The 288,358-nt window shown below is 38.9% G+C and overlaps 2 protein-coding genes across 10 annotated transcripts; both read left to right on the top strand.

Annotated features, from left to right (window-relative positions):
* Nucleotides 1–51,673: 51,673 nt before the first annotated feature.
* Nucleotides 51,674–226,506, top strand: ANKRD31 (ankyrin repeat domain 31). 3 transcript variants are annotated; one of them, XM_054488523.1, is made up of 26 exons: nt 51,674–52,087; nt 58,045–58,118; nt 66,341–66,450; nt 77,764–77,804; nt 82,535–82,611; nt 89,254–89,297; nt 92,714–93,283; nt 95,433–95,710; nt 96,245–96,354; nt 100,374–100,529; nt 120,195–120,337; nt 134,971–135,115; nt 140,690–140,742; nt 141,814–143,332; nt 145,143–145,313; nt 150,487–150,624; nt 151,456–151,598; nt 177,925–178,087; nt 179,650–179,765; nt 181,762–181,849; nt 186,758–186,854; nt 189,157–190,144; nt 202,990–203,130; nt 209,987–210,089; nt 213,711–213,782; nt 226,131–226,499. In XM_054488523.1, exons 1-26 carry the CDS (start codon nt 51,984–51,986, stop codon nt 226,274–226,276), a joined length of 5,790 nt encoding a protein of 1,929 aa, XP_054344498.1. In that variant the 5' UTR covers nt 51,674–51,983; the 3' UTR covers nt 226,277–226,499. The 3 variants fall into 3 exon arrangements, with proteins under 3 accessions (XP_054344498.1, XP_054344499.1, XP_054344500.1); XM_054488524.1 differs by having other exon boundaries at nt 51,693–52,087; nt 77,767–77,804; XM_054488525.2 differs by lacking the exon at nt 145,143–145,313 and having other exon boundaries at nt 51,703–52,087; nt 77,767–77,804; nt 226,131–226,506.
* A 14,134-nt stretch (nt 226,507–240,640) lies between these two features.
* On the top strand, nt 240,641–266,961 carry GCNT4 (glucosaminyl (N-acetyl) transferase 4). 7 transcript variants are annotated; one of them, XM_054488516.2, is made up of 4 exons: nt 240,641–240,814; nt 246,695–246,835; nt 257,318–257,569; nt 264,407–266,961. In XM_054488516.2, exon 4 carries the CDS (start codon nt 264,408–264,410, stop codon nt 265,767–265,769), a length of 1,362 nt encoding a protein of 453 aa, XP_054344491.1. In that variant the 5' UTR covers nt 240,641–240,814; nt 246,695–246,835; nt 257,318–257,569; nt 264,407; the 3' UTR covers nt 265,770–266,961. The 7 variants fall into 7 exon arrangements, with proteins under 7 accessions (XP_054344491.1, XP_054344497.1, XP_054344492.1 ...); XM_054488517.2 differs by lacking the exon at nt 240,641–240,814 and adding an exon at nt 240,857–241,049; XM_054488514.2 differs by lacking the exon at nt 240,641–240,814 and adding an exon at nt 240,857–241,245.
* The last annotated feature ends 21,397 nt before the right edge of the window (nt 266,962–288,358 follow it).

Genomic DNA, 288,358 nt, shown 5'->3' with positions numbered 1-288,358 from the left:
ACCATTCTTGCCTGCCAGCTCTGAAGAGAGCAACGGATCTCCCAGCACAGAGCTCAAGCTCTGCTAAGGGACAGACTGCCACCTCAAGTGGGCCCCTGATGCCCCTGCCTCCTGACTGGGAGACACCTTCTAGCAGGGGTCAACAGACACCTCATACAGGAGAGTTCCAGCTGGCATTGGGCAGGTGCCCTTCTGGGATGAAGCTTCCAGAGGAAGGAATAGGCAGCAATCATTGCTGTTCTGCAGCCTCTGCTGGTGATACCCAAGCAAACAGGGTCTGGAGTGGACCTCCAGCAAGTGTCAGCAGACCTACAGCAGAGGGGCATGACTGTTAGAAGGAAAACTAACAAACAGAAAGGAATAGCATCAACATCAACAAAAAGGGACATCCACTCAGAAACTGCATCTGAAGGTCACCAACATCAAAGACCAAAGGTAGATAAATCCACGAAGATGAGGAAAAACCAGCACAAAAATGGTGAAAGTTCCAAAAACCAGAATCCAGAATGCTTCTTCTCCTCCAAAGGATCACAACTCCTTACCAGCAAGGCAACAAAACTGGACAGAGAATGAGTTTGATGAATTGACAGAAGTAGGCTTCAGAAGATGGGTAATAACAGACTCCTCCAAGCTAAAGGAGCATGTTCTAACCCAATGCAAGGAAGCTAAGAACCTTAAAAAAGGTTAGAGGAATTGCTAACTGTTGGTAGAAGAGCTGATGCAAGACTGGCTTGTCTGTCATGATGTAAAAGAGTCTTGGAACATGTCCTGGGTCCAGGGTCTAAACCCTCTTGTGGCCTTTGGAACACCAAGCTCTGTGCCAAAGGGTGGAAGGCTGCCCTGCTGCACCACAATCTAAGCACAGGGAATAAAATTCCTCGTGGCTTGGTGGAATCCAAGGCTTAGGGCATAAAACCCCTCATGGCCTCTGGAATGTGCAAAGACTTGTTGGTTCCTTGCTTCTTGCTCTCCCAGGCTTGTAAACTTGTTCTCCATTATCTCAGGTAGCAGAGCATATTACAAATTCATCAACGAAAATGCTAAACCATAACAGCTACACTTGATGTGCTGCTACCTTTCTACCCCTACGTCCTCACATTCTCACCTGTTTACCCCCACATCTGCACATACTTACCACCTGCTTCTTTGTTTGGTCACCAGTAAATAGTGTGGGCTTCCAGAGCTCAGGGCCTTCGCAGCCTCCATACAAGCATTGGCCCCCTGGACCCACTTTATGTACTCTTAACTTGTCTTGTCTCGTTCCTTTGACTCTGCTGGACTTTGTAGCCCCCACGGCCTGGTATTGGGTCTGATCACCCCAACACTAATGATAATAACCAGTTTAGAGAAAAACAAATGACCTAATAGAGCTGAAAAACACAGCATGAGAACTTTGTGAAGCATACACAAGTATCAGTAGCCACATTGATCAAGTGGTGGAAAAGATATCAGAGATTGAAAATCAACTTAATGAAATACAGCATGAAGACAAGATTAGAGAAAAAAGAATGAAAAGGAATGAACAAAGCCTCCAAGAAATATGGGACTATGTGAAAAAAACCAAACCTACATTTGATTGGTGTACGTGAAAGTGACAGGGAGAATGGAACCCAGTTGGAAAACAATCTTCAGGATTGAAAGACAGGCCAACATTCAAATTCAGGAAATACAGAGAACACCACAAAAATAATTCTCAAGAAGAGCAACCCAAAGACACATAATCATCAAATTCACAAAGGTTGAAATGATAGAAAAAATGTTAAGGGCAGCCAGAGAGAAAGGTCAGGTTACCCATAAAGAGAAGCCCATCAGACTACTAGCAAATTTCTTTGCAGAAACCCTACTAGCCAGAAGAAAGTGGGGACCAATATTCAACATTCTTAAAGAAAATAATTTTAAACCCAGAATTTCATATCCAGCCAAACTAAGCTTCATAAGCGAAGGAGAAATGAAATCCTTTATAGACAAGCAAATGCTGAGGGATTTTGTTACCACCAGGCCTGCCTTAAAAGAGCTCCTGAAGGAAGCACTAAATATGGAAAGGAAAAACCAGTACCAGCCACTGCAAAAATACAGCAAAATGTAAAGACCATCAAAACTATGAAGAAACTGCATCAACTAATGGGCAAAATAACCAGCTAGCATCATAATGACAGAATCAAATTCACACGTAACAATATTAACCTTAAATGTGAAAGGGATATATGCCCCAATTAAAAGACACAGACTGGCAAATTGGAAAAAGAGTCAAGACCCATTGGTATGCTGCATTCAGGAGATGCATCTCACGTGCAAAGACACACATAGGCTCAAAATAAAGGGATGGAACAATATTTACCAAGCAAATGGAAAGGGAAAAAAAGAGCAGGGGTTACGATACTAGTCATTGATAAAACAGAATTTAAACCAACAAAGATCAAAAAAGACAAAAAAGACAAAGAATTAATCCCTTTACATAATGGTAAAGGGATCAATTCAACAAGAAGAGCTAACCGCTCTAAATATATATGCCCCCAATACAGGAGCACCCAGATTCATAAAGCAAGTTCTTAGAGACCTACAAAGAGACTTAGACTCTCACGCAATAATAATGGGAGACTTTAACACCCCACTATCAATATTAGACAGATCAATGAGACAGAAACTTAATAAGGATATTCAGGACTTGAACTCAGCTCTGGACCAAGCAGACCTAATAGACTTCTACAGAACTCTCCACCCCAAATCAACAGAATATACATTCTTCTCAGCACCACATGGCACTTATTCTAAGATTGACCACATAATTGGAAGTAAAACATTCCTCAGCAAATGCAAAAGAATGGAAATTATAACAAACAGCCTCTCAGACCACAGTGCAATCAAATTAGAACTCAGGATTAAGAAACTCACTCAAAACTGAACAATTACATGGAAACTGAACAACCTGCTGCTGAATGACTACTGGGTAAATAACAAAATTAAGGCAGAAAAAATTAATTCTTTGAAACCAATGAGAACAAAGACACAACATACAGAATCTCTGGGACACAGCTAAAGCAGTGTTTAGAGGGGAATTTATACGACTAAATGCCCACATCAGAAAGCAGGAAAGATCTAAAATTGACACCCTAACATCACAATTAAAAGAACTAGAGAAGCAAGAGCAAACAAATTCAAAAGCTAGCAGAAGCCAAGAAATAACTAAGAGCAGAGCAGAACTGAAGAAGATAGAGACACAAAAAACCCTTCAAAAAGTCAATGAATCCAGGAGCTGGTTTTTGAAAAGATCAACAAAATTGATAGACCACTAGCCAGACTAATAAAGAAGGAAAGAGAGAAGAATCAAATAGACACAATAAAATATGTTAAAGGGGATATCACCACTGATCCCACAGAAATACAAACTACTATTAAAGAATAACATAAACACTTCTATGCAAATAAACTAGAAAATCTAGAAGAAATGGATAAATTCCTGGACACATACACCCTCCCAAGACTAAACCAGGAATAAGTTGAATCCCTGAATGGACCAATAACAAGTTCTGAAATTGAGGAAGTAATTAATATCCTAACAACCAAAAAAGCCCAGGGCCAAGTGGAATCACAGCCGAATTCTACCAGAGGTACATAGAGGAGCTGGTACCATTCCTTCTGAAACTATTCCAAACAATGGAAAAAGAGTGATTCCTCATAACTCATTTTATGAGGCCAGCATCATCCTGATACAAAAACCTGGCAGAGACACAACAAAAAGAGAAAATTTCAGGCCAATATTCCTGATGAACATCGATGCAAAAATCCTCAATAAAATACTGGCAAACTGATTCCAGCAGCACTTGAAAAAGCTTATCTACCATGACCAAATCAGCTTCATCCCTGGGATGCAAGGCTGGTTCAACATATGCAAATCAATAAACATAATGCGTCACATAAACAGAACCAATGACAAAAACCACATGATTATCTCAATAGATGCAGAAAAGGCCTTCGATAAAATTCAACTCCCCTTTATGATAAAAACTCTCAATAAACTAGGTATTGATGGAACGTATCTCAAAATAATAACTATTTATGACAAACCCACTGCCAATATCATACTGAATGGGCAAAAGCTGGAAGCATTCCCTTTGAAAACCAGCACAAGACAAAGATGCCCTCTCTTGCCACTCATATTCAACATAATATTGGAAGTTCTGGCCAGGGCAATCAGGCAAGAGAAAGAATAAATGTTTTCAAATAGGAAGAGAGGAAGTCAAATTATCTCTGTTTGCAGCTGACATAATTGTATATTTAGAAAACCCCATCATCTCAGCCCAAAAACTTCTTAAGCTGTAAGCAAGTTTGGCAAAGTCTCAGGATACAAAATCCATGTGCAAAAATTACAAGCATTCCTATAATAGAGAGCCAAATCATGAGTGAATTTCCATTCACAATTGCTACAAACAGAATAAAATACCTAGGAATACAACTTACAATGGATATAAAGGACCTCTTAAAGGAGAACTACAAATCACTGCTCAAGGAAATAAGACAGGATATAAACAAATGGAAAAACATTCCATGCTCATGGATAGGAAGAATCAATATCATGAAAGTGGCCATACTGCCCAAAGTAATTTATAGATTCAGTGCTATTCCCATCAAGCTACCATTGACTTTCTTCACAGAATTACGAAAAAAGGCTGGGTGTGGTGGCTCACACCTGTAATCCCAGCACTTTGGGAGGCCAAGGTGGGCAGATCATGAGGTCAGGAGTTCAAGATCAGTCTGGCCAACACAGTGAAACTGAGTCTCTACTAAAAATACAAAAAAATTAGCCAGATATGGTGGTGTGCACTTGTAATCCCAGCTACTTGGGAGGCTGAGGCAAGAGAATCTCATGAACCCAGGAGGTGGAGGTTGCAGTGAGCTGAGATTGTGCCATTGCACTCCAGCCCAGGTGACAGTGTGAGACTCTGTCTCAAAAAAAAAAAAAAGAATTAGAAAAAACTACTTTAAATTTCACATGGAACCAAAAAAGATCACGCATAGCCAAGACAATCCTAAGCCGAAAGAACAAAGCTGGAGGCATCACACTGCCTGACTTCAAACTATACTACAAGGCTACAGTAACCAAAACAGCATGGTACTGGTACCAAAACAGATATATAGACAAATGAAACAGAACAGAGGCCTCAGAAATAATGCCACACATCTACAACCATCTGATCTTTGACAAGCCTGGGAAAAACAAGCAATGGGGAAAGGATTCCCTATTTAATAAATGGTGTTGGGAAAACTGGCTGGCCATATGCAGAAAACTGAAACTGACCCCCTTCCTTACACCTTATACAAAAATTAACTCAAGATGGATTAAAGACTTAAATGTAAGACCTAAAAACCATAAAAACCCTAGAAGAAAACCTAGGCAATACCATTCAGGACACAGGCATGGGCAAAGACTTCATGACTACAACACCAAAAGCAATTGCAACAAAAGCCAAAATTGACAAATGGAATCTGATTAAACTAAAGAGCTTCTGCACAACAAAAGTGGATCACAAGGTCAGGAGCTCCAGGTCAGGCAGGCAGATCACCAGGTCAGGGTGGATCTCCAGGTCAGGACGGCAGATCACCAAGTCAGGAGCTCAAGACCATCCTAGCTAACAAGATGAAACCCCGTCTCTACTAAAAATGCCAAAAATTAGCTGGGTGTGGCGGCATGCTCCTGTAGTCCTAGCCACTTGGGAGGCTGAGGCAGGAGAATCACTTGAACCCGGGAGACAGAGATTGCAGTAAGCTGAGATTGCGCCATTGCACTACAACCTAGGCAACAAGAGAGAGACTCTGTCTCAACAACAACAACAAAAAAAAGAATCCAGTCAACTGAGATAGAAAAACTTTTGCTAAAAAAAAAAAAAAAAAAGATGATGTCCTAGGAGAAAAACAAAAACAAAAACCTGAAGGCCTTTTAAATACAAACACACACATATGCATGCACACACACACACCTTGGATGTTCGCTTTTAATTAACCTGACTTTTAACCATTGAGCTCATTTGAAAAGATGTTTTTTAATCTCATTACCATATTTCAGCTAGAACAAATTGCTGCTATTTCAGATGTACAGCCATTGCTCTTCAGTTTGGCCTGGCTAGCAAAAAGGTGGCCTTGTTATGTAAATAAACCCCTTAGCAGTCAAAATAAAATTTTTTTTTCCTCTCTTTTTATCCTTTTGCTGGCCATTTTTCTACTCCCACCACACTATCGTTTTTTGTGTGTGTTTGGGAATTTAGCCACCTCAGAGGCCTCTTTCCTCATAATTTGGAACTTCCTTTGGATTTGATCTGGTTGGATAGAGTTGATCAAACCCAATGGGAAAAAGACGGAAACAACAACAGAAACAGAAACAAACAACAATAAGAAAAAATGTTAAGCAAAACAAATGATTGCACAACTTATATGATTACTGAGTGTTCTAATGGTAAGGAGAAATTAAGACCAGCTGGTTGTTAATCTTAGCTTTATCAAAGACAAACCTCAATTTGGTTACTTACCTAGGGATGGATTTCAGGCTGAAAACTCTCTCTACCATCCTAGAAATCGGAAAAACAAACAAACAAACAAACAAACAAAAACCAAAAGAAAACCTCATCTCCCCTTTGGAAGTGAGCTCAAACTTCATAAAGGAGTTACCTGCCTTCCATGACCATGGAAGAGAAAAAAAAAAAAAAAAGAGTTGTACAGCAAAATAAACTTTAGATTTCAACCAAATTTCGGGAGATCAGGAATTCTCTGGAGCAGGTGCTCTCAGACCTCAGCAAATTATCCTATTGGTTTGAGCCATAAAGTTAGCTCATGTTGGTACCAAGCACCAGTAGGGGATTTGTCAATAGTCAGGGGAACCTCCACTCAGAATCCCTTTGTGGTTACCAAAATGCAAACTCCAAAAAGCCAAGACAAGTCTCAGTTAATTTAGAAAGTTAATTTTGTCAAGGTTGATGACGTGCCCATGACACAGCCTCAGGAGGTCCTGACAACATGCGCCCAAGTTGGTCAGAGCATAGTTTGGTTTTATACATTTTAGGGACACATGAGACATCAATCAACATATATAAGATGAACATTGGTTCAGTCTGGAAAGGCAGGACAACTCAAAGCTGGAAGGGGGCTATCAGATCATAGGTAGATAAGAGACAAATGTTTGCATTCTTTTGAGTTTCTAATTAGCCTCTCCAAAGGAGGCAATCAGATATGCTTTTTTTTTTTTTTTTTGAGACGGAGTCTCACTCTGTCACCCAGGCTGGGTGCAGTGGCGTGATCTCAGCTCACTGCAAGCTCCACCTCCTGGGTTCATGCCATTCTCCTCCCTCAGCCTCCCGAGTCGCTGGGATTACAGGCGCCCACCACTACACCTGGCTAATTTTTTGTATTTTTAGTAGAGACGGGGTTTCACCATGTTAGCCAGGATAGTCTCGATCTCCTGACCTCATGATCTGCCTGCCTCGGCCTCCCAAAGTGCTGGGATTGCAGGCATGAGCCACCACCCCCAGCCCAGACATGCATTTAGCTCAGTAAGCAGAGCTTACTGACATTGAATAGAATGGGAGGCAGGTTTGCCCTAAGCGGTTCCCAGCTTGACTTTTCACTTTAGCTTAGTGATTGTAGGGGCACAAGATATTTTTCTTTCACATTTCCTTCATGTTTGAAGGATATTTTCACCAGACATACTATTCTAGGGTAAAAGTTTTTTTCCTTCAGCACTTTAAGTATGTCATGCCACTCTCTCCTGGCCTGTAAGGTTTCAACTAAGAAGTTTGCAGCCACACGTATTGGAACTCCTTTGCATGATGTTTCTTTTGTCTTCCTGCTTTTGGGATCCTTTCTTTACCCTTGGACTTTGAGAATTTGATTATTATGTGTCTTGAGTTAGTCTTATTTGGTTTGAATCTGCTTTGTGTTCTATAACCTTCTTATACTTGAATATTGATATATTTTTGTAGGTTTGTAGGTAATTAAGCTCTCTGTTATTAACCGTTTGAATAAACTTTTACCCTGATCCATCTCCTCTTTAAGGCCAGTGACTCGTAGATTTGCCCTTCAGAGGCTGTTTTCTAGATCTTGTAGGTGTGCTTCAATTTTTTATAATTCTTTTTTTTTTCCCCTCTGACTGTGTATTTTCAAATAGTCTGTCTCTAAGCTTGCTAATTCTTTCTTCTGCTTGATCAGTTCTGCTGTTGAGAGACTGATGCATTCTTCAGCATTACAACTGACCTTTTCAGCTCCAGAATTTCTGCTTGAATTTTTAAATTATTTCAATCTCTTTGTTAAATTTATATAATACGATTCTGAATTCCTTGTCTATATTATCTTGAATTTCACTGAGCTTTCTCAAAACAGCTATATTAAATTCGGCCTGAAAGGTCACATGTCTCTGTCTCTCCAGGATTGGTCATTGGTGCCTAATTTAGTTGGTTTGGTGAGACCATGTTTTCCTGGATGGTCTTGATTCTGTGGATGTTTTTCAATATCTGGGCATTGAAGACTTTGGTATTTATTGTAGTCTTTGCAGTCTGGGTTTGTTTGTACCTGTCTTTCTTGGGAAGGCTTTCCAAGTATTCAAAGGAAATTAAGTATTGTGATCTAATTGGTCACTGCAGCAATATCTGCATTAGGGGGCACCCCAAACCTAGTAACACTGTGGTTCTTGCAGACTCATAGAAGTACCACCTTGCTGGTCTTAGGTAAGATTCAAGAGAATTCCTTGGATTAGTAGTCAGAGATGCTTACTCTTATCCTTTACTTTCCCCCAAACAAATGGAGTCCCTCGCTCCATGCTGAGTTGCCCGTAGCTGGGGGAGGGGTGACACAAGCACTCCTGTGGCCACCACCACTGGGACTGTGCTTGGTCAGACCCAGTGTCAGCACAGCACTGTGTCTTGCCCAAGGTCCACGATAAACACTGCCTGGCTACTGCCAATGTTCACTCAAAGTTCAGTCATCAGGCGGCAAATCCAGCCAGGCTTATGTCCTTCCCTTCACGGTGGTGAGCACTCCCTTGGCCCAGGGTGGGTCCAGAAATGCTGTCCAGGGGCCAGGGCCTGGAGTCTGGATCCTTAGGAATCTACTTGGTGCTCTATCTATTCTCCTGCAGCTGAGCTGGCACCGAAGCCACAGGAGAAAGTCCTTCCCACTCTTCCCTCTCCTTTCTTCAAGCAGAGGAGTCTCTCTCCATGGCCACCACCATGCCAAGCTGTGGTAAGCACTGCCTGGCTGCACAAAAGGCTCAAGGGCTCTTCAGTCAGCTTGTGGTAAATGCTACCAAGCCTGGGTCTCTCCCTTCAGGGCTGTGGACTCCCCTCTGGCATAGGATGGGTCTGGAAATGCCATCCAGAAATCGAGAACCTCAGGAACCTGCTTGGTTCTCCACCTCACTGTGACCAAGCTGGTACCCAAGCAGCAAAACAAAGCCCCTTTTACTCTTCCCTCCCCTTTCCTCAAGCAGAAGGAGTTTCTTCCGGTGGCCACCACAGCTGGGAAGGAGATGGGTCACACCTGAAGTCGGCATGGCACAGTCTTACCCAAGGCCGGAGGCAGGTACTGCCTGGTTACCGCTGATGTTTATTCAAGGCCCACTTTAATCAGCAGGTGATGAATCCTGCAGAACTGGGTCCTCCCCTTCAAGGCAGAGGGTTCCCTTCTGGCCCAGGGTATGAACAAATTTTGATGACATTTTGCCTTGTGCCTTGCATGTGAAGACGTGAGCACTTACACATTGCTAATTGAAGTGAAAATTGGTATAGCCTGTGTGCAAAGTAATCTGGGGAGTACTTATTAAAATAAAAAAAAAATGCACATGTAGAGGCTTCTACTTCAGGTCAAGAAGGAATATCTGGTACTCTATTTACCTTCACATCTTAGCTGTAAATCTGGATCAAATACATAAAACAATAATTTTCAAGGCACTGACCATCAGGCAGCAAAGAACAGTGATCTGGAAGACACAGGAAACAAGAAAGGTAAATCCTTTGAGTGTCCCAGCTCACTGCATGGAAACAGAGTACGTGCTTGACACAGGAAGGAGAAACCCAGACAGAACCCAGTGGTCTCCTTGAGTTGAGGAATGTTGGAATTTGGGGAGGCAAAAGTAGATAGAATTTGCAGGCTGAGTACCAGAGAGAAGGAAGTAGAGAGAGAGAGAGCCTAGAGATCTGCAGCGGAGTCCCAAGTTTAATTGAGTCCTGATCAGTGCAAACATGTGAGGAAGTCCTGAGTAGAGGAAAGAATCATGTTCATACCTGTGACACATTTTAGAAATGTGTCCTCTGATGCATGTGCACCCAGGGGCACACAGTATGGTTGTGCTCATTGCTTGAGTTCCTTTGGCCAAGGAGCTGAAATCCAGTCTGGGCTCTCTTTTCTAGCTGCATATCCTGTCCCTGAGGCAGGGATGTAAAGAGCTTAGAGAGAGTAACCTTTCTAAAATTCACACAGAGATGCTATCTACCCACAAAACTGTGAGAATGCAAGATTACTTCTGCTCAGATTGGACACCTTTCTCCAATTTTCACAAAGACTGGTCACCCTATCACATATTTCAGCCCACCTTGGATCTCAGCCACATTGCAGTGGACAGTTTCACAGTTGCTCAGGATCACATCAGCTGACAGTAGTCTTTCCTGAGCTTTCCCTAGGGTGAAATTCAGTGTGTAAGTGTGGGAGAACTAATGCATCTAGGAGCAACCTGGATAAATGCTTCAGTCTTTTGTCCTTCACTGAACAATTCTGGGGTGTTCTATATAGTTCTTGGGGGTTCCAGACAACTTCTAAAACCCACCTTCTTCTTAGCTTCTCCTTCCTTGCTGTCTTACTGTCCCTAGTCCTTCACTCCTGTTTCCTGGAATCACCTCTCAATAAACTAACTGTACCTAAGTCCTCGTCTCAGTGTCTGCAGGGCAGGAAGTGGAGTGAAGGATTACTCAACACAGCACTGATGGACTAGCAGTGGCCTTGCTTTCATGTGGGCAAAATGATACATCACAGTGTCATTCACAATAGCAAAAGGTGGTCATCAATAGGTGACTAGTTAAATAGATGTGGTCCATCCATGCAGTGGAATACTGTGCAACTTTAAAAGGTAGGCAAGTCCTCTATGTGCTGGTATAAAAAAAGCTCCAAGATATATTATTTGAAAAAAATCCAGAAAATTTATATAGTATATATTGTGTAAAATAGGGAGAAATATAATACATATTACCTTGTATATGCATGAAGAAACTTTGGAAACATACATAAATCATTAGCTGTTATTATTCATTTTTGTGGGGAACTGGGCATATTGCGGCGGTGGTGAGAGGAAGACAATTTCTTATATAGGTATACATACGCAAACATATAAAACATATATATAGCATGATATCATTCTAAAATTTACATATGTAGATATAATATCCTTCCTTAACCCTACATTTCTTTCCTACACTACCCTCCTTCCTCCCTTTCATAGACAAAGTTCATGAAAGGGCTTCATTTTCTTTTCTTATGTGGTATACTCTTTTTTTTTGAGTCAGAGTCTCACTCTGTTGCCCAGGCTGGAGTGCAGTGGCACAATCTTGGCTCACTGCAGCCTCCATCTCCCCAGTTCAAGCAATTCTGTGCCTCAGCCTCTTGAGTAGCTGGGACTACAGGTGTCCGGCTAATTTTTGTATTTTTAATAGAGATAGGGTTTCACCATGTTGGCCAGGCTGGTCTTGAACTCCTGACCTCAGGTGATCTGCCTGCTTCGGCCTCCCAAAGTGCTGGGATTACAGGTGTGAGCCACCATGTCTGGCCAACTCTTTTTTTTTTTTTTGGGACAAGGTCTCACTCTGTTGCCCAGGCTGGAGTACAGTGGCACAATCAGATCTCACTGTAACTTTTAACTCCTGGGCTCAAGAAATCCTCCCATCTCAGCCTCCTGAGTAGCTGGGATTACAGGTGTACGCCACTGCACCTGGCTATTTTGTAAAAATTATTTTCAGTAGAGATGGGTTGCGCTATGTTGCCCAAGCTGGTCTTGAACTCCCAGGTTCAAGTGATCCTCCTGCCCCTGCCTCCCAAGTAGCTAGGACTATAGGCATGTGCTATCACGCCTGGCTAAGTTTCAGAACAGTATAATATAGTATGCTCCCATTCCTAAGTTTAAAAATGGTATGTATCTAATTTATATATACACAACTGTTATTGGCGTTTGTCTGTGATTGAATTGAATTATGAGAGGCTCTCACTTTCTAAGTAATATTTTCTATAATAACTGAATTTTTTTTTAGACCCAAAGCTGAGCTGCCACTAAGCTTTGAAGCTCATTTATTATCTCACATTCTGTAGGTCAGAAGTCTGCATTAGGCTCAACTGCATTCTCCCTTTGGGGTCTCATAAGTCTAAAATCAAACAATTAACCATGGTTGTACTCTTATCTGTAGTGTATAGTACTATTCCAAGCTCGTTCAATGTGGAAGAATTCATTCCCTTGGTGTTGTAGTAATAGGGTTCTGGCTTTTCTTCTGGCTGTCAACTGAGGCCATTCTCAACTTCTAAGGCCTGCCTGCCATTGCCTGCCATGTGGCTCTTTATATAATATGGACTTTGCTTCTTTAAGACTAGCAGGGGTGTTTGCTGCAGCTTAAGATCTCTCTGTTTTCTTCCAGCTCTGTTGGACGTTCTTTCAAAAAGGTTTGTCTGATCTACTCAGATTCATGCAAGGTGATTTCCATCTTGATGAACTCAAAGTCAACTGCTTAGGAATCTTAATTACATTGGAAAAATTAATTGTGCCATATTATGATCACATTGTCATGGAGTGGTATCCCATAATATTCACAGATTCTTCTTGCACTTAAAGGTTTATACAAAGCATGTATGCTAGAGGGCAGAAACATTGGGATCATCTCAGAATTCTGCCTTTCATAGTTTATCCTCTGTCAGTTCCTAGTGCTTTACTTTCCTCTCAGATCAGGTCTCCAATCACCAGACCTGAAGTTTTTCATGTTACATGGAATAAGGACTATGTTCATAGGCTATTTTGTTCCTACCTACTGGGATCAACTAACCATCATCAAACGTTCTTGTAGGTCAGAACTTTTGATACTACTTCCTCCCTGATGCACAGATAGTGAACACCTTGTGTTTGACTATTAAGTGCTGCCACTTGACCTGTGCTACTCTGGGATCCATTATCCTCATTGAATCAAAAAACCAATCTCAACAGTACCATCTTCTATCTTTCTAACTGGCCTACAAAGGATAACACCTACTTTTCTGTGATGCTTGTGCTCCCCTCACTAATCTACTTCTCAGTGCCTTATTAAATTGCGTATCCTCTGGGTCCTCTCAGTGGATGAAGAGGGAAAAGGCAGGGATTAATTTTGCACATGATAATTTACTTCAACAAATTTCTCCAATCCTTTGAATGCTTTCACTTACATTATCTCAGGGCAGTTCTGGCATCTCAACCTCATTAAATGTAGGCCAGATTTGAGTTGAAATTTTAGTCAACAAATCCAGTGAACTGTTAAAGCAACTTGTAGTAGTATGAGCTAATTTATTAAATCCAGAATCAATGGTCAGTACACCAATATCAATATAGTTAGCCTTACCCAGTGTTACGTTTTGTTCTCGTCAAATGCCCTTAGAACTCATTCACATACATATTCACTGGGTTTCTGCCAACATAAAACAGCAAAATTTTGCAATTACTTTGGAGAGCAAGCTGTTTCTTCTTGTGTCAAGCTTTCAATTTGTCTTCCCGATACAATCTGAAATCTAACGCCAGGGTGGGTCTTGTGGCAACAAGTAGTGGGAGCAGATCTTGAGGAGAATGGACATCCCTTGCCAGGCAACTGCTTCAGATAGAATTATTACAGGTTATTCAAGCAAGGAAATGAACATCTACTCAAAGGACAGCAAGCTGAGAGGCTATGGATTAATAATAGTTGTATAATTTCGTATATCAGAACTGAAAAAGCCAAGAATAAATAAAGTTATTTTTATTTTACTTAACTTTTTAAGAGACAGGATCTTGCTTTGTTCCCCAGACTAGAGTGCAGTGGTTTATCATAGCTCACTACAGCCTTGACCTTCTGGGCTCAAGCGATCCTCCCACCACAGCCTCCTGAGTAGCTAGGACTACAAGCATGCACAACCATGCTGGACTAATTTTTACATTTTTTTGTAGAGATGGGATCTTGCTATGTTGTTCAAGCTGGTCTCGAACTCCTAGACTCAAGCGATCCTCTCGTGTGAGCCACAGTGCCCAGGCCAATAAGGTTTTAGTAGTGAGTCAGTAACTTACCAGAATGGCTCAAGGTTTCAAGAACCAGACAGGGTATTCCTATTTTTTTGCTGTTGTTGTTTGTTTTGGTTTATCCTAAGGTGCAAACTCTTCCCCTGAATGTAAAACATTCTGTCTACACTTTTCCATGATGGAAGCAGGACAGTGTTTTATTGTTAACATGCAGCTCAGGAGAACCTACTATTCTTTAGTTTTCTTCCTCTTATTTACCTTCTTTCTCAACAAAACAAACACAAAAGGATTCTTGTTTGTTGGTAAAAAAGCTAATGCTATCTAAATAATAAAGGAAAGAAAGCAGTAGTGCCATGGGAAGAGGGAAAATAAAATTTATTCAGAGCTAAGCCTGAAGAAAGTGTTTGGAAATTAAGTGTGTGGGAAGTTCTGAACTTTCTCATGAGGCAAGAAATTCCAGAGAGGAGAGAGTTAACAGTCAATATGCATTATGTATTGGGTCCTATAATTTTCTTCAAGCACCTGGAACAAATAATGGAATCTCTTATTAATTATGTTTGGGTACTTAAGTGGCTTTTTAAATGTGTGACTCTGGGTTTCTACTAGATGATATGGGCCCCTGGATTTTTTTAGAGTTGCACAATTCTCCTTTGTTCACAGGTGTGTTAACTGTAAGCTGGGTTTTCACTTACTTAGACTATTTGTATTCCTGCCTGTAATTTTCCAAGACAGATTATTGCACATTCACCTGTTATAACTACAGACTGTCACTTCTCATATGAATTACAGCTCTTTGGAAATTAACAAAATGACTTTGCAAACTATCTTAGGTGAGGCAGGCAAGGCAGCTGGTAGCTACTCTGATGACGCCACTACAGTTATATTGTGACCTCTGCTTCAGGTTCTTTCTCAATGCTGCAGTCAAGGTGTCAGCTGGGTTTAGTCATTCCGAGGCTTGGCTGGGAGGAGCTACTTCCAAGCACACTTGTGGTTGTTGGCAAGATTTGAGTTATCTCCAACTGTTGGTTTGAGGCCTCAGTTCCCCAGAACTGTTGGCAGGAGGCTTCCCTCAATTCCTTGTCATATGGGCATCTCTATAGAGCATTTCACAATGTGACATTGATGTTATCAAAGGGAGCCAACCAAGAGAGCAAGAGATAGTGCTGGCAGGATAGAAGGCTAATCATGAAAATGACATACCTTTGCTTTTGCCATATCTTATCCATAGAAACAAGTCACACTCAAGGAGGTTCAGCCCATACTCAAAGGGAGGACATTTATGAGCACCAGGAGTTGGGTATTATTGAGGGTCATCTTTTTTTTTTTGAGACAGGGTCTTGCTCTGTTGCTCAGGCTGGAGTGTAGTGGCATGATCACAGCTCACTGCAGCCTGAACCCCCCCAGGCTCAAGTGATTCTCCCACCTCAGCCTCCCAAATAGCTCGGACTACAGGCACATGCCACCATGCCTAGCTAATATTTTAATTTTTTGTAGAGAGAAGGTCTCACTATGTTGCCAGGACTGTTCTCAAACTCCTGGGCTCAAGCGACCCTCCTGCCTCGGCCTCCCAAAGTGCTGGGATTACAGGCATGAGTCACCATGTCTGGCTGTTGAGGGTCATCTTAGAAGTCTGTCTACCACAGTGGGTATGGAGAAAGAGCACAAAGAAGAGGCCATTAATGAGTAGGGAGGAGCCCAGGGAATTCCAATGGTTAATGATGCTTTTCGTCATGTGTCAATGGTAATTGATAGAAATTTTTACTGATTATAGATAATAATGAACTGATAGAGTAAGAAGAGGAAATCTAAATATCAGGTTGCATCTCACAAAAATAATATTGATCCCTAGAACTTATGTGAATTACTCCCATTGACGCCTGATTACGAAGATGCCTAAAAATGAGTGTAATTATAATTCGGATGTGACAAATACTTTCATTATAGGTGTTATTTTATTGCCACCATATCTGTGGATGTCAATAATGAGACTGTTTCTAGAACTGTAAGGCTCTGCTTATCTAATTTGATGTATAACATAAAGCCACATTTCTTTTAACATTCAAAAAGTTCTCTCTCACTGTAGTTCTTCACAATGTCCAATGGCCTATCCAAATAAATAAATAATTGGATAATTATTATCTCACAGGGTATACCCAGCTAAAATTCTGATTTCCATTTCCTTATAAGGAGAAAATCAGAAATTTGGATTAGTCTTTTATGGCTTCTGTTTTTATTTATGCTCCAGGAAACCTCTCCCATGATTAGTTTGTAAAAATATTTTTCTGTATTTTCTTCTAACATATTTACAGTATTATTTTAAAAGTTTTTCATATGAATGTAACTTGTGTGCATATATATTAGATGAAACAGATCTGTTGGGGAGGTGAGATGAGTACTTTTCTTTATTCCTGATATGTCCTTCCCCGTGTAGATGGCTTTGCTGGTATAATGCTCCCGACTCTTTCTGGCCCTCCTTTGCTCTTTTCCAGAAAAGAAGGGATGACCTAATAGATTGGCAGGATTGGGAAGCAAAAACTGGCCATGATCAGCTCAGCAACACCTTCTGCCTCTTGAAAGGAAGCTGTCCATTAGAAGCATAAATTCTGCCCTTCCCTTTTCTTCCACTCATATGTTGATTGGAGGGTGGGGTAAATGTGGAGGCGTTGAGGGGGAAGGGCGCTACAGTATTCCAGTGCTGACTGGAAAGTCCTTTTAATTCTTGAGTTCTGTATATGGAATTCTATTTGTATGACTTGGGGCAAGCTGCTTAACTTCTCTGAACCTCTTTCCTCATCTGTAAAATCAGATGATTTACCTAGCAGGATTATTGTAAGGTTGAATGTATGTAAAGCAACTGGCATATTTGTGTTCAATAAATAGTGTTGTTTGTAGCAGTATCTTAGAATATTCCTGCTAAATATCTTCAGAATTTTATATAATCTGGCTGTTTGACGGCTTTCAACAAATGACGCCTCTCGTCTGCTTCAACTTCTTCAAGACTTTCCATACAGTGGGAGCCCCAGAGTGTGAGTATAAGCTGTGTTTATCGTGCAGGTTCAAGCAAATGCTACTGTAGTGGGGCAGAAGACCTTGAGAAATTGAAGTTCTTGGAAAATAACTCATCTTCAACCTAAGGGATTAGGGCACCTGAGCTTCATCTGAAAAGACTGAGCCTGCTGGATTGATCAGCAATTTCCACATCAGCAGGAAATGTGCTGACCTTACTTTTTCTAAGGATTTGCAGAAAACTGGCGAAGAAAAAAAAAGTGTGCTACTTTACCTTCAATACCACTCTCAAATCTATGAAATACAACAAGGGTGAAGTGACAGTTGGGGGCTGTCAAAGACAGAGGATATGCCAAACTTTGGTTGGGGGAGATCTATGCAGTCAACACCAGGAGCCTGAGAAGGCCTCAGAAATCTAGGGTGGAGCCCACGCAGTGACAGGCAATGTCAAACAGTGGCCTAGGATCCTTCAGCCAACAGCAGAGACAGATAAAGAGAACAGTGAGGTTTGCAAGGATTGCCGGCTGCCAGAAGTGTGAAGATGCCAGGAAGGTCCTGTCCAGAGTCCCAGAGGCTGTGTTGTCCTCACAACCCCTGATCCTGGACTTCTGGTGCCTCCAGAACTGGAGGAGGGTAAATGTCTGTTGTTAAGCCACCGTCTGTGGCACTGTGTCAAAGGACACCAGTGACTTCCTTTATTATTTCAAAGGGATTTTAACTGATGGTGGGCGGGTATCGTTCACACAATTTGCCAGAAGGAGCTAAGTGGAAGACTCCTGCTTGGCTGTACTCCTAGCTAGTGTGACTTGGAGAAGGTGAGTTCCACCATTAGCAGGCACCAGATAAAGATACAAGCACAAATAAGCACATCACTGCCACTTCTTTTATCATGCAATAAGTCTGACCTGTGAACTTCACACAAACTGTACAAATCTATGGTGCAATGGCAACTTGGACACCTGCCTTCATTTTGATCTGGAAAATGTTGAAATTAAAAAATATACATTGCTTATTCTGTTAATGAGCTTTTCCATTTTTAGGCCACAGTCTCCTAAATTGATTGTAAAAATTAATAAAATGATGATTTTTCCATGATGATAAAATCATTATGGAATGCTTGCTAAAAATTCAAATTGTTGAGCATTTCTTCTGAGTGATTAGTTCTTGCTAGTTGACATATCAGAACTAATTACACATTTTTAAGTGCTTTACCAAAATACAAAAGTTGGTGCCATAACTGGGGTGGGTCATGCAAGCTGCACTGATAGAAGGCACCAGGAACCCACTGAAAGGACTCAAGAAAAATACCATTTCTCTCTACATCCCTCTCTCAAAGACTCAAAATTACCTTCACTTGTGTGATATCTTAACATGGAAAGATGGGGAGAGGGAATGTCTCTCACTCCTCTTTGTCTCAGGACAGGATTGTTCACTATTTTCTACATCTTTTCTTGGCTAATGTATCAAAAAGCTACTTGGCATTACTGCATTGGTTTCTTAAATTCCCATTTCTTTCAAACTCAGGACACTTGATTGTCACACCACGTCTCTCTAAATAGAGGGATATATGTTATGGTGTCTACGAGTAGATCTAAGCCGGAACAAATAGAAACTGAATCTTCATTGTCATCAGGATCTATTGCTCAAACCAAAAAGTTCTCTGATGTATTTAATTTGACCAAGATCCATTTTAAAGCAGTGGTACCCAAAACTTGGTTGAGAATACCAACAAATAACCCCCAATTCTTCCTATCTTCACCCTACCATCTCCTACAGAAACATCTTTGTCCTGTATCTAATGGTGTCTGCATCCCTGGTGAGTAGAGGTAGGGGCCTATTTGGGTCATGCTTAAGTTAACAGGACTTAAATGTTCTCCAACTTTAGTTGTGCTCAAGAATATGTGGGGAGAATTTTTTAATATGTAGATTCCTGCATCACACCCCCAGATGTTGATTTAGTAGGTCTAGGAAGAGGTCTGAGTTATTTGAATTTGTAACAGAGCGTCCCCAGTAATTTTTGTGCACGGGATCTCACTTAGAGAAATAGTGGCAAGAAAATCTGTAGGTAGATGGCTTAGTTCATTTTCTGTCTTTAGAACAGAATGCCTGAGACTGGGTAATTTATAAAGAAGAGAAGTTAATTTGGTTTGCAATTCTGGAGGCTGAGAAGTCCAAGGGCATGGCAGCAGCTTCTGGCAAGGGCTTTCATACTGCATCATAACATGGTAGAAAAGCAGAAGAGCAGGCAAGCATATGGGAAAGAGAGGAGTCAAAGCAGGCAATGTGACCTGCTTTATGAAAACTCACTCTCAAGACCTAACCCTGCCCTGCGAGAACTTCATGAATTCCTTTATGAGAGTGGAACCCTCGAACACCTCCCATGAGGCTTCCAACACTACCATATTGAATAATTACGTTTCCAATGCATGAACACTTTGGGGACACACTCACACCATGACAGGAGATAAGCAAAAGACCAGATGAGAGTTTTAAGAACATAATTCTGAAGGCAGAGTAAGAAAGATTGGAATTAAGAAGACTTTGGGGCTGGCACAGTAGCTCACACCTGTAATCCCAACACTTTAGGAGTCTGAGGTAGGTGGAGCATTTGAGGTCAGGAGTTCGAGACCAGCCTGGCCAACATGGTGAAACCCCGCCTCTACTAAAAATATAAAAATTAGTCAGGTGTGGTGGCAGGTGCCTGTAGTCCCAGCTACTTGGGAGGCTGAGGCAAGAGAATCACTTAAACCTGGGAAGCGGAGGGTGTAGGTGAGCTAAGAATGTGCCACTGCACTCCAGCCTGGGGGACAGAGCAAAACTCTGTCTCAAAAAACAAAACAACAACAACAACAACAACAAAAAAAGAAGACTTTGGGGCCTGGCACCATGGCTCATACCTGTAAGCCCAATGCTTTGGGAGGCCAAGGCAGGAGGATTGCTTGAGTCCAGGAGTTTGAGACCAGCCAAGGCAACAAAGAGAGATCAAGGCAACAAAGTTAGATCCCATCTCTACAAAAAATGAAAAAGTCAGCCAGTGTGATGGTGAGTCCCTCTCAACTACATGGGAGGCTGGGGCAGGAGGATCACTTGAGCCCTGGAGGTTGAGGCTGCAGTGAGCCATGTTCACACCATTGCACTCCAGCCTGGGCAACAGAGCAAGACCCTGTCTCAAAAAAACAAGACGAAGATGATGACTTTGGAAAGCCATTGCAGTATGGTTTCAAACTTTTGCTCATGACCAACTGTAAGAAAGTATACTTTATATTTTAGTAATACACACATATAAAAACTGAAACAATAAGCTTTCTCAAACAGCATTTTTATATTATTAGATGCATTCTGCATTTCTATTCTTTTCTATTTTCAGCAGTTGCTCCACCATATGGAACTTTGTCTTGTAAGGCAGTTTTGCTTGATGTCTTTACAAGTTCATGTGACCCAGACTACTTGAGCTTTTTTCAGACTTTACCAAGGACCTTTGTATTTAACCTTTATTGAATTGGACAATACTTATGTTAGTTTAGCAGCCGTTCTGAAATTAGCCCACCATTCTGTCCAGTGAATATTTCTTGGCTATTGTAGAGCTTTCCTGTTCTCAGGGCTACTAGCAACTCCATTGTTTTCTTCTTCTTCCCCTTACATACACCCTGAGACCAGACAGGTCTGTGGCTGTGCCTGTCTTCACCAAGTTGTGTTTTGAGGTTTGTAGAGAGACCTTGTCACCTGGCTGTGTTGCAAATGTTGCCAATGAGTTTTCGGTTTTAACATCTAGTTTCTCTGTTTTTGTGTAGGCATTTGTAGAGACTGAAAAACTATGCTACTGTCACTGCTATCACCTTGCTTTTCTCTATTATATTACCACGATCTATGCATTTTTTAGCCTATATATATGTATAATTTTTTTTTTTGAGACGGGGTCTTGCTGTGTTACCTGGGCTGGGGTGCAGCAATGCGATCTCAGCTTACTACAACCTCCGCCTCCCGGGTTCAAGTGATTCTCCTGCCTCAGCCTCCCAAGTAGCTGGGATTACAGGTGTGCACCACTGGGCCTGGTTAATTTTTGTATTTTTAGTAGAGACGGGGTTTTACTATGTTGGCCAGGCTGGTCTCGAACTCCTGACTTCAGGTGATCTGCCTGTCTTGGCCTCTCAAAGTGCTGGGATTATAGGCGTGAGCCACCGGTGGCTCCTGGCTTAGGCAACATATTTTGAGTAGCTTTGTCTTTTTTTTTTCTGAAGGTTATATAAATGGGTATGTTCTTCCATACCTTCCTTTTGGCTGAACTTTATGTTTTCAAGTCACTTATATTGATACAACTGTAGTTCATTTATTTTAGCTGTTGTATTATATTAACATATCACAATTTATTATTTATTCTTCTGTTAATAAACTTTTTTCCAGTTTTTGTTAATAAAAAAGGCTCTGGTGAATATTCTGAACTTGTCTCCTAATGTGCCTATGTAAAAACTTCTAAGGGAATATATCTAGGTATATGTAAATGTGGAATGATGTTACTTTTAATTTCAATTTACATTTTACTCATTGAAAATAAAGTTGAACACCCTCTCGTATATTTACCCACTACTCATACTTCCTCTTGTGAGAAAGGCCTGTTCATAATCTTTGCCCATTTTTTTATTGGATTGTTTGATTTCTCACTGATTTAGAAGAGTTCTTTATATAACCTAAATATTAATTTCCTGGTTATACGTTCTGCAATATTTTCTGCCAGTTTATGCACTGCCTTTTTTACTCTCTCCTTGTCTTTTCAAAGAACACAATTCTTGCTGGGTGTGGTGGCTCACTCCTGTAATCCCAGAAATTTGGGAGACGGAGGTGGGCGGATCACTTGAGGTCAGGAGTTTGAAACCAGCCTGGTCAACATGACAAAACCCCGTCTCTACTAAAAATACAAAAATTAGCTGGGTGTGGTGGCACACGCCTGTAATCCCAGCTACTTGGGAGGCTGAGGCACGAGAATTGCTTGAACTCAGTGGACACAGGCTGCAGTGAGATCATGCCATTGCACTCCAGCCTAGGCGGCAGAGGGAGACTCCATCTCAAACAACAACAACAATAACAAATAACACAATTCTTAATTTCTATGGAGCAAAGTTTATCAATCATTTCTTCATGAATTTTGTTTCTTGTGTCTTGTTTATGAAATCCTTATCTATCTTGAGATTATATAAAGATATTTTGTATTTTCTTCCACATTTTTAAAAATTTGGCTTTTTCATTGACCCATCTGGAATTGAATTTGTGTACAGTTTGAGGTATGGATCCAGGATCAATTTTTCATACACAAATAACTAATGTTTCCAACATTGTGTCTTAAATATTTCCTACTTTCCCTATTGATCTACATTGCCAAGCATTTTCATACATGCATAGATCTGTTTATGGGGTCCCCATTACCTTTCAGTGAGCTATCTGTCTATCCCTGATCCAGTATATCATGATATTTTAACCAACAGAGCTTTAAAATATATTTTAATATCTGATGGGACAAATCCTCCATTCCCCTAACTCACATTTGCTGACTCCCCAACATACTGCCTCAAAAATTCCTCAGTAATGTTCTATGTTCTCTCGTCATAAGCCAAATTGGAACAACATAGTCCTAGATTGCAAGACTGGGTTTACCTAACTTGTGTGGAGCTCAGCCCAGCACCACATTTTGATAGCCATAAACAGGTATTTGTTTCATAGGTGTGCATGGGAATGCTAATACTATTAACTAGGCTTCCTGGATTTTCTTCTATGGGGAAAACATTTTCATAAATGTTAATTGATCATGGAGAACTGCCTATGAAAATTGCAAGGAAATGATTAATCATATCTAATTTGTAGATAGAGAAATTGAGGCACAGAGAGATTAAAGTGTCTATGCTAATAGGGTTAAAAAGTAATGAGGCTAAAGAGCCCAGGGTGCCTGACTCTCAGGCCATCCCCTTCTTATAACTGGATAACGTTGAGAGAGTCTCCACCTATGTTGTAAAGGTCAGAATGCAAACTCATTTTAGGAATGTGTTACCAGCTTTCTAGGAAAAGAGCTGCTTTTGTTAGGACTCAAGTTTTGGAGGGAATCGGAGAGGTTGCAGTCATAGTTTATCTACTTCTACAGACAGAAGTTAGGAGCTTCTTTCTCTCAGTCATCAGCTATCAGCCATCATCTATCTAGGACCAGAACCTCCAGTGAAAGTGAGATGAGATAGATAATGCAGCAAGTCAAAGGGAAAGATGGCAAAGATCTTTGGGGGAGCAGGCTTGAATGATGAAGGGAAACCTACTTTTGGTTAAGCGAGCAAGGACTGAGCTGCAGTTATCTTAGGATAAGAACTCTGGGTTCTATAAATCTATCTGTCCCAGTGATTTTGCTTTATTCTTTTTTCTTGTGCTCCCTCCCTAGCCCACCCCTCCTGCTCTCTCTCCTCTGTTACTCTCTGCTTCTATGTCTAGAGACTTCTGTTTCTGAAAGATGCCATTCTACGCAAGTTCTTTCTTTTTGCTTTGGGAGGTTTTCACACTGTGCTGGTACTCTTGCTTCAAATCTTTCCTGACGTTCTTCATGATAATGCCCATTATGTAATGTAGTAACAACTCTTGTCTATGTTTATAGCAGGCTAAATGAGGAAATGCCAGCTGTACTTTATCTTAAGTGTTTACATACGCACCCATGCATGTAACAAATTACTTAATCACAGGAGAGATTTTGTTTGAAGTCTTACGGCTTTTTTTTGCTAAGTCAAATTTGCCATCTATGTGGTTGATCCTTATGTAGGAAAAAGTTTGTCTTGTCCTGTCTCTAAATACCCACTAGATGTTGCTAAAGGGCTGGGGGAAAAAAAGAATCTTAGTTTTCATCCAAGGCTTCTGAGTTACTGAATTTCAGAGTTCAAGGGACCCTTAGAGACGTTGGAAATATTAAGGATAAAAACCTCAACATAAAAATGGGAAGTATATCTTCAAAAGATAGGAAGGAAGTAATAGTGACTAAGGAATACTGAATGTTTAAAGGCAGTGTGAATGGCCGGGCATGGTAGCTCATGCCTGTAATCCCAGCACTTTGGGAGGCCGAAGCGGGTGGATCACATGAGGTCAGGAGTTCGGGAGCAGCCAGGCCAACATGGTGAAACCCTGTCTCTACTAAAAACACAAAAATTAGTCGGGCATAGTGGCACATGCCTGTAATCCCAGCTATTCGGGAGGCTGAGGCAGGGGGAATCGCTTGAACCCAGGAGGTGGAGGTTGCAGTGAGCAGAGATTGTGCCACTGCACTCCAGCCTGGGCCACAGAGCGAGACTCTGACTAAAGAAATTAAATAAATAAATAAAAGCAATGTTGGCATAGTTGAAATTTGTGCATTAGCATTTTGACACCTACTTGTCAACTAGATAGCAATGTCAAATCTTTAGAGATTATCCCTCCCACAGCACGAAACTAGACTGAAGTTTCAGATCAAATTTCAAAAAACTGTGCAAACATTCTAGACATTATTAAAAAATCACCATCTTTTGATCATGAAAGTACTGCATTAATATTAAAGCAATTAGGGAAACGTAGGTAATAATTTTATTATTATTATTATTTTGAGACAGAGTTGTGCTCTGTCATGCAGGCTGGAGTGCAGTGGCTCGATCTCGGCTCACTGCAACCTTTGCCTCTCAGGTTCAAGCGATTCTGCTGCTTCAGCCTCCTGAGTAGCTGGGATTACAGGTGTGCACCACCATGCCCAGCTAATTTTTTGTATTTTAGTAGAGATGGGGTTTTGCCATGTTGGCCAGGCTGGTCTCAAACTCCTGACCTCAAGTGATCTGGCCACTTCGGCCTCCCAAAGTGCTGGGATTACAAGTGTGAGCCACCATGCCCGGCTCATGGGAAATGTAGAAAATTACAATGTAGAACCCTACCACTCAGGGTGACTATATAATATACTACATAATTAATACTAATATACTATATATAATTAGTATATACTATATAAATTAACATATTGTATATTATTAATTATATCATATATTATATACGGTTATATACTTTACAATTGACATACATAATAACATATTAATTATATATTATATGTATATCTTCATCCTGTGGAAGCAATGAAGAATAATAACAAAAAAATCCATCTGTGATGCACAATACAACTCAAGACAGAGGGCATTACTAATGTTTTTGAGTCCCCTGAGACTTCTTCCCCATACCATTTATCTGCCTCTCCCAAGAAGTAATTGTTACTCTAAATTTTGTTTATAATTTATTCCTTTTATTTCAAGTTTTACTACAAATAAATGGGTCCTAAATAACATATTATTTAGTTTTTCATTTTTAAACTTTGTAAGAATGGTTTCTAAAATTCATCCATGTTGATATCTTCACTCATTTTCTCAGTCATAAGATACCCTGTCATGTAAAGTACTGCAATTTATCTGTTCATTCTCCTCTTGATGAATATTTAGATCTATTCCCTCCATGTAAGGACAATTGGGCTGTTTCTACTTTTCGGCTATTATAAAAAATGTTGGGCATGTGTCCTGGTGTCCTGTAGGGATTTTTCTAGGAGTGGAATTATTAGGTTGTAGGATGCATGTTCAATTTAGGAAATGCTGCCTAACTGCTTCCACACTGCTCGTATCTCTTTATAGTCCTGCTAGTGGTGTGTAAGAGTTCCTGTTGCTCTGTGACCCAACCAGCACTTTGGGTTCTTGGACTTTTAAATTATTGTCAATCTGCTAATTATGAAATTGCATCTTATTATGGTGTTAATTTGCATTTCTATGATTTCATCTTTTATTTATTTATTTTTGAGATGGAGTCTCACTCTGTCGCCCAGGCTGGAGTGCAGTGGCACAATCTCTGCTCATCGCATCCTCCACCTCCTGAGTTCAAGCGATTGTTGTGCCTCAGCCTCCTGAGTAGGTGGGATTACAGGCATGCACCACTATGCCTGGCTAATTTTTGTATTTTTAGTAGAGATGGGGTTTTGCCATGTTGACCAGGCTGGTCCCGAACCCCCGACCTCGGGTGATCCATCTGCCTCGGCCTCCCAAAGTGCTGGGATTATAGGTGTGAGCCACCACGCCCAGCCGATTTCACCTTTTAATATGATATTAGTCATATGTGTCTTTTTTTCTTTGAAATGCCTATTTAAGGCTTTTGCCCAATTTTTACTGGGTTGTTCATATTTTTCTTATTGATGTTGATGTACAGTTATTCTTTTTTTTTTTTTTTTTTAGGCAGCGTCTCACTCTCACTCAAGCTGGAGTGTAGTGGCACAATCATGGTTCACTGCAGCCTCAACCTTCCTGGCTCATGCGATCCTCCCACCTTAGCCTCCCAAATAGCTGGGACTACAGGTAGGCACCACTATCCCCGGCTAATTTTTTGTAATTTTTGTAGAGACGGGATCTTACTGTGTTGCCCAGGCTGGTCTGGATCTCCTGGGCTCAAGCAGTCCACCTGCCTTGGCCTCACAAAGTGCTGGGATTACAGGCATGAGCCATCCCGCCTGGCTATGTATTCTTTATATATTCTGGATTTTAATCTTTTCCTAGTTATATGTGTTTTAAGTATCTTCTAATTGGAAAAGAGAATGTCGTCTTTGGATAAACAGAAGTTCTTAATTTTCATGTTGTACAATTTATCAATTTTTTTATTTTTTAAAAATAAATATTAATTAAAAGAAAAAAGAATTTTCTGTCATGGCTTAGACCTGGCCCATGAGGGCATAATGTTACCACATGATTCGTGTGCAATTAATCAATCTTGACTCTTTTGTGTGTATGATGATTTTGTATCTTGTTTAAGAAGTCTCTCCTTGGCTGGGTGCGGTGGCTCATGCCTGTAATCCCAGCACTTTGGGAGGCCGAGGCAGGCGGATCATGAGGTCAGGAGATCGAGACCATCCTGGCTAACACGGGGAAATCCCGTCTCCACTAAAAAAAAAATACACAAAATTAGCCAGGCGTGGTGGCACACACCTGTAGTCCCAGCTAGTTGGGAGGCTGAGGCAGGAGAATTGCTTTCACCCGGGAGGCGGAGGTTGCAGTGAGCCGAGATCACGCCACGGCACTCCAGCCTGGGTGACAGAGCAAGACTCTGTCTCAAAAACGACAACAACAGCAAAAAAGAAGTCTCTCTTTGCCCTGAATTTATAAAGATATTCTATTACGTTAAATTGAAAGTTTTGAATAAGACACCAAGAAACAATAGGTATCATAAGCCGGGCCCAGCGGCTCAAGCCTCTAATCCCAGCACTTTGGGAAGCCAAGGGGGGTGGATCACCTGAGGTCAGGAGTTCAAGACAAGCCTGACCAAGATGGTGAGACCTCGTCTCTACTAAAAATACAAAAATTAGCCAGATGTGGTGGCAGGTGCCTATAATCCCAGCTACTCGGGAGGCTGAGGCAGAGAACTGCTTGAACCCAGGAGGTGGAGGTTGCAGTGAGCCGAGGTTGCACCATTGTACTCCAGCTTGGGCGACAGAGTAAGACTCCATCTCAAAAAAGAGAAAAAGAAACAATAGGTAACATATACTATAATTAATTGTGAGATCAACCACCCTACAGGAATTTAAACACAGGATGACCAACAACCATCATCTACACTGAGGATATTAAATGTTTGAGAAAGGAGAGATGTGCAGGGGATGTTTCTGATGATTTATTTAGAGAAATCTGCAGGTGGGCTGCAGGTGGCTGTGACTTGTCTCTCTCCCCCAGTCAAGTCTAGTGAAAGGGGTTTCAGTAGAATCTCTTGAAGGCTTGACGTGTGTCTTCTGCATTTAGGGACACAGAAGACTGGTATCTGATTCACACCTGAGAAACCTAATGGTTAAGAAACTATGATTGGCTCCGATCATAAATGGCATGATGGTAGAGCAAAGAGAATGATCAGTGTGCACTGCCAGAATTTATTCAGGCAACAAGTATTCCTTACAAGCTACATAGGAGATATGCTCAAGTGAGAACCAGCCTGGTTATAATCCTGTTCATAGAGCAGTTTAAAGAGTGAATAGCTCTCAGTAGGGAAGATGGAGATGGACTTGTGTTCTGTATTCCAAGGATGAAATAAAGAATCTTTGAGGCTGAGCAAGGTGGCTCATGCCTGTAATCCCAGCACTTTGGGAGGCTGAGGTGGGTGGATTACCCGAGGTCAGGAGTTTGAGACCAGCCTGACCAACATAGTGAAACCCTGTCTCTATTTAAAAAATACAAAAAATTGGCCGGGCATGGTGGCACATGTCTGTAATCCCAGCTACTTGGGAGGCTAAGGGAAGAAATTTGCTTGAATCCAGGAACTCCAGCCGGGTGCGGTGGCTCACGCCTGTAATCCCAGCCCTTCGGGAGGCTGAGGTGGGCGGACCACCTGAGTTCGGGAGTTTGAGACCAGCCTGAACAACATGGAGAAACCCCGTCTCTACTAAAAATACAAAGTTAGCCGGACATGGTGGTGCATGACTGCAATCCCAGCTACTCGGGAGGCTGAGGCAGGACATTCACATGAACCCAGGAGGCAGAGGTTGTGGTCAGCTGAGATTGCACCATTTCACTCCAGCCTGGGCAACAAGAGCGAAACTATGTCTCAAAGGAAAAAAGAGACGAATTTACATTCTCCCAGATCAGGTGAACTGAATGTGAAAGATTACCTACCAGTGGTGGGTCAGGTCTCTAAAGGCATTACAGAATTCCTTATGATAGAGTCAGCTTTAAACCAATGCCAGACTCAGAGGGTGCAAAACTGCCTTAGAACAATACTACTCAGCTGTGTGCTGGTAAATGTTTAACAACCAAGGGGAAGTTGTTAAACAAAAAAATTATTCGGTGACACGTGTTATAGCACAGTAAGGAAGACTTTGTTCAGGACCACTGCAATAAGGTCTTGTAGTGGGGGCAGAGATTGGGCTCAACCCCAGAACACAGCATAGGCAAGTGGGCATTTATAGCCAAGGAGCAGGGTGGAGTCAGTGGATTGAAAATTACTAAGAGGTAAAACATCAAGGGTAAGATTCTGGCTAAGCCAACCTAACAATATTCCTGCTAAAGACAGGCCAGTGTGATCAGACCTCACCTGGGGGATAGTGGAGGATGAGGAACCTCATCAGATACCAAGGGTGATCAGATATTAAGACTGAAAAGTTCTTGCTAAACTGACTTAGCAGGGCTCTCTGCTAAAACTGGATTTTACGATGTCTCTCTAAGATGGATCTAGGGGAAGGCTCAGGAGCCTGACTACAGTTTGGCTAAGCAAAGAATCTTTGTTAGGAGGAAAGCCCTGATTTGTAAGGTTTTTGTGGTGTAAATATTCTAAAATTCTTCCCTTACATTAATATTTGTTTCTTTCCTGGCTCTCCTCCTCTTCTGACCCCAGAATAAAATGTAGCAAACTAATTAGGAAGTGGTGAGTTTTTTGTATTTATTGCATTTATTTTAAATACAAGTTATTTAATTATAATTTTATATACATTAATGGCTATATGTAATAATTGAATTGCAAATTCCTGAAAGTTTAGCAATTAGTTCTTACCAACTAGTAGCAGCTGGTTCCAGTACACAATTGACACTACTCTAGTAAGAACTTTTCTGCCTTCTCTCTCCATCTTTCTGTCCTCCCCATACTCCAATACTAGAAGGGTCAGACTTCGTGATTAGCTAAAAGGAGGAGAACCAGGAAAGAAGAAATAATGTGTAGAATAAGTTTTAGCAATCTCAGTTCTCTGAGAGCCCTACTTGAAGGAGAGTGAGTTAGTCCTTCATTCAACAATATAGACATTATATTAGAGAACCATGTAAAAGGTGGACAGTTGGAGGAGGGCAGTAAGAAAGAAAGACAAGGTAAAACGTATGTTGATGGCCGGGCCCGGTGGCCCACGACTGTAATCCCAGCACTTTGAGAGGCTGAGGCAGGTGGATCACTTGAGGTCAGGAGTTCAAGACCAGCCCGGCCAACATGGTGAAACTATACTAAAATACAAAAATACAAAAATTAGCTGGGAGTGGTGGTGTGTGCCTGTAATCCCAGCTACTTGGGAGGCTGAGGCAGGAGAATCACTTGAACCCAGGAGGCAGAGGTTGCAGTGAGCTGAGATTGTGCCACTGCACTCCAGCCTGGGCCACAGAGTGAGACTCTGTTTAAAAAAAAAAAGAAAAGAAAAAAAAAAAGAATGTTTAAGGAGAAAGGAGACAAAACAAAATAATGCCCACTCTACTTGGGCTTATGTTAGTTCTGATTGCATTGCCTGTGCATAACCCACCTCAGTTACTGCAGACAGCATTGGCTGACTACTGCTTCACTGCTTGTATAATGATTAACTACGACTCAACTTTGAACTGCCATAAAGAAATCACATTCTTCTTCTCTTTGCTAGGATGCACTTCCAAATGTTGAGCCAGCTTTGGTTTTATGTCATTCAGTGCCTGTGCCATGGTGATTAATCTTTATATCTAGCGTGACCTTTCTCTCTTCTCTGTCTAGAAAACTACTCCTTCAATCTTCCCTCATCTTGTTTAATGCTTTCCTTGACTGAGCCACATCTCCGCTTTCATAATCATTTTCTACCACGTGATGTTTTAAACTAAAGAACACACATTCACATTTTTTCCTAATGCAGATGATATGAGATGAGACTGACATCCACAATATATTCTAATTCTATTTTATCAATAATTAACTCTGACAGCTGTCATCTGTCAGAAAACATGCATGATTGTTTTTAAAGTAAGTGGAGGCACTAAGTCAATTAAATGAGCAAAGGCTAATCTTTTTTTTTTTTTTTTAATACTTTAAGTTCTGGGATACATGTGCGGAAAATGCAGGTTTGTTACATAGGTATACAAGTGCCATGGTGGTTTGCTGCACCCATCAACCTGTCTTCTACATTAAGTATTTCTCCTAATGCTATCCTTCCCCTAGCCCCCCACCCCTCAACAGGTCCTGGTGTGTGATGTTCCCCTCCCTGTGTCCATGTGTTCTCATTGTTCAACTCCCACTTATGAGTGAGAACATGCAGTGTTTGGTTTTCTGTTCCTGTGTTAGTTTGCTGAGAATGATGGTTTCCAGCTTCATCCATGTCCCTGCAAAGGACATAAACTCAACTTTTTTATGGCTGCATAGTATTCCATGGTGTCTATGTGCCACATTTTCTTTATCCACTCTATCATTGATGGGCATTTGGGTTGTTCCAGGTCTTTGCTATTGTGAACAGTGCTGCAATAAACATACATGTACATATGTCTTTACAGTAGAATAATTTATAATCTTTTGGGTATATACCCAGTAATGGGATTGCTGGGTCAAATGGTATTTCTGGTTCTAGATCCTTAAGGAATCACCACACTGTCTTCCACAATGGTTGAACTAATTTACACTCCCACCAACAGTGTAAAAGCATTCCTATTTCTCTACATCCTCTCCAGCATCTGTTGTTTCCTGACTTTTTAATGATCACCATTCTAACTGGCATGAGATGGTATCTCATTGTGGTTTTGATTTGCATTTCTCTAATGACCAGTGATGATGAGCTTTTTTTTATATGTTTGTTGGCTGCATAAATGCCTTCTTTTGAGAAGTGTCTGTTCATATACTTTGCCCATTTTTTGATGGGGTTGTTTTTTCTTGTAAATTTGCTTAAGTTCTTTGTTGATTCTGGATATTAGCCCTTTGTCAGATGGATAGATTGCAAAAGTTTTCTCCCATTCTGTAGGTTGCCTGTTCACTCTGATAATAGTTTCTTTTGCTGTGCAGTAGCTCTTTAGTTTAATCAGATTCCATTTGTGAATTTTGGCTTTTGTTGCAATTGCTTTTGATGTTGTAGTCATGAAGTCTTTGCCCATGCCTATGCCCTGAATGGTATTGCCTAGGTTTTCTTCTAGGGTTTTATGGTTTTTAGGTCTTAAATTTGAGTCTTTAATCCATCTTGAGTTAATTTTTGTATAAGGTGTAAGGAAGGGGTCCAGTTTCACTTTTCTGCATATGGCCAGCCAGTTTTCCCAACTCCATTTATTAAATAGGGAGTCCTTTCCCCATTGCTTGTATTTGTCAGGTTTGTCAAAGATCAGATGGTTGTAGATGTGTGGCATTATTTCTGAGGCCTCTGTTCTGTTCCATTGGTCTATATATCTGTTTTGGTACCAGTATTATGCTGTTTTGGTTACTGTAGCTTTGCAGTATAGTTTGAAGTCAGGCAGTGTGATGCCTCCAGCTTTGTTCTTTTTGCTTAGGATTGTCTTGGCTATACTAGCTCTTTTTTGGTTGCATATGAAATTTAAAGTAGTTTTTTTCTAATTCTGTGGAGAAAGTCAATGGTAACTTGATGGGAATAGCATTGAATCTCTAAATTGCTTTGGGCAGTATGGCCATTTTCATGATACTGATTCTTCCTATCCATGAGCATGGAATGTTTGTGTCCATTTGTTTGTGTCTTCTCTGATTTCCTTGAGCAGTAGTTTGTAGTTCTCCTTGAAGAGGTCCTTCATGTCCCTTGTAAGCTGTATTCCTAGGTATTTTATTCTCTTTGCAGCAATTGTGAATGGCAGTTTACTCATGATTTGTCTCTCTGTTTGTCTATTATTTGTGTATAGAAATGCTTGTGATTTTTTGCACATTGATTTTCTATCCTGAGACTTTGCTGAAGTTGCTTATCAGCTTAAGGAGTTTTGGGGATGAGAAGATGGGGTTTTCTAAATATACAATCTTGTCATCTGCAAACAGAGACAGTTTGGTTTCCTCCCTTCCTATTTGAATACTCTTTATTTCTTTATCTTGCCTGATTGCCCCGGCCAGAACTTCCAATACTATGTTGAATAGGAGTGGTGAGAGAGGGCATCCTTGTCTCATGCTGGTTTTCAAAGGGAATGCTTCCAGCTTTTGCCCATTCAGTATGATATTGGCGGTGGGTTTGTCATAAATAGCTCTCATTATTTTGAAATATGTTCCATCAATATCCAGTTTATTGAGAGTTTTTAGCATGAAGGGCTGTTGAATTTTATCAGAGGCCTTTTCTGCATCTATTGAGATAATCATGTGATTTTTGTCATTGTTTCTGTTTATGTGATGGATTATGTTTATTGATTTGTGTATGTTGAACCAGCCTTGCATCCCAGGGATGAAGCCAACTTGATCGTGGTGGATAAGATTTTTGATGTGCTGCTGGATTTGGTTTGACAGTATTTTATTGAGGATTTTCACACTGAACTTCATCAGGGATGTTGACCTGAAATTTTCTATTTTTGTTGTGTCTCTGCTGGGTTTTGGTATCAGGATGATGCTGGCCTCATACAATGAGTTAGGGAGAAGTCCCTCTTTTTCTGTTGTTTGGAATAGTTTTGGAAGGAATGCTACCAGCTTCTCTTTGTACCTCTGGTAGAATTCAGCTGTGAATCTGTTTGGTCCTGGGCTTTTTTTGGTTGGTAGGCTATTAATTACTGCCTCAATTTTAGAACTTGTTATTGGTCTATTCAGGGATTCGACTTCTTCCTGGTTTAGTCTTGGGAGGGTGTATGTGTCCAGGAATTTATCAATTTCTTCTAGATTTTGTAGTTTATTTGTGTAGAGGTGTTTATAGTATTCACTGATGGTAGTTTGTATTTCTGTGGGATCAGTGGTGACATCCCTTTTAATATTTTTTATTGTGTCTGTTTTATTCTTCTCTCTTTTCTTCTTTATTAGTCTGGCTAGTGGTCTATCTATTTTAATGTTTAATATTTTGTTAATCTTTTCAAAAAACCAGCTCCTGGATTCATTGATTTTTTGGAGTGTTTTTCGTGTCTCTATCTCCTTCAGTTCTGTTCTGATCTTAGTTATTTCTTGTCTTCTGCTAGCCTTTGAATTTGTTTGCTCTTGCTTCTCTAGTTCTTTTAACTGTGATGTTAGGGTGTTGGTTTTAGACCTTTCGCGCTTTCTCCTGTGGGCACTTAGTGCTATAAATTTCCCTCTAAACACTGCTTTAGCTGTGTCCCAGAGACTCTGGTACCTTGTGTCTTTGTTCTCATTGGTTTCAAAGAACTTATTTATTTCTGCCTTAATTTTGTTATTTACCCAGTAGTCATTCAGGGGCAGGTTGTTCACATTCCACACAGGTGTGTGGTTTTGAGTGAGTTTCTTAATCCTGAGTTCTAATTTGATTGCACCTCGGTCTGAGAGACTGTTTGTTATGATTTCCATTCTTTTGCATTTGCTGAGGACTGTTTTACTTCCAATTATGTGGTTAATTTTAGAATAAGTGTGATGTGGTGTTGAGAAGAATGTATCTTCTGTTGATTTGAGGTGGAGAGTTCTGTAGATGTCTATTAGGTCTGCTTGGTCCAGAGCTGAGTTAAAGTCCTGAATATCCTTGTTAATTTTCTATCTCGTTGATCTGTCTAATATTGATAGTGGGGTGTTAAAGTCTCTGACTGTTATTGTGTGAGAGTCTAAGTCTCTTTGTAGGTCTCTAAGAACTTGCTTTATGAATCTGGGTGCTCCTGTATTGGGTGCATATATATTTAGGATAGTTAGCTCTTCTTTTTGCACTAATCCCTTTACCATTATGTAATGTCCTTCTTTGTCTTTTTTGATCTTTGTTGGTTTAAAGTCTGTTTTTTATTCAGAGACTAGGATTGCAACCCCTGCTTTTTTTTTTTTTTTTTTGCTTTTCATTTGCTTGGTAAATATTGCTCCATCCCTTTATTTTGAGCGTTTGTGTGTCTTTGCACTGATAAGGATCTCCTGAATACAGCACACCAATGGGTCTTCACTCTTTATCCAATTTGCCAGTCAGTGTCTTTTAATTGGGACATATATCCCTCTTATATTTAAGGTTAATATTGTTATGTGTGAATTTCATCCTGTCATTATGATGCTAGCTGGTTATTTTGCACATTAGTTAATGCAGTTTCTTCATCGTGTCAATGGTCTTTACATTTTGCTATGTTTTTGCAGTTGCTGGTACTGGTTTTTCCCTTCCATATTTAGTGCTTCCTTCAGGAGCTCTTGTAAGGCAGGCCTGGTTACTACCACAAAATCCCTCAGCATTTGCTTGTCTGTAAAGGATTTTATTTCTCCTTCACTTATGAAGGTTAGTTTGGCTGGATATGAAATTCTGGATTGAAAATTCTTTTCTTTAAGAATGTCGAGGAGGAGCCAAGATGGCCGAATAGGTACAGCTCCAGTCTACAGCTCCCAGTGTGAGCGATGCAGAAGACGGGTGATTTCTGCATTTCCAGCTGAGGTACTGGGTTCATCTCACTGGGGAGTGCCAGACAGTAGGTGCAGGACAGTGGGTGCAGTGCACCGTGCACGAGCCAAAGCAGGGCGAGGCATCGCCTCCCCCGGGAAGTGCAAGGGGTCAGGGAATTCCCTCTCCTAGTCAAAGAAAGGGGTGACAGACGGCACCTGGAAAATCGGGTCACTCCCACCCTAATATTGCGCTTTTCCAATGGGCTTAAAAAACGGCACACCAGGAGATTATATCCTGCACCTGGCTTGGAGGGTCCTACACCCACGGAGTCTCGCTCATTTCTAGCACAGCAGTCCGAGATCAAACTGCAAGGCGGTAGCGAGGCTGGGGGAGGGGCACCCGCCATTGCTGAGTCAGTTGTTTGATTAGGTAAACAAAACAGCTGGGAAGCTCGAACTGGGTGGAGCCCACCACAGCTCAAGGAGGCCTGCCTGCCTCTGTAGGCTCCACCTCTGGGGGCAGGGCACAGACAAACAAAAAGACAGCAGTAACCTCTGCAGACTTAAGTGTCCCTCTCTGACAGCTTTGAAGAGAGTAGTGGTTCTCCCAGCATGCAGCTTGAGATCTGAGAATGGGCAGACTGCCTCCTCAAGTGTGTCCCTGACCTCCCAGTAGCCTAACTGGGACACACCTCCAAGTAGGGGTGGACTGTCACCTCACACGGCCGGGTACTCCTCTGAGACAAAACTTCCAGAGGAATGATCAGGCAGCAGCATTTGAGGTTCACCAATATCCGCTGTTCTGCAGCCACCACTGCTGATACCCAGGCAAACAGGGTCTGGAGTGGACCTCTAGCAAACTCCAACAGACCTGCAGCTGAGGGTCCTGTCTGTTAGAAGGAAAACTAACAGAAAGGACATCCACACCAAAAACCCATCTGTACGTCACCGTAATCAAAGACCAAAGGTAGATAAAACCACAAAGATGGGAAAAAAAGCAGAGCAGAAAAACTGGAAACTCTAAAAATCAGAGCACCTCTCCTCCTCCAAAGGAACGCATCTCCTCACCAGCAAGGGAACAAAGCTGGATGGAGAATGACTTCGATGAGTTGAGAGAAGAAGTCTTCAGACGATCAAACTACTCCGAGCTACAGGAGGAAATCTGAACCAATGGCAAAGAAGTTAAAAGCTTTGAAAAAAAAGTTAGACGAATGGATAACTAGAATAACCAATGCAGAGAAGTCCTTAAAGGACCTGACGGAGCTGAAAACCAAGGCACGAGAGCTACGTGATGAATGCAGAAGCCTCAGTAGCCGATGCGATCAATTGGAAGAAAGGGTATCAGTGATGGAAGATGAAATGAATGAAATGAAGCGAGAAGGGAAGTTTAGAGATAAAAGAATAAAGAGAAATCAACAAAGCCTCCAAGAAATATGGGACTATGTGAAAAGACCAAATGTACATCTGATTGGTGTACCTGAAAGTGATGGGGAGAATGGATCCAAGTTGGAAAACACTCTGCAGGATATTATCCAGGAGAACTCCCCCAATCTAGCAAGGCAGGCCAACATTCAAACTCAGGAAATACAGAGAATGCCACAAAGATACTCCTCGAGAAGAGCAACTCCAAGACATTTCATTGTCAGATTCACCAAAGTTGAAATGAAGGAAAAAATGTTAAGGGCAGCCACAGAGAAAGGTCAGGTTCCACACAAAGGGAAGCCCATCAGACTAACAGCTGATCTCTCGGCAGAAACTCTGCAAGCCAGAAGAGAGTGGGGACCAATATTCAACATTCTTAAAGAAAAGAATTTTCAACCCAGAATTTCATATCCAGCCAAACTAAGTTTCATAAGTAAAGGAGAAATAAAATCCTTTACAGACAAGCAAATGCTGAGAGATTTTGTCACCACCAGGCCTGCCTTACAAGAGCTCCTGAAGGAAGCACTATACATGGAAAGGAACAACTGGTACCAGCCACTACAAAAACATGCCAAACTGTAAAGACCATCAAGGCTAGGAAGAAACTGCATCAACTAATGAGCAAAATAACCAGCTAACATCATAATGACAGGATCAAATTCACACATAACAATATTAACTTTAAATGTAAATGGACTAAATGCTCCAATTAAAAGACACAGACTGGCAAATTGGATAAAGAGTCAAGCCCCATCAGTGTGCTGTATTCAGGAAACCCATCTCACGTGCAGAGACACACATAGGCTCAAAATAAAGGGATGGATGAAGATCTACCAAGCGAATAGAAAACAAAAAAAGGCAGGGGTTGCAATCCTAGTCTCTGATAAAACAGACTTTAAACCAACAAAGATCAAAAAAGACAAAGAAGGACATTACATAATAGTAAAGGGATTGATTCAACAAGAAGAGCTAACTATCCTAAATATATATGCACCCAATACAGGAGCACCCAGATTCATAAAGCAAGTCCTTAGTGACCTACAAAGAGACTTAGACTCCCACACAATAATAATGGGATACTTTAACACCCCACTGTCAACATTAGACAGATCAACGAGACAGAAAGTTAACAAGGATATCCAGGAATTGAACTCAGCTCTGCACCAAGCAGACCTAATAGACATCTACAGAACTCTCCACCCCAAATCAACAGAATATACATTAGATCCCATTTGTCAATTTTGGCTTTTGTTGCCATTGCTTTTGGTGTTTTAGACACGAAGTCCTTGCCCATGCCTATGTCCTGAATGGTATTGCCTAGGTTTTCTTCTAGGGTTTTTATGGTTTTAGGTCTAACGTTTAAGTCTTTAATCCATCTTGAATTAATTTTTGTATAAGGTGTAAGGAAGGGATCCAGTTTCAGCTTTCTACATACAGCTAGCCAGTTTTCCCAGCACTATTTATTAAATAGGGAATCCTTTCCCTATTGCTTGTTTTTGTCAGGTTTGTCAAAGATCAGATAGTTGTAGATATGCGGCATTATTTCTGAGGGCTCTGTTCTGTTCCATTGGTCTATATCTCTGTTTTGGTACCCGTACCATGCTGTTTTGGTTACTGTAGCCTTGTCGTATAATTTGAAGTCAGGTAGCGTGATGCCTCCAGCTTTGTTCTTTTGGCTTAGGATTGACTTGGTGATGTGGGCTCTTTTTTGGTTCCATATGAACTTTAAAGTATTTTTTTCCAATTCTGTGAAGAAAGTCATTGGTAGCTTGATGGGGATGGCATTGAATCTATAAATTACCTTGGGCAGTATGGCCATTTTCATGAAATTGATTCTTCCTACCCATGAGCATGGAATGTTCTTCCATTTGTTTGTATCTTCTTTTATTTCATTGAGCAATGGTTTGCAGTTCTCCTTGAAGAGGTCCTTCACATCCCTTGTAAGTTGGATTCCTGGGTATTTTATTCTCTTTGAAGCAATTGTGAATGGGAGTTCACTCATGATTTGGCTCTCTGTTTGTCTGTTATTGGTGTATTAAGAATGCTTGTGATTTTTGTACATTGATTTTGTATCCTGAGACTTCGCTGAATTTGCTTATCAGCTTGAGGAGATTTTGGGCTGAGACAATGGGGTTTTCTAGATATACAATCATGTCATCTGCAAACAGGGACAATTTGACTTCCTCTTTTCCTAATTGAATGCCCTTTATTTCCTTCTCCTGCCTGATTGCCCTGGCCAGAACTTCCAACAATATGTTGAGTAGGAGTGGTGAGAGAGGGCATCCCTGTCTTGTGCCCATTTCCAAAGGGAATGCTTCCAGGTTGTGCCCATTCAGTATGACATTGGCTGTGGGTTTGTCATAGATAGCTCTTATTATTTTGAGTTAGAATGTGCTCCTTTAGCTCGGAGGAATTTGTTATTACCCACCTTCTGAAGCCTGCTTCTGTCAATTCATCAAACTCATTCGCCATCAAGTTTTGTTCTCTTGCTATCGAGGAGTTGTGATCCTTTGGAGGAGAAGAGGCATTCTAGTTTTGGAATTTTCAGCATTTTTGCACTGGTTTTTCCTCATCTTTGTGGATTTATCTACCTTTGATCTTTGATGTTGGTGACCTTTGGATGGGGTTTTTGCATAGCCATCCTTTTTGTTGATGTTGATGCTATTCCTTTCTGTTTGTTAGCTTTCCTTCCAACAGTCAGGACCCTCTGCTGCAGGTCTGCTGGAGTTTGCTGGAGGTCCACTCCAGACCCTGTTTGTCTGGGTATCACCAGCAGAGGTTGCAGAACAGCAAAGATTGCTGCCTGCTCCTTCCTCTGGAAGCTTTGTCCCAGACGGGCACCTGCCAGATGCCAGCCGGAGCTCTCCTGTATGAGGTGTCTGTCAATCCCTGCTGGGAGGTGTCTCCCAGTCAGGAGGCAGGGGAGTCAGGGACCCACTTCAGGAGGCAGTCTGTCCCTTAGCAGAGCTTGATTGCTGTGCTGGGAGATTTGCTGTTCTCTTCAGAACCAGCAGGCAGGAATGTTTAAGTCTGCTGAAGCTGTGCCCACAGCCACCCCTTTCTCCATGTGCTCTGTCCCAGGGAGTTGGGAGTTTTATCTATAAGCTCCTGACTGGGGCTGCTGCCTTTTTTTCAGAGACGCCCTGCCCACAGAGTGGGGATCTAGAGAGCAGTCTGGCTACAGAGGCTTTGCCAAGCTGCGATGGGTTCTGCCCGGTTTGAACTTACATTGCAAGGGGAAAACTCCTCCTCCAGCCTCAGTAATGGCAGATGCCCCTCCCCTCACCAAGCTGGAACATTTCAGGTCAACTTCAGACTGTTTTGCTGGCAGTGAGAATTTCAAGCCAGTGGATCTTAGCTTGCTGGTTTCCATAGGGGTGGGATCTGCTGAGACAGACCACTTGGCTCCCTGGCTTCAGCTCTCTTTCCAGGGGAGTGAATGCTTCTCTCTCGCTGGCATTCAAGGTGCCACTGGAATATGAAAAAACACTCCTGCAGCTAGCTCGGTGTCTGCCCAAATGGCTGCCCAGTTTTGTGCTTGAAACCCAGGGCCCTGGTGGTGTAGGCACCCAAGGGTATCTCCTGTCTATGGGTTGCAAAGACTGTGGGAAAAAAGTAGTATCTGGGCTGAATAGCACCATCCCTCAAGGCACAGTCCCTCACAGCTTCCCTTGTCTAGGGGAGGGAGTTCCCTGACCCTTCGTGCTTTCCGGGAGAGGCGACGCCCCACCCTGCTTCTGCTCACCCTCCATGGGCTGCACCCACTGTCTAACCAGTCACAATGAGATGAGCTGTGTACCTCATTTAGAAATGCAGAAATCACCCTCCTTCTGCGTTGATCTCACTAGGAGCTGCAGACCGGAGCTGTTCTTATTTGGCCATCTTGCCAGCTGCCCAGGGCTAATCTTTTCAACCCAAGGTGTTGTAACAACTGGATATCCATATGGGAAAAAAATAATTTTGTTCTTTACCTCATTACATACACAAAATAACTGAGATAAATAGAACTCATTGTAAAGTTAGAACCCTACTGCTTCCAGGAGAAAACAAAAGAGAATAAGAGAATATCGTCATGACTTTGGCTTAAGCAAAGATTTCTAACCCAAGATACAAAAAACACTATACTGGGTTTGATAGTATCCCCCCAAAATTTATTTCCTTTGCAAAGCCTATGAATATGACTGTATTTGGCCAGGTGCAGTGGCTCAAGCCTGTAGTCCCAGAACTTTGGGAGGCCAAGGCAGGGGGAATCACCTGAGGTCAGGAGTTCGAGAGCAGTCTGGCTAACATGGCAAAACACCATCTCTACTAAAAATTCAAAAATTAGCTGGATGTGGTGGCAGGTGCCTGTAATCCCAGCTACTTGGGAGGCTGTGGCAGGAGAATCACTTGAACTTGGGAGGCAGAGGTTGCAGTGACCTGAGAATGCGCCACTGCATTCCAGCCTGGGTGGCAGAGCAAGACTCTGTCCTGACCAAAAAAAAAAAAAAAAGCTGGATGCGGTGTCTCACGCCTGTAATCCAAGCATTTTGGGAGGCTGAGGTGGGTGGATCACCTGAGGTCGGGAGTTCCAAACTAGCCTGACCAACATGGAGAAACCCTGCCTCTACTAAAAATACAAAACTAGCTGGGCATGGTGGCACATGCCTGTAATCCCAGCTACTCAGGAGGCTGAGGCAGGAGAATTGCTTGAACCCGCGAGGCAGAGGTTGCGGTAAGCCGAGATCGTGCCACTGCACTCCAGTCTGGGTAACAAGAGTGAACCTCCATCTCAAAAAAAAAAAAAAAAAAAAAGAATGTGACTGTATTTGGAAATACAGTCATTGCAGTTGTAATTAGTTAAGGTGAGTTTATAGTGGAGTAAGGTGGACCCTAATCCAATATGATTGATGTCCTTATAAGAAGAGAAGAGACGCAGAGACAAAAACACACTAGAACACCAGGTGATGATGAAGGCAGAGATTGGAGTGATGCATCTACAAGCCAAGGAATGCCATGAATTGTGGCCAAGGTCAGAAGCTAAGAGAAAGGCATGGAACACATTGTCCTCTAGAACCTTCAGAGAGAGCATGGCCCCATCCACATCTTGATTTTAGATTGCTGGCCTCCAGAATGGTGAGATAACAAATGTCTGTTGTTGCTGGGTGCAGTGGCTCACGCCTGTAATCCCAGCACTTCGGGAGGCCAAGGCAGGTGGATCACAGGTCAGGAGACCAAGACTATCCTAGCCAACATGGTGAAACCCTGCCTCTACTAAAAATACAAAAATTAGCTGGGCGTGGTGGCGGATGCCTGTAATCCCAGCTACTCGGGAGGCTGAGGCAGGAGAATTGCTTGAACCCGGGAGGTGGGCGTTGCAGTGAGCCGAGATTGTGCCACTGCATTCTAGCCTGGTGACAGAGAGAAACTCTGTCTTAAAAAACAAATACCTAAATAAATAAAAAATAAGTATCTGTTGTTTTAAGCCATCCAGTTTGTGGCAATTTGTTAATGACAGCCTTAGGAAACTAATACCAGCACTAATCATAAAAGAAAAAAAAACGGATAAATTGGACAGTATCCTAACTAAAACCTTTTACTCATCAAAAGACACTTATATTAAGAGGCCAGGTGTAGCGGCACACCTAATTCCAGCACTCTGGGAGTCCTAGATGGGCAGATTGCTTAAGCCCAGGAGTTCCAAATCAGCCTGGGCAACATGACGAAACCCTGTCTCTACAAAAAAAACAAAAATTAGCCAGGCATGGTGGTGTGTGCCTGTAGTCTCAGCCACTTGGAAGGGTATGGGGGGCTGAAGTGGAAGTGTATGGGGGGCTGAGGTGGAAGGATCACTTGAGCCCAGAAAGTGGAGGCTGCAGTGAGTCGTGTTCATGCCACTGCACTCCAGCAGCCTGGGTGACAAAGGGAGACCTCATCTCTTAAAAAAAAATAGACAAGCCAGAGACTAATAAAAAAAATTCATGATACAGATATTTGACAAAGGCCTCTCATATCCAGAATATGTAACGGAATGTTAGAAATCGATAATAAAAATACAAACAGCCCAATGGAAAAGTGTGCAATAAATTTGAATAGACACTTCACAAAAGGTATATAGACAGCCAACAAGCACACAAAAATTTGCTAGTATTATCAGGCATAAGGGAAATGCAAATTAATACCACAGTGAGATACTATTTCATATCCATTGAAATGGCTGGCACATAAAAGATTGACAATACCAAATGTTCGTGAAGATATGACACAAAGGGAACTTTCATACATTGCTGTTGGGAGTCGTCCTCTCTTTGGAGAACTACACAGCAGCTTTTTAATAAAGTTAAACATATAACTATTATATGACCAGGAATTTTGCTCATCAGGTATTTATGTACCCAAAGAGAAATGAAAACATACACCCACAAAAAGATTTCAACAGGAATTTTCATAGCAATCTTATTCATTACAGTGTCCAAACTGAAAATAACTCATATGTCCATTAACAAGAGAATGCACTGAACAAATTTGGTCTATTTGCATAATACAACAATACTCAGCAATAAAAAGAAATGACCTGGTGCAAATAATGTTGGTGAATCCCAAAAACATAAAACTAAGTAAAAGAAGCCAGTTTAAAAAAATACGTACGGAGTGATTCCATTTATATGAAAAACTATCATTTGCAGGTGGATTTTGAGGAAAGGGCAGGAGTGACGGAAATATTCTTGATCTTGTTTTAAGTACTTAGGTGGTTACCTGAGTGTGTGTGTGTCTGTGTGTGTGTGTGTGTACATACACATGCACAAAGAGATAGAGAGAGTCAAAAATCATTGAACTGCATTTTTTTACTGTGTGAAGATTCTGATTAACCTCTTGTGGCTGGGATTTTTTGTGGGTATAGCTGGAATTTTTTTTCTACAGTGGCAGACCTACTAATATATTAGTCTAAACCTGTTTATATGGCTATTTCAGTTCTACACAAAGAAGATCCCATTATCATGTATTTATTTGGCAATCTTATCAGTCCAGAAATTATTAAAATTTCTCTTTTTATTATGTCTTATTCATGTAAATTATACTTTTAAGATTCAAGCTATTGCTTGTGTATTACCTTTTTTTCCCACCTACAACTCCCATTCTCTTCCTTTAGAGTTGAGTATGCTGTTAAATGAAATAAATATAGAAATAGAGAATGGCTCAGAAAACACATTGAACTGAAAATACAAGATTTGTGCATTTCATTGTACGTCAATTATACCTCAATAAAAAGAAGAAATAAAAAAATTGTGGTGTTCTGCAGTATCAGGATCAGGTGGTGTCTTGGTATGTGTGGAGGGCTTTATTTATATCTTCGTATCTCTTTAACCTTCCTAAACAACCACAAATAAACATAGAATCTAAGATAAAGCCACAAATATTTTATGTAAGCAGCTAAGTGAAAACCGTGTTTGCTATTCAAATGCAAGCTTTGGTGAAGTTTCAGAGCCCTCACTTCCAAGCAGATTTCATCCTTAAGCCTTTCCTGTATGAAATTCCAGAGCTGTCATTGTTGTTGTGCTCTTTGCTTTATTCTGCAAACAAGGTAACATGGGCAGCTACACATGTCCTAATATACAGCCGTATTTCATTCTTTATAATGACAGCAGAGTATTTCACTGCGTAATCCCCTAATGATGAACACTTAGTTTCCAACTTTTCAAAATTGCAGTTGGTGCAAGCATATCAGTAATATAGGAATAAATTCCTAAAAGTGGAAAGGCTATCTCTAGGGGTATACATACATGTAAAACTTTTTTTTTTTTTTTTTTTTTTTTAAGAGAGTCTCTCTCTGTTGCCCAGGCTGGAGTACAGTGGTGCAATCTTGGCTCACTGCAACCTCTGCCTCCCAGCTTCAAGCGATTCTCCTGCCTTAGCCTCCCAAGTAGCTGGGACTACAAGCATGTGCCACCACGCCCTGCTAATTTTCGTATTTTTAGTAGAGACAGGTTTTCACCATGTTGGCCAGGCTGGTCTTAAACTCCTGACCTCAAATGATCCACCTGACTAGGCCTCCCAGAGTGCTGGGATTACAGACATGAGCCACCGTGCCCAGCGCGTGTGAAACATTTTGATAGATGTTGCCAAAATGCTCTCCAAAAAAGACTGAACTCATCTGTTCTCCCTCCAAGAGTATATGAGAACACCTGTTTTCCCCGATCATTGCCAGTGCTGAGCATTATCAGTCTTTTTTTAAATCTTTGCCAGACTAATAGATAAAATGAACCAATAAATGTGTCATTGGCTGTTTTAATGTATATTTCTCTAATTATGAGTTAGGTTAAGTATGTTTTAAAATCCAACGTTTTAATCAGTTACTATCACAGAAAAAGACCAGATGTGGGGAGGAATAGAAATGGAAAGACATTGAAATATAGACTTTTTAGCATTCGGGCCATCAATGAGTATCGCTTGTCTGGACAAGCAGGCAAGGAGGAAGCTGTCAAACTTGTTAAACTAGTTGACAAAATCAATGTCATGTTCTCTAGGCTGTTGCATTTGAGTCTGTAATTCTTTTTGACAGTCTGTCATGGCCTTATTACTTTGATTGCCAATTTTTGATGCCAACATTACATTGTGTTTATAAGGGGAAAGTAATCTAAGAATCCTTACAAAACCCTGATGATATATAATAGTAGTTTAATGTCTGTGTTCCAATATTGTTTTTTTCACATCATGATAAATTATACAATGTTGTAAGGTATTTCTTCTGAGACAGAAGATCAGTGTATAGCTATTGCCCCTTAACAATTGCCCTTTTCTGCTTCTGAAGAAACATTATTTACAGTCTAATAGACTAAACAATGAATAACTGTAATAGTAGAGACCACATAGAATAGCAACATCTTGCAGGCATCCTGGAGTAATGGGTGGGAGGGTCGTTACAATTTACCTCTAGGTGTGTCTAGTCCTCTGATTCTCCTTTGTGAAATGCCAAGTGTTTTTTCAATCATCCTCTGCTGATTTTATGGGCTTCATTATAATATATCTTTTAATCAATTGCCAGAATAACAGATACCATTAGTGATTCTTCAGAGGTTTTTCATCTTGGAAATACTAATTATATTAGGCTATCATCTAAAATTTCACAGTACTGAAACCGCCTTTGCAAAATTATAACTTAGGAAATTAAGACAGTGAAAGAAATCCGACCTAATCAACTCCATCTTGCTTCTAACATTTAAGCTGTCCTTGTTCATTCCTGGGTGTAGGCCAAACTAACTTTGGGAAGGAGTTCAGTTCATGGTTTGACTCTGAAACAAAATTGAAAATACCCCTTTCCCGAAAATACCCCTTTCCCAGAAAGACCCCCTTCTTGCCTGGGATCAGTCTGTCTTTCCAGGACTAACAAGGTAGCTACAAGATTAGAAATTACAATTTGGGGGTCATGCAGCCTCTGGCTCCAAGAGTCTGAATCTCCCCAAATTGCTCCTGGGGATAACATCACTATTGTAAAACCTAAAATCAGTGCCCAAGATATTTTGCAGACCCTGAGCTTGATGGATCAGCTGACACCACCCAGACCGATAATCTGGCTCAACCAGTTCTGCCATCCATCCAGGAACAGAAGACAGCAAGAAAACCTAACTTCCACCCCCTATGATTCCATCTCCAACCTGACCAGTCAGCACTCCCCACTTCCCAAGCCCCTACCCGCCAAATTATCTTTAAAAACTCTGATCCCCAAATGCTCGGCAAGACTGATTTGAGTAATAATAAAACTTCGGTCTCCTGCATAGCCAGCTCTGAGTGAATTACTCTTTCTCCATTGCAATTCCCCTGTCTTGATAAATTGGCTCTGTCTAGGCAGCAGGCAAGGAGAACCCATTGGGTGGTTACAGTACTTTCAACTTTCTGAAGTGTTTTATATCTATTTTGTGCCATTTTAAAGTAAAATTGAACTTATTAAATTCTGCACTAAGAAGGGACAGCCTATAGGAGTTGTGGGTGGCATATCCCCACACATATGAATCAGCTATAATGATCGCTAAAAAACAAATTTAGGGCTGGGTGCGGTAGCATACCCCTGTAGTCCCAGCACTTTGGGAGGCTGAGGCGGGCAGATCACCTGAGGTCAGGAGTTTGAGATCAGCCTGGCTAACATGGTGAAGGCCCATCTCTACTAAAAAAATACAAAAATTAGCCAGGCGTGGTGGCACACGCCTGTAATCCCAGCTATGAGGGAGGCTGACGCAGAAGAATTGCTTCAACCTGGGAGGCGGAGGTTACAGTGAGCCGAAATCGCACCATTGTGCTCCAGCCTGGGCAACAAAAGTGGAATTCCGTCTCATAAATAAAAAAATAAATATAAAAACAAATTTAGGTACTAAACCAACACTTAATCATGTGTGAACTCGCCTTTGTGTGCTCCAACATTTTGCAGTTTTTGAGAAAAGATTTCACATATCCTGATTTTTCAGTTACATACTTATTCCCATCCATTAAAAAAGTTTACATGACAGTTTTAATTTGTGCCAAACATGTGAATTGCTTGGGTTAATGGATTAGTAACTTATTTTTGTTTTAAAAAAAAAGTCTAAGTCTTTGAGAAAATGATTCTTTTGGAAAGTGTATTTTTTTTTTTTTTTTGACACAGGGTCTCATTCTGTCAGCCAGGCTGGAGTGCAGTGGTGCAATCATAGCTCACTGCAACTCCTGGGCTCAAGGGATCCTCCTGCTTCAACCTCCCGAGTAGCTGGGTCAAATGTGCGCCACCACTTCTGGCTAATTTATTTTTATTTTTGTAGAGATGGGGGTCTCTCTATGTTGCCCAGACTCCTCGGCTCAAGTGATCCTCCCATCTCTGCCTCCCAAAGTACTGGGATTACAAACATGAGCCATTGTGCCCTGTCGGGAAAGTGTATCTCAAAATACTTATCATGGAATACTTGGTGAAATACTTCATATTGTTTTATTTTGGGGAGAAATATTACTAAGGTGAAAGTGGCAGTTGGATTTAGTCTCTTAGAGATTCATATTGTGTTATGATAAATCAAATCTTCCATGAAAGTCTCATCTCTTACAGTTCTAGGATCTAAAGTAACCTGGATAGGAAATAAATAATATGAAGCTATAGGCAGGGAAGAATCTTAATTATAAAAGCAAAATATATTGTGTAATCACAAAATAATGAGCCTTCTATTTCTTTTTAAACATCAAAAAATTTTTTTAAATTCACCTTTACAACAATAATTCCCCAAGAGGATATTTTTCTTGTAAGATTATAGCCCAATGGAGTAGACCAAGTAAAATTTAATTATATTTCTTAAAAATTATGGCCAGGTGTGGTGGCTCAAGCTTGTAATCCCAGCACTTTGGGAGGCCGAGGTGGGTGAATCACCTGAGGTCAGCAGTTCGAGGCCAGCCTGACCAACATGGAGAAACCCCGTCTCTACTAAAAATACAAAATTAGCCGGGTGAGGTGGCACATATCTGTAATCCCAGCTACTTGGGAGGCTGAGGCAGGAGAATCACTTGAACCTGGGAGGTGGGAGGTTGCAGCGAGCCAAGATCACGCCATAGCACTCTAGCCTGGACAACAAGAGTGAAACTCTGTCTCAACAAAAAAATTTTTTTTCCCTCATTAACTACGGTTATTCTGAATATAAAGTGTATAGGAGAGGCAGGATAAAGTCTTTTTATCGTTATTAATTTTAGAATAATAAATGGTGTCTAGCAACCTCCAAAAGTAGCCAATTATTATTTTTTAATAATAATGTTTACAGATTTTTACATATTTGGCGATGTTTTAATCTATTTGAAAATTCAAACTAATTCAAAAGAAAGCTGAGCTGTATTTCCTTTGAAACACAGTTTCAGTACCTGATTCCTGCCATTCCTGAAATACCTGGGAAATCTCTCCTTGGTTCAATTACATGACTTAACTCACCCTGCTTAAACCAGTTTGAATTGTACTGCAGCCTAGATTTCCTAAAACAGATTTTCTGTTCATTTTTCTACCTCTGTCCTGCACTGAAACTTTGGATTTTATAAAAACAAACAAAAAAAGGTTTATTTAAAATCACACTGGCATTTATGAGGCTCATCTCTGCCACTTCTTTTTCATTCTTTGAATCTTAGCAACTCTCTTAAATAAAAGGAGAATAGATGATGCAAAAATAACTGACTTTTTCCCACCAAAAGAGAAAGCATTTTTAAAAAGAATGTGAATTTCAGGCCCAGAAGAATGTGAATTTATCTATAGCAGATCCTCGAATAACATTTATTTCAATGGTGTTTCAACAATGATGAGGGAAAAAAATTATACTTCCCAGCCAGGGCCACTGTGTATGTGGAGTCTGCATGTTTTCCCCATGTCAGCGTGTTTCCTCCAGGTATTCTGGTTTCCTCTCACATCCCAAAGATGTGTATGTTAGGCTCATTGACCTATCTAAATGGTCTCAGAATGAGTGAGTGTGTGTGTGTGAGTGAGCGCGCTCTTCAATGGAATGGCCTCCTGTGCGGGGATGGCTCCTGCCTTGAGCCCTGAGCTGCCAGGATAGGCTCCAGCCACTCTCAACCCTGAACTGGAATGACTAGGTAAATAATTATCTTATTTGTTTTTATTAGTCTTTCTTAAATATATATATATATTTTATTAATCTTTCTTAAATATATATGACATTTCTTATATATATTAAATATATTAAGAAATATCTTAAATATATATTTATTAAATATATATTGACTATATTAAGAAATATCTTATATATTAGATATTTATTAAATATATATTAAATATATTAAGAAATATCTTAAATATATATCTTATTTATTAAATATATTAAATATTTATTATTAAATACATATTTAATAAATATCTAAGATACATATTTAAGATATTTCTTAAATATATATATTTAATAAATATATAGAGAGCTCACGTTTATTTCAATGTTTAATATTAAAGGTGTTTTGGTGTTTATTTACAAGTTTGGTAACATTTTTGTGACCAGAAATATGTTGTAAGAACTTAACTCTCATATATATCAATTAGACAACGGTAAAATTGGTTTCCTTGTAAGTCATTTTGCTTAAGGTTGCAGTTTCCAAGAACCTACCGACAGACATTAAGTGAGGATTTATTGCACTTAGCTTGTTACCAGCTGTTTGGAGCATGTGCTGTAACTAGGGGAGTCATCTTTCCCTCTGGGGCAAATGGAGCCACTCACCATCATTTACCGGGTATGCATCCCCCAATTCCTGTGAAAGCAGAGTTGGATAATTAAAAAGAATGGGTGAAGTGGGCATAGTGGCATGAGACTGTAGTTCCAGCTATTTGGGAGGGTGAGGTGGGAGGACAGCTTGAGCCCAGGAGTTGGAGACCAGCTTGGGCAACACAGAAGAATGCACTAATGAATTAATTAAACAGTGGGTGAGCAGGAAAGGTGATAGGAATTTAGGTCTGATTTAGACACGGAGGGTATAAATGGACTACTGTTAAAAAAAAATAAAAAAGAGGTCTAGTTCTTTGCATATTTATTACTGTTCTGCCTAATTTACGGAGTTGAGGCGAGGAATTTTATTTAAGTAAGTTACTTATTCAAGTAAGTTTATTTATTTTTTATTTTTTGAGACATGGTATGACTCTCTTGCTCAGGCTGGAGTGCGTTTGCTCAATCATAGTTCATTGTAACCTCAAACTCCTGGGCTCAAGCGATCCTCCCGCCTCAACCTGAGTAGCTGGGACTACAGGCCCATGCTACCATGCCCTGCTAATTAAAAACAAATTTTTTGTAGAGATAGGGGTCTCACCATGTTGCCCAGGCTGGTCTTGAACTTCTGGTCTCAAGCAATCCTCCTGCCTCAGCCTCCAATGCACTGGGGTTACAGGTAGAGCCACCACCCCCAGCCTCAAGTTAAGTTTAGAAGATAATCACCAATCAAGTATTTTAAATAGCAGTGGCTTAAATATACATAGTAAAAACACAAAATAATAATAATAATAATAATAATGGCAAAGCTACTCCATATAGTGAAAAGGGCAATGAATTGGGAAGTCAGAAATCTCTAGCTCCATCCATTTTTGACAAAACTTAGACTTCATATGTGCTAGATGCTGGAGACTCCAAGGTGAATACTAAACACTTGCTATGGGAAAACAACTTGGTCTTTTCTTGAATCTTCTTCTCACTTGGGAAGTGGAAGCTCACTTGGCTTTGTTTTGAATTAGTTTGAATTAAAAATGTCCAACTAGACTGAAACACATCAAATACATAAAATTCTAGTACTTCATTAAAACGCAATTGACTACTTTTGGAGGTTGCTGAGCATTACCATTATTCTAAAAATTGATAAAAGAGGAAAAAATAAAGCATTTATCCTGCCTTTCCTGCATAATCTGTATTTCAGGTAACCAAAGCGTTGTTGAGAGAAAAAAAAACAAATACAAAATACATCACTGAGATTAGTTGATGAGCTAAAACTTCTGATAAACATATCTGTTTTGTCTACCTCAGAGGACACTTGAGGAGAGGCTGTCAAGGGATTAAAGGGAAAGGAAGCACTTGGTGGGCTGCAAAAACTCTCTTTAGGTCTAAGGTCGCATTCTGGCTCCAGAATGCCAGGGCTGCTGGGGCGGGCAGGAGCTGACAGCTCTTCCCGTATCTGGGGCTCACAAGCATCAGGTGCATGGCAGGTCACCCTCCCGGCCAAGGGTGTTCAGCAGGCTCGGTCTGAATTCTGGGTGCGGCACGACTGCCTTTCTGGTCTCTGCAGCAGCAACCCCTGTAACCTCAATGCCTAGCGACCGAGAATGAGAAACCGTGAAAAAGACACACGTTGGCAGGCCACGCCCAGAGCAGGCCTGCGCGCGCGCGCGCGGCCGCCCACTTCCGGCCGCGGGAGCTGGGGGCGGGGCCGAGCGCTGCGCAGGGCTGCGGCGTGTGGCGAGCGGCTGGCTGCCCCCTGCCTGCGACGAGCGGCGGGACCCGCGGGCCTCCTCGCAGACGACGACCCCACCGCGCTCGCGGCCGTCTTCGTCCTCCTCAGCAGCCCTGCGACAAGTCCTGGCTCCTGCTGCGATTATATTATTTTTATTTTTAATTCACAATTTCCCCTGGCCCTCAAAGCGTTTTTTTGTTTGCGGGCAAGAGGGAGTTAGAGGAGGGTAAAAAAGACTGAATGTGAGGCAAAGATGGAGGAAGGCGTCCAGGCCCCAGACTGGGACAGTGATGAAACCGTGATAGAGGGTTCAGTGACGGAGAGCGACCTGGAAGAAAAGGAGCTGCCCTGGAGAAGGTGACCATCATTAGGGCCACAGTGCCTGAACCCTCGCGCCAGGGCGGCCCAGGTGCCCTCTGAGGGGGCCAGAGTTTTGAGTGGAGATCGTGACCAGAACATGTGCTTGTGGGCAGGATCAGAGCCTTGTGGGGCAGCCGTGCCTGAGCTGAAAGCTTGTAAATAAGCAAACACAGTCTGTTCCCACCTACCCCCAACCAGCTAGGGATAAAATGAGGTTTGTACTAGGTGGCTTTATAGCATTTTTCAAAAGGCTTTCCTTTTGGGGGCTTTAAGTCTTTTTGCAGAAGCAAAAAAGATCTTGGGTCTGAACTTAACTGCATTTTGCTTCAAGAGACTTCATTTTGCTTCAGGAGACTTGTAGCTCAGTTCTAGGAAAATGAGTAACAGTTTCTCTCAAGAAAAGAATGTGTGATGGGGAAACTGGTCCCTGCCAAACTGGAAACGAATAGTTTTATACGAATCCAAAAAAGGTCGGTATTTCAGGTTATCAAAACCTTTCTCTAACATGTTCTCTGTGCTAGACACAGGGAAAAGAGGTCAGGGATGAGGCCACTAGGTCTGCTTCATATGTGCTCAGGGCTGTGTCTGGGACTTAAGGTGGATCGTACACAGAGTTAGGTCATTCTCCTTTCCCTCTCTTCTCCAGGATTCTCCTGCCCCGTTTCCTCATCATGCCCGCTTGCCAGTTCATATGATCAGAAAGACAGGTTTCTTTGAGTGTTGGCCTTTTCACTATAGAGCAGTTCCTTACAAGGGGGACAGCCTTTAGCACAGAGTTAAGAAAAGAGAGAAAAAAGGGGGATTCTGTCCACACTTTTCAGGCAATACAGATCCCTTTTCCCAGTTCCTCTGGTAGAAAGACACTTTCTCTTGAGTTTTAAGTTCCCCAGTTGCCATGGTTGGTGGCATGGTTGGTGGCATGGTTGGTGCCTGCTCTGAGGCTAGGGGCAGCCTTGGGGCAGGGCTGGGAGGTAAGAGAGAAAGCAACATAAAACCCTGGGCTTTGTCCTATACCTTCTGGCATGCAGGGGTCATTTTCCTTGGTCTTCTGGATAAAAATAGGTTTACTGTCTGTGCCCACTGGGTGGTTCAAAGCTGAAAGACAAAAAAGAACCAAAAAACAAAACCGAAAACAAACTGAAACTCATCAATAAATGGGTTGTTATTAAGATTTCAACTTCAGTCCCCAATCTACCTGCTATTGTTTACTTTTCAAGGTTCTTAAGTAGTTTTTGAAAAATATTCATTCGGAGTTTTTGGTTGTAATGAGAAATAGGCAGAGGTTGCTGCGAGCCAAAATGACTCCACTGCACTCCAGCCTGGGCGACAGAGTGAGACTCTATCTCAAAAAAAATAAAAAAATAAAAGTACCAGCAAGACTTTCTGTTGAACTAGACAACTGATTCCAAAGTTTATATGGTAAAATAAATAAGAGCAATTAGGAAAGGTCTGAAAAATAAGAAAAATAAGGAGGTAATGACCTATAGGATATTAAAATATTTTCTGATATAAAATATTTTAAATATGATACTGGCACATAAAGTGACAGATCAATAAACAGCATAAAACCCCCAAAATAAAATCACATACATATGGGAATTTAGTGTATTACAGAGGTGGCATCTCAAACCAGCGAGGAAATGATGGGATTTTTCAAAAAATGATATTGGGATGATGAAGAATATATGTAGAAAATAGTTTAGTTGAATCCATACTTCACACTGTACTCCAAAAAAAATTCCATATGAATCAAAGATGTAAATGTTAAAAAAAAACCAAAAAGTATTACAAGAAGCCAAAAAGGGATTCTTTTATAACTGTAGAGGAAGAAAGACATAATTATAATACAAAACTCAAAAAATTTCAATTATCAAGATTACAAACACATATAGTCTTTGACACAGTGCTTCTATTTTTAGAAAATAGTTTTACCTCTGTCTTCCAACATATATACACTCAGAAAATATCTCTGAAAGAATTACAAAACAATCAAACACCTTGGTTGCCTGTGGGAAAGAAAGCTTATATTTGAGGGGACAGAGAGATATTTTACTACATACCCTATTATATTGTTTGTTTTGGAGACAGGATCTTACACTGTTGTCCAGTCTGGAATGCAATAGTGCCATCATAGCTCACTGAAGCCTCTAACTCCTAGGTTGAAGTGATCTTCCTGCCTCAGCTCCCTGAGTAGTGAGGACTATGAGCATGAGTAATCATGGCTAGTCTATACTGGTTTTTGAATTTTGAACCATATAAGTATATTGTCTATTGAGAAACACTATAGGAAACATGGGCAATAAAAAGAAGCATGAATGAGATAGAAATCTGATCTAATTCTACCTGTATTAAGACTTTGGTATATTTTCTTCCAGCTTTCTATGTAGGCGTTTGTGTGTGCACCTATAATTATTTTACAAAGTTTGAATCAATTTGTACAAATTTACAGTTTTCGCTTAACATTATTTTTAAACATTTGCAATGTCATTACAATTCTTCCCTAAATTATTGATAGTTTTCTGTCATAAAGGGATAATTTATTGAAGCATTATATGATTTTAAAACAAAACAGTTTGTTTTAAATTTTTTGTTATTGCAAATAACTCTGAGATAATTTCCTTAAACATAAATTGTTGGGGTTTTTAAAAATAATTTCCTTAGGAAAGAATCAGGACTATTTTTTTTTTTTGAGATGGAGTCTCGTTCTGTCACCCAGGCTGGAGTGCAGTAGCATGATCTCAGCTCACGGCAGCTTCCATCCACCCAGGTTCAAACCATTCTCTTGCCTAGGCCTGCTGAGTAGCTAGGACTACAGGCGCACACCGCCATGCCCAGCTAATTTTTGTATTTTTAGTATAGATGGGGTTTCACCATGATGGCCAGGCTGGTCTCAAACTCCTGACTTCAAGTGATCTCCCCACTTCAGCCTCCCAAAGTGCTGGGATTACAGGCATGAGCCACTGTGCCCGGCCCTTATTGGTACTTTTATTGGCATAATGTTAAATTTTTACGTTTACATATTAGAATATTAACATATTTATATTAGTTTTTTATTTTTAATTAAGATTTTAGTAGGGGCAGAAATTCTGCCTTTCCCCTCATAGGGCCCTGGTTAAGCCTAAGAATTAAATATGAAATAGATTAAATACTTTAAATATTAAAACTTATGTAAATTTAAAATAAGTTTTATGGGACACAGGAGTCCTCATAAGGAAATGAAGACCCAAAGAAATGGCAAAACCTGGTTGGGCATGGTAGCTGATGCCTGTTATCCCAGCGCTTTGGGAGGCTGAGGTGGGCAGATCACTTGAGGTCAGGAGTTCGAGACCAGCCTGGCCAACAAGGTGAAATCCTGTCTCTATTAAAAATACAAAAATTAACCGGGCATCGTGGCATGCACCTGTAGTCCCAACTACTCAGGAGGCTGAGGCAGGAGAATCGCTTGAACCTGGAAGGCGGAGGTTGCAGTAAGCTGCGATTAGGTCACTGCACTCCAGCCTGGACAACAGAGCAAGACTCCCATCTCAAAAAAAAAAAAAGAAAAGGAAAAATTTTAAAAAAGAAATGGCAAAAATGTGCTTTTGTATTGGGTTAAACAAAGAGAGGCAGTTGTGGAAAAGTAACTAAATTATGTAGGGAGGCTAAAGGAAGATAAGAATTATTTAAACAAGATCTGTTTGTTCAGAATTCTCTTGGCTATTGAGAAATGTTTCTCCTTCTACAGGCAGGGCATCTTTTACATAGGAGTTTTTATCTCCTGTTTTCAAGAAGAAAAAGGGAAGCATCTGCTGTTTTTCAGGTTGCCTTTAGCTAAGAGTAATCCGTATGTCACAGTGGCTTATTTTGGGGTGGCATATTCTGTCACCCTTCGAGGAGGAATTTACATAAAGTTCACCTTTTTAAGAGTATGGTTCTGAGTTTTGACAAACATAATTGTGTAACTACTATCACAATCAAGATATAGAATAGTGTCATTATCCCCCAAAATTCTTCCATACCCCTTTTGTGTTATTTTTAAATTGAAAAAAAAAACTCACAGAATTTGGTTGGGTGCAGTGGCTCACAGCTGTAATCCCAGCATTTAGGGAGGTCGAGACCTGAAGGTCAGGAGTTCGAGACTAGCCTCGCCAACATGGTAAAACCCTGTGTCTACTAAAAATACAAGAATTAGCTGGGCCTGATGGGAGGCACTTGTAATCTCAGCTACTTGGGAGGCTGAGGCAGGAGGATCACTTGAACCTGGGCGGTGGAGGTTGTAGTGAGCTGAGATGGTACCACTTCATTCCAGCCTGGGTGACAGAGTGAGTGTGTCTGAAAAGAAAAAAACGAACAAAAAACCTCACAACATTTTAAGAGATAAACTTACCCTTTTAGGGACATTAATAGATAATTTTACTTTTTGGAGGAACATTAATAGATGGTTTACTTCTTGGAAAAATGCACTATAGCTGTGGTATAATTCATATTCTAATAATGAATTTTTAATCCTTAGTAATGGTCAGTAGAAAAGAGCCAAGAAAATGCTTTTCTTCTTATAGCAGGAGCCTGTACTCACTCTCACAGAGGGTGTGTTATAATAGAAAAGTTAAGGATTGGAGTCCTTTTCATTGCCAATTTTTCTGATGCTGAGAACTATTAGAAAGTTTTGTGTGTGTGTGTGTGTGTGTGTGTGTGTGTGTGTGTGTATGTTTTAGACAGTGTCTCACTTTGTCACTTAGGCTGAAGTGCAATGGCCTGATCATAGCTCACTGCAGCCTTGAACTGGCCTGAAGCCATCTTCTTGCTTCAGCCTCCTGAGTAGCTGGGATTACAAGTGTGAGTGATAGTACCTGGCTTAATTTTTCATTTTTCATAAACAGCCATCCTAATGCGTATGAAGTGGTATCTCGTGGTTTTGATTTGCATTTCCCCTATGATTAGTGATGATGAACATCTTTTCATGTACTTGTTGGCTATTTGTATTTCCTCTTTGCAGAAATGTCTATTCAAGTCTTTTGTCCATTTTCTGCCCATTTAAATAGAAAAGATAAATATTTTAGTTTGCCTAATAGCATACTAATGGCATATCATGCTTATTTTCATAGTTCTGTATCCCTTACTAGATTTGGAGCTTCTTGGGGGCAAGGACTGTGTGTCTTCTCTCTTTGTTACCGTGATGTTCCCTTGAACATAGTAAGAAGTAAATCCAAAAATTAAAGGAATTCTGAGCCAGGTGTGGTGGCTCATTCCTGTAATCCCAGCACTTTGGGAGGTCAAAGCGGGATCATTTAAGCTCAGGAGTTCAAGACCAGCCTGGGCAACACGATAAGACCCTGGCTCTAAAAAAAAAAAAAAAAAAAAAAAGTAATTAAAAAAATAGCCAGGCATAGTGGTGCACACCTGTAGTCCCAGCTACTTGGGAGGCTGAGGCAGGAGGATCTCTTGAGCCCAGAGTTTGAAGTGAGCCAAGTTCATGCCACTGCACTACAGCTTGGGTGACAGAGAGAGACTGTGTCTCTAAATAAATAAATAAAGGAATTCTGTCAGTGCATACTATGAAAATATATACTCAGATATAATCCTGGGATATTAATTTCAAGTTCTCTGTTATAGAGAAATGTGAAGGGAAAAAACCCACCAGCACTGGTCCCTCAAATGATCTCATTTTATCTCTTTTCAAAAAGTTACTAAGGTTTATTAGACTAGGGACAGTGATATTTGTCCCTTACCCCCAAATATTAAAAAATAATGACAGAATATTTGTAAAATTAACATGATGAGTCTTTTATTTTTCATCTTGGATGTGTTTTCAATCAAAATGTACATTTCTGAAATAACACTTTGAAATAGAAACATTAATAGTGGTGTAACTAAGAATTTTAGCAAGTTTTGGTATAATAAAAATGATGGTTAAAATGTTAGTCTTTGTTTAAGACACATTAACAACTTGTGCCTTCCCTTTTGGTATTTGAAAGGTTGCTGTTTGATCAAGACACATCTCTTAAATCTGAGTTCAGTCTGCATCCTGATACAAGAGGAATGTGCAAAGGTGAGAATGATTCTTTTCATTAAGTAGTCCCTTTAATTCCCCAGTAAGTCCTCATTTAATGTCATTGATAGGTTCTTGGAAACTGAGACTTTAAGCAAAATGAATTATAAGGAAACCAATTTTACCATAAGCTAATTTATATAAATAACAGTTAAGTTTTTATAGCATATTTCTGATCACAAGAACATCACCGAACTTCTAAATAAACACCGAAACACTTCTGATAGTAAACATTGAAATAAATGTGAGCTATACATACATTTAAAAAAGATTAATACAAACAAGTAACATAATTGTTAACCCAGATATTCCACTTCAGGGTTGAGTGTGACCGAAGCCTATCCTGGCAGCTCAGGGCTCAAGGCAGGAACCAACCCCAGACTGGAGTTCATTCCATTGAAGAGCCCGTGCTCAGGGCTCAAGGCAGGAGCCAACCCCGGACTGGAGGCCAGTCCATTGAAGAGCTCATGCTCAGGGCTCAAGGCAGGAACCAACCCCGGACTGGAGGCCGGTCCATTGAAGAACGTGCGCACACGCGCACACACACACAGACACACACAGACACACACAGACACACACATGCACTTGTATTGGGACCATTTAGACATGCCAGTGAACCTAACAGGCACATCTTTGGGATGTGGGAGGAAACTGGAGTACCTGCAGGAAACCCATGCAAACATGGGGAGAACATACAAATTTCACAGACAGTGGCCCTTGCTGGGAATTGATGTATTCTTTTTTTTCTTTTTTTTTGAGACAGAGTCTCGCTCTGTCACCCAGGCTGGAGTGCAGTGGCACAATCTCAGCTCACTGCAACCTCTGCCTCCCCGGTTCAAGCGATTCTTCTGCCTCAGCCTCGCGAGTAGCTGGGACTGTGTGCATGCACCACCACACCTGGCTGAATTTTGTATTTTTAGTAGAGACGGGGTTTCACCATATTGGCCAGGCTGGTCTCGAACTCCTGACCTCGTGATCTGCCCGCCTTGGCCTTCCAAAGTGCTGGGATTACAGGCGTGAGTTGATTTTTTAAAATCAATGTTGACATGAAGTTATTCAAGGACCTGCTGATTACCATTTCATTAACTTCTCTTTTCATCCTTAGTCTTGTTCCTTAATTTTACACAGACTTAGTTTATTAGGGTCTGTTAGACTAGGGACAGAACTGGGGATCATAGCTTCCAGAAGATGCTTAAGATTCCTAGAAAGGGCAACGGAGGTATTGAAGTGCCACCCATATAGCCTTTTTCCTCTTCCAAATCTCTAGCCTAGCCCTAGAACCTGTCTATTTGTAAAAGTAAATAATACTTTTTAATAACCAGTCTTATTTTTCCAGATTAAAATTAGGGCACACACATCCTTAGTAAATATGCATTGTAAACATGCCTTTCTTCTACCAATTCACCAAATTTCCTGAGGCCACTTCTAGGTTGATTTAAACATTTCTAGAAAAATCTATCACTGACAGTCACTGTTCAGAAAGAACCAATTCTGCAGTAGTTGTTTAAATGGTAGGTTGTTTCTCTTTATGATTTCTTCCTGTGAGCCTTTAAAAAAATCTTTTTTTGGAGGATGTCTGGAAATAAGTGTGAAATAGAAAAAAAAATTCCTAAACACCCACGAAGGTTTTCTAACTTTTGTGTATTTATGGTTCACAGTCTTTTCACTGTACATCATCTCACCTGATACCTAAGCGGGAAGTTACAGTTTCATCTTGGAGTGCATTTTCTCACATGTAATTGGAAGGGACAGTGTGTAATATTGATCTCCAGGATGGCGTCTTATGATATATAAAGTACCACTAGAAAGGAGTTAGAGGTCTGTTTCAATATTCCAACCAAGTTTTTTTATTTTCTTTTCCAAATGGATAAATCTTTACTATGTTGCTGGTTATTAAAAATATTAAAATATAAAATTATATCATGTAGAAAATGAAAGGTCATGTTCCTTGCTCTTCCCTATAATTCTACTCCCAATGATTGCCAGTCTTTAGTATTTGTATATCCTTCTAATCTTTTGTATGCCACTATAAATATCTTTTTTCATAATTGGTATCATACTCTACATTTTTTTCCTTGTCTATATTTATTTACTTCAACCTTTTGTTTATTTACCTTCATGTTAAAGAAGTTTATTTAAGCACAAGATCCATGATTCAAAGGGAAAACTATCTAGCAATCATTTTTTAGACTCATTTATTTGTACTAAATGACAGATTGTTCTACATTCAACAGCTACGTACAAAAAAAGTTATAAAATTGTCATTGGTTTTGCAACAATAAATGAAAAACATTAAAATTCTCCAGTCAAACAAGGCATGCAAGGATTTTATGTTGTTATTTTTTGTGTTAAAATAGAGCAAAATAACTTACTGAATTATAAAGGTAAGAGCTGAGTGAGCATGCTACTCATGGAGAAAGTGGGTATTTTCGCAGAACCAGGGTTTTTTTCCATCCCAACTTCATTTGATGTCAATCAAAACCTTTCACTGGCCATACAGTAAAACAAAAGAATGCAATATGTTTGTGTACATACACTAGTTACTTTATGTGCAGTAAAGCAGCGGTCCCCAACCTTTTTGGCACCAGGGACCAGTTTCATGGAAGATAATTTTTCCCAGGATGGCGGTTGGGGGTATGGTTTCAGGATGAAACTGTTCCATCTCAGGTCATCAGGCATTAGAGTCTTATAAGGAGTGTGCAACCTAGATCCCTCACATGTGCAGTTAACAGTAGAGTTTGTACTCCTATGAGAATCTGATGCTGCTGCTGATCAGACAGGAGGTGGAGCTCAGGTAATAATGCTGGCTTGCCTGCTGCTTACCTTCTGCGGTGCAGCCTGGTTCATAACAGGCCATGGATGAGTACTGGTCCGTGGTCCAGGGATTGGGGACTTCTGCAGTAAAGGAATAGAGAAGGGAAAATGAAAGAATAAAGAACTATGCTATATTAGGATATGGTAGAATGAAATTGTTTTCTAGTTGAGAACGTATTTCTGGTCTATAAAAATGGAGTTATGGAGTCAAGTAGCAGGTTTTCTTTCTTTTTTTAATTTTTAATTTTTAAATTTGTGGGTACATAGTAGGTGTATATATTTATGGGGTATATGAGATATTTAGGGATGATAATCACATCAGGGTAAATGGGATATTCATCACTTTAAGCATTTATCCTTTATGTTTCAAACAGTCCAATTATATTTTATTATTTTACAATGTACAATTAATTAATTTTGACTATACTCACTCTGTTGTGCTAGTAAACAGTAGGTCTTATTCATTCTTTCTATTTTTTTGTACCCATTAACCATCCCTACATCCTTCTCAGCCCACAATATTTTTCCCAGTCTCTGGTAACCATCCTTCTACTCCTTATCTCCATGAGTTCAATTGTTGTGATTTTGGCTCCCACAAATAAATGAGAACATGTGAAGTTTGTATTTTTGTTCCTGGTTTTTTTCACTTATGACCTGCAGTTCCATCCATTTTGCAAATGACAGAATCTCATTCTTTTTCATGGCTGAATAGTACTCCACTGTGTATATATATCACATTTCCTTTATCCACTCATCTGTTGGTGGACACTTAGGTTGCTTGCAAATCTTGGTTATTGTGGATAGTGCTAAAAAAAAAAAAACATGGGAGTGCAGATATCTCTTTGATATACCGATTTTCTTTCTTTTGGAAAGGAAAATCCCAAATACGTAGGAGTGGGATTGCTGGATTGTATGGTAGCTGTATTTCTGTTTTTGTGAGGGATTGCCAAACTATTCTCCACAGTGATTGTACTAATTTACATTCCCACCAACAGTGTGTGATGGTTCGCTTTTCTCCACATCTTCACCAGCATTTGTTATTGCCTGTTGTTTGCATAAAGGCCATTTGTAACTGGAGTCAGATGATATTTCATTGTAGTTTTGATTTGTATTTCTCCGATAATCCATGATGTTGAGTACCTTTTCATATATCTGTTTGCCATTTGTATGTCTTCTTTTGAGACATGTGTGTTCAGATCTTTTGCCCATTTTAAAATCTGATTATTATATATTTTTTCCTATAGAGTTGTTTGAGCTGCTTAGGTATTCTGGTTATTAATTCCTTGTCACATGGATAGTTTGCAAATATTTTCTCCCATTTTGTGGTATCAGGGTAATACTGTCCACCACTGGGACAGACCTAAAGTACTCCTGTGGCTACCACCACTGGGACAGACGTGGAGTACCCCTATAGCCACCACCACTGGGTCAGACCTGAACCCAGCACTGTACTGAGTCTTGCCCAAGGCCTGCTGTAGCCATTACCTGGCTACCACCTATGTTCACTACAGCTCTACAATCAGCAGGTAGCAAAACCAGCCAGGCTTGTGTCCTTCCCTTCAGTGCAGTGAGCTCCCCAAATCCTCAGGCAAGTCTAGAGATGCTGTCTGGGAGCCAGAGATGGGAATCAAAAACCTTAGAAATTTACCTGGTATTCTATTCTACTGTGGCTGAGCTGGCACTCAAACCATGAGACACAGTCCTTCCCACTCTTCCTTCCCCTTTCTATAGGTAGGAGAGCCTCATCCCATGGCCATCACTACCATAGGCCCAAGAGGAATACTGCCAGGCTACTGCCAGTGTTCACTTAATGCCCTAGGGCTCTTCAGTCAGCTTGTGGTGAATGCTATCAGGTCTGGAACCCACCTTTCAGAGCAGTGGGCTCCCCTGTGGCCCAGGGCAGGTCCAGAAATGCTGTTCAAGGCCTTCTTGAATTAGTGATCCCAAAAGCCTGCCTGGTGCTCTACCCATTGTGGCTGAACTCACACCTAAGGTGTAAGACAAAGTCCCCTTTACTTTTCCCTCTACCTTTCTCAAGTAGAAGGCCTTCTGCACCTTTCTCACCATAGCCACCACAGCTGTCAATGTGCTGGGTCTCACATGAAACCACATGTCAGAGTCTTAGGTTTTCTTTTAAGTAGACACCTCCTATCTGCTCTTGGAACACATCACTTGTATCTTCATCCACCATTTGTGTTTGTGTTATTGGTTGCCTCTCAAATTGGAATCTGATCTGTCTCATTGACAAACCCTGTCATTCACAATAGGCTTTCATTAGTTTACTAAGTGGTGTATGACTCCTAATCCTAAACTGTACTGTATGACCATCCTGCCTACTATTTTCAAATTAATATGGTCATTGTTCTTAGTATTGACTCCTTGGTCAACAAAAAGTCCTTGGGGATTTTGTTGACTATGGCGATCATCGGAGTCTCTCCAGCTGCTGGTATACAAAAGAGATACTAGGTCCATGTTGGAGTCTACCTCATCCTTTTACATTGCTACGTATTATTCCATTGTATGAATGTACTTTATTTAATGATTAATGATGTTTTTCAATACTATTACAAAATATGAATATATTACTACTTATACCTTTGCCTGCTTTTCTGATTTTTTCCTTAGAATAACTATCTAAAACTTTGTGCTCAGCTCTTGACATATATTTCCCCCTAAAAAGATGTCTCCTTCTCCCTACAACCAATGCAGGAAATAATTCAGTCTGTGTCAAATAAAAAGTATCTGATTTAGTTTGCATTTTCAAGGAATACCAGTGTTAGGCCTATTTTAATATAGATAATTCGTAATTTTTTTTGTATATGAATTGCCTGCATCTGTCTCCAAATTAGTTTCATTTTATTATTGATTTGTAAGAGCATTTTATATATTAAAGATAGCAGATCTTTGTCATATATATTGGGAATAGTTTTACCGAGTTTTCTGGTTATCTTTTAATATTATTCATGATATATTTTGCAGTGAAGAAATTTTAAGTTTTTGTGTAGTAAAAGGTGTTGGTCTTCTCTTTTAGGGTTTCTTCTTTTTCTATCAGACTTAGAAATACTTCAGTGACCTCAAAACCATAAAGATACATTTTTAATCTTTACTTCCATTGGTTATATTTATAGCTTTTATATTTTTAATGTTTGGAATATTTTGGCGTATGGGAAAGGTAGGGCTCAAACTTTATTTTTTTGAAATGGTTAACCAATTTTCCTAATATCATTTATTAAATAATCCATCTTGTTGCCTCGATTTAAAATACCATTGTCATATATTAAATTTCCATATATATGTGTGTATGTATGTCCATTTTCTACTCATTGTTTTGTTTCATTGACCTATTTGACTATTTCTGTGACTATTTCATCACTACATTATTTTATCATCCTTAGCTTTAGTATAATATATTTCTATATATGGTAGGGAAGATATCCTGTTATACAGAGTAATTGGCCACAGCATTCATCCTAAGTTTCTTTGGTACGAACAGCAAGCTCAATGCAGTATGACACTTCAATCACAGTGTTCTTCCAATTTACCTTCTTCCAACTTTTGTTAGTGGGATTTTATCTGAACTGGGTGGTTTTCTGGAATTCTAATGGAAGAAATGTGTATATATATATATGTTATTTCTGAGAGATCTCTTCCTTTTCCTGTGTTGTGTGATAAGCTGTGTCTTAGTCAGTTTGGGCTGCTGTAACAAAATACTATAGACTGGATGGTTTGATCTACAGACATTTATTTTTCACAGTTCTGGAGGATGAGAAATCCAAAATCAAGGTGCTGGCAGATTTGGTTCTAGGTGAGGACCCTCTTCCTGGATTGTGCAGATGGCTGCTACATTGCTGTGTGCTCACATGACCTCCTCTTTGTGCTCAGGGAGAGAGAGCTCTGGTTTTTCTCTCTCTTTTTATAAGAATATTAATCTCAGGAGGAATTATGAGGGCTTCACCCTCAATACCTCATCTAAACCCAACTACCTCCCAAAGATCTTACCTTCTAATATCATCACATTGGCGGTTAGGGCGTCAGCATATGAATTTGGCTGGGGCGGGTGTGCACAGACATTCAGTCTATAACAAGCTGTTTACTACTGTTTGGGTTTCCTTGAATCCATTCCCATCTTTTGATCTATAGGGGGTATATTTCTATATTCCTTTCCTTTCCATTGTTGCTTCAGATTTTAAAAAACCAAAAATCTAGTAATTTCTTTGCATATTTTTCTATGAACTTGGAAGGTTAAAAAATATGGGCTCAGTTTGCCATTTTGGAAACAAAAACTGTGGCTTTTTTGGATTTTGTACTAGTATTATGAGTTTCAAAAAACAATCTAAAATGAATTTAAAAAGGAATTTTTAAATTATTCTAGTGGTGTTTAAGTCTATGTACTTTCTATGCATATTGATTGCCTTTATTCATCCTGAGACAAATAGATATCAAGTATTATTTCATTCAGTGTAGTATATGTGTTTCCTCTTAATAATTACAAAATATTAACACATAAAAGTGGCAGTTAAGAAATTATGATATGCTACAAACATATGAAAAAAAGCTCAACATCACTGATCATCAGAGAAATGCAAATTAAAACCACAAGGAGATACCATCTCATGCCTGTCAGAATGGTGATTATTAAAAAATCAGGAAACAATAGATGCTGTCAAGGCTGTGAAGAAATAGGAATGCTTTTACACTGTTGATGGGAATGTAAATTAGTTCAACCATTGTGGAAGACAGTACATGGATTCCTCAAATATCTAGAACTAGAAATACCATTTGACCCAGCAATCCCATTACTGGGTATAAACCCAAAGGATTATAAATCATTCTGCTATAAAGACACATGCACATGTATGTTTACTGCAGCACTATTTACAATAGCAAAGACATGGAACCAGCCCAGATGCCCATCAATGTTAGACTGGATAAAGAAAGTATGGTACATATACACCATGAAATACTGGGCAGCCACAAAAAGGAATGAGATCATGTCCTTTGCAGGGACATGGATGAAGCTGGAAGCCATCATCCTCAGCAAACTAACACAGGAACAGAAAACCAAACGCTGCATGTTCTCACTCATAAGCGGGAGTTGAACGTTGAGAACACATGGACACAGAGAGGGGAACAACACACACCAGGGCCTGTTGGGGGTTGGGGGATGAGGGGAGGGAACTTAGAGGACGCATCAGTAGATGCAGCAAACCACCATGGCACACGTATACCTGTGTAACAAACCTGCACATTCTGCACATATATCCCGTTTTTTTTAGAAGAAATAAAAAAAGAAATGATATACTAGATGATTCTTGATAACATTTTGCATGCCTATAAAATTCTTGGGCCATTGTCAAAGCAGAGCAATAAAACTGTTGCAAATGATTTATGATTATGTTTCACTCTAGGCATGCCTTCTCCTGAGATTCAACTTGGATTTAAGCTCAGAGAGGATCTGCAAGAGCAAATGAATAAAAATAAGATGATGCCTGTTCTTAGCGAGGATACAATATTACAGGTGTGTAGCGTGTTGATTGAATACATACTCATTAAAAATTGGAAATGCTATCACTCAGAGTGGCAAATTACTAATGATAATTCTTTTTGTCTATTATTTTGCTTCTTTCCTCTTTTCTTATTAATTTTTACCTCTTTCTTAACTAGTCATTCTATTTCTTTGTTGCAACTTTGATGAAAACAATTGTTTTAGAAGGGAGAATTTAAAATACAGTTGATCCTTGAACGATTTGGGAGTTAGGGATGCTGACCCTCTGTGCAGTGAAAAATCCACATGCAACTTTTGACTCTCCCAAAACTTAACTACTTATAGCCTACTGTTGACTGGAAGCCTTATTGATAGTCAATACATATTCTTTTATATGTATTATATACTGTATTGTTACAACACAGTAAGATAGAGAAAAGAAAATGTTAGGAAGATCATAAAGAAGAGAAAACATATTTACTATTCATTAAGTGCAAGTAGGTCATCATAAAGATCTTCATCCTATTGTCTTTACATTGAGTAGACTGGGGAAGAAAAAGAGAGAAACAGGAGGGGTTGGTTTTGCTTTCCCAGGGGCGGCAGGGGTTGAAAAAATTCATGTATAAGTGAACCAACACAGTTCAAGCCTGTATTATTCAAAAGTGAACTGTGTTTTCTTTTGTCCACTCTTACACCTCTTACGTTTTTCACCCTTTGGTAGAGATGCAGATATGAGAGGAACAGAGGTTAAAATAGGATGTAATAATTATGATTTTCATCTCCATTTTATATTAGGGATTCTTCTTAAACTTGTGAAGAAGATATAGCCTGTATGGTATAATTTGAGATATAGGCCACTGAAAAGCCACTTCTGTTGTCTTATGTGTGTGAGTGTATGTATGTGTATGTGCATGCACACACACACGAAGAATTTTTACTTTTTTTGTCTTTTAAAATATGATTTTGACATTTATGTCATTTCAAACTGCATGTAGATTTCTGAGAATCAGTTTTTTTGGTGTACAGATTATTATCACCTGGATACTGAGCATAGTACCCCACAGTTTTTTTTTTTTCTGAACCTTTTCCTTCTCCCATCATTCTCCCTCAGGTAAGCTCCAGTATCTGTTTTTCCCCTCCTTCTGTCCACGTGTTCTCATGATTTAGCTCCTACTTGTAGGTGAGAACCTGCGTTATTTGGTTTTCTGTTTCAGCATTAGTTTGCTAAGGATAATGGCCTCTAGTTCCATCCATGTTGCTGCAAAGGACATGATCTCATTCTTTTTTATGGCTGCATAGTATTCCACCACGTGCCACCATGCCTGGGTAATTTTTGTATTTTTAGTGGAGACAGGGTTTTGCCATGTTGGCCAGGATGGTCTCAAACTCCTGACTGCAAGTGATCTGCTCACTTTGACCTCCCAAAGTGCTGGGATTACAAGCATAAGCCACTGCACCTGGCCTTTATTCTTTAACTTTTAATAGCCATTTTGACTGGTGTGAGCTGGCATCTCATTGATTTGCATTTCCTGAATGATTAGTGACATTGAGCATTTTTTTGTATGCTTGTTGGCCACGTGTATGTCTTCTTGTGTAACGTGTCTGTTCATGTCTTTTGCCCACTTTTTTTTTTTTTTTTTGAGACGGAGTTTTGCTCTTGTTGTCTAGTCTGGCGTGCAATGGCATGATCTCAGCTCACCGTAGTGTCTGCCTCCCAGGTTCAAGCGATTCTCCTGCCTCAGCCTCCTGAGTAGCTGGAATTACAGGCATGCACCACCATGCTTGGCTAATTTTTTTGTATTTTTAGTAGAGACAGGGTTTCTCCGTGTTGGTTAGGCTGGTCTCGAACTTTCGACTTCAGGTGATCCACCCACCTCAGCCTCCAAAGTGCTGGGATTACAGGTGTGAGCTACCGTGCCCGGCCATTGCCTACTTTTTAATGGAGTTGTTTTTTGCTTGTACATTTGTGTAAGTTCCTTGTAGATTCTGTATATTAGACCTTTGTCAGATGTATAATTTGCAAACGTTTTCTCCCATTCCATAGGTTGCCTGTTAAATGTTTTCTACCATTCTGTAGGTTGCCTGTTTACTCTGTTGATAGTTTCTTTTGCTGTGCAGAAGCTGTTTGGTTTAATTAGGTCCCATTTGTCAGTTTTTGTTTTTCTTGTGATTGCTTTTGGAATTTTCATCATCAAATCTTTGCCAGTTCCCATGTCCAAAATGGTATTTCCTAGGCTATCTTTCAGGGTTTGTATAGTTTTATGTTTTATATTTAGATCTTTAATCCATCTTGAGTTGATTTTTATATATGGCATAAGAAAGGGGTCCAGTTTCAACCTTCTGTATATAGCTAGCCAGTTATCCCAGCACCGTTTATTGAATAAGGAGTCCTTTCCCCATTGCTCGTTTTTGTCAGCTTTGCCAAAGATCAGATGGTAATAGGTGCGTAGCTGTATTTCTGGGCATTCTCTTCTGTTCCATTGGTTTATGTGTCTATTTTTGTACCAGTACCATGCTGATTTGGTTACTGTAGCTTTGTACAGTTTGAAGACAGGCAATGTGATTCCTCCAGCCTTTTCTTTTGCTTAGGATTGCCTTGGCTCTTCAGGCTCTTTTCTGGTTCCATATGAATTTTAGAATAGTTTTTTCTGGTTCTGTGAAGGATGTCATAGCATTGTATCTGTAAATTGCTTTGGTTGATATGCCCATTTTAACGATGTTGAGTCTTCCTATTCATGAGTATGGAATGTTCTTCTATTTGTGTCACCTATGATTTCTTTGAGCAGTGTTTTATAATTCTCATTGTAGAGATCTTTCACCTCCCTAGTTAGCTGGATTCCTAGTTTTTTTGTTTGTTTGCTTGTTTGTTTGTTTTTGGTGTTGTTGTTTTGGCAATTGTGAATGGGACTGTGTTACTTTTGGCTGTCAGTTTGGCTGCTCTTGGTGTATAGGAATGCTACTGATTTTTGTACATCAATTTTGTGTTCTGAAACTTTGCTGAAGTTGCTTATCAGCTCAAGGAGCTTTTGGGCAGAGACTATGGGGTTTTCTAGATATAGAAGCATGTCATCTGCAAACGGGTAGTTTGACTTCCTCTCTTTTTATTTGGATGCCTTTTATTTCTTTCTCTTACCTGACTGCTCTGGCCAGGACTTCCAATATTATGTTGAATAGGAGTGGTGAGAGAGGGCATCCTTATTTTGTTCTGGTTTTCAAGGGGAATGCTTCCAAGTTTTGCCCATTCAGTATGATGTTTGGTGGTGGCTGTGGCTTTGTCATAGGTGGCTCTTATTATTTTGGAGTTTGTTCCTTCAATGCCTAGGTTATTGAGGGTTTTTAACACGAAGGGATTTGAATTTGATTGAAAGCCTTTTCTGCATCTGTTGGGATCATGTGGTTTTTGTCTTTTATTTCTGTTTATGTGATGAATCACATTTATTGATTTGAATATGTTGAAGCATTCCAGAGATAAGGCCTGCTTGCTCCTGGTGAATTAGCTTTTTGTTGTGCTAATTCACATTTGGTTTTTTAGTATTTTGTTGAGCATATATGTTCATCAAGGATATTGGCCTGAAGTTTTCTTTTTTTGTTGTGGCTCTGACAGGTTTTAGTATCAGGATTATGCTAGCCTCCTAGAATGAGTTGGGGATGAGTCTCTCCTCCTCAAGTTTTTGTAATAACTTCAGTAGGAATGGCACCAGCTCTTCTTTGTACATCTGTTATAATTCAGCTGTGAATCTCTCTGGTCCTGGGCTTTTTTTAGTTGGTAGGCTGTTTATTACTGATTTAATTTCAGAGCTCATTATTGGTCTGTTTAAGTATTCAGTTTCTTCCTGATTCAGTTTTGGGAGGATGTATATATCCAGGAATTTATCCATTTCTTCTGGAATTTTAGATTTATGTGCGTAGAGGTGTTGATAGTTGTCTCTGATGGCTGTTTGCATTTTTGTGGGGTCAGTGGTAACATCTCCTTTGCCATTTCTAACTGTGTTTATTCTCTGTTTTCTTCTTTATTAGTCTACCTAGAATTCTATCTGTCCTATTAATTTTTTCCAAAAAACCAACTTCTGGATTTGTTGATCTTTTGTACAGTTTTCATGTCTCTGTCTCCTTCAGCTCAGCTCTGATTTTTGTATATTTCTTGTCTTCTACCAGCTTTGAGGTTGCTTTACTCTTGCTTCTCCAGTTCTTCTAGTTGTGATGTTTAGTTGTTAATTTGAGAAATAAGATCCTTTTGAGACAAGCAAGTGCTTAGGGAATTCATTACCATCAGAACTTCCTTACAAGAGCTCCTAAAAGAAGCTCTAAATATGGAAAGGAAAGATTGTTACCAGCCACTACAAAAACACACTTAAGTACACAGACCAGTGACAGTATAAAGCAACCACACAAACAAATCTGCATAATAACCAGCTAACAACATGATGACAGGATCAAATCCACACATATCAATACTAACCTTGAATATAAATAAACTAAATGTCCCCATTAAAAGGCACAGAGTGGCAAGCTGGATAAAGAGGTAAGACCCAGAGGTATGCTGTCTTCAAGAGACCCATCTCACATACAGTGATACCCATAGGCTCAAAATAAAAGGTTGGAGAAAAATCCACCAAGCAAATAGAAAACAGAAAAAAGCAGGTGATGCAATCCTAATTTCAGACAAAACAGCCTTTAAGCAACAAAGATCAAAAAAGACAAAGAGGGGCATTCCTTTCCCTAGTCCATAGCAAGAAAAAGAAGGACATTACATAATGGTAAAGGGTTCCATTCAACAAGAAGACCTAACTGTCCTAAATCTTTATGCACCCAACTCAGGTGCACCCATATTCATAAAGCAAGTTCTTAGAGACCTAAGAAGAGACTTGGACTCCCACACAATAATACTGGGAGGCTTCAACACCACACCAACAGTATTAGACAGATCACTGAGGCAGAAAATTAACAAAGAGATTCAGGACCTGAACTCAACACTTGACCAAATGGACCTAGTAGACATCTACAGAACTCTCCACCTGAAGACAGCAGAATATACATTCTTTTCATTGCCACATGGCACATACTCTAAAATTGACCCTGCAATTGGACATGAAACAGTTTTCATCAAACTCAAAAAAACTGAAATCATACCAACCACACTCTTGGACCACAGCTCAATAAAAATAGAAGTCAAGGCCAAGAAAATTGCTCAAAACCATGCAATTACACAGAAATTAAACAACTTTCTCCTGAATGACTTTTGGGTAAATAATGAAATTAAGGCAGAAATCAAGACGTTCTTTGAAGTTAATGTGAGCAAAGACACAACATACCAGAATCTCTGGGGCACAGCTAAGGAGTGTTAAGAAAGAGATATATAGCACTGAACACCCACATCAAAAAGTTAGAAAGATCTCAATTTTTTTTTTTTAAAGTAAATGTCATGGGGAAAAGTAAGGGATGATTCTGTTAGCACCTTGGCATAAGTAAGTTAGCCAACCAGAGATAAGGAATGGAAGGAAAGATACATACATTTTAGTAGCAGAAGCTGACAGCATTTCCCAGAAGTTAATGTGAAGGTCTACTTAATATCATACTTAGGAAAGTATATCAAATAAATGATCTCTGATAAAAAGCAAAACATTTAACACCAAATATCTTTCCTTGAAATTGAGAGATCTATATTTGGCTTCTAATAACTCATTTAAAAATTAATTTTGTAACTTCTGAGTTCAGAAAAAATAGTATTTATTTCCTCTGGCTTCAGTAATTGTGAAATAGGAGGTAATAATTATTTTTCTTTCAATTTATTTCAGAAACATTTGCTATGTGATTGTTGTACCAGGAACTGTATTGTACCTCAGAACATGGTTTAAAAAGTAAGATTTTCAGACCCATTTGGGTAGCTTTTTAAATATATGGATTCTCAGACCCATACTTGGGTGGAACCTGGGAATGTTCAGTTTTCAAAAGCCTTCCAATTAATTTCTAATATTCAGTCAGCTTGAAACAATTGCCTTAGAGGACTTGAAGAGTTAACAAATGTATTCTTCAAAACTTTATCATCAGATAGTAAACTAGCCATCTGCTGAGTATGGGCTTGTTATAAAATTAGATTAAGAAAGATAAGTGAAGTATTGGATATTTGGTTCTTTTTAAAAAACTTTCATTGGAAAAAATAGATACCTCCTTTAACTTTCTTTTATATCCTACTTTTGTCTACAGTAAAAGGCAATGTAATCCCAGTATGTGAACATCTGTAGCAAATTTTAATTAATACTGTTTTCTAAATTGATAAATGTTGCTTCTTTCATTGTTTTATCCTATGAAAATAAATCTTTTGAAATTTAACTATATGAGAGAAACTGATTTTATCAGATAAAGAAATTGAGATACCTGAAAAGGCACTTTCTCAGAGTTTTTTTTTAAAATTTGTTGTTTTGCAACTGGAATTAGATTTCTAAGTAAATTCTAAATAATTATGAAACAGGTTTCTAAATAAATTCTTCCCAGATTCACAGATACCAATATGGATATTTCAACTTTAAAGAATACTATTTTAGAAATGATGAGCTATTTTAAATAAGAAAAAACAATGAAGAAATAGAAGATCTTTGATTTGATGTATGTCATATTAATTTTTTAAAATGTAGGCATCAATCTTTAAAAATATTTCATACTCCTCATTTTTGTTGGGTCTTATAAAATACCTTTTCTAGTTCTTTACATGTGTGCTATATGGCAAGCAGTTTTAAAATTTTACATGAATAGATTTTGGTTTGTTTGGAGAGTTTAGTGATATGCCTGGAGAGATAATGGAGACATGGGTATGTCAAAATTAGGGGGGCATGATGGTTCATTTTATGTGTCAACTTGGCTGGGTCACAGAATGTTCAGATAGTTGGTCAAACATTATTCTGGATATTTCTATGAGTGTTTTTGAATGAAATTAACATTTAAGTCAGTGGACCTGAGTAAAGCAGACTGCCCTCCATCATGTGGGTAGGCCTCATCTAATCAGTTGAAGACCTGAATAGAATAAAAAGACGTGCCTCTCCCCGCCAGAGAGAATTCTATAGCAGACTGTCTTTAGATTTTATCAGCACCATTAGCTCTCCCAGATGATTTCCTGCTGGTCTTTAAACTTCATCTGTACTATTGCCTGTTCTGGTTCTCTGCCTCTTGACCTTTAGACTGGAACTATACCATTGGCTGGCTGTGTCTCGAGCCTGACAGGTCACACTGCATATTTGCACTTGCCGGTTTCCATAATTGTGGGAGCCAATTCCTTAAAATAAATCTCTTTCTACATATGTACACATCCCATTGGTTCTGTTTCTCTGGAAGATCCTGACTAATACAGTGTGCATCACTGGTCTCATGGTCAGTTTTTGGTCATCTAGAATATACTTGTTGACAGGGAGTAATGATTAATTGAATTGTACAGTTATTACTAGTAGGCCGCTTCTTCTACCTCAGGACTATTTACCTGAGAGTTGTGAATACAACTTGACTCTCACTTTCCTTTTCCCTTTTGCAGCCTCCATCTTCTACCTTTATCCAGATTCAGAGAGAGAATCAGTTAAAATAAGCATTAAAGAGAACCTTGAAGGGGAAATAAATAACCACAGGCTTGTTTGATGTGTGTGTAATAGAAGAAGGATCAGGGCTGGCAAGGCCAGAGCTCATGGAGAGATTATGCACTGCATCGTCTTTTAAAGCCCCAGTGGGCAGGTAACATTCTCTCTTACTAGCTGCATCACTGACTAATAAGTTGCTGGGCTACTCAAATACAATGTGATTTTTCTAAAGTTAGGTACCCCTGACTCTACTGAGCTGATCACTACTGCCAATGGTATACTTTTCCTGGCTCTTTAATTCATCCTAACTTGCTTCCTAAAATTGCTGTCTCTGTTCAGAAGTTGCAATGACTTAGGAATATCTCTGGGAAGAAGTAGGATGAAAATGGGGCTTTAGCACCTAACTTAGCTGGAGTAAAGACAATTCTCATTCAGTGGTTAAATCACTGTGTATTTAAGTTGTGTTCAGATCCTACTGAGTGGATGTCAACATTTAAGAATACTGAAGCAATACACAGATGGTACCATATGTCCAGAGGGAACCCTCTAAAAGACAATTGTATGGATATTTGGAAATATTTTTAAATATCTATGTACGTGACCAAGTTTGGGTACCTCACTCTGAAAGAAAGATATCTTAAGCAAATGTTGTTAGCAATTCATCCAGGTACTTCAAACACTTATTGAATACCAGTAACTACCATTCTGGTCTACCAAATGTGAAGGTCGTTTGTGTGAGACATTCAGTGTGTCATGGAGAGCCAGGATTGATTGGGCTGATCTGGCAAGCCACACTTCTTCCACTCCACTCCCAGTTATCCATGAATCAGTGAAAGAGAATGTTCTCAGCAGGAGATTGCTTTTTCCGGTTGAGGATATAGAAATAGATTTGCTTCTTTTCTAGATCCTCTAAATTAACACAATTAACCTCTCTTACCTCTCACATCCTAGCTCCAAAACAAAAAAAACAACAAGAAAACTCTACAGTTTAATGGCCTTGTCAAAATGCAGTGGGGTAAAGACAGGGGAAGGTTCAGTCACATGTATTAAAAAGATAGATGCCAATTTGTGTTTCTTATGAAAAAATTGATTGACATGTATTCTTGCATATTGTTCATTAACAAATTAACAGCTCCAGCCCCCACTTGTATTCAATGGCATTAGCTCTTGGTTGGTAGTTCTGTCTATAGAGGAGGAAAAAAATCAGCTGTCAGGAGCAGCCTTCCTTCCTACTTGCTTTCTTACCTTTTGCATTTACCTTTTGTACTTTTGGAGGCCAACATGGGCAGAGAGCTTGAGCCCAGGAGTTCTGTGTAGAGCCTTATGTAGGTAGAATCAAGTGAATAATTAGTCCTCAACAGGAAAAGTCACTGGTCCTTTAGTAAGATAAATGAATATTACAAATATTTGAAAAATTACTTTGCAGAGACACAGAAATATCTTTTAAATGTGTAAGTATACCCTGTTTAATTAATTCTTGGGAGTTTCTGGGTTTGTCTCTCGACATTTCTTATCTCTGGCCTCTGAGCTCTGTAAAGCCTGCTTGGGAAGTATATACGTGTGAAACTAATGTAACTTTGGGATGTTTAGGGATGCATTATCAGTACATAATACTGAGCATTAATTGGAGAAGGTTGAGGTTATCACATTGCTTTATTTGTGTTTTTTGATGTGATTTGCATATTGTTAATTAATGAATTAACATCTCCAGCCCCCACCTGTATTCAGTGGCATTAGCTCTGTATTGTATTAGTGTAATCATGAAAATGCTTGCAAGTTCTGCCTAATGGCTTTACTTTCAGAGAGCTTTATAATTGATCATAGAAGCAAACATAAAGGGCCCCTAAAGAGAAGTCTTTTTCTAAAGCTCTTAGATGCTGACAACATATTAAAGGTAAAGATTCCTTTTAAAGTGACAAAAGCCAGTAGGTTGTGAACTCTTAAAATGGAAGCATATTATCAGTGCATTTTATCTTTTTTGAAAGGGACACAACAACTTCAGATTTTCTGATATGAATTAAGAATTAGGCAGAATCAGTTTTGAGTTGGGGTCTCTGTCACCCAGGCTGGGGTGCAGTGGTGTAATCACAGCTCACTGCAGCCTCGACCTCCCTGGGTTCAGGTGATCCTCCCACCTCAGCCTCCTAGGTAGTTGGAACTATAGGCATGGGCAACCATGTCTGGCTAATTTTTTTTTTTTTTTTTGTAGAAACTGGGTTTTACCATGTTTCCTAGGCTGGTCTCCAACTCCTGGGCTCAAGCTATCTGCCCATGTTGACCTCCCAAAGTGCTAGGATTACAGGTGTGACCCACTGTGCCCTGCCCAGTTTAGTGTTTAACACTGTAACACAGAGGTTATGTAATTTCTGGTCCTTAGGGGAAATATTAAAACTCAGAACTGGACAAGAATGGCTGTTCAGAATCATCACATATTAATGAAGAGGAAAAAACTAGGAATAAAAAAAAAGAACACTTCTCTTTCTCTTCACTTAAGTTCTACTTTTTTGTGTGTGTGGAAAGGAGTTATGATAAAGACAGAAGAGCCAAAACTATAAAACTCTTAGAAGAAAACACTGGAGAAGAGTATCATGACATTGGATTTGGCAATGATTTCTTAGTTATCACACCAAAAGCACAGGCAACAAAAGAAAAAATAGATAAGTTATATTACATGAAAATTAAAAACTTTTGAGCATCAAAGGATACCATCAACGGAGTATAAAAGCATCTTATGGAATGGGAGAAAATATTTGCAAATCATGTGTGGTTTACAGAATATATAAAGAGTTCTTACAACTCCACAGCAGAAAAAAAAAACAACTGAATTAAAAAATGAGTAAAGGGCTCAAATAGACATTTCACCAAAGAAGATATAAAAATGGCCAATGAACAGATGCTCAATATTACTAATCATTAGGGAAATGCAAATCAAAATCACAATGAAATACCACTTTACACTCATTATGATGACTATTATTTAAAAAAAATACCCAAAATAACAAGTGTTGGCAAGAATGTAGAGAAATTGGAACCCTTGTACATAGCAGATGGAAATGTAAAATGATGCAACTGCTGTGGAAAATGGTGTGGCTATTCCTTAAAAAAGTTAAACATAGAATCACCTTAATGATTTAGCAATTTCACTTCTGATTGTATATGCCGAAGAAGTGAAAGCAGGGACTTGAATAGTTATATTTGTACACACATGTTCATGGCAGCATTATTCTCAGTAGCCAAAAAAGGTGGAAGCACTACAAGTGTCCATCAATAGATGAATAAACCAAATGTGGTACATACATACAGTAGAATATTATTCAGTCTTAAAATGGAAGAAAATGCAGATACATGCCACAACATAGATAAACCTTGAATACTAAGTGAAATAAACTAGTCACAGAATGATTAAAATTTTATATCTCTTATATGATGTTTCTAGAGTAGTAAATCAATAAAGACAGAAAGCAGGATGGTGGCTGCCATGGGTTGTGGAGAGGGGAGTGGGGAGTTAGTGTTTAATGAGCATGGAGTTTCACTTTGGGAAAATGAAAAAGTTCTGGCAGTGCATGGTGGTCTTGGTTGTACAACAGTGTGAGTATACTTAATGCCAGAGAACTATACACTTAAAAATGTACAGGTAGTAAATAGATAGTAAATTTTATGTGTATTTTACCACAATAAAAAGAAGCTAAGAAAGAATAACACAAAAATTACTTTAAATGTTAATTTTTTTAGCTTGTTGCATTGAATTAACACTTATCAATTGGAAAAAACTTTTTTTTTTTCCTAGCAGTCTCAAGATGAAGCAGAACGAAATCAAGCTCTGTTACAGTAAGTATACTAATTTTTGGCTTCATTATGTTGTAGGTATTTTTGTCATTTTGCACATCTAAGATGAATATTCATTTTTAAGAGTTTTAGAATTATTGTATATTTTTGAATAATTGCCCATTTTATAGCAAAAATATACGTTATTTTACATACATTCTAGATAAGTTTTATTTCATAAGAAGCATTGAATCAGATTAACTTGTTTGTCTATTATTTTAAAAGCGAATTTAAAGCATAGCTTGAAGGTGCAAATTTATGAAGGGGCTGCAAATAAATAAAAGCATGGCATGAAGGAAGAATTTGTAAAACTTATTGAAATTAGACTTTATAAACTTATTACACCTTAAGAAACTCGGCCGGGCGTGGTGGCTAACGCCTGTAATCCTAGCACTCTGGGAAGCTGAGGCAGGCAGATTACCTGAGGTCAGAAGTTCCAGACCAGCCTGGCCAATATGGTGAAACCCCATCTCTAATAAAAAATACAAAATTAGCCAGGAGTGTTGGTGGGCGTCTGTAATCCCAGCTATTCGGGAGGCTGAGGCAGGAGAATTGCTTGAGCCTGGGAAGCGGAGGTTGCAGTGAGCTGAGATCATGCCACTGCACTCCAGCCTGGGCAACAGAGTAAGACTCTGTCTTGAAAGCAAGAAAGAAAGCAAGAAAGCAAGAAGGCAGGAAGGCAGGAAGGCAGGAAGGAAGGAAGGAAGGAAAGAAACTGTCCTTTCAGTTCTTTTAAAACAATGATTCTCAAAGTATGGTCTGTGAACACTTTGGGAGTCCATGAGATTCTTTTAGAGGGTCTGTGAGGTCAAAACTATTTTCATAATAATACTAACACATTAGTTGTCTATTTCATGGTATTTACATTTGCACAATAGTGCTAAAGTAATGGTGGGTAAAATGCTGGAGTCTTAACAGGAACCAAGGCAGTGGCACCAAAGAATACTAGTAGTCATTGTGTTTTTTCACTGATGTGTGCTCTCAGTTACAAAAATAAAAAGAAGCCAGTTTCACTTAACACAATTTCTGTTTGATGAGGCAGGAAAATTATTAATTTTAGTAAGTCTCCACCTTTGAGTATATATATTTTTAATATTCTGTGTGATGAAATAGAAAGTATGCTTAAAGCATTTCTGTGCATACTGCTGTGTGATATTTATCTTTTTTTTGAACCAGAGTCTCACTCTGTCACCCAGGCTGGAGTGCAGTGGTGCAATCTCGGGTCACTGCAACCTCTGTCTGCCAGAATCAAGCAATTCTTGTGCCTCAGCCTCCCAAGTAGCTGGGACTACAGGTGTGTGCCACCTTGTCTGGCTAATTTTTGTATTTTTAGTAGAGACAGGGTTTTGCCATGTTGGCCATGCTGGTCTTGAACTCCTGGCCTCAAGTGATCCACCTGCCTGGGCCTCCCAAAGTGCTGGGATTACAGGCATGAGCCACTGTGTGCAGCCATGATGTTTATCTTGAGTAAAACACCTGTGCACTTGTTCGAGTTGTAAGCATTGGAAGAAAACTGGTTTCACCTTTTTTTTTTAACTTGAGAGGTGATTTTTTGCTATTTTATAATGAAATGTGTCAACATTAGGAAAACGTACATAACTCAGTGCATAAGTATTTTCTAAAAGACCAATGCATGATGTTACAAAATCATGTAAAGGTAAAAGACTAATTCAAAAGTGCAAGATAAATAAATAAATATAATCATATTTGTTTATTTATAAATATAATCATATTTATTTATTTATTCTTTTTTTATCATTATTGTACTTTGGTTTCTATGGTACACGTGCACTACGTGCAGGCTTGTTACATATGTATACATGTGCCATGTTGGTGTGCTGCACCCGTTAACTCCTCATTTACATTAGGTATATGGAAATGTTTGAGAATATTTTTAAGGCTCGGTATATGCTTAACTTTAGGTAAAATATCCATGTGTGTTTCAGAAGACTGTAAATTCTGCAGTTCTCAGGTGTAATGTTCTATAAATGTCTATTAGATCAATTGTGTTAATTAAAATTATTCACTATGAAGAAAAAAAACAAAAGTGCAAGATAGACTATGAGTTTTAATGTAATAGAATGCAAAAAGTTCATTAATTTTGTTTGAGTTTCCTACATTTCCCTTTTAGGAAAGTATTGTTGATTAAATAATTTTGCTGTAATATTGAAAAAGAATATTTTAGGGGTAGAGGGGGAAAGCGTCCTCTACCCTCAATGAAGGTTTGCTGAAAATGAACAGACAAAAAGAAAGATTTATAGAATAAAAATACATACAAAGTTTGTTTAATGTACATGGGGGAAAATCATAGGAGTGTGGCTACCCAATAACCCAGTGAGGTCCAGATGTTTATATACTATTCTTCATAGGGGAAGAGGAGATGGAGGATATAGCAGTAAATGATTTTCAGGGGAAATGAATACGCCCAAAAAACAATGGCCTGGGACAAGTTCCTCTAAGTTTTGGGGGAATTGATGGGAAGATGAGAGACAGAACTTCACTCTGAGCAAAGGTTGTCTTAGGCAGATAAAGTCTTGGGTAGTCTCTTGCAGCTGCTGTCAGAAGAATAGATGAAGAATTTGTCTGGATGTAGTGTCCTGTCACCTGGCCTTAGAGACTTTCAGTCTTTTCTCTGATGGTTAATCTTTCCTGGTTGTTTAATGAGATTCCTAGGGAGGGGATTTTAAGACCATTTCATTTTATTTTTTCAAGAAGCTTTCTCAGTCACATAAGGAAATTCTGGACAGAGTCCCTTCAGGTGCTTCAAGAAAAAAAGGATCAGAGAAATGGGGTGGGGGATGAGGGGGAAGGTCAGATGGAGACCTTGGTTCTGAAGCTTATTTCTCAGGCCTTTCAATTTTCTTTAATTCAGAGTATGCAGCTTGCCATAGCGTTGTATTTTGGGGTATTATTTCCTGTACCCAAGCAATATTCACAATTATCCAAAAAGGCTATTAAAATACTCCTCCCTTTTCCAACTCCATATCTGTGTGAAGCCAGATTTTTGTTATATACTTCAAATAAAATTATATATGGCAACAGATTGAATGCAGTAGCAGATATAGGATGATAGTCATCTTTCATTAAGCCACACATTAAAGAGATTTTTAAAAATGTCAAAAGTTGCAACTTCTCTCACTAATTTTTTTCATTTTGGAAAAGATAATTTTTCATAAAAATATATTAATAGGTTCCTGGATTATTGCTGTCATTTTAAAATTTATACATATTTAATTTTGTTCTTCATTTTAGTTTCTAATATGTAGATATAAATAAGTGTAAGACACCAATAATTTTTAAGAGTATAAAGGAGTCTGAAGATCAAAAAGTTTGAAAACTGCTATTGTTGTAAAATAACCCTTTTGCCCCAGCTACCAACATTGTAAGTTCATTTAAAGAAATAGAAAAAGAAAAGACTAAGGAAGACTGATATAGCGTCCATATTCTCTCTGCCTAGAGAACCATTTGTTAACATTTTGGTACATTTTACTTTAGGCTTTATTTATATTTTTGTTTTTGTTCATACTTTCTACAAAATTGGGATCATCTTGCAGATAGTTTTGTATCCTGTTTTTAAATTTTAAGTAATAGTTTATCAAAGTTATTTTCTTGTGTCATAATGTTTTTAAAAATGTGAATTTTGATGACCTTATAATACCTTATTGTATTACTGACTTTACTATAATTCATTTAATTATTCCTCTACTACTGGACATTTAGGTTGTTTGTAGTCTTACCTAACATAAATATTTGTAATAATTTAGATGAAGCTTTGCTCTGTTTTCAGACTATGTCTTAAATACTCTTGCAATTAAGGGAAAAAATTCTGTTAAACTATGGTTTTATTTTGTTTTCAGCTTGTTCTTAAAGAATCACACTTTAGGAAAAAAAATCAGCATTATTTTCTATTTGCTTCAAAAATTATCATTCTACATGAATAGTTTCATTTTTATTTGAAGACAGCTTATATGATCACTTCTGTTTTTGGATAGGAGAGAATGCTTAATTTATTATTCTTGCATAGGACTCCAGTAGCTGTGCCTGCTGCATTAAAAACTGCTCTTAAAACAGCTGAAATGAGAGGCTTTTTTTTAAAAGGAAGGTATCTTGATTACATTTCTGCAGTAAATTAGGCTGAGAAAAAATATAGTTAGCTGATTGCCTTTCTTTAATCAGCTTTTAATTATCACAGGGCAGATGATGAAAATTGCAGATTAGGCATGACCCTTATTTTGCTTTTAACTTCTTCCCTTCAGTATTCCCTACCTTTTCTTTGCCTGCTGTGAAATACAAGAATGATAAGTAATGCCTGGAGAAATTTATCATTAATGATTCTCACTTACATCTAAAACTGTAATGACAAACTATCAGGGTGTTTGATGATGTAGATAGAAAAAGTATGTATTTCAGGACCATTTTCTCCCTGACCTTCCTACCCCTATTTGGCAAACAGTCACCTCCAAAGTCACCTTTAGACCTAAATGTAGTTTAGCTTGTATACACTCCTCAGGTCATTTATTATTTTTTCAGCTCTCTCCTTCATTTTTGCAGTTACTTGAAATGAAAATGTTAACAAATTGGTAATAATTGTAAAAATAATTGGAATGATATAGCAAAAAGTTATCCTATTTGGAAAGCCCTTTAAGTGAAAAAGAAAAATTAAATTGTATTTGAATGAGAAACACTATTTTTTCTTCCATTTTAAAATTTATTTTTATTAATTGATTTTTTAGGACTAGAAAAAATTGTTCAATGTTCATTGGGTCGTTTCGCCAGTCTGGACTTTCATTGAACCACCAAAATATTGAAGGTATGTTTTCATGGTAGAGTCATATAAAGGAAATTAGTCTTTGCCTAAAAATAGAAGACTTAGTTAGATATACATTTATTTACAACTAGGCTGGTCAAATATATATATATATATATATATTTTTTTTTTTGGTAGAGATGTGGTCTTGTTATGTTGCTCAGATTAGCTTTGACCTCCTGGGCTCAGGCAAATTATCCTGCCTTAGCCTCCCGAGTAGTTGGGACTACAGGCATGCTCTACTGAGCCTGGCTTACTATACGTTTATAAATATGAAATCAGTGTTGCTATTGACTTGGATCATGCTTCATAGAGTTACCTATGGGAGTAGCAGCTCAGATGCCGTTAGTATCTGCTACTCAAAATGTGATTTGGGGGCTGAAATTTGAAAACAAAGTTTGTTTCCTATGTTCATAAGATTTTTAATAAGAATTTCATGTCTCTTGACTGGCAGTCACACAGGCCAGTTTTGCCTTGGTTTGAGCTGTATTAGAGGATGGCTGTCTATCTCTTTGCAGTGTCTACCAATGATTCCTCCAGAGTGAATGTCAGGTATATTGTGTCACAGTGTAGTAAATATTTATAGTGTTTAATGATACCTAGTATAATAAGAAAAGGATGCAAGGACATGGTAACATTTTGGAAAGATAAATTTAAGAAGCTCTGTCTTCTCTTGCTCTGTTGCTACAACAACAAAGCAGTACCACTTTTGCCCACCACCAGCTCTTACGTGTACTTTTACTGTCTAGAGTTTGGTCTTTAATATTGTTTATTCTTTTAACAAATACTTATTAAGCCTACTATATACCAAGTATGTGGGTGCTAAGGGTGTGAATGCTAAATAAACCAGGGATTCTTAAAGGGTAGCTGATCCATTTTAGAGCATGACAATATCAGGATGAGCCTGAACATACAATTATTACTGAAAAGCAAGGATGCTTTCAAGGATGTCTGGGGCCAGTGCTGGAGGATAAATGGTTAGCTCAATGGTGCTGTGGCCAAACTATGATAAACTGGCCAAACTGATAAATTAAGTAGGGATAAAAACCTAGGAATTTAGAGTTCATGGAAATAAGTTTGTGAAAAGACCATGAGTTCATAATGATATTCAAAAAATGTTAAGAGTGTACAAAAGATTGTCTCAATACAAAAAGAAAAACAACTATAGCAGGATGTTTAAGAATGGGCTGGATGTGGTGGCTCACACCTGTAATCCCAGCACTTTGGGAGGCTGAGCCAGGATGATTGCTTGAGCCTAAGAGTTCGAGACCAGCCTGGGAAACACAGCAAGACCCCCATCACCACACACACACAAAATTATCCAGGTATGGTGGTTCATGCCTATAGTCTCAGCTGTGCTGAGGTGGGAGGATAGCTTGAGCCCAGGAGGTTGAGACTGCATGAGCCATGTTTCTAGCCCGGGTGACAGAGTGAGACCCTATCTCAAAAAAGAAAGTTTTAATGACTAAGAAATGGGAGCCTGTTAATATCTGCGCATTTTGTTTTTTTTAAATTAAATACATGTCTATTTATAAAACATAGGATATTTTTGTTTGTCACTGTTTAAGTAGGGAAAGAGTCAAGCAGTCCTGAAAAAAGTAAGAATTGTACCAAGGAAAGGAAGGTCCACCACACAGTACCAGCAGTGACACATAAAACATATAAAGTGGGGTCTGTGTCCCCTGATGACAAATTAACCTGATATCTAATTAAGGAGACTTTTCTGCAGAGACTAGATCCTTATCTCTTAGTAAATAAAAGCCTTAGATGGCCCTGCCTATCATGATAAGATACTAAATGGCAGGAATAAGTTTCTAATAACACTACATAACATATCAGTGCATGATAAATGACAAGACAAAGGCTTTTGTAACACCAACCAAGTAAAACTTAAAGCATTCTGGGACAAAACATTAGATTACAAAAAATAACCTTTGTGAAGTTTAAGGTATTTATTTATAGGTAAAGCCAGATAATTGGCTGGTCAGGTTGGAATAATCTTGAGAGAAATAATCTCATGCCCCAACAAAAAATCAGGTAATCTGTAACCCTGGGAAGGTATCAGAGTAAGAATTACTTTAATCTTAAAAAGGTATAAGAACAAGTATAGAAATAAAGAAGAATGAATTACAACAATGATACTGTTATTTTAGAATTAGTTTAAGAGCAGTAGTTTTTATATATTTGAAATGGTAAAAAATTATTTCAAATTTTTAGTTTAAATTGTTTAAGGAAATTTAAGTTTGTTATCAATGTTTAAATGTTAAATAGTAATTTTCAAGTTTTCATGTCTTAGATATAGAAGTTTAATAAATTGACCATTAAACAAATGTAAGTACAAGTGGTAATTAATGTTCCTCTTTAAATATAAAAGACTTTGTGATTTTAAAAAAGTTTAATAAATATCAAATGGCCTAATATAATTCAGACTATGCCAAACATAATCTCCAAATTTAGTAAAAACCTATTTAGCACTTTTTACAAGATGTAGTTATAGATTAAACAAAATGAGTCATGTTTTTAAAGCTATAATGATGTCATCTTAGAGGTTGAAGTCTTTTTTTGTGTGTGTGTGAGAATGTATTGAACAATTTGAGACAGAGGTGTCATGGATAATATCATGCCCTGGGCATTCCTTTTTCTTCTTTGGGTATTTTCTTTTCTTTTTTCTTTTTTCTTTTTTTTTTTTTTTTTTTGAGATGGAGCCTCTCTCTTTCGCCCAGGCTGGAGTGCAGTGGTGCAATCTCTGCTCACTGCAACCTCCGCCTCCTGGGTTCAAGCAATTCTCTTGTCTCAGCCTCCTGAGTAGCTGGGATTATAGGCGCGTGCCACCAGGCCTGACTAATTTTTGTATTTTTATTAGAGACATGGTTTCACCATGTTGGCTAGGCTAGTCTTAAACTTGTGACCTCATGTGATCCACCCACCTGGGTCTCCCAAAGTGCTGGGATTACAGGTGTAAGCTATCGCGCCCGGCCTCCCCTTTGAGTTTTGACTATAACAGGTGTCATCAATATTTACACAAAAATGTATTTTTATTTTTCTCATACCCAATTCTAGTATTTATTTTAAAACAGGGTTCCACTATGTCCTATATTCCCATAACTCCAACCTCCTGCCCATTTGGCCTCCTGAGTGCCAGCCATTAATGCCTTGTGATGCCATTGGCATTTGTGCACTGTTGTCACCACTCTCCTCAAACTTCTGAGTCACAAGTCTCATAGGCTGTTCCTTTAAAAGTGCCACATGGCCAGGTAAGGTAGTGCATGCCTATAGTCCCAGCTACTAGGGAGGCTGAGTTGGGAGGATCCCTTGGGCCCAGGAATTTGAAGTGGCAATGGGCTATGATTGTGCCACTGCATTACAGCCTGGGTGACAAAGCAAGACCCCCATCTCTAAAAAATAAAAAATAAAAAGTAGTGCCACATGCACCAGGATTATTGCTTTGTGTGTTTCTTGCTGCCCTAAAGCTGCTGAGACTAGAGATCCTTAGAATTGGTAGTTCTCTTCCATTCCGGCACTTCATTGCAGCTCTCTCTTGCCTTTACTCCTTTCAGAGTATTCAGAACAAGAAGCTCGTTTTATTATAATTCCAGACTATAGGTTAAATCACGTACAAGTAAATTATTAAATTGTTAGCTTTTATAGGTGACTGTGTTCTAATACAGACCTCTGTCCCAATTCAAAGGGTAAATTCTAATCAAATTGTAGAAAGATAAAGATAAGCAAACTATCTTAAGTTAAATTTTGTGTATAAGTTAAACCAGGCTTCTCTGGCCATTTTCTTTGAATTTGATGCTTTAGAATTATTTCTCATGTATACCATTACATATTGCCTCTCTAAAGTGAAAGTAGAAAATTTGAAAATTATTTTAATGATTTATTAAAGGATAGACAAAAATTCAAGAATTCTTTATGTATTTGTAAAAACTTTAAAGTAAAATTTGTAGTTAGAAAAGCTAATTCCTTCTAAATGTGTTTTTTTTAATATAGTAATCAAATTACTGTAAAATATTTTATTAAGTTTTTAAAATAGTAACTGTTGGCATAAAAGAATGATCATTTTGTCAACGAAAAGAGTCAAACTCTGTAAAATATTTGAAGAGATTTATTCTGAGCCAAATATGAGTGACCATGGCCTGTGACACAGCCGTCAGGAGACTGAGAACATGTGCCCAAGGTGGTCAGGGCACAGCCTAGTTTTATACATTTTAGGGAGACATGAGACATCAATCAATATATGTAAGATGAAGTACATTGGTTTGGTCTGGAAAGGTGGGACAAACCAGAAGCAAGTTGGGGGCGGGGGGCTTCCAGTTTATAGGTGGATTCAAAGATTTTCTGATTGGCAATTGGTTGAAAGAGTTATTATCTAAAGACCTGGAATCAATAGAAAGGAATCTCTGGGTTATGATGATAAGGGATTGTGGAGACCAAAGTTTTATCATGCAGATGAAGCTTACAGGTAGCAGGGTTCAGACAGAGCAGATTATAAATTTTTTTTAACAGACTTAAGGTCTGTGTTGATGTTAACGCTGGATGGCTTTTCCTCAATTCCAGAAGGGAGGAGGGTGTAATGAGGCGTGTGTGACCCTTTCTTCCCTTCAAGGCCTGAACCAACTTTGGAATGCCCATGGCCAAGAGGGGTCCATTCAGATGATTGGGAGCCTTAGAATTTTATTTTTTTTGCTTTATAGTTTTGAAGATGAAGTTGTTAAAAACAACATGGGAGAAAATGTCTATGAGAGTTGTTTCTTTATGATTCAGAGAAGGAAGAAAAGTGAAATCTCTTTTTCTGTTTTTGAATTCTAATCCCCCAAAGATCTGAAATTTTATTTAAAAAAACCTCTCCTTGCAAAGATAGTTGAAGATGTATCTATTATTTTAAAATGTTTCTTTCATTGGTATTAAAATTTTAAGGAAGTAGAGATACAAAATGTTAAGTAAGATACACACAATGAAATATGTCATCACTTGTTGACAGGAATAATTCTAAACCAAGGATAAGAAATTATTTATTCTTATGACTTTGATTATCATGCTGTGAGCAAGTAATATGCCATGATTTTAGCCCTCCTAACTGATTTTCATAGCTTTTTATCATTAAATTGCAAAGGTGAAGTAAGGGAAAAAAACAGGTTTATTATTATTATCTTTTAGGATGTGAAGCTCAGCAAGAATATTTATGCTTCTTTTTCCCCCTGAAAAACCTGTTTTGCTTATGAGGATGCATTTTGAGGTTCAGCAGATAATTACTTGCTTTTACTTTAGCTGTGTAGACATTACCTAATCAAAAGAAACCAAAAGAATGACTCAGATATATGCTTGAAATTCCAGTGAGTTCTGAATTCCTACTCAAGTGTGTCAGAATATTTGGGTCTTTTTTTCTTTTCTTTTTTTTTTTGAGGCGAAGTCTTGCTCTACTGCCCAGGCTGGAGTGCAGTGGTGTAATCTCGGCTCACTGCAACCTCTGCCTCCCAGGTTCAAGCAATTCTCGTGCCTCAGCCTCCCGAGTAGCTGGGATTACAGGTGTGTGCCACCATGCTGGCTAATTTTTGTATTTTTAGTAGAGACGGGATTTCACCTTGTTGGCCAGGCTGGTCTCAAACTCCTGACCTCAAGTGATCTGCCCACCTTGGCTTCCCAAAGTGCTGGGATTACAGGCGTGAGCCACCATGCCTGGCCAGAATACTTGGGTCTTGATGATGAAAGTAAATGGGCTGGGTGTGGTGGCTCACACCTGTAATCCCAGCACTTTGGGAGGCCAAGGCAAGTGGATCACTTGAGGTCAGGGGTTTGAGACTAGCCTGGCCAACATGGTGAAACCCTGCCTCTACTAAAAATACAAAAATTAGCTGGGCATGGTGGTGCGTGCCTGTAATTCCAGCTACTCAAGAGGCTGAGGCAGGAGAATCACTTGAACTCAGAAGCAGAGGTTGCAGTGAGCCAACATCATGCCACTGCACTCCAGCCTGGGCTGCAGAGCGAGACTCCATTTCAAAAGAAAAAAAAAGAAAGAAAGAAAGAATGTAAAAGGAACAATGGAGGAGAACTATCTTTTTTCCAGATCCTCCTTTAACCTAACTTGGGTGTGAATTGCTGTTTGCCAGCTTGGCTCGGAGGGGGCAGGGTGAGAGTAGATAGTGAATTTGCAGTCACAGAGGCAATGCAGCAATCTCCATAGTGTCTAGGATAACCCTCTGTCCTTTTGACCCCTATAAGGGGCATTTCTTTTCATGCCTAACTCCAGACAGCATGAGTCCATTTAAGCTCTAAGTACCTGTAGTGGAAGAGATAATGACACTGAGAAAGTAGATAGTCTTTTTCTTATGTAGTTACAAATGCTGTACTTAGTATAAGTCAGCCAAAATAGAGTTCTTGGTTTTTAGCTAAAATAATTCCAAATAGTTACAATTTTGGGGGAGCTATATAAAATATTTTTTAAGAAATGCAAGAATTTTATAATTTCATTTCCAAAATAATACTTTTATACTAATAAATTTATGTAATATTAATATTAATAAAATATATGATGTGTCACTTGACTGAGGGAGTTTAAGTTATGTGATTATGAAATGTCAACTGAGAAGGTATGTTTTTAGTGCTTCCATAAAACTGGAATGAAAACGCATTGTTCTTTTCTAGGGCCTGGGGCTGAAAGTCCTGAAGTTTTGCCACACATAGAAAAGGTTGGTCTGTATAACAGAAATTAACTATGTAGATTGTGAGTTCAGATTTTTAAAAAAATTATGTCGATTAAAGTATCAAGCTCATTTAGACCCTCACCCTCATCTACTAAACCATTTCGGTAGATAGAAATCTATTCTTGTCTAATCACCTCTTTCATATTTATTCTTCCTTATTGCTAATGAAAGTGTTTTCTTGATCTGTGTCTCTTATCCAGTACTGTTAAGTCTCTTACTTTTTATCTAGAATAGAAATACATAACTTGTTATCAAACTAGTTTCTGAGATAATGTAGCCAAGTTCCTTCCTGCTTTGGATTTGCTTTGTACTTGGTGCTATGGAGAATCAGAGGACTGTAGGACTGGCTTTGCTTACAATGAACTCACGCTTTCCTCAGGGATACTAGGCAATCAAAGACCTCCCCAGTGAGATAAAGTCTCATTTTGTTGCCCAGGCTGGAGTACAGTTGTGCGATCATAACTTACTGCCACCTTGAACTCCTGGGCTCAAGAGATCCTCTCACCTCAGCTTCCCCAGTAGCTGGGACTATAGGCCCATACTGCCACACCCAGCTAATTTTTTTCTTTTAATTTTTTGCAGACCCTGGGTCTTGGCATCTCGCCCAGGATGTCCCTGTAGCTTACTTTATCTCAGCCACACCTTACACTTTCCTGCCTTCATGCTTTTGCTCAAATCAGGAGCCAGAAGATGGGAAATAACATAAAATTTGGAAACCAGATAGGTCTAGGTTCCAAGGATAACTGTTTATATCTGTAAGATAGGGACAGCGATAGCTGTTTTACAGGTATTGTGGGAACCGAGCAATGATGGTTCATGGTGTCTGGCACCTAGTTGGTGCTTAGTAAATGTGTGTTCCTCCATTCTTTCATTCCACAAATCTTTAATTTCTGGCTCAAGTACCTGTTCTTCTGTGGATCTATTTCAGATAATTCTGGCGATCTTGACCAAAGTAATTGCTCCCTCTCTAGCATTCATTATTTACTGACTATGTCATTATTTCCAAATCGCTTGTACTCTATAATATTAATAGATCTTCTGAGGAGAAGGATTTTTTTGGACAAAAATGTTTGGAGAATGCTGTGTCCTAAAGTTCCCCAATGCACATGGTTTGGAAAGTCCTGTCGCAAAATAACTTGTTTAACTTTGCTCAACCAAGTATTTTTCAAAGAATCATGAAAGCCCTCCACTGCCTCCATTTTTTTCTTCCCCAGAAAACACATTTTTGCAAGACATTAGGCTTTGTATGTTATCAAGCAAATGGGCCTGCTGCCTGATATGCATAGAAGCCAATGCTGTGGCACTGGGTTTTGAGGGAAAAAAAGGCTTTATTGTGAGACAGGCCAGCAAGGAAACAGGAGAGGCAGCTCAAATTTGTGTCCTCTATTTAGGGTCTGGAACAGGTTTAAGGGGGCAGAAGGTAAGGGAAAGGACTTAGGAATGTTGGCTTGGCAGAGTCTGATTAGGCCTCAAATTTGACCATTTACGGTAAGGTATATTTAGGCAGATTTTAACACCAAATCTTTCTGGCCAGCAGACCTGTTGCTTCAGAAAGAGTACCAGTGGTCAGGTTCCAGTCATTTCTCAGTCTTCTTGGTTCAGGAGGAGGGGGAGTCATTTTTCAGTCTTCTTGGTTCAAGGTTCTGGCTGCGTTACATGACTTGCAGTTTTGGCCCTGTTATACCTGCAAGATGACTTGACATTCTGTTACCAGCAAAGTACGGCCAGTTTGGGCTGGTTCTGTGGTTATAAATGCAACTGCTTGATATACACTAGTTTATGCCATAAGTGTTCTATGACATTATTTGTCTTCTATTTAATGTCCTAGGTATTTATGTCTTGAATCTTAAGTTAGAAATAAATTGCTTTAAGACATAGCCCAGTGTATATACTTTATTATACCTGGTGTGGGGACTTCAAATAGTGGAGAGGCCTTGAACTGAGACTTAGAGAGTGAGTAGGATCTGGTTCTTGAATTTCTTGCATATTCCTTTTATCTTTCTGAGAAAATTATAGTTAGCATTGCTAACAAATAAATATGTTTTCTTAAGTGCTGTATGCTATTAATATATACAAAGTACATAAAGGTGGCAGGTAGAAAAGGACAGGAGGAAGAAGAATAAAGTGGTTTTGCTTCTCTCACTCATACCAGATTAGAATATTAGAAGGCTTACAAATTACAGCACATCCTGTCAAAGGTATGGTGGATTTGATTTTTGGAAAAAACCAAAGTCATTGAAACCCATTCTGTTATTTAAGGCCGATAAAAAGTATTTAGTGTTCGAAAATTTTTCAGTGCCTTTAAAGCACATTATTTTCTTGAATGGCTTATAAACTCATTCTGAAAGCAATTTCAAAAGAGGGATTCTAACAGTATTTTGAGTATTAGAAACATTGTGAGGCTGGGCACGGTGTTTCATGCCTGTAATCCCTGTACTTTGGGAGGCCGAAGCAGGCAGATCGCCTGAGGTCAGGAGATTGAGACCAGCTGGACCAACATGGTGAAACCCTGTCTCTCCTAAAAGTACAAAAAATTAGCAGGACATGGTGGCAGGCTCCTGTAATCCCAGCTACTCAAGAGGCTGAGGCAGGAGAATCACTTGAACCCTGGAGGCGGAGGTTGCAGTGAGCTGAGATGGCGCCACTGCACTCCAGCCTGGGTGACAGAGTGAGACCTCATCTCAAAAAAAAAAAGAAAGAAAGAAAAGAAAAAAAAAAAAAACATTGTGAGAACAAGTATAACCTATTAAGGTGATGTCTTAGAGAAATAATAGTCGTTTAGAAATGTTAAGTTTAGTGGGTTTTTTTGCTTAAAATAACCACAACTCGGAGCCATTCATTTACAGCTAGGGCTTGTAATATTTATACATAACTGTACCCTCATTTCTCCACCTTTTCCCTCTGACCTCTTGTCCTTTGGCCTCTTTACTCCACATTTACTTATTCCTACAAAGGTGGGGGAACAAAAAGAAGGTGAAATTTTATTCCTAGTTAATAATTTTATAAATCAAATAGGACATTTTGGCAATAAAGAATTTTATAACCATTAATGGCTATGAAGCTTTGAGATCATCTGTTAATTTAACTATCCATACCATCTCTGCTTCTTCTGTTAGCACAGATAATTTAAACTTAGATGAATAATTTGCCGTCCGTAATTATGGTCCAGCCAATTATGCTCTTGGTCTATTATTAAATGTTTAACCATGTTTTCAGTATTTAGTGATTTGGTATAGGAAAGCAATAAAGAGTATTCCCTTTATTTATGGAAGGGAAGGAAAGTTGATGATAAATTTTGAGGGTAGCTTACAAACAAGATAAACTATAAAACTATAAAGTTTTCATTTTAAATACTTTATTGTATATGCTGTAATGATGTAATTTCTATTTGTAATACACAGGAACTAAGTGAAGGCAGAGATTCTCCTGAAGTTAGCCTTCTCTCAGGCACTGCTATTACAGTATCTGATACAGTTGCTGTAAAGGAGACATCATTAATAGAGCCAGAGAAGATCTTAGCAGCACCAAATACATTTTTTGAGCCTAGAAAGGAAGTCACATTGACCATAACTTCTGAAGAAAGTAAGGATGAAGAAAGCTCTCTTGAAACCTTTGTGTCTGCGTTAGAAAGTTTACTTACATCACCAGAAAGCACCCAGGAGGAAAGATTGTTTGAATTAGTAAGTGATTCTGATCGTAAAGAATTGATGAACCCATTGAGTGACTCTCTTAGTTCCATATCAATACCTTTGAATGCCTGGTCGGCATGTCATAGAGATTTACTAGAAAACGCAAAGGATGATGCATTGCCAGCTGAGTTATTGGAAGCCCTGAACACATTGTCAGAAGCCAAGGTGGAAACCATCTGTCACAGAAAAGAGGGAGGTGGCACTCTCACTGCTAGAAATGAATGTTTAGAAGTGGAGTTCAATATGTCTCAGACCAATGAAGATTGTACACAAATAGCAGAGGTGAATTTTGAATTTCTTTGTTCTACTCCACCATTTGAACATGGTTCCAAGTTAGCTGAGCTATAGGACAAGCATCTTTCAGTGGAGCAAGTAGCTGAAAATATGAGTCTATGATTTTGCCTTTTAAACTTCAACAAGTTTTCATTGTGTTAAAATCAAATCTACCCAAATATCAACACCCAGAAGATACTTTGTGACTTGGAAGCATAGAGTGATCTTTTTAGAAGTTCCTAAGTTAGAGTTTTCAAGGAGTTAAGAAGTTAAAATAGAAAGATTTCTTCCCAACAGGCCTGAGAAGACATATCATTAGATTGCTTATATGTAGGAAGGAAAGAATTCTTTACTAAAATTTTCTCTGTTGGCTCAGAAAATCACTATGTCTACCTGGGTGCAGAGTACTGATGGGAAACCCCACATTAATTTACATTTTGACATAGAATATATGCAGTTGGGATGCCAGGGGAGGGAAAAAATATGCCTAGCTTAAGCAGAATTTTGACTTCTATGTCTGAGAATACTGTCAGGTGGCATAGCTCTTGGGGTTTAGAATTCTTGTAGTATTATGCCTGGAGGCCCTGTAGTGGCCTGTCACTCACAAAGTCCCTTTGTCATATTGACAGTTTCTTTGTTTTTAAAAATAATCTTTATTTTTTTCCCTGATTATAATAATAATGCATCCTCATTATAAAACAAATTTTAAACCTTACAGAATTACATAATAATATGGTAACAAATATTCTCCACAGTTTTACTCTTTAGAGATAATCACTGTTAACAGTTTGGTGTATCTCTTTCCAATTATTTCCATCATATTCTATATTAGTTCATTTTATGCTAATGGGATTATATTATATATAATGCCTTCCAACTTATTTTTTAAATTTAATAATGTATTTTGTTTATCTTTCAATGTCAGCAAATGTAGCACTACTTAAATCTTTTAATTTGCTGAATAGTATTCCGCTGTGTGAATATATTGTAATTTATTTAATCAATTCACTAATGATGGTCATTTGGATTGTTTTCTTTCTTTTCTTTTTCTCTTCCGATTACCAAAATGTTTCTGTGAACATCCTTGTGAAGATTTGTGTAAAAAAATGCTGAGCTCGTGTTGCAGCATACATACCTGGAATAATACTGCATGAAGTTCTGCTTAACAAATCTCAAAACTGACATAGGATTTTTTAAAAACCAGAAAAAGATAAACTAATTATGGAGATAGGGCATGAAGATTAAACATTGCAGTGTTCTAATATGAAAAGAGGGAATATGAGTAAAGTGTAGGAAATATTTTTTAAAAACCAGAAAAAGATAAACTAATTATGGAGATAGGGCATGAAGATTAAACATTGCAGTGTTCTAATATGAAAAGAAGGGATATGAGTAAAGTGTAGGAAATTATGATTGATATTAATACAGTGAATATGAATTTAGCAAGTTTTCAAAAGGAAAGAAAAAATAAACCCTCTTAAGTAGAAAGGAGACTTACTTAGAACAGATCAAATAATATACTCATTTACTCAGCTGTAATAAAAATATGGAGCTTGTTACCTTGAGAAGCTTTGCAAGACGGATATGTAAGTAAGCTGAAGAAAGATTTAGATGATATGTATAAAGAATACATATGTTCATGGAAGTTAAATCTATAATGAATTATTAAGGGAAAGAACAATTCCTGATACACTGTTAACCTTTTAAAATCAATGTATTGGAGGTTATGTACTATCTTGTTCCACAAAATATCACTTACTGCTGCGTCAGATAATAAAACCCTAGGCTGAATAGTCCATTGATCTAACCTAGTGTGACATTTCTAATGTTTTTGCAGATCTCATCATTCTACATTCTAAATTTCTTGCAAAATTAAAACTCCTAGAGTGACCATAGATTTGCCCTTGAATTTTCAAGATAAATATTGATCAAAATCATTTTTACTTATGCTCTTAAGCTTTTAAATCTGCATTGTCCTTTATTACATTAATTATTATTAAATCTTTCATTATGTCCACATATGTCTATGAATTCTTGTACTTGGATCCTATAATAGGCATTTTAATTTAATCAAAAGTCAAGACAAAATTTAACTTCTTATAGTTTTAATTTTTTTGCAGTGTTGTAATTTTTTGTGGATGTATTTACGTATTTGCAGACTCTGCAAGACCCAAATCCATCTGGATTGCAAACTTTGGCTCATCAAAATATCACTTCTTGTGAACCACTAAGTAATAAGAGAAATTCAAATTCAGTGACAAATAGCTCTGATCAGGAAACTGCGTGTGTGTTGAGGAGATCATCCAGACTAGAAAAACTGAAAGTAAGCAGAGATGCAAAGTACTCAGATCACATGTATAAGATGCCAGAAAAGATTTTACCAAAAGTCCTTGGCTGTGAGGACCTAACAAATAACTCTTCAGCTCAGAATTTCAGGTATGCAATGAAATTATGTCTTTATCTCCAGGTATGCTATAGACATTATAGATAATTATATGCTTGGGGACATCAGGGTCAGTATACAGTTAACACAGGGGAAAGAGCTTTATTTTTTATATTATTGCTTTTTTATTTTGCAGTTTTTGATCAGTACCATACCACAGAGCAAGGCTTTTTCCTTGCAAAGAGCCTGCATCTTTTTCTCTAGAGGGTGAATAGAGTGGATAGTGGCATGCCAATTTGGGGAGTGAAGAGCAGGAGATTCAGAATACTCACACTTGTAGATGACTAATCCTAAAGAAGAGAAACCCACAGGTCGCACAAAGAGAGGGCTAGAAGCCGTGATGACTGGCATGCCTGCTGCAGAATTACCTGTAGGATCCATCTCCATATTTAAAACCGCCACGCCACTTGAGAACAGCTCAGTAAAATACCCTGGAGTTTTAATATTGTATTCAAAAATTGGTGTAATTCTCTGTGAATGTTTGCAAAAACCATTATAGCCATTTAAAAAATACGTTGTTTTTCAAGAATGCAGGATCCGGCTTTAATGATTGATGGTAAAGAGAAGAATATGCATTCAGCCAGGTTCAAGAATGGAAAACAGATCAGGAAAAATGAACAATTTTCAGGAAAAAAAGGTGATGCATATTTTGAGTATTTTTCTATTTCTTTTACACAAACAGAATTGGTAGAAAGGATTCAGAGATTATCTTTCTCAACTTTCTAATTTTGCTGATGAGGAAACTGAATTTCAGATAGGTTAAGAGTTTTTCCCAGAATCATACAGCTCATTAGTAGCATAATTGAGAATTGATCCTGAACTTCTGACTCATAGGTTAGTACTTTTTTCTATAGTTCTGCTTTGGAAAGAGTAGTTACAGACCTCTTTTTAAATTTACATGTGTGACTAACCTAGCATATGGCTATGAAAAAGCATATCAGGAGGAATAAAGGAAAGGACAAGGCACAATTGTTATTATTCTTAGATCTTATTTCTTTGTTCCTATAACATCCAAAAGATTGAACTAAAAAACTCTCAGAAGCAATAAGAGAATCTAGAAACGTTGAAAAAATAATAGATAGTAGAACAATTGACAAAACTGAAATATGGGTTGTAGATGAAAAAATAATATTGTATCAGAGGTAAGTTTTCTGAATTTGGTAATAATACTGCAGCGATATATGCGTACATCTTTGTCCTTAGAAATATACGTTAAAGTATTAGTGAGTAAAAGGGCATGATGTATAAAAGTTACTTTTTATGTATACATGTGTCTGGATGCATACGTATCTAGAAGAAAGAATGGTTTAAAGTCAATGGCAAAATGTTAACAAGGGATGAGTCTTTTGTTCTATTTTTACAACTTTTCTGTAAGTCTGAGATTATTTCAAAAGTTTTAGAAATGCGATAAGCTGGAGTCAACAATTAATGCCTTTCACATATATGTATGTATTAACTTGTTAGAAAGTGTAAAAGATTATCTCATTTATAATTGTTCCAAAAAGAAAATACTTTTATAACTAATAAGAAACGTATCATACTTATAAGAAAAGAGTTTAAAAATTCTACTGAGAGATGTAAAAAATACTTGAATAAATGGAAAGAAGAACCTTGTTCTTGACTAGAAAGATTCAGCATTGTAAGAAGGTTTTCCCTAAATTATTCTAGAAATGCATGAGATCTCATCAAAAACAGATTTTTATTTATTTGCTATTTTTTTTGTTTTATTTTGTATTGCTTTTACAGGGATAGAGAGTAGCTATGAGAAAATTTCAAAGTAATACTAAATATCACCTAGAAAAGTAAATATGAGAGACTAGCCAAGAAAATTCTGAAAAATAAAAGCAAAAAGTTAGAGTGGCAGGACCTGTTCACCATAGTATGAGAGCATATTAGAAAGCTACAGAAATTAAAGTCATTTGACACTGGAGCAGGAATAGACAGATAAATCAGTGAAACGGAATAGAGAGTTTAGATGTAGAAGCCAGCTACAGTGAGATATGGGACAGATATGTAATATAGATGGCATCTCAAATTGTGGTGAAAAGAAAGACTAAGCAATAGGTAGTGGAAAACACAAACAAAATTGGATTTCCATAATATTCCTTACACTAACTTTAATTTCAGATTGATCAAAGATTTAAATGAAAAATAAAATTGTAGAAGAAAACGTAAGTGAATCTTTCTGTAACCTTGGTGTGGAAAAAGTCTTTTTAAATCCTCTTGGTTTCTGAGTTTACAATCATAAAATTAACTACATACCTTTAAAAGAATGGTAAAAGTTCTTTTAAAGAATGATAAAATTAACTACATACATTAAAAAAATTGCATAGAAATATACCCTAAAGGAGAATCAAATATCAAATAGCTAAGAAATATTAGCATCCTTTGACAAGGGTTTAATTGCATTAGTATGCAAAAAACTCATATGAAACAGTACGGATAAAGAACAGGGGTGTATGTCATGGCCTTAATGGTGGTGATGGTTTCATGGGTATATATTTGTCCCTAAGTATATTGAATTGTATACATTAAATAAGTATCCCTTTTTACATGTCAGATAATAATAACAATAATTAATTAAAAATTTTTTAACTGGGGGAAAAAAGTAAAAAGAACATGAATAGATAAGGAACATGAACAAGCAGTTCACAGAAAAAAAAATACACACACACACACACACATATATAAGCACCTCAATCCAGTCCTATTGGTCTGGGACTTCAAGTTTGAGTTTTGGGAGGACACCATTCAGTCTGTAACACCTTCAGAGGTGAATTCTACAAAATATATACGGGGGAAATAATACCAGTTCACCACACAATTTTTCCAAAAAATTAAAGATGAGGAAACACTTCTCAACTCATTTTAATGAGGTCATCATTAAACTGATACCAAAATCAAAGACATTATAAGAACAGAAAATTGGACTAAGTATCCTTCATGAATATAAATGCAAAAATTCTAAACAGGCCACGTGCAGTGGCTCATGCCTAGAGTCGCAGTACTTTGGGAGGCTGAAGCAGGTGGATCGCTTGAGCCCAGAAGCTTGAGATCAGCTTAAGCAACATGGCGAAACCCTGTCTCTACGAAAAATGCAAAAAATTAGCTGGGCATGGTGGTGTGCGCCTGTAGTCCCAGCTACTCAGGAGGCTGAGGTGGGAGAATTACCTGAGCCTGAGAAGTTGAGGCTGCAATGAGCCGTGATTGCACCACTGCACTCCATCCTGGGCAGTACCCTGGAGAAGAATATGGAGAGCAAGACCCTGTCTCAAAAAAAAAAAAAAAAAATTCTAAACAAAACTTGAGCATATCAAATCCAACATTATATAATACATCATGACCAAGTGGTGTTTATCCTAGGAATTCAAGATTGGTTTTACACTTGAAGACCAATCGCTGTAATTCATTATATTAACAAGCTAAAAAAGAGAAACCATATGATCATCTCAATAAATGCATAGAAAGCATTTGACAACATCTAACACATCTGTTCCTGGTGAAAGTTCTCAGCAAACTAGGAATTCAACCTGACAATGGACATCTACAGAAATCATACAGCTTTATACTTAATTGTGAAACACTAAATGCTTTCTCCCTAAGATCAGAAAATTACATAATTATAATATAACAAGTACAACTGGCACAGGCAGATTTGGAAGTAAAGACTGCTCTGATTATGGTAAGCATGCAATTTGTCTGGTGGGAAAAGAATGCTTTGTAGTCTGGTATACAAGAAGGTAGACTCAAAGTTCAGCAGTTTGGTTTGTTATACAGTGGGACCGAATCAAGGGAGTCAAACGGCAAGGCAGTTGATATGTCATCCATTAAGAAAGCTGCTGCAGTACTCAGTTACCTTTGTAAGGTTTTAGGATGGGGCAGGATAGCTAGATACAGATTGGAAAAGCTATCAGCAGGCTATTCTGAAATTCAGAAAATCCAAATGAGTATTGCCCTCCAAATTGACAGGATTTGGAACATGTAAATGAGGAGCTTCAGTATTTTAGGAGGCACAGTGGAGAATTGGTACTTGATATACATTATCTGGAAAAGTATTTTAATCGTGCATTTCTGGCTTAGTAAATAAAAACAATTGCAAGGATCAAGGCTATGGTTCTCTGCTTAATTTCATTAATTTATTTTTAGCCAAGAAAGAGAATTTTGCATTCCCTTTCTGGAAAAGGGAACTGGGATTAGTTTTTGTATCTTATATGCCTCTGAGATTTTCTCCTCATGGTTTTATAAGACATTTGGTAATATAACATTTTATTAAATTTGATCATATATTATTCTAGGTTTAAATAATCCTTTTCACCAGAACTTTTAAGAAGATTATCTGTTAGTCTTTTCATATATGCACCTTTCATGGGTTTTCAATCAACATACACTGTTTATCATGATTTATAGTTTACTTCAAATATTTTAAGACTAGTGACATTTGTCTCTTTTTCCTTTTTGTATATAGATAATATTATATATAGGTTAATGGATGAATATTTTCATAATGTAATATACTTCACCTCTAGACTATTGACTGAGTTAATCCTGTTACCTATGTTTGTGAAGTTTGTAGTTTGAAATCTGTGGTTTGTAATCCGTATTCCTTCTGATATTCAAATAATGATTTTTTTTCTTTTGTTCATTCTCTCATTTCAGAAAAAATGAAGGTGAACAAAATATCTCTTGGTAGCATTAACCGGAGAAACATTTTTGGAGAGAACTTAGTATATAAGGCTGCTCTACACGATGATGCTGATCTTGTTCATCATTGTATAAAAAAAGGTGGAAATGTTAATCAGCCAAGTTATGCTGGTAAGTTAGGATTACCACCCACAGTTATCTTAAGAGTGGTTTGTAGTTTCAGCTGAATCACTCTTAGGAAAGTATAGCAAAGTGAGCCTAAGGTAACTTCCAAACAGAAGGCTTTCAGGTCATTTTCCTATTTAAGTAGCTCATCACCATTATCTTTCAGGGAAGAGGGCAGGGTGAGAAGACTGGGTGGCAGGAGAAGAGCCTTATGTTTCTCCTTCAAAGATTATGCCAGGTGGGTTATGTGCAGTGGCATCCAGAAGGTACCTGGGGCTGGCTTTGCATGGTCATTGTTACTATGAGACTCAGCCTTGAATGAAGGAGAAATGATGTCAAACACTGGAAGAAGCTGATGGTGCACTGAGCTATAGGGGAAAATTCATGATGAAATGGTAGATGTACAGCAGGAGCAGTGGCCAGGGAAATGGAAAGAATACAGTATGAAGTACAGAGGTTGGGACAGGGAGCTCAGAAAGAGCAGTATTTCTGCAAGGCTGGGTCACTGGTACAATGTTCCCTGTGGGTAGAATGTGACATGTTGTGCTAGAGAAGAGTGATTCCTTAAAGGTACTTAAGTACTTAATACACTGAACAATACTTGGACAGCCTGGATGGTGCTTTTGGGTGTCCACACTTTTCATGTTGTTTCTAAACTTGCTCAGTTTAGAAACATTGCAAAGAGTCTTATGGTGCGCAGAGATGGCACAGTAAAATCCATGGACAAACAGGTGATTTCAAGTGCACCCCCAGTACTTTACCTTAGCAAAGCCTGGGTTTACACTATAATCAGGATTTTAACAGGATATTATTTTAAATGTCATACCCAGGGTATGTCATTTAAATGTCATACCCAGGGTTATAGCCCTGTTATAACCCTCAACCTTGGATCCTTATTTGCCAGCCACAGCACTTACTCTCTTGATTTCAAGAGATATGCGGTTCTTCCTGTTGGTATTCTTTGTCTGCCCATTGAGTTCAAGAGTAGCCCTATATGCAGCCAATTTTGACTTTATGGATTTCTCAAGCCTCTCTTAACATGTTTCTTTGTATTAGCCTTTTTTTTTTTAATGTGCCAGTGTTAACATTCTCAGTGGCTGTTCCCTTCTTGTCTTCAGCCAGTTAATATATACCTTTTCCTCATTGTCCCAGGTACTTCTGTGACCTTCATGAATTCTTTATCCCTATCATATTTTCCTGCATTTTGAACTCACTTGTTCTGTACTTTTCCTTCTTACTTTGCATCTTAGCTCTATCTTTATTTCTGGCTACCACATCCCACAGAATTACAGAGGACAGTGTTTCCACAGTATTTCCATTTTCAATAGAATCACCTGCAATGTTTGTTTAAAATGCAACCATCATTTCACCTCCCAAAACACACACACACACACACACGCACACACACACACAACAGAATCACCGGCAATGTTTGTTTAAAATGCAACCATCATTTTGCCTCCCAAAACACACACACACACTGTCTCATACACACACACACACACACTCACTCTCTCAGCTATATGACCTCTAACGTGTTAGTTCAATGTAGTGAGCATTTACAGTATGCCTTCTATGTACCAGATGCTGTGAAAACAAAAGGATTAATAATCTCTAGTAGGAAGATTTAAGCATACTTATTTTGTGGTACAATTTAAAAAAAGGCCCACTGCCCTGTGAGAAATGAACAAAATGTAATAGTGGACCAGTGGTCTTTTATATGTAACATTTTGAATTTTATAAGTCCTCGTTTATATTTTATGATATTTGTGTCTTTGATTAAAAAACAAATTGCAGGGAGCTCAGAAAGAGCAGTAATTCTTTTTCCAAAAGCAAAGGTGACAGCCATGAAGTAGGCTAAAAAAAATCTCTGAATACTCAAAATAGATCACATTTTAAATTTTTGCCAAAAACCTCTGAGATCAATGCCTTGAGCTTTATTTTATGCAGAACTCTTTCTCATTCCTATACCTGTAACACATTAGAACTGAAAAAGAAAGATTGGCCCAGACCAGGGTATTAATGATAGCCTGAAGTTTAAGTCAATAACAAAGCAAGAAATAGATAACATAAAATATGAGAGACAAAACTGTTCAGGACTATGTAATATAGAAAGGAGTGCACTTTATACTTCTGTGAGTGTTAACAATGGCTACATTACAGCATATAACAAATTTTATTGTAATGGTAAATCTTTTTTAAAAATGTGTTATATTCTCTTTGAAGGAAATTTATAACTATATTCATTTTTTAAAAGAGATTTCCTCCAATTTCTTTTTTTAAATAAGTTTTTTTGGGGATCTCCCAACCTGCAGATTTGGGAGGTAATAAAAGATCTGTTGTAGAATGTGTTCCATCTTTATTTTGGAGGGCTGGTTTTACAATGCAGAAGGCATAATCCTTAGGGGAAGGAAAATTCTCTGTTACATTTGATTTCTTTCTGTAATCTGTAGCGATTTCTGTGGTCTTCAGTGGCTTTCTCTGCAGAATAAAGCACCTTCTGGCTTTATTGACACTGGGAACATCTTTCAACTCTGAAACTGATAATTCTTCCCTACTGAGTCATCCTTTTTTAAGTCTCACTTCAGGTAGCAGTCATTGTTTTTTCTGGAATTGGACACCATTTTTTACTTTTAATGGATACATAATTATTATATAACAAATTACTATAATTATATGTATTATATATAGTATATTGTAAACATACATAATTATACATATTTATGGGGAACAATGTGATTTTTTAATACATGTATACGTTGTGTAATGATCAAATCAGAGTAATTAGCATATCTACCACCTTAAACATGTATCATTTCTTTATGTTAGGAACATTTAAAAATCCCCTTTTCTAACTATTTCGAGACATGCAATACCTCTTTTCTGACTCTAGTCACCCAACTGTTCGATAGGACACCATCACTTATTCTTCCTTTCTTTTTTTTGTGTGTGTGTGAGATGGAATCTCACTTTGTTGCCAGGCTAGAGTGCAGTGGCGTGATCTTGGCTCACTGCAACCTCCGCATCCCAGATTCAAGCGATTCTCCTTTCTCAGCCACCTGAGTAGCTGGGATTAAAGGTACCTGCCATCACGCCCAGCTAATTTTTGTACTTTTAGTAGAAACAGGGTTTCACCATGTTGGCCAGGATGGTCTTGATCTCCTGACCTTGTGATCCACCTGCCTCAGCCTCCCAAAGTTCTGGGATTACAGGCGTGAACCACTGCGCCTGGCTATTCTTCATTTCTAATTGCAACTTTGTACCCATTGACCGTCTCTTCCTAATTTTTCCCCTCCCACTACTCTCCTCAGTCTGTAGTAACCACTATTCCATTCACTGTTTCTTAGGATCAACTTTTTAGATTCTGCATATGAGTGAGAACATGCAGTATGTGTCTTCCTGTGTCTAGCTTATTTCACTTAACATGATGTCCCCCAGGTTCTTCCATGTTGTTGCAAATGAAAGAATTTTATTCTTTTTTATGGCTGAATAGTATTCCATTGTATACATATACCCCATTTGCTTTATCCATTCTTCTGTTGATGGACACTTAGGTTGAGTCCATATCTTGGCTATTGTGAATAGTGCTACAGTGAGCATGGGAATTTAGATATATCTTTGACATACTGATTTCATTTCCTTTGGATATATACCAAGTAGTAGGATTGCTGGTTATGGTAGTTCTATTTTTAATTTTTTGAGGAATCTCCATATTGTTTTTCATAATGGCTGTACTAATTTACATTCCCACCAAAAGCGTAAAAGGTTCTCTTTTCTCCACATCCTCATCAACACTTATCTTTTGTCTTTTTAATAGTTGCCATTCTGAGTGGAATGAGGTGACACATTATTGTGGTTTTGATTTGCTTTTCCCTGGTAGTCAGTGATGTTGAGCACTTTTTTCGTATACCTGTTGGTCTTTTGCTCATTTTTAAATGGAATTATTATTATTACTATTTTTTGGCTATTGAGTTGTTTGAGTTTCTTATATATTCTGCATATTAACCCCTTGTCAGATGCATGGTTTGCAAATATTTTCTCCCATTCTGTAGGTTGTCTCTTGACTCTGTTGATTGTTTTCTGTGCTGTGCAGGTTTTTAGTTTGATGTAATCTCATTTGTCTGTTTTTTTTTATTTTGTTGCCTGTGCTTTTAAGGTCTTATCCAAAAAATTATTGCCCAGTGTCATGAAGCATTTTTCCTATGTTTTCTTCTAGTAGTTTCAGTTTCAGTGTTTACATTTAAGTTTTTAGTCCACTTTGAGTTGAATTTTGTATGTGTTGAAAAAAAGGATCCAGTTTTATTCTTCTGCATGTGGATATCCAGTTTTTCCAGCATCATTTATTGAAGAGACTGTTTTTTCCACAGTGTGTATTTTTGGCACCTTTGTTGAAAAGCAGTTGGCTGTAGATGCGTGGATTTATGTCTGGGATTTGTATTGTGTTATATTGGTATGTGTGTCTATTTTTATGTCAACATGATGCTCTTTTCATTAATAGAGCTAAGTAAGGTAATATGATGCCTCTAGCTTTGTTTTTTAAAAATTTTTTGCTCAAGGTTGCTTTAGCTGTTTGGGGGTCTTTTGTGGTTCTACATGAATTTTAGTTTTTGTTTTTTATTCCTGTGATGAATGTCATTGGTATTTTGATAGAGATTGTATTGAATCTATAGATCATATTGAATCTGTAGATTATTGTGACAGAATTAATTATTCCAATCCATGAACATGGGATACACTTATATTTATATGTGTCCTCTTCAATCTGTTTCATCAATGTTTTATAGTTTTCAGTGTAGAGATCTTTCACCTCCTTAGTTAAATTTATTCCTAGGTATTTTATTTTTTGGTAGCTATAATAAGTAGGTTTGTTTTCTTGCATTCTTTTTTTGTATAGTTCACTATTTAGCATATAGAAACACTGCTTTCTGTGTGTTGATTTTGTATCCTGAAAGCTTATTGACTTTATTAGTTCTTACAGTTTTTTAGTGAAGTCTTTAGTGCTTTCTATATATAAGACCATATCATCCACAACCAGGGACAATTTGACTTCCTCCTTTCCCATTTGGACACCTTTTATTTTTTTCTTTTGCCTAATTTCTCTCACTAGGATTTCCAGTATAATACTAACGAGAAGTGGTGAAAGTGGCCATTCTTGTCTTTTTCCAGATCTTAAAGGAAAAACTTTCATCTTTTCCCTGTTTCATATGAAGTTAGCTATGGGTAAAAATAAAGCCCATATATGCAATTTATTGTGTTGACATACATACCTACTGTACCTAATTTGTTGAGAATTTTTATCATGAAGGGATGTTGAATTCTGTCAAATGCTTTTTCTGCATCTTTTGAAATGATTATATGGTTTTTGTCTTTCTTTCTGTTAATGTGATATATCACATTTATTGGTTTGTGCGTGTTAAATCACTCTTGTATCCCTGGGATGAATCCCAGTTGATCATAGTGAATAATCTTTTTAATGTACTGTTGAATTCAGTTTGCTGGTATTTTGTTGAAGATTTTGCCCCTGTGTTCATAAGGGGTATTGGGGATTCATTTTTAAGCACTTCCTCCCCCTGCCCCATCATTGACTTTGGATCACTCACACTTGTATCTTGTTTTCTTTGGGAATTTTCTTCAGTAACTTTAAAATAGGATACTGGCTTTTCCTTGGAAGCCATATGTTTACTTTTATATTTACCTTATCTTTCAGTCATTCGGGGCTCAAGGAGAAAAGTAATATTTGGTTGTGGTTATTTTCTCATTTCTATAGTAGACATTTTAGTCCTTTTTTTTTTGAGTTGGACTCTCACTCTTGTCACCCAGGCTGGAGTGCTATGGCGCTATCTCGGCTCACTGAAACCTTCCCCTCCCAGGTTCAAGAGATTCTCCTGCCTCAGCCTCCCAAATAGCTGGGATTACAGGCGCTTGCCACCACGCCTGGCTAATTTTTGTATTTTTAGTAGAGATGGGGTTTTACCATGTTGGCCAGGCTGGTCTTGAATTCCTGACTTCAGGTGATCTGCCTTTCTCGGCTTCCCAAAGTGCTGGGATTATAGGCATAAGCCACCTCTCCTGGCCCATTTTCGTCTTCTTTAGGAAACTAATTTTTATTATAGTTTGAGCAAAATCTAGACAAGGAAAGGAAGTTTTCTAGAAGGAAAATCATCATCTGCATTCCAAAGTTAATGACTTTTGAGTTTCTGATACTTAATTTTTCATCCCATCTAACTGGGACCTGTGATAGAATCGAGTTAACCAATGTACATATTGGTAAGCAAATTTTCACAGGTTCCAGAACCTAAACAGCAATGAATTCATACCTTCTATAAGAAACAATATTTGGGGGAAATCGTTTTTGTATATACATTTTTAAAATAGGTAGTTTTAAAATATTCAAAAAGTTCATGTGACCTATTTATTTATCCATACACCTAATATCTAGATTCTACACATTTATTTTATCAGATACCTATCCATCTTGAAATCTCTCTGTCCATCCATCAATCCATCTTTATTTTGGTGCATTTCAAAGAAATTATAGACAACAGTGTGTTTTATTTTATTTTATTTTTTTGAGTCTACCATGTTCAACATGTGGCTTCATTTTCTTTTATCGTTACTATTATACTTTAAGTTTTAGGGTACATGTGCACAACGTGCAGGTTTGTTACATATGTATACCTGTGCCATGTTGGTGTGCTGCACCCATTAACTCGTCATTTAGCATTAGGTATATCTCCTGATGCTATCCCTCCCACCTCCCCCCACCCCACAACAGTCCCCAGTGTGTGATGTTCCCCTTCCTGTGTCCATCTGTTCTCATTGTTCAATTCCCACCTATGAGTGAGAACATGCGGTGTTTGGTTTTTTGTCCTTGTGATAGTTTGCTGAGAATGATGGTTTCCAGCTTCATCCATGTCCCTACAAAGTACATGAACTCATCATTTTTTATGGCTGCATAGTATTCCATGGTGTTTATGTGCCACATTTTCTTAATCCAGTCTATCGTTGTTGGACGTTTAGGTTGGTTCCAAGTCTTTGCTATTGTGAATAGTGCTGCAATAAACATATGTGTGCATGTGTCTTTATAGCAGCATGATTTATAGTCCTTTGGGTATATACCCAGTAATGGGATGGCTGGGTCAAATGGTATTTCTAGTTCTAGATCCCTGAGGAATCCCCACACTGACTTCCACAATGGTTGAACTAGTTTACAGTCCCATCAACAGTGTAAAAATGTTCCTATTTCTCCACATCCTCTCCAGCACCTGTTGTTTCCTGACTTTTTAATGATCGCCATTCTAACTGGTGTGAGATGGCATCTCATTGTGGTTTTGATTTGCATTTCTCTGATGGCCAGTGATGGTGAGCATTTTTTCATGTGTTTTTTGGCTGCATAAATGTCTTCTTTTGAGAAGTGTCTGTTCATATCCTTCGCCCACTTTTTGATGGGGTTGTTTGTTTTTTTCTTGTAAATTTGTTGGAGTTCATTGTAGATTCTGGATATTAGCCCTTTGTCAGATGAGTAGGTTGCAAAAATTTTCTCCCATTCTGTAGGTTGCCTGTTCGCTCTGATGGTAGTTTCTTTTGCTGTGCAGAAGCTCTTTAGTTTAATTAGATCCCATTTGTCAATTTTGGCTTTTGTTGCCATTGCTTTTGGTGTTTTAGACATGAAGTCCTTGCCCATGCCTATGTCCTGAATGGTATTGCCTAGGTTTTCTTCTAGGGTTTTTATGGTTTTAGGTCTAACATTTAAGTCTTTAATCCATCTTGAATTAATGTTTGTATAAGGTGTAAGGAAGGGATCCAGTTTCAGCTTTCTACATTTGGCTAGCCAGTTTTCCCAGCACCATTTATTAAATAGGGAATCCTTTCCCCATTGCTTGTTTTTGTCAGGTTTGTCAAAGATCAGATAGTTGTAGATACGTGGCATTATTTCTGAGGGCTCTGTTCTGTTCCGTTGGTCTATATCTCTGTTTTGGTACCAGTACCATGCTGTTTTGGTTACTGTAGCCTTGTAGTATAGTTTGAAGTCAGGTAGCGTGATGCCTCCAGCTTTGTTCTTTTGGCTTAGGATTGGCTTGGCAATGTGGGCTCTTTTTTGGTTCCATATGAACTTTAAAGTAGTTTTTTCCAATTCTGTGAAGAAACTCATTGATAGCTTGGTGGGGATGGCATTGAATCTATAAATTACCTTGGGCAGTATGGCCATTTTCACAATATTGAGTCTTCCTACCCATGAGCATGGAATGTTCTTCCATTTGTTTGTATCCTCTTTCATTTCATTGAGCAGTGGTTTATAGTTCTCCTTGAAGAGGTCCTTCAAATCCCTTGTAAGTTGGATTTCTAGGTCTTTTATTCTCTTTGAAGCAATTGTGAATGGGAGTTCACTCATGATTTGGCTCTCTGTTTGTCTGTTATTGGTGTATAAGAATGCTTGTGATTTTTGCCCATTGATTTTTTATCCTGAGACTTTGCTGAAGTTGCTTATCAGCTTAAGGAGATTTTGGGGTGAGACAATGGGGTTTTCTAGATATACAATCATGTCATCTGCAAACAGGGACAATTTGACTTCTTCTTTTCCTAATTGAATGCCCTTTATTTCCTTCTCCTGCCTGATTGCCCTGGCCAGAACTTCCAAAAGTATGTTGAATAGGAGTAGTGAGAGAGGGCATCCCTGTCTTGTGCCCGTTTTCAAGGGGAATGCTTCCAGTTTTTGTCCATTCAGTATGATATTGGCTGTGGGTTTGTCATGGATAGCTCTTATTATTTTGAGATATGTTCCATCAATACCTAATTTATTGAGAGTTTTTAGCATGAAGCGTTGTTGAATTTTGTCAAAGGCCTTTTCTGCATCTATTGAGATAATCGTGGTTTTTGTCTTTGGTTCTATTTATATGATGGATTACGTTTATGGATTTGCGTATGTTGAACCAGCCTTGCATCCCAGGGATGAAGCCCACTTGATCATGGTGGATAAGTTTTTTGATGTGCTGCTGGATTTGGTTTGCCAGTATTTTATTGAGGATTTTTGCATGAATGTTCATCAAGGATATTGGTCTAAAATTCTCTTTTTTTGTTGTGTCTCTGCCAGGCTTTGGTATCAGGATGATGCTGGCCTCATCAAATGAGTTAGGGAGGTTTCTCTCTTTTTCTATTGATTGGAGTAGTTTCAGAAGGAATGGTACCAGCTCCTCCTTGTACCTCTGGTAGAATTCGGCTGTGAATCCATCTGGTCCTGGACTTTTTTTGGTTGGTAAGCTATTAATTATTGCCTCAATTTCAGAGCCTGTTATTGGTCTATTCAGAGATTCACCTTCTTCCTGGTTTAGTCTTGGGAGGGTCTATGTGTCGAGGAATTTATCCATTTCTTCTAGATTTTCTAGTTGATTTGCATAGAGGTATTTATAGTATTCTCTGATGGTAGTTTGTATTTCTGTGGGATCGGTGGTGATATCCCCTTTGTCATTTTTTATTGTGTCTGTTTGATTCTTCTCTCTTTTCTTCTTTATTAGTCCTGCTAGAAGTCTATCAATTTTGTTGATCTTTTCAAAAAACCAGCTCCTGGGTTCATTAATTTTTGAAGGGTTTTTGTGTCTCTGTGTCCTTCAGTTCTGCTCTGATCTTAGTTATTTCTTGCCTTCTGTTAGATTTTGAATGTGTTTGCTCTTGCTTCTCTAGTTCTTTTAATTGTGAAGTTAGGGTGTCAATTTTAGATCTTCCCTGCTTTCTCTTGTGGGCATTTAGTGGTATAAATTTCCCTTTACACACTGCTTCGAATGTGTCCCAGAGATTCTGGTATGTTGTGTCTTTGTTCCCATTGGTTTCAAAGAACATCTTTATTTCTGCCTTAGTAGTCATTCAGGAGCAGGTTGTTCAGTTTCCATGTAGTTGAGCGGTTTTTAGTGAGTTTCTTAATCCTGAGTTCTAGCTTGATTGCACTGTGGTCTGAGAGACAGTTTATTATAATTTCTGTTCTTTTACATTTGCTGAGGAGTGCTTTACTTCCAACTATGTGGTCAATTTTGGAATAGGTGTGGTGTGGTGCTGAAAAAAATGTATATGGTGATGATTTGGGGTGGAGAGTTCTGTAGATGTCTATTAGGTCCACTTGTTGCAGAGCTGAGTTCAATTCCTGGATATCCTTGTTAACTTTCTGTCTCATTGATCTGTCTAATGTTGACAGTGGGGTGTTAAAGTCTCCCATTATTATTGTGTGGGAATCTAAGTCTCTTTGTAGGTCACTAAGGACTTGCTTTATGAATCTGGGTGCTCCTGTATTGGGTGCATACATATTTAGGATAGTTAGTTCTTCTTGTTGAATTGATTGCTTTACCATTATGTGATGGCCTTCTTTGTCTCTTTTGATCTTTGTTGGTTTAAAGTCTGTTTTATCTGAGACTCGGATTGCAACCCCTGCCTTTTTTTGTTTTCCATTTGCTTGGTAGATCTTCCTCCATCCCTTTATTTTGAGCCTATGTGTGTCCCTGCACGTGAGATGGGTCTCCTGAATACAGCACACTGATGGGTCTTGACTCTTTATCCAATTGGCCAGTCTGTGCCTTTTAATTGGAGCATTTAGCCCATTTACATTTAAGGTTAATATTGTTATGTGTGCATTTGATCCTGTCATTATGATATTAGCTGGTTATTTTGCTCGTTAGTTGATGCAGTTTCTTCCTAGCATCGACAGTCTTTACAATTTGGCATGTTTTTGCAGTGGCTGGTACCGGTTGTTCCTTTCCATGTTTAGTGCTTCCTTCAGGAGCTCTTGTAAGGCAGGCCTGGTGGTGACAAAATCTCTCAGCATTTGCTTGTCTGTAAAGTATTTTATTTCTCCTTCACTTATGAAGCTTAGTTTGGCTGGATATGAAATTCTGGGTTGAAAATTCTTTTCTTTAAGAATGTTGAGACTGGGCGCGGTGGCTCACACCTGTAATCCCAGCACTTTGGGAGGCCGAGACGGGTGGATCACAAGGTCAGGAGATCGAGACCACTCTGGCTAACACGGTGAAACCTCGTCTCTACTAAAAATACAAAAAATTAGCCGGGCGTGGTGGCGGATGCCTGTAGTCCCAGCTACTCGGGAGGCTGAGGTGGGAGAATGGCGTGAACCTGGGAGGCGGAGCTTGCAGTGAGCCGAGATCGTGCCACTGCATTCCAGCCTGGGGGACAGAGCAAGACTCTGTCTCAAAAAAAAAAAAAAAAAAAAAGAATGTTGAATATTGGCCCCCACTCTCTTCTGGCTTGTAGAGTTTCTGCCAAGAGTTCCACTGTTAGTCTGATGGGCTTCCCTTTGTGGGTAACTCGACCTTTCTCTGTGGCTGCCCTTAATATTTTTTCCTTCATTTCAACTTTGGTGAATCTGACAATGATGTGTCTTGGAGTTGCTCTTCTCGAGGAGTATCTTTGTGGCGTTCTCTGTATTTCCTGAATTTGAATGTTGGCCTGCCTTGCTAGATTGGGGAAGTTCTCCAGGATAATATCCTGCAGAGTGTTTTCCAACTTGGTTCCATTCTCCCCATCACTTTCAGGTACAGCAATTAGACGTAGATTTGGTCTTTTCACATAGTCCCATATTTCTTGGAGGCTTTGTTCGTTTCTTTTTACTCTTCTTTTCTCTAAACTTTTCTTCATGCTTCATTTCATTCATTTCATCTTCCATCGCTGATACCCTTTCTTCCAATTGATTGCATCAGTTACTGAGGTTTGTGCATTTGTCATGTAGTTCTCGTGCTGTGGTTTTCAGCTCCATCAGGTCCTTTAAGGACTTCTCTGCATTGGTTATTCTAGTTATCCATTCGTCTAATTTTTTTTCAAAGTTTTTAACTTCTTTGCCATTGGTTCGAACTTCCTCCTTTAGCTCGGAGTAGTTTGATCTTCTGAAGCCTTCCTCTCTCAACTCGTCAAAGTCATTCTCCGTCCAGCTTTGTTCTGTTGCTGGTGAGGAACTACGTTCCTTTGGAGGAGGAGAGGCACTCTGATTTTTAGAGTTTCCAGTTTTTCTGCTCTGTTTTTTCCCCATCTTTGTGGTTTCATCTACCTTTTGTCTTTGATGATGGTGACGTACAGATGGGTGTTTGGTGTGATGTCCTTCCTTTTTGTTAGTTTTCCTTCTAACAGTCAGGGCCCTCAGCTGCAGGTCTGTTGGAGTTTACTGGAGGTCCATTCCAGACCCTGTTTGCCTGGGTATCAGCAGCAGTGGCTGCAGAACAGTGGATATTGGTGAACCGCAAATGCTGCTGCCTGATCGTTCCTCTGGAAGTTTTGTCTCAGAGGAGTACCCAGCCGTGTGAGGTGTCAGTCGGCCCCTACTAGGGGGTGCCTCCCAGTTAGGCTACTTGGGGGTCAGGGACCCACTTGAAGAGGCAGTCTGCCCTTTCTCAGATCTCAAGCTGCATGCTGAGAGAACTACTACTCTCTTCAAAGCTGTCAGACAGGGACATTTAAGTCTGCAGAGGTTATGGCTGTCTTTTGTTTGTCTGTGCCCTGCCCCTAGAGGTGGAGCCTACAGAGGCAGGCAGGCCTCCTTGAGCTGTGGTGGGCTCCACCCAGTTCAAGCTTCCTGGCCGCTTTGTTTTACCTATTCAAGCCTAAGCAATGGCGGGCGCCCCTCCCCCAGCCTCGCTGCCGCCTTGCAGTTTGATCTCACACTGCTGTGCTAGCAATGAGTGAGGCTCCATGGGCGTAGGAGCCTCAGAGCCAGGTGCAGGATATAATCTCCTGGTGTCCTGTTTGTTAAGCCCGTTGGAAAAGCTCAGTATTAGGGTGGGAGTGACCCGATTTTCCAGGTGCCATCTGTCACCCCTTTCTTTGACTAGGAAAGGGAATTCCCTGACCCCTTGCGCTTCCCGGGTGAGGCGATGCCTCGCCCTGCTTCGGCTCACACACGGTGCACTGCACCCACTGTTGTGCACCCACTGTCCAGCACTCCCCAGTGAGATGAACCCGGTACCTCAGTTGGAAATGCAGAAATCACCCGTCTTCTGCATTGCTCACGCTGGAAGCTGTAGACTGGAGCTGTTCCTATTTGGCCATCTTGGCTCCACCCCAGCCAACAGTGTGTTTTATCACTAAACACCCCAGCATGAATATTATTAGAGTTCAGGGATGTGTGTGAGTGTGTGTGTGTGTGTGTGTGTGTGTGTGTGTGTGTGTGTTTTCTGAGGTAACATTTTCATATAGTGAACTACAAATCTTAAATGTGCCATTTGATGAATGTTGACAGATACACTATCCCAGAAAGTTCCCTCGTGCCTCTCTCAGTCATTCCTCACTCTCAAGATGTCACTACTGTTCTGATATTTTTCACTCTATATTAGTTTTGCCTCTTTCAATATTTCAGCACATTTCACGATTAAACATGATTTTAACTATAGGTTTTTATAGATGCTCTTTATCAGATTGAGGAGTCTATTCTTTCTTTTATATACTTTAAGTTCTAGGGTATGTGTGCACAATGTGCAGGTTTGTTACATAGGTATACATGTGCCATGTTGGTGTGCTGCACCCATTAACTTGTCATTTACATTAGGTATTTCTCCTAATGCTATCCCTCCCCCAGGCACCCGCCCCGACCCGACAGGCCCCAGTGTGTGATGTTCCCCACCCTGTGTTCAAGTGTTTTCATTGTTCAGTTCCCACCTATGAGTGAGAACATGTGGTGTTTGGTTTTCTGTCTTTGTGATAGTTTGCTCAGAATGATGGTTTCCAGCTTCATTCATGTCCCTGCAAAGGACATGAACTTATCCTTTTTTATGGCTGCATAGTATTCCGTGGTGTATATGTGCCACATTTTCTTAATCCAATCTATCATTGATGGGCATATGGGTTAGTTCCAAGTCTTTGCTATTGTGAATAGTGCCGCAATAAACATACGTGTGCATGTGTCTTTATAGTAGCATGATTTATAATTCTTTGGGTATATACCCAGTAATGGGATGGCTGGGTCAAATGGTATTTCTAGTTCTAGATCCTTGAGGAATCACCATACTGTCTTGCAAAATGGTTGAACTAATTTACACTCCCACCAACAGTGTAAAAGTGTTCCTATTTCTCCACATCCTCTCCAGCATCTGTTGTTTCCTGACTTTTTAATGATTGCATTCTAACTGGCATGAGATGGTATCTCTTTGTGGTTTTGATTTGCATTTCTCTGATGACCAGTGATGATGAGCATTTTTTCATGTGTCTGTTGGCTGCATAAATATCTTCTTTTGAGAAGTGTCTGTTCATATCCTTCACCCACTTTTTGTTGGGGTTGTTTTTTCTTGTAAATTTGTGTAAGTTCCTTGTAGATTCTGGATATTAGCTCTTTGTCAGATGGGTAGAGTACAAAAATGTTCTCCCATTCTGTAGGTTGCCTGTTCATTGTTCACTCTGATGGTAGTTTCTTTTCCTGTGCAGAAGCTCTTTAGTTTAATTAGATCCATTTGTCTATTTTGGCTTTTGTTGCCATTGCTTTTGGTGTTGTCGTCATGAAGTTTTGCCAATGCCTATGTCCTGAATGGTATTGCCTAGGTTTTCTTCTAGGGTTTTTATGGTTTTAGGTCTAATATTTAAGTCTTTAATCCATCTTGAATTAATTTTTGTATAAGGTGTAAGGAAGGGATCCAGTTTCAGCTTTCTATATATGGCTAGCCAGTTTTCCCAGCACCATTTACTAAATAGGAAATCCTTTCCCCACTTCTTGTTTTTGTCAGGTTTGTCAAAGAGCAGATGGTGGTAGATGTGTGCTGTTATTTCTGAGGGCTCTGTTCTGTTCCATTGGTCTATATCTCTGTTTTGGTACCAGTACCATGCTGTTTTGATCACTGTAGCCTTGTAGTATAGTTTGAAGTCAGGTAGCATGATGCCTCCAGCTTTGTTCTTTTTGCTTAGGATTGTCTTGGCTATGCGGACTATTTTTTGGTTCCATATGAACTTTAAAGTAGTTTTTTCCAATTCTGTGAAGAGTCATTGGTAGCTTGATGGGGATGGCATTCAATCTATAAATTACCTTAGGCAGTATGGCCATTTTCATCATATTGATTCTTTGTATCCATGAGCATGGAATGTTCTTCCATTTGTTTGTCTCTTCTTATTTCGTTGAGCAGTGGTTTATTGTTCTCCTTGAAGAGGTCCTTCACATCCCTTGTAAGTTGGATTCCTAGGTATTTTATTCTCTTTGTAGCAATTGTGAATGGGAGTTCACTCATGACTTGGCTCTCTGTTTGTCTGTTATTGGTGTATAGGAATGCTTTTGATTTTTGCACATTGATTTTGTATCCTGAGACTTTGCTGAAGTTGCTTATCAGCTTAAGTAGATTTTGGGCTGAGACGATGGGGTTTTCTAAATATACAATGATGTCATTTGAAACAGGGACAATTTGACCTCCTCTTTTCCTAATTGAATCCCCTTTATTTCTGTCTCTTGCCTGATTGCCCTGGCCAGGATTTCCAACACTATGTTGAATAGGAGTTGAGAGAGAGGGTATCCTTATCTTGTGCTGGTTTACAAAGGGAATGCTTCCAGTTTTTGTCCATTCAGTATGATATTGGCTGTGGGTTTGTCATAAATAGCTCTTATTATTTTGAGATACGTCCCATCAATACCTAATTTATTGAGAGTTTTTTGCATGAAGGGCTGTTGAATTTTTTTGAAGGCCTTTTCTGCATCTATTGAAATAATCATGGGGTTTTTGTTGTTGGTTCTGTTTATGTGATGGATTACATTTATTGATTTGCATATGTTGAGCCAGCTTTGCATCCCAGGGATGAAGCCGACTTAATCATGGTGGATAAGCTTTTTGATGTGCTGCTGGATTCGGTTTGCCAGTATTTTATTGAGGATTTTTACATGAATGTTCATCAAGGATATTGGTCTAAAATCCTCCTTTTTTGCTGTGTCTCTGCCAGGCTTTGGTATCAGGATGATGCTGGCCTCATAAAATGAGTTAGGGAAGATTCCCTCTTTTTCTATTGATTGGAATAGTTTCAGAAGGAATAGTACCAGCTCCTCCTTGTACCTCTGGTAGAATTCGGCTGTGAATCCATCTGGTCCTGGACTTTTTTTGGTTGGTAGGCTATTAATTATTGCTCAGTTTCAGAGCCTGTTATTGGTCTATTCAGAGATTCACCTTCTTCCTGGTTTAGTCTTGGGAGGGTGTATGTGTCGAGGAATTTATCCATTTCTTCTAGATTTTCTAGTTGATTTGCGTAGAGGTGTTTATAGTATTCTGATGGTAGTTTTTATTTCTGTGGGATCGGTGGTGATATCCCGTTTATCATTTTTTATTGCATCTATTTGATTTGTCTCTCTTTTCTTCTGTATCAGTCTTGCTAGAGGTCTATGAATTGTGTTGGTCTTTTAAAAAAACCAGCTCCTGGATTCATTAATATTTTGAAGGGTTTTTTTGTGTCTCTATAGAGGAGCCTATTCTTAATTTGCAGAGTTTTTTTTTTTTTTAAATCGAATAGATGCTAGCTTTTCTCATGTACTTTTCATACATCTATTTATATGGCCATATAATTTTTCTCTCCTATTTCACTACTGTGGTGAATTAGCTTTATTGATTTTCAAATGTTAAACCAACCTTACATTCTTAGAATAAACTGTATCTGGTTATGGTGTATCATTCTTTTTATATATGGCGGAATCGATTTGCTGTAATAAGGGTTTTTGCATCTATGTTCATGAGTAACATTGGCCTATAATTTTGGGGGAGGGATAATTCTTTTGTCAGTGATTTTTTTGAGGGGGATAATGCTTTTTTCCGGATCCTTTTAATCAAGATTTGCTAATTTTTTTATGGATTTTAAAAAATCTATCTGTATAGATTTATAATGATCAGTTTATAATATTTTTATAATGCCTTTGGTTTTGGTGTCAGGGTTATGCCAGCCTCATAAGTTAAGAAGTCTTCTCACCTCTTCTATTTTCTGAATGAATTTGTCTAACATTTAGATTTTTTTTTTTCTTTCTTGAATGTTTGACAGAATTAGGAGTGAAACCATCTGGGCCTGTAGTTTTATGTGTGGGAGAGTTTTGATAATAAATTCATTAATAGGTATAGGCTATTCAGATTTTCTGTTCCATCTTATATCTGTTTTGGTAGGTTGTGGTTTTTAGTTGTATTATTCAATTTTATTGATTTTTTTCAAGAATTGATTTATGGCTTTTTTAGTTGTCTTTGTTATTTGTTTTATACTTTATTGATTTCTGCTCTTTTTCTGCCTTCTACTTATTTTGGTTTTCTTTGTTCTTTTAGCTTTAATAAGGTAGAAAATGGGGTCACTGATTTTGTACCTTTTTCCCTAATATAAGCATTTAAAGCTTTAATTTACTTCTAAGTACTACTTTAGTAGTTGCAGCTCACAGATTTTTATATGTTTTATTTTCATTGTAATTCAGTTTGAAATATTTTTAATTTCTCATATGCTTTCTTCTTTGATCCAGTGATTATGTTAGAAGTTGTTTAATTTTAAAATGTTTGGGGATTCTCTAGATACCTTTCTGTTATTGATTTCTAATTTGACTAAAAAGAACATAAAAGATACATTTTACATGATTTTGATCTTTTTACATTTATTGAGAATTTATTATTGCATAATATATTATCTCCTTTGTTGAATATCCCAGGTGCACTTGAATGTTTATTCTTTAGTTGGATGTAATGTTTTACAAATTTCAGCTAGGTAAAGGTGTTGATAATGTTGTTCAGTTCTTCTATATCTTTATTGATTTTATGTCTCATTGATCTATTTTTTTTAGAGAGATGTTAAAATCCTCATAAATGTGATTGTGGAATTGTCTGTTTCTTTCTTTGATTCTGGCAGTTTTTTCTCCTTATATTTTGAAGCTCTGTTATTAGATACATAAAGTTATGATTGTCATGTCTTGTAATAAATTAACTCTTTCATCATCATGAAATGTCTGTCTTTATTGCTTGGTAATATACTTTATCTTGAACTTTACTATATATAATATTAATATAGACATCTAGCCTTCTTATTTACGATATGTTTTTCTATCCTTTTACCATATCTTTTTCTATCCTTTTATTTTCAACCTATCTGTGTCTTTATATTTAAAGCATGTTTCTTAAAATGGGAACAGTAGGCACTGGGGACTACTTATGGGAGGAGGAAGGGGGTGGGGCATGGGTTGAAAAACTATCTATTGGGTACTATGCACACTACCTGGGTGATGGGATCATTTGTACACCAAACCTCAGTGATACACAATTTACCCATTTAAAAAATCTGCACATGTACAACCTTAACCTAAAAGAAAAGTTGGAACAAAAATAAACTATGTTTCTTGTAAACAGCAGACAGTTTTGCTTTTTTTATTCATTCTGACAGTCTTATCTTTTAATTGAAAATTAGCATGATTAGTCAATTTACATTTAATATAAATGGTTGGATTTAGGTCTGCCATTTTACTAATTGTTTTCTATGTGCTTAATCTGTTTTTTGTTTCTTTCTTTGTCTTTGCAGTATTTTTTCATAGTTACTCTAGTGATTAAGTGTACACCTCTAATGTTTCACAGTCATCTTTGAGTTAATATTATAATACTTCATATAAAATATGAGGACATTGAATATATATAGTCCATTTATTCCCCCATATCCGTTGTGCTGTAGCTATCATATATATCATATCTACAGACATTATAAATGTTCTAACTTTTGCTTTAAACAAGTCATATTCATTTTAAGGAAATTTATAGGGAAAAAACCTTATTAACTATATATTTACCATTTTGGGGTCTCTTCATTTCTTCCTGAAAACTTAGTAATTAATACTATAGGAGAAACTCCTTCCCTGAGGCAGTGGTTCTCAACTGGAGTGCTTTTGCTCCCACCCGCTCCCCAGGGGACTTTTGGCAGTTTCTGGAAACATGTTTAGTTGTTAGAACTAGGATAGGAGTTTCTACTATCATCTGGTGGGTTGAGGCCAGGGATGCTGGTAAACATTCTGTGATACTCATAACAACTAAGAAGAATATGCTGAGATTCGTAATCCCTGTTTTATGATGAGTGTTCTGAGAAGAGCTAGTGAAATTCTCTTTTGACATGCAACTTTAAAGTTTTCTTACATCTGTCATATGATTTATTGGAATTTAATAAATATCTGTAACTTATACCATTGTCCTTGGCCAACAAAGAAAAAGAATATTTGCCTGTATGACTGGTTTTCTTGGAGCAGTTTGTGGTTTGTTAAACTACTATAAATAGCTTTTTGTAAAGAAGGAGAAAAAATGAATATATCCTTTTGAACTGAGTGATACGTAGTCCAGCCAGCTGGATACTTTAATGGAAGTACCTTGAACTAGAAATAAAGCTTTTCTCCCCTCATCTCTGCAGAAAAGCAGCCTGCAACCAGCATTCTGTTTGAGTTGATAATGACTCCTGCACAGCCTATTTATTTGGAGAGGTCAGGATTACTTTCAAATATTTTGTTTCTTTTCACTTGCACAGGAGAGTTGAGGGGTAGGAGTTTGATTTGTCCTTCAGGTTTATTGAACCTACCAAATAATACAGTGTGCTTTCAGGTGATACTATCTTGACTCATATAATCAAAATATTTTTAAAGAAACAACTTAGAATCAAAGTTGTTTTTTAAGGGCAAGCACAAAACATTTTTAAGATGCCAAATATAAACAAATGCCGTATCTTTTTGTATGATAGGTTGGACAGCACTTCATGAAGCTAGTGTAGGAGGATTTTATCGGACAGCAAGTGAACTATTAAAAGGTGGGGCGGATGTAAATATCAAAGGAATGTACCAGATTACTCCCCTACATGATGCAGTGATGAATGGACATTATAAGGTACTGTGATGCTTTTATTTGCAGAACAAATAATATATTTTGCAAATATTAAATATCTCTGGGACCACACAATAGAAAAACATACAGAAATTTTAGTTTAATTTCATTCTGTTAATGAATACTTAGAATTCATAATGAAATTTTACTGTGTGATGGGTTTGTTGTGTGTAATATGATAGGTGTCATTTTACATGTTACTTTTAATAACCATACAGAGCTTTTTGGTTACACAATATTTTTTTCAACTCGTTTTCCTTTAAAACTCCTTTAATATGGTGCTTTATAGGGTTTAGAAGAACGTTTCCTTCTTATAGAGTGTTACTCAGTTATGTCCAGTCCTGATAGGAGGTTTACAGCTTTATGGAGTCTGGTGTCATTTTCATAATCGGCCTAAGGCAGGATAATGTTTCTGATCATTTCAGCTTAATGATCAGCCAGGATATATCAGCAGAGCCGTACTGCAGGTTAAAATATCAGACTACTATAATTGCATACCAGTTGGTTAATAGTAACTGCAATAAATGGTAACATTAAGATTATGAATTCTAGTATACATGGTTTATCTCAGAAATCATATTTATTTTAGCTTACTACACATTTTTTCTGGCCCTGGAACAACATTGCTGGGCTGAGGCACTTGCTGAAGATATCTTGTTATTCATTTCAGTTATTGGAAGTTGCCTCTGGATTTAAAAACTTCTAGGATGAGAAAGGGTATTAACTATCTGGGATCAAGAAGATGTGTTCTGCCTATTTCCAGAAGAAATGCCTAACACAGGCAGAGGCGGAGAAGGCTGCTGGGAGCCATGGGAATAGACAGGGCATATTCCTTCATAGTATGAAACAGTACTTCAGAAGGGTTTAGGCAGTTTTTTTTGTTGTTTGTTTCTCATTGTTTGTTTGCTTGTTTGATAATGTATATCTTGGTGATGGGTGGTCATTTTTGCATATAGTTTAGAGGACTAGGAGGAGAGAATTCTTTCCAGGATCCAGTTTAATGGCCAGAAGAATTCAGGCTTGGACATGTGACAGTGTGAATCCTTTCTCTGTCAGAAGCAGAGAAATCTCATGCCAAAGCACTTCTTCTGTCTAACACCATAGCCCATTTGCTCCCTCACTTCCCAGAGCTGACCTATACTGATCAAGAGTCTTTTCTTCCTTTGAGTAAAGTGAGCCCTGAGCATTTTAATTTTTCTTCTTTTCTTTCCTATTTGTTCCTTTGCCCCACTTCGAACTTGGCTCCAATCCATTTCTGCCTCACAGTCTAGCATTGGCTGTCTCCTATTTGGCCTTTGCATATATGAAATAATCTCTGGTTCCTTCAATAATGTTAAAGGAACCAAAGACACAGGCCTCTATTCCCAGAATCCAGTTTCCCCACTTACTGCATTCCCTCTTGCCATCCTCCAATCTGCCTGTGGTTCATGTGCTCTTGGCACCATGGCATATCCTGACTAGTGGTGAGAGAAGAAGAGAATGACAAGACAGGAGTAGAAGTCTAGAGAACAGTCATGAAAATTACAAGCTGCAACCAGTAGTTGGTGTGATGTGAGGCAAAGATGATCAGAGAAATGGCCTAGGCCCTGGGTTTTGGATTGCTCAAATGCCTTTGGTGTCACAGGAGTAAAGATATCAAACAGGGAAGCCTTGGGAACCCAATGCTTGTCCTACTACCTGGGGAGTGTGAGCTTCTTTAAGCATTCTGGAGTGTTGAAGGAGCTAGAATATATTATCTTACGGGTCTTAATTGTTATATTGGAGAGATACTAAAAGATAATATCCTATTTTCTAAAAGTGAAAAAGCAGTAAAAAAAAATCCACATCTTACCATTCCATTAATTTGAAATATCCGTAATAGTCAAATCTATAGAGACAGATTAGAGATGGGGGGTCTAGAGGGTGGGGAATGGTGAGTGACAACTAATGGTTAAAGGGTTTCTTTCAGGGGGAATGAAAATGTTCCAAAATTAGATTGTGGTGATGGTTGTACAACCCTCTTAATACACTAAAAAACAATTAATTATATTCTTTAAATAGGTAGACTGTGTGGCATGTGAATTACATCTTAATAAAACTGTTAATAAATACATTTTTTAAAGAGTGGAAAAGTTGGAATTTGAGAATTACAAATGATCAGCTCAATGTTGTTCCTTAGAAAATGTGCAACAAGTTATTAAATATATGATTGGAAGACATAGGCAAGAATGTAGTGCTCTTTGGGAATCATAGGCATCACTAAGAACAAGTCATGCCAGACTAACCTTTATTTCTCTTTTATTAGGTTTACTTTGTTAGTAGGTGAAGGCAATGGCATTGAAATAAGCTATCGAAACTTTAACAAAGTTTTTATTTGAAGTATCCTGTATCTGTGAGTGTATGGGATATTGAATTGAAGGAGTTTGTTGGCATTGATTTGGGGATTCACATATATTGAAAAAATAGGCCTCAGACATGGTGATTATTCATTCTATGTGTGTCTACAATGAACTCTTTTTTGTTTTTGTTTTTGTTTTAGACAAGAGTCTCCACCTATCACCCAGGCTGGAGTGTAGTGGTGTGATCTTGGTTCACTGCCACCTCTGCCTCCTGGGCTCAAGCGCTTCTTGTGCCTCAGCCTCTTGAGTAGCTGGGATTACAGGCATGTATCACCATGCCCAGCTAAGTTTTTGTATTTTTAGTAGAGATGGGGTTTCACCAGTTTGACAAGCTGGTCTCGAACTCCTGGCCTCAAGTGATCTGCCCGCCTCGGCCTCCCAAAGTGCTGGGATTATAGGCAGGAGCTGCCGCACCTGGCCTTGCAGTAAACTCTCTTGTGAAAATTGATTATACGTTATATTATGTGGTAGAACTCTGGACTGTTTGGCTGGAACATGAACTGATTTTGTTATTGGAGTATTTTAAAGAATTCCCAGACATAATACTATTTTACCCATAAATACTTGAGCCCACACCTCTAACAGATAAGAAAAAGTTTTTCATACTCGCAATATCATTTCACCTAATAAAAGTTAAGTTTCTTTATACCATTTAACATCCAGTCTATATTCAAATTTCTGAGGTTATCTAAAATATGTGTTTTTATAGAAAGTTTTAATTTGAATTAGAATACATCAAGCTTCATACATCATATGTATTTGTTATGTATCTTAAATGTGTTTTAATCTACAACAGTCCTTTCTATATTTTAGGGTTTTTATATCTCCTATTTGTTGAAAAAAGTGGCTTATTTGTCCTATAGAATTTCCCAAATTCCGATTTTGGCTCATTTTATCTTTTTGGTATTGTTTAGCTTATTTCTTCACATATTTTCGGTAAATTGTTATGTTTTAATGGAAAATCTACTTAGAGACCACAGTCTGGGTGCAAGGTATGCTCATTGCTATTGGATGTTATTGCTTTTAGGCATTTTCAGTGAACTATATCCTTTTAGAAGGAAAAAAAATCATGAGTTTATGCTGATATTTTCATTTCAGACTTCATAGCATAGATTTATGCTTAACTTTCGTTCTGTACCTACTCATATGTCTTTTTTTAAGCTAAACATTTGTTTCTTAACACAGTAATTGAATTATTTCTTTATCATCTAATATACTTACAATATTACTATTAACAATGCCAGTATTACTATTAACAGTGAAACTACTAATGATGTTTATTTTGGTAGTTCTTTTTCTTAAAGTATATGCTATTAGGGATGAAGAGTCAGAATACTGTCTTTTGAAGTACAAGTTGAATATTCTTTATTTGCAATGCTTGGGACTAGAAGTGTTTAGGATTTTAAATTTTTTTTGGATTTTGGAATATTTGGACTTTAAACCTTTATGATCACATGGTCCATACCATGGAAGTGGGTACAAAAAATTACAACTCTGAAAGCATAAGACGTTGAATCACAACAAAGGACACAATCTAATTGTAAAAGCTATAAAATGTCTTGGAGAGAAAAATGCCATACATATCACAGGGACAATACAAGTCAAATCCCTTAAAAATTATTAAGACGCAGCAACCTAAAAATTCTACCTTTCAAACTACTTTACATTGGGAATTTAAGGCTAGCTAGGGAAACTGAAAGCAATGGTAGATACAATTAAATCTATAATTCATATACAAGCCATATACAAGCAAAACATAAAGAATTTATACCTGGATATTTACATTTTGTTCAGCAAAGAAAATACAGAATGCATTGGTTTATTTCAGGAAAAATAGTTTTATAAGGAGGTTGCTATAAGAGCTGTGGTGTTTATCTCTGGAGGTTTTGTGTCAAATTCAGGATCAAGGAGCATGAGAAAAAGATATGGAGGAAGGGAAAAGGCAGAAGCTAGAGCCTCACTCTTCTGGAAATCCAGTTGGTGATCCCAAGGGAGTGAATACATTACTTTGGCAGTAACTAATACTTTGGCAGTCTGTTCGCCAACTATCTACACTTACCACTTCCTCTGTAGCCCAGTACTTGGAATTCTGACACCTGCTTATGTACTCTCTACCTTTAAAAAGCTCTCTCCTCACCAAAGAGTAATAAATGACTTTCAGTGAGTGTCCACCTACTTTAAACCTACATTTAGGTTCTATATTAGTTATCTGTTGCTACCTAACAGATTACCACAAAACTTGAAATAATAATAAACATTTATCATGTTGCAGTATCTGTGAGTCAGGAATTTCAGAGTGGCATAGGTGAGTTGGTTCTGTCTAAGGGTCTCTCATGAGGTTGTAGTCAAGATGTTGACTGGGAACACAATCAACTAAAAGTTTGGGGCTGGAAGATCTATTTCTAAGGTGGCTCACTGACATAGATATAGGCAGGAGCCTTGTTCATTGCCACATGGACCCCTCCATAGAGCTGCTTGAATGTCCTCACAGTATGACAACTGGCATCCCCCAGGGTTAATGAATCAAGATTGAGAACAAGGAGGAAGCCACAATACTTTTTAACCTAGCCTTAGAAGTCACATACTGTCATTTCTGCCATATACTATTTGTTAAAAGCAAGCCACTAAAACTTCAGCCTGCACTCATGAGGAGGGAAATCAGGCTGTACCTTTGGAGGCAGGAATGTTAAATTTATAGACATGTTTTAAAGCCACCAGGGGTTCTTAACTGGAACAAGAAGAGAAATTTCAGTAAGTGGCTAGCATCACAATCATCACTTATTTAGCTTAAACAGTAGGCCCCTTAAGGAAATACACTTCTACTTAAAGCTTGCCCATGGATTTTCACCTTTGATCATACTATTGATTCAAGTACTTTCCTCCCTCTAGAATCAGCTGACTTTCTTACATAAGAAGTTAGTAGGATAGAGAATAAATTTCTTTCAAGTCCAGGTTGAGCATCCCTAACTGAAAAATCAGAAATCCAAAACTTTTTGAGTGTTGACATGATGCCATGAGTGAAAAATTTCACACCTGATTTCATGTGATGATTGCAGTCAACACACTGGCACACAACATACAATTTATTCAGTCACCCTAAGAGAAAAAGACCCTCTTAGCTCCCTTCAGCTGCAATTCAGCTTTTCTGGACATGCCCAGATTCCCTCATGCAAGCACATCCACAAAGGGTAATAAAATAGCACACATTCAGACCAGACACACCAACACCAGGTTCCCCACGTTGCCCCACATGGGGCCAAGACCTATGTGCATTACTCACTGTGGGTTTTTTGCTTATTTTCTGCTGTGTGGTATAAATATATTATTGAAAGTGTCAAAAAGGCCTGTGTCATACCCATAGGGTAGTGCAAATATTCCAAAATCCAAAATTCTAAATATTGCTGGTCCCAAGCATTTCAAATAAAGAATATTTAACTTGTACTTCAAAAGACAGTATTCTTTCTCTTCATCCCTAATGGAATATACTCTAAGAAAAAGAACTACCAAAATAAACATCGTTAGTAGTTTCATTGTTAATAGTAATACTGGCATTGTTAACAGTAATATTGTAAGTATATTAGATGATAAAGAAATAGGTAATTCAGTTACTGTATCAAGAAACAAATGTTTAGCTTAAAAAAAAAGACATACAGGTAGGTAGAGAACCAAAGTTAAGCATAAATCTATACAACGAAGTCTGAAATGAAAATATCAGTATGAACTCAAGATTTTTTTTTTCTTTTCTAAAAGGATATATTTCACTGAAAATACCTAAAAGCAATAACATCCAATAGCAATGAGCGTACCTAGCACCTGGGCTGTGGTATCTAAGTAGATTTTTCATTAAAACATAACATGAGAACAGTATGGGAGAAACTGCCCCCATGATTCAATTATCTCCCACGAGGTCCCTCCCACAACACATGGGAATTATGGGAGTATAATTCAAGAGGAGATTTGGCTGGGGACATGGAGCCAAACCATATAATTCCACCCCTGACCCTTCCCAAATCTCATGTTCTCACATTTCAAGACCAATGATGCCTTCCCAATAGTCCACCAAAGTCTTAACCCATTTCAGCATTAACTCAGAAGTCCACAGTCCGAAGTCTCATTTGAGACTTCCACCTATGAGCCTGTAAAATCAAAAGCAAGTTAGTTACCTTGTAGATACAATGGGGGTACAGGCATTGGGTAAATACAACCATTCCAAATGAGAGAAATTGGCCAAAATGAAGGGGCTACAGGCCCTATGCAAGTCCGAAATCCAGCAGGGCAGTCAAATCTTAAAGCTCCAAAATGATCTCCTTTGACTCCATGTCTCATATCCAGGTCCCGCTGATACAAGAGGTGGGTTCCCATGGTCTTGGGCAGCTCCGCCTTTGTGGCTTTGCAGAGTACAGTCTCTGTCCTGGCTGCCTTCATGGGCTGGTGTTGAGTATCTCTGGCTTTTCTAGGCGCATAGTGCAAACTGTCAGTGGATCTACCATTCTGCGGTCTGGAAGACAGTGGCCCTCTTCTCACAGCTCCACTAGATAGTGCCCCAGTAGGGACTCTCTGTGGGGGCTCCAAGCCCACATTTCTCTTCAGCACTACCCTAGCAGAGGTTCTCCATGAGGGCCCTGCCCTTGCAGCAAACTTTTGCCTGAGCATCCAGGCATTTCCATACGTCTTCTGAAATCTAGGCGGCAGTTCCCAAACCCCAATTCTTGACTTCTGTGTACTTGCAGGCTCAACACCACGTGGAAGCTGCCAAGGTTAGGGGCTTGAACCCTCTGAAGCCACAGCCCAAGCTCTACATAGGTCCCTTTCAGCCATGGCTGAAGCAGCTGGGACACACGGCACCAAGTCCCTAGGCTGCACACAGCATTGGGACCCTGGCCCTGGCCCTGGCCCATGAAATCATTTTTTCCTCCTAGACCTCTGGGCCTGTGATGGGAGGGGCTGCTGTGAAGATCTCTGTCATGCCTTGGGGACATTTTCCCTATTGTCTTGGGGATTAACATTCAGCTGTTCATTACTTATGCAAGTTCCTGCAGCTGACTTGAATTTCTCCTCAGAAAATGGGGTTTTCTTTTCTATTGCATTGTCAGGCTGCAAAGTTTCCAAACTTTTATGCTCTGCTTCCCGTATAAAATTGAATGCCTTTAACAGCACCCAAGTTACCTCTTGAATGCTTTGCTGCTTAGAAATTTCTTCCACCAGACACCCTAAATAATCTCTCTCAAATTCAACGTTCCACAAATCTCTAGGGCAGGGGCAAAATGCTGCCAGTCTCTTTGCTAAAACATAACAAGAGTCACCTTTGCTCCATTTACCAACAAGGTCCTCATCTCCATCTGAGACCACTTCAGCCTGGATTTCATTGTCCACATCATTATCAGCATTTTGGTCAAAGCCATTCAACAAGTCTCTAGGGAGTTCCAAACTTTCCCACATTTTCCTGTCTTCTTCTGAGCCCTCCAAACTGTTCCAACCTCTGCCTGTTAGCCAGTTCCAAAGTTGCTTCCACATTTTCAGGTATCTTTTCAGCAGCACCCCACTCTACTGGTACCAATTTACTGTTTTAGTTTGTTTTTACACTGCTGATAAAGACATACCTGAGACTGGGCAATTTACAGAAGAAAGAAGTTTAATGGACTTACAGTTCCATGTGGCTAGGGAGGCTTCACAATCATGGCATAAGGGGAAAGGCACTTCTTACATGGCAACAGGAAGAGAGAGAATGAGAGCCAAGCGAAATAGATTTCCCCTTATTAAACCATCAGATCTCATGAGACTTATTCATTACCATGAGAACACTGTTCATAGAGAAACCGCCCCCGTGATTCAGTTATCTCCCACTGGGTCCCTCCTACAACATGAGGGAATTATGGTATTACAATTCAAGATGAGATTTGAGTGGGGACGCAGAGCCAAACCAGACCACCACTCCAGGTCTCTTTTGCCATTTGCATGGTATGTCTTTTTCCATCCTTTTACTTTCATCTTGTTTGTTATCTTTGAATCTAATGTATGTCTCAGATAGTATATTTTTAAAAAGAATCACATCTTACCATCTCTGCCTTTTGATTAGGTTGTTTAATCCGTTCATATTTAATGTTGTTATTGACATGGTTGGATTTAAACCTGCCATTTCCCTTTTTGTTTTCAGTCTATCTCATCTTTTTGTGTTTTTCCCACCTATACTGCTTTTTTTTTACATTAAGTGAATATTTTCTGGTGTAACAATTTAATTCCTTTAATGACTTTTTTAGTATATTTTTGAGTTATGCTCTTAGTGGTTGCTCTAGGGCTTCTTAAGTTATCAGAACTGACTTCATTCTTATGCTAACCTTTTTCCAGTGAGATATAGAAACACTGTTTCTGTATAACAAAATTATTTTTCCCTATTTTTGTTCTATTACTGTTTACATATTATGTTTGTATATTTTATAAATACAATATATTGTTACAAATATTACTTTATATGGTCTTATGTACCTTAAAGAAGCTGAGATAAGAAGAGCAAGTATTTATTTATAGAGTTTATTTTATTAAGCTTCCTATTTTACATTTCTGGTTCTGTGCATGTTTTCCTGTAGATTCAAGTTACCAACTGGTATCATTGTTTTACTCCAATTCAGCTTTATTCTGATCTGCCTCTTTTGTGGTATTATTGTCAAGTATATTACATTTATAAATGTTATAGGCTTTATAATACAATATCATATTGTTTTATGCCATTGCTTTTTAAATCAGTTAAGGAAATAAAGGAAAATAAATATACAATCATATTATCTCCCATAATTATCTGTATGATTACCATTATTCATATGCTTTTTCATGTGGATTTGAGTTATTGTCACTTGCTTTCAGCCCAGTTACCTTTAGTATTTCCTTTAAAGCAGGTCTTCTACCAATAAATTCTATCAGCTTTTTTTTTTAATCTGTGAATGTCTTTGTTTTGCCTTCATTTATAGTTTTGCTAGATATAAGATTCTTGCTTGGCAGTTTTTTTTCCTTTCATCATTTTGACTGTCTCATCCCATTGTCTGTGGACCTCATTGTTTCTAATAAGTGAGATGCTAATTTTATTGGGGTTCTTATCTAAATGATAAGTTCTTTTTCCTTTGCTGCTTTCATGATTTTATCTTTGACTTTTAACATTTTGACTTTGATTATGACTAGATATATATCCCTTTTGTTTATCTTTTTTGGAGTATGTTGTGCTTCTTAGATGTGTGCATTAATGCTTTGCATCAAATTTGGCAAGTTTTCAGCTATTATTTCTTTGAGTATTTTTTTCTGCTGCTTTTTCTCTCTCCTGTCTTTCTGGAACTCCTGTAATGTGTATGTTGTTGTGCTTAATGGTGCCCCATATTTCTCTGATGTTCTATTCATTTTTCTTCATTCTTTTAAAAATATGTTCTTCTGATTGTGTAATCTTTATTAATCTGTCTCTCCAAATTCAGTGATTCTTTTTTTCTGTCAGCTTAAACTTTCTGTTGAGGCCTCTGGTGAATTTTTCTTTTCAGTTATTATACTTTTGAATTCCAGAATTTCCATTTGATTTTTTTAAAACTTTCTGTTTATTAATATTCTCTATTTTATAAATTATCACCATATTTTTTCTTAATTCTTTAAATATGGCTTTCATCAGCTCTTTGAACATATTTATAATAGCTGTTTTAGAGTGTTTTTCTGCACATATAGGCCCTCTCAAAGCAGTTCCTATTGCTGCTTTTTACCCATACTAAAGTATAGGTCATACTTTAGTGTTTCTTTTCATGTCTGTCTTTCTCTCCTTCTCATTCTTATCTCTCTCTCTTTTGAGACAGAATCTCACTCTGTTGTCCAGGCTGGAGTGCAGTGACATAATCATAGCTCACTGCACCCTCGAATTTTTGGGCGCAGGTGATCCTCCTGCCTTAGCTTCCTGAGTGGTTGGGAAAATAGGCATGCACCACCACACTCAGCTTTTTAAAAAATTATTTTTACTTTTATTTTTTGTAGAGATGGAATCTTGCTTGTGTTACCTAGGCTGGTTTAGAACTGCTGGCTTCAAGTCATCTTCCTGCCTTGGCCTCCCAAAGCACTGGGACAGGCATGAGCCACTACATCCGGCCAAAACTGGACATTTAAGATAATGTATTATAGCAACTCTGGATGCTGAGTCCCCCAGCCCACATGCCCAACTTGGGCTGCTTCTTTGTTTGATAAGTTGTGAAGTCTATTTCCCTCACAGTGTGCAGTCTTGTGACCCTGTTTGCAAAATTTTTTTCTTGTTTTTATCTTTATCCTGGTTTCCAACAGAATACCCTTGGTTCAAGACCATTTAGTGGTCAATTACTGATTGGTTAGAGGTTGTGTTTAACCTTCCTGAATCAGAAAGATTTTTACATTTTACTGTTGGATCTGGTGTGGCTTATAGACTATGTTCATTCTTCAGGGAGTTTTGAGTTTGGCCTACATTTAGCCAGGGACCAGCAACTCAGAAGTTTCTTCTCTAGCATCTCCTCAAAGGACATTGCCTTGAATATACACAACATTCTTCTGGGCCACCAAGATGGACTATAGTTTTAGCCAGGCTCTCTTTGACTATCTATTCCCTAATCTCCTAAGCTTCTGACTAGTCTGCCTCTATTATATCACAGCCATCTGTTACTCTTCACTCATTGCTAACTCTCTGTTCTTGGTGTTTTCTTTTCTTTTGAAGTGTAGCATACATTTGCAGGTGAGTAGTTTCATTAACCTATTTACTGTCTCTAAAATCTTGGCAGTTCTTCATTTCATTCTGTCTCTTTCGGTCTAAGATGCAGTGTTTCTGCAGACAGAGCATTTTCAAAAAACTTTGTGAGTTTACCATGTGTGTCACAGAGATTCATGCCGTTAGACAACAGGGTCTTTCATAGATCAGGGATTCATGCCACTAGACAACAGGATCTTTCACAGATATTTCCACAGGCCCACCTATATTTCTGGCTTCTGCTAAGATGGTTGAATGGGTCCATGAGTCACATTCCTACTCTCTTCAGCATTAACAAAGGTTTTCCAGCTATGCCCTTGGCCTTCTCTACAAAGCGCACTTTTCTTACAGGAATCTCCAAGTTTTACCATCTTTTCCAATCTTGATGGACAGAATTTCCCAAATCATCAAGTTCTGGTTCCTTTTTGCCTAACAGTTCTTTCTTCAATTTATCTTTTTCTCCTCACATTTTACTATAATCCCCAAGAAGAAACCAGGTTGCTCTCTTAGTGCTTAACTTGGAAATCACCTCAGCTAAACCTCTAAGTTTAGCACTTACAAGTTCTGCTTTCACACAACTTGCAGGACAAATCTAGGCTTTCTGGTACTATATAGCAAGGAACGCCTTTCCTCCAGCTTCTAAAAACTTGTTCTATATTTCCTTCTGAGCCCTTGCCAATAATGCCTTTAATGCTCATTTTTTCACCAACATTCTGTTCGTGATGATATGTGCATTATCTAAGATGATACAGGTTCTCTCTAATGTGCTCCTCCTGAGCCCTCCCTGGTAGGATCTTTAACATCCACATTTCTACCAGATGTCTGTTCAAGACAATCCAGGCTTTCCAGTTCCAAAGCCACGTCTACATTTTTAGGTATTTGTTACAATAGCACCCCACTTTCTGGTACCCAAATCTGTGTAGGTTTCCTATGACAGCTATAATCCAGCACAAACTGGGTGGCTTAAAGCAATAGAAATTTATTCTCTCACAGCTCTAGAGACTAGAAGTCCCAAATCAGAATCACTGGGCTAAAATCAAGGTATCAGTGGGGCTTGACTCCCTCCAGAGGCTGTAGAGGATAATCTATTACTTGCCTATTTCAGCTTCTAGTGGCTGCCAGCCGTCCTTGATTTTGACTGCGTCACTTCAACCTCTCCCTTGACTTCACATCAGCTTTTCCTCTGTGTGTGCATGTGAAATCCTGCTCAGCCTCTTTCTTAAGGATGCTTGTGATGGTATTTACGGCTCACTGAGATAATTGAAGATAAGCCCCTAATCTCAAAATCCTTGACTTAATCATATTTGCAAGGGTCTTTTTTCCAAATAAAGTTGACATTTACAAGTTCTAGAGATGAAGACATGGATATCTTTTGGTGAGGGTGGATGAGGGGGCATTTTCAGCCTACCGCAATAAGTGCCGAGGAACTTTGACTTTCCACTTAATACCTTTCTGTAATTTTTAACTTTTTTTGCAATGTGTAAATATTGCTTTTATGATTTTAAACATGAATTAACATTAATACACCAGAAGGACATGCACACATACATACACACACCTCTCAGAGCACAAAGTGATTAAAAAGTAGTTTCAAAAGAGATGTGGTATACCCGAGACCACCTAGTTATTATCTCAAAAGAGAGATATATATATTCTTTAAAAGCCTGGCACAGTGGCCAGGCGCAGTGGTTCACACCTGTAATCTCAACACTTTGGGAGGCCGAGGCGAGTGGATCTCTTGAGGTTAGAAGTTCAAGACCAGCCTGGCCAACAAGGCGAAACCCCATCTCTACTAAAAATATAAAAATTAGCCAGGCGTGGTGGTGCACACCTTTTCCCAGCTACCTGGGAGGCTGAGGCACAAGAATTGATTGAACCCAGGAGGCAGAGGTTGCAGTGAGCTAAGATCATGTCATTGCACTCCAGCCTGGGCAACAGAGTGAGACTCTGTCTCAAAAAAAAAAAAAAGGCTGACATAATGTAAATTTGTGATAATCATTTTATTATAGGAAGATGAGGAAAGTGTACCTGTTGTGTCTGTGGGTGGCACAAACTAGATAATATCAAAGGTAAGAGAGAAAGATTCAAACTACTTTAGTAGGCTAGGATGCTTTCTTATAAAAGGAAATATATATACACTTTTAATTTTTAGGTACATACACTGGATAGAAATTTATATCCTTCCTCTCATTCCATACATTAACATGGAAATTTAGGCTTCTTTTAGTATAATGTTACTTACAGCCTACTCACCATATCCTTCCTGCCCTACATTCATTCTTTTACTAAACAATACTTTTTAGTATTTACTTCACGTAAGATACTAATATAGTCTCTGGGAATATGAAGACATATATCTGTAGCAAAAGCTTTGAAGCAACTTAAACATTCATTAATAGGGTACTGGTGAAATAAATTATAGTACGTTCACATAGTAAACTATTACTTAGCTGCTGAAAAGAATGAGGAAGTGTAGTCTACACTGATATGGAACAGTTTCCAAGGACTTGTTAGGAGGGTGGGGGAAAGAAGGCAAAATACAGAGTGTATATAATATTTGACCATTTGTGTAAGAAAATATATATACATACATATTATGTATACTACATACATACCTATTGGACTAGACTATTGCTGGAAAAATTCCAAATAAATTAACCACGGCTGACTCAGGAAAAAATAATAGTACAGGGATAGAGGAGGGAAACTTATTTTGCATTGTATTTTTGTCTGAGCCTTCTGTATTTTGAACCATATTCATTAACTTCCTGTTGAAAAATAATAAATTATTCAAGAAAAAGATAGTCCCACCCTCAAGAAAGTTAGGGTACACTAGGAGAGACTGATATGAAAGAAGTAAGTATAATATGGAGTATATTGGGCAGTAATATGTGTGTGAAAAGAAGGAGAAGTCGTTTTTCTCTGGGCAGCAGTGGATGGTGAGGCATTGGGGGAGCTCAGGGAGAGCTGTATAGAGGAGGTTGTTTGAGAAGTAGTAACAGTAGTAATAGATTGACCACTTTTTCACCTACAGTCTGAGGAGGAGCAGCAGCAGCACAGGTATAGATGGAAGACATAATTATCTCCTGGAACCCGTTAAAATTATATTTACTACTACAGAACCCAGTCCTAATTCTTGGTATATTTGCTAACTTCATTTCACTAGCAGCTGAGCCACTGATGTTTCTACCTCAGCCTTTCTTGCCTCCTGCCTTTCTGCCTGCCTGCTTTCCCACCTTCCATCCCCCTTACCTCGTTCTCCCTTTCTTCTCTTCCCTCCTTCTTTCTTTTTCTCTTTCTCCCTTTCATTCTTCCTTTAGTCTTTTTTAATGAGAAGAAACTCATGTATCAACAAATTAAAATTCAGTAGCAACTACATTAATTCTTTTTTTATTGGACAGGATTTATAGATAAATCCAAACTGTGTTTTCCAAAGAGATATTTGATGTTACTTAGAGTTGTCTGGTAGCACACATTCACAGTAATACACCCTCAATCTGGGTTCCCTTACATAAACAACCTTTTTCTAGGTGGCAGAGTTACTTCTTCTGAATGGAGCTGATCCATTATTTAGAAATGATGATGGAAAATGTGCTTTGGATGAGGCCAAAGATTTATGTATGAAGCGTCTCCTTGAGAGATATATGCCTAAACATCAAAAATGCCTTACATCAGGTAAGATTAAACTGCCCTGTAATAGCTATTTGTCACATCAGTGAAGTTACAGAAATTTAATTTAGAATTAAAGAAATTAAATTTATTTTTCTCATGAGTGTTGAGAAAATCCATCCAATAGTGTCTTTTCTTCATTCTTTTAATAAATCACACTGACTTGTTTGCAAATGCACATAGGACTCTAAAAGAAAAAAGAAAGGTAATACTTTTCTGCAGGTTGTACATTGCAAACAGTTAAGAAACCTTTTATAAATTTGTTTCTTTTCCCCAAAATCCTTTGACTAAATAACATGATATGATGTAAATTAAGTTTGGTTATATCCTTTTCAGTGAAAATGGCCAGGATTATTTATATTCATTCCCTAAGAATATTTTCTTATGGCTATACTTTTTCCCTCTCATCCACTGCTCTATTAAATTGAACAACAAAAGAACTTGATCTATAGTTTTCAATAAAAAATTATGTAAATATAATTTAAATACATGACATACTCTTTATACTCTCTAATACGTTTGTTAGATTTTTTGGTAACAACTCTACATTCATCTGCTCAGAACTCTGCAATGGCTCTCCCTTTAATCTAGAAGAAAAGCCAGTATCCTTACAATAGCCTAGAAGTTCCTGTTATCAGCTGGCCACCCTACTGGTTAACCCCTTTTACCAGTACTTTCTACCACCATTACTCAACTTCAGTCATGCTGGCCTCCTTGCTTTTCCTCAGATATGCCTCCCCAAGTCTTAGTTCAAATGTCACCTTCTCAACGAGGCCTAGACCACCCTACTTAATACTGCAACTGCCCCCTTCTTACCCTCACTATATTAGTTATCTATCAGTATGTAACAACAAATCCTAATATTTAGCAGCTTAAAACAACAAACGTGTTTTATCTCACACAGCTTCAGAGGGTCAGGATTCTGGGAGTAGTTTAACTGAGTGGTTCTAGATGAGAGTCACAGGTTGTAGTCATCTCAAGTTGCAACTAGGACAGGAAGATCCACTTTCAAATTCACAAATGATTGTTGGCAGGACTCAGATCATTGCTGGTTGTTGGCTGAAGGCTTTAGCTACTTGCCACATTAGCTTCTCCATAAGGCTGCTGACAACCTGGCAGCTATCTCAGAGCAGGTGACCTAAGAGGAAGAGAATGTACCTTAGACAAAAGCCAGTCTTTTCATAACCTAATCTTAAAAGTGATATGTCATCACTTTTGCCATATTCTGTTTGTTAGAAGTGAGTCACTAAGTCTGGCCCACACTCAAAGGTAGCAGAATTAAGCTCCACCGCTTAATATACATGGATATATTAAAAATATATCCATAGATTCACAAAAATCTATGGATATATTTTTAGAATCATTATACTCACTCTATTCCCTCTAACCCCGCTCTGCTTAGACATTCCCCATAGCACTTATTACCTAATGCATTAGACAGTTGACTTATTTTTTATTTTCTGTCTTTTTCCTCCAGAATCTAAGCTCCATGAAGGAAAAGATCTTTGTTTTGTCTACTGATTAATATTAAAGTGTCTTGTACATAGTAGGCATTCAGCAAATATTTATTGAATAAATATTGTCAGTCCTCTGAAACAAAAACAAATTCTTCCCATTCAAGAGATCCATATGTGCTTCATTCCCATTTATTAAACTGTATTTTAATTAAAAAATTCCCCAACAGATATTTTCTCCCAAAGGCTTTTATATATTATTATCTTTAACAACAAAGGCTTCTACCTTTGCAATTCCCCCTTTGTGTGCAGGAAAGTTTAATCTGAAAATCCTTCTCACCATGAAGTGAGTGGGCCTCCCTACATGTCCTGTAGTTCTCCTTTAATAGAACAAAACTTAGGCTGGCAGTGGAAACCTATCCTCTGCTAAAGCTCTGTGTCTTCCGGGGGACAAATAATACAGCTGTGGCTATTGTCACTTCTTTGATACAAATATAAATTCAAAGTTCTTTGGTGGCAAGTAATCAACTTAAGGCTGAAAAGGGAGTTTCTTGACAGAACAACTCAAGAATTAAAGGAAAAGCTGAAGATCCAGACCTTGGAAAGGTGAAGAATAAAAGCAGCTCCAGGGATCTAGGCAGCAGGAACCAATGATATCTCTCTTCAGAGAGCTGCCTATGAGGTTATGTGCTGGGCAGGCAAAACAACAGATGCTCTCTAACCCACCTCCACTGGAATTTATTTTCTGTGGAGAGTCATTCATTCATTCTTTCATTCATCGTATCAGGGTTGCTATGTATCAAACACTAAATAGTGCTAAAGCCTAATAATACAAGATGAATAAGAAACAGGGATAGCAAGCAATTACGATGAAGAACGTGATAAAAGAATGCTCAGGCCCTATGAGAGTACAGAAAAAAGACACATAACCCAGGCTCCTTCATGTCCAGGAGGATAACAGGACAGATATTACATATCTATCTTGGTTAATGATTAAGTGTCAACACAAATCCTTTGATAAGTCTATTAGAAAAGATCTTTTCCTGATCTAAATGGTTTTAAATGAAATTTAAAGTACATCTCTGTATTAGTTTGTTCTCATGCTGCTAATAAAGACATACCTGAGACTAGGTAACTTATAAAGGAAAGAGGTTTAATTGACTCACAGTTCTGCAGGACTAGGGAGGCCTAAGGAAACTTAAAATCATGGTGGAGGGGAAACAAACACGTCCTTCTTCACATGGCAGCAGCAAGGAGAAGTGCAGGGGAACAACCCTTTATAAAACCATCAGATGTTGTGAGACTTATTCACTATCAGGAGAACAGCATGAGAAAAACCTGCCCCCATGATTCAATTACCTCCCGCTGGGTTCCTCCCATGACACATGGGGATTATGGGAGATACAATTCAAGATAAGATTTGGAAGGGGACACAGCCAAACCATATCAGTCTCCTTCCCAGCTGGGTTCTATTTAATATAAAACAGTTCTTCCAATTATTGTTGGGTGTGTCTGTTATTGAAAATTAGGTACAGTTGAGCAATCTAACAACCAGTCATGAGACTAGTTTTTCTTTAGGGTTAGTGGATCTATTTTATTATTTTACAGACACTTATTTTATAAATCATATACTTGATCAAGAAATGCAGTTGTCTGAATGCTATTGACAAGAACTAAGTCCTGGATCAAAATATTCTACTTTTATAGTAAAGAGAAAACTTCATTGATAATTGAAGGCTACCAGGAGGTAATTAATTAATGGTTCATTAGAGCAAAAAACTTCCTTCCAGTGGCCAAATTGCATGAGAAGTGAGACAGACAGTAACTTGTTGAAGCCAAGTCTATACAAGCACATTAAGATAAATTATTAAAACAATCATATTAACATTTTAAACTATATGGAAAATTGCAAATAAAATTCAGTTGGAGGCAAAAGTATATTTTTAAATTACTGCTTTGATAATCTGCTTAACTGCTTGACTTCTCTATTTTAAATAATTACAACATGCATTGTTTTGCTCTTCTGGGAATGCTTCCTACAGCATTCTAGTCCTTTCTCCAAATCCAGAATCCCCTGTTCACCAGTGCCCACTTTAATCCATTCCTACCCAATGAAATTTCTTTCATGTAAAGGAATCCCAAACATTTCTCCATAGGACTAAGCTCCCACTCTTCCTTTGTGAGAGAATTTACTAAGATGGGTTGTGTTATCATGCTTCACCAGATGGTTTGAATATTTCTTAAGTTTAAACTTTCAAATTCCATGATTAATTATCAGCCTACTTTTCAATATGAATGCAAAATTAGGTTACTTAAGTAAAGAATATTTGTATGTAAATAGAGAATATTATTTCACTTAAATAAATAAAAAGAGTATTCATTTTTAAGTTCCAGATGAAGAGCTTTCAAGTATGGGAATGATGAATAAAGAACTTTCCTCATATAAAATATATTTGCTGCTTTTCTAGCTTAAAGTAAAATATATCTACTTTGATGTAGGACAAGGGTTCAGTCCTAACTTTATAGCCTCATAGGCTATAAAGCTTATAGGGTAAATTAACATTCGTAATTTTCTTATCTGTAAACTTGGGTTTATAATATCTGTGCATCTACCTGTATACCTATGGGATTGTTAATGTGAGGACTGAAGTTAATATATGTAAATATCTCAACACAGTACCCGGTACATTATGGGAACTCAGAGTGGCAGAGGGAAAATAATATAGCTATATCACCAAATATCACCACCTCAGAATTTATGCCTGGGTATTAAGTTGGTTGTATTAGGGAATGTAAAGTCTTAAAACTGAGAGAAAATGAAGCCCTGTTCTTCCTTCCAGATTCTCTTAGGAACCATGTCCCTTGCAGGGTGGTTTCTGGAAAATATGATTTTTCTACTCTATTATTTAAGATCGAAGGTTTGGAGAAGGTATAGTGTCCTTTTGCTCTTAGAAAATAATAATAACAATAATAATGGAGCACTTTCTCTATACCTAGGATTCATGTAAACACTTTACATGGATTATATAATTTAATCTTCACCATTCTGTAAGGTTGAAACTATTATTAGCTTTCATTTATGGGCATTTTATGGAGGCAGAGACATTAAGAAATTTGCTCAAGGTCAGCCAGCTCGTAAGCAGATGAGAATCAAGACTGAAACTCTGGAGTGAGTCCCCAGAGACGGTGCTCCATAGGAATAGCACCTTTTTGCTTGGTAAAAGGACATTATGTTTGACTTTTTCACCTGTATAATGTGAATGAATCAATGTCATACTTCATTATGCAGCTCATAATTTGATTGCTATCATGAAACTTATCCCCAAGAAATAAATTAAATTGCTCTGTTTTCGAATTACATCCTCATTAAAATATTTTACACTGCTAGCTTATATTTAGGGAAATTTGTGTTATGTATCACATACAAGATGTTCATTCATTTATTCCTTCCTCTGTCAAATATTCTTTGAATATTTCCTGTGTGTAAGCCATTGTTCCTAGGTTTTTATCTTTTGTAGCCAAATGCATATATAGTTAACTGTAATGCTACTTTCAGTACATAAAGGAGGCTATGAAGAGACACTAAAATACATTCCTTTTATTATCAACTTAGGCTTTTTAAAAATAATCTTTTTCCCCCTGTGCATTCACAAGATGATTGGCCTTTTCCATCTGTGTATGTTTTACTTTGAAGAGAATGCAGCATTCAATTAGGACCTTATTAAGCAGGCATATTAGGAGATGATAATCTAATTAATTATAAAATAATTTTTCACCTTATAAAAGTAGCTTGCACACAGTTACATAATCTATTGAATAAAGAGGTCATATCTGGATATATCTGTGGGGAAAATAAATACTGAGTTTAGTGCCAATCTTCAGTATTAGTTATTTTGTTAGATCTGTTTTGCTTTCCCTATGGAAATGTTTTAGCTCTCTTAAGATAGTATTTGATTTCTAATATGGAACTTATAGGAATGTTATATGTGCCAATTTTAATATAAAATGTTTGCATAATTTCACTTATTCCACTTGGTTTTCTTGTGGCAAAGGACTCGTGGGTTTTAGAAGTCTAAAGTCTAAACACTAGAAGCTGTTTTCATTGATTTTCTCTTTTTGTTTACAGCTCAAAGGAGTAGCATTGACCCACTAGACATAGAGGATGTGTACCAACACAAGGTATATCTATGTTTAGTAATAAACATTTTTATAGGGATGTAACTTCTGGTTGTTTCATAGATTGTCAAAGGGAAGAGAAAGACTGCTGAAGCTTTAGTAATAATGACCTCACATTTGCTTTTAAGACACTAGAATAATTGCATGAGAATCAGAGGGTTCTGGGCTGTTAGTTTGTAGCATATCTGGGCACGCTAATATGTTGGTAACCATTTCCTTCCTCCTCATCTTTATGGAGCTTAAGGTTTATCAACCATGTCTAATTTTCTGTGGCCTAAGCATAGTACAGGAAGGAGTCAAAGGTTTTAGCCCATCTCTTCAAACTTTACATCGTGGGCAGTTACTCTTCATCTGGTACTTGAGTTGTGGTGAATGAGAGGAAGCTGTGTTCCTGTTTTAATCTTAGCAGCCCATAATAATTTTTTCATACAGACCAGTTGAAGAGCATATCTTTCTTCCTGTTTTTAAGTCAATTTTTCTGCTTCCATCCCATAGTTCTCCCGGATAATAGAAGAAGAAACCCCTAATTCTAGCTCCACCTGTATAACAATTGGGAGAGGAGAGTGTTTCTAAAGCATTTGTGTAAATCTTCTTGTAAAGTTTAGAGTCTGACTACTGGAATCTGCTTTCTTCAATTTTCTCTTGCTGTTTACAACTGAAAGGAATAGCACCAATCCACTAGACATGAAAGATGTACACCAACACAGAGTTTCCTTGTAAAGGAAACTTTGATCTGATTAATTTAAAAGCCTATAAAAATTAAGTAGATTAAAATTTTTTATTATGTTTAATAAGATTAGTAGTGCTACAATACTGGCAAGAAGGAATTAAAATCTGCAGTAGAAAATAAAGATTAGTATACATACTGAGTCTAAATCTATTACATTTGCCTTTCTTCTATTAGTCTGCATTTCTGAAATATCAGGTTGGCTATATCCCAGCAGGATCTGTGGTTAGATTGAATTAGAAAATAGTAGTTTGAATCAAATAATAGTTGATTTATCAATAATCCAGATTGAATTGATATAGTACTACCACTGAAAATTAAAGCTAACTATGTATTTTTTTCTATAGAAACCAAAGTTCAGTTCTAAAAGTCACATTTGGCATGTTTATAGTGAAAATTCCAACAGACAGAAGCTGGAACATGTAAAAGTCAATAAAGGAAGCAAAGAGAGTTTATTTATAAATAAAGAAGATGTATATGAATATTACCAAAAAGATCCCCAAAACACAAAATTTGGTAAATCCAAGCATAAACAGTCAACTCTTAACCAGATATACTCTACAGGACTCAGAAAGGGCAATCTCCATAACGTCAAAGATCCCAATACAAACATGCCAAAACGTATAGGAAGAAGAAAAACACAACATAAAAGGACCCAAGTAGATGATGTAGACTGTAATCCAAGAAAGACACTAGCTGTCTCTCCTTCCAGGAGAGTAAACAGATTGGTTACCTATCAGCAGCATATTCCAGAAACCCTTAATGACCTTCCAGAAGAATTGTGTGAAACTTCCAGCTTAACTCTGTCAAGCCTGAAAAATGGATTAGATAACAGTACTGAGGCTTGTTCAGTTTCCAAAGAGATACACATCCAGAACCTGGATTTATCAGATAGTCAAGAAGTTCAATGCTTGGAATTAGAATCTGTTGACCAAACTGAAGCTGTTTCTTTCCCAGGACTTTCATTACATAAAGAAATCAGGTTACCAGTTGTTACTACAGATAAGCAGCCTCACACTCTCCAGGAACAACACCATGTACTTTACAAATCTCATGAAAACAGCAACTTGGTCCCAAAAGATGAGAGATTTAACAAATGGGAAAATTCTTTCCTATCCTTTGTAAAGGGAAATTCTGATAATGATGATGATGATGATTGCTCTACCTCTGAGAAGGCTATAACATCTAAAAAGGTGTTGTGTTCTACAGGTGGCAAAAAACACTATAATTTTAAGGAGAATTTAACAAATAAAAAAGAAATGGGTTTTCAACAGTTTTTACTTTCTGAAGATCATCTTTCACAGGAAAATGAGTTAAAAGCAGTCAGCCTAACCACACTTCCAGAACAGGAAGCTGTTAATTTTTCTCATTCAGATAATGCAGTTATTTCTGAACATGTTGCAAATTATGAACAATGCATATTTGGACCTTCTTTTGATCACTCAAATGGCAATCCTGAGCAAAATTCCCTGGCTTGTATGAGAACACTTTCGACACATGAGGCTTCAAAGTTGACTAATCATGTGGAGCTATTCAAAAAGCCACAGGATTGTATTCCCAGAGCACCAACTTTTTTAATGAATCAAACAGATACACATATTGTGGAGAAGGTGGCAAAGAATTGTGACACTGAAAGGAATTACATTGACAGAGACCAAAAGATAATTTATTCAAATGAGCCTTTATCCATAGTTGTTCATTCTCAAGTAATAGAAACAACTAAAGTTGAAAAAAGGAGACAAAACCATCTAGAAAGTGAGACTATACACGATATAGATTCTCATTCCACTGACAATATGAGTAAAGAATTGGCCAACATCTCACAACTTAGTCAAAAAGAAAAGAAGGAAATTTCTCACAAACCAGGTATTTATTGCTTAATCTGTACATATTTCCTATAGATTTACTTATTTTTATAGAAATTTCCAACCAAATTGTATTCAACCGATGGCCAAACTGAGAAGAATGAGGATATGTAGACCATATTTTGAGATGCCACTAAACCTAGTAGTTAAGTAATAGTGATTACTTTGAAAGTCAAAACGATGTTATCAAAGATGGTTGCTAAGCTGATATTGACTGACGGTAATAAACAGTAGTTTTTTTTATAATTATTATTATACTTTAAGTTCTGGGATACATGTGTAGAATGTGCAGATTTGTTACATAGGTATATATGTGCCATGGTGGTTTGCTGCACCCATCAACCCATCGTCTACATTAGGTATTTCTCCTAATGCTATCCCACCAGTGGCCCCCCAACCCCATGACAGGCCCTGGTGTGTGATGTTCCCCTCCCCATGTGTTCTCATTGTTCAGTTCCCACTTATGAGTGAGAACATGTGGTGTCTGCTTTTCTGTTCCTGTGTTAGCTTGCTGAGAATGATGGTTTCCAGCTTCATTCATGTCCCTGAAAAGGACATGAACTCATCCCTTTTTATGGCTGCATAGTATTCCATGGTGTATATGTGCCACATTTTTTTATCCAGTCTATCACTGATGGGCGTTTGGGTTGGTTTCAGGTCTTTGGTATTGTGAACAGTGCCACAATAAACATACATGTACATGTGTCTTTATAGTAGAATGATTTATAAGCCTTTGGGTATATACCCAGTAATGGGATTGATGGGTCAAATGGTATTTCTGGTTCGAGATCCTTGAGGAATCACTGTACTGTCCTCCGCAATGGTTGAACTAATTTACACTCCCACCAACAGTGTAAAAGCACTCCTATTTCTCCACATCCTCTCTAGCATCTGTTGTTTCATGACTTTTTAATGATCGCCATTCTAACTGGCGTGAGATGGTATCTCATTGTGGCTTTGATTTGCATTTCTCTAATGACCAGTGATGATGAGCTTTTTTTCATGTTTTTTGGCCACATAAATGTCTTCTTTTGAGAAGTGTCTGTTCATATCATTTGCCCACTTTTTGATGGGGTTGTTTGTTTTTTTCTTGTAAATTTGTTCCTTGTAAATTCTGGATATTAGCCCTTTGTCAGATGGATAGATCGCAAAAATTTTCTTCCGTTCGGTAGGTTGCCTGTTCACTCTGATGATAGTTTCTTTTGCTGTGCAGAAGCTCTTTAGTTTAATTAGATCCCATTTATCAATTTTGGCTTTTGTTGCCATTGCTTTTGGTGTTTTAGTCATGAAGTCTTTGCCCGTGCCTATGTCCTGAATGGTATTGCCTAGGTTTTCTTCTAGGGTTTTTATGGTTTTAGGTCTTACATTTAAGTCTTTAATCCATCTTGAGTTAATTTTTGTCCCCTAAGGGTAAGGAAGGGGTCCAGTTTCAGTTTTCTGCATATGGCTAGCCTGTTTTCCCAACACCATTTATTAAATAGGGAATCCTTTCCCCATTGATTGAATAAACAGTATTTCTATCACTCTTTCTATTCCTTTTTAATATAGTATTTATTTAGCATCAGGAAACCTAACAACATTTTGATAGCAGGAAATTGTTAGGTCTATTCATTTCAACTATCTACTATATTCCCATCAGAGCTGCAGCCAGCAAACTTTTTGTGTGTTACATCAAAACATTTTTAAAAGCTTCCATTTTCTTAAACAGTCCAGTGTGGAACAGAAACTTTAAAAAATTAGAAATTTTATTTTCTAATTGTACAACCAGGTAGGAGAACAACAACACTGATACTGTAAAATGTTTGTTTCAGATGAGGAATTAACTAATAACATCAGTGGAGATGAAATAACTATAAGAAATTGTGAGGAGATAAAAGAAAAAACGGAGTCAGAAATTCACATGCCTACTAATAGCCAAGAACACAAAACAGTTCAGAATTTCAGAAAAAGACAAAGTTTCTTAAAAACTACCTGCAACCTAGGTTTGTATTCCTATAATTGTATAGGTTAAAGTTTACAAAATCAAGCCCAGCAATTCACTCTACTTCAAGGAATTTCTAAACTTTCAGATATATTGTTTCTTTTTGTAGTTATTCACTGACTTATATGACTATTTCAGCGATATTTGGTGTTAAGGCACCACTTGATAATCCAATAATCTTTAAGTATATTCATGTCATATTTCTTTCTATGACTTCTAGTTTATTATATTAGAGGAGATAAGGTAAACTGCAGACACAGCAAGAATATTCAGTGGGGACAGCAGGCGTGAAATGTATCAGATTCTTTAGATACTTCCATTCAGCCCTTTTAACATAAGGGAAATTAAAGTAACATAGCCATTAGTTTGTTTTGTGTCAGATGAGTGAACTGTGTGTTTCACAGTATGGACAAGCTAAACATCCTTTGATAGTTCTTGGAGATAGTTCTGTCATAAACAATAGGCTGGACCACTTCAGGTTAAACGTTATTCACTGAATGTTGATTTACATACTGTCTGTTAAGAGGTAGGAAGGACACTGAATTAGGCATTCTCTATGAATATTCTTTCATTTTCTCCCTCTCATGTAAACTGAAATCCTTCTTATACATACCTCCTATAGTGGGTTGAATGCTGGCCCCCCCAAAACATGCCCTGTCCTAATCCCTGTAGTTTGTGACTATTACTATATAAGGCATGCTTATATAGTAAAAGCATGCCTATTACCTTCTTTGCATATGTTCATATTCTCACTCATAGGTGGGAATTGAACAATGAGAACACATGGACACAGGAAGGGGAACATCACACTCTGGGGACTGTTGTGGGGTGGGGGGAGGGGGGAGGGATAGCATTGGGAGATACACCTAATGCTAGATGACGAGTTAGTGGGTGCAGCGCACCAGCATGGCACATGTATACATATGTAACTTACCTGCACGTTGCGCACATGTACCCTAAAACCTAAAGTATAATAATAATAAAACAAACAAACAAACAAACAAAAAAAAGAACCCTAAGATAAGGAGACCATCCTGGATTATCCAGGTGGGCCCTAAATCTAATTACTGTGTCCTTATGAGAGAAACACAGGGAGATTTGAAATACACAGAAAAAATGATGAGATGAAGGCAAAGGAGCAATGTAGCCACAGCCAAGGAAACCAAGGAATGCTGACAGCCATCAGAAGCTAGAAGAGGCACAGAAAGATTCTCTCCTAGAGCTTCCAGAGGGAGTACAGCCCTGTTGACACTTTGATATTGATTTCTGGTTTCCAAATTATGAGAGAATACATTCTGTTGTTTTAAGTCACACAGTTTGTGGTAATTAGTTACAGCTACCACAGGAAACTTCCCACCTCTCTAGCAGCACTTAATCATATTTAAATGTAATTTTTAACATGTCTATTATTCCACCAGACTGTAAGCCACTTGAGCAGAGAATTGAACTGCTCCAGAGGTAAGAATTTTAGATAGTGACATCTGGGATTCCCTAAAACTATGGCAGGCTTACCTCCTCCTGATCACCCAACAGTGAATTCAACTATGCCCGAGTTCTGCCACATTTCCCTCACCCTCCACAGATTTCCAATTAGGATTTTAGTTTTCCTCACTAAAATATGAATGAACAGATAGTCAAGGATCGACAAGTATTTGCAGAAAACACCAATATGAAAGATATCAAAGTAAACTAAGCAGACCAAAGGAACCCAGAAGAAACAGAAACTATACAAGAATCAAGAAACATCTAATATTTTTTCCAAAAAGATATAGAAAAGAGGGAACAATAAGAGAACAATACAGAGCTTTTAGTTGTTGAAAACAGAAATTTAAATAAATAGATAATATATAGATATGTACAGCAGGGTTACAAGGCAAAGCTTTACAAGTCTACTAAGGACAAAAGAAGAAAAAGCTGAAAATAGGAGAGAAAAGATAAGAAAATTAAAGATCACTCCAGGAAATCCAGGGAGAATAGCAAGTGAACGGTAGAAGAAATCATTAAAGAAAGAATACAAGAAATGAGATAGGCATTTCCATATTGAAAGTACCACTTAGTGTCTAGTACAGTGAACAAGGCACCTCACTGAAATTTCAGAACAGGAATAAAGAGAAGATCCTGAAAGCTTCTGAGAAGAAAAAACTGGTCACATAATGGAGAGAAATCCAAGTATTTAATAGCATTATACTTATTAATAGTAACATCAGATTCTAAACTACAGTGGAGTTTCTGAAGAGGTTTAGGATGAGTACTATTTGTTTCCTTTTGAATTTCCGTCAGATTTTGTTATTTTACATTTTTAGTCAAATGCTGTACAAACTTATGATGTTAGTAACATTGAGAAGTTTTTGAGTTTTTGCTCCAAAATGTATATTACATGGCTACCTTCTTTGCTACAGACACACCAAGAACAAGAATTTATACCATCCACAGTAAGAATTATTGGGAGAGTTTGTTGTTGTTGTTGTTTGAGACAGGGTCTTGTCTGTCACCCAGGCTAGGGAGCAGTGGCACAATCACAGTTCACTGCAGCCTTGACCTCCCCAGCTCACATGATTCTCCCACCCCAGCATCCCTCAGTAACTGGGACTACATGCCACCACACCCCGCTAATTTTTTTTTGTTGTTTTTTTTTGAGACGGAGTCTCGCTCTGTCACCCAGGCTGGAGTGCAGTGGCGCGATCTTGGCTCACTCACCCCACTAATTTTTAAATTTTTTTAAGAAATGTCATCTCCCTATGTTGCCCAGGCTAGTCTCAAACTCCTCCTGCCTCAGCCTCCCAGAGTGCAAGGATTACAAGGGTGAGGCACTGTGCCCAGCTGGGAGAGATTTTTCTATTCAAACTTGCAGTCTGCAGGCCTGCAATCTTAGATATAATTTTCAAATATATTCTCTCTCTCTCATATGTATATATATATATACACACACATAAGTTTTTAATTCTTCCAATAAAGAATTTTGGATTGCTAATCTCTAAAGAGCAATATGTTTTTGGCTGGGTGCCAGTGGAAGAGATATATGAGACTCATTCTTCCCTGTGATTCATATAACCCAAGAATCCATTTTTTAGAGAACAGTTCTCTAATCTTTTTATCTCTTGCCCTGAAACCATATGCATGGTTGATGACATTTAGGAAGTAGAGCAAGAAGATTGTCCCAAAGTTTAATGCAGTGATTCTCAAACCTTAGTTTGCATCAGAATTACCTGAAAAGCTTGTTAAAACACAGATTGCTGGGCCCTACCCTCAAAGAATCTGATTCAGTAGGTGTGTTAGTTGTCTCTATTACACACTTATTATCTCATACTTTCTGTAGGTCAGGAATCAGGCATGGCTTAGTTGGGACCTCTAACAGAATTGTTCATAGGCAGCAAAGTGTTGGCCAGGACTGGGGTCTCATCTGAAGGCTCTACTAGGGAAGGATACATTTTCAAGCTCATGTGATTGTTGGCAGAATTCAGTTTCTTGAGGATGGTTGGCTGAGGGCCTCAGTTCCTCACTGGTGATTGGCTGGTGGCCAGCCTCAGTTTCTTGCTCAGTGGGCTTTTCCAACATGGCTACTTGCATCATCAAAGCGTACAAGCTGAAGGCAATACAGCAAGTCTGCTAGCAGGACAGAAAATGTTACAATGTCTTTTAACCTAATCAGTTGAATGAAATACCCTCAATATGGAAATATTCTATTGGTTAGAAGCAAGCTATTCAAGAGAAGAAGAGTACACAAAGTCATAAATACCAGATGGTGAGGATCATTAGGAGCCATTTTAGTCTGTCCTCCAAAGTAAGTTTGGAGTGGACTGGGGAATTTGCATTTCTAACAAGTTTCCTCCATGGTGCTGATACCACTGATTTAACGAATATTTTCTGTTTCTTCACCCTATCCCTTTATTTTGCTTTGCATCTCAGTCTGAAGCTTCTCTAATGCAGTTTCTTTCTTTCTTTTTTTTTTTTTTTTTTTTGAGATGGAGTGTATCTCTGTCACCCAGGCTGGAGTGCAGTGGTGCAATCTTGGTTCAGGGCGACCTCCACCTTCCAGGTTCTAGTGATTCTCCTCCCTCAGTCTCCAGAGTAGCTGTGATTACAGGCATCCACCACCTATGCCCGGCTAATTTTTGTATTTTTAGTAGAATGCTGGGATTACAGACATCAGCCACCGTGCCTGGCCCTGATGCAGTTTCTATAGAAAACAAACCTTCAGGTTCCTGGCTTTGGGTTGGAGATCTGGGATAAGAGGAGTGGTTGCTAGTCAGTTGAGGGTTGGGGAAGGAAACTTGGAGTCCCAACTTTTCTATGTAAAAGATCTTATATAAAAGATATTAACCAACTGCCCAGCGCCCACCCCCACTGTTCCATACACCTGCCTTCCATAGTGCCTCATTTCCCCAAGTGTGGAGTGCGTGAGTCCAGATTGGCTCTCTCTACAATTCCCTTTGCAGGCACTTGTGTTGGAGCATTCCCCATTCTGCCAAGTCAGTTCACTCTTCTCCATCATTGACTTTCTAATTCCCTCAAATTTGTTGAAGTCTTTGTCCTTTATTGTTTCCTCTTTCATTTTTTTAATATGGTACTTTAAAATTTCTTTTACTGTCATTTTAGCATGGTTTTGGCAGGAAATAGGGGGAAAACATGATCTGTACATTACTTTTAGTTCCAACTTAAGTCTAACTTGTATTGCAAGGAAGAGATTTAAAAAACAAAATATTTGGTTAATGATATTTTACAGCACATTTTGTGAAAGAAAAACAGAAAAACATAGGCCATAGTTTGTTACTTGGCACCTATGTGATCAGGAATACACCCACTGAGATACAGAATGGCTGTAGAAAGATGATTTTTTATAATATCTCAGTTATCTTGAGAAAAATATTATTTATTGTTAAAGGACTACTGAGAATTAGATGAGTGTAGATAGAACTGAAGCAAGTTAATTTGTTTTAATCAAGTGTTTGATAGAGTGATTAATCAACTGCTAGAATGAATACAAAGTAATGTGCTTAGATGCTTATTATTTCTTCACAAATTATATATTAAAACAATAACAGCAATGATAACATTAATTGATATATGTTTCTGTGTAGTGTGGTATTTTGAGGAAGTTGTTATGTATTTTCTAAGATCCTTTATAACAATCAGCATTTGGCAGAAAATAAACCTCTTGTTTGGCAAATTTATAGGAATGAAAACAGGTGGGATCAACAAGAGGAATGCCAGAGGGGAAAGCCAGCTTCATTTAGCTGCCAGAAGAGGAAATCTGTCCCTAGTGAAAGCCCTGATAGAATCTGGAGCAGATGTGAATCTAAATGATAATGCAGGTTTGGATCATTTTAATTTAATTACCTTTATAATTTGAACTCACTGAAATACACATTTCAACACCTCCTGCCCCCTCCAATTTGTTCCTGGCTGATATGTAAGTAATAACTTTGAACAATCTTTTTTATATTATATTAGTGTTTAGTTGAATACTAAGATTTATCATTGTTAAAAGACCTTTTTCCTTTGAAACAGTTTTTAACATCCATTTGGGAGCATCAGAGAGGGTAGACAGAATGGGGAGTAAAGGGAGTTAGGCCTTTTCCTTGGAAGCCTCAAGTTTGGTGAGAATGCAGAATTTTCTCATTCTCCTATCCCTTCTTCTCTTTTCTCCTTCTTTTATACTGTTCTTTTTTTTCTCTATTTTTATTCTAAAACTATGAAAAATTTACCTAACATTTTGCTTAAGCACAAAAGAATCTTCTCTGAAGAATTCCACAGGGAAAAACTCAAAGGTTAATTAAACCAGGTGTCATTTTAAAAAGAATTGTGGCAATGCAAAGATACACATAGGAAAGTCAGACGTTTTAATATCTGAGTTGAAACAAATCAAAATGAGTAGTATTTACTCTCATTGTGTTTTGCATTCTGTGAGTCTTTTGCTTTGGCATTTATATCAACAAATATTTGTGATGAGACCAATTTGTTTTCAAAAATGAAACATAAATTTTCAGTCCATAGTTTTTAGTATTATTTCTTGTTCAGTACTTCGTATATACATATGAATCAATATGGATATTGCATTAATGCAACAAAACCTTAGTAATACAGATATTACATGAGTATTGATTCGCATGAAGCAGAGTTTTTTTTTCTTTTTCTTTTTTTAGGTTGGACACCACTTCATGAGGCATCTAATGAAGGATCTATTGATATAATTGTAGAGTTATTAAAAGCTGGTGCAAAGGTTAATTGTGAAAATATAGATGGAATTCTGCCCTTACATGATGCTGTTGCAAACAATCATTTAAAGGTACAGTGCACTTCACATTAAGATCTTACTACTTTTTCTTAGGAAAATGGATGAAGAAAATGAAGATATTTTAAACTGAGAACTAAAATGATTCTGTAAAACAAGTGATTTTTTAAAAACCTGCTTCAAATTACAAATGAAGATACAATAATATATATGGATTAGAAAATCTACGTATCCTAATGAATCATTTTTCCATTATTTCTTCATCACAAAATACATGCAAGTCAGAAGAGAGTAAAAGTAAACACAGCCCATAAATCTAATACATTATATTTTTAATTGTCTAAGATAATTTGCTGTTGTGCATAGAAGAGTCTAATTATAGTGACGATACGTGTGACAGCTAGATTTTTTTAACTCAAAATTTCTCAGTGGGTTAGGGGTAAAAACATGAATCATTTGTTTTCAGGGTGTTTGTTGTATCTTTTTCTCCTTTGTTTTTCTTTATCAAGCAGCCATTGTAAAAATATCACAAGAAAAGATTACGAGGGTCATTATTTCAATGACACTGACTTTCAAATCTCGACCTTAAGATTCTTCAGATGTTTACACTCATCTTTCTGTTTGACAAAGCATAGGAGAAAACTCTTATTGTTATCCATAGACAATATAGACTTCAGTAATAATTTTTTCTATTGTTACTATTTGTTTTATAATAAAATATTTTTAATTAAAGTATCTACTTTTTTTATTATTATACTTTAAGTTCTAGGGTACATGTGCACAACGTGCAGGTTTGTTACATAGGTGTACATGTGCCATGTTGGTGTGCTGCACCCATCAACTCATCATTTACATTAGGTATATCTCCTAATGCTATCCCTCCCCACTACACCCACCCCATGACAGCCCTGGTGTGTGATGTTCCCCACCCTGTGTCCAAGTGTTCTCATTGTTCAGTTCCCACCTATGAGTGAGAACATGCGGTGTTTGGTTTTCTGTCCTTGTGATAGTTTGCTCAGAATGATGGTTTCCAGATTCATCCATGTTCCTGCAAAGGACATGAACTCATCCTTTTTTATGGCTGCATAGTATTCCATGCTGTATATGTGCCACATTTTCTTAATCCACTCTATCATTGATGGACATTTGGGTTGGTTCCATGTCTTTGCTATTGTGAATAGTGCCACAATAAACATACGTGTGCATGTGTCTTTATAGCAGCATGATTTATAATCCTTTGGGCATATACCCAGTAATTGGATGGCTAGGTCAAATGGTATTTCTAGGTCAAATGGTATTTCTGGTTCTAGATCCTTGAGGAATCGCCACACTGTCTTCCACAATGGTTGAACTAGTTTACAGTCCCAACAACAGTGTAAAAGTGTTCCTATTTCTCCACATCCTCTCCAGCACCTGTTGTTTCCTGAGTTTTTAATGATTGCCATTTTAACTGGTGTGAGATGGTATCTCATTGTGGTTTTGATTTTCATTTCTCTGATGGCCAGTGATGATGAGCTTTTTTTCATGTGCCTGTTGGCTGCATAAATGTCTTCTTTTGAGAAGTATCTGTTCATATCCTTCACCCACTTTTTCATGGGGTTGTTTGATTTTTTCTTGTAAATTTGTTTAAGTTCTTTGTAGAGTCTGGATATTAGCCCTTTGTCAGATGGGTAGATTCTAAAAGTTTTCTCCCATTCTGTAGGTTGCCTGTTCACTCTGATGGTAGTTTCTTTTGCTGTGCAGGAGCTCTTTAGTTTAATTAGATCCCATTTGTCAATTTTGGCTTTTGTTGCCATTGCTTTTGGTGATTTAGTCATGAAGCCCTTGCCATTGCTATGTCTTGAATGGTATTGCCTAGGTTTTCTTCTGGGGTTTTTATGGTTTTAGGTCTACATTTAAGTCTTTAATCCATCTTGAATTAATTTTTGTATAAGGTGTAAGGAAGGGATCCAGTTTCAGCTTTCTGCATATGGCTAGCCAGTTTTCCCAACACCATTGACTAAACAGGGAATCCTTTCCCCATTTCTTGTTTTTGTCAGGTTTGTCAAAGATCAGATGGTTGTAGGTGTGTGGTATTATTTCTGAGGGCTCTGTTCTGTTCCATTAGTCTATATATCTGTTTTGGTACCAGTACCATGCTGTTTTGGTTACTGTAGCCTTGTAGTATAGTTTGAAGTCAGATAGCATGATGCTTCCAGCTTTGTTCTTTTGGCTTAGGATTCTCTTGGCTATGCGGGCTCTTTTTTGGTTCCATATATGAACTTTAAAGTAGTTTTTTCCAGTTCTGTGAAGAAAGTCATTGGTAGCTTGATGGGGATGGCATTGAATCTATAAATTACCTTGGGCAGTATGGCCATTTTAACAATATTGATTCTTCCTATCCATGAGCATGGAATGTTCTTCCATTTGTGTCCTCTTTTATTTCGTTGAGCAGTGGTTTGTAGTTCTCCTTGAAGAGGCCCTTCACATCCCTTGTAAGTTGGATTCCTAGGTATTTTATTCTCTTGGAAGCAATTGTGAATGGGAGTTCATTCATGATTTGGCTCTCTCTTTGACTGTTATTGGTGTATAAGAATGCTTGTGATTTTTGCACATTGATTTTGTATCCTGAGACTTTGCTGAAGTTGCTTATCAGCTTAAGGAGATTTTGGGCTGAGACGATGGGTTTTCTAGATATACAATCATGTCATCTGCAAACAGGGACAATTTGACTTCCTCTTTTCCTAATTGAATACCCTTTATTTCTTTCTCCTGCCTAATTGCCCTGGCCAGAACTTCCAAAAGTATGTTGAATAGGAGTAGTGAGAGAGGGCATCCCTGTCTTGTGCCAGTTTTCAAAGGGAATGCTTCCAGTTTTTGCCCATTCAGTGTGATATTGGCTGTGGGTTTGTCATAAATAGCTCTTATTATTTTGAGATACGTCCCATCAATACCTAGTTTATTGAGAGTTTTTAGCATGAAGGGCTGTTGACTTTTGTCGCAGGCCTTCTCTGCATCTATTGAGATAATCATGGGGTTTTTGTCTTTGGTTCTGTTTATATGATTGATTACGTTTATGGATTTGCATATGTTGATCCAGCCTTGCATCCCAGGGATGAAGCCCACTTGATCATGGTGGATAAGCTTTTTGATGTGCTGCTGGATTCGGTGTGCCAGTATTTTATTGAGGATTTTGCATTGAAGTTCATCAGGGATATTGGTCTAAAATTCTCTTTTTTTGTTGTGTAGAGACACAACAGGCTTTGGTATCAGGATGATGCTGGCCTCATCAAATGAGTTAGGGAGGATTCCCTCTTTTTCTATTGATTGGAATAGTTTCAGAAGGAATGGTACCAGCTCCTCCTTGTACCTCTGGTAGAATTCGGCTGTGAATCCGTCTGGTCCTGGACTTTTTTTGGTTGGTAGGCTATTAATTATTGCCTCAATTTCAGAGCCTGTTATTGGTCTATTCAGGGATTCAACTTCTTCCTGGTTTAGTCCTGGGAGGGTGTATGTGTCGAGGAATTTATCCATTTCTTCTAGATTTTCTAGTTTATTTGTGCAGAAGTGTTTATAGTATTCTCTGATGGTAGTTTGTATTTCTGTGGAATCGGTGGTGATATCCCCTTTATCATTTTTATTGCGTCTATTTGATTCTTCTCCCTTTTCTTGTTTATTAGTTTTCCTAGTGGTTTATCAATTTTGTTGATCTTTTCAAAAAACCAGCTCCTGGATTCATTAATATTTTGAAGGGTTTTTTTGTATCTCTATCTCCTTCAGTTCTTCTCTGATATTAGTTATTTCTTGCCTTCTGCTAGCTCTTGAATGTGTTTGCTCTTGTTTCTCTAGTTCTTTTAATTGTGATGTTAGGGTATCAATTTTGATCTTTCCTGCTTTCTCTTGTGGGCATTTAGTGCTATAAATTTCCCTCTACACACTGCTTTAAATGTGTCCCAGAGATTCTGGTATGTAGTGTCTTTGTTCTCATTGGTTTCCAAGAACTTCATTTCTGCCTTCATTTCGTTATGTACCCAGTAGTCATTCAGGAGCAGGTTGTTCAGTTTCCATGTAGTTGAGCGGTTTTGAGTGAGTTTCTTAATCCTGAGTTCTAGTTTGATTGCACTGTGGTCTGAGAGACAGTTTGTTATAATTTCCATTCTTTTATATTTGCTGAGGAGTGCTTTACTTCCAACTATGTGGTCAAGTTTGGAATAAGTGCGATCTGGTGCTGAGAAGAATGTATATTCTGTTGATTTGGGGTGGAGAGTTCTGTAGATGTCTATTAGGTCCGCTTGATGCAGAGCTGAGTTCAATTCCTGGATATCCTTGTTAACTTTCTGTCTTGTTGATCTGTCTAATGTTGACAGTGGGGTGTTAAAATCTCCCCTTATTATTGTGTGAGAGTCTAAGTCTCTTTGTGGACTTGCTTTATGAATCTGGGTGCTCCTGTATTGGGTGCATATATATTTAGGATAGTTAGCTCTTCTTGCGAATTGATCCCTTTACCATTATGTAATGGCCTTCTTTGTCTCTTTTGGTCTTTGTTGGTTTAAAGTCTGTTTTACCAGAGACTAGAATTGCAATCCTTGCCTTTTTTTTGTTTTCCATTTGCTCGGTAGATCTTCCTCCATCCTTTTATTTTGAGCCTATGTGTGTCTCTGCACGTGAGATGGGTCTCTTGAATAGAGCACAATGATGGGTCTTGACTCTATGCAATTTGCCAATCTGTGTCTTTTAATTGGAGCATTTAGCTCATTTACATTTAAGGTTAATATAGTTATGTGTGAATTTGATCCTGTCATTATGATGTTATTAGCTGGTTATTTTGCTCGTTAGTTGATGCAGTTTCTTCCTAACATTGACGGTCTTTACAATTTGGCATGTTTTTGCAGTGGCTGGTACCGGCTGTTCCTTTCCATGTTTAGTGCTTCCTTCAGGAGCTCTTGTAAGGCAGGTCTGGTGGTGACAAAATCTCTCAGCATTTGCTTGTCTGTGAAGGATTTTGTTTCTTCTTCACTTATGAAGCTTAGTTTGGCTGGATATGAAATTCTGGGTTGAAAATTCTTTTCTTTAAGAATGTTGAATATTGGCCCCCACTCTCTTGTGGCTTGTAGAGTTTCTGCCAAGAGATCCACTGTTAGTCTGATGGGCTTCCCTTTGTGGGTAACTTGACCTTTCTCTGTGGCTGCCCTTAACATTTTTTCCTTCATTTCAACTTTGGTGAATCTGACAATGATGTGTCTTGGAGTTGCTCCTCTTGAGGAGTATCTTTGTGGCGTTCTCTGTATTTCCTGAATTTGAATGTTGGCCTGCCTTGCGAGATTGGGGAAGTTCTCCTGGATAATATCCTGAAGAGTGTTTTCCAACTTGGTTCCATTCTCCCGTCACTCTCAGGTACACCGATCAGATGTATATTTGGTCTTTTCACGTAGTCCCATATTTCTTGGAGGCTTTGTTCGTTTCTTTTTACTCTTTTTTTCTCTAAACTTCTTGCTTCATTTCATTCATTTGATCTTCAATCACTGATACCCTTTTTCCAGTTGATTCAATGGGCTACTGAAGCTTGTGCATGCGTCCTGTAGTTCTTGTGCCATGGTTTTCAGCTCCATCAGGTTATTTAAGGTCTTCTCTATGCTGTTTATTCTAGTTAGCCATTCGTCTAATCTTCTTTCAAGGGTTTTAGCTTCTTTGCGATGAGTTTGAGCATCCTCCTTTAGCTCAGAGAAGTTTGTTATTACCGATCGTCTGAAGCCTTCTTCCCTCAACTCGTCAAAGTCATTCTCTGTCCATCTTTGCTCCATTGCTGTTGAGGAGCTGTGTTCCTTTGGAGGAGAAGAGGTGCTCTGATTTTTAGAATCTTCAGCTTTTCTGCTCTGGTTTCTCCCCATCTTTGTGGTTTTATCTACCTTTGGTCTTTGATGATGGTGACATACAGATGGGGTTTTGGTGTGGATGTCCTTTCTGTTTGTTAGTTTTCCTTCTAACAGTCAGGACCCTCAGCTGCAGGTCTGTTGGGAGTTTGCTGGAGGTCCACTCCAGACCCTGTTTGCCTGGGTATCACCAGCGGAGGCTGCAGAACAGCCAGTATTGCAGAACGGCAAATGTTGCTGCCTGATCCTTCCTCTGGAAGCTTTGTCTCAGAGGGGCACCCGGCAGTATGAGGTGTCAGTCGGCCCCTAATGGGAGGTGCCTCCCAGTTACGCTACTTGGGGGTCAGGGACCCACTTGAGGAGGCAGTCTGTCCATTCTCAGATCTCAAACTCCATGCTGGAAGAACCACTACTCTCTCCAAAGCTGTCAGACAGGGACGTTTAAGTCTGCAGAAGTTTCTGCTGTTGTTTGTTCAGCTATGCCTTGCCCCCGGAGGTGGAGTCTACAGAGGTAGGCATCCTTCCTTGAGCTGCGGTGGGCTCCATCCATTTCGAGCCTCCCAGCCGCTTTGTTTACCTTCTGAAGCCTCAGCAATGGCAGACACCCCTCCCCCAGCCTTGCTGCCGCCTTGCAGTTTGATCTCAGACTGCTGTGCTAGCAGTGAGTGAGGCTTTGTGGGCGTGGGACCCTCTGACCCAGGCGCAGGATATAATCTCCTGGTGTGCTGTTTGCTAATGAGAGGTGATAACATGCTAGCAGCCCTCGCTCGCTCTCGGTGCCTCCTTGGCCTCGGCATCCACTCTTGCCACACTCCAGGGGCCCTTCAGCCTGCCGTTGCACTGTGGGGGCCCCTTTCTGGGGTTGGCAGAGCATGGAGCCCACTCCCTCTACTCATGGGGAGCTGTGGAGGGAGAGGCGCAGCTGGGAGCTGGGGCTGCGTGCGGTGCTCGCAGGCCAGTGAGGGATCTGGGTGGGCATGGGCTCAGTAGACCCTGCACTTGGCACAGCTGGCCGGTGCCTGCTGGGCTTGATAGGAGGCTGGGTCCCATGCGTTGACCACCGTTCCCTCTTCGTGGGGTTGTTGGCCAAGATGGTGGTTCTCCATCTCTTTCTCACTTCCCTTCTTTTCCTCTTGGTTGTGTGGGATGAGCTCCCTCTGGGCTACCAGAGTGCCCGGGCTAGGTGCTGCAAAGTCCCTGGTGAGTGCCAGTGAGAGGTGAAGCTGGCTGGGCTTCTGGGACAGGTGGGAACTTGGAGAACTTTTCTGTCTAGCTAAAGGATTGTAAACACACCAGTCAGCGCTCTGTGTCTAGCTAATTGGGTGGGGACCTGGAGAACTTTTCTGTCTAGCTAAAGGTTTGTAAACGCACCAATCAGCACTCTGTATCTAGCTAAAGGTTTGTAAATGCACCAATCAGCACTCTGTGTCTAGATAATCTGGTGGGGACTTGGAGAACTTTTGTGTCTACCTAAAGGATTGTAAATGCACCAATCAGCGCTCTACGTCTAGCTAAAGGTTTGTAAACGCACCAATCAGCGCTCTGTCAAAACAGACCAATCAGCTCTCTGTAAAATGGACCAATCAGCTCTCTGTAAAATGGACCAATCAGCTCTCTTTAAAATGGATCAATCAGTAGGATGTGGGTGGGGCCAGATAAGGGAATAAAAGCAGGCCACCAGAGCCAGCAGTAGCAACCCACTCAGGTCCCTTTCCACACTGTGAAAGCTTTGTTCTTTTGCTCTTTGCAATAAATCTTGCTGCTGCTCACTCTTTGGGTCTGCACTACCTTTATGAGCTGTAACACTCACAGTGAAGGTCTGCAGCTTCACTCCTGAAGCCAGTGAGACCACAAACCCACTGGGAGGAACAAACAACTCCAGACGTGCCACCTTTAAGAGCTGTAACACTCACTGCAAAGGTCTGCGGCTTCACTCCTGAGGTCAGTGAGACCAAGAACCCACCAGTAGGAAGAAACTCTGGACATGTCCGAACATCAGAAGGAACAAACTCTGGACACGCCATCTTTAAGAACTGTGACACTTGCTGTGAGGGTCCGCGGCTTCATTCTTGAAGTCAGAGAGACCAAGAACCCACCAATTCTGGACACACTATGACCATTGGAAAAGCTCAGTATTAGGGTGGGAGTGTCCCGATTCTCCAGGTGCCATCTGTCATGACTTCCCTTGGCTAGGAAAGGGAATTCCCTGACCCCTTGCACTTCCTGGGTAAGGTGATGCCCTGCCCTGCTTCGGCTCACACTCTGTGGGCTGCACCCTCTGTCCGACAAGCCCCAGTGAGATGAACCTGGTACCTCTGTTGGAAATGCAGAAATCAACCATCTTCTGCGTCACTCATGCTGGGAGCTGTAGACTGGAGCTGTTCCTATTCAGCCATCTTGGAACCTCTTCAGTAATGATTATTGGTTTGAAAAAATAGTTAAGGAAACCATGAAGAACAATATAAAAAATTCCTTGGATCCCTCATTGATACCTATTTATCTATCTCTAGATATTTTAAGAGCCTGGTAACTTTTTAATGTAATTTTGTGAAAGGATATTCTTGCTGTTTTCAGCCTACACATGGCCATGTGGAGGCTGTTATTACTGAATTTATGATCTGCTAAGAGATGTGAATTAATGATTAAGAATATACCAGAGTGGGTGAGCTAATGTCCGATGTGGCTTCTTTTGGCTGAAAGAAGCTGTATTAGTTTGTTCTTGCATTGCTATAAAAAACTACCTGAGGCTGAGTACTTTATGAAGAAAAAAGGTTTGATTGACTCACAGTTCTGCAAGCTATACAGGAAGCATGACTGAGGAGACCTCAGGAAACTTAAAATCATGGCGGAAGGTGAAGGGTAGTAGGCACTTATTCACATGGTGGGGCAGAGAGAGAGAGGGAAGGGGGTGATGCTACACACTTTTAAACCACCAGATCTTGTGAGGACTCTGTCAAGAGACAGCACTAGGGGGATGGGGCTAAACCATTAGAAACCACCCTCATGATTCAATCACCTCCCACCAGACCCCACCTCCAACACTGGGGATTACAATTCAACATGAGATTTGAGTGGGGACTCAAAGCCAAACCATGTTAGAAGCACTTTGGCCTTTACAGTATTTAAATTGAAAAAGAATAGACAAATTATCAAGATCATATGGTCACAAAATGGAAGAAAGGAAACAGAATTATTAAAGTGATGAACCTGCTGGTTTTTTATAGAGGGAAAAGACCACTTAAAGTGAAACCACTTGGCCAGGCACGGTGGCTCACGCCTGTAATCCCAGTCCTTTGGGAGGCCGAGGCAGGCAGATCATGAGGTCAGGAGATCGAGATCATCCTGGCTAACACAGTGAAACCCCGACTCTACTGAAAATACCAAAAAAAAAAAAAATTAGCTGGGAATGATGGCAGGTACCTGTAGTCTCAGCTACTTGGGAGGCTGAGGCAGGAGAGTAGCTGAACCTGGGAGGCGGAGCTTGCAGTGAGCCAAGATCGTGCCACTGCACTCCAGCCTGGGCAACAGAGCCAGACTCCATCTCAAAAAATAAATAAATAAATAAAATAAAGTGAAACCACTTAAATAACGATCAAAGTTTCATAGTGGGAAAATCAGGTTTTTTGACATTATTCTGAGGAATGCCACCTAAAACGAAAAGAAAGTTAATTTTCTTATTCGTATTTGTGTTGCAGGTCACCAGCTTCACCCCTACCTTTGGAGACTTGTTAGAAGGACTTACAGAACTTATTGTGTTTGTACTTATGCCTGAGATTTATTACAGCAGTGTAGTAAGGATACACATCCAGATCGTAAGAGAAAAAGACACAGGTAGAAACTGGAGGTATCAATTTGGAGGTTTTCTTATGCTCTCTTCCTCATGAAGAGCCACACAGGGCTTAATCTTCCCCCAGAAGTGAAAATGTAGCAACATATATGTTATGGTTCCACCGAGGGAAGCTCATTAGAGACTCAGTGCTCAAGATTTTATTGTAGGCACCCTTTGCCTAGCACATACCAAAATCCCAAACTCCCAGAAGCATAAACCACATTGCTTGTGTAGACAGTTTAAGCACAATGAGCCACCCTTATCAGGCAACATTTTCTATCAGTGTAGTATACTGTTTACAACCCAAGTTCACAGGTGCCAAGTAATGGCCAACTCTTCTATGTTAACTCTTTTCTAAACGGTGTTATATTTAGGTTCTAATTGAAATGTGTACTAATTTATCGGGGAATCTGCCCCAATATTCACGTAGGTTCTTTTCTATTTTCCCTAATCGTTGGCCAGCTTGAGAAATAAAGGGACAGAGTACAAAAGAGAGAAATTTTAAAGCTGGGCATCCGGGGGAGACATCACATGTCGGTAGGTTCCGTGATGCCCCACAAGCCGCAAAAACCAGCAAGTTTTTATTAGAGATTTTCAAAAGGGGAGGGAGTGTACGAATAGGTGTGAGTGACAGACATCAAGTACTTAACAGGGTAATAGAATATCACAAGGCAAGTGGAGGCAGGGCAAGATCACATGACCACAGGACCAAGGCGAAATTAAAATTGCTAATGAAGTTTTGGGCACCATTGTCATTGATAACATCTTATCAGGAGACAGGGTTTTGAGATCAACCAGTCTAACCAAAATTTATTAGGTGGGAATTTCCTCTTCCTAATAAGCCTGGGAGCGCTATGGGAGACTGGAGTCTATTTCATCTCTGCAGTCTCGACCATAAGAGACGACCAAGCCCAGGGGGGCCAGTTCAGAGACCCACCCCCAGGTGCGTATTCTCTTTCTCAGGGATGTTCCATGCTGAGAAAAAGAATTCAGCAGTATTTCTCCCATTTGCTTTTGAAAGAAGAGAAATATGGCTCTGTTCCGCCCAGCTCACCGGCAGTCAGAGTTTAAGGTTATCGCTCTTGTTTCCTAAACATTGCTGTTATCTAGTTCTTTTTTCAAGGTGCCCAGATTTCATATTGTTTAAACACACATGCTCTACAATTTGTGCAGTTAATGCAATTTTCACATGGTCCTGAGGTGACATACATCCTCCTCGGCTGACAGGATTAAGGGATTAAAGTAAAGACAGACATAGGAAATCACAAGGGTATTGATTGGGGAAGTGATAAGTGTCCATGAAATCTTCACAACTTACGTTTAGAGATTGCAGTAAAGACAGGCATAAGAAATTATAAAAGTATTAATTTGGGGAACTAATAAATGTCCATAAAATCTTCACAATCCACGTTCTTCTGCCATGCCTTCAGCCGGTCCCTCCGTTTGGGGTCCCTGACTTCCCGCAACACTAATTTCCAGAATAGCAATAAACTGAATAAAGTTTGTTTTATTGGCCTAATTTTTCTGGCAAAGTTGTATGTCAGCACATAGGACATCCTTTATCTCACAGTTGATTTTTGCATCGTGATGTCAAGGAAGATTGTGAGTGGAAAAAATGTGAACTCAAACTATGTTTTTTCCTAGTCTCTCAATAACAACAGTCAACGCAGAAGACTTCTGTGACCACATGTGTGGGAGTTTCTCCCTACACTCAGGCAAGCAATCAATTCTGTAGCAGATACCAACTAGGTGTAACAAAAAGACAAATGAGACTATTAAAAACAAAAATCAACCTGGTAGATTTAAACCCAGCTTTACTGATAATCATTTTAAATGTAAATGACCTAAACACTCCAATTAAAAAGCAGAGATACATTGGTTAAAGAAGCAATACTCAATTAAATGTAGCATACAAGAAACTCACTTTAAACAAAAGGCACATAGCCAGGCATGGTGTCTCACACCTGTAATCCCAATATTTCCAAAGTCTGAGATAGGAGGATCATTTGAGCCCAGTAGTTCAAGACCAGCCTGGGCGACATAGTGAGACCCTGTCTCTAAAAAGAAAAAAAGCAAACCTCTCTCCCTCTCTCCTCTCTCTCTCTCTCTCTGTCTCTCTCTTCTCTCTGTGTGCATATGCACAGATAAGTTACAAGTAAATTAAGTAAGTTTATGGAAAAACATGTGCCATGCAAACAATAATCAAAAGAAGGAGTGGCTTTGGTAACTGATATGCTTAGGCTTTGTGTCCCTACCCAAATCTCATCTTAAATTATAATGCTGTATAATCCCCATAATCCCCTTAATCCCCACATGTCAAGGGAGAGACCAGTTGGAGGTAATTGGATCATGGGGGCAGTTTCCTCCATGCTGTTCTCGTGATAGTGAGTGGGTTCTCATTAGATCCAATGGTTTTATAAGTGTTTGGTAGTTCCTCCTGTGCTCATTCTCCTGCTGCTGCTTTGTGAAGAAGGTACCTTGCTTTGCCTTTGCTTTCCGCCATAATTGTAAGTTTCCTGAGGCTTCCCCAGCCATGCTGAACTGTGAGTGAATTAAACCTCTTTCCTTTATAAATTACCAGTTTGGGGCAGTTCTTTATAGCAGTGTGAAAACAGACTAATACAGCAACATAAGACAAAGTAGAATTTAAAGCAAGTAATATTTCCAGGGATAAAGAGACATATTTCATAATTATAAAGGGGACAGTTTGCCAGAAAGACATAACAATTCTAAAAGTGTGTGCACAGAAAAACAAATTTCAAATACATGAATAAATAGAATTGAAATGAAAATAAACAAATTCACAATTAAGTTGGAGACTGCAATTCTCTTAATAAATGATTTGTGAAGTATATACCCAGGATATAGAAGCCTTGAACAACATTATCAACCATGTTACCTACTTGACATTTATTGAAGATGCCAACAACAATGGCAGAAAATCCGTTCTTTTCAAAAGCTTACAGAACATTCAGCAATATAGACCAAATGTTGGACCATAAGACAAGTTTTAATAAATTCAAGATACATGAAGTCATATAAAGTATGTTCTTTCACCAAAATGAAATGCAATGACTAATCAGTAACCAAAAGATTTCTAGAAAATCCCCACATATTTAGAAATTAAACTGTATACGTCTGAATAACTCATGCGTCACAGAAGAAATCACAAGAGAAATTAGAAAGTATTTTGAACTGAATTAATATATCAAAATTTATGGGATTTAATGAAACTAGTATTTATATGGAAATTTAAAACTTCAGTGCTTGTGTTAGAAAAAAATGTAAATTCAGTGACTTTGGGTTTGACCTTACAAAGCTTGAAAAGCAAAAAAGGAGCAAAATAAGTAGAGATAACAGAAATCAATGAAATATAAAACAGACAAAGGAGAAAATTAACAAATGCAAAAGTTATTCTTTGAAAAGACTAATGCAATTTATAAACCTTTAGCCAGATTTTAAACAAGACCAAAAGAAGACACAGATTACCAATATCAAGAATTAGGGGACATTGCTATAGATCATACAGAAAATAAAAGGTTAAAAAGGGATTATTGTTACAACCTTATGCCAATAAATTTAACAACTTCAATAAAATGGACAAATTCCTTGAATGTACCTATCAAAGCTTACCCACAAAGAAAAAAAATAGCCCTTATAACCCTATATATGTGAAAGAAAATGAGTTGGTGGTTTAAAAACCTTTTCAAAAAGGAAATTCCAGGTGCAGGTAGTTTCACTGATAAATTTTACCAATAATTGAGGAAGAAACAAATGAGCCATACACAAACTCTTCCAGAAAAGTAAACAGGATGTACTTCCCAAGTGATTTTATGAGGCTAGTATTATTTTTATACCAAAACCAGCCGAAGGCATTACAAAAACCCAAAACTACAGACCAATATCCTTTAAGGACACAGATGCAAAAATCCTTAAAATATTAGCATGTTGAATCCAGTAATATATACATACAAATATTACATGACCAAATGGAGTTTGTCCCAGAACATAAGATTAGTTTATTATCTCAAAATCAATGTGGTTTACCAAATTAACAGATTAAAAATGAAAAACTACTTTATTTCAACACATGCAGTGAAGGCACTTCAAAAAAGTTAGCACTCATTCATTATTAAAAGAAAAGCTCAGTAAACCAAGAATAGACGTATCCTTCCTCAATCTGATAGACAGCACCTTCAAAAAACCTACAGATGACATCATACTTAGTGGTAAAAGGCGGAATTTTTTCCCCTAATATCAAGAACTTAACAAAGATGTTGCTCTCACTTCTTTTTTATTTTTATTATACTTTTGGGATACATGAGCAGAACGTGCAGGTTTGTTACATAGGTATACACGTGCCATGGTCGTTTGCTGCATCCATCAACCTACCATCTACATTAGATATTTCTCCTAATGCTATCCCTCCCCTAGTCCCCCACCCCCTGACAGGCCGCAGTGTGTGATGTTCCCCTCCCTGTGTCCATGTGTTTTCATTGTTCAACTCCCACTTATGAGTGAGAACATGCAGTGCTCTGACCACTTCTAATCAATATTATGCTGAATGAAGTATCTAGCCAGTTCAGTAATGGAAGAAAAATGAATAAAAGACGCACATGTATTTGGAAAGTAAAAAGCAAAGCTGTCTTTGTTTCCTATAATATGACAATGAAAAACTGCTTCTATTTCATATGACATGACAAAATAATTTACCAGAATTAATAAGTGAATCTAACAAGGACTCAACTGTATTTCTCTATACCAGCAATGAACAATTGGAAGTTGAAAATTTAAAAATACCGTTTATCATTATATCAAAATATTAAATAATTGGGGATAAATGTTACAAAATATGTCCAAGACCTTTACACCTTTATACTGAATACCTCAAAACATTGCTGAGAGTAATTAAAGAAGACCTAAATAAATGAAGTGATATATTGTGTTCATGGCTTAGAAGACTCAGTATTTTTCATATGTCATTTCCACCCAAATTGATCTATAGATTCAGTACAAATACAATAGTCTTAACAGGAATTTTTGAAGAAATTGTTAGGCTGATTCTAAAATTGATATGGAAATCAAAATAGCTTAAAATAGCTGAGACAAATTTGAAAAAGAATAATATTGGAGGATTTATATTACCTATAGTGTGTAGATATGTATTCCATAGCTATAGTAATCAAGACAGTATGTTACTAGCGTAAGTTACATTAGGATTTCTGAACCTTGACATAAATGACATTTGGGGCTGGATATTTCTTTCTTAAAGAGTGCTGTCCTCGTGAAAATGGCCATACTGCCCAAGGTAATTTGTAGATTCAATGCCATCCCCATCAAGCTACCAATGACTTTCTTCACAGAATTGGAAAAAACTACTTTCAAGTTCATATGGAACCAAAAAAGAGCCTGCATCACCAAGTCAATCCTAAGCCAGAAGAGCAAAGCTGGAGGCCTCATGCTACCTGACTTCAAACTATACTACAAGGCTACAGTAACCAAAACAGCATGGTACTGCTACCAAAACAGAGATATAGATCAATGGGACAGAACAGAGCCCTCAGAAATAACGCCACATATCTACAACTATCTGATCTTTGACAAACCTGAGAAAAACAAGCAATGGGGAAAGGATTCCCTATTTAATAAATGGTGCTGGGAAAACTGGCCAGCCATATGTAGAAAGCTGAAACTGGATCCCTTCCTTACACCTTATACAAAAATTAATTCAAGATGGATTAAAGACTTAAACATTAGACCTAAAACCATAAAAACCCCAGAAGAAAACCTAGGCATTACCATTCAGGACATAGGCATGGGCAAGGACTTCATGTCTAAAACACCAAAAGCAATGGCAACAAAAGCCAAAATTGACAAATGGGATCTAATTAAACTAAAGAGCTTCTGCACAGGAAAAGAAACTACCATCAGAGTGAACAGGCAACCTACAGAATGGGAGAAAATTTTCGCAACCTACTCATCTGACAAAGGGCTAATATCCAGAATCTACAATGAACTCAAGCAAATTTACAAGAAAAAACAAACAACCCCATCAAAAAGTGGGCAAAGGACATGAACAGACACTTCTCAAAAGAAGACATTTATGTAGCCAAAAAACACATGAAAAAATGCTCACCATCACTGGCCATCAGAGAAATGCAAATCAAAACCACAATGAGATACCATCTCACACCAGTTAGAATGGCAATCATTAAAAAGTCAGGAAACAACAGGTGCTGGAGAGGATGTGGAGAAATAGGAACACTTTTACACTGTTGGTGGGACTGTAAACTAGTTCAACCATTGTGGAAGTCAGTGTGGCGATTCCTCAGGGATCTAGAACTAGAAATACCATTTGACCCAGCCATCCCATTACTGGGTATATACCCAAAGGACTATAAATCATGCTGCTATAAAGACACATGCACACGTATGTTTATTGCGGCACTATTCACAATAGCAAAGACTTGGAACCAACCCAAATGTCCAACAATGATAGACTGGATTAAGAAAATGTGGCACATATACACCATTGAATACTATGCAGCCATAAAAAATGATGAGTTCATGTCCTTTGTAGGGACATGGATGAAATTGGAAACCATCATTCTCAGTAAACTATCGCAAGGACAAAAAACCAAACACCGCATGTTCTCACTCATAGGTGGGAATTGAACAATGAGAACACATGGACACAGGAAGGGGAACATCACACTCTGGGGACTGTTGTGGGGTGGGGGGAGAGGGAGGGATAGCATTAGGAGATATACCTAACGCTAAATGACGAGTTAATGGGTGCAGCACACCAGCATGGTACATGTATACATATGTAACTAACCTGCACATTATGCACATGTACCCTATAACTTAAAGTATAATAATAATAAAATAAAATAAAATAAAATAAAATAAAATAAAAAGAGTGCTGTCCTGTACTTATAGGATGTTTCATAGCTTCTCTGACCTCTACTCACTAGATGCCAGAAGCACCCATATCCTCTAGTTGTGCCAACCAAAAACTGTCTCTAGACATTCCTGAATTTATCCTGGGGGATAAAAATCATCCCCAGTTCAGGAGCACTGACTTTTACTTATACAACAATTGAACAAAATAAAAGCATTGAGAAACAGACCCTCATATATGTGTTCAGTTGATTTTTTTTTTTTTTTTTTTTGAGATGGAGTCTCACTTTGCCACCCAGGCTGGAGTGCAGTGGCGCAATCTCTGCTTACTGCAACGTCTGCCTCCTGGGTTCAGGTGATTCTCCTGCCTCAGCCTCCTGAGTAGCTGGGACCACAGGCACACACCACCACACTCAACTAATTTTTTTGTAGTTTTAGTAGAGATGGGATTTCACCATTTTGGCCAGGCTGGTCTCGAACTCCTGACCTCAGTTGATCTGCCCACCTCAGCCTCCCAATTAGTTGATTTTTAACAATGGTGCAAAGGCAATTCAATAGAGAAAGTATACTCTTTCAGCAAATGGAATTGAAATCCTTGGATTTCCATTTTTTTAAATGAACCCTTAATTTTCATCACATATAAAATTAAAACTTGTCTCTATTTGGGGATTGCTGAGCTTCCTGTGTCTGGATGTCTAAATCTCTTGCCAGACTTGGCAACTTTTCAGCTATTATTTCATTAAATAGATTTTCTATCCCTTTCATGCAAAATGGTACGCTTGGAAAAACAATTTGGCAATTTTTATTACCTGAAACATATTACATATTTACAAAGTATTGGACCACCCCTTGGTGTTTATTTACCTAAGAAAAATGAAAGCTTTCTGTCCACACAAAGACTTGTACTAGAATGTGGATAGCAGCTTTATTCATAATAGTCTCTAACTGGAAGGGACCCCAAATGTCTATCAGCTGGTAAATGAATAATTAAGTTGTTAAAAGGAAGAAACTTTTTTTGAGATGGAGTCTTGTTCTGTCACCCATATTGGGGTGCGGTGTCACATTCTCTGGTCACTGCAACCTCTGCCTCCCAGGTTCAAGCAATTCTCCTGCTTCAGCCTCCCAAGTAGCTGGGATTACAGGCATGCACCACCATGCCCAGCTAATTTTTGTATTTTTAGTAGAGACAGGGTTTCAGCATGTTGGCCAGGCTGGTCTCGAACTCCTGACCTCAGGTGATCCACCCACCTTGGCCTCCCAAAGTGCTGGGATTACAGGTGAGAAACAAACTGTTGATATACACAACAATATGGGTGAATCTCAAAATCATCATGCTAAGTCAAAGACACCAGACACAAATACTGCATTCTGAGCTCATTCATATGAAATTCTATAAAAAGCAAAATCTAAAGCAATAGAGGCAGATCATTGGTTCCCAGAGACCAAAGAGTCTTGGTAAGTGATTGACTGCAGAGGGGCAGAAAGGATTTTTTTGTGATGGTAGAATGTCTCTAAGTCATTATTGTAGTCGTGATCACTTCATTAAGGCTGTTTTTTTTTTAACAGGTAAAAGGCCTATTTCTTGGTCACATAATCTTTGCCAATCTCTTTGGCCCTCAGGCCCATTCCATCATGTTACCTGGAGCTCCCTCCCAACTTTAGCTTTAGCTTTTTCTGTTTAGTGCCCTGTTACCCTGTTGCTGTTTAGACTTTTCCTGTGGATGACTATTACTGAAAAACACTATTCAGGGTCCCATTCTCTCTGAGCTGAGTTCTCTGTGTTCTCCAAATTAATATATTAAGTGAATCGTTTTTTGTATGTTAAAGTCAAGGCCTAGAGAAGGCCTCATCTTAACACATTGGCAGAATAGTCATTATTAATATAGCATATGTTTTTAAGACTCTAGAAGTTTACTTTTCTGAAATTCACTTTCTGTCTCCTCCATATAATGTTGGAAATAAATTTCTGCAGATTAAGGCCTACATCTCCAGTTTGCTAAATTAATCTCGGGATGGTCTCAGGAATCTGTGTTTTAAAGTAATTCAACAAGTGATCTTACTGATCAATCAGGCTTAGAAACTACTGGATTGAGGTAGTTTCTGACTCCATCTTTTAAAAACAGATAAATAAAATCTTCATAAAATCTAAATAAATAGAAAAATAAAATATTTTATCGTTTCATACCTTTACTCAGACTTCACTAAGGTGTACAAATGCAGATTTTATCAAAAGTCTTTGCAGAATACTTTTTCACATGCCATTGTCTGCTGTCTTTTCACTCTCTAAAAGAAAGCAGGGTATTATGGAGCTAGTTTTATTAGGTGACTACTATGTGCCAGACATTTTACAAGGGCTCACTATTTAATTCTCATAGATAATAAAAATGAAGTTAGAGATGATAAGTAACTTGGCCAAGAATGTAGCTAATAAGTACCAGGAGTGAGGTTTGTGCTTGGCTTTAAAACAAGGATATTTTTCTTTTTTAATATATTTGTATAAATTTAAAGGATACAAGTGCAGTTTTGTTAAATGGATATATTGAGCAGGGATAAATTCTGGGCTTTTAGTGTAACCATCGCTCAAATAGTGTACATTGCACTCATTAATTAATTTCTCATCCATCAACCCCCTCCCACCCCCTACCCTTCTGAGTCTCCAGTGACTATTATTCCACACTCTCTCCATGTGTACACATTATTTGGCTCTTACTTATAAGTGAGAACATCCAGTATTTGACTTGTTCCTGAATTGTTTTCACTTAACAACATGGATGGCCTCCAGTTCCATCCATGTTGCTGCAGAAGACATGCTCCCATTCTTTGTTATGGCTGAATAGTATTCCATTTTGTGTGTGTGTGTGTGTGTGTGTGCGTGCACGTGTGTGCATGTGTGTGTGTGTTATTTACCACATTTTATTTATCCGGTCATCCACTGGTGGACACTAAGGTTGATTCCGTATCTTTGCTATTGTGAATAGTGTTACGGTGAACATTTGAATACAAGTATCTATTTAATATGATGATTTCTTTTCCTGTGGGTATATACCCAGTAGTGAGATTGCTGGATTGAATGGCAGTTCTACTTTTAATTATTTGGGAAATCTCCATACTGTTTTCCATAGAGGTTGTACTAATTTGCATTCTCACCAAAAGTGTATAAGCATTCCCTTTTCTCCACGTACTCATCAACATCTGTTGTTTTTTGTCTTTTTAATAATAGGCATTCTATTGGCATAAGATGGTATTTCATTGTGGCTTTAACGTTTCTCTGATGATTAATGATGTTGAGCATTTTTTCATATGCTTGTTGGTCATTCGTGGGTCTTCTTTTAAGAAATGTCTATTCATGTTCTTTGCCAGTTTTTTAATGGGGCTATTTGTTGTTTTGTTATTGTTGTTGAGTTGTTTTAGTTACTTGTAAATTCTGGATATTAGTCCTTGTTGGATTCATAGTTTGCAAATATTTTCCCCCATCTGCAGGTTGTCTGTTCACTTTTTTTATTATTTCCTTTGCGATGCAGAAGCTTTTTAGTTTAATATAGTTTCATATGTCTGTTTTTGTTTTCGTTGCTTATGGTTTCAAGGTCTTATGAGTTCTTTGCCTAGACAAATGTCAAGAAGAGTTTTCCCTAGGTTTTCTTATAGAATTTTTATAGTTTCAGATCACAAATTTAAGTCTTTGATTTGTCTGTATTTGATTTTTTATATGATTAGAGACATTCTTCTACATATGGCAATCCAATTTTCCCAACACTATTTATTGAAAAAGATACCTTTTTCCCAGTGTATGTTCTTGTCAGCATTGTCAAAGATCAGTTAGCTATAGATATGTGGCTTTATTTTTGGGTTCTCTATTCTTTTGTTCTTTTACATTGATCTATGTGTCTGTTTATATGCCAGTACCATGCTTTTTGATTATTATAACCTTGCAGTATAATTTGAAGTCAGGTAATGTGCTCTCTCTAGCTTTGTTCTATTTGCTTAGGATTGCTTCTGCTATTCAGACTGTTTTTTGGTTCCATATGAATTTTAGGATGGTTTTTTTCTCATTCTGTGAAAAACGATGTTGGCATTTTGATAGGAATTGCATTGAATCTGTATATTGTTTTGGAAGTATTCTCATTTTAATTATATTAATTATTCTGATTCATGAACATGAAGTGTTTTTCCATTAGTTTATGTCACCTGCAATTTCTTTCATCCGTGTTGTAGTTTTCCTTCTTTCACCTCCTTGGTTAACTATATTCCTAGGTATTTTATTTCATTTTTTGTAGCTATTGTAAATGGGATTGCCTTCTTGATTTGGTTTTCAGCTGGATTATTATTGGTGTATAGAAATGACACTCATTTTAGAATATTGATTTTGTATTCTGAAATCTTACTGCTTACTGAATTCAATTCTCAAACCTAAGAATTTTTTGAGGAGTCTTTAGGGTTTTCTAGGTTAAGAGCGTATTGTCAGTGAACAGAAATAAATTATTTCTGACTTCCTCTTTTCCAACTTGGATGCCTTTTCTTTCTTTTGCCTGATTGCTCTGGCTAGAACTTCCAGTACTAAGTTGAACAGGAGTGGTGTAAGTGGGCATTCTTGTCTTATTCTAGTTCTTAGGGGAATTGTTTTCAACTTTTCCCAATTCAATATGATATTGGCCATAAGTTTGTTGCATATGGCCTTTATTATTTTGAGGTATGTTTTTTCTACTATGCCTAGTTTGTTGAGAGTTTTTATCATGAGGGGATGTTCAATTTTATCAAATGCTTTTTCCACATCTATTGAAATGATTATGTAATTTTTGTCTTTAATTGTGTTTGTGTAATAAATCACATTTATTGGTTTGTATATGTTGAGCCATCCTTGCATCCCTGGAATACAACCCACTTGGTCATGGTGTGTTATCTTTTTGATGTGCTGGTGGATTCAGTTTGCTAGTATTTTGTTGAGGATTTTTGCATCTATCTTCATCAGGGATATTGGTCTGTAGTTTTTTTGTTTGTTTGTGTTCTTGTCAGACTTTGGTGTCGGGGTGATACTGGCTTCATGGAATGAGCTAGGGAGGATTCTCACCTGCTCAGTTTTTTTTTGGAACAGTTTCAGTAAAATTGGTACCAGTTCTTTGTATGTTTGATAAAATTTACTGTGAGTTCATCTTGACCTAGGCTTTTATTTGTTGGGAGGATTTTTTTTATTGGTCTATTCAGGATATCTAGTTCTTCATGGTTCAGTCTTTCGAGGTTTTATGTTTTCAGGAATTTATCCATTTCCTCTAGGTTTTCTAGTTTGTGAGTGTATGGTAGAGTCTGATGATCTTTTGTATCTCTGTGGTATCAGTTACAATGTCTTCTTCATTTCTCATTATGTTTATTTAGATATTCTTTCTTCTTGGTTAGTCTATATAGCAATTTATCAACTTATTTATCTTTTCAAAGAACTGACTTTTCAATTCAGTGATCCTTTGTTTTTGTTTTGTTTTGTTTGGTTTGGTCTCCATATCGTTTAGTTCTAGTCTGATCTTTGTTATTTCTTTTCTTCTGCTAGCTTTGGGTTTGGTTTTTTCTTGTTTTTCTAGTTCCTTGAGGTATGATGTTAGGGTGTTAATTTGTAATCTTTCTATTCTTTTGATATAGGCGTTTGATGCTATAAACCTCCCTCTTAGCACTGCTTTGGCTGTATCCCAGAGGTTTTGGTATATTCTGACTCCATTTTCATTTGTTTCAAAAATTATTTTAATTCTTTCTTAATTTTGTCATTGAACCAAAAATTATCTAGGAGTGTGTTGTTTAATTTCATGTATTTGTATAGTTTTGAGAATTCCTCTTGATATTGATTTCTAGTTTTATTCCATTGTGTTCTGAGAAAATACTTGATGTGATTTCAATTTTTTTCCATTTTTATTGAGGCTAGTTTTGTGGCCCAACATATGGTCTATTTGGGAGAATGTTTCATGTGCTGATGAAAAGAATGTATATTCTGCGATGTTGGATAGAATGTTCTGTAAGTGTCTGTTAGGTCCATTTGGTCTAAAGTTCAATTTAACTCCTGTGTTTCTTTCTTGATTTTCTGTCTCAATGATCTGTCTAGTGCTGTGACTGGGATGTTCAAGTGCCCCAGTATTATCGTATTGCTATCTGTATCTTTCTTTAGGTTTAGTAACATTTGTTTTATGAATCTGGGTGCTCCAGTGTTGAGTACATATGTATTTAATATTATTATATCCTTTTGTTGAATTGATATCACCCTTTATCATTAGATATCATTTTCCACCCCTTTATCTTTTTTTTTTTTGATACAGAGTCTCACTCTGTCACCAGGCTGGAGTGCAGTGATGCAATTTCAGCTCACTGCAACCTCTGCCTCCCGGGTTCAAGTGATTCTCCTGCCTCGGCCTCCTGAGTAGCTGGGATTACAGGCGCACGCCACCACACTCAGCTAAATTTTGTATTTTTAGTAGAGACGGGGTTTTACCATGTTGGTCAGGCTGGTCTAAAACTCCTGACCTAATGATCCGCCTGTCTTGGCCTCCCAAAGTGCTGGGATTACAGGCGTGAGCCACCGCACCCTTTATCTTTTGTCTATGTGTCTTTACCAGTAAAGTGAGTTTCTTGTAGGCAGCCTATAGTTGGTTCATTTTAAAAATCCATTCTGCCTATCTATATCTTTTAAGTGGAGCATTTAATTCACTTACGTTCAAGGTTAATATTGATACATGAGGTTTTCTTCCCGTCATGTTGTTATCACTAGTTGTTTTATAGATTCTTTGTTTCTTCATTTTTTTTCTTCTGCATCTTTGTGATTTGGTTCAGTTTTTTCTTTATGCTATGTTACCTCTAGACTAGTAGAAAAACTAAGAGGTTATCCTTAATAATTTCTACTGACCCATTTGCTCCTAAATTTATCTGCCTCTTTATCCTTGGACATAAGCAGAAAGATTAAAAACATACTTTATCCACTGGCATATAGTATGTCTCCATTTTAACAAAATCCTGACCATCTTTTCCTAACTAGAAAGTTTTTCAGTGGTAAGTTACTACATGCCTCTTGCAAGTGGGATCATTGTTTTTCACTAATTGACTTATACTATAATTTTTTTTTTTTGAGACAAGGTACAGTGGCACTATCACACAGCTCACTGAAGCCTCGACCTCCCAGGGTCAAGTGATCATCCAGCCTCAACCTCTCGAGTAGCTGAGACTAGAAGTGTGTGCCATCACACCCAGCTAATTTTTTACTTTTTTATAGAGAAGAGGTCTCACTATGTTGCACAGGCTGGTCTCGAACTCCTGGGCTCAAGCAATTTCCTGCCTCAGCCTCCCAAAGTGCTGGGATTACAGGCATAAACCACTGTTCCTGGCTGACTTATACCATAATCTAGTTAGTAACCATTCTTTACTTTGGTCAATTATAAATTTATTTTTAACACACAATTTAAGAGTTACTCAGAGCAACCTTATTTATATTAGACATTTTTTTCTCCCCAAAATATCACATCCTCTTTGACCTTAGTTTCCTTTTAGCTAAAATGATGGGGTTTCTAAGTTTCCCTGTATCTTTAATATTCTGTGAAGTTTGTCATTTAGTATACAAGTGGCCAACAAACATTTGAAAAAAATGTTCAGTATCACTAGTCATCAGAGAAGTACAAATCAAAGCCAGAATGAGATATCATCTCACACCAGGCAGAATGGCTATTATTTAAAGGTCAGAAAATAACAGATGCTGGTAAGGTTGGGAAGAAAAGAGAACACTTATACACTGTTGGTAGGAATGTAAATTAGTTCAACTACTGTGGAAAACAGTTTGGAGATTTCTCAGAGAACTTGGAACTACCATTCAACCTAGCAATTACATTACTGGGTATGTACCCAAAGGAAAACAAATTGTTCTACCAAAAAGACATATACACTTGTGTGTTAATTGCAGCACTATTCACAATAGCAAAGACATTAAATCACCCAAGGTGACCATCATTGGTGAATTGGATAAATAAGATGTGGTACACATATACCATGGAATACTATGCAGCCATAAACAAAAACAAAATCATGTCCTTTGCAGCAACATGGATGCAGCTGGAGGCCATTCTGAGTGAATTAATGCAGGAACAGAAAAATCAAATTCCACATGTTCTCACTTATAAGTGCAAGCTAAACGTTGGGTACACATGATCATAAAGATGAGAACAGTAGATACTGAGACTACGAGATGGGGGAGAGAGGGAGGAGGGCAAGAGCTGAAAAACTCTCTGTTGAGTACTGTGCTTACTACCTGGGTGATGGGATGATTCATACCCCAAACCTCAGCATCATGCAATATACCCATGTAGTAAACCTGCACATATATCATTTGAATCTAAAATAAAAGTCAAAATTATTTTTTTTAAAGTTTGCTATTTAGGACACATATTTCTGTATGGAGAATATTAAAATGGGTATTAGGTTTCTAGGCTAGTTCATAAAACGTCCTGAACAAGTAGAGTACATAAAATATTGTCTAAATAGAATGTTATTCAACTATGTCTAATCACAATTGATAATGTTGTTTGTAATACAGCCCTGAAGCAACTCTTACCCCACTTTTCTACCCTATCCTCCAGCAGCTTGGGGAAAGACAAGAGGCTGTGTTAGAGAGATAGATTAAATCCTTCTGGGTGTCAGAAATTCCACATTAAGATGCAAGTGGCTTAATCTGCACAACATCTAGATCTGTGCTGCCCAATATAGTAGCTACTAGGTACTTTTGCTATTTAAATTTAAATTAATTAAATAAAAAATTGATTTCTTCAGTCACATTGGCCACATTTCAAATGCTCAAAAGCCACATGTGACTAGTGGTTACCTTATTGGACAGAGCAGATATAGAACATTTTATTATCACGGAAAATTCTACTGGGTGGTACCAATCTAGAACTGAACCTCCCTATGCCTACTTCTTACTGCAATGAAGGCAGCATATTGTACTTTCATGTCTTTGTGTTTGGTTCTCTTGTGAGGACTACTCAGTCCAAATTGGATTAGTTTGCAATTGCCACATCAATTTTAATAAAAAATTTTCTTTTTTTTTCTTTTTTTATTGTTTTTAATTAATTAATTAATTAATTTATTTATTTATTATTATTATACTTTAAGTTTTAGGGTACATGTGCACAATGTGCAGGTTAGTTACATATGTATACATGTGCCATGCTGGTGTGCTGCACCCATTAACTCGTCATTTAGCATTAGGTGTATCTCCTAACGCTATCCCTCCCCCCTCCCCCCACCCCACAACAGTCCCCTGAGTGTGATGTTCCCCTTCCTGTGTCCATGTGTTCTCATTGTTCAATTCCCATCTATGAGTGAGAACATGCAGTGTTTGGTTTTTTGTCCTTGCGATAGTTTACTGAGAATGATGATTTCCAATTTCATCCATGTCCCTACAAAGGACATGAACTCATCATTTTTTATGGCTGCATAGTATTCCATGGTGTATATATGCCACATTTTCTTAATCCAGTCTATCATTGTTGGACATTTGGGTTGGTTCCAAGTCTTTGCTATTGTGAATAGTGCCTCCATAAACATACAATAATTTCTGTTTTCATCGCAAACACCACTGCCAAGCATTAAAAGCTATCAAAAGAACGTTTTCAAACTCAGGTCAAGAAAATTTTTTATCAACAAGAAGAGCTAAAAAATTTTCTTGACCTGAGTTTGAAAACGTTCTTTTGATAGCTTTTAATGCTTGGCAGTGGTGTTTGTGATGAAAACAGAAATTATTCATCTTTGGTGTCTGTAGAGATAACTTTGAAAAAATACTTTGTAGGCAGCTGAGATTCTACTACAAAATGGAGCAAACCCTAATCAAAAAGATCAAAAACAGAAGAGTGCTTTGGATGAAGCAGATGATAAAAAAATGAAAGAATTACTAAGATCTTATGGTGCTATTGAGACTGTTAATAGAGATGAGAGTGATGCTATAGTCAATGGTATGTATATCAATATTGCTGCTATTTTATATAAAGATATATCTCTGCTTAGGAAAATCTTCTGATTTGTTGTGTAAATTGTTTCATAACTGGGATAGATGTGTCCTATGTTTATTAAACTCTTCAAACGCCATTATTTATTTTTAGAAATTGGCATTTAAAATTTGGTTTAATTTATAGATCATATGATCCTACTGGATTGGAGTTACATGTTGAAATGAAACCTATAGCATTCATCAAGCAAACATTAATGTCCTTAACATTGGGTTTGAGATAGAGATGTAATTGAAGCCAGGCAGATAAGTTTAGTTGTAGTAGGGCTGGAAAAGGGTGACATTATACTGAAGTTTTTGCAACTAAGATTCCATTACTTCAAAATTTGTAATGATTCATACATCAGTTGGATTCATGCCAACTTTTAAAGAATCTAGTATTCTAGCATATTAATTTGTTAAAAGAAATCTACTTGTATATGTATAACATATATTACAATGAAAAGAATATTTCAAGGGAATGTACAATCAGGCAAAATTTTATGAACCATTTTAGCAATACTTTATATTTTATTAAGTATTGAGGAGAGGGAATTGTTCTTCCTTTTCCCTCATGCTCAAACCTTGACTCATAGAAGAAGATACTCAGAAATGTATATATATTCTCACTATGAGGGAGAATGCTGGGGAAAGCAATTGTGTCACACACTTCTCCCCTAGCCTACCAACATCCTTACCAACTGTTGATTTCCAAGGAAGAATTACTGATATAATTGGTCAGAGCTAAGGATATTCATTGTGTTATATTTCACCAGTGGGCTAGATCATGGATAGGTCAAGGTCAAGAGTGATACAAATTTCCTCTTTTCATTGCCTGCTTCCATATAGTAAGTCTGTAAGGTCAGGGTCTTTCTTAGAGGCCCAGCCATTTCACTCTCCCTCTTCACAGCTATACCTGCAAGTTCTCATGATTTAGATTAGCTCAGCTTATCAGGGAAGTCTTACATTTGGAGTTGTTGATAGATCTATTATAAAGTGATACATCTATTCCCACATATCTACTGTTTCTTGTTTCCTTGATCAGGTACCCCAAAGGATGAAGAATATAGGGTAAAATGATAATATAGAGAAAGGGAATCCAGAATGGGAGTAGGGTCCAAGAGAACTTTACAGAGGCAATTAATCAAGTCATATTGGTTAAGAGCATGGACTTTGGAATCAGATAAGATCTGGTTTCAGTTCTAGCTGTGTGACATTGGGCAACTTCTTGAACCCCACTAAGCCTCACTTTCCTCTTCTGTAAAATGGATATAATAAACTACCTACTTCACAGGTTCATATGAAGATTAAATAAGATGATTTATGGAAAGTTTTTGGCACCCAGCATATGACAAGTGCTCAGTAAATGCTAGCCATAAGTAGCCAATTAATGATGATGGTGAGTGCTGGTTAAGATATTATAATAGTTGTAGACTTATTTATCCTTCTCATCCCCATCACATTAAAACTGAAAAATGAAACTATATTTTTGCACATTCTTATTATATTTTCTAATTTTACTTTTTAAAGAAAAAATTCCTGCTGTCCAGTCTAAAAGACAGAAACAGTGTTTTTGTGATGATGGCAAAACTATTGACTCATCTTCCCTTTCACACCAAGAAAGATCAAGCGAAAGCCTTTCTGTGGTGAGTGAAGTTAAAATTACTTTGTTCTTCATCTTAGAAAATGCCATTCTTTGAGCCAGCCAATTATTTATTGGCTAATGGCAGTACTTTCCATTTTAATGATACAAAGATTGAAATTTTTTATTATAAAAGACAAGATAGTGAACAGAATGGGCTGGAAGTTATGCTATGTGGTTAACTCTTAATTATCTGCTTTGAATACAGAACTATGGAGTAGCTGCTATCCTTTATACCTAGTTTAAGTTCTTTGGCTACTTCTTGTCCATAGACACTGCCACTGTCATAAATGTGTCTTCCCTCACTTCCATAAGTGTCTAGGAGATACAGGATGTAGAAAAGATTCTGGAATCCAGACAGAGAAGAGGATTAAGCAGCCTGGTTTAGCTGCCCGCGATCCCATATGGTTTATAGTAATAAACTTTGCTGCGAAACCCATCATGTAAAGGTAACTTTTGAAAAAAAAGAACATAGCAGTTGCTTAATAAGATATACATATTGATTGAAATTCTTAGTTGGACAAAAACACAAAGCTTAACTAGACACAAAATCTTAACCAAGGTAGCATCCTCAATGAAACCTTGTTTTAGATAAGTCTTGGCCCATAGTGTCCAAGACTGAGTACATCTACAATATGAGCAAAGCAGAAAGGAAAGTTGGCACCAAAAGATGTTTTCTTTATCCTAATCTGTGGATAGAGCTTAGCCTGGGCACAAATTCCGGCCTTTTGTTTGCTTTTATAACCATAAATCGTTCACTGTATAAAGCGGTAAACCTTAGTGTTGTTTTTATTTTTGCTTGTTTTTTATATTTGTATTTGATAATTTCACTTTGATGCATTTAATAAATGACAGTAGTAAGATTGCTTTACCAAATAATTAGATTATTTTATTATGTACTTTTAAAATATGTTTTGTGGGCACCAAAGTAAAATTTCAGGGCAACATACTTCAGAAGGCTTTGAGGACCTACATGTTTTAGAAATGAATGTGTATGGAGAGTATATTAAAGGATAGGTAATATGAGTCAATCCGTCAGTCATCATTAATGGAGCAATAGCTATGAACCCACAATGTTGAAACCATATACAAATATAAAAGGCATGCTTCTGCCTACAAGATCTCATTGTCATGATGAGGAAATATAATGTATAAGATATTATTATGTCAGTGTTAAATTATGTAGCACCGAATTTCTTAATTCTGAGAAAAAGGAAATCAGCATGGATTGGATAAGTCAGAATTTTCCTGTATGAGATGGGTTTTATATGATTATAATATTCACTATTTAGTGGATTCTTACTTTGTGCTGACATTGTCCTTTGCATTTTAATGTGTTATAGAATTCAGGCACAGAGAGGATAAGTAACTTGCTGGAGTCACCCAGATAGGAAGAGGTGAAGCTAGGATTTACACCCTGAAAGTCTGGTTCCAGAGCCCACTCCATGATTCTCTCTCTCATAGGGAAAGAGAAGGATCAGGGCAGAGTGAATTGAAAGCATTCCAGGCAGGAAGATTAGTACTGACAAGGGCATGTAGGAGTGGTATTAAGTCCCCTTTGTGAATTTTTGAGAGCATAGTGTTTTGTATTTCTAAGATTATGTAGAAGATTTTAATAGCATGCAATGTAAGTCATAAGGCCTTAAAGTGAACTTGTTATATATATGCGCTTTCAATATTATGTGATTTATTTTTCTCCTACACCTATATTTTCAACAGAAGTCAGTGAGAAATTGATTTCTTATGATTGCTACTTTTACATTCTATTTTCCAGGAGATCTACTACATAATTCAAAATATATTTGTTTGCTTTTGTTCAAATCTGCAACATTTATACAGTTAAGTTTATACAATGTATGAGTACATTTTGAGCATAAAGAGGAATGAGCATTTTTAGGAACACTTTTTTTAGTATTTTATTTACTCTGTGTTTGTCAATGGCATATCAGAGAGCATATCTACCCCTTTATAATGAAGTTTCAAATATTTTTATCTGATAGCATCAGACCCTTAGTGCCATTCTACAAGATATAGAAGAAAAACAAGAATATTTATTAGAGTTTGAAATAAGAAACCCTGAAGATGCAGGTAAATATAGACTCATACTCAAGTATGATATTTTCAGATACCCAAGGTCATCTTCTTAAGGTACATATTTATTTCTAAGCTCACAAAGGCTGAAAAAGTGGTCTTCTATTTTTATGTGAGAGGATTTAAAGTGCTAGGAATTATTAATATCATTAAAAGTAGACTTACTTAAAAAGTAAGTCTAAAGTAGACTTGTAATGATAGCTAAAAGGCTGATTTTATCATGATGCAAACCAGTAGTTTGTGTTGTTAAAGATACTTCTAGATGCTGGTGGGCGCCTATAGTCCCAACTACTCAGGAGGCTGAGGCAGGAGAATGGCATGAACCCTGGAGGCGGAGCTTGCAGTGAGCTGAGATCGTGCCACTGCACTCTAGCCTGGGTGACAGAGCGAGACGCGGTCTCAAAAAAAAAAAAAAAAAATACTTCTAGATGCAAAGTGCTGCATGAGTAATTTGAGAGACATTCAGAACTATGATCAGAGATAAGCTATACCAGTGATATGTTTAGATAATCCTATGACAGAAAATGTAAGATTGTGACAAGAGATGAGATTATGTTACCCTGTGGGTTGTCAGCTTCACCCAGCTATGGTAACCCTTAAAAGTAGATCAGAAATAGTGCAGTGGAAGGTGGTGCAGCAGTGACACAAGGTAAGCAAATCCTCCTACTTTCAGAAGAGCATATGTAACAGGTGGATGTCTTACTGCAAAGATATCTTCCTGTTTTCAAAACACTGAAGATTCAAAATAGCAAATTAGACTTTGATCCCTGACCTAATAATCTTATTTTCTCAAACTTCAGTGAATATATGCAAGCCCTTGATGACTCACATATGTATTTTTTGAGTAATGATTTATAAGGTGGAAAGTAGTTCCTGATAAATTCAGATCTGTGAATGTAAAAATTAGTTAAAAGTAGTAGCTAAAAGTAAGGTAATTTAAAGTACCTCATCAACCTTTTGTATAGCAGAATGTAACTGTTCATCTCTTGTCCTAACTCATGTTTGTATAGCCTTTAAAAAAATCATCTCCTTTAAAATTTTGCACATTCTACTTTTCATCCTGGCCTAACATGGTACGTGTTATGTTTGGAGGAAACTAATATAAAATAATTCATACCCCCAAACAAAAATGTACAGTTAGTATATTTATTTCATTTACTATTTGTAATGTCTTTTGCATGCAAGATGATTTTTCCAAGTTTTTTCATTATGAAAGTCATACAGATATACTTCGAGAAAAAGAGAAAAATGCTAAAATTAGCTACTGTCCCATCACAATATTTTGTTGTTTTATTTCTAGGCCCCCCTCCCCACATTTTTTTTGTCTAAGAACATAGTAATGCAATTAGACCTCAATAAAACTCTTAAAAACATAGTTTTGATCATGATATATATGGTAATTTTGCATTTTTTTCATAGTCTTCATTCTTAGTGTTTAATAAATGTTCCACAGCTTCCTAAATTTTTCCCTTTTTGTTGAACATTTGATTTCCAATTTTTTGCTGTTCTACAATATGTAGCTTTTTCCAGACGTATTATCTTCTTAGGAAAGAGAAACAGAATTGTAACTATTGGGTCAAATTATATAAGCATTTTAAACCTATTGATTTATATTGATAAATTCTATTTTATAAATAGTACTAATTTTCACTTTGGAAGTGAAAATACCGATGCTACTAGCAGTGTACACATTAGTGTCTTTGTGTACACTGCTAGTAGCATCAGTATTTTCATTTTAAATAACCTTACGAGTTTAATAAGAAAAATATGCCTGATATTTTCATTTGCCATGTTGCTTATTAGTGGTGCTTTTTTTTTGAGATGGAGTTTCACTCTGTCATCAGGCTGGAGTGCAGTGGTGTGATCTCAGCTCACTGGAACCTCTGCCTCCCAGGTTCAAGCTATTCTTCTGCCTCAGCCTCCCGAGTAGCTGGGAATACAGGCGCATGCACCATGCCCAGCTAATTTTTGTATTTTTAGTAAAGACAGGGTTTCACCGTGTTGGTCAGGATGGTCTCGATCTCTTGACCTTGTGATCTGCCCACCTCGACCTCCCAAAGTGCTAGGATTACAGGCATGAGCCACTGCACCCGGCCCGGTGGTGCTTTTTCACTAGTTTTATTCCCTATTTTGAGAACTGTTTCTATTCTTTGTTTATTCATCAAGTGGAGCCTATTTATATAATACAATTATTTATTCCTTTTCTACCATAACTGCTGCAAATACTTTTTCAGCCACTTGTCTTTTTCTTTGCAATGTGTGTTAGTTTTTGTTTAAATGTATACCATTACAAATTCTGTATAGTAAAAATTCATTGGCCTTTTTCTATTTATTTGAATGCCTCTAAAATTAGGAACTTCTCCCCACCACCCCCAGGTTTTTGTAGTTTAATTTTATTATATTATAACCAATACATTGAATAATCTTGATGCCTTTATTTTTGTCTTACTGCCCTTAAGGAAGGAGAGGTAAGGCAATGGGACCTTGGAGGTCTTGGATGGTAACTAATTACTGACTGTGGTTGGCTCTGCCACTCCCTGATAGGTGTTTAAAACTCAGTCTCTGGAGAGTTTTCTAAGACTCTTCTGAAATTTCTCTATGGTCCATCAGGCTGGAACTCCTATGATGCGGGCAATACACATTGCCCTTTCCCTGTGCCCTCTCAGTCTTCTCTCAGCTTCTATTTTTTTTTTTTTCTGATGGACCATCCTATACAGACTCTCACTCTCAGATGGAAGCCCTCATAGGCAGGGTCACAGGGCAGGCTTCACAACAAGTCCTCAGGACCTTTGCACCTCAGGCCCACTGTTAGAAGGGAAGACAATTACTTCTCAGCTCAGCAGCAACTTTCTTTTGGCCCTGCTGTGATAGCTCCTCATTTTTCAAGGTCTCTAGGTGTTCAAGAAGGAAGCCAGATACCAATTCATTGTCATGTCAACTTAGAGTTCAGTTAGGTTCTCTAAATAATCTTTTGAGGAACTTAAAAGAGGCTTGAGGTAAAGAAGAGAAGACCCTTTACCCCTTACTCTTGCTGCTGAATATGCAGATTCCCACTCAGGTAAGCAATTGCTCTCTAAAGAAATCTTTTCTCAAACTCACCCTCCTCCACATCTGACACTTGTGATAGCTTTGATCTGGCTGAGGGATCTGAGTAATGAGTCCCATTTTGTACATTTCTTTGAAAATTTTTCTTAAAGAGACCTTGCACTCACTTTTCTATCAGTTGTCAACTGAACTGCTTCAACTGAACCGAGGCAGAAAATTGCCATTGTTAACATTTTATATATTTTTCCCTAAGTATTTTAATGCATAATTCATCTGAAATTTTTTTTCTGTATTTAAGATAAGGATAGAATAGGTTTACCCCGTATTACTACCCTATTACTCATCCCTATTTGTTGAATAATTTCTCTCATCCTCATTGTTTTGTAATGTCTAATGAAGTATTAAAATCTTACACATATTAGGACAATTCTAGATTCTCTTTAATATACCATTGATTAATATCATCTTTGATAAAGAAGTATGTGATGCCAAATTATACATAAAATTTATTTCTGTTGTTTCTTATAGAAACATACAGAATATTTGAAGTTACTGTAGTATGTTATTTTTACCTATGGTTTAAAATTCAGTTGGAAAAGCTGGGATGACAGGGCACATAGATAATTTAAAATGTCTTTTAATAAACAGTGTCAAATCTGCTGAACAAAATTATATCTAAATTCTTATTGATTGTACACATTTTCCCCCTTTGTTAGCATATGCATCATATCATGAAACTAATCCTTATCCACAGTATTAGGGCGATAGAAACTACTCTGAGGACACTGACTCAATACTTATCAAATCATTTGTCTGATTTGCTGAGGGAATTTCTGAAACAAATTCTACCTCTGCACTTCATGTCATTTTCTACCACAGATTTTCTCAAGTTACTTTAACCAGAAAAATGTGCATTGGTCCAAAAAATTAGGAAAAATTTTAAGAAAGAAAGCTGAAAGTGAAAGAAACAACAAGTAGCTTAAAAGAATTAAAATATATGCATTTAACCCTTTCAGCTTCCTACTTGGGAGTCTGGATTTGTACATAACCCACATTTATGGGTAATCATGTGGATCTGTGTTGGGAGAAAGGTCATTATGCCTTTACTTGGAAAGCAAAGGAAGAAAGTCGGGAAAATTTAAGTAATTGTTGTAATGGTGGTTTGTAAGATCTATAGGTGACCTTAGGTATCATATAGTACAATGTAAATGTTATAAATGTAAAGAACAAGAACTGATAGCATGATTCTATTTTTAGAATTAAAAAATTCTATTTTTAAGTGCATATAATGTATAATTATATATAGTGTAAGTATTTAAAATAATAAATATATAACACAAATTTTACAAACATACACACCCCTGAAGTATTAACAGCAACCTCCTTTGTTGAATACATTAGAGAAGAAGCAGTGGGGTGAGTAGGGATACTCTTACTTTTCATCTTTGTAAATATTTATATGGCATGAAAAAATTTTACAATGTTAATGTATTCCTTTTGTATTTTAAAAAAAGAAATAATTTTAACAGACAAAATATCTTCCTTTACTACCTTCATTTCACAGGTAAGAAAGCTAACCATATAAGTTACATGTCCAGGCTCACAGAACTTAGTGGGGCAGCAGGATTAGAACTCAGGCTGGCCTACTGTTTTATAGTATTCTTATCTATACACTTCAGGGCATTTCCATCGATTGACATTGTTAAATAAGCCTTAATTGAGATATCTGGGCCATTAATATTGGGGAAGATCATAGGGAATAACGGCTTTTTAAAATTAACAGTAGGGCTAATTCTCATATGACCAAATTTGACATTCACTCTCCCTCAGTTAGCTAACTTTTTATTGTCATGTTTCTAGAACAATACATTGAAAAGATGTTAAAGATAAAAAAGATTATGGATAATGTGCTTGCCAAGCAGAAAGCAGAAAGGGATGATCTGGCTAAAAAATACAGGTGAGTAGAAAAAGAAAAAAAAAGAGTGCTTTTGAGTTTCTAGAATTTATCCATTTTTAGCTGCAATAGTTGTCTAGAATTTCTTAAGAATATAAACACTGCTTAGGGCCAAATAATGACTTCATGAGGTTGTCTAATCTGTTACTACCATGGAAAATTATACTTCCCAGAAAGGTATTTTTCTACATTATTACTTGGAATAGTCAAAAAAGAACATTTCGGTATCTTAAAAAGTTGTCTACAGAGGAGAATTTTATGAAAGCCTTTCTGGTTGTGAATCCCACAGACAAATTTATTTCTTTAGCACACTCAAATTTTCTACACTAAAAAATGTTTCTTTTTTGCTGTCACAAATGTCCTTCTAAGCAGTTGATCAATCAGTTGATTAATTTTGTGTTTTATTGTATTTCTAAAATCTCAAGGTCCTTAAAGAGTTTTATCCTGATTATATTGGTTATATACCTCTTCTCATATTTTTTGTGAAAAAAATGTTACATGTTTTTTTCTTGTTTGGGCATTATTTTTTATTAGTTTTTAATAGGCTTAGCTACTTACACTCCCTATTCTTTATTCACATTCAGTTTTCTAAACATGTCCTTTTATATTCTTCTCTTATAATCATTTAATGTCTATTACATATTCAATTTTTTTCTGAACTTATTTTAAAAAATCAATTTTCTACTTTTATTTTTAATCCCCATTTTTCCTTCTTCTCCAGTGAATAGCTAACACAAGTTCCCTTCTGTTTCCTCCTTGTTTTCCTGTCAATATAAAGCAGTGAGCTTATATAACCTACATATGGGTAATTTTAGGGGACTTTGGAAAGGCTTGCTTGAATTTCCTTTAGTGTCCTGTGGTTAACAATGTACTATACCTGGAATTTTCAAAAGTTCCTGATCAATTGGAGTTTCAATATGTAAATTCTTATTAATATTGCTATAAGACTTCACATCTTGGTGTGGGTAATCTAAAGTTTCGTCTCTGAACTCCTTGTTTCACATAGTTTTAAGTTTGATATTATGTATTTCTTTTGCATTTTATGCTACCAGTTGTTTGCTAATCTGAATCCTTCTTCTTGCTGATTTTTTCACTTATGTGTACTACTTCTTTTAACATCCAGTCTGCTGGGAGTTTAGTATCAGCTCTAAACCTTGATAGGAGAGGCAAGATATATCTATATTATTGCTTTTCCTTAAAACAGCAGCTCTTAAACTGTGGTCCAGGGACCCATGGTGGGGTTCCTGAGACCATTTCACAGGATCTGTGAAGTCAAAACTATTTTTTAATAATAATAGTAAGATGTTATTGCTCTCTTGCTCTCATTCTCTCATGAATGTACAGTGGAATTTTTCAGACGCCACATGATATACAATAAAGCCTGATAGAATGTGTTATGTATTCTTTTGTTTAAAAAGTTTCTCAGTTTTAATTTCTAAAACAGTAAATACTGATAGATATTCGTATACACAAGAGCTGTTTGGGTTCCTCAGTAATTTTGAAGAGTACAAGTAGTTCCCGAGACCAAAAAGTTTGAGAACCACTGAAAACAAAGTGTCCAGTAATCTGAAGGTCAGGGTGGGATTGGTGGGCATAATCAAAAGACAAAAGTATGAAGATGTGAAAAGCCATTTCCTCTTTCTTAGTCCTCAAGGTCTTGAGAAATTCAGTTTGGGGAAGACGCACAGAATGATGCTTTCCTGGGTAGTCCCTCTGGACTTGGAAGTGTCTTCATACAGGTTCAAAATACAACTACAGTAATTACTTGGGGAACTAACTTTTCTCAGGTCTAGCTGAAGTATGATTATTCACAAAACAATCTTGTTCTTCCAAAGCTAAGAGAACCTGAATAGAACTTTCAAATTGTACTTACTAATAAACAGGTAAGCAAGCCCCAAATTTAAAGAACGATGGCTCTCCTTAGCCACCAATTGCTACCTTCCAACCAATGACTAAATAGATGTTTAGATAGATGATCCAAGTTTTGTTTGTCTTTTAGAGTTGACTCCCAATTGATAATAAGTATATGAATATAAAATCTTGATAACCTTACTGTCACCTCCTTAAAAAAAGGGCACACTTACTTAAATAAAGGAATCAGTTTCCTCTCAAAGGAAATATTTTGCGTCAACAGGCTGCAGGTGGTCAGATTAAAAAAATCAAAGGCAGTAAATTGCACAGGTATAGTTTTGTGTATTTTAAAGTGATTAAAATTTGGAGACGAAGTATCTTTAACCTCTAAGTGACTGCTTTAAAAAGTTTTCTGCTGTTATTGCATTTTTTCTCTTTCTGTTTCTTCCTATAGGGTATCCATAGAGTCATTTAAGCATGGAGCCCTGAGAGAACAATTGGCCAACTTGGCTGCAAGACAAAAGAGCCTTTTAGCTGTGGCAAAAAAACAGAAAAAAATAAGCCTGAAAATTCAAAACTGTAAGAATGTTACATCATTGCCTTGTCTTAGTTTAAGGAAGCTCCCACCCAGATCAGAAATCTCTAGTGAAAAGGACAGCCAAGAGCTCACTAGTCTGGAAAATTTAGAGCATCCCCAATCAGGTTCACTTTCTCCTGTTTCTGGAAGCATGCGGGAAACACAATTGTCTCTGGAAACTTGGAACTACAACCAAAATACCAACATTTTTCTAAATTCAGAGGCAGTGAGAAGGGGAGAATTTTCTGGAAATGATATGAATTCTAAACAAAATGTCAGTGATTGTACCTTGGATGGTTTTCCAAAATCCAGACATTCAGATGGCACAGAGAAGAATAAATTACCATCCCAACCTGTTGCTTTTGTTGGTCAAACAGAATATTCACAGAAAGAGAATGATCTTACAGAAGCTACAGACAAAGACCATGAATTCTATATTCCTTCCCCAGTAATCGGCAAATTAAATATTTCAGAAACTGCAAGTGTCCTTGCTGAAAATGTTGCCCATCCATCAAATATTATTTGTGATCAGGACCTTTCCAATTATGATCCCAAAAGAGGAAACAGAAAAACAAGTTCCCAGCAATCACCTACAGGGGCATCAGAATCTCTGGCACATCAAGGGATTGCTGTCTTAGGCAGTGACACAGTGCATCAGATGAAACCATATCTTAAAAAATCAGTTTCTGTTCCATGTGCAGATGACAGTCAGATCTCCTCTTCCTCTGGATCTGGGCAACAAGATACTATTAAAAAGCCTTTAAACTACAGTACAGCTCCTAAAAAGAAATGTATTCAGATAAAAGATTTGATATTACTAGGAAGAATTAACCCAGGAAATAACAATCTGGAATTCAAAACACAGGTATTCTATATTTTTTTCTCTAAAATCCTGAAAATTTTATAAATAAGTGAGTAAATGTTGCTGTCACATAATATAGACATTTAGCTCTGATTAGGGAAATGTGGTTTTGCTGAGCTTCCTGAATGGAGGGACACAACCATTGTATTCTTAGCAAGTGAATTTATATTTCTGGAATTGCCCTGATACATTTTTTTTTTAATTTTAATTTTTAAGTTCCAGGATACATGTGCAGGATGTGCAGGTTTGTTACATAGGTAAATGAGTGGCATGGTGGTTTGCTGCACCTGTCAACCCATAACCTAGGTATTAAGCCCAGCATGCATTAGCTATTTTTCCTAATGCTCTCCCTCCCACAACTGCACTCCCTAACAGGCCCCAGTATGTGCTGTTCCCCTCCCTGTGTTCACGTGTTCTCATTGTTCAGCTCCCACTTATAAGTGAGAACATGCAGCGTTTGGTCTTATGTTCTTGCATTAGTTTGCTGAAGATAATGGCTTCCAGCTCCATTCATGTCTCTGCAGAGGACATGATCTCGTTCCTTTTTATGGCTGCATAGTATTCCATGGTGTATATGTACCACATTTTCTGTATCTGGTCTATCATTGATGGGCATTTGGGTTGATTCCATGTCTTTGCTATCGTGAATAGTGCTGCAGTGAACATACATGTGCAAGTATCTTTGTAACAGAATAATTTATATTCCTTTGGGTATATGCCCAGTAATAGGATTGCTGGGGCAAATGGTATTTATGGTTCTAGATCTTTGAGGAATCACTACACTGTCTTTCACAATGGTTGAACTAATTTACATTCCCACCAACAGTGTAAAAGCATTCCTATTTATCTGCAACCTTGCCAGCATCAGTTGTTTCTTGACTTTTTAATAATCGCTGTTCTGACTGGTGTGAGAGGGTATCTCCTTGTGGTTTTGATTTGCATTTGTCTAATGATCAGTGATGTTGAGCTTTTTTTCATATGTTTATTGGCCATGTGAATGCCTTCTTTAAACTTGACAAAAACAAGCAATGGGGAAATGATTCCCTATTTAATAAATGGCGCTGAGAGAACTGGCTAGCCATATGCAAAAAATTGAAACTGGACTCCTTCCTTATACCTTATACAAAAATTAACTCAAGATGGATTAAAGGATTGGAGGTTCCAAGATGGCCAAATAGGAACAGCTCCAGTCTACAGCTCCCAGACTAAGCAACTCAGAAGATGGGTGATTTCTGCATTTCCAGCTGAGGTACAGGGTTCATCTCACTGGGGCTTATTGGACAGTGGGTGCAGCCCATGGAGTGTGAGCCGAAGCAGGGTGGGGCATTGCCTCACCAGGGAAGTGCAAGGGGTCCAGGAATTCCCTTTCCTAGCCCAGGGAAGCCATGGCAGACGGTACCTGGAAAATCGGGACACTCCCACCCTAATACTGTGCTTTTCCAATGGTCTTAGCAAACGGCACACCAGGAGATTATATCCTGCACCTGGCTTGGAGGGTCCCATGCCCACGGAGCCTCACTCACTGCTAACACAGCAGTCTGAGATCGAACTGAAAGGCCACAGCAAGACTGAGGGAGTGGCGTCCGCCATTGCTGAGGCTTGAGAAGGTAAACAAAGACAGGAAGCTCAAACTGGGTGGAGGCCACCGCAGCTCAAGGAGGCCTTCCTGCCTCTGTAGACTCAACCTCTGGGGGCAGGGCATAGCTGAACAAAAGGCAGCAGAAACTTCTGCAGACTTAAACGTCCCTGTCTTGACAGCTTTGAAGAGAGTAGTGGTTCTTCCAGCGTGGAGTTTGAGATCTGAAAACGGACAGACTGCCTTCTCAAGTGGGTCCCAGACCCCCGAGTAGCCTAACTGGGAGGCATCTCCCATTAGGGGCCAACTGACACCTCATACTGCTGGGTGCCCCTCTGAGACGAAGCTTCCAGAGGAAGGATCAGGCAGCAACATTTGCCGTTCTGCAATATTGGCTGTTCTGCAGCCTCCGCTGGTGATACCCAGGCAAACAGGGTCTGGAGTGGACCTCCAGCAAACTCCCAACAGACCTGCAGCTGAGGGTCCTGACTGTTAGAAGGAAAACTAACAAACAGAAAGGACATCCACACCAAAACCCCATCTGTATGTCACCATCATCAAAGACCAAAGGTAGATAAAACCACAAAGATGGGGAGAAACCAGAGCAGAAAAGCTGAAAATTCTAAAAATCAGAGCACCTCTTCTCCTCCAAAGGAATGCAGCTCCTCAAAAGCAACGGAACAAAGCTGGACGGAAAATGACTTTGACGAGTTGAGAGAAGGCTTCAGACAATCAGTAATAACAGACTTCTCTGAGCTAAAGGAGGATGTTTGAACACATCGCAAAGAAGCTATAAACCTTGAAAGAAGATTAGATGAATGGCTAACTAGAATAAACAGTGTAGAGAAGACCTTAAATGACCTGATGGAGCTGAAAACCATGGCACAAGAACTACGTGATGCATACACAAGCTTCAGTAGCCCATTCAGTCAACTGGAAAAAGGATATCAGTGATTGAAGATCAAATGAATGAAATGAAGTGAGAGGAGAAGTTTAGAGAAAAAAGAGTAAAAACAAATGCAGAAAGCCTCCAAGAAATATGGGACTATATGAAAAGACCAAATCTGCATCTAGTTGGTATAACTGAAACTAACGGGAGGGAGAATGGAACCAAGTTGGAAAACACTCTTCAGGATATTATCCAGGAGAACTTCCCCAACCTAGCAAGGCAGACCAACATTCAAATTCAGGAAGTACAGAGAACACCACAAAGATACTCCTCGAGAAGAGCAACTCCAAGACACATCATTGTCAGATTCACCAAAGTTGAAATGAAGGAAAAAATGTTAAGGGCAGCCACAGAGAAAGGTCAAGTTACCCAAAAAGGGAAGCCCATCAGACTAACAGCAGATCTCTTGGCAGAAACTCTACAAGCCACAAGAGAGTGGGGGCCAATATTCAACATTCTTAAAGAAAAGAATTTTCAACCCAGAATTTCATATCCAGCCAAACTAAGCTTCATAAGTGAAGGAGAAATAAAATCCTTTACAGACAAGCAAATGCTGAGAGATTTTGTCACCACCAGGCCTGCCTTACAAGAGCTCCTGAAGGAAGCACTAAACATGGAAAGGAACAACCGGTACCAGCCACTGCAAAAACATGCCAAATTGTAAAGACCGTTGATGCTAGGAAGAAACTGCATCAACTAATGAGCAAAATAACCAGCTAACATCATAATGACAGGATCAAATGCACACATAACAATATTAACCTTAAATGTAAATGAGCTAAATACTCCAGTTAAAAGACACAGACTGGCAAATTGGATAAAGAGTCAAGACCCATCAGTGTGCTGTATTCAGGAGACCCATCTGACGTGCAGAGATGCACATAGGCTCAAAATAAAGGGATGGAGGAAGATCTACCAAGCAAATGGAAAACAGAAAAAAGCAGGGATTGCAGTCCTAGTCTGATAAAACAGACTTTAAACCAACAAAGATCAAAAGAGAAAAAGAAGGCCATTACATAATGGTAAAGGGATCAATTCAACAAGAAGAGCTAACTATCCTAAATATGTGTACACCCAATACAGGAGCACCCAGATTCATAAAGCAAGTCCTTAGAGACCTACAAAGAGACTTAGACTCCCACACAATAATAATGGGAGACTTTAACACCCCACTATCAACATTAGACAGATCAACAAGACAGAAAGTTAACAAGGATATGCAGGAATTGAACTCAGCTCTGCACCAAGCAGACCTAATAGACATCTACAGAACTCTCCACCCCAAATCAACAGAATATACATTCTTCTCAGCACCATGTTGCACTTATTCCAAAATTGACCACATAATTGGAAGTAAAGCAGTCCTCAGCAAATGTAAAAGAATGGAAATTATAACAAACTGTCTCTCAGACCACAGTGCAATCAAACTAGAACTCAGGATTAAGAAACTCACTCAAAACCGCTCAACTACATGGAAACTGAACAACCTGCTCCTGAATGACTGCTGGGTACATAACAAAATGAAGGCAGAAATAAAGAAGTTCTTGGAAACCAATGAGAACAAAGACACTACATACCAGAATCTCTGGGACACATTTAAAGGAGTGTGTAGAGGGAAATTTATAGCACTAAGTGCCCACAAGAGAAAGCAGGAAAGATCTAAAATTGACACCCTAACATCACAATTAAATGAGCTAAAGAAGCAAGAGCAAACACATTCAAAAGCTAGCAGAAGTCAAAAAATAACTAAGATAAGAGCAGAACTGAAGGAAATAGAGATACAAAAAACCATTCAAAAAATCAATGAATCCAGGAGTTGGTTTTTTGAAAAGATCAACAAAATTGATAGACCTCTAGCAAGACTGATAAAGAATAAAAGAGAGAAGAGTCAAATAGACGCAATAAAAAATGATAAAGGTTATATCACCACCGAACCCACAGAAATACAAACTACCATCAGAGAATACTATAAACACCTATACGCAAATAAACAAGAAAATCTAGAAGAAATGGATAAATTCCTGGACACATACACCCTCTAGGTGTATGTGTCTAAACCAGGAAGAATTTGAATCCCTGAATAGACCAATAAAAAGCTCTGAAATTGAGGCAATAATTAATAGCCTACCAACCAAAAAAAGTCCAGGACCAGACAGATTCACAGCTGAATTCTATCAGAGGTACAAAGAGGAGCTGTTATCATTCCTTCTGAAACTATTCCAATCAATAGAAAAAGAGGGAATCCTCCCTAACTCATTTGATGAGGCCAGCATCATCCTGATACCAAAGCCTGGCAGAGAAACAACAAAAAAAGAGAATTTTAGACCAATATCCCTGATGAACATTGATGCAAAAATCCTCAATAAAATACTGGCAAACCAAATCTGGCAGCACAACAAAAAGCTTGTCCACCATGATCAAGTGGGCTTGATCCCTGGGATGCAAGGCTGGTTCAACATACGCAAATCAATAAATGTAATCCATCATATAAACAGAACCAAAGACAAAAACCCCATTATTATCTCAATAGACGCAGAAAAGGCCTGCGACAAAAGTCAACAGCCCTTCACGCTAAAAACTCTCAATAAACTAGGTATTGATGGGATGTATCTCAAAATAATATGAGCTATTTATGACAAACCCACAGCCAATATCATACTGAATGGGCAAAAACTGGAAGCATTCCCTTTGAAAACTGGCACAAGACAGGGATGCCCTCTCTCACCACTCCTATTCAACATAGTGTTGGAAGTTCTGGCCAGGGCAATCAGGCAGGAGAAAGAAATAAAGGGTATTCAATTAGGAAAAGAGGAAGTCAAATTGTCCCTGTTTGCAGATGACATGATTGTATATTTAGAAAACCCATCGTCTCAGCCCAAAATCTCCTTAAGCTGATAAGCAACTTCAGCAAAGTCTCAGGATACAAAATCAATGGGCAAAAATCGCAAGCATTCCTATACACCAATAACAGACAAACAGAGAGCCAAATCATGAGTGAACTCCCATTCACAATTGCTTCCAAGAGAATAAAATACCTAGGAATCCAACTTACAAGGGATGTAAAGGACATCTTCAAGGAGAACTACAAACCACTGCTCAACAAAATAAAAGAGGACACAAACAAATGGAAGAACATTCCATGCTCACGGATAGGAAGAATCAATATCGTGAAAATGGCCATACTGCCCAAGGTAATTTATAGATTCAATGCCATTCCCATCAAGCTACCAACGACTTTCTTCACAGAATTGGAAAAAACTACTTTAAAGTTCATATGGAACCAAAAAAGAGCCGGCATAGCCAAGACAATCCTAAGCCAAAAGAACAAAGCTGGAGGCATCATGCTACCTGAGTTCAAACTATACGACAAGGCTACAGTAACCAAAACAGCATGGTACTGGTACCAAAACAGAGATATAGGCCGGGCACGGTGGCTCACGCCTGTAATCCCAGCGCTTTGGGAGGCTGAGATGGGTGGATCACGAGGTCAAGAGATCAAGACTATCCTGGCTAACACGGTGAAACCCCATCTCTACTAAAAATACAAAAAAAATAGCCGGGCGTGGTGGCGGGCGCCTGTAGTCCCAGCTACTCGGGAAGCAGAGCTTGCAGTGAGCCGAGATTGCGCCACTGCACTCCAGCCTGGGAGACACAGCGAGACTGTCTCAAAAAAAAAAAAGAAAAAACAGAGATATAGATGACCAATGGAACAGAACAGAGCCCTCAGAAATAATACCACACATCTACAACGATCTGATCTTTGACAAACCTGACAATAACAAGAAATGGGGAAAGGATTCCCTATTTAATAAATGGTGCTAGGAAAACTGGCTAGCCATATATAGAAAGCTGAAACTGGATCCGTTCCTTACACCTTATACAAAAATTAATTCAAGATGGATTAAAGACTTAAATGTTAGACCTAAAACCATAAAAACCCTAGAAGAAAACCTAGGCAATAACATTCAGGATATAGGCATGGGCAAGGACTTCATGACTAAAACACGAAAAGCAATGGCAACAAAAGCCAAAACTGACAAATGGGATCTAATTAAACTAAAGAGTTTCTGCACAGGAAAAGAAACTACCATCAGAGTGAACAGGCAACCTACAAAATGGGAGAAAATTTTCGCAACCTACTCATCTGACAAAGGGCTAATATCCAGAATCTACAATAAACTCCAACAAATTTACAAGAAAAAAACAAACAACCCCATCAAAAAGTGGGCGAAGGACATGAACAGACACTTCTCAAAAGAAGACATTTATGCAGCCAAAAAACACATGAAAAAATGCTCACCATCACTGGCCATCAGAGAAATGCAAATCAAAACCACAATGAGATACCATCTCACACCAGTTAGAATGGCGATCATTAAAAAGTCAGGAAACAACATGTGCTGGAGAGGATGTGGAGAAATAGGAACACTTTTACACTGTTGGTGGGACTGTAAACTAGTTCAACCATTGTGGAAGTCAGTGTGGCGATTCCTCAGGGATCTAGAACTAGAAATACCATTTGACCCAGCAATCTCATTACTGGGTATATACCCAAAGGATTATAAATCATGCTGCTATAAAGACACATGCACACGTATGTTTATTGCGGCACTATTCACAATAGCAAAGACTTGGAACCAACCCAAATGTCCAACAATGATAGACTGGATTAAGGAAATGTGGCACATATACACCGTGGAATACTATGCAGCCATAAAAAAGGATGAGTTCGTGTCCTTTGTAGGGACATGGATGAAGCTGGAAACCATCATTCTCAGCAAACTTTCGCAAGGACAAAAAACCAAACACCGCATGTTCTCACTCATAGGTGGGAATTGAACAGTGAGAACACTTGAACACAGGGTGGAGAAAATCACACACCGGGGCCTGTCGTGGGGTGGGGGTAGGGGGGACGGATAGTATTAGGAGATATACCTAATGTAAATGACGAGTTAATGGGTGCAGCACACCAACATGGCACATGTATACGTATGTAACAAAACTGCACGTTGTGCACATGTATCCTAGAACTTAAAGTATAATAAAAAAAATTTTTTTTAAGGTGGATTAAAGACTTAAATGTAAAAACCCTAGAAGAAAATCTAGGCAATACCACTTGGGGCATAGGCACAGGTAAAGATTTCATGATGAAATCGCCACAAGCAATTGCAACAAAAGCAAAAATTGACAAATGGGATCTAATTAAACTAAAGAGCTTCTGCACAGCAAAAGAAACTATCATTAGAGCGAACAGGCAACCTACAGAACGGGAGAAAAATTTTGCAATCTATCCACCTGACAAAGGTCTAATCCAGAATCTACAAGGAACTTAAATCTACAAGAAAAAAAACAAATGATCCCATTAAAAATTGAGCAAAGGACATGAACACTTCTCAAAAGAAGACATTCATGTGGCCAACAAACAAACCAAAAAAAGCTCAACATCACTGATCATGAGAGAAATGCAAGTCAAAACCACAATGAGATACTATCTCATTTTAGTCAGAATGACAATTAAAGTCAAGAAATAACAGGTGCTGGTGAGGTTGCAGAGAAATAGGAATGCTTTTACACTGTTGGTGGGAATGTAAATTATTTCAGTTCTTTAAAAATTTTTAGTCTTATTGTATGGCTTAACTCATATTCTGGAGAGTGTTCCATGTGCAATTGAGAAGAATATGTATTTTCCTGTTGTTAGGTGAAGTTTTCTATAGGTGCCTGTTAAGTCTAATTGGTTTATAGTGCCTTGTTAAAATCTTCTTTTTCCTCACTGATCTTCTGCCTGTTTGGTCTATATAGTAGTGCCCCCTTATATGCAGGAGCTATGTTCCAAGAACCCTAGGGGAAGCCTGAAACCACAGATAGTCCCGAACCCTGTATATACTGTTTTTTTCTATATATACATACCCATGATAAAGTTTAATTTATAAATTAGGCACAGATTAACAATAATAATAAAAGAAATGATTATAACAGTATGTCAGCATCACTACTCTTTTGTTTTGGGATGTTATTAAATAAAGATTACTCGAACCCAAGCCTTGCAATCTGATAACTAGATTTCTACCAAGTGACTGATGGGCAGGTAGCATATGCAGTGTGATTACTCTTGACAAAAGGATGATTCACATCCTGGGCAGGATAGAGTGGGACAGTGTGAGATTTCATCACACTCCTCAGAACATTGTGCAATTTAAAACTTGTGAATTATTTCAGGATTTTTTTTTTTTTTTTTTTTGAGATGGAGTCTCGCTCTCTGGCCCAGACTGGAGTGCAGTAGCGAGATCTCTGCTCACTGCAAGCTCTGCGTGCCGGATTCACACCATTCTCCTGCCTCAGCCTCCCGAATAGCTGAGACTACAGGCACCCGCCACCACGCCTGGATAATTTTTTTTTTTTTTTGTATTTTTAGTAGAGATGGGGTTTCACTGTGTTAGCCAGGATGGTCTCAATCTCTTGACCTTGTGATCCACCCGCCTCAGCCTCCCAAAGTGCTGGGATTACAGGCGTGAGCCACCATGCCCAGCCAAGAATTTTTTATTTAATATTTTCAAACCACTGTTGACCGTGGAAAGTGAAATTACAGATAAGGGGACTACCATACGTTATTGAAAGTGGGATACTGAAGTATTTTACTGTTGAACTATTTCTCCCTTCATTTCTGTTAATTTTTATTTCATGTATTTTCATGCTGTTTTGTGTTTTAAGTGCATATATGTTTGTAATTGTTATATCTTCCTGATGCATCGAGCCTCTTAGCATTATAAAATGTCCCCCATCATCTCTTGTAACAATTTCTCTTTTAAGATCTAGTTTGTTTGATATTGTGTAGCCATTCCAGCTTTCTTGTGGTTGCGGTTTATATACTTTTTCTATCCTCTTACTTTCAATTTACTTGTCTCTTTGAATCTAAAATCTGTCTCCTATATGCATTATATAGTTGGGTCTTATTTTTTTAGTCCAGCCTGATAATCTCTGCCTTTTGACTAGGTTGTCTAATCCATTAACATTTCATATTGTTATTAATATTGTTGGATTTATGTCTTCTATTTTATTTTTTGTTTCAATATACCTCATATCTTTTTGTTCCTCTATACTTCCTTTATTGCTTTCTTTTGCAATCGGTGAATATTTTCAAATGTAGAATTCTAATTTCTTTAATGACTTTTTTCATCATATTTTTTGAGTTGTGCCTGCAGTAGCTGCTCTAGGACTCAACATACATTTTCACTTATCAGAATCAGCTTCAGATTCATACTAACTTAATTCCAGTAAAATATAGAAATGTTACTTCTGTAGAGCATTATTCCTTTTCCTTTTTATGATATTATTGTTATACGTATTATGTTTATAAATTTATAAACCCAACAATACATTGATATAATTATTACTTTATAAAATTTTGTGACTTTTAAAGAAGCCGGTAGAATAAAGGAAAGCAATACATATTTATAGCTTTTGTTATACCTACCTTCTTATTTATCCTTTCTGGATTGTTACATTTATTTTTGTAGATTTGAGTTACCATGTGGAGTCATTTCCCTAGCCCAATAAAGCTTTGCTCCCACCTACCACTTTTGTGCTACTGTTGGCAAATATATTACATTTCTATAAGTTATAGGCCCAGCACTAACTTCTGTATCTATTGTTTTTTATAATTGCTTTTTAAAATCTGTTGAGACAAAAAGAGAAGAAATATGCATTTATACTGTCTTTTATAATACATAATTACCTTTACTGATACTGTACGTTTTTTCATGTGGATTCATATTAGCCTATAGGGTAATTGGCTTTCAACCTGAAGAATTCCTTTATTATTTCTTGTAAGGCAGATCTCTTAGCAACCAATTTTCTCAGTCTCTCAGTTTTTGTTTATCTGGGAATGTCTTTATTTTGCCTTCATTTTTAAAAGATCGTTTTCCTAGATATAGGATTCTTAGTTAATAGTTTTTTATTTGTGCACTTTGAATATGTCATTCCACTGCCTCTGGCCTCCATTGTTTGATAATAACACAGCTGTTAATCTTCTTGAGTTTCCCTTGTAAGTGATGAGTTATTTTTCTCCTGCTGCTTTTAATATTTTCTCCTTGTCTTATGACTTTTGATATTTTTACTATGTGTCTGTGGATCTCTGCATTTATCCTACTTGAGTCATTGAGCCTCCTGAATGTGTAGATTAATGCTTTTCAGTAAGTTTGGTAAGTTTTTTTTTTTTCTTGTTGTTGTTGTGACACAGTTTTGGTCTTGTTGCCCAGGCTGGAGTGTAGTAGTGCAATCTCAGTTCACTGAAACCTCCACCTCCCAGGTTCAAGCGATTCTCCTGCCTCAGCCTCCCAAGTAGCTGGGATTACAGGAGCTTGCCACCATGCCCAGCTAATTTTTATATTTTTAGTAGAGACAGGGGTTTCACCATGTTGGCCAGGCTGGTCTCGAACTCCCAACCTCAGGTGACCTGCCTGTCTCAGCCTCCCTACGTGCTGGAATTACAGGAGTGAGCCACCGTGCCTGGCCAGTTTGGGAAGTTTTTAGGCATATATTTCTTCAAATATTTTTTCTGCTTCTTTTTCCTCTCCTTCATTATGCATATATTGGTATGCTTAATGGTGTTCCATATTTCTCTGAGACATTTTCATTTTTATTCTCTTTTCTTTGTCTTGCATACTCTGTATCAATGTCTTCAAGTTTACTAATTCTTTCTCTTGCCAGTTTAAATCTGTTGAGCCTCTTTGGTAAATGTTTTATTTCAGTTATTTTACTTTCCAACTCCATAACTTCTATTTGGTTCTTTTTAAATATATTTTTCTTTTTTATTGATATTCTCTATTTGATGTGACCTTGTTATCAATCCTTACTTAATGTCTTTAATTATGGTTTTCTTTAGTTCCTTGAACATATTTATAATGATTATTTTGAAGTCTTTGTTAAATCCAGTGTCTGGTCACTCTCACAGGCAGTTTCTCTTGTCTGTTTTTTTTCCCAGTGTTTGTGTCATACTTTGCTGTTTCTTTGTATGTCTCATAACTTTTTGTTGGAACTGGACATTTTAGACAATGCATTGTAGCAACTCTACCCCACCTTCTCTTGGACTTCTTATTGCTATTTGTTTGTTTGTTTAATTACTGGCTAGATTGTTTTAGTGAAGTCTGTTTTAGTGAAGTCCCCACTTCAGTGCTAAACTTCCAGTGTTGAGCCTCAGGGACTAAAGCCTTGGCCACCTCTTTCCCTGACCTCCCTGACCACCCATGGCTCTTAAGCTCCACTTATTGCCCATTGACTGTTTTATTGTTTTCAACAATGTCCTAGGGGGACAAATTGCTCTACAGACTAATCCAAGCAAAGGTGGGCTCCTTTGAAGGGATAGTTCCCAAGGTCAGTGTTTGAAGTTTATTATGAACCTAGGAAGGCTCCTGCCAGCTCTTTTCCCAGTTGTCTCTTGCAAACTCGCCTGCCTACAGCTTAGCCTACATCTCGAATGAATCTACCAGTCTACTCACAATTGCCTTTTACCACAACTTCTACTATTTCTGATAGTGCCCTTGAGCTTGAACTTCTTCATGCTCTGTTGCAAATGAAGTTAGTTCCTTCGGGAGGAGATTAGAAGCTATCTGTTTTAAGGCCTGCTTCTCTTCTCAGGCAGAATCCCTGAGCCATGGCCCTGGAGCTGAGGGTGGGGACAAAGGTGATTTTTCGAGTGATACCCTTGCTTTAGGAGCTGAGCATTAGGTAGAGGGGAGGCAGTAGCTTAATGTCTTTTCCGTTTGCCTCTCCCAATGTGAAACCACCACCTTACAAGCCAAGGCAAGGGTGATTGGGATCCCAGCATTCTCCGTGGTGCTGTGCCAAAGGTGGAGCCTCTGTCTCACCACTCAGAGCTGGGCAGGAGAAGGGAGCCTCCACCCTTTGGTTATAGCTGCTGGCAACTTAGCCTTAGCAACAGTAGCTGGGGGCAGGATGAGAAATGCTGAAGTTATGCCCCTCCCAGGAAGACAGCCCTGTAACAGGGAGCCCTGTAGTCTTGACTACAGCAATCTAGAGTGGAGTCTCCACTTCACAGAGCTGGGAGTGGGGAGGGAGGATGCAGTCTTCGTTCAAATACCATAGACTCTCACCTTTTTAATCCGATTTTTGTAGATTTTGTTGACTAGATGGTTCATCATTTGCTGCATGCCCTTATGACCATTTCTAGATACATTAAATTTATATACAAAAATACATCAGGTGTTAGGGTATATCTGGTCCCTGTTACTTTGTCATAGCCAGAAGCAAAAGTTCACATATTTCAGCTATTTTTGACCTTAATTTTTGTTTTATTTTTCACTTCAGGAGACTACCCACAAAGCCAGTATTTTATTGAATGGTAAACTTAAGGTAGAAAGTGGTCAGATTTATAAAAACCCAGTCACCTGGCTCAAGGATCTTCTGGGAGGCAACAGTTATGTGACCTGGAATTATGCTTGGAGTAAGGTGGGTCATTCTTAAGTTTATCTTTAACTTCATATTCAAATGGAAAAGTACACATTTTTATGATGAAAGTATTTTTTAAGGAAATCTGAAAGATCTCCAAGCTAGTTTTGTATTCATGTGTTCATTCTGTATATGCTGTATGCATATCATGCTACATGCATGTCACAGAATGAACACATCACTTTCTCCCACAAGTCCTATTTGCCAGAATTCCCCATGGGCATGGTTGCATAGCTGACTGCACTTTCCCTTTCTTACCCCTTATCTAGTCTCAGAACTTTTAATGCCTTTAATCTTCCCATTTGATCTCCCAAGGGATTTCAGGTCTTTGTATGGAAAATTTGGAACCACTGATGTGTATTGGTAACTTAGTTAATATGTTACTATTCTAATGAAGTAAAGCAAAATCTCCTAAATGCAAAAGAAATGGGCAAGAGGCCTAAGACCCTCAGATATTATCATGTATTTTTATGTTTGAACATGTCCTTATCCATGAATTGCTAGCCCTTCAAAATGAATTACTTTCATTTAGACCTCCTAGACTTAGTAGCCTCCCTCTCAGTTCTGCCTTCTGAGTTATAAGCCCAGTAATGACTGATATTCTTGAGGTCTAGTGTTCATCCATCTGCAGAGTTCAGGGACAGTCTTAAAATTATTCTTCAGGAAAGTCTGAATCTTCAGACATCTGCCATGACTGTTTCGAAGACTAGAAGATACACTCAACCTCTACTAACTATTACAGTAAACCTCAGTGTACCAGTAATAGGAAGCACAGCTTTCTCTCCACTTTTTTGTTTAACCCAGGTTGTGCCCCTAAAGTCCATATTCTGTGTCCCAGACTCTGTGCCCCAACTCTGCATTCTGGTCTCCTAGACCTCGTTGGCAAGTGTATCCAGCACTGTTTCAGTTCCTTCACTTACATCAGCACATTCTGGATTCTATCTGCTATATGGTCTGTCTGACTTTTTCCCAAAGTTTGTTTTTATTTGCCACTCCTGGAGTCACCAGGCCGTCTGCTTTCAGTTCGTCTTAGCCCCTTTACCCAATCCTTTCCATGGATTCTTAATTCATATCTAAATGTTAGTAATCAGCATCTTGCCCATGAAAATCCCTTTTTGTTACAAGGTTTCTTAAACTTTTGATAGATTATACTGTTTTGCTGAAACTGAATCTTTGCTCACAGGACAGATAGCATACTGAATGCTGTAGCTTAGGTTCTTTTGAGCTCAACATGCCTGTGCTACAGTGTGCCTGGTGATGACTCCATTTGCCCACTCTGTTTCTCCATTAGAACTACTGTTATTTCCTGCCTTTGAATAGCTGGCTGTAACATCATTGGGCCCTTGCTCTGTACTAATGCCTCATTTACATATCTCATTGACTCTAGCATTTTCTCATAGCCATGTCAATTAGAGTTATACTGTTTAGCACCTATGTGATAGTGAAGCCACATGCAAATGTGGGCACTAAAAGTAGGGCAATTATCAGATATAACATATTCCTACAGATTATCTAAACAGGCTTATTTTCTTTAGATTATCAAACAAATGAAAACAGAGTTTTAAAAATTACTATGGGCACTGATGTACTTCTAGTAAATACCCCAAGCTGAGAAACATTACCGTAGTGATTTTCTTTACAATATTTAAAAGGCTCTTTTAAAGTCTTTTAAAGTTTACCACAGAAACCTCTGCCTCTTCTTGTCTTGGAGTAACTCCTGAATTCAGTCACTTCTTGAGGAAAGGAGCTTTTTGCTACATGGGTAAATGTGAACATTTCTACTGACTAGTTCTGAGAGTGGTGGGGGTGGTATGGGACCAGGAGTGGTTGGTGGTCAGGCAAGGAATGCCAGAAAACAAAGTATTGCCCTGTATCTGACAGAGTGACAGAGCCAGTAGGTGCAGAGATGACTCAAACTTCCAACCCAAGCAGTTGCTGAACAGCTTTGCCAAGGAAATCCTGATGCTTACTCACAGAGGGCATCACTGACTTCTGTCCTGCAGCCTCCCAGCTGTTGGACAACATTCTGGTGTGGCCGAGTGATATGTGGGTGGGAGGCAGCAGACCAAGCTAGTTCCTGGTTCCACTCTTTATAAGTTATATTATCTGGGCAATGGTTTTCAATCACATTGGAATCACTTGAGGGCCTTTAGAAACCACTAGTGCCTAGTAGACTCCAAGCCCATAACTTCTGATCTAATATCTAGGTGGGGATCAAGTGGCAATATTTGAAAAAGCGTTCCAGGCAATTCTAATGTGCAGCCTCAGTAAGAATGATTAATCTAGGTCAAGCCATTTCACCTTTCTGAACTTCAGCTTTCTTATGTATAAAATAAGTAGTGCTAGGTGATATCTAAAGACCCTTCCAACGTAGCGATTGTGGAGCTTGAATAGCACTGTTTGATTTATAAAGCAGTTTTACACAACAACTTTATGAGGCAGGAAGATCAACTATTATTTCTGTTCATGGATGTGAAAACAAAGGTTTGGGAGGTTAAGTGACCTGATTTAGCCTCAAGGTCAGCCAGAACCAGGACTAGAACCTGATCTTCTGATTCTTTGTACATTCTTTTCTGTATTTATAAAGGCACAAGAGAGGCACACATTCCTTTCATTAGAAACAGTTTGCTCTGAACTCAAAAGAGCACACGGTACAATCTAGCCACCTTTATGAATGTATGCAAAGCCTTAGTCATGTGCAGCAACTATTGCCCACTTCCACAGGAAAAATGCCTTTCTGTGATACAGTTGCAGGATGAAAATCGTAAGAATCATAAGAATGGAAATGATGGTTTATTTTTGTAAATACTCAACAGTGAATTACTGCAGATGAAAAGTAAGCTACTATTTTAGGCAGTGCTTCAAGGAACACTAGACAGATCTCTTCTGCAAACATACTTCCCATCCGGATGCCTCCCTGAATTTCCATCCTTATTTCCACTCTTTCCGCTCCTTTGGATTTAGTTATCACTTTTTTCTGTGGTTCCCCTCACCCCCCACACATACTTTTCAAGAACAACTCCTCTCACCATCATGATTAGGAATATCAAGATATGGAAAGGTTGAGGTGGGAGCATAGAAACTGATGGAAATTGTTCATCTCGACAGCCTTATTCTGTCAATTACTCACACTCTCAATGTGTCCTAAACCTCCTATGAACCTAGCTTCTACTCAGCTACATTTTAGAACAGAAAGAAGAAGAAGGAGATGGTTAGATATGTGACCTCTTTTAAAATACGAATATCCAGGAGTTTTGGATCCTGAAAATATAAATAATGTGAAGGGCTTTCTCTTGCCTCTAGCTACATAGAGTGTTGGGAGTATGAAAAAAGAGTCTGGAATGGGGAGGTTGGTACCATGAAGGTGAGTTTTACCTGCATCATCATTTCCATAGAAACAGCTCTTCCAAGGCAGTTTTTGCACTTTTAAACTACTTTCTGTCTTATATTATGAATTCCTAAAGAGATATTTTATTTGAGAAATGTTTTTATTTTCTTAGCCACAATGTATTTTGTGTTACAATGAATTTAAAAGAAAACCCACAGTTTTTTATTGGTTTCTTTGCTCTTTTTCCACCCTGAGATAAAAAGCAATTATTCTTTCCTCCTTCTACTCCTCTTGGAGCAGTGAAACTTTGTAAGATTGACTTCTTAAAACTTGCAATGGAATAAAAGTAGTTATTTGATCATCCATGAACAGATTTCTTTTCTTTCTTTCTTTTTTTTTTTCTTTTTGAGCCAGAGTCTCGCTGTCTTGCCCAGGCTGGAGTGCAGTGGCCTGATCTTGGCTTGCTGCAGCGTCTGCCTCGTAGGTTCAAGTGATTCTCCTGCCTCAGCCTCACAAGTAGCTGGGACTACAGGCGTGCACCACCATGCCTGGCTAATTTTTGTATTTTTAGTAGAGACGAGGTTTCACCATGTTGACCAGGCTGGTCTCAAACTCCTGACCTCAGGGGATCCCCCCACATCAGCCTCCCAAAGTGCTGGGGTTACAGGTATGAGACACCATGCCCAGCCATCCACGAACAGATTTCTATTAGTCAATACCAACAAATGGTTTTTCTGAAGATATATGAAAAATGGGATGATACTTTCAAATAAAATGGAGTCCCAGAAGGGAAGTATATGCAAAGGTGGGTTATGTTTCATTCTTTTTTGATGCATATTAGTACATAAGATGTACAGAAATATTTATTATGGCAATTAATAATGACAATACTGCACTTTATTTCTTCCAAAGACCTTACCAAAATAAAGTTAATTAATAATTTCACTTCGCTCATTAACTACATTTTCAGAATACTGGCTGGCTGAGTCATCTGTTTTCCTCAAACATGCATATGTGTGTATGCAGACACACACACACACACACACACACACACACACAGACATTCTACACGCCCTACTTTTTCCCTAGTATGATATTGGAGAATCAGCATAGACTAATTTCTAAGGAATAATGGAGTGTTGTAAGAGCTTCAGGGAAAGCATCAGTGGCCTTAGGACAAAGCACCCCTCCAGTTCTACCTTTTAGCAAAGCAAGAACACAACAACCTACAGGTATCCTCACCGAACCTGCCTTACGCTAAGCTCCATCTCTCTTACGTGTTCTCATCTGGCATCCTATCAGCTGCCCTTCATCAAAATGGGTTTTGGACAGTGAAGTTGCTGAAATCACTGGAGGCTATGTTGTCCAAGAGCCTAAGAACTTAGCCTCCAGCTCTTCCTACCATGCCTCTGTCAGAGTAGGCATATGAGCTAGATTTGAATCCAGAGAGATTTAGTTCAGGATTCAGAGTTTGAGTCATACACAAATGTAATGACTGCCCTTATGCTTTAGCCAACTGGAGGTTTTTCATGACACTAATATGAAATGCACATTTTCTAGAAGTGATCTAGTGTCTGTTCATTCTGAGGTCTATTCATTAACCTGTTCAATAAATCACTTCTACCTAATGGAAAATAGATTTTTAACTCGGTGGATATTCTTAAAACTGTGTTCTTTGTCTGAATTACCTGCAGTGGAATATGTAAGTCACCTTATATTGCCCAGCACTAACTAATAAAAATATTTTAAAAGTCTGAGATATAGGTGAGAACATACTGAGCCTGCACTTTGATGGATTTATGAGATGTGTTGGACATTGTCAGGGCATAACACATACAAAATCTACTGTTTCCAATAACTGGTTGTTTGGAGAACTGACAAATGGCATTCAGGGGCCTCTCCTCTACTTTCTATGGCAAGTGAGAAGGGATTGACACATTGAGTAGGCCAGGTCTGTTCCATTTTCATTGCCAGGCTTTGTTTGGTCATAGGATTGAGTCCAGAGGGTATCTGTACCTTTAAGATCCCCTAGACCTTTCTCACTCTGTTCAATTTAACATTTATTGAGTACTCGGAATGTGCTAGACAGTATGCCGGATGCTTTTCTTGCATTATCTCTTTTAATCCTCATAACAATTTAATAAGCTGGAGGCACTTTTTTTACAAACACAAATTGAAGCTTAGGGAATTTGAGAATCTTGCTTAAGAGTTGGGACTTCACAGCCAGGCACGGTGGCTCACACCTGTAATCCCAGCACTTTGGGAGGCTGAGGCAGGTGGATCATTTGAGGTCAGGAGTTCGAGACCACCCTGGCCAACATGGCAAAACCCTGTATCTACTAAAAATACAAAAATTAGCTGGGTGTGGTGGTGCACACCTGTAATTCCAGCTACTAGGGAGGCTGAGGCATGGGAGGCTGAGGCATGAGAATTGTTTGAACTCAGGAGGTGGAGGTTGCAGTGAGCCAAGATCATGCCAGTGTGCTCCAGCCTGGGTGACAGAGTGAGACTGTCTCAAAAAAAAATTAAAAGAAAAGAAAAGGAGCCGGGACTTCAGAGTCTTTTATCCAGTATCGTCAGGCACTCTGTGAACTGCTGAGGGTATTTGAATGAATATGATATAGACCCTGTCCTCAAGGAGCTTATGGTTTAATAGAAACAGACGTATTAAAACATAATTTCATTTATATGAAGTAAGTACCATGACAGAAATATGAGTAAAGAAGCTTTGGGAACCTAGAGGAGGATCATTACTTGAAACTAGAGGTTATAGGGAGGCATCCTGGAGGAAGGGATGTTCAAGTTGAATCTTGATGCTTTTCCCACAGTGAACTAACCTCTGGAGGTATGTTAATAGATTGTCCTTAAGCTAAGAGTAAAGAACCCAAAGACCCTTGGGCCCAGAACATTTCTGGCAGAATTTACCAGTTCTGCCTCAGCCCTGCCTTTTTGTGTGTAGATATTTCTAAGCTCTGACCATTTGCACTGATAATGATATAGCTAAGTTCACAAACCACCAGAAAAAATTGATGTCTAGACCTGAAATGTTATTAATTTAATCAGTTAAATATGTGATTTCTTGAAAAGTACCATTACTTTTATGGCTTAATTTTATGAATGTAACATTAAAATTTTAAAGTTATAAAGTAGCAGGTGCTGGATTAATAGTTGTTGAATAAGTGAATAGGTGAGTGAATTAATATCACACAACAAGGGTCAACACATTTTTTTCTGTAAAAGGTCACATAGTAAATATTTTGGGCTTCATGGATGTGTGGTCTGTGTCAATTATGTTATAGCATGAAAGCAGCCATAGATGTTAAGTAAATGAATGAGCATCACTGTTTTCCAATAAAACATTATTTACAGACAAGAAGGTTGCAGGTGGGATTTGGCCATGGATTGAAGCTTGCTAATCCACAACATGCAACAATCAAAACCTTATAAAAATTACAATGTTCAGGACATAGGTGTATTTCCTTCTTACAGAATGTATGATTTGTAAATTTTGTGCTTAATTATGTGCAGGTAACATATCTTGGGAAGGAGCTTTTAAAGTATGTTTCTGAGGATGCACCCATACTTCCAGAACCAAACTCAGTACCTCAGCAATATCAACCTTGTCTTCCAGGTATGTACAGAACAACCCTCATTTCTTCGTTGTGGGATAAAAACACCAAAACCTACTGGAAAATCACTCATTTTATTTTGTCTTTTTTCTCATTGATGTGAAATTAACAATCATTATAATTAACTATTTCAAGGTGAACAATTCAGTGGCATTTAGTAAATTCACAATGTCATGCAACCACCCACCTCTATATAATTCTAAAACACTTTCATCACCCCAAAAAGAAACCCTGTACCCACTCAGCTGTTGTTTCCCACTCTCTGCTCCCCCTGATTTCTGGAAACCACCAGTCTGCTATCTGTCTGTATGGATTTACTTATTCTGAATATATCATATAAATGAAATCAATATATGTGACCTTTTTTGTCTGACTTCTTTCACATAGTATAATGTTTTTGAGGATCATCTACATCATAGCATGTATCCATACTTCATTCCTTGTTGTGACTGAATAATATTCCATTATACGGATATACCATAATTTGTCCACTCATCCTTTGATGGGCATTAGGGTGCTTCCCCCCACTTTTTTTTTTTTTTTTTGAGACGAGAGTTTTGCCCTTGTTGCCCAAGCTGGAGTGCAGTGGCACGATCTCAGCTCACTGCAACCTCTACCTCCTGGGTTCAAGTGATTCTTCTGCCTCAGCCTCCCGAGTAGCTGGGATTACAGGTGTGCACTACCAGGCCCGGCTAATTTTTTGTATTTTTAGTAGAAACGGGGTTTCACCATGTTAGCCAGGCTGGTCTCAAACTCCTGACCTCAGGTGATCTGCCCGCCCCAGCCTCCCAAAGTGCAGGGATTACAGGTGTGAGCCACCGTGCCTGGCCTGGCCTGCTTTCCCCTTTTTAGCTATTAGAGATAGTGCTGCTATGAATAGACATATGTGTATTTGTTTGAGCACCTGGTTTCAATTCTTTTAGGTGTGTGCCTAGGAGTGGAATTATTATACAGGTTGAACATCCTTAGTTCAAAAATCCAAAATCTGAAATCTCAGAATCTGAAACTTTTTCAGTGCTGACATGCTAGTACAAGTGGAAAATTCCACACCTGACCTCATGTGACAAGTCACAGTCAAAACTTTGTTTCATGTACAAAATTATTAAAAATATTGGATCAAATTACCTCCAGGATTTATGTATAGGTGCATATGAAACATAAATGAATTTCATGTTTAGACTTGGGCTAATCCCCAAGATATCTCATGTATATGCAAATATTCCAAAATTTGAAAAAATCTAAAATCCAAAATACTTCTGGTCCCAAGAATTTTGGACTAGGGATACTCAATATTTATTACATAGTAATTCTATGTAGGAAGCACAGTGAATCTGTTTTCCATAGCAACTGAATCATTTTACATTCCCAGCAGCAATGTACAAGGGTTCCAGTTTTTCTGCATCTCTGCAACACTTGTTATTTTCTGTTTGTTTTATACCACTCAATTTTTAACCTTAGTTAATTCTAGGAGAATTTAAGAAATGACCCCATCCCTCACAATTCCTTTCTCTGAATCTATGCTGTACTTACTTTGGATAGATTTTTAAGTGTCATATAAAAGGGAAAAAATGAGTGTTGTTTTTCTTTCTGAAGACATGATTTAGTTTTATTTATTTTCTAAAAATAGGCATTAAAATAAATCTTTGCTTATTAGAGTAAACTAATACCCTTTATCAAATGGAATAGCCTTTAGCCTGAGAAAACTAAAGAGAATGTAGTCTTCACCAGTGAGCAGCAGATTTTGAAATGATCTGGAAAAAGGCAGCACACATTTCTGAAAAATAGCCATAACTACAGTTATATTACCCTCCTTTGCTACAGCATCCCCTCTTTTTTTTCCTAGTGTCCCTGTCTTTGACCATTTGGGGACAATACAGAAGAGAGGAGGCACAAAACAAAAAATGATGATACTGTGATAACCAGGGCCAAGAATTAAACAGGGTTTCTATCACCAAGTCCCTACCCAGGGCCTCCCTGGGACTGTTCCTTTCCTATAACAAGCCCCAATAATTCAAACTACATTCCTTTCCTAACTTTTACACCCTAATTTCTCAGGATCCTCCTCTGTCATAAAAACTGGCTCCATTAATAGGGTGCATTCTCCACAGTTTTCTGAAGATAGCCTCAAAAGTGTTTTTCATCATTTTTGGGAAACAGATAACATTAATAACTGGTAACATTAAAACAGGTAACATTAATAACTGTGGGGAAGTTAAAGGGCTTAAGAAATTGAAAAGAGTTCTTGTAGTGGTTCATGGCCTTTGGTTCCTAAGCTGACTACCTATCTAATCTACCTAATCAAATCAAGGGGTAAGGCCCAGTAACCTGAATTTTTTAAAGTGACTCTTACACAGCCAGCCTGACTATAGACTTTGGATGACTAATAGTATTTGATTTCTTGTGCAGATAATAATTTGACAGTCCTTGATATTCACCCCTTTACTTTGATTCCTGAGGGTGGAATTGGAATTGCTGAAGTACTCTATCCTCTCTCTCTCTCCGCCCCCGTTGCTCCATCCCTTTCTCTCTCTCTCTCTCTCTCTCTCTCTCTCTGTCTCTCTGTCTCTCTCTCTCTCTCTGCCTCCTCCCCACCACCTGCCCCAAAAACACACTTGAAGGAAAACCAAACAAATGCTTTCTTCTTCTGGTTTCTAACCTAAGAGTTGAAGCAGAGCAGTAAGTATTTCCTTCTATCATGAAGGTCATCTGTTCCTCAGATATTCTAGTTCTAGGCAGGCATTTCCAACCCTAGATATGTATCTCCTTCCTCAGAGGGCACACAAGCTCCCTTTTAAGTGAGCATGAAATCAGAAATGGGTTCTGAACTGCTACTTCTGTTGCCTGTAATATAAACAGTTTCCTGTTATTTATTTATTTTCACAAATCCTGATTTTTCTTTCCATTAGATATTTCAGAAAATTTTTATGTTATTGCACCATTGGACTCCAGCCTGGGTGACAAGAGTGAAACTCTGTCTTAAAAAAAAAAAGAAAAGGAAATTTTAATGTTAATTTAAGAACCATGGAGGTAGCAATGTGCCAACCAGCTTCTTGCTACCTTGGTCTGGACCTAAGAATCTACAGGCAGGGCCCTGCTGGCATTCTGTAGGCTGCTGTTGGAATTTTGTTTGAATCTCCTTAATTAGAATTCTTCTGTAGCTGGTTTTGTGGTACCTGACAGAAACCCAGAGACCTGGCAAGTTAGAACAATGCAAAACTCTCTAACCCTATTACAAGAAAAACACTCAGGAGAGAATCTTTCTCCCTCTTCTGCATATCAAAATATCATCATGGAAATCATGGCTCTGACACTGTAGAGACCAGAAAGTCTAAAAAATTATAATAATTTTGTGTGGCTTTCATCAGCCTACCTCAGGTCACAAACACAATCTGTTCTCTTATGCTTTTTGATGACCATACTTTTTAGAATACTGTTTTTGGGGAATAAGGGGAACTAGGAAGAGCCATTTTTAGTTTATTATTTTATTTTTTAAATCATCTCTCCTAAAATGTCAAGAAAGAGCTATTTATATTTCCCATTGGTAGGGTGACCATCATCCTGATTTGACCAGAGCAGTCCCCTAATTCAGCAAAATTATTACTAACGTTTTGTTTCACTTTCAGAAGTTGCTTGTTTAGATGACCCAGTACAGGAACCAAACAAATCAATGTTTGAGAAAACAAAATTTGGACAAGGTAAAAAAAAAAAAAAAAGAAAATATTCAATTCCATTTACTTTTATAAGTGTTTAGATTCTACATATTGTGCAAATAGATCAAATAGATGGTCAAATATTATGCATATCACTCCATATTATAAATAATTGCTGGTTACATCATCTTTATTTCCTGATAGACTTAGAAGATCTTTGATTTCAGAGAACTTTTATGAACTCTTACTTCTTATATTCTTCAATGCCTGGCACACCATAGCTTTCCAATAAATGCTCATTGAATAAATAAATGAATGAATAAGTAAATGAAAGCATGAACATGATTTAAAAGATTGCTGTTTTAAAACTGGATTTACTTTGATTGATTGTCTTAAGACGTGGACATACCTAGATCTTATAGGCTATAATGGAATTTGTGGTGAAGAATTTAACAAATGGTAAATGGGATTTTGGTTAGTTAATACTATCTCCTTTATCTGAACTTACTGTTTCTTTTCTTTTTTTTTTAGACAGAATCTCACTCTGTCACACAGGCTGGAGTGTGGTGGCACGATCTCGGCTCATTGCAGCCTCGATCTCCCAGGCTCAAGTGATCCTCCTGCCTCAGTCTCCTAAGTAGCTGGGAGTGCAGGCATGCGCCACCATGCCCAGCTAATTTTTTTTTGTAGAGAGGGAGTTTCACCATGTTGCCCAGGCTGGTCTCGAACTCCTGAGTTCAAGTGATCTGCTCACCTCAGCCTCACAAAATGCTGGGATTACAGGCATGCACCACCATGCCCAGACCTGAATTTACTGTTTCTAATTGTGGGATATAAGAGGGATGGCCTTGGCCGGGCGCGGTGGCTCATGCTTGTAATCCCAGCACTTTGGGAGGCTAAGGCGGGTGGATCACCTGCGGTCAGGAGCTCGAGACCAGCCTGGCCAACATGATGAAACCCCATCTCTACTAAAAATACAAAAAATTAGCCAGGCATGGTAGCAGATGCCTGTAATCCCAGCTACCCGGCAGGTTGAGGCAGGAGAATTGCTTGAATCCGAGAGGTGGAGGTTGCAGTAAGCCAAGATCATGCCACTGCACTGCACTCCAGCCTGGTCAACAAGAGCAAAGAGCAAAACTCTGTCTCAAAAAAAAAAAAAGAGTGATGGCCTTTCACATTTTCTCAGCCAGAAATTTAAAAGCGAATTCTCCCTCTCATTCTTCTTCTCTCTCCCTCTTTATGAGAAATCATAAAGAATTCTATTTAAATTTGTTAATCAGTATTTCCTAAACTTATTGAATTAGAGGATATCTGTTCACATTCAGTAGAACAAATAGCAGAAGCCTCAATATCCAATCTGTTTACATATCATTTCGGATACATGGTATCAAGAAAATCCTGAATCATGATGACAAATGATAAAAATTTTTAATCTTGCCATCTTACAACTTCCTTCAGTGAATCATAGATGATGGAAAAGCTTTATTCTGAATTGTATACAAAAACTAATTAAATTGGTAACTCAAGTTAATGCATTGATGGACTCCAGAGTGTTAAAATGTGGTATATTAACACATTTGAAGGTATGTGTTCTTTCTAATTAAAGACTTTAAACATAAAAACACAAACCTTTAAAAATGAAATTCTGCTGATGAAATATTGATGAAACCTCTGAACCATCCATGATCTCTATAAGTCCTTTTAAGTTTTAAAATGGAGTGAGTCTATGGGGCATTTTCCCTTGAAATTTCAAAACTTCCTCCCAAGCCTCTCGCCTTTTTGCCTATTTGGCTATAGTTCCTCTTCTGTGTTATTGAGGGAATCCTCACTGATATTTCAGTATAAACTGGAAGGGAAAAAAATAAGCATTTCCAAATTTCTACATTATTTGTTATCACTAGGTATGGACGTATTGACATATTTTTGACAAAGTTATTTCTTTTTTAATTCTGTTAAGATAGATCACGTTTCATTATTTACCCGGAAAACCAATTTTATATATTTGTGTTTCCTGTCACCATAATACCAAGATACTCAAAACACATTAAGCTAAGTGTATTCATCTAAGCAAAAGAATAAAAGTATCACCTGAAGTCTTTTATTTCCCAAGCCATCATTATAATAATTTACTAATTATATTTTCTTTCATGGGGACTTAACATCATTTGTTCATTTGAAAATAGTACATGCTTTTCCAGAAAAAAATAGACTATTTTTTTGTTCCTAATAAAATGGTCCATTTGATAAAACGGTCCTACTGATAATCTGTTGTAAATAAATGACTTTAATGACAGCGTTTTCTTCATTTCCGTTCTATTATTATGCTTTGTCATTTCTCTGTAAAAGTATGCATAATAGAACACAAACATCCACAGGTGCTTCTGTTTTATGTAGTTAAGCGCTTTTTAAACCTTGAACACCCGAAGATGGGTACCTGATAACAGTGCATAGAGTGTTTATTTCAGCTCTTATTTACCACTCTCGATTCTTTTTCATTTTTTTAATCATAATTTTTTTCACTCTGGTATCATGATTAACACTCTTTTAACCTAACTCATAAGGTATTTAATATATCTACCAATAGGAAAAGAAAGAGAAGAAAATTAAATATTTGTTGATCGTCTGCCATGTGCCAGGCCCTCTGCTACGTTATTTTGTATACATTAGACCATTTAAGAACTTTTTTTTTTTTTTTTTTTTTTGAGACAGAGTCTCGCTCTTTCGCCCAGGCCAGAGTGCAGTGGCGCTATCTCGGCTAACTGCAGCCTCCGCCTCCCGCCTCCCGGGTTCATGCCACCCTCCTGTCTCAGCCTCCCAAGTAGCTGGGACTACAGGCGCCTGCCACCAGGCCGAGATAATTTTTTGTATTTTTAGTAGAGATGGGGTTTCACTGTGTTAGCCAGGATGGTCTCGATCTCCTGACCTCATGATCTGCCCGCCTCGGCCTCCCGAAGTGCTGGGATTACAGGCGTGAGCCACCATGCCCGGCCAAGAACTTCTTTTTAGTAGAATTTCAGGGTTCGTTTTTGTACAACCAAATACACAAAAAAACCTGAACACTTTACATATAAAATCAAGTACCTCAGACTCAATTCAGGTTAATAAACCACCTATTAGATTTTAATTCCCCCCCCAAAGAATGAGGGCTTAAATAGTTTTAAACTTCTAAATAATTATACTTCAGGTTTATTTCTTGATTTTAGTAGTTTTTCAGGTGGCTTTTAATCTTATCAGTGTAAATCTATATCACATTATTAATTTAGGCCAGGTGCAGTGACTCATGCCTGTGTTCTGAGCACTTTGGGAGACCGAGGCAGGAGGACTGCTTGGGGCCAGGAGTTTGAGACCAGCCTGGGCAACAAAGTGAGACCCAGTCTCTATTTTTAAAATGGAAAAATTGGCTGGGCATGGTGGGGCATGTCTGTGGTCCTAGCTACTTGGGAGGCTAAGGCAGGAGAATCACTTGAGCCCAGGAGTTTGAGGTTACAGTGAGCTATGGTCACGCGATTGCATTTCAGCCTGGGTAAAAACAACAAAAAATTATTAATTTAGTTTTAAATAGCAAATCATGTAATACTCCATCACCATATTTGGCTTTTAGGATCCTTTTATTTTTAAAAAAGGCATTGAACTTTATATTAAAATAACAATAATAGAATATTTTCCCAATATAACTAGAGCATATGTATTTTTACTACCTATTGAGATAATTGTTAATCATTTTGTTTTTGATTAGAATTATATTTCTGATCCAGAATTGTGATATGATAAAAAGATATGTGGTCTTTGTCTCTAATTCCTGCCACAGGGCTTCTAAAACTCTTGGAATTTTCCAAGTGATAAGAGTGATAGAGGCATCTTTTGTTCTAATGAGACAACTCTTGGCTGGCCCCTAGATAGCATCAGGATGAGGGCTGGTCATCAGAAAGACCAAGCCTTGATTAGAAGCTTGGAACTTTCAGCTCCACACTTCAACCTCTCAGGAGGAGAGAGGGGCTAAAGATTGAGATAATCACCAGTTACCAATGATTTAATCAATCATGCCTACTTAATGAAACCTCCATTAAAAACCACTAAATGATGGGGCTCAGAGAGCTTCTGGGTTGGTGAACACATCAGGGTGCTGGGAGAGTGGCATGCCCAGAGATCGCATGGATGCTCCTTGTCCTATGCATCTCTTCCATTTGGCTGTTCCTGAGTTGTGTCTTTTATAATAAACCAGTAACCAGAAGTAAAGTGCTTTCCTGAGTTTTGTGAGTCATTCTATCCAATTATTGAAACTTGGGGTGGGGTAGAGGCACTATGGAAACCCTCTAATTTGTAGACAAGTTAGATAGAATTGTGGGCAACCCAGTAACTGATATCTGCAACTGGTGTCTCAAGTGAGGGCAGTTGTGTGAGACTGAACCCTTAAACCTGTGGAATCTGAAGTTAACTACAGTTAATTAGTGTCAGAATTAAATTGAATTATAGGACAATTGATTGGTTGGACCAGCGGTTACTGTGAGGAAAAAAATCCACACATTTGGTGTCAAAGTGTCATGAGGAAAAATATCTCATTAGAATAAATATATATATATATTCAGAGTAAGCAATGTTTCATTCCATAACCCTAATGAGATATAGAGTGCTTAGTATGTAAGAACAAGTCCAGGAAGACTGAGTTCAAAAATTTTAGACTTAAAAGTGAACCTCATGTATCAACTACTCTTGGGCCTGTTTGGTGAAATATCTTTCCATGGGACAGTAATAATTACTAATAGATCCAGAGTAAAACATCCTATAAATGATACTGAACATTTTACATGCAATATCTAAATCTTGATACTTCATTTCCTCTCTCACCCTCCTTTCCTCAACATTACTGTCAGAGCTAAAGTGGAAGCAAAACTCTAGTGTTTGAAAGCTTTCAGTCTTTTTAGGTGTCTTTATCTGTTCCCATCTCTCTTCACTGGCCCAAAGCTTGGTGGGAGTAGTTTTAAGGGCTAAAGTAAGAGTATGGCTTGAATTGGTGGTGAAATTTTGCTCACTTTTCTTTTATATTTAAACTTCCTGTATTTTATACAACCTATTAAGTTCCTATTAAGTAACAGTGAGTATATTGAGTATTATAATTGAATTATTAAATCAAGAAGATAAAATTTAAGTCTCAGTTTCCTAACTTCTTAGGTTATTTCACTTTCTTGTCTCACATGCTTTGGATTAAAGTATCAAAAAGTGCTAGGCAATTGTGCAATATTATAAAAGCAGATAAATAAATTTTAGAAGGATAAGATAAACTCTGGATTGTTATCATTGGTTACCTGGGCAGGAAGGAGAGGTGGAACAAGGAGAGGGTGGGGAAAACCATACCTATAGGCCATTCCTGGAGCATGTACAAAAGTGAAACCCTAAAATCTCAGTAATAGAATCCTTGAAACCAGAAGGAAACATCCCAGGATAAACTGAGGAGTGAGCACAGACTGGGGCTTACAGAAGAACATCTCCATTCTAGAACTGTGTCTTTGGCTACAGTAGTTACGGGTTATTATTTATTTCTCAGAAGACTGATAATAGAACTCATAATATATTTTACTTATTTAAGGTAGGTGTAATAAACTGCATATATGTTGTGCTTTTTAAGAAAAGAAAAAGCAAACAATTTTTAAAAATATTATTACATACTGGTATTTGTGCTTTTGTGTAGAAATACATAGACATGGAGCAAAGGTTTGTTCAAGTTTTAAAAAGGAAGAAGCTAGGGAGGTTCTTTAGCTCTAACTTTGCTGAATGTTATTTTCCTGAAATGATTCAAATAATTTTGATGCTCATACTCTTATATAATAAAATAACCTAGAAATGTTATTAAAAATTCAAACTGAGAACAAAAATTTGAAATCAGTTTGCTGTATTCTTACCTTTACTTTAAAAAAAAATCTTAACTTTTATTTTAGGTTCAGGGGTACATGTGCAGGTTTGTTATATATGTAAACTAATAACTCAGGTGTTTGGTGTACAGATTATTTCGTCAACCAGGTACTGTATTCTTACATTTACTTAAATGGGGATTACCCTATTTGGCTCAGTTGGGGATTACCCTAGTCGGCTCAGATTTCTGTATGTATGTGTTTTTTGTTTTGTTGGTTTTCCACTCAGATATATAGGGTATTTTCTTGTGGATCTCAACAAAGAAAATTTGAAGTTGGAAGTAGTGCTTAGTCAAAAGTGCAGGATCCTGCTAAAGTACATAGTATGGGACAGCACTGGCTGGAATGAAATGGGTAGGGAATGCTATGGTGGAAGGAGTTTAGGGAGACCTAGTGCAGTAGAGGAGAAGGAGCAGAAGAGATTAAGATGATGAGAACAAGTGTGTTGTAAGGATGATCTTTCTTTTTCTTCCGTTCTTATCACTATGGAAAGGAAACTGTTCTGTAAGAAGCTATTGGTGGTCTTAACACTATGCTTTGTGATCTGACGTGCATGTTCTCAGAGCTTCATTTCCATGGGTTTACCCTGGAAGTGCCGCCTTCTGCTACTGAGGAGCCAGCCACTTGTAATTTCCTAAAGTCCTATGATTATAGGAAATTGAGAAGTATATGTATGCTGACAGTGAACTTGAGTGGAGTTGGGGATGGGATTTTGACTGCCATGCCTGTAGAATACTAAAACAAGCTGGAATATAAACTATATAAGTCTTATGGCTGTACTAGCCATTCATGGCTAACCTGTTGAGAAAGATATAAATCAAAACCATGATACCCTATTGACTTTGGTAATAAAGTCAGCCCTGCTTTAAAAAAAATTAAAAAAAGAGGAGGTGGGCCTAAAATGGCCCTATTCTGTTAATTCATTGCAGTTTTTAAGGGAGAGAGAGACCAGGTTTACCTCCAAGCAAAGCTAGTTTAGAATACAAAGTATTATTGACTAACACTTCACAGTTTTACAGAAAGCTTTCACATTATGTGGTATTTTCTTATTTGACAAAGATCAGTGATGGGAATGGTAAGGCAAAAGGAAAAAAAGGTTTAACATCAGCATTTTTAAATTGAAAACTCCACTTCCAGAAATTACTAAGCTAACAAATGTCCATAAGCACAGTTTTCCAAACAATTTTGTTACATCAACTCAAGCCTCCCAAGCTCAAGCCACTTTATTTTCAGTGTATTAATTGAGAAGATGGGCATGTTGCTGCCTCTGGAGCCACTGCCTACTATTCTGTACTTTGGGTGGTGATCTTCTCTGTGTAAACAACATAGTGATGATTTCTTATTAAAAATAAGATGTGGCACATATACACCATGGAATACTATGCAGCCATAAAAAATGATGAGTTCATGTCCTTCGTAGGGACATGGATGAAATTGGAAATCATCATTCTCAGTAAACTATCGCAAGAACAAAAAACCAAACACCGCATATTCTCACTCATAGGTGGGAATTGAACAATGAGAACATATGGACACAGGAAGGGGAACATCACACTCTGGGGACTGTTGTGGGTTGGGGGGAGGGGGGAGGGATAGCATTGGGAGATATACCTAATGCTAGATGACGAGTTAGTGGGTACAGCGCACCAGCATGGCACATGTATACATATGTAACTAACCTGCACATTGCGCACATGTACTCTAAAACCTAAAGTATAATAATAATAAATAAATAAAAATAAATAAATAAATAAATAAATAAATAATAAAAATAAGGTGAAGCTCACCTTATTTGAAGTGTGTCTGGCCCTCCCTTTAAAACAAGCACTTTTATTTAGGCCTGTGACTTTTTTTTTTTAAGAGATGGAGTCTTACTTTCTCACCCAAGCTGGGGTGCAGGGGCAGGATCATAGCTCACTGCAGCCTCAAACTCCTGGGCTCAAGTGATCCTCCCATCTCAGCCTCCCAAGTAGCTTGGATTATAGGCTTGAGCCACTGCACCTGGCTAGGCCTGTAACTTTTGTAGCAAGACTTCCCTTTTGGAGAGAAATGCTAGGGTTTTATGCCCACAAGTCCACCTTGCTCTGATTTTTCCCAACTTTTCCCAAGTTAACATGTGGCTGCATCATCTCAAGAGGATCAAATGAGATGAAAAGTTCCTAAAACAATCACTGTGGAACAATAGGAATTATCGTAGTTATAAAGATGGCTGCATTTACATATCAGGTCTTACACTCCGACATCCTAATACCAATACCTTAACGTATAGATATTTCTGTGTGTATTCATCTTTTCAGCCATCTATTCATCTGCCCTCATGTATTGGAAGTTTTGTAATATAGTTATTATAGTAAAAATGATACCAAAATTGGCATATTTTGTGGAGCTTGTATTTTTTCATATCATGATCCTCTACGTGCTTAAATATTCGTGATCTCTCTGTGCCTCCAAAGAGAAAGCCCCAAGGTAGACCTAGTGGTCTTTGCAGAAATATTCCATCTACTTCTCAGAGTTCAAAAGTTCTGTATTATGTAAGATTAGGTTTGGCTGCATGCAGCAGAAAACCCTAAATAGCAGTGGTTTCAACACACAAAGATTTAGTCGTTCATTAGAAGTCTGGATCCATAGCATTCCAGATGAGGCACAGCAGCACCACAGAGTCACTGAGTCTTTCTACTCCATCTTCCTTTGTGCTGGTTTACATCTTGAAGTAAACTCATGGTCCAAAATAGCTATGAATCTCTAGCCATCACATCTGCATTCTAGGCATTAGAAATAAGGAAAGTAGGGAGGCAAAAAAGCAGGGCTTCCTAGCTGTCTGTCCCCTTAAGGAACCTTCCCTGAAGTCAAACACACACTTTGATTTATATCTCTTTAGCCAGAGTTTAGTCATATGCCACACCTAGCTGCAAAGAAGTCTGAAAAATATAGTTTTTCTGTGTGACACATTGCCTGTGATTGTTAATGAGGAGAAAAACAAAATGGCAAAAATAGAGGCAACTTAATAGCCTCTGCCAAAAATCCTTTTTAGGAAGCTATAAAATAATAGTTAATGTCAATTTAGACAAAGTAAATTGTATTGGGTAATCTGGCACATTGCAGGAAACTTTACATTGGAAATTCACACAGTGGATTCACAACAGGATAATGTGGTTGGAGTCATGCTGGCTATGAAGGAGTAAAGACTATAAGAGCACAAGTGTAAAGTGATGGGGCTTTGTGTGTACCCTCTTAGCTAGAGGCCTCCCTGCTCTGCACCTTTGGCACCACGTCTAGGAACCGCCAGTGCCATGGTGTCAAAAGATTCCTGCCCTATCCCTAATCATTTCTGCTATGCTCTATTAAGAACAGTTTTTCGGCCGGGCGCGGTGGCTCATACCTGTAATCCCAGCACTTTGGGAGGCCGAGGTGGGCAGATCACCTGAGGTCAGGAGTTCGAGACCAGCCTGGCCAACATGGTGAAACCCCGTCTCCACTAAAATTACAAAAAAATTAGCCGGGCGTGGTGGTGGGCGCCTGTAATCCCAGCTACTTAGGAGGCTGAGGCAAGAGCATTGCTTGAACCTGGGAGGCAGAGGTTGCAGTGAGTCGAGATTTCACTATTGTACTCCAAGCTGGGTGACAAGACCAAGACTCCACCTCAAAAAATAAAATAAAATAAAATAACAGCTTTTCTCAGATGTCAGTTAAACTGTGCTTGAATTAGGCATTATGATCTTGTTGATTTTGCTGGCAGTTTCATATAACATTGTGGAAAGTGATAATAAGTATTGCAGCTACTTCCAGCAGTCATTTCAATGTGTTGCTAAATAATGATGTATGTTTTTAAATATTAAATATTATTAAATATTAAATATAATTAAAATATTAACTATTATTAAAATATTAAATATTATTAAAATATTTAATGTTTTGAAAAGTTATAAAAATGAGTTACCTCAAAACTTCATTTTAGTCTTCATAGAATAAGAACTGTAAGCAGTGGTTCTCTAAAGCAGTGGCTGAATTAAATATTTAAGTGTATAGATACTTCAGAGCTGTTACCAAAACATGAGCTTTTAACTGTGTTTTACTTGGAACACTAGATTTAAGGAAACATTTACGCTCCACTGAAGGTGCCCAGTGAACTAAGGAATACAGTTTTGGAACAGAATTTTGATACATACAGATATTAAATTCCTGACCTAATTAGCTCCATGCTCTGATTAATATTTGACCAAATCAATGCAGACAAATTTTGTTTTATAGGGACAAGGTCTCGCTATGTTGCCCAGGTTGGCCTTGAACTCCTGACCTCAGGTGACCCACCCATCTTGGCCTCCCAAAGTACTGGGATTACAGGCATGATCCACCACGCCCAGCCCCAGACACAATTTTTAATAGACACTTGCCTAGTCCTAGGAACTTTAATGGATGCTAAGTATATGAAAGATGCTTATGCTAAATACTAATCAGGAAGATGCCCATGAAAATAGTAGACAAATTTTTCTACCATCAGAATGGCAAAACTTAAAAAGACTGATAATATTCAGTATTGGCAAAGATGTGGAAGAAAAGAACAGGTATTGTCACACATAGTCTCATAATACTGTTGGTGGTAGTATAAAAGGATGCACTTGGGAGGGCACTCTGGCAGAACCTCTTAAAATGTAAAATGTTTACAGACCCCTCAACTCAGTAATTCTGCTTCTGAGTATCAATCCTATAGAAGTATTGGCACATGCCTGAATAGTGAAAAGTGAGGAATAAATTATGAATTATAACAAATTACGATAGATGCATTAAGTTTTTCAAATCATAACTAAAGTGGGGGACAGTATCTTATAGACGAAAAGACTAGTGTTAAATAATAGTGTTTGAATGATGAAACTAGGCTAACTTTGATGAAAAGAATTTAAATTAATATGTAAAGATTTATTTCTATGGGTTTTTCCTAAGAAAAAAAAGTTCCTTAACTTTTATGAGATACCTTGTTTCTGGAAGTCTATAAAACAAAGCTCCTAATAAGGGAATTACTATGTTTACATATGGACCATGTGTAAAAAAGTTTAAATTCTTTGGATTATAAGTGATGATTTAAAACCCACATCAGACTGGCTTCAACCCCTCAAAAAGGAATTTTATTGACTCATTTACATGAAAGACCAGGAGCAGATCTTCAGGTTTCATTCAGGGTTCAAAGAGCATGACAGAGCACCAGTTTCTCTTGCTTTCCATTTCTCAGCTCCATTTCCTCATTTTGGCTCCATCCTAATAGCCTTTCTTCTCATCATCCCAGGGCTACACGCTTCCAGGTTCAAGTCTAAAAAAGAAGACGCTGTATGTGACTCTTTGCCAAAATACCCAATAAAAATCTCATTGCACTTTGGGAGGCTGAGGTGGGTGGATCACCTGAGGTCAGGAGTTCGAGACCAGCCTGACCAACATGGCGAAACCCCATCTCTACTAAAGATACAAAAATTAGCTGGGTGTAGTGGTGGGCACCTGTAATCCCAACTACTTGGGAGGCTGAGGCAGGAGAATCACTTGAACCTCGGAGGCAGAGGTTGCACTGAGCCAAGGTCGTGCCATTGCACTCCAGCCTGTGTGACAGAGTGAGACTCCATCTCAAAAAAAAAAAAAAAAAAACTCATTGCATGTCACTTCCCTCTGAATGGATATGTTCTGACCCGTGAATCTATACCTGTTCACTCATTGGTGTAGATCTAAGCAAATCAGGAGGTTGAAAACAACTCTACCAGAAGCATGTGGGCCAAGTATGAAGAAAGAGTTGGCCATACAGAGGTGACACTCATATTGTTGCTATCTGTGGAATAAGATTCAACTTGCTGAATGATGTACAGCTCATATAGCCAATCTCAGAGAAAAAAAAAAATCTCTCAGGCTGTCAGGGAGCTTGAAGAAACCAGTTTTAGGACCATTGGCCCCTTAGACTGGTAGAGCCAAAAGGAACCCTCTTCATCATCACTCCTCTCACATCTCAGAGATGGAAGTCTGGAAAAGCCATATGACTTGCTTGAGATCACACACCAAGTTTGTGGCAGAGGCAGGACTAGAAATCTTGCAGCCTAATACTCTTTTTAGTACTAAATAATAATAGCGTCTAGTAGTTATTATTTGCTATTATGCCCGGCAGTATGCTAAGAATTTCACATGCAAAATCTCACTTAATACAACTGTTTTATTCTCCATTTATTGGAAATTGAGGCACAGAGGAGCTTGTACAACTACCTTCAGAAGCTTCCACCATCCTTTTTCTGCTGATGTTTTAGACTTCAAACAGGCGCCTCTTTCCCAAGATCAGCCAATGCTGGTTCATAGCTTTGTCTTGAGTACAGAAAATAGGTTGAGGGAAAAGGTCCTGATCAGAAAAGCTGTTACGTGTGCCCTCACATAGACTTGATTGGATTCTAGGATTTGTAATAGCAAAATTTACATCTTAAATTTCAGAGGGCAGTTTTTAATTTGTTGATACTTCTTTAAACAGGAACTTCCAGAGAGTCAATGCAAAGCATCCCACGTTATCTACAAATAAATGAAATACTATTAATCAGTGATCAAGAATTTCTCCCATGCCACATAATGGATCAGCATTGGAAGTTTTGTGTGGAATGTGAGGAACTAACACCCTAAAACCTTGGTTTCTTAATATTTTATTAGATATTTGTTCAAATTATCAACAAACATTTATATTTCATCTTGTATAATCTGGTGGGCCTATTTTAACATACACTTTATGTGTTTATGAGTTGCTATTTAGGATGTATGTTTACTGTTCTTAAGATGTATTTAACTGTTCAACAATTATATAAGATTAATGCTTTTTTGCCATTGAAATAAAGGCACGTTTGAACTAGACCATATTGATTGGCTCTCTGGCTTTCTTTTTACTAATGTAAACTTAAAACTAACTTTTCAATCAACACCTCTACCTTTGTATAAAAAACAATTGATCCCTAAGGAAATAAGGATACAAGTAAGTGTAATCCATGGATAATTGGTCCTAAAAAGGCCCAGGTTAAACAAATCCCTTAAGAACTTAAAGTCCTAATACCTTTCACATTTCCTTTGAAGTTTTTCTCAAAATCAAAATGTAAAATTATGAAGGAGGTTTAAGTTTCATAAAATTTAGTGTAGATAGGATTGTAGCTGTGGTAAGTCTTGGAACAAAGAATGAATCAAGTGTTGATTTGAAGTCTGATCATTTAAAATAGAACATACTTCACCTTTGACTTTTGCTACATCATCATGAAGACTTTTTTTTAAAAAAAGAGATATATTTAAGAGATTTTTCAGTTTTCTCAAGGGTCTGTCTTAATCCTTTGATAGCCAAGTTACTCTTTCCTTGTCCTTCATCACCCCAGGTTCCCAAATAAGCTTTTGGCTCCATGGCCTTATTTATCCCTTCTCTTTCTTTTGAGTATAGAAGTCAAAATTGCAATAAACATAACAGGCATACCTCAGAGATACTGCAGGTTTACTTCCAGACTACTGCAGTAAAGTGAATGTCAACTAAAGGGAGTCACGTGATTTTTTTTCCCAGTTTCTATAAAAGTTATGTTTACACTATACTGTAGTCTATTAAGTATCTAAAGGCATATCTTAAAACAATCAATGTATGTACCTTAATTTAAGAATATTACTAAAAAATATGAGCATCTGAGCCTTCAGCAGGTTGTAATCTTTTTGGTGGTAGAGGGTCTTGCCTTGTGATGTTGATGGCTGCTGCCCAATCATGGTGGTGGTTGCTGAAGGTTGAGGTAGCTGTGGCAATTTCTTAAAATAAGACAACAGTGAAATTTGCCACATCAATAGACTCTTTCTCTCATGAAAGATTTATCTGTAGCATGCATTGCTTTTCAATAGCATTTTACCCACAGTAAAACTTCTTTGAAAATCAGAGTCAATCCTCTTACACCCTGCTGCTGCTTTATCATCTAAGTTTATAGAATACTCTAAATCCTTTGTTGTCATTTTAGCAATGTTCACATCACCACACCAGGAGTAGATTTTGTCTCAAGAAACCACTTTCTTTGCTCATTTGTAAGAAGCAACTCCTTATCCATTCAAGTTTGATCATGAGATTTCAACAATTCAGTCACATCTTCAGGCTCCACTTCTAATTCTAGTTGTCTTGCTATTTCCACCACATTTGCAGTTGCTTCCTGTACTAAAGTCTTAAACCCCTCAAAGTCATCCATGAGGATTGGAATCAACTTCTTCCAAACTCCTGTTAAGGTTGATTATTTTGATCTCCCATGAATCACAGATGTTCTTAATGGCATCTAGAATGGTGAATTCTTTCCAGAAGGTTTTCAATTTACTTTGCCCAGACCAATCAAAGGAATCACTATCTATGGCAGCTGTAGCCTTACAAAATATATTTCTTAAATAATAAGACTTGAAAGTCAAAAGTACTCCAGTAATATTTTGAAAGAAATCTTTTATTCTGAGCTGTACATCTCAACAGTGGGCTTTAAATATTCAGTAAATCATGCTGTAAACAAACAAATGTGCTGTCATCTAAGCTTTATTGTTCCAATTCTAGGGCACAGGCAGAGTAGATTTTGCACAGGGCTCTAGGATTTTCAGAATGGTACATGAAAATTGGTTTCAACATAAAGTCACCAGTTGCATTAGTCCCTAACAAGAGTCAACCTGTCTTTTGAAGCTTTGAAACCAGGCATTGACTTCTCTTTAGCTCTAACAGTCCTACATGGCATCTTCTTCCAATAGAAGGCTGATTAATCTATAATGAAAATATGTTTAGCATAGCCACGTTCATCAATAATCTAGCCAGGTCTTCTCGATGATTTACTACAACATTTACATCAGCACGTGCTGCTTCACCTTGCATTTGGATTGTAGAGACAGCTTCTTTCTTTAAACTTCATGAACCAGCCTCTGCCAGCTTCAAACTATTCTTCTGCAGCTTCCTCACCTCTCTCAGCCTTCATGAATTGGAGTTAGGGCCTTGCTCTGGATTAGGTTTTGGCTTAAAGGAATGTTGTGGCCAGTTTGATCTTCTATCCAGACAACTCAAACTTTATCTCAGCAATAAGGCTGCTTTGCTTTCTTATCATTTGTGTGTTCACTGAAGTAACACTTTTAATTTCCTTCAAGAACGCTTCCTTTGCATTCACAACTTACCTAACAGTTTGATGCAAGAGACCTAGCTTTAGGCATATCCCGGCTTTCAATATGCCTTCTTCACTAAGCTTAATCATCTCTAGCTTTTGATTTAAAGTGAGAGGTGTGCAGCTCTTTCTTTCACTTGAATACTTAGGCCATTATAGGGTTACTAACTGGCCTAACTTCAATATTGTCGGAACAAAACAACTATAATAATAACATCAAAGATCATTGCTCACAGATTACCATAACAGATATAACAAAAAAGTTTGAAATATTTTGAGAATTACCCACATGTGACACAGACACGAAGTGAGCACGCGTGCTGTTGGAAAAATTGGTGCTGATAGACTTGCTCAATGCAGGGTTGCCACAAACCTTCAATTTGTAAAAAAATAATAATAATAATAATAATATCTGCAAAGTGCAATAAAATGAGGTGTGCCTGCTCTCATGCAAGTCCAGTGATTTTGGTGGGTGCTGATATGGTGTTGCTTTTTGAATATTTTCTTATTTTAAATGTATAGAACATTAAGATACATCTTTAGAATATATAAGAAACTGCTTAACAGTGGCCCCTGGAGAAATAAATTACGGGGCTGGAGAACCAAGGAAAAAGACCTACTTTTGACTACATGTACCTGGAAATATTTGTCTATTAATAAAAGTGTAAGGACATATTAAATCATTTTATTTTTCTTCCTTCAAGAGTCCAATGAAAATGTTCAGGATAGAATAACCCTACATATTGTTATATTTGAGAACCAACAGAAAATTGTATTGTTTCACTATAATTTCCTTGGAGTGCCTGTTTTTCTAATTCTTAAATAATCTGTATGAGACTTTATTCTGTATTTTGCTTTATTATTTAAGAAGATAACTAAAATATGAGCCATTTGAGAATATATGTACTAATTAAATTATATATATAAATAAAATGTAAATTGTTGGAATGTTTAATGCAAGTACTGGTTTATTAAAGAAAAATTATATACCTTTGCATGCATAATATATACACATATACTGGTATATATGTAGATAAAGTATATTATTATATATGCATACTATATATAAATATATAATATATACTTTTTAATAAATAGCTCCAAAAATGTGTGTTTCTATGTGTGTGGGGTGGAGGTGGGGGTATGTTCAGTAAAAGTTCTAGAATGCTACAGATACAAATGTTTATAGTGCCTATCCCCAAGGAAGCTAGACTGAGGAGGATGAAAGGGTACTTTTATAGTTTACTTTCAACTTTAAAAAGAAATTAGGCACACGTCTTTTGTAATTAAAAAAATTTTAAGATAATAATTTTTAAAACAGGCATTTTGTCTAGTGATTACAACCTATGAAAGTCATATATGCTAAGTTTTTAATACAAAAGATCTTGCAATTCTAAGTTTTCATTTTGGTGATTAAATTCTTAATTTCCCAAGCCCATTCACTCTATTTATATACCAACTGGTGACTGAAATAACATCCATTGCCCTTCAGGCATGCTGAGCATTGCCCAAACTAAACAACAAAAGGGTCTACTCCAATCAGAGTTGGGGAGAACTACCTTACCCTAGATTATCTCTGTGAGAATACTGGGCAATTTAGGATGTTAGCTACATGTTTTACCTACTCTGGGTTCTAAATGAAAGCTTTAGGCTTCTGACCCTAAACCATAGATGAAAAATAACTAATCAATCTCCTACGTGGTACTTTTATCCTTTTTATAAAACTGATTTTTGAACATCTCTGGAATACTCCATACCCAAAAAGGAAACCTATTCATTTTCAAACAGGTAGTCCTCAGTGTTAGAAAGCTGGAACCCCTATGTTCCAGGCCTCACAACCCTAAATGATAATACTTCTTTTTTTTACAAGCTGAATTATTATGGCACAGCTTCCACTGGCTTGGCTATTGGAAAATTCTAAACATACATTGCTATGGCTTGGTGGTTCCCTCTGAAACTCATGTTGAAACTGAATCCCCAATGTAGCAGTGGTGGGAGATGGAGCCTTTAAGAAGTGACTGGGTCGCCGAGGCGGGCCGATCACGAGGTCAGGAGATTGAGACTATCCTGGCTAACACGGTGAAACCTCGTCTCTACTAAAAATACCAAAAATTAGCCAGGCTTGGTGGTGGGTGCCTGTAGTCCCAGCTACTAAGGAGGCTGAAGCAAGAGAATGGTGTGAACCCGGGAGGCGGGGCTTACAGTGAGCCGAGATCGTGCCACTGCACTCCAGCCTGGACGGAAAAAAAAAAAAAGTGACTGGGTCGTGAGGGCCAGGCCTCATAAATAATAAATTAATTGATTTTTTCATGAGTTAATGGATTAATGGGTTATAATGGGAGTGGGTTAGTTATCACAAAAGTGGGTCTGTATAAAAAGCCAGGTTGGCTCTCTCTGGTCAACTCCCCCGCCTTGTGATGATGCCCTGCACTGCCTCAGGGCTCCAGAGAGTCCCCACCAGCAAGAAGGCTCTCATCAGATGTGGCCCTGAGACCACGGATTTCCCAGCCTCCAGAACAATAAAAACCAAATTTATTTTCTTTATAAATAGCCCAGTCAGGTGTTCAGTTATAGCAACAGAAAACAGACTAAAACATACATCTTGTCTTTTCCTTCTCAGGTTCTCTTTCATTCAGTCCCTTCAACTTCCTCTCCTGAGTTCAGTTCTTATCAGTGCCTGTCTGGACTATATGCAGCAGCAATCCTAACCCATTTTTCATACTCCCACTCTTTCCCTTATTATACACCTGTGACACACTGCTGCCAAATTATTCTTCTTAAAGATCTATGTTGCTTCCCTGCTGCTGCAAAAGTAAAATCTAGGCCCAGTATTCAAGATTACCTGACTATCTGACCCTAACATAACCTTTCAACTTTACCTCCCAATGCTCTCTAATCTTTGACCTTAAACTCCCTTTTCATCTCTGTTATGGGCTGAATTGTGTACCCCAAAAATTCATATTTTGAAGTCCTAACCCCTAGTACCTCAGACTGTGACTGTATTTTAAAGATAAGATAAATTACAATAAGGTCATCAGGGTGGGCTCTAATCCAATCTGACTGATATCCGTATAAGAAGAAAAAATTGGGACACACAAAGGAACACCAGGATACATGCACACAGATAAAAGATCATGTAAGGACACAACAAAAAGGCAGCCATCTACAAACCAGGGAGAGGGGCCTCAGAATGAAATCAACCATGTGGACATTTTGACCTTGGATTTCACACCTCCAGAACTATGAGAAATAAACTTGTTTTAAGCTACCCATTTTGTGGTATTTTGTTATGGCAACCCTAGCAAACTAATCCCTAACTCTCCCCTACATTTGTTTACACTATTTCCCCTACTTAGAATGTTCCCTCCTCTCTCTGCCCATCTGTGTTTTTCTTATTCTTTGAGGCCTCTCCTCAGATATGACCACCTGTGTTGCTTTCTCAGACCATCCCAATCCAAGCACTTAACATTTACTGCATGGCTATATTAGACTGTTCTCACATTGCAATAAATAAATAACCGAGACTTGGTAATTTATAAAGAAAAGAGGTTTAGTTGGCTCACGTTTCCGCAGGCTGTACAAGAAGCATGATTCTGGCCATCTGCTTGGCTTCTGGGGAGGCCTCAGGAAACTTATAATCATGGCAGAAGGCAAAGGGTAAGCAGCCATGTCTTACGTGGTGGGAGCAGGAGGAAGTAGGGGGAAGTGCCACACACTTTTAAACAACCAGATCTCATGAGAACTCTATCACGAGAACAGCATTAGGGGGATGGTACTAAACCATTAGAAACCACCGCTATGATCCAACCATCTACCACCAGGCCCCACCTCCAACACTGGGGATTACAATTGAACATGAGATCTGGGTGGGGACACACATCCAAACCATATCACTGACATTACTAGTTTTCTGTCTATGGTTTATCTACCTCATGTATCTGAAAAACTTATTGAGATCAGGTTCAGGGTTTCACACTTTGTATTCCCTATAAAATATCTTGAACATAGTAGATGATCGAGAAATATCAACCAGTTAGTATTTTCAGATACAATAACAGAAAACCCTACTCAAAATGGCTTAAGCAATAAGGAAAATTTATCATTTCATTTAACAGATCCAGAGGCAGGAACTTCAGGGTTGATTAAGTCTTCAACACAACGTCATTATTGTTCTCACTGTTCTTCTTAGTCCCTTCACAGTGCCAAGATGGCTGTGCTGTTACAGGTCGTTATACATGTAGAAACAGCATCATTAGGATAAGGAATTAGACATTTTTTCCAAGACATTTGTTTTGGAAAGGAACCTTCCCTGAACACACCCTTACCCCAGGAAACTTGTGTCTCATTGGCCAGAATTGTACCACCTACCATTCCGTTCTAGCCAGGGAAGTGGTGTTACCTTAATTGGCTGAGAGAAGTACATGCACATGTGCAGGTGAGCAGTCCGCTGCACAAATTCCAGACTCTGCCAGTTAAAAAAACAAATGAGCAAGCAGAAACAAAATGGGGGAGGAAGGATGGAGGAGATTGGGGTAAGAGCTAATATTTATTGAGCACTTATATATACCAGTCATTGTTATAAGCACCTTTGATGTATTAACTCATTTAATCCTCACCACAACTTAAAAGGTAGGAGATGATTATTATCCCCATTTTGCACATGAGGTAGCAGGTGCAGGATGAAGTAATGTGACCACATAGCAGCTACCAAATGGTGGAGCCGGGATTCAAACCTGGTAATCTGGCATCAGAGCTCATGCTGTTAGGCACTATGTATGTCTCTTGCTCAACCAAAAGTATTTACCTCAAAATATATGTTAAATTATTAAAACAGTGTCAGCATCATTCTGAGTAATGGTAGCCCTATTGATTCCTTCCACTTATACATGCTGGGGAAGTCAACTTTTGCTGCCTTTGAATGAATGAAAGGCAGACAGGGCAGACAGAAATACTCATTGAGGGCCAAGCCTGGTGGCTCATGTCTGTAATTTCAACCCTTTGGGAGGCTAAAGCAGAAGGATCACCTGAGCCCAGGAATTTGGGGTTACAGTGAACTATGACTGCACCACTGCCCTCCAGCATGGGTGACAGAGTGAGACCCTGTCTCTAAAAAGATAAACATAAACTCACTAAGAGAAAATGGAATGCAGAAGTCTCACTGATAAGTTCTGATATAAACACATTAGTACCTGCTCTTGAGTCTCCCTCTTTTTCAATCTAGCACATTCCAGGAAAAAAAAAAAAAAAAAAGCTTTATTCAAAGCTTATTCCGTTTGAGATATTTCTCAAATTCAATGTGCAATGGGAACTAGCTGGTTGCTTTTAAGTGAATCCATGTGCCTAATGGGCCTGGATTTTAAGTCCCTTTGGATTTTCTGTGCTATTGAAGGCCAAGAGTACATCAGCTCTGCATGTGTTTCTTTGGAGTCCCTCTCCAATCTTTTTCTCATCTCATTTTGTTGAAGCCTATTTTAAAGAAACCAGGGACACATCTTTCTTAACATGTAAAAGCCAAGAAATGTGATTCATTTCTCCTTAAACTTCATTTTAATGTTCTTATGTCCCTAATTTTTTTTTAGCCATATAAATAAGAGGAAGAGAACTTGAGGCCATGTCAAATCAACTTGCCTCAGACTTTAGCCCCTAGTTCAGGATTTGTGGTTAACTTCTCAATTCCTAGACATATTTTTAAGTTCCTATTTTTTTCATTTGGGCTATGATGCTTTTTAAGCTTTAAAGTAGGAATAGTAGATGCAAACATTTGAAGCTGTAATGTCAATACTGGTGTTCTAAAAGTTAAAAGCAGTTAACATTCATGTTTTTCGCTGTTCTCAAGACATCTTAAAGTTCCATGACGTATGGCAGTTTGGCTGAGATATGAGGTTCTATGTTATCCTTCAAAGCTGGAGGCAAGGAAGTGGTAAGGCGAGTTGCCTAGCTGGTGGGTGAGCCTCACCAGTCACCTCACATCTTTATCTCAGCATAGCTTTTTTGTTCTCTGTTCCTTATTGCCTACACAGTAACTGTCATGAAATGATTAAATAGAGCAAAGTCAAAACTATTTTTCTTTGTGTAAAAATGGCCTCAAAAGAAATGCTGATGATAGAAATGAAAAGGTTTAAGAAAATGTGTCTTAGCCCCCACCCAAAATCCAGGATAAATTAAAAAATAGTAAAATTTAGAAGAGCCCAGCTCTGTGACACAAATGACTTTATATGTAGTAATGCAAGCCCAGAGAGGCCCTGGCCCTCTGGAATTGTGGACCGTCTTTTCCTTTAGAAGCCCTGTGGGATGACTTGAGCCTCACAGTCCACTAACACCCCACTTTTAGTACCTCTACCCCATTGCTCTACATTTTCCCCAAGAAGTTACATTCTCCCACTATGGCTGCTTTTCTATGAAACTCTCCATCAGCCTGCCGGTCAGGATGGTCCCTGGGCATTGCTGTCAGTCTCTAGTGCTGTCACCACCTCCTCCATCCTTCTGCCTTATGCTAACCTCACCCCACCTGGTTCCTTTTTCCCCACAGCACCATCCATGCCAGCTGATGTGGAACAAGCTTTGCTTAAGGCTTGCCAGCAAAGAGGAAAGAATTATAGCACAACACAGCACAGCAAACAGCTTAAAATGACTGGACGTGACCTCTACCACAGAGAATTTCTCCTTGTTGACATTCTCTTCAGACATGTTTTTGGCAGAGGTTATAAGTTCTAGGCTGACATCCCAGCTCTACCAATCCCTAGTCATAGAACCTTGTAATCCTCCCCAGTCTCATCCTATGTCTGTAAATGGGGCTGCCAATGTGCCTCCCTCCTACAGTTTTTGTGGGGGATTAAACGAGGTACTCTGTGCAAAGCAGGCATCACAGTGGCTGATACATAGTGACTGCTCAATAAATGATAGCTGTTGATATTATGAAGATTATATGGGCCAGGCTCTCCTCTTTCTTTCTAAACCTCTAATTAGCAACACTGCTGCTTCTCTCTCTCTCTTCTCTCTGCCACACACACACACACACACACATACAAAAAAAAAAAAAAAAAAAAACTCCCTTATATCCAATACAGCAGAATCTTTGAGAATGAGTCTGAGCATTAGTAGTCCCAGGGACTAGGGTTTGAATGTGTTCCCCAAAGTTCATGTATTGGAAACTTAATCCTCAATGCAACAGTGTTGACAGGCGGAACCCTTAAGAGGTGATTACATCATGAGGGCTCTGCCTTGGGCTTTAATACCCTGCCCAAGTCTGCCCCCACCTAAGAGATTCTAATTTCATTGGTCTGGAGTGGGTATCAGTATTTTTAAAATCTCCTCCAGATAATTGCAATCAGCAGCCACTGACCTCTGCAACCTGCTGTTATCAATTCACTTTTCTTTCCCACCAACCCTCTATTACTGTAGTAATGCATGTTTCCCAGACAGTCCTATTAAAAGAATCACCTGGGATATGTCTTAAAACTATAGATTCCTGAGCCCCACTCTAGGCTTACTGAATCAGAACCTGCAGCAAATTTTTTTCCAAATGCCTAGATGAGTCTTATCAGGCAAATGTGAGGAGCATTAATCCAAGCTATCTTAGTCCATTCTCAGTTGGTTAATATGTATTTTATTCATTTATTTAACAACCATTTAATGGGCACCTAATATGTTCCCAACATTTCTTCAGGTGCTAGGAATACAGCAGAGAATAAGACAAAGCTCATGCCCTCAGAGATAGTATGTCTAGGAGCAGAGTAAACAAGCAACAATTTAATTTCAGATAGTAATAAGTGTCATAAAGATCACAGAGCAGGAAAAAGGCCAACAGGTGATGTGGAGGTGGGACAGGCTGTTGTTCTAAAAAGCGTAGCCAAGGAGGGCCTGTTTTCAAGAAGTTGCATCTGAACAGAGAACTGAGTAATAACTGCTTACAAATTCCATTGCAACCACACTTATATAATTTTTATTCTATATGTCTCATGTGTCCTGAATTAGATAGGATTTTCTTTTGGTCAGGAACTGTCTTTTATATTTTTGTACTCTCCCATAGCAACCAGTGTAGCACTATGCACAACCAAGACTCAGTGAATCACACTAGAATCAAAAGCATTTCAAGATTAAATATACTTTTAAAGACAGCCAGCAGAAGATTCAGCAAGTTACCTGCTTGCTAAGCAAAGGAAAATCCAGGGAAACACATTAAATCATCAGATACTCAGCCCAACATTAGACTTCCTGCTTGCTTTCCGTTGCTAGTCATAGTTGCAGATTCTCATCAGAAAATTTTCAAAACATGCCAAGATCTGGTCGTCTGTGTATAACTTTACACATTGGTGAGATCAGATACTGAGTTTTAATTGTCAATTTCTGCTGGCATACCATCCTGTAATGTAGTTTCTTGTTTTTTACTCAGCTTCCCCTCAACTTCTCAGTGTTCTGAGTGCCCTCAAAGTTTCATTCAACCCCTATTTCTTTAAGATAATCAATGAAGTTCTGCAGAAGCCCACTAGATCCTATTAAGTCTCTGAAGGCCTAAAGGAGACTTCAACACACTTGCACATCCTCAGAAGGTTTAGTGAAACCAGTTCAGATGTCTGGGGAAGGTTTTTCACAATTCCAGTTTGAGATTCACGTAGCTTTTAGAAAAACTTCCCATTTCTTGCAGGATTCTCTTTTTCTTTAAATGCTTTCTTTGGACCAAAAACAATGCAATCAATACTGGAAGGCTGGCCCACGAGCCAACATCATGGGGACATTCCTAACTGAGGAATATCCAGGCAAATATGCTTCATATCAACTCTACAAATGATTTGCTCTTTGACATTTGCAAGTTACTTAACTGTTTGAGCCTTGGGATCCTTGGTTATAAAATATGATGTCCCTTTCTCTGATGACACCCAGGATTGTCATAAAGATCAAATAAAATTACTGAAAGAAGAGAGCACTTTTTTTTTTTTAAGAAGGAGTCTCACTGTGTCACCCAGGCTGGAGTGCAGTGGAGTGATTTCAGCTCACTGCAACATCCGTCTCCCAGGTTCAAGCGATTCTCCTGCCTCAGCCTCCCAAGTAGCTGGGATTACAGGTGCCCGCCCCCACGCCGGCTAATTATTGTATTTTTACTAGAGACTGGATTTTGCCATGTTGGCCAGCCTGGTCTCAAACTCCTGACCTCAAGGGATCCTCCCACCTCGGCCTCCCAAAGTGCTGAGATTACAGGCATGAGCCACTGTGCCCAGTGAAGAGAGCACTTTAAAGCATGCTAATTGTTATGGCATTACACCATGCTATTAGTACAGTAAGAGTAATTCACCATGTTCTTATACTCAGTATGGTAGGTATTTGCATCCCTTCAGTCTTTCATTTCTGCATGAAACTCAAGAAATAAAATTCTGCCAGGCACACTCTTCCCCTTGGAGCTGTGTTTCTGATAAGCTCTCCTTATTTCTCTTTGCTTTTTCAATTTTTTCCTCACAGATGTGTTTGAATCACCCTCACCTTTGAGTGAAGTCTTGCAGCTGTATCCTCAGTGACTGTGCCCCTTTGGCTGAATTCCTTGTGTACAGCTGCCATTTGGTCCCTAGATTGTCATTTGGCTCCAGTTAGTTGGCTCTTAGTGACTCCTGTCTTTATGTTCTCAGTGCAAGGACTACCTCTGTAACTAGTTTCTTGGAGGGCAGGGGCTGTGACTTACACCTCTTTGCATCCTTAGCTCAGGCAATATGTTTTTATTAACAATGACTTTTGGAGATTGCACCGGGTTAAACAGCATTCTCTGAAAATTCATGTCCACCTGGAACCTGTGAAAGTGACCTTATTTGGAAATAGGGTTTTTGTCAAGTAATCAAGTTAAAATGAGGTCATACTAGATTAGGGTGGGCCCTAAGTCCAATGACCAGTATCCTTAAAGAAGAGGGAAATGTGTTTGCAGAGGAGACACAGGAAAAGGCCAGAGACTGGAGTGATGCAGCTGCAAGCCAAGGAATGCCAGGAACTACCAGCAACCACCAGAAGCTAGGAAGGGGCACAGCGGGATCCCAGCCTTGCTAACACACTGATTTCAGGCTTCCAGCCTCCAGAACTATCAGGAAATACATTTCTGTTGTTTTAAGTTGTGCAGTCAGTGGTATTTGTTAGGCAGTCCTAGGAGAATAATACAGGAATGATGAGCGCAATGAGCATGCTTACAGTGTGGCAGACCATTCTGGGGCCACTGCCATCTTTGGGCAACCCACTTTCAGAAGACCTGCAGGGCTGGTTACAACAAAGTTTTAAGGGATGAAAGACAGTAACCTGGCCAGGCGCAGTGGCTCACACCTGTAATCCCAGCATTTTGGGAAGCGAGGCAGGCAGATCACGAGGTCAGGAGTTCGAGACCAGCCTGGCCAATATGGTGAAACCCGTCTCCACCAAAAATACAAAAATGAGCTGGGCGTGTTGGTGTGCGCCTGTAGTCCCAGCTACTCGGGAGGTTCAGGCAGGAGAATCGCTTGAACCCAGGAGCGGAGGTTGCAGTGAGCCGAGATTGCACCACTTTACTCCAGCCTGGGCGACAGAGCAAGACTCCGTCTCACAAAAAAAAAAAAAAAAAAAAAAAAAAGAGCGTAACTTAAGGCAGTGAGTAGAAAGGAGAGGGAAACAGCTGGGTATGGTCTGAGAATAAAACAATCCAAAACAAAAACTGCAAACTTTATGATGAATAGGTTTTTAAGAAATAGTTTGCTTTAGGACAAAATAGTTGATTTGGAAGTTGGAAATAGAGGAGCAAGTAAGTGAGTGAATGGATATCCACTTTATGACATGATACATGCAAAATAATAAAATTGACCTCTTTAGGAGGAAGTGAGTGTATTTCCTAGCATGGCTTGTTTGAGATGTGTAAGCTGTAGTTAATGATGGCTAGTGGTTCCTTTACATTCCAGTCTTGGAGACCTCAGTGGTTAAGAGCATGGACACCATTCAGACCACCCACTTACTGGCAAGTTATTTCACCTCACCTGCCTCCCTCTCATCATCTGTAAAATCAGAATTAAAGTAGCACCTCCCTCATAAAGTTGTGAGGATTGAAAGAGTTAATCTGCATAAATTGCTTAGAACAGTGCCCAGGGTGGATAATAGAAGCCTTAGTTGTTTTTACCATCATGACTATCGCCATCATCATGTGCAAATGAGGGAGACCCAGGAAGTGTAAATTATTATTCCAGAAAGAGGCGGTCCCATGGGGAGAAAATGAAGGCAAAGCTGGCCATTTGCTTGAAAGTACATCTGTAAAACGAATATTAAAACACTTGCTCTCTGAGCACAGGGAGTTTTTTAAAAGGCGTGGGGGCTGGGGTAGACTCAAAGTCTCTCTACTGCTTTGGGCAGATTCCAGATTCCGGGAGTGAAGCATATGGGGACCCATGTGACACTCCCTCTTTGAGATTCACTGGGTCCTAGGTCCTAGGTCCTACCCAGCTCCCCACCCAACAGCCATGCACATTGCAGGCCCTCAGTCAACACTGATTGACGCAAGGGATAAAGGAACAAAAAGACTGGGACTGACTTGTCTGGTGCCACTCCCTGCCCTGAAAGGCAAGCCCTGGGAGCCCCCGGCCCCGAAAGGACGTGGAGCCTCGCGGGAGACTCCTGGAAGTGCGTGAATAGCAAGCACAGCATGGCGCGCCCGCTTTACAAAGTTAGCATATTCACAAGAACCCGCTCGGAAGGCCAAGTCCTTGATGTGGGCCAATTGGTTAAGTAGCTGTGTGCTTTCTTTCCAGTGCACTTATTTGGTGATCCCGATTGGCGTCCACAGAGCCGCCATCCTCACTCTCGCTTGAGGATAAAAAGCAAGCCGATTTGGCATGTAGGCACTGTTTGAAAAACAACTTTGCACTCCAGTTATTCGGCAAAAAGCTCCACCTTCTCACGCTGCTGATAATATTTCTCGCGGCTGCGTGGGACACTCCTCGTCTCACCCATGAGAGCGAGCTGCCTTCTGTCTGGTTGGGCGATTCCTGCACGGCTTGAGCCTCCGCAGAGCCCGGCGTTCAAGGGGAAAAAAGGAGCCGCGGATGTGAGTTTGCTTTGTCACTGCCTTGCGAGCGACTTTGGGCAAGTTACTTAGCTCTCCTGACCTCAGATTTCTTGTCTAATGTGGGAGGGAACCGAACGTCGATGACGCTCTGGGCAGCGGCGGAGAGCCGAGATCACCACGCGCCCCTCGGAACTTTGTCCGTAGCGCGGCGCGGAGACTGGGAGCGCAGGGCAGGGAGCTCCCTCTGCGGGAGCGCGGAGGCGCTCCTTTCGCCGTACGTTACGGGGGCCGCTCAGCGCTCTCCCACCCCGGGCCGGGCGAGAGCGGTTCCCCAGCAGGGCGACGGAGGAGCGGGGCGAGAGCGAGCGGCCGCGGAGAGCCTGGGATCCCAGAGCGCAACCCTCGGCCCCAGCCGGGGCGGCCTCCGCAGCCGCACGGACCCCGCGTTCGGGGCTGCCCCGCTCCCTCTCGTAAGTCGACTTGGCCACGCGGGGGAGCGAGGGTCGCCCGGGGCTGGAGATGTTCACCCGATCTCAGCCTCGTCACCGCCGGGACGCCCCGACCCTCTGCTCCTCACGACTTTCGTTTTCCCGCCGGGGAAAACTTCGGCGCCGCGTCCATCTGCAGGCGGCAGGCGGGGGCGCCCTCCCGGAGCCGCGCGGGGCACCGGGGTGAACCCCGGCCTCTCTCCGCGCCTGCAGGAGCCCCGGGGCCAACCAGAGCGCGCGACGGGCGGACACAGCGTCACGGGCCGGGTGGGCGACCCCGGCGCGCGCCTAGCAGACGCCGCAACTTCGGGGCTCCCGGCGGCAGCGGCCGCCTGCGGCCAGACGCAGGGAAGTTCCCAGAGGCCAGCGGGGGGAAAGGGCGGCGGGAGGCGGGCGCGGAGCGTGTCCTGGATAACGGGCGCGGGCCGCGGCGCCGGCTTCCTGGGCTCGCGGGCGGAGCGGAGCCGCCAGGCTGGAGTCGCGGGCTTTCCCGGGACTCTCCCCGAGTGCCAAGAAGCGGCTCGTGGGCGCGCCCTTGCCGGGAGCAGGGGCATCCTGCCGTCCTGGCCCTTCGGAGCCCAGCGCCGCCCAGCCTGGCCAGCGCTGCTGCGGGGCGCAGGGGGCCCGGGGGAGCCACTGAGCCCGGCTTCCTGACGCTCGCCTTTCGGAGTCGCCTGCCGCTTCTCCGCAGCCCTGGACCAGAGGGGACAAGCGATGCTGCCCGAGCCCCCGCCCCTGGGCTTCGGGACAGGGACACGGGGCGCGTGAAAGGACTGCTACCGCGGCTTCTGCGCCAGGGCAACCGGGGCTGGAGGGGGCCTCCGAGTTCTTTGGGGGCGGAAGCTGCGGGCCGCGCCTCCCAGGCCGCGCCCTTCCCAGAGACCAGCTTCTGGGCTTTTTAAGGTCAAGTTTTTTGTGCCGCAGAGCGGGCCGGGATCGTCCCCCTGCGAGGTGGCGGTGCCTACCACAGCGGGTCGGGAGCTTCTGGGATCCGAGCCGAGAAGCGGGACGCTCGAGTCCATTTGCAGTCTTCACGTAGGAAACGGTGCTAGGTAAACGGGGCGAGTGGGTGTTGTGTAAATTTAAAGACTCAGCTTTCCCTGACGGGGAAGTTTTCCGAGTCACGTAGGCTGGGAAACAGTGTATTGTCCCCTTGCTGGGCAGGCAGAGAGGCGATATTGGCCTTGGGACACTTTTTAAATTCCTTTTTTTCTTTCTTTTTCTTTTTTTTTTTTTTTTGTCTTTAAAAATGGGAGAACAACAAACCAGAAGATTAACAGAGTTGGGGCTAATATAATGCGTTGAATGGTCTCATGTGAGTAGACAGAAGTCGCCCTTTTTGATTTGCATTCATAAAACGTGCCCCTGTTAAAGCATCAATAAGCCTAAAACATTCTAGAAACTAACAGTTCATTCTGACAGCTTTTGTTGATAGTCTCTTAAGGAAGTAAAATCTTTAAAAGTGAAAAAGTGAATCATTATAGAGAGCATATCCTATGTTGCACTTTCTAAGGATCCAATTTTGTGTGAGAAATGACCAGTTAAGATGTGTTGTTGATTTATCTCTTTCTGGTATCAGGAGAGAAACAATAGCCAAGGAATTGTGTGGCCGCTGAATTTTCTATGGGGAGACTGAAAGGAGCTTCCTGCTGCGGGGTGGTGGTGGGATGAGAAGGTTTATACTCTTTTCTTCGGGGGAAAAAGTTTATACTGATTTGCTAAATGTCACATCTCCTGCACAGAGGTAGGTAGGGGTGAATGGCATAGTCGGGCAATCAGTCAGAGTTGGCACTTTATGGCACCTGGCCAAGTGCCTTCAAGATAAGCAGGCCATAAATACAGGTGCTTCCCAAACTAACTTTGAATGACCTATGGTTGTTTTCCCGGAAGGGAGTGGGAGAGAGAGCAGGTAGAGGGCCCTGTACCTGACGGTGCTGTTTCTGCCTCATCCTTGACCCACGGGTGCTGGGAGCATGACCTGGTGACCTGGGGCTTATCACAGCACCACGTAGGAGAGGTAAAACGGAGCCAGCTTCAGGGGATTTCCTTCTTAGGTTACAAGGCGGGAAGAAAGCAGTGAGACAGTAAAAGTGAGCAAAGCAAGGCTGAAAAGTGAGTTCTTCAGTCCACCTGTGTTGAGCACTGGCTGTGAACCAGGCGCATTGGCTGCTGTGAGGCGCAGATGTGCTGCAGCTCACTGCATCTGTGCTGAGGCAGGAGGCCTTGCTGGGGAGACTGAAGGTGGGCTCGAGGATGAGTGGGAGCTGTGTAAACTAAGCAGCCAGGGGGGAGGGAAGAGGTGAGAAAGGGGAGTATTCCCATCCCCGGGAATGGTGTGTGCTGAGACCAGAGGAGAGGAGAGCCTGAGAGCTGGAAGAAAAGACAGGTTCAGTATGACCTGAGGGGAGGATGGAGAATGGCACGAGGGAGGCAAGCAGATACCACGGCCAGGTGATGCCAAGGGTCATTGTGGCAAGTGGATCCTCAGGACAGTTTCACACCTGATAGTACGCAGATGAGATATGGATTAAAAGCAAAACAAAACTCTAGCTGCCCCGTGGAGAATGGACTTGAGGAGCCCCTAAGTAGACAGGGCTGGGTCAGAGGGTGCAGGAGGCCTGGCAGTTGAGACTGAGGTAGTGCCAGTAGGGATGACACAGTGGGCGGATTCAAGGCTGGCTCTGGAGTGACTTGGGGCTGAGTTTTGTGTAGGGTGTGAGAGCAGATGAGTTTTGGGTAGGGTGTGAGAGTGCAGCGTGACTCCCTCTAAGCTTGGGTGCTGCTATTTAAGGAAACAGGGAACATTGGAGGAAGAAAGACAAGTTTGGTTTTATTCAGTCTGGGCAGCTTTCGAGGCTCCTAAGTGGAATGGCTTCCCGAGTGGCCACATAGTGCATTCGCTGGCTGACTCTCCAAAGATGGTGGTCCTCTGTACAAGGGGTGGGGTCTGAATCCTGGGGTGGATGGGGTGGGGCGAGGCAGTGGTGTCTGAGGACTGGAAGCTGCTCCCAGAGTGACAGGTGGGACAGAGGGCTAGGTACTTTAAGAGGAGGGAGCCTTAGACATATGTGAATGTGATGGAGCGAGTTGGAAGGAGAGGCTGAACACACAGGATGTCTGGATCGCGTCTCCCTTGGATTGCGATGGTATTTTGATATCAAGCTCATATAAGGTAAACTGTCAACATCTTACAGAAACAGTGTTTTAAAGCACGTGTGACTGTGAGTGATTTACTTCACAGATCATACAAATGTAATGTTTAGGAGAAACATGGATGATAATCACGCAACAGAGATGCAGCATAGCTAAGAGCAAGGCCTCACAGTGAGACTGCTGAGCTCCTGGGTCTGACTCTGTCACTCCCTAGCTTAGGACCAGGCCCAAGCTTCCTAACATTCCTGTCTCAGTTTCCTGGTCTCTGAAATGGCACCACACCTAAGGGGTAGGTGCTGTACAGCGCCTCCTTGTGGGCTGTTGTAAGGATTGCCTGTGTGCATTATGCAAGCCCATAAAGTGCTCGGTAAACCTTAGTGCTGGTGGTTTTATTATCGTGATGCCATTTCTATCATTTCTGGTTGTAGAATCTGAAACCTAGAGAATGTTGAGAACCTGTCCAAGCCCATACAGCCAAGGAATGGCAAAGTTAAGGCCAGGATCCCGTTTGCCTGACTCACAAGGCAAGGCACCTTCCACTTAATGTGTCAACAAGTGTCAGGTGCTCGATGCTGTATAAAATTAACTGTAATAAAAGGATCCAGTCACTGCTTGCCAGAGTGTAGTGAAGCAAAGCAAATAACATCAACATTGAGGCTTACAGACTTTTCTCAAGCAATTTAGAGATGTATGTTTTGTATTAATTTGCATTACTTTGCATGTCATTTATATGCATTCCCATATGCTTGTAATTTTCCTAGTGGGATCTAAAGACTGAAGCTTCAAGTATATAAGAGTAAAGAAAATTAATCAGGAATTGAATGCAGCCGTTTCCATCCTAATAGATCTCTCGGGATGGTGGGCTCAGTGTGGGCATTTGGAGACAGGATTGGATCAGTATTTACTCTTTTAGATGTGGGGAGCCAGATATCATTTGATAAAGGTAGCTCACAACTTAATATGTTATGAAGTTTGATCTGCTGAATATAACAGAAAAATACAGGCAAAGTGGAAGAAGACCAGAGGAAAAATGTTTACCATATAAGATGCCAGAAAATGAAGCAGAAACAGAAGTCTGCTTTATGAAGCTGAACTAATAAGAAACACTAAGGGGCAGAAAGGAAAGACTGAATTTCTGCTAAGCGATATGAAATGTTAGAAAGAACATAATCTTAATCACAAATGTGTGAGACTTCAAAACCAGTAAATTCTTCCCGATGTGGATTTACTGAGAAACAGGCCATCGGGTCTTAGTGGAATCTTAGAACTACAGAGTATTTTAAAAAAAAAAAACTACAATTTTGTTACTTAGAGCAGCGATTCTCAAAGTGTGGCCTCAGGACCAGCTACATCAGCATCGCCTGGGAACCCGTGAGGCTCAGCAATTTGTGTTTTAATAAGTTCTTTAAATATTTAGAGCCAGCTTTCACTCCTCTATTGAGTCATTACTTCTTCGGCCTTAACCTTTCCATGTCCGTCTTGTGGTCATTAGCTTCTCACTGGGCTGCTTAACTTCTATCAGTTACTATTCAGCAGAAGGATGTAGCCAGACACGAACTCATTTGTCAGGGTGTCTGCCCAGGACAGAGCAGAGTGGGGTGGTCCCTTCCTTAGTCCCAAGGTCTAAACTGTGGAAATGCTTTCCTCTTTGGGTGGTACTATTCATAGAAACAGGGATTCGCAGCCTGCATTCAGCTTTCGCATTCTGCAGCTTTGTGGTTCGCATGCTGTCCAGGAGCACGACGGTTTTGGTTTTGTTTTTGTTTTGCTGCATTTTGTTTTCTTTTGACAGTCTCGAACCAAACTGTGACTCATGCCAAATTATATGGTCAGCCAAAACACTGAACTATCCTCTAGAGATGCTCTTGTCAAACCACGTTTCTCCACGAACCACAATTCTCCATGAACCACGTTTCTCAATTAACGAATACAGTTAATTTTTTGCACAGTTAATTTTTTGTACTTCTCTCTGTTAAAATTTATCTTACTAGATCCAGGTAATCTGCTTGGTTCCTATTTCTGTTATTTTCCATATAAGCTGTGTCTCACCTTTGTGTCCTTTACCAATTTGGGTGCTGCTATCCTGGTTGAGGAGTTAATAATAACGTGAGCATCTTTGTTAGAGGCCTTCCTCACAGTTAATGAGGCTCAAAAACTTGGCATCTTTTGCAATCCTTCTGGGTTAACATCAGAGGAATAGTTGTCATCAGTCCAATCATTGTTTGCATTTAAATTACTGTTATTCTAAAGTCCTTCTGCACATGGTTTCTCTTTATAGGGCCCATGTTCTAGAACTGCATCCTCGGTCACTGTCCCAATACAGCCATCTGTAGCACCTCCTCAGTAACTGACAGTGATGTTCCTTTCCCTGTGCTGTTTATACCATCAGCCTGGGGTTTTCTTTGGAGGTGACACAAAGGTAAGTTTCAGTTTATTTATAGTCAGATTAAGATGAATTCAGAAGCTTCAAAATATTAGGAAGCAAAAAATTGTGCCTTGTAATTTCTCTCTGCTTTACCTACCTCCCCCAAGCTCTAAAACCTAAGAGTTTTGTGCTAAAGTCTAGATTTAACCAAGAGATTCAAGTTATTTAATTAAAAAAAAAAAAACCTAAAATGTTGCTCATACATGATTCTTAAAGGAGTACAATTAGGTAATATAATTGCAGAAAATTGTTTTTAAAGGCAAAAGGCAGAACAACTTTGTGGTAGGAATGCTTTTAGCCATGGTTTCTAGAGCATGAAAAAGTACCTGGAGTCCTAAACTGTTGTATCATGATCCTTATCCAATCCAAGTCAAGCCTCCCCCCAAACCCCACCCGCAGTGAAATTCCAGCCTTAAACCAAACCTCAACATCTCAATAAAATGCAGCCGCTTTCCTCCTCCAAGATGCTCCAAAATACTTCCAAACCTCTTTTGATGCCATGTGCTCCCTTGCCATAGTAAGCAAATCAATAGTAAATAAATAAAATTGAAAAAGCACCTGGTGATAACAAAGTTCTCTGTAGTCTCAAGTAAATCTCTGTTGTAGGGAAGGCAAAAATTTAACTCTACACTCTTACAGTTTTTCAGTTGGGCCTGAGAATTAAATTGACTTAAGAAATATCAACAGGAGAAAAGCACACAAATTTATTTAATATAAGTTTTATGTGACAGGGGAGCCCTCATAAGGAAATGAAGCCCCAGAGATGCAGTGAGAATTGAACACTTATATAGTGGATTGGAGAAAGAGTAGGAAAGTATGAAGTTGTAGCAAGGCAAAAAAAGGCCTGGGCTAGGGTGGTTAACTGGGAGAAGCAGCTAGGAAGATAAGGGTTGTGTAACAAAGTTTGTACAAATTTTTCTCGGCCACAACTTTCTGTCCTTGATAAGACTGTTAAGTAGACTGTCTATCAGCTTTCTCATTTCACTTAAGGATTTCATCTCCTGCTTCTAAGAAACAGCACGAAGGGCAGAATGGTCTTGTACCTGCTATTTTGCAAGTGCCCTTAACTCAAAAGTCAATATCAGAGTGGCATATTTTGGAGTGGCCTATTCGTAACTCCTTCCCCAGGAATCCTCTGTGTTTCTAGCTCTTTTATTGCTTTTCATTTCCCTCCCCTGTGCAACCCCATCTTCTCTTGTTGGTTTTCTGGTTTCTAATCTAGTTAAGGGGAAAACTGGCAAGGATGACCCTTTGGAGAATTGCTTCTTGGCCGTGCCCGGGCTTGTCCAGTCAGCCTGTCTGCTCTTGGGTAGGTTAGACCTGTTTCCAAAGAGTCTGCAAGCCCTGACATTTCTCATGGTCATCTACAAGATCTGGACAGGCCACGAGAGAGCAGCTCATTCAGACTGCAGCAGAGGGTAGACAGTTCGGCCCAGGACCAGAAGGAACAACACCTAGCAGAGTTCCTGTGGTTGCCAAGGCTCCTTTTTTTCTTCCTTCTCCTGCTCTCTGTGTCACTGCGGCATATTTGCAATATTTGTGCTGTGTCCTTTCTCTACATCCCCACATTCTACCTCAGTGGAACGACGAGGAGCTCACTCTGCCCAGCCATCACCTTCTACCAGGTTCCTTCTTCCTTTAGTCTTTCCAGCAACCCTCCTGCCCTCCTCTGAGGTTGGCAAATTCAGAGAGACATAATGGCAGATGTGTCAGGGGAAAGAAATGGAATGATACACAAGGTAGACACGAATTAGGTTGCAAAGTTACGATGTGAAAAAAACATTAATGGAATGATTGTAGAGCTGAAAGATGGGATGCAGAACTGGAGAAGAGATCCTCAGGAAGAACATATTTCAACTGATGTTGAACATTGAATTGAACATCTTTCATTGAATTGAACATCAATTCAACATCATGGCAAGAAAATCCCTGAATGTAAAAAAAAATTTCCAAATGCTAGCTAGTGACTTGTCTTTTCTGGAAAATTTCTATAGAAAAGAAATTCAAATGTGACAAAATAACTGGGATTTCTTGAATTGTGTTATCAGTCACCTAGGACCTCACTGTTTATTTCTCTCTGCATTCCTTCAGGCAGTAGAGTTTCTAGTTGTATCTCTCCAGAATCTAACACAGTGACTCCCTAGCACGTGGTAGGCAAACAGTAAATGTTTGTGGGATGGATGGGCAACCAGGATAGAAATTAGATATCTTAAGAATATAAGGTTTATATAGGGGATATTCTTGAACGAGTGAAGGCAGGAACTCAAACAGGTATTTGTACACCCATATTCATAGCAGAATTATTCACAATAGCTGAAAGGGTGGAAGCAAAGCAAATATCCACTGACAGATGAATGGATGACCAAAATGTAATGTATACATCCAATGGAATATTATTTAGTCTTAAAAAGAAAAGAAATTCTGACACACACTACAACATGGATGAACCTCGAAGACATGTTAAGTAAAATAGGCAAGTCAAATATTGGACAAATATTGTATGATTCCTATGATATAGATGCCTAGAGTAATCAAATTTGTAGAGACAGAAAGTAGAATGGTGGTTGGCAGGGCCCGGAAGCAGGATATTGTGGGGTTAGTGTTTAATTTGTATAGAGTTTCAGTTGGGGAAGATGAATGTGTTCTGTGGATGGATTGTGGTGATGGTTGGACAACAATATGAATGTAATTAATGCCACTGAACTGTACACTTAAAATTGATTAAAGTGGTAAATGTTATGTATATTTCACCACCATAATAGAAAAAAAGAATATGTTCATCAACTAATTCATAAATAAGAAACAAGAAAAGTTATTTTTATAACAAAGAAGTGAACCAGATAATACTTGGAAAGTATAGGTTATAGCGAGAAGACAGCAATGACACTAGACCTAAAAAATATTCAAAACTGTGCTACTAAAAATGTGTTGCCTGAATCCTAATATGAGGCAGAGACTTAGAGCACTTTCATTCTGCCCTCTCCCCGTTATCCCTATGATTCTCTTTTTTTAAAAAATCAATTTTTTATTTTGAAAAAATGTCAAACCTGAAGAAAAATTGTAAAAATAGTACAAGTGGGCCCTTGTCTGATTCTTCCTTGACCATGAGAAGTGTGGAAGCCTTTGATGTGGTTTCTGTATCAGTCTACCCAGCGGAAATCCGTGGCTGTTGCCTTTGGAGATGGTGTCTGGGTGCGGGAGTGCATGTAGCACGCTGAAGCTGAAGCCCAGTCCTTGTTTACAGAATGGCCACTGGTCAATGACACTGGGCTGTTTCAAATGCTTTTGATCCCTTATCATCATCCAGCCCTGTGCCAGGCTGTTTTTCCTGCCAAAATGTGCCCAGTGCATTAGCTCATTTAGTCATCGCAGTAACCATGTGAGTCAGTGCCCTTGTTCTTCTTTCACAGATGAGGAGGCAGAAGGCTACTAGATTAATGACATATTTTTAGCAGCAGACTCAGGACTTCAGTTCAGAACCATTGGTTTTAAATTCTAAACCTGTATGGTGTACACAGAAGTAAAGCAGGAAGGTAACATGGAGGGGGTCCAGTGTGGGGCAGAAAGAAGAGGAATGGGGTCAGGCAGCAAGGGGAGGGAAAAGGGGCACATTCAGGGGGTGTCCCAGAACTATTCAACATGGTACTTGTTGAGTTGATATCTACATGGTACTGATAGCTATTTGTTGAAAAGCTGGTTCCAAAGTCCCCTGTTACATACCAAGCTCTCAAGAAGACAGGCCACCTGCAAGGTGACCTTCAGGGATTATGTGACCTGTACCCTGCCTGTGACTAGAAACCATACACAGAGGAAGTTTGCCATCAGCTGAAGAGTGCTTAACTGAGGCATGGCGAGCAGACTGCACAGTTCTTGCCAACATCAGAGTTAATTTGGTAAATCTTGGCATCTGCTTTCCTTCAGATGTTTACCTAAAGCCTCCATCTGCCTCTAAATATAGATGGATGAGAAGTTCAGCATCATTTAAGACACATTATTTTGCTCTTGGCTATATATAGGAATGTACTGTTGTATAAGTAGCCACTTTAATCTGGTTTAAATTTAATTTGGCTCCTGGACATGCGTATGTATATGTTGGTTAAGCATTTCCTTTTCCTACGGTCATCTTTCAAAGTGCACGTTGCTTAAACATATAAGGGCTTACTTTTCTCATGTAACAGGAATTCAAAGTGGGTGTTTGCTGGTGGTGGTTCAGTGGCTTGAGGATACGGGGGCTGAGGTCTCTGATATTCTCTCGGTCTGTTCCTCATGGTCTCAAGGTGGGTGCAACAATTCTAGCCATCATATTGGAGTTCCAGGCAGAAAAGTGGAAGAAGAAGAAAAGAAAGAACAAAATAGCGTACCTCCTACCTGAATCAGGCCCCTATAGGAAAACTTTCCCAAAATCCCACATTATATTTTATTCCTCTACAATAGAAGTTAGAGAAAAGTCTTTTCAAGAGACATGTTTCTACCACCAACAATATAGGGTTCTCTTAGTAAAGAAGAGAGGATGGATGTTGGAAGGCAACTGGCTCTCTACCAGAGCCATATGTAAAACCCTTACCTATGGATCTGTTTCTGGATTTTATCCCACAGATCTCTCTTTATGCTGGCACCAGACCATACTGTTTTAACATCATCATCTGTTGGAAAATCTGAAGAGTCTGGTTTTTACTTTTGCTTTGTATACAGTTGACATATAAATTGGCTTAGACACTTAGTAAACTAAACAGTCTTTTTACTTTTTATTAACCTGAAATAAAACCTACATATTGAGAAAGACCTGTTAACTTAATTAAAACTACGGCTAGAAGGGATCCTTGTAGGAGATGGCGGTTGGAGAGCTTTCTGGAATCATTTCTAGATTTGACTTTTGGTAGGTTGAAATCTCTGCTTTTGAAATTCCTATTGTGGCGGAATTTTCCCAAGCACTGCAGATTTTTATTTCTTCCATCCTTTTAACTTAATTTTTGAATTCCTGAGTCTTAATTTTATTGTGTCTAATATGCACACAAGATCTGACAGCAATATGTACATTTTAAGCCAAGAAACACAGATCTTAGCTAAATGATGAAGTCATGCCGAGAGCTGCCAGTCCTGTTTTTCAGTGGAAGTGCAGAAGCATGTTGAAGTCTCCAGCTGAGCTCCCCACCATATTGGAAGAACCCAGAAAACAAACAAGCAAGCTCTTCTCATGACTTGAAACTCAGGGTTTTAAGGGTGATGATTTTAAACTCAGGGTGTCTAATCCATTCATGAAGAGTGTGGTCTGGCCTCAAGCCATTTCTGACATCAGTACCCTTGATTCACGTCTGTTTATCCCTGTGCTGCGTCTGCAATGGACATTGGAGATTCTACTTTAAATGCACATGTAGAAATCAGTTACCCATACCTCTCAGCTAGCCATGGAAGCTTTGAGGAATTAATTTTGGCCAGTTAAAAAATATGGAGTTAGCCATATAATACCAAAATAAATGCTTCCAGAAATTTCTGAGGGGAGAAAAAAGCATAGCATGTAGATATTAGGTGGAGAAAGTTATTTTCTTTCTAGTGCAATAAATGCACATTTTCAAAAATAGACATATTTTTCAATTCAGTTTTTCTACTTTATAGAAAAAGAAGCCAAAATATTCTCAACCCATATTTTTAACTTAGAACATGAAACATAAAATGTAGTTTGGTTTTATGTTGTGTCAAGCTAAGTGAGAAGGGCAGAGAAGATGGAGATCCCAAGAAGGAATGAAACCTCTTTGATAAAGCTTGAGAGGCAAAGATCTAATGCATTTATTCACCCCTTTTTCGTAATCCTTTATATCTAAAAAGAAGCAAACATTTCCTGTGAGCTTTTTCATCAAACTGAAATTTGAAGGCGTAAGTATTTTTGAAATTCACCATCTTCTGATATTTTTTAGAATTTTCTTTAGAGAAAAACTGTTAATGTTTTACTCCCTGTTGAGGGTCACAATCTACTACCAAACAAAAACTTTTCATTCAGTTTCATTGTATGTGGCCCTTTACACTTCCTGCTAAAGACTTTTTAGCCATGTAGCTTTGCCCAGCTAGATACACACACAATCAGCTTTTGATATTTGCCCTGTGGACCAGATGTAATAAAGCCCAGAATCAAGTCTACTGTTTCCCAATTGGTGTGACCATGGGCTGAATTCTGTGCTTTTTTGTTGTTGTTGTTGTTGCTGTTACATTGCTACAGCCCAGATTTCCAATGACCTTGAGAGGTCTATGCCTGGGAATGTACATCCTGATGTGGGTTGCTCATTTCCTGTGCAATTTTACAGGTCCTTTATATCTGCCCAAATGTGAGAGGCTCCAGTAAAGTTTCTAGCTAGAAGAATTGTAATCTATAGAGGTGGTTGATAGAATTATTTTCATGCTCAGTGTTTTCCTTTAGGTCTCTATTCTCCAAATCTTGCACGTAAAGTAGTCCTTTATTTAAGGAAGATAACGACGTTCATAATTGCAGGCCTAGAGAGAAAGCTATCAATTGTCATATATTCCACAGGAACATCAAACAGAGCTCCTTTAGATGAGGGCATCTCAATTCACTGAGCTGAGCCAGTCTCACTGATGTTTGATCTGAATGACAGAGGACTGGCAAAGGCCCTGTGTGAGGGTGTGTTTGTGTATTCACATTGCTGCAGAATCTTCAGTACTGCTTTGTGGGTTCCGTGGTCCTTAGGGATGGCTTCACCAAACAGGGATGCAAGAACAAGTCATTGCACTTTTGCAATACCTGGAGAATTGCCCGTAAAAGATAATGAACTTACAGGAAAAGCTTATAGCTTTGCAACACATAAACTTACAGACCGCGTTAAGCCAATCATAACTGCATGAAACTGTTGCATGTGCTCTTGGCTGTCTTTTAAATAATTTTTTTTGGTTATTAATCTTTTGAAAAATATTAAGCATACTGGGGAAAAAAACAACTCTAAAGATCAACTACATTTCTTCCTGTCTCTCAAAATCCAAGACAGGTGTTTGTCTACATAATTCTGAAACTTTAGGGACAATTTATACTCCAGATATTAACAAAAAAGAATGCTGTCAAGTAGTGAAAAACCAATAATAATTAGAATGTCAGAATGAAGGGAATAATGAATGTACTGTTTTAGAAAAAAAAACAACTTATAACATATTGACTCTTTCTCAGTTTTCCCAAGAAACCATTCCTCTTGTGGAGGTCCTCATACCTGACATTTGCATACCAAAGTTGTCTTTTTCCCCATGGCTTTCACATACATTACATCATAAGACTTTCACAGTTGCACTGTGGGATAGAAAAAACATTATCCCATTTAACACATGGGAAAGAAAGACTTGCCAAGATTAAGTGATATGCTAGGGTCACTTGAAGAATTTTTTGTGGCAGAGCCCAGACTAGAACTTAGGTCTTCTGACTCTGTCCCATTGAGCAACTACCCTGTGCCAGACATGGATGTCTTTAGTACTAGGGGTAAAGTAGTGAGTGAGGCCTTCAAAGACCTTATGTTTCTGTCTCAAGACAGGTAATAAACAAGTAAAGTAACTACTTGTAGCAAGTGCTCAGAAGAAAACAAGGAGTGTGACAGGAGAGAGGTTTAAGAAGGGTTAATCTGGGAGGCGGAGGTTGCAGTGAGCTGAGTTCACGCCACTGCACTCCAGCCTGAGCGACAGTGCGAGACTCTCTCAAAAAAAAAAAAAAAAAAAGTTATCAGAGAGGACCTGAGGAAAAGCTATTTCTTTTCCTGGAGCAGCTGGTCATGCTAGGATCCAGGAAAAGTAGTCTAGACATGGGAACAGGAGGTGCAAAGGTCCTGAGGCAAGGAAGAGACTAGGATGTTCTAGGAACTTTTAGAAGGCTCGTGTTGCTTAGAGTTTTGTGAGAAAGACAAAGTAGAGTAAGGCAGCCATGGGAACTGCCTGGCCTTTATGGACATGAAAAGGATTTCTTATTTTATTCTACATGACATGAAATCCCAGTGAAAGGTTTTAGATGTAGGGAGTGGGATTAGGGAGGGGCAGTGATCTGATTTGTATGTTTAAAAAATCATTTTGGCTACAGTACAGAGAACTGATTAGAGGAAAGCAAGGGAAGCCAGATAAGGTTATTTTGTATCTAGGCAAGAGCTGATGCTAGCTTGGATTAGAGAGGTTCCCATGGAGTGGAAAGAGGTGGGTGGATTTGAAATACATTTTGGATGTAGAACAGGCTCTACTACTACCAGGAGATTGGAAAGGCAGTCTCGAATTGTGGTTAGTAGTATAGGCTCTGAAATTGGACCATAGTTGAAAATTGGACCATAGTTGAAAATCCTTGCTCCTCCAATATACTAGCTATATGAACTAAGGTAAGTTATTTATCTTCTGACTTGATTTCTTAATCTGAAAGATGAGGATGATGATAATCGTACCTATCTCATAGATTTACTGAATGGAGTATAGAATAATTGAATGGAGTATAAGATAAGAACAATAAGAGGCCGGGTGCAGTGGCTCACACCTGTAATCCCAGCACTTTGGGAGGCCGAAGCAGGTGGATCACCTGAGGTCAAGAGTTCGAGACCAACCTGGCCAACATGGTGAAACCCCCGTCTCTACTAAAAATACAAAAAAATTAGCCAGGCGTGGTGGTGGGTGCCTGTAATCCCAGCTACTAGGGAGGCTGAGGCAGGAGAGGAGAATTGCTTAAACCTGGGAGACAGAGGTTGCAGTGAGCCGAGATTGTGCCATTGTACTCTGGCGTGGGTGACAGAGTGAGACACTGTCTGGGGAAAAAAAAAAAAAAGAACAGTGAACAAGATCATGGAAATAGTGCTGTCTCTTAGCATCGATCATTAGGAAGGGACAGGTATGTGTCACTGACTTTGGCAACATGAAGGCTTTTGTTGACTTTAGCCAGAGCAGGCTCCATGGAGTGGGGAGTGGAGCCAGGCTGGACCGCATGCCACCGTAAGGGACCTGAATAGGGGTAGTTGGGCATCCCTCCTCTGTCCAATCCCTTGATAGGGAGCAGTTGGATGGACACATATTGCTATGGTCTGAATGTGTTCCCCAAAATTCTTGTGTTGAAATTTAATCACCAGTGTGAGAGTATTAAGAAGTGGGGCCTTTAGACAGTGATTAAATCATGAGGGTAGAGCCCTAAGGCATAGGACTAGTGCCCTTATAAAAGATGTTTTGGGGGAGCTCATTCACCCCTCCCCGCCTTTGCCCTTCTGCCCTCTGCCATGTGAGAACACGGCAGCAAGGCACCCTCCTGGAAGCAGAGGGCAGCCCTCACCGACACCACATCTGTGCCTTGATCTTGGACTTCCCAGCTTGTAGAACTGCGAGAAATAAAAGCCTATTGTTTCTAAATGATTCAGTCTAAGATATTTCGTTATAGCAGCAGGAATGAACCAAGACACATATGTAAAGGGGGAAAGGTGTTCCCAGCACCCCAGGAATGAGATGGGGTTAAATGATGGCTAGACATATTTAGAGAAGAAATACGGGCTCAATCACCTGTAAAGTTATTTTCAGGTTTAATATTGCACTTCTGGGCTTCTTCAGGAACTGTAGGTTTATTAACTAAGCATTGGTGGAGAAGACCTAGGTACATGAATTCTATTATTTGAATGGTTTTTTTTCCTGTAGAAAAGTATGTTTACCTCTGTTAGGATTTGTTTACTCTGTAATAATTTACAGACCCAGTTTAGGTTAGGACTTGTTCATAATATACTGTGAAATGAAAGAAACAGATAAGACAGTGCCTATATAGTGAGACTGTTATAAAGCAAAGCCAAAAAAAAAATGTGTTTCTTAAAACCAGTCTGGAAGGATATACTGTCTACAAGATGTTATTGCCAGGTGATGGGCCCCTGGTGAGCTTTATTTTCGTTTTTGGACTTTTCTGATTTTTTTTTTTTTTAAATGAAAGTGGTTTGGGTTTTTTTGTTTTTCTGTTTTTTGTTTTTGTGTTTTTCTGTTTTTTGTTTTTGTTTTTGTTTTTTTTGAGACTGAATCTTGCCTTGCCCAGGCTGGAGTGCACTGGCATGATCTCAGCTCACTGCAACCTCCATCTCCCAAGTTCAAGCAATTCTGCCTCGGCCTCCCAAGTAGCTGGGATTAGAGGCATGCGCCACCATGCCCGGCTAATTCTCTGTATTTTTAGTAGAGACGGAGTTTCACCATGTTGACCAGGCTGGTCTCGAACTCCTGATCTCAGGTGATCTGCACTCAGGCCGATCTGCCTCGGCCTCCCAAAGTGTTGGGATTACAGGTGTGAGCCACTGTGCCCAGCCTGAAAGTGTTTACTTTATAAAAAGAGAATAGAAAATCTTTTCCTTTTAGAGACCATATCTTATTATTATTTGAGAAATGCTTGTCCTCAATTTGTATTGGATTTCTGACCGAGTCATACTTCTTGTGTTTTGCATAGTTGGTATGTTTACCTGCTCACAATCTGATTGTTATTTGCTTTTGCAATCTTTCCTCTAGAACAATAAGAATGTAAGGTCATCTAGGCAAGAAACTTGTCTTTCCGCTCCTCTGCATGACTCCTGGAGTGCTGTGGGAGTGTGGAGGAACCGCATCTGACTGAGTCATCGTCCCACCTAATGGTCTCACTCCAGAACATCCCCTGGGCTTGGCAATGAGCGAGTCACCAAGGGAGAATCAGTGACTTCATTGAAATCAAGGAGCTGCAGTAGCAGGATGTTAGCTTATTCAACTAGATCAGGATGCTTTTTAGTGAGTTCGTCTTTATATTGATCTTCTTAACTGATGATTCTTCTTAGTAAGGCTTTAGACAGAAGCAAAAGCCCTAACATTTCTAAATCAATAAGCTCTTCATACCCTATTTCTCAAACTGATATGTAATAATACAAAGTTTAAGAACTTTAAGGTGGCCTGAAGAGGGAATATTCTCCACATGAAGAGAAATTTAACCCAGAAAGTTTTCTATAACAATTAGCAATTCTCTGTGCTTAAATGGTGTCACAGATAACTATAAGAACAAATGAATCAATAAAGTCATTGGTGACAGGATATGGGACAGGAGTAACCGATGGCAGAGTCCCTCAGAATGAGCTTGCTTTCTCTTCCTTGAATTGATTCTATGGGCTGGAAGACTGACTAACCTCTTCATTAGCTCATTGATCGGTCTCAGCCTCTGACTGCAGAAACGGAATGTGATTCCTCACCCAGCATTCCTCCAGGCTTATTCTCCATGGAAATCATCTCTTAAACAGGGTGGGAGATCTCCTCGACCATGTTTGGAGTCCATTCCTGTTCCTGTTCTCTAGGACATTTAGAGAAGACATAGTAATGAGAAAATTTAGTCAAGTGCTAAAACTGTTGCGGGAAATATGGAGAATTTTTTCTTTATATTCTGAGAGATACTATTGCATAAAGAGTTAAAAGTTCAGGTCTGGAGCAAGACTCTCTGGGTTCAGGTTCCATTTAAAGCACTTTCTAGAACTGTAACCTTGGGCATTTAGTTGTCTTACAGTGCCTCAGTTTCCTTTCTTAGAGGGACAACAGTAGTACCTACCTCATCGATCTCTTGAGGGGATTGAATTACATCTAGAGTACTTAGAACAGTGCACCTAGTGACAACTCTTTATTGAGTGATTCTACATTATTAATAACTACAGTATGGCCCTTGAACGACACAGGTTTGAACTTCAGGGGGTCCAATTATACACAGGTTTTTTTTTTTCCAAGTAAATACAAATTAAAAATGTAGTATTTGCAGAATGCAAATCCCACGTGTATGGAGGGCCAACTTTTCCCATACCTGGTTCCTCAGGACTGACTGTAGGACTTGAGTGTGCGTAGATTTTGGTATGCACGGGGGCCCTGGAATGAATCCTCTGCATATACTGAGGGATGAATATACATAAAATTAATAAGAAGCATTACATGGAGGCCTTTGGGCACTAATTCTAAAATACTGAATTTGTTGATACTTTGTGGAGAAATAGGAGGTAGATTGAAAAACAGGACATTAAGCCACAGGTCTGGGCAGGATCTTTAAAGAAGCCATGAAGTCCCTAATCATCTCAGATTTTCCAGTACCTGCAGGTATCAACAGTGAAGTTGCAAAACAGCAAAGATGGCGGCCTGCCCATCCCTCTGGGAGCTGCATCCCAGGGAGGTTTGAAACCTCTGTCAGCCAGAAAGCACCAGCGTGGGGGTAGCTGGAGACCCCGGTTGGGAGGTCACGCCTGGTGAGGAGGAACAGGATCATGGAGCCGCTTTAAAAAGCAGTCTGGCCACGTTTTCCTAGAGCAGTCCAGCCCCATTTTTAACAAGAAAACTGGCCGTCGGAGAGCTTAAATAGTTGAATCAAAGACTTACAGCTACTAAGAGTTCGTCCAGGGACTCAAGCCCAAGGTCTGTGGCATCTGAAGCCCAGCTCCTTTCTTGCTCTCTCCCCAATGCCCCACAACCTGTTCCTGAAAAAACCTCAGGCATTCTTGGTCCCTAAACTCAACCTTACTCAGTCCTTTTTTCCTCAGTCTCCTTCCCATTCTTGACTTAACATTCCCCTTTCTTCCCTGGGAAAGGAAGCATCTGTACTTCTTTGAAAGTCCTGGGTTTTTAAATTGCCAAGGTAAGAAGAGTTAGTTGAAGAGCTACTAATGGTTGTAGCCATTTAGCCCTGAATGCAGTCGTGCCCACTTAGCTGGGGTGTCCCTGAATGCAGTTGTGTCCACTTAGCTCGGGTGTCCCTGAATGCAGTCATGTCCGCTTAGCTGGGGTGCACCTCTGTGTTCTTGCTTCCTTGAAGGCCCCAACAATGCCTGGATGGGTTGGGAGAAGAACATAGTTTGAGGGAAATGCTTCATTCAACATCCCTATTGGGACTTTAGTGAGGAGTAGGTTTTTACTGAATTATTATAGACCATATTTCACCTGAGTTGTAGCCATCAAACCTTGCAACAGCTTTTTCAGTTCTGTCATCACTAGGAACTTGTGCCTATGTGGCAATAAACTCCACAACAGGTCAGACCTCCTTGTCTACCCGGGCAGGTAGAAGGGGAAATACCGCTTCTCCCATGGGTGGGGCATTATTTGTAATGTAATTGTAAGACCACTTCCTGGCAGCAAAACACTTGCCTGCTTCCTGCCCATAAGCCTTTAAGAGGGAAAGTGCTGGGTGCAGTGTTTGCAGAAGGTGACATTGCTAGCCTGGTCTCTTAGGAACCATGTGGCCAGCATGACAGCCAGCCTTAGCCCAGCTGACTCTGGTCAGACCTCAGGAGCTGGTTCCCATTCCTCCAGGCCCGGGGCCTCTGCCAGCCCACCTCCACCCCCTGCAACTTGTCTCCTGGGGCTGTGCTGCTCTGGGGGTGTACCCCCTGCAGAGCCCAATGGGAGGGGCCCAAGGGTGTTATGCAGATGTTCTTTTCAGAGAAAGCCAAAGCCAGCTGAACCAAGGTTGGGGACCGGTGGTCCTCTCCAACCTCCTGCCAGCATTCCCCTCACTATTAGTGCCCACCGCAGCTGGGAAGAGGCCAACATCCCCTTTTAGGATTTGACAGAAACTCCATACCAAGTGGCTTTGCACCTACGCACTTCTTTGGGGAAAGGAATGCTTTTCAGTTAAAGGTATTTCTGTGCAGCCATAAAAAAGAATGAGTTCATGTCCTTCGCAGGAACGTGGATGAAGCGGGAAGCCATCATTTTCAGCAAACTAACACAGGAACAGAAAGCCAAACACCGCATGTTCTCACTCATAAGTGGGAGTTGAACAGTGAGAACACATGGACACAGGGAGGGGAACATCACACACCGGGGCCTATTGGGGGGTGAGGAGCAAGGGGAAGGAGAGCATTAGGACAAATACCTAATGCATGTGGGGCTTAAAACCTAGATGACGGGTTGATAGATGCAGCAAACCACCATGGCACACGTATACCTATGTAACAAGCCTGCATGTTCTGCACATGTATCCCAGAACTTAAAGTATAAATAAATAAATAAATAAAGGGATTTCTGGCCATGGTAAGCAAGTGAAGGGGTTTTATTTTGATTTAGGACAGGGTAATATTGGAGAGGGCTGCTCCTTTCAAAGGATGTCAAAGGCTGACCCCAAGACAAACAAACTCTGCCCCTTAAAGATGCCTTGGCCGAAGATATATCAGAAAGTGAGATGCCTGGGCTGTCCCATTTTCCTACCCTTCTTTCTGTGAAATTCACTCTCATCCTGGCTCTCAGATGTGGGCCCCTGAGCCAGTTTCCAAAGGACTTCTCACTGGGTGCCTCCCACTTCTTCCTTCCCTCGATGTCCTATGACCCTCTATCTCTGGGCAGGCAACCGTGGCCTCCTGCCCAGCTCAGACTCTCCCAACCCAGGCTAGAGTCAGGATGTGTGTGCTCCAGGCCTTCTCAGGAAGGGCAAGGATGCCTGGATGCAGAAGAGGCCCTGGAAATGAGTGACAAGGCAGGGAGCTGACCTTTGTCTTTTTTCTTTAAGTGTGAAGATGATAGTTAAATGACATGACAACTCTGGGAGACTTGGTAAATCTCTTTAGAATGTGAGGTCTTGTCTTTTTACGACTATGGTGTCAGGGGGAAATGCTAACGTTAATTAGAGACTCCACGGACTAATAAAGTGAGAAAAGAAATAGCCAAAATTTACTTTGAGTTAGAACTCTTCCAATTCTAGCCATTTCTGTAAGCTACATACTATTTATGCCTAATAACCATGAATTAAGACAATGACACACACACACACACACACACACCTATTTGGGATTGATTAGTCTTCTACTGTACCACAACACCCAATTCTACACATGTGCCCAGGCTTCTGGAGTTGCAGTGAGTTGCCTTGTGTGTCAGGCAGGCGGGTGGGGACAGTTTTCCCACAGCTTTAGAACAACTGGCAAGAACCCTGACCTTGAGCCTGAATGATGGGACCCTGTTCAGTGTGCTTTGGAGGAGCAAAAAGCTGAGACCAGTCAATAGACTCCAGGCTATGAGCCTGACCAGGAGTCTCTTAACCTGGGTGCTGATGCAGCAAAGATGCTGTCTGGACTTGGCAGTGGGGATGGAGAAGAAAGGATGGATTTAAGGCACATTTATGAGGTGATATGTTGACATGGGTATGAGTGAAATGGACGAGTTGGGTAACTCTAGTTTCAAACATGGGCCATGAGTGGATGGTCTCACCATAAGTTGAGACAGAAGACGCAGGCGAGGTGATGATGTCGAGTTCAGTTTTGGACTCATGGAGGCTGAGTGCCTGCGGGATATCAGGTGGCAATGTCCATCCAGCAACTGGAGGTTCACCTCTGAGGCTTGGGCAAGAGGTGAAGGCCGGAGGGAAAGGTGTTGGAATATGGAAAGGCATCAGTGTGGAAGGTGGAATCTAGAGATGGGGGCAAGTATGCAGGAGAAGAGAAGTGAGCAGAGGATAGGAGCCTGGGGCAGTCCACAGAGGAGAGATGAGATGTGGCTGGAGAGGCGGGACTCTGCAGTACAGTTCATGGTGGTGAAGGTGTGGTTCTTTAAACAGAGGGATTTAAGCTGAGGTGAATGAGGAAGGTCGGATCTCATTCCCAGGGAAGAGTTTTGTCAATTGGTCTGTATAGATGAAATCTACAAAATTAAATTGGATTCCAAGTTCTTGGCAATTCTCTTGAATGAAATTAGATACAATGATTGTCTTCCATTTAAGGTTTATTGAGATATGTTAGGAAATTGCAGTAGGCACTCAGACCCCATCAGGTCTCAGTATCTGAGCCTCCTGAAGAAGCCCTAGGAGCTCTGCCAGCCTTCCTGTCCTGGAGCCTTGGGCTAGTACTTCCTGGGCCGCCCTTCTTGCTGCTCCCTGTAAGTACATCTGTACCCTCCTCCTAGTCAGCCTGTTTTCATCTGAAAAAGTAATATAATCATTTTTAAATGCAAATGATACTAAAAGATATTCAGTGATAAGTAAATCCTCCTCCTACCTAGGCCCCATTCCTCAGTCCTTTCCCACTCTACGCTGCAAAGCAACTCCTGTTACCAGTGTTGTGTGTATACAATATCCTTTTGGAAACACTACAGCTGTGGGCAGAATCCAGCCAGCTGCCTGTTTTTGTAAATAAAGTATTATTGGAACTCAGCCACACCCACTCATTGAAATATAATCTGTGGCTTCTTTCCTACCACAACGGGCGGAGTTGAGTAGTTGTGACTGAGACAGTATGACCCACAGAGCCAAAAATATTTACTATCTGGTCCTTCAAGAAAAAGTTTAGGCTGAGGGTGGTGGCTCATGCCTGTAATCCCAGCACTTTGGGAGGCTGAAGTAGGAGGATCACTTGAGACCAGGTGTTCAAGACCAGCCTGGGCAGCACAGTGAGACTCCGTCCCTACTAAAGAAAAAATTAGCCGGGCATGGTGGCACACACCTGTGGTTCTAGCTACTCAGGAGGCTGAGGCAGGAGGATCGCTTGAGCCCAGGAGTTCAAGGCTGTATTGAGCCATGATTGTACCACTGCACTCTGGCCTGGGTAACAGAGCAAGACCTCGTCTCAAAAAAATAAAAGAGAAAAAAAATTTGCTAGTGTATGTTCTTTGTATGTATAGACATGTAAGCATACTAGACATGCTTCTGCATTTTGCTTATTTTTGTTTCACAGTATGTCTTAGAGATTGTTCCCCATTGGCATGTACATGCAGAGTGGTCTCAGGCCTTTTCACATATTATAGCATGGATGTAATTTAATCAATGCACTGTTCAAGGATGTTTGAGAGATTTTTTGTCTTGCCTGAATACAAAACACTGTAGGGAACCTCCTTGTGCTTGACTTTGCACACACAGGGGATCTTCAGGGTGGGTACATTTAAAACTGACAGGTATTGCCAAATTGCCCCCCAACGTAGTTTTTACACCCCACCTACTACCCTCAGTGAAAAATCAGGCCCTTTTTATTTTAAGGGCTAAATTGCTAATCCCTGTGTGGAAATGGGTATTAACAAAATAAAAAATGAGGAAAATATGCAGGCTTACCCAATTTTGTTATCTATACATTTTACAGTCTCTAATACTTAGCATAGCTCCTTTGGGTGTCTGCCCACCACCCTTCTTTCTGAACGTGGGGTTCCCTGGGCTTTCCTTGTTTGACTTCAGACCTGGATCTAATCTGGATCTGGAGGTAGAATCAAGACAAATGTTCCCTTTGGCCTTAGGTGAGTCCTTTGCATCTCTGAGGCCCTGTTGATGACATCCAGTTCTCTAGACCTCTGCCCAAACCAGAGCAATCCCTCCTCAGATATGCTAAGCAGAAATGCAGACAATATAAGACACACTATATTTATATTTTAGGAGTTTACATTACCTTCCCTTCTATTTGGAAACCAACATCTCTCAAAATTAGGTATAGTTAACACAGAATACCCCAAAGTACCACCATTCTTCATAATTCCATTTCCTTATTTCTGGATTCTTCCGAGGGTAAAAACCTTGTTTCATTAATCTTTGGGGCCAGCATTCTGCCTAGTATGTGGTAGGCGCCCAGTAGACTTTGGATAAACTGACCTGATTTTCTGTTAATATTCCAACTGGATTATTTCTTTCTCCTCTTACAGAATGAAGATATTCAAATGTTATTTTAAACATACCCTACAACAGAAAGTTTTCATCCTGTTTTTAACCCTATGGCTGCTCTCTTTGTTAAAGCTTCTAAACGTGAGACGACTCTTTCCGCAAAAAGACATTTACTTGGTTGAGTACTCCCTAAGTACCTCGCCTTTTGTAAGAAACAGATACACTCATGTTAAGGATGAAGTCAGGTATGAAGTTAACTGTTCGGGTGTCTATGAACAGGAGCCTTTGGAAATTGGCAAGAGTCTGGAAATAAGAAGAAGGGACATCGTTGACTTGGAGGATGATGATGTTGTGGCAATGACCAGTGATTGTGACATTTATCAGACTCTAAGAGGTTATGCTCAAAAGCTTGTCTCAAAGGAGGAGAAAAGCTTCCCAATAGCCTATTCTTTGGTTGTCCACAAAGATGCAATTATGGTTGAAAGGCTTATCCATGCTATATACAACCAGCACAATATTTACTGCATCCATTATGATCGTAAGGCACCTGATACCTTCAAAGTTGCCATGAACAATTTAGCTAAGTGCTTCTCCAATATTTTCATTGCTTCCAAATTAGAGGCTGTGGAATATGCCCACATTTCCAGACTCCAGGCTGATTTAAATTGCTTGTCGGACCTTCTGAAGTCTTCAATCCAGTGGAAATATGTTATCAACTTGTGTGGGCAAGATTTTCCCCTGAAGTCAAATTTTGAATTAGTGTCAGAGTTGAAAAAACTCAATGGAGCAAATATGTTGGAGACGGTGAAACCCCCAAACAGTAAATTGGAAAGATTTACTTACCATCATGAACTTAGACGGGTGCCTTATGAATATGTGAAGCTACCAATAAGGACAAACATCTCCAAGGAAGCACCCCCCCATAACATTCAGATATTTGTTGGCAGTGCTTATTTTGTTTTAAGTCAAGCATTTGTTAAATATATTTTCAACAACTCCGTCATTCAAGACTTTTTTGCCTGGTCTAAAGACACATACTCTCCTGATGAGCACTTTTGGGCTACCTTGATTCGGGTTCCAGGAATACCTGGGGAGATTTCCAGATCAGCCCAGGATGTGTCTGATCTGCAGAGTAAGACTCGCCTTGTCAAGTGGAATTACTATGAAGGCTTTTTCTATCCTGGTTGTACTGGATCTCACCTTCGAAGCGTGTGTATTTATGGAGCTGCAGAATTAAGGTGGCTTATCAAAGATGGACATTGGTTTGCTAATAAATTTGATTCTAAGGTGGACCCTATCTTGATTAAATGCTTGGCAGAAAAGCTTGAAGAACAACAGAGAGACTGGATCACTTTGTCCTCAGAAAAGTTATTTATGGATAGAAATCTCACTACCACATCATGATAGTAAAATCAGGATGGAAATAAGAGGGTGCCTGATAAATGGAGTCAGTGTGGAATTGAATACTATACTATGCCCGATACTGTTTAAACTCAGTCCTCCCATATTTTAAAAGGTGTCCAAAATTCCATACGCAAGGGAAAGTGATCTAGCCTTTGATGTTATTAGCCTGCAGTTGGCTAGGTTTTTTTAATATTTGTTTTTGCTTGTAATCTCACTGAGCTAAATCAGAGATCTTAAACATTCAGTCAGTCATCAAACATTATTGAGCACCTAACTGTATGACAGAACCTTTTTTAGAGACTGCGGCTTATCCTCATCATAGCAACCTCGGTATCTTTAAGTTCTCCACGTAACAGTCAGGATTCTACTGAAGAAGTTTTTGAAGTTTGTGGTCATATAAGCCACCCATTTCAGAGTAGTGTTTAAGTATTGTGACCAACACTCCACTTGTCTCTTAACTCAGCTTCCAAGATATTTCTTAACCATTAGAGCAGAGGAGGAAAGACTCACTACCTCAGAAAAATCTCAAAGAATAGTCCAATTTCCTGCTTGCCAAAGCATAATCTGCCTTTTGGTGCATTACTTGGTCAATTCAGGGTTGAGGAGACTGTTGGGGGGCATTTATAGTGTATGAAAGTTAAGGAAAGGGGTGAGGATATGGGTTGGGACAGGTAGTACCTCAAGAGGAGCGAAGGGATTTATACAACATTTTTATCATGTTACAAAACAGTATCATGAATGGCCTCCTTTTTAGTTCAACTGTTTCTTTAAAATGCATTTACTGATTAAAAATAAGAACTGACCAATAGCTCCAAGTGTCACACACCAGAACATTAAGCCTAAGTCCTCAATTCATAAGTTATCATTCTAGATAAGTTTCTTTACAATGATACTTTCTATGGAATCATTATAATTCTGTTGTATGGAACTATCAAGCTAAGAGTCACTAAACTTTCTTGAAAAGGTTGTGTGAAATATTACAGCTTTCTAAATTAATTTTTATAGTCATTTAAAATTTTTTCTTCTCTGGCAACTGTCCAACTGGAATCCAGATTTAAAGTGATAAAAGCTCTAAGTTTCTTGCAGTCTTTTTCTCAGCTTAGTTGCAGAGAGAAAAAAGCTAATTTTCCTAAGGACACAGCAAGAATATTCATTAAGGATATTTTCTAAAACCCACACTTGAGAAAACCACCAAATGAGTCAAAATAGATATATAAATATATATTTTATATATATGTAATATATATTTATGTTATATATAGAACAATTCTATTACATATAATATATATTTTATATATTATATACTATATAATATATTATATACTATATAATATATATTATAATATAATATATAACTATATATAATCTGTATAATATATAATATGTTATATAGAATATAAAATATATATAATATGTATAATATATAATATGTTATATAGTATATAAAATATATATTATATAATATATAGTGTATAATATAAAATATATAATATATAATATATATTTATATTATATAATACATAATTATATATATGTTAATATATAATATTATATATAATAATATATATAATATATAATATATATAATAATATATATAATATATAATATTATATATAATAATATATATAATATATAATATTATATATAATAATATATATTACAATATATAATATAATATTGTAATAAATATATATAATATGTATTATATATTATATTTATATAATATATATAATATATACTATATATTATATAGTATATATTATATATAATATATAGTATATATTATATTATATATAATATATAGTATATATTATATTATATATAATATATAGTATATATTATATATTATATAATTAATATATAATATATAATAATATATAATTATATATAATTATATATAACATATATAATGGAATTGTTCTAGAAGCAAAATGTTCTAGAAGTAAATATATAATTATTATATAATATATATTATATACATATAATGGAATTGTTCTAGAAGTAAAATGGGGTAGGAATGTTCTGAGAATAGGCAATAACATTTTCACCAGTCTCTTGGGAAATTGTAGAACTCATGTAAAAATTTCTTGGTCATCATATGTCTCAATGGCAGCCTCAGTAAATAAAGATGTAGCCTCAGATATTATATTTAAAGATGTAGTAAATCAAGCCCAAAATAGGACAATTTGGAAGATTTAAGTATTACATATTTTTTAAATGTCTGTGTTCTAAATGTGAAATGCACTTTGCTCATTTTAAAGTTCATAATACTAACTGCCAACTGACACCACTTCTCACTCCCTTTCTTCTCTTGAACTCATTTTTCTCCCTTTTTATTTACCCCCTTCAAATTACTTCATTCTTCGGAAATAACTATTACCAAGCCCCATTCTTCAAAATCAGTAAACATTGTATAGAGCTAAGTTCTGCAAAAGATCCATACCAGTTCACTCATGTGTGACTGTGGACAGGTAAATCACTTTGGTCTCTATGAACCTCAGTTTTCCAGATCTTTGAAATGAGCACTTGGATGCCTATCCTTGCTTCCACACAAGTTTTTTTGTTTTGTTTTTTTTTTGGTGAGAATCGATTGAAATAGTAATATGAAGTGATTTGAAAATAGGTACAAACTATTAACATTTCAATGTCAGAGAGTGATACCTGTAGTAGTATAAGACAAAGGTCCAACCCCATTTAAAGGCTTAAACATTTACCTTTTCTGAAAAACTATTGAAATATAAAAAGAGTCCTCAGTCACAGGGGCAACTTCTGTAACCAAATCCAGATCTGAGGAAACTCCTGTAACCCCATTTGGGGTTTCTTTCTAAGCCAATAGGGTTACAGGTTGGTACAGTGGCACATTGAGAATGGGGCTACAAATACTTTTCCCACCATCTAGGATGAAATACACAAAATCCTGTTGAAATCTTGGTTTTTATGCCTTTGGTCATCAGAATAAACGTAAATGCTGAAAAACAAATAACCTCCTGATCCAGTGTCTTGCCTCCTGGTGAGAAGTGATTCTATCCCCTGTTTATTGGGAAATTTCCAAAGTTGTTCATCACTTAAATGCTGTATTCAAAGGGAACATGGAAGGATGAATCAGAGAAAGTGCCTTCGAGACATTCACACATTTCTCTGGACTCAGTCTGTTAACATTTCAGGGAGCTTGTCAGATCACACCTTTTGCCTTGGAAATCCTACAGATTTCCTGTACACCTTCATATCTGATTCTTCCCTAAAACCTTTGGGTATGATTTCCTCCCTGGTCTTGAGAATGTCCTGCAGTCTGTGTTTTATAATTATTCTTTGTATTTATTGAATCTAGACTTTATTCAGAGATCAGACCAGAACCTTAGAGTTTCTAAACTGTATGTGGATATTAAACAATATTAATAATGAAAGAGCTACCAAAATAGTCTATATTGTGTGAACAATCTCTTGGGATATTAGACGTATTTAAAGACCAGTGTTGCTGCTATTTTTAATATTTTGGTTAATTTAAGTGAAATGTACATATTTAAATTTGAAGATTTATCTTGCCCTTCAGAATGTGAAGATATACTTGCATATATTTTGACATATTTCATGGAAAATAAAAATGATAATCCACTTTGTGAATGTAAGTGAATGTATTCTTATGTATGTTATTATAAATGATTTTTGTTTGCACTGATGATGAAATGAGAGTTTTGGGGGCTTTTTATACATTTATATCGACCAGTCTCTAAATCTCCTATTTTGTTTTCTTGTCATTTTTGAAATACAGTTCCCATTACTTGAGTTTTAAATAGACTGGTGTTTCATTTTGTATTATGCTACTACTAGATGTTGATTCTCTGGTATTGTAAAATAAAATGTGCTCCAAAAACCCAAACCCTTGGACTTTATGAGCTTTCCTTTCTCTGGTTTTGCTGATTCCCCACAAAGATTCTTTCAGTTTATGGCACTTGCCCCTTATTTAAAGAGCAGAGTTTATTTCACTTCAGTGTAAAAGAAATTCAGCATGTGTATTATACACAATATAGGCACATGAACTTAAGCCATTTAATTTGGTAAAGTCTCAAAGAGTCTTCCAGGATTTACCTGTCTTCCTCCTACTTCAGGTTGGTTTCTCCTCTAAGATTAATAAGATAAATACTCTTGTTTGCTCGATTACTTTATGGAAGTAGTTTTCAATAGGGTAGGTTGAACTTTTTATCTCAGGTCCCTCACTTCCTGGAAAATCAATATTCTTCCCTTTCTAATTTTTTTTTTTTTTTTTTTGAGATGGAGTCTCGCACTGTCGCCCAGGCTGGAGTGCAGTGGTGCGATCTTGGCTCACTGCAACCTCTGCCTCCCAGGTTCAAGTGATTTTCCTGCCTCAGCCTCCCAAGTAACTGGGATTACAGGTGCCCGCCACCACGCCCAACTAATTTTTTGTATTTTTAGTAGAGACGGGGTTTCACTATGTTGGCCAGGCTGGTCTCAAACTCCTGACGTCGTGATCCTCCCAAAGTGCTGGGATTACAGGCATAAGCCAAGGCACCCAGCCAAGATTTTTCCCTTTCTTTGAAGGACTCCTGCCTTGGTTGTGAGCACACAGACACCCCCAGTGTCCCCAGGCCTTGCTGGTGGAGGATTCCTGATGAGCTTCTGCTCTGTTCTCCCATCTCTACTGAGCTGAGTATTTGTTATCATCAACCCCCACCCGCTGAGAAGTTCCCTGGCCATTTTTCTTTCACCAGTTCTAAATCCATAACAGTCACCAGCCTACCCAGTATGCAGATATGCCAGGGGTTTGATATTTCACTCACAAATCTCAATCCATCTCAAGGAGTAAGGGCATTTGGGAAATCTTCAACCTAAAAAGATAAACACTGTAGTCAACCTATTCTAGCTCTTACCAAGCTGGACAACTATGCAAATTTACAGTAATTTCAGGAACAGGGACTATTTTTGGTGCCAGTGGTGGTGAGGCAGGTCTATACACAGCATCATATTAAAGACTGATTTGATTCCTACATAAGTTTCATATTTTTTGTTCCCATTGGCACCTACAAATCTACATCTAAATTGGGACAATTGGCTTCTAGTTTCATGAAACTGATTATGAGGAAACTGTGGCAAGAGAGAATGAATAGATGATTGCAAAGTTGTTCTCAGTACTGGAAAAAAAATCTGATGATGCAAAACAAACGGCTTCAGAGACAGATGATCAGGGTGTCAACCCACGTGGACACACCAAAGCCACAGGAAGACTCTTCATCAGGCCTTACATACAGCCTTCCCACAGAGCAGCAAAGCACGCCCTCCTGGAGCACCCTCGGTTAAATCATGCATAAGACAAACAGCCAGAAAAGAATCTCAGGGAAAATCACGGCCAGGAACCTGGGTAAATTTATTTTTTTGTTCTTGTCGTTTCTTGTTTTGTTCTTTGTTGTTTCTCATAGAACAATAAAGGAAAGTAAACAGAAACCACGTATATTCGTAATTCTAACATCCTGACAAAAGCATTATAGTTCTCTGAATGCTCTTATCTACATACACGTGTTTTGACTTTTGCCCCCACTGCCAATATTTTTACAATCACTCTGCCATGTTGCTACATGGTCTTTATGGCTATGTAATGGTCATACCACAATTCACTCAGCCTCTACTTTATTGTAGGACATTTGAATTGTAAACTACTTTTTTTTTTTTTTGCTGTCATAAATAACAGTGCTATGAAGTTTTGTTCATACAGCTTCTCCTTTCCTTGAATTACTTCCTTATGATGTATTTCCATGAGAGAAATTATAATCCTGAAGAGAACGGATTTTTTAATTGATTGTTTTTCATGTATGTTTGTTATAAATCAACTTCTCAGAAACTGCAGGATGCTTGGTTGATGTATACAACTACAGCCTCTACTTAGGTGAAATTGTATTCATTTATTCTGATAAATGGCTATTCGGATTCTCAAAGTAAGCAAAGACTTTTGCTTAAAACAAGGATGTAGTTTTTCCTGTAGCAGATAAAAGATGGTGTTTTAATGCATGGGTAGTAAAGAGCTATTTCAGAATAATGTTCTTAAAGGCTTAACTTTGATGACTGACTCCATTCCAGGAAGGATCTAGAAGTTGCTAGTTCCTTCTAGTATCCATTCTTTCTGGCATCCCTGGTTTTATTCTGAGCAACAATATGACCAGCTGTTAATTCCCAGCTTCCCTTTCAACTATGGGGTGGTGGGCAAATGAGTTTTAAGCCTAAGTCACTGGGTGGGACATCTGAGAGTGCGCTTGGAAGGTAATTTACCTAGCTTGCCTTCTCCCCAGCTCTCTTGCTTTTTCCTGTGCCTAGAATGTTTGTTATAGCTGAAATTTCAGCAACGATTTTAAAACCATGAGGATGGGAGTTATATGGCAGGGACAGAGTGAAAATATGACATCTGAATCATCCAAGTCTACCTACCTGCAGTCTTCTTTTATGGAAGGAAAAACTTGATATGTGCTTTAAGCCACTGTCATCTCAAGTCTCTATTACTAACAGCTGGACATGATCCCTAACTTACACAATGTTTGTCTCGGACACTGGTTTTCAAACTCCAGTCTGCATCAGAATCATCTGGAGGCCTTCTAAAACACAGATTGCTCCCCGCCTTTCCCTCTTTCTCATTAAAGGGGAGGGAGATTTGCATTTCTAACAAGTTCATAGGTGAGATTGATGCTGTTCTAAACTATGCTTTGAGAACCACTGTTAGGATATCTTTCCTGAACATTATTTCAACATTGCAAGCATGAGGCTGATTTTAATATTTAGAAAGCACCAAATTTTGCAATAAGCATACATACCTCTTGATCCTAAGACACTATAGTTAAAAGTTCAGAAATATTTTATATGCTGTTTTACATGCTTTCTCTACATTGTTGAAGAGGTAGCTATCTATATTTTTAAAATAATGACCAAAGTTGATGCATTTCTATAACTATAGGTCCTCCTAAAATTGTTTTCAATCACATTGCTGCCATACTTGTAACTATTTTATAAAATACAATGAAAAACAAATGAATTTTGGAGGGTGTGAGTAACCTGAAATCATGGGGGTGAAATCTCGAGTTCAGACCTACGTGTAATTCTATAAAACAAAGATGTATGCTAGTGAGACGGCCTCTACCCAGCTAAGAAAAAATTTCCATGGGAAAAAAATTATGAACTCTAAGGAGAATACAAAGTGGTGCAGGTGTAGCTCGGCTAGAGATACAGTTTACACAGTCAGGATCGTGTAAATGTTAAATATTGACCTAATCAATGCTACTGATATAATTTACAGGCAACATGAGGGGATAGAAAGGACGAATATGTTGGGTAGGGAGCGTGGGTGGGTATGAAAGACATCAAAATCATCTCAATGATGGGACTAGGTAGACAATGCCTGTAACTGAAAAACCAAATAGAGGAATAGAAAGATGTCACTCCAATTTGTGGAAGCAAAACCAAAAGAACCACTTCAGAGAGTTACAACTAGTCACCTCCAAGGAAAGGAAAGAGGGAATGCTGATTCTGTTTTGCAACAAGCCTTGCAACCAGGTCTTTAAACTTTGAAATAAAAACTGGGGAAACAAATAATTAACTGGTAAGGAAAAAGACATGATCTGTGATCAGACTGCTTGTAATCTAATAGCTAGTGCAAAGAACCAGAAACCTTATAAGGGTGGCTAGTGTTTCTGTCTGCTCAGCCCTTCTTCCATCCCAGAATCTTCAGAGCACAAAGAGCCCTCCTGGCTACTGAGGTGGTCAGGTGACCCAAGCTGGGCCAATTACAGCCTCTCACAGCCAAGGCCACACTAATTGGTCTAAGGAGTGGGCGCCTGATCTAAACGGGGCTAATCAGGGCTCTTGGGACTTTTTAAATTCCTGCCAGAGAATAAGAACCTCTTGTTCCTTTTTTCTTTTTAATCACAAAACATAAGGATGTGGGCTTGCTAGCCCAGCACAGCTCTCTCTGTGTCCACACCCCACCACTTGGACAAGTTTGTATCAGCGAATTAATGTTCCAAAAGGAACAGGGAAGAGATAGAGAATGACAGAGGGGGTCCTCGAGATGTTCAAGGCAGTCAATCATTGCTGACACCAGCTCCACCTGCCCTTAGGTTCATTTACACAGCCCAATTCAATCTCTCCTTTTTGTGTGTTTACACAAGATTAAAGTTCACTTATGGTCATAAAAACTACCTCGTAGTCATAATACACAGTTGAATACCAAATGAAACTTATGGAAAGTTTCAAGCAAACACAGAGAGAGAGAAGAGCATGATGAATTCCAACATCCTCATCACTCAGACCCACTGTTGTCAATATTTTGACAATCCTATTTCATCTATCCACCCCTTCACCTCATTTTCCCACAGAAATATTTTAAAATAATTCTAGATATCAAATTATTTCACTTGTTAATAATAGATTGAACCATATGAAACTGCTGTTTTTGTAGGTCAGAAGTGGTCAACTATTGGCAATATTCTGTGTTCTGACCTAATATTTCAACAATGTCAGGTCCACGGCCATGACTACGCCAAATGTCCTGCTTGGGGTTAGATTCCAGCCTCAGCTGAGGCCTGAGGCAAGTGGGTGGATGGGCGAATAGCTGAAAGAACACTCGGGGGGCTGTAAGCAGGTGAAATGTAATTTTATTCAGCAGCTCTCTCATCAGTAGCTCTCTTACACTGTCCACCTGTCTGCTCTGGCTCTGCGGCTCCTGCCACTCCCATGCTTGCAGGTGCACTCCCTGGCCTGCAAGACCAGCCACAGGGTCAGCAGCTTAACTCTTTCCCTCTGGGCACAAGCCAGTTCCTGGCTCCCCCTCTGTCTGCCTTCGAGGCAACTGGCTTTCCCTTACAGGGGTCCCCAGCATTACTCTCTCTCCGGGCAGCAGCACGCAAGCTGTGCCGTGCCATGCCGTGCCGTGCCATGCCAAACTGAGCCCCGTGCACAGCATCAGCAGGGCAGTTATACCTTCTACAGACAATAGGGGCTCAGAGCCAAGTATGAACTTACACAAACAGGTTATATAACAAGTGGAGTATGCACCTGTGCCCTAAACTCGCTGAGTCACTCTGGCCCGGATGCCCACCTCGGCCTATTCCTTGACCAAAACACATCCATGTACCTTATGAGTCTCCTAACTGCCAAAAACTCTTTTTTCCTGACATAACCACTAAGCCATTATCACACCTAACAAAATTAACAATAATTCCTTAATGTCTAACAGTGAAACCATTTTCAAAATTTTCCAACTGTATCATATGTGTCTTTGTATTCACCATTTGTTTAAATCAGGATCCAGACAAGGTCTACACATTAATTTGGTGAAAATAACTTTGTAAGTGATCTTACTCTCATTTAGCACTGTCACTTAAAAGGAACTTAGGCAACTAATATGGAATGGTGGACAATCTTCAATCAACAACATTTAGAAGAATTGTCTCAGCTCCTTGTGTATATTACTCAGTATACATATATTGCATTAATATGTTATATATATAAAATCTTACAGATTCCAGGCATTGTGCTTTTTGCTTCACAGGTTTTCTGCATTTGCTTTTATGAAGTAATTGCCAGTGTCATGCCAGGAGATGAGAAAGGGCCCCAGGGAGGCCAACAGATATGGCTGAGGTCACCAGCTAATAACTGTCAGAGCTGAGATTGGGATTTTAAGTTGTGTGGCTCCCAAGTCCAAGCTCTTCGTTGCTATACCCAACCTGTACTTTTTGCGCTGGTCCTGGTGAGCATTAATATGCCAGAAAAATGCCTATTAATATTTTATTCCACAAATGTCTCGGTCAGCTCAAGGTGCTATAACAAATACACCACAGGCTAGATGACTTAAACATTTATTTCTCACACTTGTGGAAGCTGGGAAGTCTAAGATCACGGTGCTGGCAGATCTGGTGTCTGGTTAGGGCTCTCTTCCTGGTTTGCAGGTGGCCGTCTTCTCATTATATCCTCATATGTCTGAGAGCAGAGATTGAGAGCAAGCTTCTGTGTCTCTTCTTATAAGGGCACTAATCCCATTTATGGGAGCTCTACCCTTATGACCTAATTGCCTCTCAAAGGCGCTATCTCCTCTTATGAGCACATTGGGGGTTAGGATTTCAACATACGAATTTGGGGGAGGGAAGACACAAACATTCAGTCTATAGCAACAAAGTACTGAGATCTTGTAGGAAAGGAGCTTATAAAAGTAAGCCAGGATTGAGGAATTGCATCGCCGTGACTCAGGGGAGTCAGTATGTAGGACCACCCTCTGCACTTCCTCTCTCTCATCATCCTCCCTCTGCATCCCCAGCCCTCCCTGTGGTGCTCCTCTTCCCTGAACTGGCTTGGCCTCTGGTCTTCCTCCCCTCACTTCCTTATTCCTAATGTTCATTCCCTTTTGCCTCTTGCTTTATCTACTTTTCCACTCAAGTTTTTTAAACTGAACCGTAGCCTGCAAACTAACTCCAACTCTGGTGGATGTTCATTTATAGCATTTTTTGCTCTGGTCAATCCAGACTAATGAACCCAGTACTGGTATTTCAGACTGAAGAGTTCAATCCCCTTCCCCTGTCAGAAGATCTAATTCACTCCACTTAAAACATGTTACTGGTGGCTCACGCCTGTAATCCCAGCACTTTGGGGGGGATCACGAGGTCAGAAGTTCGAGACCAGCCAAGGCGGCGGGTCACGAGGTCAGGAGTTTGAGACCAGCCTGACCAAAATGGTGAAACCCCGTCTCTACTAAAAATACAAAAATTAGCTGGGCGTGGTGGCACAAGCCTGTAATCACAGCTATTCAGGAGGCTGAGGCAGGAGAATCGGTTGAACCCGGGAGGTGGAGGTTGTGGTGAGCCGAGATCATGCCACTGCACTCCAGCCTGGGCAACAGAGTGAGACTCCGTCTCAAAAAAATAAATAAATAAAAACAAAAAATAAACATGTTACCCCCGGTGACTCACAGCAGGCACAACATCTATGCTGAGTTGTGAGTTTCTCTGCTTACATCATGTGGTCATCACCTGGCTCACGTAGCAGTTCCCAGGGAGATGTCTGCTTCAAGAGAACAACAATAATTGGAGAGATAGGAGGATCATGTTGGCAGCACTTCACAAACTTTAACGGGCATAGAAATCTTACTTGTGGGTCTTTTAACATGAAAGTTCTGATTTGGTATTTCTGGGATTGGGCCTGAGTTGCTGCATTTCTAACAAGCTCCCTGGTGGTGTCATTGCTGCTGGTCCATGGACCCACCCCTCTTTAAAACACAAGAATCTAGATCACTGGTTCTCAGAACCTGCTACACATTAAAACCCTCTAGGATGCTTTTTATTAGGATAAGCTTAGGTGCAGGGATTTGCAGGAGCTCCCAGGGGATTCTAATGAATAATCAGTGAAAACCACCACAATTGGAGGCTGTAGTGGCAGCAGGAATTGGGTGGCCAGCGGAGAGATCCCTGGCGGGCGGAAGATGTGACATGGTCACGGGAAAGTGAAGGTCCTGGCTCCGGAGGGTCTTTGTTCCTCTGCATGCCCTGCCTCCCTTCGCTGTCCCTCACCTTTGCTCTCCCTTTTCTCTATTGTCATTGCCAATCCACCCCCTTCCTAAAGCATCTTCTCAACAAGAAAAAAAGCTGAACCAACTGAAAACTAATACTTTTCTTAGATCCATCAGAAAATTGAAGTCACAGGACAAACCTCACTCTGAAAATTGGAGACACAGGCAAATAAAGAGGATCCCAACTTACCAAGAGTGGAAGCCCACATCTGGAGCACACAGGTAGGAGCATTGAAACTGAAATTGAAAATTTCTGAATGCTCACTGTGGGCAGTGTTGAGTTAAAAATTCCAGATGCCCCAGTTCTAGGGGACGCACCCCAGCTTTTGTTTTATCTCCAGGGGCCCCACCAAATTCTCAGGATGAAGACTGGAGAAAAATTTCTTCATGCTTCCAATAGAGGGAGGGGAAAAAAGCTGTGGCTTCCAGGAAATAAATCTGAAAAAGATGTTGGGATTCAAAAACAACCGTAAATCTGAGCAAGCATGCAGTTCAGCACACAATCAGTGATGATGAGTTATTAGCTGCTAGGCACCACGCTAGGTGCTGAGGATTGAGGATGAGTAAGACTGGCTCCCACTCCTCCAGGAACTCTAGTCTAGTGGGAAATGCTTATGTGCAAACAACTATGTCAGAGATTAATTGTTACTGCTCCTCATGTCTCATCTCTCCTTCTTTCATAATAATAGAACCCTCCTTTTAAGCTGAGCGTGTGCGTCTCAGCATAAAGAGTACATATCCCAGCCTCTCTTGCAAGGCAGGTATCATCATGTAGGAAGTATTGGCCAATGGGATGTAGTAGAAGTTTTTTGTGCAACTTTCTGAGACATGTTGTTAAAATAAGGGATGTCCCAGTGCTAACCCCCAGTAACTGTGGATATAACCTTAGTTGGGGAAAGGGTCATGCAGATATAATTAAATCAAGGATTTCAAGAAGAGATCATCCTGGATACAAAGGTGGCAGCTCTCCTCCTTTTTCTTTCTACTGGCTGGAAAGCAAATATCTTGGATAATGAGGTGGAAACCTCAACCAAAACCCTGGGTTTCTGATTATTATAAAGTCACGATACCAGCCTGTATATATGTAACTCTAAAGAGACACAGCTTGATACACTTGGTATACTTGAGCCATTTGCATGCATTCTTTCATTCCACAAGTATCTTGTGAGGGCCTTATATGCTAGGCACTGGGCATACAGCAGCAAAATACAGCCACAGAACGTGCCCTTAAAGCCAGCTTTTTTATTTTTTGTAATTTAACAAAATACAAAAATTTTGTTTTTATGTAATTTCAGATTCCACATTGAAATTTTATTTATTTTTTAATTTCCAACTTTTATTTTAAGTTCAGGGGTACATAATATGCAGGATGTGCAGGTTTGTTACATGAGTAAACTTATGCCATGGTGGTTTACTGCACAGATCTTCCCATCACGCAGGTATTAAGCCCAGCATCCATTAGCTTTTCTTCCTGATCCCTCTCCCTCTTCCCACCCACCCACCCCCCACCCTCCAATAGGCCCCAGTGTGTATTGTTCCCTCCCCACCCCCGTGTGTTCTCATCATTTAGTTCCTACTTATAAGTGAGAACATGCGGTATTTGGTTTTCTGTTCCTGCATTAGTTTGCTAAGGGTAATGGCCTCCAGCTCCACCCATGTCCCTGCAAAGGACATAATCTCATTCCTTTTTATGACTGCATAGTAGTCCATGATATATGTACCACATTTTCTCTATCCAGTCTATCACTGATGGGCATTTAGGTTGATTCCATGTCTTTGCTATTGTGAATAGTGCTGCAATGAACATACACATGCATGTGTCTTTATAATAGAATGATTTATATTTCTTTGGTTATATACCCAGTAATGGGAATACTGGGTTGAATGGTATTCCTGCCTCTGTGATCTTTGAGGAATCTCCACACTGGCTTCCACAAAGGTTGAACTAATTTACACTCCCACCAACAGTGTAAAAGCATTCCTTTTACTCCACAACCTTACCAGCAGCTGTTGTTTTTTGACTTTTTAATAATCACCATTCTGACTGGTGTGAGATGGTATCTCATTGTGGTTTTGATTTGCATTTCTCTAATGATCAGTGCTGTGGAGCTCTTTTTTATATGTTTGTTGGCTGCACATTTGTCTTCTTTTGAGAAGTGTCTGTTCATGTCCTTTGTCCACTTTTTAATGGGGTTGTTTGTTTTTTTCTTGTAAGTTTGTTTAAGTTCCTTACAGATATTGAATATTAGACCTTTGTCAGATGAATAGATTGCAAAAATTTTCTCCCATTCTGTAGGCTGTGTGTTTACACCGTTGATAGTTTCTTTTGCTGTGCAGAAGCTCTTTAGTTTAATTAGATCCCATCTGTCAATTTTTGCTCTTGTTGCAATGGCTTTTGATGTCTCTGTCATGAAATTTTTGACTGTGCCTATGTCCTGAATAGTATTGCCTAGGTTTCCTTCTAGGGTTTTTATGGTTTAGGGTTTTACATTTAAGTCTTTAATCCATCTTGAGTTGATTTTTTTATGTGGTGTAAGGAAGGGGTCCAGTTTCAATTCTCTGCATATGGCCAGCCAGTTCTCCCAGCACAATTTATTAAATAGGGAATCCTTGCCCCATTGCTTGTTTTTGTCAGGTTTGTCAAAGATCAGATGGTTGTAGGTGTGCAGTCTTATTTCTGGGTTCTGTATTGTTTTCCATTGGTCTATATGTCTGTTTTTGTATCAGTACCATGCTGTTTTGGTTACTGTAGCCTTGTAGCATAGTTTGAAGTCAGGTAGAATGATGCCTCCAGCTTTGTTCTTTTTGCGTAGGATTGCCTTGGCTATTTGGGCTCTTTTTTGGTTCCATTTGAATTTTTAAATAGTTTTTCCTAATTCTGTGAAGAATGGCAATGGTAGTTTAATGGGAATAGCATTGAATCTCTAAATTGCTTTGGGCAGTATGGCCATTTTAATGATATTGATTCTTCCTATCCATGACCATGGAATGTTTTTCCATCTGTTTGTGTCATGTCCAATTTCTTTGAGCAGTGGTTTGTAGTTCTCCTCAAAGAGGTCCTTCTCTTCCCTTGTTAGCTATATTCCTAGATATTTTATTCTTTTTGTGGCAGTTGTGAATGGGAGTTCATTTGTGATTTGGCTCTTGGTTTGCCTGTTGTTGGTGTATACGAATGCTAGCGATTTTTGCACATTGATTTTCTAAACTGAGACTTTGCTGATGTTGCTTATCAGCTTAAGAAGCTTTTGGGCTGACATAATGGGGTTTTCTAGATATAGGATCATGTCGTCTGCAAACAAAGATAGTTTGACTTCCTCTCTTCCTATTTGAATACCTTTTATTTATTTCTGTTTGCCTGAGTGCCCTGGCCAGAACTTCCAATATTATGTTGAATAGGAGTGATGAGAGAGGGCAACCTTGTCTTGTCCTGGTTTTCAAGGGGAATGCTTCTAGCTTTTGCCCATTCAGTATGATATTGGCTGTGGGTTTGTCATATATGGCACCTATTATTCTGAGGCATGCTCCTTCAATATGTAGTTTATTGAAAAAAACAAATTTTTTTTTTGAGACAAAGTGTTGCTCTTGTCGCCCAGGCTGGAGTGCAATGGCACGATCTTGGCTCACTGCAACCTCCGCCTCCTGGGTTCAAGCAATTCTCCTGCCTTAGCCTCCCGAGTAGCTGGGATTGCAGGTGCCTGCCACCATGCCTGGCTAATTTTTGTATTTTTAGTAAAGACAGAGTTTCATCATGTTGGCCAGGCTGGTCTCAAACTCCTGACCTCAGGTGATCTGCCCGCCTCGGCCTCCCAAAGTTCTGGGATTACAGGCATGAGCCATGGCACCCAGCCATTGAAAGTTTTTAACATGAAGCGATGTTGAATTTTATCAAAGGCCTTTTCTGCATCTATTGAGATAATCATGTGGTTTTTATCTTTAATTCTGTTTATGTGAGGAATCACATTTATTGATTTGGATATGTTGAACCAGGCTTGCATCCTGGGGATGAAGCCTGCTGGATCATGGTGGATAAGATTTTTGATGTGCTGCTGGATTTGGTTTGCCAGTATTTTGTTAAGGATTTTGCATCAATGTTTTTCAAGAACATTGGCCTAAAGTTTTTTGTTGTTATATCTCTGCCAGGTTTTGGTACCAGGATGATGCTAAAGCCAGCTTTTTTCTGTTCCTCTTATGAGCGAAGTTATTTTCTAACTCAGAGCCCTTATCCATGCTGTTCTCTCTGTCTAGGGCAGCACTGTTCAGTAGAACTGCCTGCCATGATGGGTGTTCTATGTCTGTGCTGTCCAATATGGCAGCACAGACATGTAACTACTGAAATGTGGCTAGTGTGACTGAGGCATTGATTTTTTATTTTATTTTATTTTAATTAATTCAGATTTTTAATTAATTTAGATTTTAATTAATTTAATTAATTAAATTTAATTAATTTTTATTTTATTTTAATTAATCTAATTAATTTTTATTTTATTTTAATTAATCTAATTAATTAAATTTAATTAAATTTTATTTTATTTTAATTAATTTAATTAATTAAATTTAATTAATTTTTATTTTATTTTAATTAATTTAGATTAATTAATTAATGTGGCTCTACTCTACTGCTTTCCCCAAATGGCTAACTCCTTGAGGTGGCTATGGACGATGAACATAAATTCTTTGACATGCCTCCAGTTGAGAGATGGGATCTCTATCCCTTCTGCTTGAATCTGGGTGGGCTTGTGACTGAATGGTGGTAGTGACATTATGTGACTTCCAAGGCTAGGTAAGACAAAGTCTTGCAGCTTGTGCCTTGGGCTTTTGAAGGTCATACTCTTGGGGCACTTGCCCCCAGGAAGCTGCATCTCAGAACCCAGCCACCCCACTGCGTGCAGCTGAAGCCACACAGGAGATCACATGTAGTTGCTGCATCCCAGCCTAGGTCTACCATAGAAACTACCACAAACCTGGTGGCTTAAAATATTCTCTTGCAGTTCTGGAGGCCAGAAGTGTGTATTCAAAGTGTTGGGAGGGGATAGCTGGTGCCATGCCCTCCTAGCTTCTCGTGGTAGCTGTCAATCTTTAACCTTCCTTATGCAGGGAATCAGAATATGCCACCCAAAACATGCCACTTAGGCATAAGGATAATTTTGAGCTGAAGGCAATTGAGACACAACAGAAGCGAAAGGAGCTCTCCATTCTCCCTGTTTCTGCCTAAAGGCAGGATACAAATTTCCCTTTCCAAAGGTGTTACAACCCACTGCCCCGCCCCACCCCTCCCGGCCCCACACCACCGCCATATCAGGAGAACAACCATTATCACTGCAGACAGAACATCAGACGGAGTTCTGCCTGCACAAACAAGCTTTATCTTCCAGAGGTTTCTTCCATATATTTATCTTCCCACAAATTACTGACCCTAGGAGCCCAAATACCTTTTCCTATCTTGTCACTTCTCAATAAACCCATTACTGTTTGTTTAGATGGTAATGGTATATAAGCCTGAAATTCTAGCCACCCCTTTTGAGTTATTTATCACTCAGTTCTCCTTCATGTATGCATGTTGTGCACATAAGTAAACTGTTTTTTTTCTCATGTTAACTTGTCTTCTCCAAGTTTGATTTGCAGGCCTTGGCTACTGAACCTAAGAGAGTAGAAGAGGTGTTTCCTCCCCCACACTTGGCTTATAGACACATTACTTCAATCTCCACCTCCACCTCTGTCTCCATACTGCCGTCTCCTCCACGTTTCTCCTCTACTCAAATATCCCTCTCTTTTCTCTTAAGGACACCAGTTAATGAATTTAGGGCCTACCATCGATACAAGATGATCTTGAGAGTCTTAATTTGATTACATCTACAAAGACCCTTTTTCCAAATAAGTATCTCACATTGACAGGTACCAGAGATTAGGAGTTGAATAGCAGGGCACGGTGGCTCACGCCTGTAATCCCAGCACTTTGGGAGGCCGAGGCGTGCAGATCACCTGAGGTCGGGAGTTCGAGACCAGCCTGACCAACATGGAGAAACCCCATCTCTACTAAAAATACAAAATTAGCCAGGTGTGTTGGCACATGCCTGTAATCCTAGCTACTCGGGAGGCTGAGGCAGGAGAATTGCTTGAACCCAGGAGGCGGAGGTTGCAGTGAGCTGAGATCGCGCCATTGCACTCCAGCCTGGGCAACAAGAGCGAAACTCCATCTCAAAAAAAAAAAGGAGTTGAACATATTATTTTGGAGTCACTATTTAGCCCACTATAGCACCTGAAATATGAGTGAGGAAGCCTGGAGATGATTCCAGCCCCCAGCTGTTTGCATTACCCCTAGAAATTCAAGTCTTCCTGGCTAAGACCCTAAACATTGTAGAGCAGAGATATGCTATTTCCACCATGCCTCGCTGAATTTCTGACCTAGAGAATGTTTTAGCATGATAAAATGGTATTGTTTTATGCCACTAAGTTTGGGATAGTTTATTATGCAACAATAGGTAACTGGAAATTCCTATTCATCTTTTAAGCTCAGTTCAAAAAACATGTCTTCAAAGATATCTCCTTAGCTATCTCCTCTATGGTCTAAATTATATTTCCCTCTCTTTGCTTTTCTTTTATGACACTTATCACAATTTGTAATTATATATGCACTTAGGTGTTTTGTTTTGTTTTTTAAAATGTCAGTCACCCTCACTAGACTTCCATTTCATGAGAGCAAGGACAAAGTTTGTTTTATTCAGCACTATGTCCTGTGTGTGCCAGGTACACAGCAAATGCCCAATAAATATTTGCTGAATGAATGAAATTCTGGTCTTTCTGTGACTGAATCTACAACTGACATTTCCTTGTCATCTGAACTGAGACAGCTCCTGGAAAACATTGTTTATTTTGCCATTTTAGCTTTCAGACTAAATAAGCTAGAATGCAACAAGTGGGAAGCAACATTTTCATTTTCTATGATTCAAACATTAGTTCTTGCTGTTCCAGTTCCCTGTATTAAGTAATTGCTGTAGTTTTCAATTGTAGTGAAAAGAAGTGAATACAAAGACAGCTAGGCTATGAGATAGCCTCTTCAATTTTTAAGAAAGCATCTGTAAGTATACAGAAAGAACCTCAAATTGTCCTTGTGCATGAGTAAGCAACAATCTCATGAAACATTCTTTCATGAAATGAAAGATTAATGACAAAACAAAATGAATAAGTTCTTCCTGAAATCTTGATCAACAGACATCTTTTTCTAGAAAGTTCACTGGTACAAGTCCCACTATTATTTTTGTTGGAACAATAACATATATAGGACATAAATTAAAAGGCAAAGCATGTTAAGGGAGGCCAAAATTAGTCAGATAAAACTTATAATTACTTCTACAAATTACCACAGGGATAGAGCATAACAGAAGTCAGGAAGCAGGTAGGAATTTTAACAAAAACTGAGCACCAGCAGTTGGCACTCCCCTGCATGGCTGTCACTCTACTCACTGTGGTTGGTGGTGAGCAAAGTATTCCTGCCCTCCCAGGCGTATCCAGCTTGCATACAGTAGGAATTTTAACAAGATCCAGAAGGCCCTACATGAACACATTCTAACTGTGCTTTCTTAGATTTCGTATTTGTCTAACAGTGTCAGACTAATAGCCAAAGTTGTTTCCATTTTCCCTGTGATCCAGATCCCATACTCTGAACCACCTTCTTATCTAACTTGTACAAATCACACCAGGATTTCCCCTGCTTTAAATCACCCAGAGCCAGGTACCAGACAACTAAAGACAACCCCTATAGCCCAAAGCTCAATGACATTACTTAAACTAGACATTCCTAAGCCATCTCCCCTGCCCTGCCTTGCCTTACTTGCAAAAACGCCAATAAAAGCTCTAAACCATGCTTTCCCGTTGCTCCTGCCTCCTGACCATACCTATTGCTTCCCCACGTGGCCCAGTGTGGCCTGGCCTGCCCCCTCCTCTCAGAAACAATAAGTAATAAATTCTTATTTCAATGGCATTAACCTCTCCAGGTTGTCACTCAGCCACCATAAATTAAAATCCTGCGGGTACAATTGAGACAGATCAGCCCTTAGGGGCTTTGTGGTTGCTGTTTCCTCTGCCCAGGCCTCTCTTCCCCCTGTATCCACACTGTACCCACATGGCTTCCTGTCTCACTACATTGAAGTCTCTGCTCAAGCATCACCATATTTGAGAAGTCTTCCCCAAGCACCCTGCTAACTAACTGGAAACCCCTCCTACTTCTAGTGGTTTCTACTTGCTTTGTCCTGCTGTATTTTTCTTCATAGCTTGTATCACTACTTGACTTATTATATATTTATTTGTTTTGTGTCATCCTCATTTCTCACCTCACATAACATAAGCTTCATTGAAGCAAAACATGCTGTTTCATTAACAGCAGGGTTCCTACCACTTAGAACAATGCCTGGCATGTAGCAGGTATAAAATATATATATATATATATATATATATATATTTTTTTTTTTTTTTTTTTTGAGATGGAGTCTCGCTCTGCTGCCAGGCTGGATTGCAGTGGCGTGATCTCGGCTCACTGCAAGCTCCGCCTCCAGGGTTCATGCGATTCTCCTGCCTCAGCCTCCCAAGTAGCTGGGACTACAGGCTTGCGCCACCACAGCCAACTAATTTTTATATTTTTAGTAGAGATGGGGTTTCACCATGTTGGCCAGGATGGTCTTCATCTTTTGACCTCTTGATCCACCCACCTCGGCTTCCCAAAGTGCTGGGATTACAGGCGTCAGCCACCGCGCCCGGCCAAAATATATATTTTTCAATGAATAAACTTCATTTATTCAGAGCACCTGGCCCATCAATGAACACATGAGTGGTCTCAATCCCCTTCAGATTTGTGACTCTCACTGGGGCTGGGTATCTGTAAGAAGCCAGTCCTCTGGATCAATATGACACGAATTTGGAAAAGGGAGTAAGCAGTTTAAAAATATATCCTGGGAAATCCCAGGATAAAATCCCAAGCAAGCAGGTTTATGGAATCAATACTGGGGACTCCTGGGGATTAGAAAAAGGAGCAATTACCATTCCTGAATTATCTGACCATATGGTATTCCTCTAAAAATCTGCTTTGTCTTGGATTTTGGGCTCTGTGACACTAGGGGGAAAGGAAAATATTTCACTTTATCATATAGAAACAGCATCTTGCCCTCTAATGGGGTTGAAGCAGGGTCTGGGAAGCATTTTGGTAACTGTTGGCACAGACATCTTCAGGGTGGACAGGATGCATTCCCTACAGATGGAGTCTACATTATTTATCTCTGCTAGGCAACTCCCCAGTTGTACCTCCCAGCCCAACACAAGTGCGTAGTTGACACTGGCAGCCTTTCTCTCCCAGTGATCACAAATGCTGTAACCACTTTTCAAAGGAAAGCTGGGTATACCAGATGCTCGTAATAATGTATCTCAAAAGGTCTGTAAAACATTTAGAGTAAAAACAAGACATTAACAATGATGACCAGAAATTCAGAGGCTTAAGAAGGAGATCATTAGGGAAGAACGAAAAGAAATGAAGGAAAAAAAAAAAAAAAAGAAAGGAAATGAAGGAGGGAAGAAGGATGAAGGAAGGAAGAATATCTACTCTCTAACAAGACACAAGAACTTATATTCATCATTTGTATGCCCATTGCCTCTATGAAAAAAATCTCCCAGGTGGTCACAATGGCTCATGCCTGCAATCCCAGCACTTTGGGAGACCGAGCTGGGCGGATTGCCTGAGCTCAGTAGTCCGTGACCTGCCTGGGCAACACGTTGAAACCCCATCTCTACTAAAATACAAAAAATTAGCTGGGCATGGCAGCGTGCACCTGTAGTCCCAGCTACTCGGGAGGCTGAGGCAGGAGAATCACTTGAACCCGGGAGGCAGAGGTTGCAGTGAGCCGAGATCGCACCACTGCACTCCAGCCTGGGTGACAGAGTGAGACTCTGTCTTAAAAAAAAAAAAAAATCTCCCAAATAACTTTCCATACAGTATGATTTGGAAGCCAGTTAACTATGGACTTTAAGATATTTTCCTTTATCTAACCCAGATACTCAGAACTAAAATCAGATCAATTTTTCTCTTGTCTCAGAGCTTAAAGGCATTATAAAAGGTTACTGAAATGAAGAAAGTGAGTCTGAGAGTAAGAATGTGTCATCTTCAGACTGTGCAGGGGAGAGATCTGGTCATCCCCACGGAGCTGTAGTCTGCATGATATCCAGGGGGAGTCCTGTAAGAATGCAGCCATGCCAACTCGTTTACATATCACCCATGCCTCTCTGCAACTGCAGAGTTAAGTAGTTCTGACAGAGATGGCTTGCAAAATCTGAAAATATAGAATATCCAATACTTTACAGAAAAAGGTTGCTGATCTTTGATAGCTATTAAAGGAAGAAGGTGACTAATCAGGCTACCATGTTCTGCTTAAAATATTTCTGAGGACTCTATGATGCTCTTCTTCAGAAGCAAACTCCTGAATGTAATTAGATTTTCTCAACTATGTTTCCCTGTTAAGGAAAGAATGTACAGAATTACAGGAATTTCCAATCATTCTTGACAGTTATATTTCTCACTGTAAATGACTAAATTGGCTTTCCAGTACAGTCTCATGAATTCACATAGGGTACTACAGTTTTCAGCAGTCCAGCATCTCTTGACATTAGGCTGTCAATGGGGCAGATCTGCAGGGCTAAAAGACCAGGCCCTAAACCTGTGCCCATGGAGTCAAAGCCCCATGAGGTCTGACCTCACATAACAGTTATACTTGCATCCTTTGGGAGATCAGGAAAGAATTTGTGCAAGGAATGTCTTTGGTATAAGCAAACTTGGATTTCTAGGCCTTTTACCGCTGACCTCAAGAGAATTTGCAAGACAATAATTGAGGCTGTAAGCGACGAGGAGAGACTAAAAGCTTTTGCTCCCATTCAGGAAATGATGACTTTTGTGCCATTTGCTAATGAATCTGATTATGGCGTGGGGCTTGAGTTGAGAAAATGGACCTCTTTTGCTGTGGCTCACATTATTTTCATAAAGTTGCTGGCCAGCTTTTACCAT

Source organism: Pongo pygmaeus, chromosome 4 (genome assembly GCF_028885625.2).
Source record: "Pongo pygmaeus isolate AG05252 chromosome 4, NHGRI_mPonPyg2-v2.0_pri, whole genome shotgun sequence".
NCBI lineage: Eukaryota > Metazoa > Chordata > Mammalia > Primates > Hominidae > Pongo > Pongo pygmaeus.
This window is presented reverse-complemented; position numbering and strand designations above follow the sequence as displayed.

Excerpts from the sequence above, each read along its gene's own strand:
- ANKRD31 (XM_054488523.1), top strand. The coding sequence starts at position 51,984 with ATGGAGGAAGGCGTCCAGGCCCCAGACTGGGACAGTGATGAAACCGTG. Across the intron at positions 190,145-202,989 it reads ATCTGGAATTCAAAACACAG|GAGACTACCCACAAAGCCAG; the intron begins GTATTCTATATT and ends TTTTCACTTCAG. Across the intron at positions 213,783-226,130 it reads GAAAACAAAATTTGGACAAG|GAACTTCCAGAGAGTCAATG; the intron begins GTAAAAAAAAAA and ends TTCTTTAAACAG.
- GCNT4 (XM_054488522.2), top strand. The coding sequence starts at position 264,408 with ATGAAGATATTCAAATGTTATTTTAAACATACCCTACAACAGAAAGTT.